The sequence below is a fragment of the Ambystoma mexicanum genome, chromosome 2p (genome assembly GCF_040938575.1).
Source record: "Ambystoma mexicanum isolate Mex_15411 chromosome 2p, UKY_AmexF1_1, whole genome shotgun sequence".
Classification (NCBI taxonomy): Eukaryota; Metazoa; Chordata; class Amphibia; order Caudata; family Ambystomatidae; genus Ambystoma; species Ambystoma mexicanum.
Genome location: NC_090923.1, coordinates 735153335 through 735441692, shown reverse-complemented (window position 1 = coordinate 735441692; position 288358 = coordinate 735153335). Strand labels below are relative to the sequence as shown.

General features: G+C 45.4%; 1 protein-coding gene across 5 annotated transcripts; it reads right to left on the bottom strand.

Moving 5' to 3' along the window:
* Nucleotides 1–83595: 83595 nt before the first annotated feature.
* On the bottom strand, nt 83596–231564 carry MEIS3 (Meis homeobox 3). 5 transcript variants are annotated; one of them, XM_069644354.1, is made up of 13 exons: nt 230573–231564; nt 225454–225656; nt 200052–200199; nt 198607–198657; nt 195057–195107; nt 189023–189172; nt 146185–146296; nt 129383–129528; nt 114862–114938; nt 99361–99419; nt 94849–94935; nt 92532–92623; nt 83596–84486 (listed from the first exon to the last, which is right to left on the bottom strand). In XM_069644354.1, the coding sequence occupies exons 1-12, from the start codon at nt 230582–230584 to the stop codon at nt 92565–92567; spliced, it is 1155 nt and encodes a 384-aa protein (XP_069500455.1). In that variant the 5' UTR covers nt 230585–231564; the 3' UTR covers nt 83596–84486; nt 92532–92564. The 5 variants fall into 5 exon arrangements, with proteins under 5 accessions (XP_069500455.1, XP_069500451.1, XP_069500452.1 ...); XM_069644353.1 differs by having other exon boundaries at nt 84357–84486; nt 94849–94938; nt 230573–230726; XM_069644350.1 differs by lacking the exon at nt 92532–92623 and having other exon boundaries at nt 94849–94938; nt 230573–230815.
* Nucleotides 231565–288358: the final 56794 nt, after the last annotated feature.

Genomic DNA, 288358 nt, shown 5'->3' with positions numbered 1-288358 from the left:
CAACGAAATGCTTAATGCTCTTTGCCCCCTTTGGACCCATCTGAGGTTCTGTTGTTGGTTTTGCCTTTTTTTAACTGGAAACTGGTTGTGGGCTTCACACTTGTCCCTTATTCCCCACAAAAACAAATCTAAAATTGCCTCTGTTTAAATAGAAAAGGGACTTTATCTCCATGTTATTTCCACAGGGAGCAGCTGGGATGCAGATCCGGTTACGGTGGCAGCAGCAAGCAGTAAGTCGGTTAAGAGACAAGGGAGTATTCTGGGGGTCAGCAGGCATGGGTCCATGGGATGAGGGGGAAAGGCTGGGCCATAGGCTGACAGGAATAAGAAGGTGTTGGGTGAGTAAGAGGCATGCCCTGTCCCTGGAGGATCTTTGGTGGGTACTGACGATTCACGCTTGCTTGATACGTCTCCGCAGGGTGCTAATATATAATGATCAAAGTGGCAATGCACTGAAATTAGATACATATTGTGATGACTGAATATTTGTCTCTCTTTTTAATATTTATATATTTGAACTTAGATCATCATAAAACACAACCTCCTGTACACAAATGCGCCACACTTGAGGTTCTGTGACTTAGAAACTGGTGTTTATTAGCACATCATCCAGTTCCAAAAGTTCATCTTGTCATTGCCCTTTATTAGTGACACGTGTTTCGGCAAATTATCCTTGCCTTTCTCAAACCAGGGCTCGTATCTGTGCTGCTCACTAATATTTCTGCAGTCTGCAATCGTCGTATTAACTGGGTTAAATTCCCTGCACGTTAGAAGCTTCTCTCTTGTGTCGGGCTTTACAGAGGGCAATGACAAGATGAACTTTTGGAACTGGATTTGCTAATAAACACCACTTTCTAAGTCACAGAACTTCAAGTGTGGCGCATTTGTGTACAGGAGGTTGTGTTTTATGATGATCTTGGATTAGAGGTGGGGTCTTGTACCTCTAACTCTCCTAAAAGTGCGACACGGTCAAAGCTTACAAATAAAATTAAGGGTCGCAGAGTATTCGCTTAGTTGGTGCAAACGAACCCCTGTATTTCAATATTTGAACTTAGGTAGCAGATCATTTATCGAATCTGTAAAATTGACCAAAAAAAAAAACCTGAATGGTAGATTTGTTCGAATTTGGCTGTATGAAAATAACGTACGGATAGAAATTTCGAACACATCTACCATTCGGTAGCATTGCATCGAAAAAGGGGAGCTGGGGATTTAGGATAGAGGAGTCGGCGACACAGAGCGACGTGTGCTTCCAAAAGGTTACCAGAAATGTTCGGGAGAGTGAAAACCGAAAGTCATTTTTGTTCAAATGATTTTCGTTTATTTCTCCCTGGAACATTTCTGATTCGGTTAAATCATGGACATTCAATTATTACCAGTTTATATTGGATCCAATTATCAAATTGCCTCATGTTCAATTAGAGGATCATTGCCAGTTTTCGTTATGAACAGATGGCATCTCATGGTAGATTTCCGGTTTGCCCACTTAGCCCAATGCTGCTCGTTTACGTTATGAGCACTTTGCTCATAGTTGTATGTTCCTTTTAGGCTACACAACCTGACCGGTGTTCGTTATATTCACTTGACCCATCCTTCTGGCTTTAGCAGGTTATAGATCCAGCTGGAAAGACGGCAGGTCCTTACCACACCTCGTGACCCTGGGCCTCAACAGGTAGTGGGGGTGCAGTCAGTGGAGGGCACAACTGGAAAGTCTCTGCTTTGCAAGCAGTGTCTGCTTTTGGACTGTGGGCTGGCTCTAGTGGGCTCAACTTCCAAGGCCGCCAAGATTAGCCAACCAGCAAGCAGCTAGGTCTGAGTGGGGCCTCTGACAGACTGCCTTCTGGGAACTTCACCAGGATGTTGACTCACGTTGATGTGTTCTTAGTACTGAGGCAATAACTGGGTTTGTGCTGCTTGTAGTGCTAGTGAAATAAGTAAATATGATTACGGTTTGCACTTGAATGTCAGGTTTTGCCGCAATACAATTCCTAGCTGCATATCAGGGCCACAACAGCATTATTTGCCAATTGTCATCTGAGCACAATGACCAAATATGGTTAGTGTTAGTCCTGTTGCAATGGGAATATTTTCACTACGATTACCACCAGAACTTAGATCATCACAAATGTGGTCATGGCGCCAGGTTTAACACTGGTGAAATTCCTTTAGCTGCATCAGTGATACGACCAGCTTAATTCTGACCATTGTGTTAGCTCTACAACCAGAAATGCATGATTGCCAATAAAGTAGTCTCAGATGGAAACATATGACGACTGGCACATTGCCAGTAGTGAATCACATATCATGCCATAAAAAATCATAATATGACCGAATATGATGTAATGATGCCATGTCAGGAAAGGGCATCATGCCTTATGTTATGATGATATTTATAACAGACGATCATGCCGTGCCCGGCAGGGCACAGGGACCAAAAATGGAATTTAGTGACAATTTAAACATATACAATACATATTCTAATTCATAAATCTCGTTGATTACCACAGAACACAAAACTAAAGCATTTCAAACTCTACACATACAAAAAACGTATATAATCATATTGACACATGGTACATATCTGGAGTCTAAAACATCTCAGCAATACATCTCGTCACATTCACGAGGGGATTTTTATTAGTGTTTATTTAAACAGAGAAAAATATTAGTGGCTGGTGTATTTGACAGACATTGTGTGGTTTAAAAAGTCAACATAACTGTGTTTCGGCCTCTAGACTATTCTTGTGGCTAAGAGTAAGATGGCCTTCATCAGGACGTGGTATTGCAATCTGGTCTCAGATTAGCTCTCCTGTGGTGGTTTTCGTGCCTGAATGCCTGTAGCACATGAACTTAATGGTAGACCGCACCAAAGGCTGTGGTGGTATCGGTCCTTTCTGGGGAGATACGGAATTGGAATATTATTCTCCTGTTCCAGTTCCCCACTGGTGTGTCCTGTGGTGGTTCCAGTCTCCTCCTCCAATGGGCGTGACTGACCCGATCATAGCTGCTGCCCAGTACAATTCCTAGCTGCATTCCAGTGCCAAGACAGTATTATTTGGGTCATGGTACCTTTTTGCCAATTGTCGTCTGAGCACAGTTACCAAATATGGCTAGTGTTAGCCCTGTTGCAATGACAATATTTTCACTACGATTACCACCAGAACTTAGATCATCACTAATGTGGTCATAGCGGCAGGCTTAACACTGGTGAAAATCCTTTAGCTGCACCACTGTTGAGACCAGCTTAACTCAGGCCATTGTGTTAGCTCTACAACCAGAAATTCATGATTGCCAATAAATTAGTCGGAGGTGGAAACATCTGACAACCTGGCGCATTGCCATTAGTGAATAACATATCATGCCATACCAAATCATAATATGACCGAATATAATGTCATGATGCCATGTCAGGAAAATGCATCATATGTCATGATAAAGCACATCCTATGTTATGATGAGTTATGTCATGTTCTACCATATTATAATACGCTATGTTATGTGTATTGCTTGTCATGCTATATGTCATGATATTTCATGATATAAATGCAAAAGTGCTCCCAGTCTGATGTATTTGCTTTTTTTTACAATTCCTTGTATATTTCCTCAGGCTCCACCAGCTTTGGGCTTCCCTCTTCCCTCTAACAGCTTTATAGCTGAGATAATTACAATTATACAATTGAGTATACCTTTTTCCCTTATGGTTCACTCTGTCTTGCATTCCTTCCTATTTTCTGTTCCTTCATCTCTAATGCTGTTTTCCACTTAAAGTCGCTTTTGTATCAGAGTCCGAGTTTTTCACCCCCAAATCCCAGAGATGGGGATGGGGCGCATGGTTTATCAAGTCCTTTCTTTTCTTGCATCTAGAATTATTAACAATTCTAATAGGTGTAATTCACCCTATTTCAACATAGTCACCTATTCCCTGCTGAATATCCTTAAACATATGTGGAGACACAAGAGCTGCATCTCAGTACCGAATATGTGTTTCTTTGGCCCTCGATAATCCTTCTTTCACTAAATTTAGTATATCAATCCAAATCATTACATATCGTAATATACCCAACCTAACCTAACCACTTTGCTGGCTTTAATATTCTAACTACTTAGATCACCTTTAACTACAGTTGATTACTTATAGATTACTTTGACCTGTAGCTGACTTTATACTACCTTGGATTAACTAAAATACCCTTTGGATTACCCTTGAGCATTTGCTTGTTTTAATTCACAATAGGTTATTTTAGATTGCTTTTAGATTACTTTTAGATTACCTTGGATTACTTTTAGATTACCTTGATTTAGAAGGCTTTAAAATTGCCCTGTTTTGAATTGGTTGTAGATTACCTTGAATAAGTGTTACATTACCTTAAATTACTTTAGATGATCTCTGATTACTTTTAGAGTATCCTACATTACCTTACATTACACGCAGAGTACTTTGGCTCCCATACATTCACTTGGATTAATTTAGATTAATGTTAGATTATCTGCGATTACCTAGTGTTACTTTAATAGTACCTAACATTACACTACTTTTAGATCACCTTCCATTACCTGAAATTGCCCTAATTTACTGTCAATTGTTCATTTTCTTATGTCCTTTATTTATCTTGATACATAGGTGTATGGCCTGTCTCATTCCCTTTCCCTGCTCCCCTTCCTTACCCACATCCATCTTTTTAGTACCATCCCTAAACTTGTCATTTACAATAAGCTCACAGTTTTACATTCCCAGTGAATATGATATTCCCAATAAACTCATTGTCCCAGTAAACTCCCAGTATGACATTCTTTTAAACTTGACATGCCCATTAAGATCCTACTTTGACAGTCCCAGTAAATAATCAGTTTGATATTTGCAGCATGTGTTAGTTTCCCAGTAAGCTTCTAGTTTTAACTTTCTAGTAAATTCCCAGCAGGCCCCCATTGCAGGTAAGCTCCCTGTTTGACATTCCCATTAAGTACTCAATAAGTGTACTACACTCACCAATCCCAAATCAGCCCCAAACATCATGGACAGCAAGCTGGCACTGGTGAAGCACTGATTTATCAGCTCCGGCTGAAAAGACACAGCAGATGTCCCTGAGTCCCATAAAAGGTAACAGCAAGCAGTGTGATGAGGATGGGCTCCCATCACTCTGAGATCAGTCCTTCCTAATCCTTGCAACAAAATGAACAGTGTTGGCACTTAAAAACTAAATTGCTGGGCCTGCATACCCTCTGGAAACAGGCATTGCTTTATTGGGCATATAGTGCAAGGATGTTTGACGCCAGAGGAGACATAACATTGTACCAGCCTTTGCTAGGGGGAAAGTGGTGCCCCCACTCGTGGTACCCTTGGTGCCTCCCTAGACTCGCCATCACCTATAGTGACTCTATTCAACGTCATAAACAAGATAAGAAATACCGCTGGATGCAATAACACACTGATGCCTTCACAAAAACTATGCAATGACCTTGTGGATCACTTTAATTATAAAATCAACAACATACACTGGATCATACAAAGTAGATCAATCAATCAGACCATGCACCCTCCCCTAGTTATCCAGGCACTACAAAACAGGCTGAACAATTTTGCACAAATGTCAAGAGAAGAACTTCTAAAACTGATGAAAAAAGCAACAAGGCAGGCTCCCCAATGGACCCAGGCCTGCCAGACATCTATGAATCAATCCTTACACAGGGTACACCATCGGAATACTACCTAAACCTCTTCAAACTGTCACTCTCAATAGGGAGAGTACTGCAGGCATTCAAATCTGCCTACATCAAACCACTCCTGAAGGACACAATAGGCGATGTGGACGTTCTCTCAAACTACAGACGATCTCTAAAATCCCCTATCCAGCAAAACTACTAGAGACCTATGTCTACGAACAAACAGCAGAATATATAGAAACCAACTAACTGCTGGACCATGCACAAGTCAGTTTCGGACCCTTGAGAGGGACGGAGACGGCACATCTATCTATATGGGACAATCTAAAATCCAACGGAGACTCCAAAACAAACTCGTCACTGTTACTACTCTAACTCTCCGCAGCATTTGACACATTCAACCATAAAATTCTCATAAAGAGACTAGAAGAAATAGGGATCACTGAAACATCGTTGCTCTGGATTAAATCTTTCCTGCCTGAAAGAACATTAACAATATGGATAAAACCATTCAAATCGACACCACAAAACACCACCTGTGGAGTACCACAAGGATCCTCGTTATCCCCGCTCGTCTTGACAACTCTAATTAACCTCATCAAAAGACACGGCTTCACCTGCTACAACTACGCAGACAATTCCCACATCATCTAAAAACTCAGCAATGAACAAGAGGGGAACACAACGCTAAAATACTTTCTCAAAGAACTCTACCAAGGGATGAACATTAATAACCTCATACTCAATTCGCACAAGACAGCAATCATGATTATATCCAACAACAGAGGATGCAACTAGTACATCCCATGGCCCACAGAACTGGGCACAACACCCACACCATCCAAAATTGCCAAAAACCTTGGAATACTAATGGACAACGAGCTAACCCTAGAACTGCAAGTAAACGTGATAATTAAGAAATGCTTCTTCCATCTACACACGATCAAAAAGATTCTACCATTCCTCTCCTTCACACACAAAACACTGGCCATCATCTACCTTGTCATGTCTAGGATAGACTATGCTAATAGCTTATAACTAGGAATTCTGGACTATTTACTGAACAAACTGCAACATATACAGAACTCAGCTGCCGGACTTCTAAAACTCTCACAAAGGGACCACATCACTCTAGCGCTGAGGATGCTACATTGGCTCCCAGTCAGAAAACGAATCACCTTCACAACTATGTGCATAACACACAGAGCAATCTACGGTCGTGCAGCGGAATTCATACAAAAGAAAATCACCATCTACAAGCTGACTCGAACACTCAGATCTAGCTATGACATCCGCCTAGAACCTAAAGCGTACATGAGAACAGAACTTGGTGGATCAGCATTCTCCTGCTTAGATGTAAAACTTTGGAACTCCCTCCCCAAAGAAATAAGAACTATGAAGGACCATCTAAAATTCTGAATACTTCTAAAAGCCTGGCTCTTCAAATCTGAACGGGACTAAAACTAATAAACAACATAGTTCCACTACGAAATGAACACAGGACAGAGAAATACTGGAGGATATGCCGGACCGGAGTGGAATGCGGGGAGGAGGAGAGCATTCCGAATGGGAGGGAAACTTAGGTGTACCCTTCCCTATAGAGGGTAAACTGGGACAGAGATGGGTCTGACCTGGTTGGACCACTGATGGAGTACCTGAGTTAAGGCGGGGAGACAGAGGTGCCCAAATTGGAGCTGATCAACTTCAGGACACGGGAACACACCCCAACCTCGAGGAGCCGGTGGGGGTTGTAATTGCGGCACACCGAAACATACTGGAGGTGAAGATACAACCCTTTGAGGACACACTATTCTGCACAGATCATAAGGGACAAGTGTATCACACCGGAATACACGACAGGGAGAAGAATGCGTGCAACAGTCAATCAAACAGACAGTTTTGGATAAGGCACCACCACTAACCATCCTTACTAAAAAAGACTCATACTTCTGCATACACCTCTCAAACTCATAACTAAAAACAGCCATACCTCTACACCACAAAGAAACACACACACTTAACTACACCACAACAATGAAACTAACCACACATAGCCTCGCACAACAGCACATGATGGCTACCAACTGAAAAACACCTACACTCAGTGAACAGTGTCAACTGAACTGAAGCTGCCAACAGCAGATCACAGCTCTCAGCCGTTTGTGGCTTTGCCATACATGGAACACTGCAAACTGCTGGCTCAGGTGGCCCACATCAATGAATAAGCGGTGACACCATCAAGCCCACTAGAACTGTCCTGAAGACGGCACCAGAACACCAGCAACCCATTCTGTGCCAGAAACACCAATTAGTGTCGATGAGATAGATGTTAGGTCACTCTGACCACATTCTCAGTCCCCAATATGTACTAACTCACACTACAAAGTAACTGAATGTACAACTGTCGGTATGAAGTCAATTTGTAAGACCTCAAGGATAAGAAAAAGGTCATGTTAATTTTAGCTATGTTTTGTTAGGCTAAATTAGTACTAGTAGTGATCTGTCATTAGTGTGCTGGATCCTTTCACGGCCAGTGTCCGCAAGGTGGGGTAGCCTTAGTCCCTTTTCTCAATTGTATCATTTGAGCAGGGACAAAAATATTGCAGCACCCTAGGTGGCCTCTCTTTACTCACCAGGAGGGTTTGTGGAATAATGCAAGGGGGCACCAGGTTTGTGCGGTTTGGGACCAGGAAACACTGCACGCAAGGAGTTCAGGGCAGAGGCCATAGGACAGTTGACATCTAAGAGATGGTGTCTGTGATGGTGGCACAGTGGCTAAGACCTTGTAATTTTCCTTTAGTCTTTGTTGCAGCAGTCAATCAATTGAATGTCTTTGCTGCCATATAAATTGTCAATACAATTCAGGTACCCCCACTCTGTGCATGTCCTTCACCTCATGGTCACACGCTTCACCAGCAAGTGCCAGCCGGTGAAAGAAATGATCCCTGTGACCCAGAAGAGCAGCTGGCATTTCAGTGGGGCTTACCATGCCAAGCATGAACTGCACCAATTGCAGTTGCACCACAATTTACCAGTGCACAGCTGGAAGACCTAAGATCTGGGAATTGGCAGATGTTGCAGATGCTGAACAGCTGGTGAGAGACCAGCTTTCAACCTTGCTTGGTGATCCAGGGGCAGTTGGACTTAAAGGTAACATTGAGTGACTTGGCTTCTTTTATGTGCTGCTTTGTAAAAGAAAATGTCAGGGTTTATGTAACTGCTCTTTGAGCGCATTTAATAGCTCCGTTTTATGGAATGGAATTCAGATAAAAAAGATACATTCTAAACCTTACATGGAGATTAATGGATTAATTGCTCCCTGTTTCATGAGTGAACATTCGGACAAAGAAAACGTTGTATTCAATGTTGACATCGGCTGCCTTTATGGCTGCACACCAAAGGTAAAAGTGATCGATTTTCATCTGCATGTGTTGGCTTTTGGGGAGTAGGACTCAAATGGAGGGTACATTGTGCATCCTTGCAAATGTGCAGAGATGCTTTGCGGCAGCACTTGCAACAGCAATCCGAGAAAGAACCCAGGCAGCAGGACGAACATTGGTAGCAGCCTGCTCCAACTCAGCACTAGGACACAAAATGTATTGAGAATGTGCCTACCTTGATGGAAATCAACTCCATTCGAACAAGAAGCAGAGTGAAAATAAAATATATCAGGACCAGCTAAGTCTTTTATCCTAAGTTGATCAAATGAGGAATGTCAATTCCCATCAGGAATGACTTACAATTACATATTTTCAGATGGAGGAAGAGCAAGGTGAGGAGAGGCCTGCCAAAAAGACCAGACTGTGAGTAACTTGCGCAAGTCCTTCTCTGAGGCAACCATCTGTTTCTCTTGTTCTAGTATAGGGCTGGACTTTTGAAGATTAGATTTGGTGGATCTTCTGGTATGGGCCACATCCTTGGAACAATTGTGTTATTAGAGTATAGTAGCCCAAAGACTAAAAGACTTGTTAAGATTAGGGATAAAAAGTCTGTGTTAGCCATCCATTCTGGGACTTTGTCGATTAGGGTGTCTCACGGAGAGACAAGGGGTAACAGGAATAGGCTATGAGCTTTTTGTTGGAGTCAGTTAAAGTGCGAGGCACCTGGGAGGAAACAACTTTGGTATTCTATTTCCTAAGCACTGTTTACCTTTGCAATAATCCCTATTCTTTCTATTACAGCCCCCCAGAAACCATACGCATTTATCCAAACCCCCCCATTTGTGAAATCTCGAATGAACTCGTTTTATTCTATCACACAAAACGTCAGTGTCATGTGTATCTTTGGCGTGCCACATGTGTCATCATGAATGATACAGCCGATCATCTGCTGAGCAGATGTTTGATGCCTGTCTACCGGACACTTCCTTTGTGGAAAGGGGTGATGGCCCAGTGCAGTTCTGGTACAGCAAGCGGTCCGTCTAGGCAGTAGCACTAGTGCAAGTTGCTATTGAATCACTAAGGTGCCCTCACTGCAGGTCTTCAGTTAGAGAGAGAATATAGTGTGGCCGGTGCTATTGTTTGTAAACATAGGGGAATCCTCTCAGTGTTGCAAGTTGAACAATTGACATTTTTGAAAATGAATAGTCACTTCATTTCAGAAGGCTATGCAAAAAACATCTACCCACATCTAACACACCGGCTTTGATGATCACAATGACTTGTTAACCGCTACATGTCAGACACCAAACAGTAGAACAAAGTTGTTTCATGGAGTATGTTGTTGAAAACCCAATAGCTGTAATAGTGATAGAGTGGCCCTGACCAAGTTGTTGACTTTCTGCTAAGAGCATGACATTGCATGTTGTGCTAGTACTTTTTTAGAGTCCTACTATTGCCATGATCACAACCACTACTTGTCAAAGCTTTGCGGGCTCCCCACAGAGTGCACCCAACCGCAAGGTTACCCAGCTCTCACACAGAGGGGAGTTTCCCTGAGAGGACAGTCACTCAGCTATGGCTGTCTCATTCATTCCTTACTTCCTGCCCAGCTACCTACAGTTGGGAAGTATGGTGCTGCAGCAAAAGCGTCTCCACAGCAGCTATAACTACAGTGAAGTTCAGCTCCAACGTACTAAGAGGCTCTAGGCAAAGTAAGCAGTAAGTGCCTGTAACTCTAATCACCCTATCTGTTAGGAAGAATTGTGCCAATTCCTCCCGCCTAAGAGCCCCCCAGCTCTTTTGCTAAACTTTGGGACTTTTAACTTTTTAATTCTGTTTGTTTTCTGTTTTTATTTCTTTTGGTTATGGAGTTTTAGACAACTCCATAGGCATAATCTTTGTATTTGTGTCACACAGCACCCGCAGGGCAGTGACACAGAGGAAGCCTTTTAGGCTGTCCCAATGTTTAAATACCTTCTCTGGGATAAACTACTGTTTCCCAGAGAAAGTAAAGTGAAATTCACTTTATTAGTCTTTTCAAATTCCTAGACCCAGCACACCCTATCTTACAATAGAGTGCTGGAGGGATTACGTAGTATCCCCTATGTCTAGAAACTCATGTAGCAGTCAAATGCTACCCTTTCCCCTCGAAATGGCTGGTGGCAGTGGTTTTACAATGAACTATCATGATTTTTCCTGACCGTAAACAACGGTAGCCTTAAATCGCGGTCTTCTTTTTTCACCATTTCTTATTGGAAAGGTCCTTCTTGAGTTTGTCTCTGCCTGCCAAAACAGGTTTGGTCCCTTTTTTCCTACGCATTTGGCGCCCGAGTGTCTTGGGTGGGCAGGAAATGAGGGAGGTGCCCGAAACACCCTGTGCTTAGTCTCCAAGGAGACCCAAATGCAATCTGGCATGATTGGCTGGCTGACTGTCCGGCAAGGACAGCCATACTGCTGGGTGAGTGGCAGCTCGGCTGGAATGAATTGGAGGAAACTGGATAAAAGGTGAGTCTCTTGGCTTGGAAGGCAGAGTTGACCACTGGAACGAAAGAACCAAAGACGAGATGGAAGAGGATGGCTGCTGCAACTCCTGGACCGTTGGTCTGCCCGGTGAAGCCCTGCTGCAGGTCTGAATCACCAAGTTCATCTTGACAGATAAGCCCTTCTACCTTTGAGTTGATGGGACCAATCAACTCGTTCCCTAAGAGTGCTGCAGGAAACCGAATAACCAAGGAGAGGGACACCAGTTTGTATGCTTATCTACAGCTATCGGAATTGAAGATTTGTCTTTGCCAGCTTTCTGACCAGTACCAGTGCAGTGCAGGAGTCCCCTAGCGTCCTCCCTCTTGTCCCCATGACTGAGGCTCAGGAACAGCGAGATCTGCGGGAACTGCCAGGAACAGAAGTCTTCAGCTGCATCTTTTTCTTCATTGTAAGGTACTGTGAAAACCCGACCGAGAGAACTTACCTCTCACTGCGAAAGTGCTTGAAACTTTGGCAACTTGCAGGCCTAGTCAGCTTGTAACCCAGCATACAAATCTTTCTTTTACAAACTACTTCTGAGAACTTTTGCAAAGACTTTTCCGTTTAACAACCAGAATGGCCTATCCTATACAAGACATTAGCCCATTGACTTTGGCCTAGCCTATCACATTGAATTGACTCCTCTGGCGAACCCAAATTATTTGCACTGTCTAAGAGTAATTGTAATCTTCTTTTTATCAACCTATGCCTTTTTGCTCCTACTTGAAATGCTCTGAATGCCATTTTGCTCCTCCTTCAAAGTAGTTTAAATTCCTCAGAACCTGACAGTGTGAAGTGCTGAAGTATATTTGAGTGTGATATAGATTGCCTCCTTCTAGTGAATGTTATATAACTGACTGGGAAATAAATTAATAAGTGTTTTACCAAGAAACCTTGAGTGTAAGAGTTTATTTGAATACTTGTGATTGTAGACATCTGTGTAACATCCTTACAGCTCACATTCCCCTCTTGAGATAAGCCTGGCTGATCATCAACCCTACCAAAAAACTGTGTAGTACAGACTTATACCAAAGGTTGGTTTTGCTTACATCTGTAGTCCTAGTTGTGTGTAGTAGACCCAAAGGGTACTGCATACAAACTTTGCCTAACACTATCCAATGGACTCTGCCTAAATAAAGGCACTGTTAGTAGTGTGCTGCGTACTGCTGCTTGATGGGGACATGCCAGCAACAAGGGCCTGCTGCTGCCTGCAGTTCCCCATGCCACCAGCACTGACTAAACAGGCTTGGCAGGTGCAGACATAACATGCTTCATGGCATGGTATACCTGACAATGTTGTGCTGCACCATGCGGTATTGGCACCTGCATTGAGACCATTAATGGAGGGGGCTTTGGTGGCTGCCGGGACACTAGCTTTGGTGGCAGGGGACTCATTAGCCTGCTGAATCTCTTTGTGCCACTGGCAAATGCAGTTGTGCTTGACCGATGCACCCAAGTCACTGTCCTTATCTCTCTGATCCCCCACACCTTCTTGCTTCAGCCCACCACTTGCAGAAGACCCTACAATTACCACCTTTGCCGGTCTTCCCCAGTGGCAGTTGCTGGTACCCAGGACTTTGAGGGCTGTGTGAAGAGGGAGAGAGGTCTTTCACCCCCAGGGACTCCAATGATTGTCATGCTCCCTTTGCAATGTCAGGTGCAGGGTATGGTTCCTCCCAAACGTGATTCTCCTCCTCAAAGACTTCCCCCGCCCTTACAACACTTGCCCTGCTGCTTGAAGACCACACCCTCCTCTGCACGGCAGCCCACTGGGACAGGAACAATCTCTAGGTTGCTTCCAGCAACTGCCCTCCTGCCACATGAAGAACATGCCTGTGTCCTCATTCTGCACCATCTGCATGTCCTGCTACCCCACCATAAACTCTTGATTGCATAATTCTCTTGCAGTAGGATGACCAAACACTTTTTTAAAATTAAAACAGTTTAAGTAACTTCCTGACGCTATTTGGGACTAAACTTCCAATTGTCACTCATGAGGGCAAAGAAGCAAAAGATCTGCAGTGTGGGGGCTCTCTGACGGAGAAGCTGAGGGGTCGCCCAACGCTCCATGCCTAGGCCTGCAACCAAACTGCGCCTGTCCACTAGTAAGGGGTGCCTCCCCTATTGTGCCTCGGCCTGCAACCTATCAGCTACTCGTCTGAGAAAACAAAGCAAAATACAACTAACGCTACACGGTGGCTGTGCTCTAACAGTGCATGAATTTCTTCCAAGATTTTGAATAAAATGTACTTCGTGCAGTGCTAGATCCAAGGTGGCAGGCACCAAAAGCCCCAGAAAGTTCCCTAAAATAAGACACACTAAAGAAGTTCCTGAAATCCTACCCCCAACTGTGGTATGGGCATGGATCAGCAGCACTGAGGAAAAATCATGCTGTAAAGGGGGGTTACATGTGATTTTATCGAATGAGAAAACTGCTTCGTTCCTCAACGCTCGTTTGGAAATTATCTGTGACCCCTTTGTTTGTATCCTGAGGCCGTCATTCCAAGATGGCCGCCCACCGCATCTAGGCTCTGCCTCCCCCTGCCTGAGTCCACCCAGGCTGATAGTGGCTTTCCATTGGCTGTTTCTCACCTTATCTCGGCCAACCAGCAGCCGGCAGGCGGCGCAAGCCGGCATCAGCATGAAGGCATGCACAAAGGCTGATCCCCTGTCCTAGCCTGTCATTGCCTGCTCACTGCCTTCTGCCTAAAACCCTTTCCCGTGGATCACTCGAGAAGACGTCGATAAGGTACCATAACCAGCTCTCTCACTAGAGCGACTCTGTCTCTCAACTGCCCCCACGAGTCTTGCTTGTCTCGTGGCTATGTCATCACGCTACTACTACCACTAAAGACTAAGACACTTACAGACTGCCTCAGGTTACGTTCATATTGTTGCACGCTCCTCCTACCTAGCCACTATGTTAAGTGCCAGCTCCTTGTCTTCCTCTAATGATACACGTATTATCTCTAACTCACCGCAATGTCTGCTTGTTATGTTTGACCACCTGTCTACACAACTACAACATGCTCATGCTTTTAAGCTCTGCACCACTATCACATTTCTAAATGCGTCCTATCTTGCATCAAATGTTTTCTGGGTGCATGCGTATGATACCAGAAGGTATAGCAAACGAATGATCCTGCGCCCTGCTCTAAACTGCATTTGATTGTTACTATACAGTATGACCTAAGCATAGCTTGAAAGTGACTCTCTGCCTTTGTACTTTGATATACTACTTAGGTGCCAGCACTCCATACTCGGTTATTTAGGAGAGTGTCTGTGGCCTTGTATTACAACTGTATTGTGTACTTTAATCTCAGCACTGAGCAGTGGCCAAGTCTAGCATGAATAGCCTCTCTGCCTTCGCATTAGGATGCTAACCTATTGCACTTTTCAGTCATGCATCTTAGCCTAGAGTGTCATTATCATATCTAGGTGCTTTTACATGTATACACTATGCTGCTTGCTGCACCCTTTTTTTAACAATGTGTCCACTACTACGCTTGCCTAGCTTTGCCCCACTTCATGGCATCAACCATTATTGCTGACATATTGTGCCTCAGTGCTTGCTTTAACAATTCTGCATGCCAGCGTCTTGCCACTACGTTTGCCCACTCACACCTACACTACTTAGGCAACACAGTCTCTAATCCTGAGACTAAGGCTGTGACGCGCTGCGCCACTTTAGTCAAACCTGCTTAGAGCCTCTATTTAACTCGCAGAGCCAGCGTGCTCGCCTGCCCCCCCACCTACCTCAGAATTGATTCACAGGTACTTGCTCACCTGCCTTTTGGTCGGCGCACCCCACTTTAATCCCTGGTGCCTGACATCACCATCATGCTTTCTCAGAGTATCCTAATCCTTTATTATTGCATGACCATACCTGCAGCAAACATTGCTCAGTCACTCACTGTGATAACACCTTCACATCTCCCGCATGCGCTCCTGCTAACCTTCCACTCCCTACCACATGCACCCACTACCTATCTTAGCCCTGTCTACCAGCTACTGCCCAGTTTGGACCCCACAATGGGCTACCCCGAGGCTAACACCTTCCAACAGTATTACAGCAGAAACTACACTAATCAATACCTTAATAACCCTGCACTTTGGCTGGAACACTTTGCTAGGAAACCCACCCCGAACCAACCATGCTCCCTCACGCTTAGAAACAAGAGACTTGGTTCAAGATTCCGCCTACCACACACCTGTAGCAACATCCCTAAGCAAACTATACACACACCACTTTGCTCACCTTCACATTCCAGAACTCTGAAACCCACTACTACAGTAGCCAGACCACCAGAAATCAAGGGCGCCCTTATTAACGCCAGATCCCTTCCAGCTCATGCTCTAGACATCGCAGACCTCATCACAACCCACAAACTGGATTTTATTGCCATATCTAAAACGTGGCTACATGCCGCTTCTGGGCCTGCCTTAGCCTTGGCCCTACCGCCAGACTACGGCATCACGAGATGTGACCGTATCACTGCCCACACCAGAGGCGGTGGAGTGGCCTTCATTCATAAAAACTCTCTTGGTCTAAGAGTGTTGACGAATTCTAAACTTGAATCAGCTGAACTACTTTCAGTCAAACTACCACTCACACCCAACCAAACCGCCACCCTCCACCTTATCTACAGACCCCAGGTCCTGCACCCTCCTTTGTTGGTGAAATGTCCACCCTTCTTCTCGACAAAACTAAAACCAACTCGCAAATTATCATCCTAGGTGACCTTAATCTAGGACTTGGTGTTCCCAAAGACTCTACTGCATCTGACCTGGAGAATGCACTAACTGACCTCGGCTTCACCCTGCACATTCAAGAACCCACCCACTCCAAAGGGAGGACTCTAGACTAGCTAGCCGGTTCCAACTGTAATATTAATGTCCTCTCCAATACCTGCTGTTTATGGTCTGACCACCACATCATTACCTTCAATATTGAAGCAGCCCTGCGTGCCCCGACTATATTAGCTCCTGCCCTCCCCACTAGAAATAAACGGGACATAACTAAGGAGAAACTACTCCCACTGTTACTCCCATCGCTCAATGCTGCCTCATACTCCTGCACTCACCCTATATCCCTGGCAGACACCTATATTCACAGCATGCTCACGGCCATAAATTCTATCGCCCCTATCAAACTTAGAAAGTCCAAACCACATGCACATCTCAACTCCTGGTTTACACCACAGTTAAGAGTGCTCCGTAAAGCCAAATGCTTTGCTAAAAATCGCTGGAAAAGTCACCCCTCTGACGAGCATAAAGACGGTTTCATCCTTGCCTCCATCACCTACAAAGATGCCATTATCACTGCCAAAAAGGAGTCCCTTAATAACCCTATCATGCAAGCAGACTCGAACACAAAAGAACTCTTCAAAATTTTAAAAGAACTCGAATCTCCAGCCACCCCCTCTGACACTTGCACTAAAGACAGCAAATGTTGTGCCAATATCCAATCCGCGCTTCTGAATAAAATCTCCACTCTACAATCAAAAATCAAAGACAAACAAGACTACCTGAAGATGGACAATCGTCCACCCACTCCTGCCAGGGTCGCCCCTCTTGATTCTACTAATATTAAACCTTTTGCTTTCTCCCCACTCACCACCATTGTTGAGGTAGAAGACATCATCAAGAGAATCAAACCCTCAAACTGACAAGGTGATCCTTGCCCCGCCTCTATCATCAAGGACTCTGCCCACGACTTGGCCCCATTCATCACGGCCTTCATTAAACATGCACTGTCCCTGACAACCTCAAGGATGCATGCGTGATCCCACTGCTTAAAAAAGCAACCTTAGACCCTAGAATACCCACTAATTTCAGATCCATAACCACAGTCCCGTTCCTGCTTAAGATTCTGAACCGCGCGGCATACCTGCAGATCCAAGACTACTTGCAATCCAATAATCTCCTCGGCCTACGGCAATCTGGATTCCGCCCCAGACATGGGACAGAAACGGCTCTGATAGATTTAAAAACCCAAATTGAGGTTGTGGAAGATAATGGGAAACTAGCTATGCTTCTTCTCCTAGACCTTTCTGCGGCTTTTGATCTGGTCAATCACCAAATCTTATGCCGGCACCTCCATTCTGCTGCCCATTTCTCGGACTCAGCCTCGGCTTGGATCAAATCCTTCCTGAGTAACAGATCCATGAGGGTCTTGTCACCTTCCGCACCCGCTGACCCTGCTCCAATTCGCTGCGGCGTTCCCCAAGGATCTTGTGTGTCACCCACACTCTATAACGTTTTCACTAAACTGCTCTTTGATGTACTTGATTATCTGGGTGTCTCCTATACCAACTAGACCGACGACACCCAGATACTCATCCCCATCACTGGGACTATTTAGTTGACACCAAGGCCTTGAACGACATTTATCTGGTCATCCAGGCCTGGATGGCCCAACACATATTATGCCTCAATGACGACAAGACGGAGCTCCTCATCCTAGGCTCACCGCAACATCTTGGCAAACTAGATCCCTCCTACTAGTCATTTATCATAGATGGTAATACCATCAAAGTCTCTAAAGACACTAAAACATTAGGTTTTTACTTTGACGCCACCCTCACCTTGTCCCGACAAACCAACGCTGTCAGATCAGCCTCTGCTTACACTTGTAAACTTATTACAGCTTGCAGACCGTTTCTGACTACTCTGAACAGGGTAACCTTAGCCAGAACGCTCATTATGTCTAAAATTGACTATTGTAGTGCCCTCTACCTAGGGACTAGCCAAGGGAATCTTAATAAACTACAAATCACCCAGAACAATGCCATTAGGGCAGCTCTAAACATTCCCAGAAACCACCACATTTCCGAATCTAGAACTAACCTACACTGGTTACCTGTCAAGCGGAGAATCTCATTGAAAACACTTGCCCTCACGCACAAATGCCTAGCCAATAAGGCCCCCCCCACCTCTGCAACCTGCTCTCCCTCCATTTCTCCACCCGACCTCAAAGAACTACCCAGTCCCATAGCCTTTCAATTCCTAGGTTCAAACTCCAAAAAGCGGGGGGTACGAGCTTCCCTGTCCTTGCCTCCAAGCTGTGGAATACCCTCCCTGTCACCATCAGATCTGAAGACTCATTTAACACCTTCAAGCTAAAAACAATATCATGGCTCTTCGATCAGAACTAAGGCACTTCTGCCTTCATGCTTTACCTGTTAACTTCTATTGTAATATATGTATATATTCATGATTGCACATTCACATGTATATAACTATGTATGTATATAACCTTGTATGTATATAAGCTTAAGTTGCACCCTGATGCCCCTGGGCCGGATGGTGTGCGTCATAAATAAACAAAATACAAAAAATACAAATACAAAGAATTAATTTTGAACTAAGAAAATAAAAATACACTTTGCACTGCTCCACCATGATTCATGGAGCAGTGCAAAGTGTATTTTTGCCGTGCAAAGTGAATTTGCACAGCAAAAAGGCCCTTTGCACTGTTCCATGAATAAGCCTGTTTATTGCCAGTGCAAAGTCACTTTGAATCAGTGAAAAGTCACTTTGCACTGAGCAAAATGAAAGACAACCTTCTCAGCAACGTAACTTCATGATTCTGCTTAAACAAAAGAAGCAGGCATGAGGTGTGGGCCGGTGCGTGACTCGGATACGAACCAAGGTAGCTGCGGCTGATCTGAGTCACAGCACTGTATCACATGAAGTTACTTTGCTGAGACCGTTGTCTCATATAGTGAGCACACAGTACGTAACTTTCCCTGCTTCAGTCCTAATCATAGAAATTGGACTGTGTCATCGCGTTGGAGATTGGAGGCTGGACTGATGACAACAGTTGAGGTACCATTGACAGTGGCGCCCCAGAATCATTTCATAGGGGTGGCCTGATGAGGCCACAGGAAATCTTGGGGTGGCACACAGGGTGCCACACAGGAGTGGATCCAGCCTCAACATTTTGGCACGTCTGGATGGCAGTTTTGAAAACTGTTAGTAAGAAGGGACATTAAACCTATTGCGCTAGTGATTTCCCCCCCAAACCCACCCGTCCTACCGCCCACTCCCCAAGCCCATTTTAATGGGTTAAAATAGTGAATTTTACAGTACACTTTCTGTGATACATTAGGTAAAAAGCCACGCAGTTTACAATCGGTTTTGTAGGGTAAGACATCAAAAGTACGTTAGATGTCAAGCCACCAACAATGCACAGGAGCATTTTCATTTTGTCCGCTATATGCCAGTGCTCTGCAAATGTAAAAAAGCATTTTCATATTGATTGTGGTCACGCATGTCCATTCTGGTGCACTTATATATGCCACTATTCCCACATAGGAAAATGCTCATGTTTGCTTTGTCCATAATGCCAGCAACCATACTATGACAAAGCATGTTTATGCTGGCTCTCCCAATACATGCCAGTATCTCCATGTAAGAACATACTCCTGTTGGCTTTACCTTAATGCCAGTGAAAAAAAGCCATGCCACAGTAAGAAAATATATCCTTGCTGGCTACACAAATCTCCCACCCCCCATATAAGAACACTCATGTTGTATTTGCTCCCTAACGGCAGTAAACATGTCATGCCACAGTAAAAAAACAGCCTTGCAGGCAGTACGAATGCCCCCACCCCAATGTAAGAACACTTATGTTGCTGTTGACCTTAACACCAGTAATAAACTGCAATGCCACAGAAAGAAGACATGCTCTTGCTGGCTAGCCAGTAAGATAGCTCCGCGGGCTGAGCACATGCTATTGTAATCTGAGTGTGATTTGCAGGTTCAAATCACGGCAAGGCCAACTCAGCCTTTCATACATACTTCAAAGTGACCTCCCTGATCTCTACCCTCCTCTACGGTGAAGTGGGAGAATGGAAGACCAGGCTCCCGTCCTTCCCCTCTCGCGCTTGGCCTAAAGGATCACGGCCCAGGCACCCACCACGAGAAGAGTTTGCCCATCTACCAGACGACCAAATACCCTCGTACAGGAACATACGGATGTGTCCATCTGCCTGCCCAGCAGCCCGCCCTGGCCATGCCGACACCTGCGGCACGGATCAACTAGACTAAAACCTACACGTCGTTAGAGATGCCATGACGACCTAGTCAACGGTCAGCACACCTGTGCAAATATACACACCGGACACTCCCGCACCAATCTACACGAAGAATATACTCAGTGCTATGACGTAGGCGACAGACATACTCACGGACGTGCATCTTTATTATTTTCCACATAGGCTCTCAAAATGCAGAAACGCAAGACGCATCATGAACCCATCTAAAGAGCTTGCTTACGCTTCTCCTAAACCCAGGTGCCATAATGAGAAATATAACGAAGACACGATACTGGTCGTAAGACAATATGATACTATAACCTAAAGCGCCTGTGCACTAAACGGTTCCACCTATACACCAGGCCTAAGTAGGCCGCAAGCAAGAGCTTCCATGGACGTAAAGAGAACAAGAGTCAGGTTGCTGATCCTGCAGAATGAGCCCGGCGAAAGCAAACAGCCAAGGTCGCAATGTTGCAAACCCACATTCCGAAAGCAGACCATCAAGGGCACGATGTTGCAACCTCGCACGCCGCACACCAACGTTAAAGTCACACCTGCAAATTAAACCAGGCACACAGTGGAAAAACAATATTAATTGTGCAGAATTCTGCCTCAAACACGGTCCCACCTCACGTTACCGAGCCGAACCTGACAGGATGCCAAGACCAGAAAAGGCGTCTGGATCCCTCGTTACAAGACACAAGGCAGATACAATTAAAAGGCTCAATGGACATCTGCGACAGTGGGAGTAGTCGGCCTTCCAGCTTATGAATAAGTCCTCACATTGTCTGCACGTACTCATAGTGAAACATTGTTGCAAATGACAGGTACACCGAGAGCTGGGAACAGCGATGGTCCCAGACTGGGAAGCTCGCGGGCGCACCAATCAGAACATGGGGCTCCTATCACTGACGCCATTAACCTTAACCAATCATCAGGGGTCTTCATGTAACAATTCTCATGTATCTAATTGTAGGGACAACCCAGATATATCACCTGACTAACCCTTGTCCACTAACATTGTTCTCTATACGTATGCTACACTAACCCTACCACTCGAGCAACCAATTAAGAGTGGCGATAGGTTTTTGCTAACTTTCCAAGGTGACGCAAGTAGCGCGTCATACTAAGGTAAAAAGGGCCTGCGAGCCCCACGATTGTGTGTGTGTCAGGACGGACGCGTACGATCCTTGACCCATCCCTGCCGTTTTTGTCTAATAAACAGCAGAGTCACCTTGCTTCTTGCGTGTGTCTCATACTCTATCTCTTTTGGGATATACGGGAGGAGTTGGGGCATCCCCGCCCGGAGGTCTGCGGACGGCCCGGCCGACCCCGGCAGAATTTCCCCCCCGACAAGTTGGAGGCACTGCTGAGATCTGTTTAAGATCCGCTTTTTTATTTTTACTTTTTCCAGGTACTCCCGTTGCGAGGAGGCCCGGCGGCGCGGCCCCCTCTGCCGTTGCCCCCTTCTGAGGACTACAGGACCATCGCGGAGCTGCGAGAGGACCGGACAGGGCAATCCGGATATTGGCCCTCGGGAGCCTGTTGAGAAGTATCCCGCCCGCGGTTGGCGAGTGTCCAGACGTGGTCCAGACGAGGGGAGGTGGCGAGCCGCTTGGAGGGGTGCACGCAGTCGAGCGGCCCCGCATCAAGAGAACTTGGTGAGCATGCCACGCACAACAAGCAATGCGAGATTGTGATGGAGGGGGGAGGAATTAAATACGGGAGGTGGGAGGTGTTGCACAGGTGCGCGGCGAAGGTTTGACAATTTAGTGTTGGCAATGGAATGAATGGTAGCCGAACGAGTGCGAGAGCAGTCAGCTACGTTACGCGAGGGGGGGGCGGAGCACGAAAACATCTCGTGCGGCCGCTCGTAGAAACTGATTGGCCTAGGTCGCGACTACGCGTAAGGGTGGGTGTGTGTGGTTTCCTACGATTTGGCATTTATTGATCAATGAGTAGATGAGGATCCCTATTGTTCGAGCAAGAAACTCGATAGGTAGATGACGTTTCCCTGTAGGCGGTAGCTAGTTAGTTGCCCAATACGGAAGATAATTGGCTGGTTAAGCCCTCCTGTCGAGGGGCGTATCACACGCGAGGCGACGCAGCGTGCGCAGTCCGATTATATTATTGGTTACCTTGTTCCAGGAGTGACAGGAAGACAGCTGTAAGGTTAACGGAGATAGATTGCAAGTGTATTTTGAACTTAAAGAATATATGAAGAACTTACCAGTAGCTCGAAGAGATCGGTGACGTCACCAGTAGGTCTTTCATAGGATATCGCGAGCACAAGGCATCTTGGTTTTGAGAGTGGTGGGGAAGAGAAGTGTGGTAAGGGAGTGGAAACGGAGATAAACGGTAAATGAGTTGATCGGCGAACGGCGAAACGGGGGACGTGGCTGCGCACGGAGAACGCCGGCCACGGCAAGTGTAAAAGGAGGAGGAGTACGTGAAAATAGGACGACTGTATAAGAACGTCATAAGGGGTACGCAGCCGCAGGGGGCTACGTGCGCCTCGGCCGCAGGGGGCCGTAAGGGTGTCGTATAAAGAAGGAAAGACAGAAGAAAATATACAAATGTAAAATAATATATTTTTTATAATTTTCCTTAGCGGACTATCGTAAGTCCCCAAACTTACGGGGCCAGGTAACGATATAAGGTTGTATATTGTACACTGCTAGTGAGATAACCACTACCAGATAGGGGAAGGGTAACAAGTGGAGCGCTATTATGTCATACGGGACAGGATCGGGAGGGTGGGGGAACACCCTCACTACCCCACTACAACACATATGCACAACACTGCCACCCCATAGGGAGAAACTGATTAAGTATAGCATAGAATGGACCCAGGGGACGGATAACAAAATGCTAACACCGTGGCCGCCTAATGGTAGCTTCGATCCATATGCCCAACATTCACTAATAAACCATCTGCACAATACATACAAGGGGAAGAAGTTGGCAAACCACGTGGAGGTGTTTAAATATGGAGGATGTTCCAAGGGTCCCGACCAGGACCAAACGGAATGTTCACTGTGGGGGAAATACCAGAAGAAAAAGAGATTAAGGAGGAAGGAGTGGATGGGAAAAAGGGGAGTAAAGGCCCAAAGAACACGGGGAACGAACGAGAGGGAGGAGAAAAGAATAATACATCAGATGACATAAAAAAGGAACCGAGCAACGATATACCCCTAGCAAAGGGAGTGAAAAAAGAGGGAGGGGGTTGTACCCTTTAAGAGAATTAGGAGAAATAGAAAGAGGACAGTTAAGGGCGGCTGAGGGATACTCGAACCCGGCATACAGCCCTCCACCATATGTGGCTCATAGGAAGATGCCAGCAGGGGAGGGGAGGACTGGAGAAGAACAAACTATGGAAATAGGAAATGATGAGTGGGTAGCTGCACAGATATTATTAAAATTACGAGGTTCATTAACAGGAGAAGAGAAGGAGGTAATAAAGAAAACAGACGAGGATAACACCAGGGAGCGTGAAATGAGGGGGGAAGAGCTGTTACGACAAAAGGAAGAGATTTTGGAGGAACGACTAGCAAAGTTAAGGGATGAGCAGAATGAATTGATCAAGCAGCTTGAGAGGGAGGAGAGAGAGAGAGCGAGGAAAAGGAAAGAAGGTAAGGACGAATTGGAAAAAATAAGGGAACGAACTGAGGAGCAAAGGAGAGAAGCTGAAAGGGTAAAAGCAGCAGCAGAAAGGGTATCAAGAGTAGTGCTGCGAGAAAAGAAAAGGGAAGAAGAAGAAAAAGAAAAAGAAATGGCAATGTGGAAGAGGAGATTACTATCAGAAACGACTAAAAAATATGAAGAAGGGAGGGTGATAGAGAGTATAGTAGAAAGGGAAAGGGTGAAATGGGAAAGGAAGAAAGAGGATGAAAGAATATTGGAACAGATGAGCAGTGAAGTGATGGAGGAATTAAAAAGGAAAAGGGAGGAAAATAGTAGGGAGATGGAGGAGAGAAAAGAAGGAGAAAGAGAAGATAGGAGAAGGGAGAGTGAAGCATGGGGAGATGTATATAGAAACACAGAAGTAGCAACAACATCAGCACAAAGGGGAGCGGTTGATAAAGGAGGAAAAGGAGAACTGGACCTAATAGACTTACAAACAGTAACAATTAAGGGGAAAAAGACTGAGTGGGGGGTGCCGTTTATGACTGACTTTTGTAGTGAGGAAGAAGAAGGAGTGGAGAAGGAAGGAAGAAACAGTGAAAGGGAAAGCTTAGATAAACTATACATCACCCGGACCAACACAGACTCACCTTGGATCAGCAGGAGAAAGGATGAGCTGGAGAGAAGTGAGGAGGGAGAGCAAAGAATAGCGGAAAGACAGACACATGAGGCCGCACCATCCCCACCACGCCCTCCCCCATCGCACCCTACATGCTCAACCACCTCACGCTCGGTACGCACAATAAAACTCGCGCCCTTCACAGACGAACTGACACCCTATGCATGTCGTCTTAGGGACCTCCCTAGGCGCAGGCAGGAAAGACTAATACACATGCCCACATTAAATACAGGAAATGATGGAAGAAGGGGAAAAGATGGAGAAGAAAGAGTTACGAGCAGGGGAAATATGGACGAAATTGACGATGTAGAAGAAAGGGAAGAGGAGGAAGGGTGTGAGGACTCGATATTATGGAACACAAAGGGTAAAACGAGACATAACTTAATGCCACTTCTGGAAAGAGGAGGGGTTAGACCACAGTATGTCCCTTGGAAGCATACAGACAAAGACAATATAAAATGCAGGCTCCCATCATTAAGTGGAGGTGCGGGTAAGTGGATATATGAAATGGAAAAACACACCGCAGGACAGAAACTGGCAGTAGGGGATGTAAAGGGCCTTCTAATATCGATATTAGGGGATACAGCGGATGACATTTGGAAGAGAGCGGGATTCCCTGGGGTAACAATAACAAACACATTGCATGATGGGGCACCATTCACAAACTGCAGACATGCACTATGGCAGGCACTGAGGGTACAGTACCCAGACACATCAGACATAGGAGCAATTACCTCCCGCAAGATGCGTGAGAATGAAGATCCCGTTGATTATATCCAGGAAATCCAAGAGAAGTGGCGCATGGAAACTAGAGAGCAATGGGATAAAACACCAGCAATATTTTATCATATACTAGTACAAGGGCTCCCAGAAGGAGTTCAGAAACAACTAAAGAAAGTAGTGGGAATGGAAGCATAACCATGGCCAGAAATACAACTGACTATAGTGCATCATTGCAGGACATGGCAAGGAAAAATGAAACAAAAGGAAGAGGACAGGAAAACGGAAGAGGCTAAACTAGTACAGAAAAAGCTTACTAAATACACAATGGAAGGGGCACTAATAACTACGCCTACAACAATGACCCAAAGCCCCACACAAGTAGTGGCTGCACAAGATTCCTCCCAAATGCCACCTTCACAGACTATAACACAACAGGTGCCGCCACTCCAACCATACACGACCAACATGGGAGGAGGATACTCAATGCCAGGAGCTGGGTATTATAATTACAACAGGGGAAGAGGAGGAATTATGAGAGGGAGAGGATACGGATATAACACACAACAGCAGGTGGGAGGACTTAGAAATTCCTACCCCACAGGGCAACCAGTATACCAGGACAACACAGGGAGCTTTCCATGGCAGAGTAGGGAACCACCGGTGTGTTGGAGTTGTGGATTATTAGGGCACATGTCACGCACGTGTAGAGTTAGACCAGGAACACCATCATGGAGTGAACAGGGACAACCAAGGCCCTCACAGGAACAGCAGGGCATACAGCAACAGCAGACGTTGCAACAGGGAAATGAACAACAACAACTAATAACACAACAACAGCCACAGACATATTCACTGCCACAATAACAGGTAGCGATAACACAACAACCCCAAGCACAACAAACACAACTGGGTAGGGTGACGGTCGTGGGACACAACCCTTACACAGGAAATGGCCAATCGTTGTACCCCCAATAGGACAGCCCACAGACGGCATTGGTGTGTCCCATCCTGTCAGTAACACCTAATAGTGCGGAGGAACCACGCATAGAGGTAACGATAGGTGACAAAAAATTATCATTCCTTGTTGACACCGGGGCGACCCGGTCTTGCATAAGGGAAGGTAAATTTAAGATGTCAGGCGAAGCCATGAACACCCAAGGATTCTCTGGGGCTAGAGGGTTGGTTCCCTTTACTGATAACATTCCCTTATCTATTGGAGATTATGACCTGTCAGTTCCACTTCTATATTATAGTGCCTCACCAGTAAATATACTGGGGAGAGACATAATGAACAGGTTGAATATGACGATCTCCTTTACTGAGGACAGCATAATTTGCTCTACTCCAGGGATTAACATGCTCACAGCACGACAGATTATGCAAGCATACTGCGGACAGACAGCGATTAGGGCGGAGCCAGTAGATGGTGAACTATTCCAGTATGGGACAGATATGGCATTTGCATGGATGCCAGGGATAGAAGGGAAAATATGGAGGAGGCCAGCAGCCTATCTGTTCAGACCAGAAACACCTGTTAATGAACCAGAGGGGAAGGTGGTTCTAATGGACATTGAGAGCATTATTGCAACAGCTGATTACATCGCTGTACATGCCCAAGACAGAGAAGGAAGAGCATGGAGGGCAGTGATAGCACTAGCAGAAGGATGTAGGCTCACCCAGGTGTCAAATGAGGAGCTGTTTTCAGAAGAAAAGGACGAGGGTGAAATGGTGTTTATGATGAGTGTGGAAATATGGCTAAGAGTGGCTTACAAACAAGTAGCACAGAAAATTGCAATGGCACTTGAGGCACCCGCATGCACCCCAGTCCCCTTCTTTAAGGAGGATATGTCAAAGGTACCCAAATCATTGTGGACTACTAGCCCCTATGACGTGGGGTGCATAAAAAGTATAGGGGGAGTAAGGATAAAATTGAAAAAAGGTGCAATACTCCCCAGAGTGAAACAGTACCCGCTATCAAAAGAGGCAGATGAGGGCATATATGAAACCATAACGGCCCTTATAAATAATGGCATATTGGTCCCCTCAGAATCACCATGTAACACGGCTGTATACCCAGTGCGCAAGGCTAAAGGGGGGTCTTGGCGCTTCATACAGGATCTCAGGCCCTTGAACAACATAGTAGAAGCAGAATATCCCATAGCAGCAAACCCGGCCACAATATTGTGTGGCATTCCAGCAGAAGCATCACGATTTACAGTGATCGACCTTAAAAATGCTTTTTTCTCAATACCATTGCACCCAGACTCACAAGATCTGACAAGCTTCACTTACAGAAACACAAAGTGGAAGCACACCAGATTGCCACAAGGGTATTGCGAATCACCCTCAATTTTCAATAGAGTAATACAGATGGATTTGGGTAACATTGAAGTGGAAAGCACAGTGTTGCAGTATGTGGATGACATAATAATTTGCAGTACAAACGAAAGAACATGCAGAGAGGACTCCTTAAAGATGTTGACAATATTGGCTGAAAAAGGTTACAAGGTAGACATGGAAAAGATACAGTACTGTCAAGAACAGGTACTTTACATTGGTCATCTTATATCCCAACATGGAAGAAAGATTGCACCACAAAGAGCACAGGCCATTTCAAACACTCCAATGCCACAAACAGTGAGGGAACTGCAGCAGTTCCTGGGGCTGTGCAACTACTGTAGAGCATGGGTATTTGATTACACTTCGTACATAGGACCCCTGCTTGAGGGAAGCTAATAAAGGGGAGAAAAATCTGGGGTGGACGATGGAAATGAAAGAAGCTTTTGATGAATTGAAAGATGCGATATCAACTGCTCCGGTACTGGCATCCCCAGACTATGAGCGACAATTTTTTATATTCTCACATTGCGATTCAGCAGTAATGAAAGCAGTGTTGGCTCAAAAAACAAGCATGGGCTACAAACCAGTAGCATTTTACAGTGGCCACTTGGATCCTGTGATGTTAGGTCATTTCCCTTGCGAACAAGGTCTCGCCGCAGCTGCTTTTGCGGTAGAAAAAGCATCAGCAATAACCATGGGGTGCCCAACTACACTGTTTGTGGAACATGCACTATTTGCAATATTGAATAAACCTAAGTCCACCCTAACCACACAGAGGGCATCAGGTTATGAGATCATCCTATCCAGAGCTGAACTATCAATTGTTAGATGTAGCACGGTCAACCCTGCAAGGTTCCTAGCAGAAGTAATTGAGGAGGGAGACTATGCCCACGACTGTACGCAAATAACTGAAATGTACTCATGTACTAGAAAGGTTGAAGAGAACGCACTAGAGGGAGGTGAGCTCCTGTTTATTGATGGGTCATCAACCATCGACCAAAGGGATGGTATAAGGAGGACTGGGGCAGCAGTGGTAAAAATGATGGAGGTACCGGTGTGTGTGGCTATGAAATGTGTACAATTACCACAGCATTACTCTGCTCAAGCAGCGGAATTAGTTGCACTGATCTTGGCGTTGAAGGAAAGCTTTGACAAACGAGTGACCATATACTCCGACAGCGCATATGTTACATCCACTGTCCACTCAGGGCTGTCGAAATGGAGAAGAAGAGGGTTTAGGAGAGCTGATGGCACTCCAGTGCAACATGCCCTCTTATTGGCTGAACTAATTGAAGTAATAAATGCCCCCCAAGAATTAGCTTTAGTAAAATGCACCGCACACACCAATGGTGAAGACCACGTCTCGAAAGGGAATGCAGCAGCAGACGCACATGCGAAGTATGCCGCATACTTTGGTGAGATATGGAACCCCCCAGAGTCACAGAGAGGGAGAGGGAGGGGAATGGCTAAGGAGATGTTGATAAGAGAAGGGTACACCCATCTCCCAGCCACACAGATTATGGAGCTACAAGCGGCTGCACCAATGGCCGAAAAAGAAATATGGGTAAAAAGAGGATGCACAATGTCACCAACCGACGCACTATGGCGCCAGGGTGGCACTGGAAAGATTGTAATACCATTGGCACTTTTGAACACCGCCCTGAGCCAACTACATCATCCAGCCCACACAGGCAAGGAAGTAATTGCAGCATGAATTAGGGAAGACTGGTTCTGCCCCGAGTTAAATTCTCATGTGTCAAATTTTATCAGCAATTGTTTCACATGTCAACAGTTTACGGCCGGCCATACTCTAAAGGTGATAAGAGGTACTATACCCCGGCCAGAGGGACCTTTCCGGCATCTCCATATTGACTATGTTGATATGATCAACATATGTCAAGGAAATAGGTATATGATTGTAGTAGTATGCCCATTCTCGAGGTGGATTGAAGCAGGGCCCTGTTCACACCCAGATACATTTAGAGCAGCTAAATTCCTAGTGAGGGAGGTCTTCCCAAGGTGGGGAGTGTGCGAGGTGTTAAGGTCAGACAATGGCCCACATTTCGCAAACGAAATGTTCCAGCACATCACATCCTTGCTGAACATCAAGCATAAATTTGCATGTGCATACCACCCACAGGCCAACGGTATATGTGAACGCCTGAATGGCCTATTAAAGGAGGCAATTGCAAAGATACAGCAAACAACAAAGAAGAGTTGGTTATATTGCCTTCCATTAGCCCTATTTGAGCTAAGGAATAGACCAGGGTCCGACCACCACCTCACCCCTCACGAGGTGGTTACCGGACGTCGAATGCGCCTTCCCCTAACGCCAACATCAAGAGCATTTACCGACCACGAGAGTACAGCGAGTGTTCTTGGTGATGAAATGTACCAATATGTGTCTTCTTTGATTACTAGTGTAGTGTTTGTGTCTCAACAGCTCGAGCGCACACGGGGCGGGTCTAACAGCAATCAACAAGAAGACGTGGATAAAGAATTGGAAAAGGAAGGACTGTGTAAAATTGCTAAAGGTGACCACGTACTACTTCACAATTTCAACAGGAAGTGGAACAGTCCACGATTCACTGGCCCCCATCTGGTAGAGGAGGTATCAACGAGAGCAGTAAAGCTACAGGACAAGCGTGCCTGGAACCACCTACACGATGTAAAGATCTACAAACTCCAGACCTGCCCCAGCGCCACCGACAGGTCCATTGGGAGAACAACAACAGCATCACCAACGGAGGAAGAGAGTTCTACCACAGCCAACGGCCCAAGTGTTCCCATACCCTGTCACTCCCCAGATTTCCCAGAGACAATAACTGAAGAAGAAAGGGGTGATCCCCATACTGCCCACCCCATGGTCACACGCTCAAAGAGTAAAGATACTTCCGCCAGTTGAGCCCCAAAACCCCTGCCCATTGACCCCTACCCCCACTGCAGTAATAACTGAACTAAAGGACATTGCCTTGCACACGTACACATGTAAACACGTGAATGCTCTCTTTTCTTTTCTCTCGCACATGCAGGAACTGCGTATTATTGTACTGCTAAGAAAATAGATAACTATCAAATTCACTGCCAGGAGTAGATGGTACCCTCAGACGATAACTACCCAGAAGAATTGTCACACCAATTTGTATATGAAATAAGAAGGCCAACGTACCTGAAAAGAAGAAGGGTACGTGTCTACTACACAGCATTCCTCTTGGCCATAGAATATTCAATGCCCCACCTCCACCCATACTTGCCTGTCCTAAGAGATAGATCGCTTAGATTAGCGTGGGAACAGCTCTTCGCCTGGGCACTGAATGATTACTTGATAGGGAGAGCTTAACAAACAACAACTAACATTTAATAACCAGCATATTGAGAATTTTCAGGCGGGCAACTTTAACGTCGCAAGAATACGCTGCCGGACTGCAGCAAGGTAAGAGCAAAATTCCGGTGAAATTAGCATTTGTAACAAAAATAATAGGGATTTTGATGATCACCGGGTTCTTGGCTGCCTCTGTATGGCAGTACAGCTATGCTATCAATCTTATTGCTGTACCAAAACCTAATAGACCCCCATCCCCAGCTGCAACAGGTGTTACGTCAGGTGATACTAGTAAAATTGCACACAAGCAAAATAGAGTTCAACGCAGCACATACTCAGATAATAAAAGTATTGACAATTATATACAAGACTCAGCACACGTCTCAAACAACATATGGTACCAACACATGACCCGCATTGGTAAGCAGACAACAGAAGACAGCTGCTACGTTTGCTCATTAATACCATACGCCATGAGCGCTTCTAGAACATTTGTTGCCACAGAAATAGATGAAAAGACAGCACGATGCATAATATACTTGGCACTGTTCCAAACGAAAGGAAGATTTCAAGGGACAGTGGTGGAACTGGTGTGGAAAACACGAGACTCATACCCATATGAAAACAACTTCCTCAAGACTTATTTGAGTTACCACAAGAGCAGTTTACATGCTGAAGCATTCAGATACATAACAAGTGGTCCTGAAAAAGGGGAAACAAATAAAGTAACACTGCAGTATTTACCATGCGATTGGTACGCCACTGAAGTTCCTGGTAAAGCAGGATGTTGGGAGAGGCCACTGGTGACGATAACGGGGAAGGTGTACATGGACCACAAATGGGAGATAGGAGTGATTGGCAGCAACATGGTAACAAAAGAAACTATTTCAACTATCGATGCACACAACCACAGATGTTGGACGACTTGGATCAAGTACGTACCCATGCTCACGTGGATAGAGACGGATGAAGACCCAATAACAATACTGCCGCTGACTGCGCCTAAAGTATGCTACCAACATAAAGGAGGGGTGGACGTAGGATACAACACCAACTGTGCAAGCGTGATGGAGTTACCTGAGGGGGGAGCAGGAACAGCAGTGATAATGGACCATTACTGGGCCTGTGGAGAAAAGGCATACCACACACTGCCCCCTCTGTGGAATGGTGTATGCACGATGGTGCACGTCAATGTACCATCACTAGTGGTACCCCAGAAACATGTGAATGTGGCGAACTTCCCCAAAATGGATGAAGGGGACAAGAGGAAGAAGAGATCTGCACCACCTCAGGAGTGGCCAGGGAACAGGAACAACGGCAATGATACTGTCCTAAATAGAAGGAAAAGACAAGGAGAACCTCTGACAGGAAATTACCTATGGGGAAGATCGGAAACGGCACTCACTTCAATTCCGCCAGAACACAGACTATTCAGCAGAGCAGCAATGTTCTTCTCCTCAATAATACATCCGGGAATGCAGGCCTACGCAAACGCAAAATGGCTCCAGATAACTAGATGGGAACTAATGATGACCATCAATTCTACAGTAAATGGATTCAACGCAATAAAAGAGGAGCTGCGAGCTATAAGGATGGTAGCACTCCAGAACAGATATGTATTGGACCTCCTCACAGCCATGGAAGGAGGAGTCTGCGCAAAGATAGGACAATCATGCTGCACGTTCATTCCTGCCAACGATGCTGACAATGGTACACTGACAGAAGCAGTTTCACAATTGGCCCAGATGCTCTCCAAAATGATGGATGAAAGTAAAGGTGTGAAAAAGGATGAGAGCTGGTTCTCACTATTATGGTCATGGATGCCATCTTGGCTGTCAGATGGACTGAAAATTATAGTTGGTTGTAGTATTTTGGCTGGAGCTACACTGATCATAATAAGATTTTGGAAGGCCCGGAAGGCACGCACCACTGACGAGTTGCTTGAAATGGTCGGTATGCACCCCTTGATGCCAGCAGATGACGGCCAACACACAGGCACAATCATACAAGAGAGAGAGAAGTTGCGCAATCAGATCATCACCAACCACCTGGACCCACCATCTGTGAAGATCGAGAACCCAAGAAACCCCAGGAGCTACATAGGGAAATGGGTATACTGTACTCCTGGAGGAACCTGTGAATATATGTATTGGTCATTTGAAGATCATGTTAACCACTATGGACATTTAGGAGGAATAACTAAGATATGGAGAGTAAGAGGAGATAATGAAAAGGATATGTTTGTGGTCGACAAGTCAACCAGAGGGGGGACTGAAGTGGGAGAATGGAAGACCAGGCTCCCGTCCTTCCCCTCTCGCGCTTGGCCTAAAGGATCACGGCCCAGGCACCCACCACGAGAAGAGTTTGCCCATCTACCAGACGACCAAATACCCTGGTACAGGAACATACGGATGTGTCCATCTGCCTGCCCAGCAGCCCGCCCTGGCCATGCCGACACCTGCGGCACGGATCAACTAGACTAAAACCTACACGTCGTTAGAGATGCCATGACGACCTAGTCAACGGTCAGCACACCTGTGCAAATATACACACCGGACACTCCCGCACCAATCTACACGAAGAATATACTCAGTGCTATGACGTAGGCGACAGACATACTCACGGACGTGCATCTTTATTATTTTCCACATAGGCTCTCAAAATGCAGAAACGCAAGATGCATCATGAACCCATCTAAAGAGCTTGCTTACGCTTCTCCTAAACCCAGGTGCCATAATGAGAAATATAACGAAGACACGATACTGGTCGTAAGACAATATGATACTATAACCTAAAGCGCCTGTGCATCAAACGGTTCCACCTATACACCAGGCCTAAGTAGGCCGCAAGCAAGAGCTTCCATGGACGTTAAAAGAACAAGAGTCAGGTTGCTGATCCTGCAGAATGAGCCCGGCGAAAGCAAACAGCCAAGGTCGCAATGTTGCAAACCCACATTCCGAAAGCAGACCATCAAGGGCACGATGTTGCAACCTCGCACGCCGCACACCAAAGTTAAAGTCACACCTGCAAATTAAACCAGGCACACAGTGGAAAAACAATATTAATTGTGCAGAATTCTGCCTCAAACACGGTCCCACCTCACGTGACCGAGCCGAACCTGACAGGATGCCAAGACCAGAAAAGGCGTCTGGATCCCTCGTTACAAGACACAAGGCAGATACAATTAAAAGGCTCAATGGACATCTGCGACAGTGGGAGTAGTCGGCCTTCCAGCTTATGAATAAGTCCTCACATTGTCTGCACGTACTCATAGTGAAACATTGTTGCAAATGACAGGTACACCGAGAGCTGGGAACAGCGATGGTCCCAGACTGGGAAGCTCGCGGGCGCACCAATCAGAACATGGGGCTCCTATCACTGACGCCATTAACCTTAACCAATCATCAGGGGTCTTCATGTAACAATTCTCATGTATCTAATTGTAGGGACAACCCAGATATATCACCTGACTAACCCTTGTCCACTAACATTGTTCTCTATACGTATGCTATACTAACCCTACCACTCGAGCAACCAATTAAGAGTGGCGATAGGTTTTTGCTAACTTTCCAAGGTGACGCAAGTAGCGCGTCATACTAAGGTAAAAAGGGCCTGCGAGCCCCACGATTGTGTGTGTGTCAGGACGGACGCGTACGATCCTTGACCCATCCCTGCCGTTTTTGTCTAATAAACAGCAGAGTCACCTTGCTTCTTGCGTGTGTCTCATACTCTATCTCTTTTGGGATATACGGGAGGAGTTGGGGCCTCCCTGCCCGGAGGTCTGCGGACGGCCCGGCCGACCCCGGCAGAATTTCCCCCCCGGCAACGGACTTTGTACTATTATGTTGCTTTTGCACCTTGTTACCCCTCTCTTACTATGTACTGTACTGTTTCCCCTTCTCACCAAGTTGTTTCACTGCTGTGATACTTACGGTTTGGGCGATGTCAATAAATGAAATAAATAAAGCTTATTAAATGAGTGCAAACTTCGGCTGGGTGATATATTTGATGTAAATATGTTCTCTGTTCATCGCTTTGGCAAAAGTACTATATAAATAGCATATCATTACACAAGTCCCCCCATATAAGTACAATTATGTTGCACACATCATGTTATATTCCCAATGCAAGAATATGTATGTTGCCTTTGACCTTAAACACCAGTAAAATAAGGACCCAAGTCAAAATAATGAAACATGCGCTCCCTATGTAAGAACACTCATCATGTTGCCTTTGACCTTAATGCGAGTACAACATTCTATGCCACAGTAAGACCCGTTCAGGTCAGCCCCACTGTAGTATTCTCACCCATCCCACCCCCACTCCAACCCCATCATCACATAAAAACACTTGCGTTGGTTTTCCTTTGCCTAAAAACGGCAGTAAAACATGCCATGCTCTTGTCAAAAAATGCCCATGCTCCAATGCCCCTCCTGAGATACACAGAGATATGGATGGAGACATTCAGACACATGCACCCACAGAGCTGATCTGTCATTCACAGGAGCACCCAGAACATTTAGACTGTGCGCTCATTAATACGCGCAGTCACACTAGCCACACTGTATCCGTTCACAGGTGTGCACTTGCAGACAAGGCCTAGCATACAAACACACAACCACCTACACACTCCCTTGCATGCATGCACGCATACATTCATCCATGCATGCATACATACATATATACAATCCCCACATGCACACAAATATACTTTTTTTTTGTTCATGGTAATTATTGAAAGCCTGGGCCATGTAAAAGCTGAGTCATCAGTTTAGCCTTTAGCTGCAACATGGGGGTGGTGGGATTCCTACTGATGGGCTGGCAGGCTTTTGTCCTCAGCCTCTACCCTTCACTTCAATGCCTGTGTTCTCACCTCAGAGAGCAGTTTATTTGTTTAAGTAAATGCACCGCTCTCCGAGGTGATATGATATGATAAGGCATTTGTAACGCGCCTATACACAAGTGTTTCAAGGCGCGACGAGGCAGGGAGGGGTGAACAAGGGGAGACAGACAAACGATCCTACTAGGCAAGGTGTCATTCAGATCACGCAAGTGCATGGGTAGGGGGGACGGGAAAAGTGCAAGGGGGAAAGGGAGAGGGTAAAGTGCAGTACAAAGTGATTAGTAAAATACAAGATAAATAATAAGGGCCAGCTGGTGGCAAGTGCAGGATAAGTGCAGACAAGTGCTGGGAAAGGGGGCTGTAAGGATACAGAGACAGTCCCGCAGTGCAGGGGTTGCCAGGGAGGCAGTGAAGGGGAGAGTGGCTGGGCCAAGGGCGAGATTGGTGAGTGGCCCAGTTGCTGATTCAGTACATTTTCAATGATTTAGCAGGGGAGAGGGCGAGAGAAAGCAGAAGCAAAGAGGAAGGTTTTGAGGTGCTTCCGGAACCGGAGATGGTTTTCCTCAAGTTTCAGGGAGGCAGGAAGGCTGTTCCAGAGGGAGGCCCCTGCTGCGGAGAGAGATCTCCCCCCAACTCGTTGCTTGGAGAAGCGGCTGACCCTGAGGGAGTTGGAGGCGGATGAGCGAAGAGCTCGAGAAGGAAGATATTTAGGAAGAGAGAGTTGAAGGTATTTTGGCCCAAGGCCCCAGAAGGCCTTGTGGATAATGCAGAGGGTTTTGAACTTAATCCTCACAGCCACAGGGAGCCAGTGTAGCGATTTCAGTCCTGGAGAGATACGGTCCCTGGGCTTGAGGCCAAGGACAAGTCTCGCAGTCCTGTTCTGGATGAGTTGCAGCGGGCGGAGAGTAGAGGCAGGCAGATTTAGATAGAGGCTGTTACAGTAGTCCAGCTTCGAGAGAACCAGGGCTCTGGAGACAGTGAGCTTCTGGGGGAAGGAGAGGAAAGGAAGGATACCTCTGAGGAGGTGCAGCTGATAGTGTGACTTCTTAGAAACGTCAGAAATGTGAGGAGAGAAGGAGAGTGTGGAGTCGAAGATGACCCCGAGGTTTTTTGCCTTGCAGGTAGGAGCAGGAAGAGGGCCAAGAGAGGCCGGCCAGAGAGCTGCAGGGAAGGAGGGAGTGGGAGTGCCGATGAGTAGAATCTCAGTCTTACTGGCATTAAGGCAGAGGTCTTTGGCGGCACACCATTCCTGGATAGCAGAAAGACAATCAGAGATGAGGGAAGGAGAAGAGGAGGCCGAGGGTAGCCTGAAAATGAGCTGGGTATCATCTGCATAGCACTGAAAGTTGGGGCAGAGAGCAGCGATGCGGTGGGCAAGAAGTGCCAGATACTGGTTGAACAGCCAGGGAGAGAGGTTTGAACCCTGGGGGACACCACAGGTAGAGAAAAAGATGTCAGAGAGGAAAGACCCCAGTTGGACCTGGGAGGGTCGATTTGAGAGGAAAGAGGTCAGCCAAGCCAGAGCCTGTCCAGAGACACCCAGGTTATCACGGAGATAGTTGAGCAGGATGGTATGGTTGACAGTATCAAAGGCAGAAGAGGGATCAAGCAAGATGAGAACACATGGAATGTTAGAGTCAAGGTTCGAGAGTAGATCCTCACGGATGTTCAGGAGAGCAGTTTCTGTGCTTCTGGCGGCTCTGAAGCCAGACTGATGGTCATGAAGGCTACCAACAGATTCAGCATGGAGATTAAGCTGGGAGATGGCCAGTTTCTCCAGGAGCTTGCCCAGGAAGGGAGTGATAGAGATTGGGCGATAGTTAGCTGGGCAGGAAGGGTCGGAAGAGGGTTTCTTAAGAAGGGGGTGCACAAGGGAGTGCTTGAGAGGGGATGGGAAGACTCCAGAGGCCAAGGAGTGGTTGCAGAAGTCAGCAAGGGCAGGAGCCAAGGAGTCGATGTGGTCCTTGATAGTTTTGGAGGAACAGGGGTGGACCTGTTTTGACGAGACTTTCATAGATCGGACTTGTCTCGAAACCTCGTCAGCAGAAAAAAGGGGAAAGGCAGAGAAGGAGAGAGGAGGGGTGGCTGCAGAGGGGCCAGAGGACGGGCAGGGAGTAGAGGGGGGAGGTGATAGGAGGAGAGTGAGGACAGGATGTCCTGAGTTTTTGAAATGAAGTGGGAGGCCAGTGCCGTACAGAGGGCCTGGGAGGGGATAGGAGAGGTAGATACTGCAGCAGGATTGGCCAGCTCCTTGCAGATTTTAAAGAGTTTGGCCAAGTTGTTAGATGCCGCAGAGATGCGGGCTTGGATAAGGGCTCTCTTCTTGGTGAAAACGGAGAGCCGGTATTGCCTTTGGAGCAGGCGACAGGCCAGTTTGTCAGAGGATGAACATGAAGCACGCCATTTCCTCTCTGCCACCCTGCACTTGCGTTTAAGGGTGACGAGATCAGAGTCATACCAGGAGTTGCATTTGGCTTTGGGCTTCAGGCGGATTCTCATGCAGGGGCAAGGATAGAGGTGAGACATGTGACAGGTTCATGCCGGCTGGTCCCGGGCTGGGCATAACAGCAGTGATGACTGCTGTGTCAAAGGGGGTGGGGGAGGGGGTTTTAGCCCTCCCAAACCCAGGGGCCCGGGAGCGCCCACATAATCCATGCCATAGTGATATTAACTGGCCATTGATAGTAGCAGGTACAAACGGTGTGAGTGCCTGGGCATCTAATAGCAGTGCCTTGCAATGCCTAATATGTCTACACAAACCAAAATTGTTGACTTTGCCAATACTTGCTTTAACAAGACTGCAGCACTGGACACGCATAGTGTTTATAAATTGGGTGCCAGACCTGGTTAAGGCATTTCTATTACACCAGTAGCATGTTTACAGCACAAATGAAGTCATTAACACTCAGAAGACCGCACTTGAAGGGCCTGCCAGTGTTTTTTTCAAAGTAAAGTTTGATGGCAAAGCTTGAACAAAGAGAGCTCAAAGAATTCCCATGAGGAGGTGTTTTGGTGGGGCTTAGGGAGAGGGGGAGGGTACTTGGTTGGAGGGACCATAGGGATTAGCATAGCCATGGGCAGTCAATGGGTGGGTAAATAACCAAACAAATTAAAGCTTTGTTTGCCTCCTCATATGCCATCTCTCCCCATCTGTACTCCTAATGCAATAGTTTCAGCTTATAGGTGGCTCTGCCACATAATAGCCCAAACTAAAAAGGGGCATTTAAAACAGGGGCCTTGTAGGGCATACTCCAACTCATTGTAGGGTTAGAGTGTTCTAATCTGCCTCTTTTTAGCCAAGTAAATATCAGATTTGTCAAAGAGGCAACGGACAACACAGCCAGTCAGAGAGAAAAAGGCAAGTCTAGGAAATATGGCAGTAGTGGTACTGCAGGGCACGTTCGGGTGTGAGGAAATGCAATACGTTAGAAAGATGGCACGGATGTGGGGTAGTGCAACATAGGAGCAAAAGAAAACATGTTAGTTAGACGACAGAGTGAATCATCTTTATTTAGTTTTGGCAGAATGGGTTTGGGATACAGACCTATGAGGGAAAAGGGTCTTTCCACAACAAAATGGGATTTTGTTCTCTGACAACACTAAGAACAGAGTCAGAATAAGGTTTATTATTTAGAGTGTCACAATTTCTAATCTAATAGGGATAATTGGACACCCTTAGAGGCTTCTATTCCAGTACACATTTGCTAGCTTATATCCCACCGGTCCTCGAACATGCTTAGTTCTAGTCGAAGGTAGGGTTTGGGTTAAACACCTACACGTTCAAGGGGCATTACATTAGAACTCATAAAGGTTAATTCCCTATGATAAATGTGGCAACCCCTGGAGAGACACATTTTGCTGACCATCCTAGCAATGACAACACTGATCTTTCCCAGGATTCCCAGATTCCTGAGTGGTCTTACCACGCCACCCCCCTGGTGCCACACACATACCATCCTCAGCTGGCTCTGAAGTTTTTGCCAGGAACCACTCGATCCCTCAGTCAGTGCCGCAGCCCAGGTCTCCTTTTCAGAGCCTGGAACACAGCCTGGAAGCACGAGCCAAATCAGAAATGCGCGCGCTCAGGCTGTGTTTCCGGGTCCACTGAGCATGTGCAAATCGATCAATGGGGTGCAGAGCCACCATGGCTCTCTGATCTGACTCCAGTCCATCCTTGGCCCTCGCACTGAACTGGGCATGTTATTGTTCATGTACAGTTCAGTGCGGAAAATTTTTTTTTATTTCTTTTGCTTTTTCGCTGGGGTGGCCGATGGGGGGGCCAGCATTTTTATAAGGATGGCCACGGCCTGCCCTGACCCCCCCCCTTGGTGGCGCTCCTGACCATTGATAGTGATCAGTCAATAAACCGTCAATGAATGTGGCACAGTTTTGGCTATTGGACTTGCACATGGAAATCTGCAAGCTTCACAACTGAGGGACCCAGGGTTGCTACTCTGATGGCACGTTTTTATTTCCTGAAGCAATCATAACGAAATATTAGGCCACTGGCACGAAAGCTAAACATTCTTGTTAAAGCTTTTCACCTGTGTAACCCAGTCCCAGGGTAAAATAAAGACCCAGATTGGCAAACAGAGTCAGGTGATCACAGAAACCAATGCGAATGGAATCAGGAAGAGCACAGTATATACAGAGAGTGAATGGAAGGCAGTGTGTGGGTTGTATGGGTGAGGTCAGCAGGGGTGAAGGTGGACCAAGAGACCAGAGGGAGTACGGACAGCAGAGCTGAGTGCTGAAGAGATGGTGGCCTAGTTGTAGCAGAGTGCTGGTGAGGGATTGGTTGGTTGGGAGAGTGGTACCATTTTGGTAAGAGTAGCTGAGTAGTGAAAGAGAGGGTAGCAGTTAGGGAAGAGTGAGATATAGAAGAAGGGGAGTGAAAGTAGTAGGTAGAATGGAGTGGGTGCTAAGAGATGGTAGAGAGGGTTGTAGGAGAGGTCGTGAGGGAAAGGATCTAGGAGAAAAAGAAAGGAGGAATGAGGATAGTGAGAGTGAGTGTATTAGGAGGGTGAGCTGTGCACCATGTCCCTTGGAAGGTGCACAGGGAAACATATTCCTGAGTAGGAAAGAGGGTGAGTAGAGGAGTGAGCAGGGGTGAGAGGAAAGGAGGGACGAGGTGTGATAGGAGAAGTGTGAGGAGAAAAGAGGATGCGAGTGCAGAACATTGGAGGGACAGAAGAGAGGGACAGAAGTTGAGAAGAAGCAGAGGGAGGGAGGGAGTATTGCAAGAACATAACACAGTGGCTGTTACTGGCACAATCAAACAACCATCATTCATGTTGAACAGACTGAGGACGGGTATCAGGCTTGGGAACCTTAGGAAGTCCCAGTGGGAGTACAATAGATGAGGCTTCGACCTTTCATCCCTCATTATTAGCCAGAAAAGATAGTAGGGGTTACCAATCTCTAGTGAACAACATTCTGTGGATTTGGGAACCTTGGGCGAGGATGGAGGGTGCCCGCAGTAGAACAGAGGAAGAGGGATATTGAATGACCGGCCTCCCCTATACCTTAACCATGAAACCAAGAACCATAATATGTGTTTTAATAAAAACCCTTGAACCATCTTGGCGCTTCTGCGGATTGTTAAATCATCTTTGGCAGACTGCAAGCTGTAAGAATTGCAAATCAAATGAGGTTCCTTCAAAGCAGCATTCCAGACATGGTTACTTCACCAGCAAAAATGTGGAATTGAACAGTATCCAGGCAGGTAAATCTGTTTGCAAAACTTCTAGAAACTCAGGCAGGAATACCTTAAAACCTGTGGAAGCCTACATATATTTTCACCAACACTAACCCCCAGAGTAGGCATTTATTTTAGCAGCATTCAGAATTGCATTTTAGTTAATTGAATAAAAATGTATGAAGATACCTCTTTCCTTCAAAGGGTTTCCAGAGACAGCCACGGTGAGCATACAGCAGTCTATTTAGTTGGTGGAGGGGGAAACGAAGTTTAATACCCCCATGCACATACCCCAAATCAATCAAATGCAATATTTGCCTCACATCCAGTAGCAGGCTATCCTTTTCATTTCATTGTGCTATGTCCTGTTGTTAAGTGGAACAAATGAAAAGTCAATTTGTACTACTAAGGTGAGAATGTCTAGCTGTCACATTACCCTGACACTGGCCAATTCAATATGCTGAGGGGACAAGCAGGAAGTTATTCACAGAAACATGGAAAGGAAGAACATACTCTTATGTTGCTTTCTTGCATAACCACTAAAGGCTCGTTTGCTGTCTTAAAGCCCTGAAGGAGAAGGTAAATCAGAGAAGAAAAGAGACTTGCCAGTGGTTTTCTGTACGTTATTGTATGTTAAGAGATGTTTCTAAATATATTATTAATGTATTAAATATTTATTTTATACTGCAACAGTTACCACCATAGTGGCCTAAGGCCCGTATTCACGTAGCGTTTTCCAGTGGGGTTTTGCCACTATAAAGTGCTTCTGTGAATTAAGCCCTAAAAGTGCCAAGGCTTGTCCGGAGAGTGGCAACACTTCCAGAGGTATCCAAATAGTATACATTTTTCCATGGGACAGACAAGCTCTAGAATAGTGATTATGTGCAGCCAAGCTATGAGGGTTGATGTTACCAAGTCCCAAATAGACTGTGTGAAAGGAGAATGTAGTTGGAGAACACAAACAGAATGGCGCGGACTGCTGCTATGAATACGTAGGTTAAGTAAGAAGCCTGGCACTCCAGAAGTAGGGGGAACAGTGTGGCAGTATGATATAGTGGCTAAGAGTGCAGTTGCTGCACAGCTCAGGGTTCCTGTGCTGGGGAGATGCATTAGTAATATGGCTATAACCAGGGCTTTAAGTGGGCCGGGGCCTGCCGGGGCCGGGCCCCGGCAGTCTCCAAAAAGTGGGACTGAGCCGGGGCCCTGCCGGGGCCCCCGTCCCACTGCACGCAACATTGGCGGGATGCATTATCCCGTCGCGGCGGCAGCCGCGACGGGAGATGCGCCTGCCATGAAGTCAGGCGATCTGACAAAAGTGGCAGCCAACCACAGCGATGCTGTGCCTGGCTGCCACTTCTGTAAGTCATAGTAACTGCATCTGGTGACCTCTCGCGCGAGGGGTCACCAGAGGCAGTTACTGTCCCTTTGTTTCCCCAGTTCGCCGAGGCGTCTTTAACCCTCGGCGAACCTGGGGATTCTTGACATTTTTCGAGGTTTATGAAAGATGGCTTGAAAAGTACACAATTCAAGCCATCTTTTATAAAGCTTTGCCGACGGACAATTTTGTCCGTAGTCAAAGCTTTATAAAAGATGGCTTGAATTGTGTACTTTCAAAGCCATCTTTTATAAAACCGAAATGTTTAAAAAAAAAAAATGGCCTGAAAACTAGGCAAACCGTAAGGTATGCACACACACATATATATGCATGTTATATATCTGTGTGCGTACCTTACTATGGTTTGTGTACTTTGCAAGCCATCTTTTCTAAACATAGAAATACATATTTCTATGTTTAGAAAAGATAGCTTGCAAAGTACACAAACCATAGTAAGGTACGCACACAGATATATAACATGCATATATATATGTGTGCATACCTTATGATTTGCGTACGTTTTAGGCCACGCCCCCCACAAGCCACGCCCCCAAATGAGGGCCCCCCCTCGATTTCTTACCCCACTTAAAGCCCTGGCTATAACACATAAGACTATTGTACGCTTGTTACGTATATTAGTGCTTTATGTCACAGTAAGGTCACCTCACAACATTGAGGAGTTGGGAGAATCTTTCAGCCAACAATGTAAGTGCCAGTGAGGCATTGTGTAGAATGGGCTTATCGTAGGCAATTGCTGGGCTCCTTTGGGAATTATCTGCATATGAACCACGTCTTTCCAACCACAGCCCTGAGCTGCAGTTGCTAGTAGGGTTGACACTCATCAGTAGGGTGAACAGTTAAAAATTATTGTCAGAATACAAATGGAAAATGTGCTCATTTTCCTGGGAGTTGCGAAAGTGGGCAATTTGCACGTCTTAGTAACAGGAGCTGAAATTGGTTGCACGTCATTTTTTGTACAGCACTAGACTGCCTCCTGTTCCATGGAAAGCCTCTGACATACAAACAGTCACACCTGCTGTTTTTAAGACATCCAAATTGCTCACTTCTGCAACTCTCTGAAACATTTGCAATTTCTGCAGGTCTAGTTTGGCAAGATTTTAATATTGTTTTCTTTATGAGAAGGTTCCTTCCTCGATGTACCCATTTGCCCCTACCCTTTTCCTCCTCCTCCCCCTTTATCCTTTATTTTTCTACTTTTCTCCCACCTTTGTTTTCCTTTCCATTACCATATATACATATTTATTGTCAGTATGGAATTCAGTCAGAGTGAAGCCCATATGAAGACTCCAAAGCTACACCTGGTATCAACATAATGTAAGCATCTGATGTATCCCTGATGCAGCAGCCGGCAAGCTTGAGGGAGGTTGCCACTGTCAGTGGGGTTGCATGTAATCTGAAAATGCAGTATACACCTTAGCTAAGGGCTTTAGGTGGTGAATAGCGGAGTTGGGGGTAGAAAGGTGGCCTTTGAGGATGGCCCTGAGGCCCGTCTGCAAGAAGCCGTTAAGGATTTAAGGTGGAAAACTCTTCTACAGTTGTGGGGCAATGGGGGATAAATGTGTAGAGGAGGAGCCAAGTACTTCCCCTCCAATTGCCCCGCCCTTATTACCTATAGATTGGGAACCAAAGTATGTGACGTATGCAGAACAGGTGAACATGGACGTCATTTCACCGAAATGCCAGGGGTAGCGGAAGTTACATCACACGACCCTTGACCCCCGATGACATCGCGTGAAGAGATGGAACACGACCTTTCACCCGTTGACAAAACAGAAAGTGGCATCACATAGCATTGTACACTACGAAAAATATGGTTACGATATCACTATAATGTGATGTACATTTCATACAAGAATGGATCACCATATGTATCGTTAAGATCAGTGTGTATAGACCCATATTACCAAATTACTGTGAATGCACGCAGACGTCCATGACCAAATGATAATGATGTGTTATTATATAGCACTAACGCTTAAGCGCTTTATATAGAAAAAATATACACCCAATATCACCCAACCTGTGTTGTTACTCATTTATCAACCTCAGAAGGATGAAAGGCTGAGTTGAGGTGTTTAAGAACAGACTAAATCAGTGTCTCTCCCCCTGAAGTGTGCCTGAAATAACCCTTTAATGAGTCTAGCAATTATTGCATGGAATTCCAGAAAGGCACATTATTTTGTATTCCTATTTAGGGTCAGTGCTGAAAGTGTTAGACTTGAGCCACGTTTCTTCTTTTTTTTAAGGGGCCTCAACAAGAAGGTCAGCCACTCCAGAAGTAAAGAGCCACATGGTGCTGGTCACAGCCCGGGAGCTTGCATTAAAAAAAAAAAAAAAAAAGTTTTGTTTTCTACTTTTTTTTTAGAGGTCGCAAGGGAGTCCACAGAGGTCGCAATGGAGACCTCAGAGGTCGCAGTTGTGACCTCTGGCAACCCCCAAATGACGTCCCTGCAGGTGAACCAGCAAAGAACGGAGCGTGGTCTCTGTGCAGTACCCATAAGAGTACCAGTACCTAAGAGAATCTGGCAGGCGATGTACCCAGTACCCATTGAGAAAACCGTACCTTCATGCAAGACAATATGATGGCCATTTGAATAAGATTCCTGAAGAAGCAGAGCAGATGAAAGGCAAGGATGAATGGTGACGTCACACAGAAAGAGATGACGCACACAGAAGAGATGCAGAGACCAGAGAATGCAGATATTCTATAAGGCATCAATAAAGCAACAAGGATAAGTGACATCTTGGGCTCAAGGTGAAGAAGCTTATGTCACTGAAACAGATGAAGATATCAAGTCATTTTAAACATGTACAGGTGCAATTGAAACGCAAGCAGCAAAGTCATCTTGAAAGCTAGCTTTAAGCTTTATAAGAGATAGACCACGGCAAGCGTCAATATTTAACTCTATAGATGCATATGGACAAATAATAGATGGATGTTTCCACTGTATGTTATAAAGCAATAGTGAACATAAATAAGAAGTCTTCACTTCAGCGTGTTGCACATAAAAGCAATTTTAATTACAAAATTAATCTCAGCAGACTGAGTTGGCTGAGCCAGGTAGCCAAAGTCTTATCAAACAGGAATTGGCTGACAATGGATACATTTTGCAGGCATAGCTACCACCAAACTTGTAATGAGGCCCATTGCCTATCCATGACTATGCTACTCTTGGCTCAGGTTTGGCAGTCACAAAATCTACATTCTGTAGCTTGACCTGGGGTACAAAGTATAGAGATGGGCAATCAAATAAGTCACCAGATTTCCAGAATTGACCAAGCACACTCTTGAGCTCCACATGCCACCAACAATCATTATGCACACACTTAAAATTCTCCACATTAGCCTAGGAAACACAACCCAATTATCAAAACACTTTGGACATATCAGCCTCCTCCTTTTTGCAGAACCATGGTCCTCCTAACAGGACTGACACACACCTATCACAAACTGTCTACCACCCTCTGGATCCCCCCTCCCTCCCTGTGTTTGTAGCATCTATTTTTTGCTTTCCCATTTTTTTATCTTCTCCTCCCTCCTTTTCTTTCTTCCAGAAGACTACGGTATGGATACGGCGGACGGGGGCACAATACGCCAAGTGCTTTGATACTACTCTGGTGATGATTTGGAACAGGATTTCAGCAAATTAACATAACATACCATCTGACACAGTAAAAAAAGATGTCTAACAGATGTTTCACATTTCACAACATTGCATTGCATCCATTCCTTTATGTTTCTTGGAAGGATATTCAGGGCCAGCCAGAAAGCTGGCCCATAGACAGGGTTAGATTTGAGTTACCAACTCACCCATAGGCCCCAGAGTACTGAACAAACAACCAAAGTAACAAAAATAAATAAACAAGATGAAACACATCACAGAACATACATACATTACATAAACACAACACAACAACCTACAAAGGCCTGATCAAACTAAGAACAAGCCATTTCCACAGCAAAGAAGGGTAAAATACTTTCACGATTATCTATTTCATATCAGAATAGAAAAACAAATCCATAAAAATAAGGAAGCTAGAATTCATATTAAAAGACCTGCTCACGATCAACTACTAGTTTCAAGTTGGACGGGATATGGTAAAAATCTTTACAGATGCTCAAAAACAATGGAAGGTTGACGTCACCGCAATCCAGAAGCATGTGATGGGGTTCATTACGAATTTGCTGGTATCACAGCGATAATACTGCCGGGATACCAGAAAATGGTAATACTGTTACCGGCACTTGTCTGGCGGTATTACTGGCAGATTGCAAGTGCTGGTTTAAATGGTAAATCCCCATTCCATTGGTATTACCAGCAACGGTATTACTGTGCTGGTAATACCGCCAGTTTTTTGCTGGTAGTGGTCGGATTTACCTTCAGCTAAATCCTCCATCCCTAACGGAAAACTTGTAGATTGCCGGTCTGGTAAAAGTGGTGGTAAATGTTATTACAGGCACTTTATTACTGGACCGGCAATCTTGTAATGACCATTGAAAACACCACATTACAAGTCGGAAGTTCTGATAATTCCAGGCCCAGTTTTCTGGTGCAACAATGCCAGTACTTTATTTCTAAGTGCCTCCTTCGGTTCGATCCCTACCCGCTTCTCAACATCAGTAATTATAAAATATCTTTTATCCATGACAAATCCTCTCAAAGTCTTATCGAGAATCACAGGCATGTAAGATTTGTCAATTTATCAGAAAGAAAATCCAGAGGACATAATTTATAAAACCAGTATCAAAAATTATTTATTTGAATTGATACAAAAATATACATGAACTAAACCATGAATAAATCATAAAGAACAATAATTCAATGCAGATGAAACAACATATATATATATATTATATATATATATATATATATATATATATATATATATATATATATATATATATATATATATATATATATAGAATGAAAACAACACAAATAATTCTCACATATCAGTTGGGTAGTCTTCCCTCATCCAAACATTCATATGCACATCTATAACTCACATTCATACAACTCATTAAGAGCATTCCATTTACATCTTGAGAGCAGTCAACTGCATAGCAGCAGCACATTTCAAATCTAGAAACAGTGAATCTGGAGCAGCAGGTGTACGTGTGCAGGGGGTGGCACCCACTCAAATATCTTACTTGGGACAATCTACCTTTGCTGTTCTGTTTTTGCTGGGTTACATTATTATTTGTTTGGTGAGGTAAGTTATGGCATGTTTTGCTATGTGTCAACGCTATACTATTTTATCTATGCTCTGCCCTGCTTTGAAATGCTACTACACTCACTTAGATTTGGCATGCCATAGTGTGTTATGTCATGTTTGTTGGCTGTTGGAACATGTTGCATAATGTGTGTCTGGTAGGATCTGCATACTTTGGGCCTCATCACGAGTTTGGCGGTAACCCTTAAATCCGGCGGTAGCGCTGTTACCGCCGGATTTAAGGGTCCACCAAATCACAGCTTTGGCTGATTAAAATCCACGGAAATTTCGCACTCATACCGCCAGCGGGAAATCCGCCGGCGGTAAGAGCGCGAAATTTCCCCATTGAGCCCAATGGGGAATGGGACATTCCCGAATGGGCTCAATGGGGAATGGGGATTTCCAGTTCCGCCAAACCCGTGATCCGGCGCTAATAGCGCCAGTGGGTTTGGCGGTAGGGCAGATAACGCCAGCGCTATTAGCGCCGGTGTTACCGCCCAACTCGTGTTGAGGCCTTTTGCTCCCAAACCTTAATGCATGTTACATGGAAACTGCCAGGGTTTTTCCTGTTTTTGGCTTGCATTTTTATGATTTTATTCATTTATTTTTTGGGACATAATGCTGGTTTACATGTCATGTGTGGTCATAGTATGTGATGTTTCATCATGTCATTTTGCACTAATGTCTAATACTCAAGCACTTTAAAGTTGCCATAATGTGGCAGGTAACACTTCCCAAAACACTCCAATAAATAAAAATAGTACAGGGATAGAAATGAAACCTGGAAATGTAATCTGGTAACCAGACTCTGCACCCCTAATTTGAGCCAACGTTTGCATGCTGACCTCTATTAACAGGATAAGGTAACTGGTGTACGGTTCCATGTCATTTCACTGCCTGTGTTTTATTTCGCAGCATTTTTTGCCATCATTTTTTTGCCACAAAAACTCTTTGAATTTTTTTGGGGGGTAGTTACGCCCCCCAAAACCTAATTCAAACCTATTTGCAATCTAGTCCCCGCACCCACCTACACACGTTTTTTTTGCAGTAAAAATAGCAGCTGACAAAAAAACACTGATCAATTGACGTCGTACCCTGCAGTACATGTGAAGAAGGATGCACAAAGGCTGGATTATGCAGGTCAATTCCCATAAATTGCCAACCTCAGCCCAAGCGAATTCCTGCCTCACAAACCACTGTAACCATCCTCATCCAAAGGTCTTACCAGTCCTCAAGAACCTCCAGGATGCCCAGTCCGTGCCCGGGCAGTGGTTGAAATCAAATCCTCATGTAAAAGTGCCCATATTTCATTTCACCATTCCCCATCTATAGAACTTGTTCATCCATGTCTGTTAAGGGTCTTGGGTAGTATATTGAAGGCCTTTCAAGGTTTCAATATGTCCAGGATCACCCCAGCAGTGTGGAAGGCTTAAACGTGTGACTACTGCTGAGCCAAAGACATTGTTTATGACATCATCAAACAGTTTGTACAAAAGCGCAAACCTAGAATGCTCTGAGACTATTGTGGTGGTGGCTTGGTACTGTATAAAATCGATGTTCTTAAAATACAGGGGAAGCAAAACAAAGAAAAAAGGCAATTTTGATCATTTTTTCAGGGAATCGCATTTGCTTTTTTGACATAGCCGAATGTTGCCTGATGTAAAGCCTGCCCAGATCCCCATTCCTCTTGCCTCTGAGTCCATTTTGGGGCACATTCACTTCTGTTTCACACCCATTCTCTCCACTCTGGCTGGCTCTCTGGAGGTACTGTTTGTGATGATCCTGTTCACACTGGGGTTCAGGTTGGCTGGCTTGTGACCTGACAGTTTCCCACATGCTCCCAAGTCCTGTGCGATGGATTACTGTGACACACATCACTGTACAGAGCATGTCACAGTTTCACGTTAACTGTCAAAGCATAGTAGCACAAGATGAGAGAAGGGTACTAGTCAGTCACTGCATGCAAAAGGACAGGCACTTTGCCCTTCCCTCCCTACCTGTCCTGTCATACATCCATGTCTGCATGTCACATAGTCTAATGACCACGGACTCACAATAGATAGCTGAGTATTATTACACTTTGGCAGCCTACTTCCAAGTAAGGTACCACGCTGCCTCACCATGAACTAAAATAGAGTCTAGCATGACATGCCATGGAACACACTTTTAATAATAACCACGTTGAAATCAAGGTGCCAGTACTTTTTCATTTTACTGTGCCAGTTTGACCTTTCCATTCCCGTTCCTTCTGTTACCAACAGCATTCAACTTTATACACAGTCTGTCCTTTTCTGTGACACTCTTGGATCAGATTTAGGAGTCGCAGAATCAACATTCTGTAGTTTGACCAGTGGTACAAAGTATAGAGATGCTCAGGCAAATGAGTCACCAAACTTCCAGGATTGCCACACTCTCAGTCCCTTCTTGCATCCAACATTACATTGTGTACTTACTACAATTCTCCAAACTGCCTTGGAAACACATCCTAATTATCATAACACTTTAGAACATGTCCGCCTCCTCCCTTTGGCAGAACCATGGTCCAATTTACAGGACTTACATGTAGCCATGCAAATTAGTCTTCCCCTTCTGTATCCCACCCTGTATTTGTAGCATCGATATCCCACTTTCACATACTGTTATCTTCCCCTCGCTTATTTTCTTTCTTCCAGAAGACTATGGTCCGTACATTTTGGTGGGACACAGTATACCACTCCATGGACAGGTCTTCGTGATCTGATACCGCTACAGTGGTGATTTGGTTCAGTATAAAAGCATATTATCATATACTAACTCATAATATATGGTACAGGTGGGCCAATGCCCTTGCCAATCAATGGAAGTACAGCTTGGGGAGATTATTGATTAAAATAGCCATAGCACAAAATTAAGCAACACAAAAGATGTCCTCTAATGCCTAGCTTTTTTCAGAGGGTCTTCCACTGGAATGCAAATTCTATCTTAAAGCCAGCTTTTGATAGGACTTTGCATAAACAAGCAGCAGCCAACTTCCCCATGCTGCAAGTCATCTCATCTACCCGCCCTCGGTCAAATCTAGTCGGAGAATAGGGAAGAGACTAGAGGATGGGAGAATGGAGAAAATAGATATGAGCACCAGAAGCCCAGAAAGCAGAACCTGCACCATCCAACTAAAATAGCTACCAACATGAAGTCTCATCTTCGCCAGAGAAGTATCTGATTATTGTTCGATCCCCGCGGAGGGGACAGTTCTTGATGGCCTTAAGGAGTGGCTCCACGAAAAGGAGTTGGATGTAGATTTTATTTTACTCACACGTTGCTGTGTTAGGAAACCTTTCCTCAACACTAAGTTACCTGCAACTCACAGAACTGCATTTGTGGGATAAGATGCCCCTGAGGCATATTGTACATAGGAAAATGTACACTTGTAGCTGAAACAGAATAGCCAAAGCACAGTTGTTTAAGAATAGTGGCGAAGCTTCTTTGTGGGGAAAAGACATAAAAATTCACAAACAGATTTATTGTTTTGGAAATCATGAAAAAGTCCACAAAAGGCAGGGATAGCGAAATACTGTTATCTCAGAAAGAATAATGTTGGATCAATAGGCTATCAACTGGGACCTTTCAAGGAAAAAGCAAATGCCTTGATTTGCATACTTACATCTAAATACATAAGGACTGAGACAAGTGTGGGGGGAAATCAAAGACTGCAGTTCAGAAAAGATATCCCTGTGTAGTTGACTCCTTCAACACAGACGTTGATGCAAGAAATATGACTTGGTCATCTTTTTCACTTTCTTACATTGCCCTTGTATATATTCTGTGTTGTGTATGGACTTTAAATCAGGCTATTCTGGGAAATCGAATGAAATTGAATCTTTAGAAACTAAAATATTTAGAAATCTGGAAATTATACATTAGTATTTTAGGATAGAAAAGTACTTACTCGTGAACACTTTGAATTAGTGACCTAAGAAGATCCTCCTTGAAATCGAAGCTCTGTTGCTGTTCACATGTCTCTTGTTTGCAAATGTTATTCAGTTTGGTGAACCTGCCTCTTGTGGTACGAGTAGAATGTAGGGGGAATATACAAAGTGAGAACATTTTGCACATAGTCATATAATCATAAATATGTGTTTGTTTGGCTCCATTTGATTATTTGTCTGGAAAAATGTAAAATTAGAAACAAATACATTTTTTGCATCAATCCAAATTAAAATTTCCACTAATTTAATTCTTGGACTTTGAACTGTGGTCTTACTGGGCATTTCAAGGTGTTATTGTATAATAAAATAAACATTTAAGTAATTATCTAGGAGAAATAAATCAAAGAACTGTGGCTCATAGGCCAGTGCTGAGGAGCCAACTGAAGAGGATCATGCGTCCAGTGCTTTGAAATGCAACACATGTGGGTAGAGGTCTCTAAAGGGAGGTTCAGGGGGTGATGCCGGAATCTGAATGAATAATGTTGAGGGACTGTTTTTTTTTATTGAAAAGCACAAAATGAACAGAGTATCTCAGACTTTCTAAATATACTTTAGAAGGAGAGGTATGGGAGGACCTCTGATCAATCAATTGTCTAGCTAGGGGCTCAAGTGAATGCCATGAAGCCTGGGATCCACACCCCACTGCCAACAGGACCTTGGTGACAACTCTCAGTTTATAGGCCAGGAAAAAGAGAAAAGGCCTGTTTTGCAAGTGTTGCCACCTCATCATGGTGTGCCTTATAATGCTAGCATTGTCTTACTGCAATGTATATCATGACGCTGTTATAGAGCATTGTCACACTGCATGGTTGTGTGCTATGCTGCAAAGCTCTGATCTGTGGTTTGGACATGAGCACCGGCCAGGGCTCACGAGTGGTCCATCCCCAGTGACCGATGCTGTTTTATGAAGGTATTCAGGTCTAACATGTGACTAACATGCAACTGTAAATTTCCAACCATGACTGATACCCACAGAGCTACATAATAGCACCATCCACCTGCCTTCCTCTCTTCATACAACATGCATGACACGAATCAATCACTCCCTACATCTCCCAGATCTGTCACCCTCTTTCTCCCCTACCCATGCCCCTTCAACAGCAGAACAGTATGTATATAGATGACGAGCTGAACGCCAACTCCTAGCAACATCTTCACACTTATCGCACACAAGGCACATGCATACTCACACATAGGCAATGGTAAAACTAGACCTGGTTGGTACGGCTCATGTACTAGCAACCTCTGATCTGACCTCCCCAGTCTCACTAGCAAACCCATAATACCACCTATTTCACTGCAAGGCCTAAAGCACCAAGATGTCTTGCAAATACCACCTCGCATCAGCACGGATCCACGAAGAAGATCTTTGGTGGACGCGCATGATAGGCGGTGGGCAAACCTCATGGGTGACTACTACAGCAAACATTTTGCAATTGATTTTCTTCTCAGTTGAAAACAAAAAACAACAATCCACTTTAAGCACCAAATAACTAGGGAAGAGAGGGGGGGCGACATGATTTGGGGGAAACAGCCAACTTCCCCAGTTGAAGCTTGTCTCAAGCAAATCCAACCATATTCGTCATTATCTTTTTCATTCCTTCCGCTACATCTTTACCTCCAAGACTGGTTCCTTGATCACTTTCTTTCGTCTCATCCTTCTAAAAATTGCTAAAGCGATTAAATCAAGATAATAATTAAAAAGAAAAAAATAGCAAATGTCGTGCTAAAGCAAGAACAGGTGACACAAAATAACATCAAACGTACCCCAAAAAGAATAAGAATTCAAGACTTTTAGAGTTCTTTAAATAAGCATAATCACATTAAAGTGGGGCGTGGCAAAAGCAATTAACCCCTTCCTCGAATTACTAAAGATGAGTGAGGCATTGACATCAACAATCTCCACTGCGATGCAGATTATTAAGGACTCCTTCCATTAAGTCCTTTTTCCGTAAAGCCACGCGCGAGACCGGTCCTGCATTAAAACAAAAACACTTCCCTGATTTCTCCTAATAAATTCCAAAACCAGAAAAGAAATCTCACAAATGAGTTGATAGCGCGACACTCTTCCCTGTATATTGTTTGACAGAGGAGGGCCCCTTTAACTCGGTCTGCCCCTCCAGCTTGCACGCTCGCTCCCAACCAACAGTGTGTGTTATATGAGATGAATGTCTACCACTAGAGACATGCCAGGACCAGATCTGAATTTCTGTCTGACTCATGGGAGAACGCTACACTGATGAGCTACAGGTTATCAATCGTCCTTTTCCATTAATATTTCTCTCAAGGTTGTTATCATCCTAATAAAGCATTCCTAAATCCCGCTTGACCAAATGTATTAGGTCAAGTTAAGCCCTCACTGCTCTTGAAAAGCAACCCATGAGAGTGGCTCTCACTGCACTTACCCCAGTCTCCACCGATTGGGTGCACTTGGACCCCGCTCCCCTCCCTGTGACCATCTGTGCACTTGCACGATCCACATGCACCATGCCTGAAGATTGTCTATCTGTTTCTCCCCAGACCCCTCCCCTTAATTGCACTTGGTAAAAGTGCAGAATCGCTCTCAAGCCTATTTGCTGTCTTAAATGTCACTCACTTCCTCACCAGCGTCCACCTGACCGAAGCGCCCATCCCCATTGGCCAGCCTCCATCTCATCGAACGCCGGCCCCTTCCCTAAGGATCCAAGCCTGTCTGGAACCTGTCCGGAGGCGTCCGAGGCACGGGCCACGGCCTTTGCCCTTCGGGATTCCCCAGGAGCACAACAGCATCCACTCCACTCCTGCTGAAAGAACAGAGCGCGTGTTCCCCAAGACCCTCGGTCCACAATGCATCTGGCTGCACCACGACAGATGACTCTACCTTCCTCCTTGGGGAACCGAACCTGACTACCCACACGAGGTAACATTCAACATCAAGCCCCCTGCCACCCACATCTTTGCCAGCCACGCTCGCATACCCACCTAGCAACCTGCCTAAATAACACTCACCACGGCTGAACTGCACCCTCTAACATTCGCAGAACTTCATCTTCTAACTCCCATTCATGTGGCATGCGATCTTAACTCACCTAATGCCTAGCACGGCCAGCGCACTTGCACTGCCCCAACCACCAGTAGTCCATGTCCTATCTTTCCTGAAGTAGGCAGCATCCTGCACCCAGTCTGCGCACTGCCCTAGATGCTGCTCAGCTCACAAGCAACATACCTTTTCTTGATTTTGCACTGCCTTAGCTAAAAACGAACCTGCCTATTGTTGATTTTGCACTGCCTTAGCTAAAATCGAACCTGCCTACTGCTGATTTTGCACTGCCTTAGCTAAAATCGAACCTGCCTATTGTTGATTTTGCACTGCCTTAGCTAAAATCGAACCTGCCTACTGCTGATTTTGAACTGCCATAGCTAAAATCGAACCTGCCTAATGCTGATTTTGTACTGCCTTAGCTAAAATCGAACCTGCCTACTGCTGATTTTGCACTGCCTTAGCTGTCGATTTATTGTTGATGTATTGCCCTAGCTAAACACTGAACTGCATCTACCATGCTCCTTAGGGCGCTCCTCCTCTTATTGCTCCACTCGGTGTCATCTGGAATAACAATCCTCACTCAGCCACGCACACATCCGATACGGCCCACTCACCCTCAGCCACCCGACATTATGTCTCGCCTCAGCCCGGTCTCACAAACATTGCGCATGACGAATTCTGCACCGACACCCACCTCAGGTACCCAACACTTCACCACCGACCTCAACCCCTACCTCAATGACCCGGCCCTCTGGCTTGAACACTTTGCCAGGAAGCCCACGCCAAACCAACCATGCCCCTCTTCTCTCAGAAATAAAAGATTAGGCACCAGATTCCGCATACGCCCTATGCGCTGCAACCTTCCAAAGCAATCACGACACACACTCCTGTCCCTACCAGTAGCACTCAACATCAACAAAACCCTCTCTTCAGAGGTGAAACTGCCTGTCATCAAAGGCGCTCTTATCAACGCCAGATCCCTCCCTGCCCACGCCTTAGACATAGCAGACCTTATAACATCGTCAGATCTTGACTTCATTGCCATAACCAAAACTTGGCTACATGCCGCTTCTGGTCCATCACTATCCCTTGCCATACCACCCGGCTTCAGCATAATGCGTTGCGACCGTACCTCTGCTTCCCTCTCAAGAGGGGGTGACCTTGCCATTGTCCATAAATTCACTCTGGACCTAAGAGTAATGACCAACACCAAACTTGAGTCAGCTGAATTACTATCAGTCAAACTCACACTAACACCCAACCAAACAGCCACCATCCACTTAATATACCGGCCCCCAGGCCCCGCACCGACCTTTGTTGGTGACATATCCACCCTCCTCCTTGATAACACCAAAACTAATTCACAAATCATCATCCTTGGCGACCTCAAATTGGGACTTGGTGACCCTAATGATCCCGCTGCACTCGATTTGGAAAACACTCTCGCCAATTCCGACATCACCCTGCACATCCTAGGGCCCACGCACTCCAAAGGTAGGACCCTTGACTGGTTAGCCAGTTCTAATTGCAACATCAACGTCCTAGCCACTACCCCTTGCCTTTGGTCAGACCACCACATTATCACCTTTAATATTAAAGCCTCCCCACGCATCCCGACCGTGAGAGCACCGGCGCTCCCAACCAGAAACAAAAAGGACATAACCAAAGAGAAACTCCTCCCTCTACTACTCCCTACACTTAATGCGGCCACTGACGCCTGTAATGACCCAACTGTTTCAGCTGACATCTACAACTGTAGCATGCTGACAGCTGTAGATACTATCGCCCGCATCAAACTGAGGAAGGCCAAACCACATGCACATTTGAACTCCTGGTTCACCCCACAGCTAAGAGCACTCCGTAAATCCAAACGCACTGCTGAAAACCATTGGAAAAGCCACCCATCTGACATGCACAAAGACGGCTTCTTCCTGGCTTCGCTTACATACAAAGCAGCCATTATAGAAGCGAAAAAAGAATCCCTAAATAATCGCATTCTGCAGGCTGACTCCAACTCTAAGGAACTATTTAAGATCCTAAAAGAAAACCCCCGTTAACCCCTCTGACACTGCATTAAAGACAGCAAATGGTGCGCCAATATCCAGGCAGCATTACTAAATAAAATCACCATGCTTCAATCCAAAATTACAGCCAAACAAATTAACTTAAAATTGGACAATCAACCTCCAACCGCAGCAGGGGCCTTCTCCCCTGACGTCCCAAACTGCAATCGATTTACCTTCTCACCGCTCACCAGTGCGGAGGTAGAAAACATTATCCTGAGGATCAAACCATCCAACTGCCAGGGCGACCCCTGCCCTGCCTCAATTATCAAGGAATCCGCCCACTATCTGGCCCCTTTCATCACAGCCTTCATCAACTCATCCTTTAAAAGGGGTACCGTCCCTGACAACCTCAAGGACGCTTGGGTGATCCCCCTGCTTAAAAAACCCTCCCTCGACCCCAGCATACCTACCAATTACCGACCCATCACCACTGTCCCGTTCCTGTTAAAAATCCTCGACCGTGCAGCATACCTGCAAATCCAAGAGCACCTGGAAGCCAACAATCTCCTAGGCCTCAGACAATCCGGCTTCCGTCCCAGCCACGGAACTGAGACAGCTCTACTAGACTTAAAAACCCAGATCGAAGTGTTAAAGGACAACGGCAAACTTGCCATGTTACTTCTACTTGACCTCTTGCGGCCTTCGATCTGGTCAATCACCAAATCCTATGCAAACATCTTCACTCAGCCGCCCACTTCTCACCATCAGCTATGGCCTGGATCAAATCCTTCCTGAGCAATAGATCTATGCGGGTCTTTTCTCAATCTGCAGCTGCAGATCCTTCCCCGATTCACTGCGGCGTCCCCCAGGGTTCTTGTGTGTCGCCAACGCTCTATAACGTATTTACAAAACCACTCTTTGATGTACTTGACCATCTGGGTGTCTCCTATAATAACTAGGCGAACGACACCCAGAAACTCATTCCTATCACCGGTGACTACACGGCGGACACCAATGCCCTGAATGAGGTCTACCTGGTCATCCAAGCCTGGATGGCGCAACACCAGCTATGCCTCAACGATGACAAGAACGAGCTCCTCATCTTGGGCACCACGCAACGTCTCAGCAAACTTGAGCCATCCTACCGAGCATTTATCATCGATGGCAACACCATCCATGTTTCGAAGGACACCAAAACTCTTGGCGTCTACCTTGACGCCACTCTATCACTAACCCGACAAACAAACGCAGTCAGATCCTCTTCAGCCTACACCTGCAAACTCATTACAGCCTGCAGGCCATTTCTGACTACACCCGACACTGTCACCCTGGCCAGAACGCTCATCATGGCCAAAATTGACTATGGAAGCGCCCTCTACCTTGGAACGAGCCAAGAGAACTTGAACAAACTGCAAATTACCCAAAATAACGCTATTAGAGCTGCCCTAAACATCCCTAGAAACCATCACATCTCGGAATCCAGATCCAACCTACACTGGCTACCGCTCAAACAGAGAATTTCACTGAAAGTCTTAGGCCTCACCCACAAATGCCTAGCTAACCAAGCCCCACCATATCTTTGCAGCCGGCTTTCCAGACACGCACCTACCCGCCCGCAAAGAACGGCTCAGACCCACTGCCTAACCATTCCCAGGTTCAAACTCCAAAAGGCGGATGGATCTAGCTTCCCTGTCCTAGCCTCTAAGCTTTGGAATGCTCTCCCTCTCACCATCCGTGCTGAAGAAAATCCTGGCTCTTTAACCAGCCTTGATGCCCAGACCCACTTCGGCAAACGCTTGCCACAAGCTACCTCTGTATATATGTATATATTGCCTGTATGCCCTGATCACTATGTACTGTAAATTTGTTGATTTTATGTAACTGTTCGCTCATGTAACCATGTCTAAGTTGCGCCCTGATGCCTACGGGCCTGATGGTGCGTGTTACAAATAAAACAAATACAAATACAAATGCAAATTATATGCACTTACTCTGCCTATGCAGACTATTATCATCTCAGAACTTCAAGGGCTCTGAGTGACTGTTCTTTTACGCCATGTGCCCACCCTCCTTGACCGCTTTGAAACACTTGCCGGTGTGTAGGCGCTATATGAATAAACAATACCATACCATTTCACACAATTTTTATTAAAAGACTTTAATATTATTTTTTGTCAGTTACCCTTTATTTTGTCCCTTTTCCCTTATGCCTCAATTTGTTATTAAGTTGGTTTTATTTATCATGCCTGTAATCTGAATGTAAAAGAGGCCAGTTGGCTGAAACCTATTAAACTAAAACTGGAAACTTTGTTGATTTGATGTAAAGAACATAGTTACAATATGCATTGCTGATGCTGCAGTTCAGGGACCTAAACACATCAGGTTATATCTATAATCTTTTGTCAGACGTTTGTCAAGTGCTAGTGGAGGTGCGTCTGAAAAAAAGAACACACACGGGGAAAGGTGTTCACGTGTTTTAATCATGGCTATATTCACAACAGCTATTTTAACCGTGGTGTTTTCACCCTAGTCGTTTCTGGTGATTATTACTTTTTAATAGGGGGTTCCCCCCAACCCCCATCTAAGCCACCCCACCACCTGACCCTCCCAACAACCACCCCAAATCTCCTACTCAAACACACAACACAAATATAGGGCCACATTATAAGTGTGCCGGTCTAGAAACAACAGTGCCGGTATGCTGACCGGCACCGTTGTTTCCGGACCGGCACACTACATCTCTGCCGGGCCGGAACCCCCCCCGCAGAGTTTTCACAGTAGCACCGGCACCGTTAAAAATGGTGCCGGTGCTTCCGTGGTCCCCATTCCCATATTGGAATGGGGACTTACAATTTGAAAGCACCTGACTTTCCGGTCCGCCAGTGTCCCCGGAGTTACTGGGAAGTCAGATGCCGGTAAATATTTACAGGTCCAGCTCCAACCCGCCGGTCTTACTGCCCTACCCGAAATGAGGGTCATAGAATTTATTGTAAAAAAATCACCAAAAACGAACGGGGTGAAAACACCACAGTTAAAATAGCCGTGATGAAAATTGTTGTGATTTAAACACGGTAACCGATACCGGGTCATTACTTGTTGTTGGTTCCCTGCGTGCAATTTTAAACACTCTCAAAGCAGAGTGTAAAAGTAAAGAGTAAACAAAGGTGAAATCGCTTTTACTCTTCCCTTTCACTCTCTTGTTTGAGAGCTATAAAACACTGCCTGTAAATACGCCTGGCAGTCAGCGTTTTATAATGGAGTCCAATGGAAACCACCTGCGTGCTTGCAGGTGCTAATGATGGGGTATTCCATTGGAACCCATTTGTTTTACACCTGTATGAAGATCTGGTGCAGTCTTGAGGAAAGCAAAGTGAAGATGCTAGCTCCACTGTATTGTCTTCCTACATCTCAGAGCAGCAGCAGAAGGTGTGGGAGCCTAAGCACACTGCAAACTGACCTCTGTAGTATCTTTGTTAACAGTTTGATTAAAGCTGAGGTCACAATAGCCAAATGCTGGGACCTCTGTTAAAGCAAAGTCCCATTTCAATATGGTTTACATTTGCTTTTCATTTCCCTTGAAAGCTCAAGGATATTAATTTCTTTAGATGTGAATGCTGCAACTGATGCGTGAAAGGACAGGACTTTTACAAGTGATACCATGAAATTGTCAAGACCACAACAGTCAGGCTTTAGTTGCATGGTATTTACACCATTGTGTTGCTTCGGCCAGTTAACACAATGACTGCATGGCACTTGTGTTTGGGACTGTGCTTTAGGAAACTCTCAGAGCTGTGACAGGAGTGTTCACAGATAGTACATCTCAGGTGATTCCTAAGTGAAATCTTGACTGTTAGTGGCTATTTCAACCTTCGGGTAAGAGCCCTGTCTTTGCAATGTTTAATCTAACAGGAGGTCTGGGGTGATTGGGTGTCTGTACCTTTGACGTCTGCCCTCTATGCAATATAAATGTGTCAGTCTTTTAGAGGAGCAGGAGCTCTGACTTGCCAGCAAGGTGGACACGTTCATCTTTGAGTGTTGGCCATCCAACGTCCAGACTTAGGGGCTGTAATAACCCCCCTGTTCATGTCATCTGTCCCGGGGGAGTAGTAGGTTCCTTACGTGCATTAGAGATTGGATAGACCCTTCTTTTTAAGGATGTCTTAAAACGACTTTTGAATCCTATTTTGGAAAAGACGTAGTGTCTCTTGCCTCCGAAGTGCTGTCCTGTAGGAGCCCCTTAAGGAGTGGTAAGCCTGTGAACAATCCGTTTGACCTCATCCTGTGAGGGTCAACTTGAATACATTGCATCTGTGTAGCACCTTAAGGAGATATTCTGTCCCCTGTTAGAGTCATGTCACCTATAAACCATGAGTCAAAACTATTGCATTGAGGGTGATGTGCTGTGAGGCTGTCATCTGCATGCTCCCGATAAGCCAAAACTATCGCATTGGAGTACAGATAGGAGGGAGATGTGCTGTGAGGCTGTCAGCATAATGCCCCCGAAAAGTACAGATAGGAGGGAGATGTGCTGTGAGGCTGTAATCCTCATACTCCCGATAAGTGCAGACAGGAGGGAGATGTGCTGTGAGGCTGTCAGCCTCATACTCCCGATAAGCCAAAAGTGTCGCATTGGAGTACAGATGGGAGGGAGATGTGCTTTGAGGCTGTAAGCCTCATGCTCCCGATAAGTCAAAAGTATCGCATTGGAGTACAGATAGGAGGGAGATATGCTTTGAGGCTGTCAGCCTCAGGCTCCCGATAAGTACAGATAGGAGGGAGATGTGCTGTGAGGCATGTGAGAAGGGACACATAGCCTGTGGGCATTGTTAGGTTAATTCCCACCCACTGCCTGCCTCTCTCCACCTAAAAGCACACCCTCCTGATTTCTCTTCAAGTTAGCTCTCTCATGCTGAAACATCAAGCGTTGTATTGTATAGGAACTGCCAGTGCTATGTCTAAGCAGTCTTCTGAGAGTTAAGGGCTTGATTGCTGCTGTAAATGAACTCCTGGCGTAATAAACATGTCTTCATCAACTTTCCTGTCAGCCACTTGATTCATAGTCAGTACGCGTCTCCTTGCCCTGTAGTCCTGTTAAAAAGACATATTGACAAATCAACAGTTCAACAGTTTTGACTTGTTTATAGGTGTTATATAGCCAGGCCCTACTATCATATACCCAGGTATTCACACCATTTCCCAGCTCTTGACATTTTTTGGCTAGGTAGTAACATCATCGTAGTGATTGACAAATGCCTATCTCATGCCTACATAAAAGCTAAAACTGCTTGATTTACTACTGCTTGTTATTTTCTCATATGCGTGACCCTTTATTAAAGGAATAATGCTAAAGCTCTAGTGAATTTAAAAGAAGGCAGTGCGCTCCTTTGGTGGGAATCCAAAAGAAGGTTGTGCGCTCCTGGGTTGGGGGTCCAAAAGAAGGCAGATTGCTCCTGGGTTGGGACTCCAAACGAAGGCACAGTGTCCCAAGAGTGGGTACCCAAATGAGGAATCCAGTGGTGGGAATCCAAAAGAAACCAGAGCGCTCCTGCGGAGGAAATCCAAAAGAAGCCAGATTGCTCTTGATGTGGGAATCCAAAAGAGGGCAGAGAGTTGCTGAGGTAGGAATCCAAAAGTAGGCAGGGCATTGCTGGGTTGGCAATCCAAAAGTAGGCAGAGCGCTCCTGCAGTGGAAATCCAAAAGAAAGCAGAGCATTGTTGGGGTGGCAATCCAAAAGTAGGGAGAGCGCTCTTGTGGTTGAAATCCAAAAAAGGCAGTGTCCCTGGAGTGGGAATCCAAAGGAAGGCAGAGCACTTCTGGGGTGAGAATGCAAAAGTAGGCAAAGCTCTCCTTTGGTGGAAATCCAAAAGAAGGTAGCATGCTCCTGGGGTAGGACTCCAAAAGAAGGCAGGGTGCTCCTGGGTTGCAACTCCAAAGTAAGGCAGAGTGTTCCAGGAGCGGAAACCAAAAAGAACGCAGAGCACTCTAGGGGTTGGGATCCAAAAGTAGGCAGAGTGCTCCTGTGGTAGAAATCCAAAAGAAGGCAGAGTGTCCCTGAAGTGGGAATCCAAGGGAAGGCAGAGCACTCCTGCGTGGTAATCAAAAGAAGGCAGAGCATTGCTGGTGTAGGAATCCAAAAGTAGGCAGAGTGCTCCTGGAGTGGAAATCCAAAAGAAGGGCATAGCACTGCTGGGGTGGAAATCCAAAAGAAGGGCACAGCACTGCTGGGATGGGAAACCAAAAGAATGCAGAGTGTTCCTGTGATGAGACTCCTTTTTGGGGGTTGGAACACTCCAGACTCATCAATTCCACATGACTAATTGCAAGGACTACAATAAGCAGTGTCACATAGCAATTTGATAGGCAATTCAGTAGATTTGCTAAATAAATTGACACCTGTGTAACACAGCTAGCTATTAAAATTACCCTGTACAATGAAAGCACAGAAAACCCTACATTACTCTCTTGCCCTCTAGGCTCTCTCTCTGCACCCTCTTTTCTCTGCAAGTTTAAAGGTGCTAACGGAGAGTGCAGCAGAAATCATCTCCTCCACTCTTAACAGTGCCAAAGGACCGCATGGGAGTGCTAGGCAAGTTATTTATTTTTCAAATAATTGCAAACAAGAAGTAATCAGGATGATAATACCTTTATTAAGCCACCTCTATCCTGTTTGCCTAAGACCAGTAGGTGTTACATTTTTAGGAATGGAATTGAAGGCCTGTCTTAAAAAAATAAAGCTGATACATAATGCATGATTACTGTTATTGCTACTGTAAAACACTGCATTGTCTCTATGTTTTTAGGTAAAGTTTAGGTTAGTGTTTCTAAATCTCATACTGTCAACTATATTTCATGCTGTTGAGGAAGTGAACACTTTTGAAAATGTACATGATCCTAAGGCCAAATGCTTTTGATGGCAAACTCTAGTTCTGTGACCTGCTGCTGTTTGCATTCATCTGTGCAACAGGTGCTGAACCCATGAGCTGACCCAAACTCCTTGACATTCTATTTGATCACCTTGTTGCTTTATACCACCTAACCTGAAAGTCAGATTAATGTAAAATACAATGTTCTCTGCCTGCTACACCATCCACTCTGCTTAGTCTTACTTTCTTTCTGCCTACATACAAAGATAACTAGATGTTTATGCAAAATAGTGATCAATAGTTGCATCCAGTGTGCACATCTACAGATCTACTGCAATACCATGCACTGTAGTTTGCTCTAAGATTAAGATTGCATTATATATTACCACCTGTGGAGGAGGCCAGGAGGAAAGGGGAATTGACCAGTACCCGTCTGTTTTGCATGCTAGTCCCTTGTGCCTCTGCCCAGCCTTCACCTGGTCCTTTGAGGCGGTGATACAGGACACGCCTCCACTGCAGCGCCACACCTCGACCTCCACCCCTCTGCCCACTCACATGTGTACCTCCTGGCTATCACCCAGGTCCTGGAAATAGCTATTACCAATCACAGACACATGTGCAATTTCTTTTTAAAGGAAGCATGAATTGGGCAAAGCCTGGTTCCCTTACGAACAAACAAAAAAAGTATCAGCGCCCCAGATACGGCTCCGAGTGCTAATAGCGATGAATACTGTCTTTATGGGTGCGCACAGCTTGAATTCTTCACTTGGGCCTACCTAGCTCGGGTTTGAGGATCTTTAGAGTGCCTGCCCTGCACAGAAAGTGGTTTTTAAAACTATATTGAAAACAGTGGATATACATGACCGGCAAGGCCCATCTTGTCCACCTGAAGTTGACATTTACCATACCTGCTGCAACACCATACAATGTACTTGGTCTCAGGTTATGACTTTTCTTTAACATTGTGAAAGTTTTGTTTTACGGAACCTCTGAATTTCTTCCTTACACAGCAAGTGATAGGTCTAGCAGACAATATACAGGACACTGCCATGTGCAACACTGCATGCAGCGAGTTGCACAGAGCCTTGCACTGAAAACTGTTTTCAGAGCCTTTTTATCATATCTATGTATTTGTGTCCATTCATGCAGTTAATCTGTACATTTACACTCATTGCACCAATGTCTTACTTCAGCAGTACACAAAAATGCAGTATTGTTGCTCATTGTATGTCTTGGGTACAAATACAATCTGGTGACACTAAAAATATCAGTTCAAAATAAATTGCTAATCAAATAGGCTTGTTTGATACTCAACAATATTTTAATGAGCAAACTCTGGTTAACAATTTTTTTATACAAATTTATACCTTGAAGTGTGACTAAGTCCAGATGAGGGTCCGATTGGCAAAATGCAAATCAATGAGGAATGCTGTAGGGAAGGTCAGTGCCGGCCTTAGCTCTGTCAGCGCCCCCGATGAAAGAAACGGTCATGGTTGTGGGGTGGGGCTGGGCATCACATTTGAGGTTGCTCTGCTAAATAGAGTGCTGCTGCCAAACCAGCATGGGCATGCTGGTTTTGGCAGCAACGCCCTATTGAACTGAAAAGCACCCTGCTCCCCTGCTGGAGCGCACACACCAGCGGGGTGCATTTCATTTCAACAGGGCACCTTTACCACGTCAGCTCGGGGGAGCCCTTGAAAGACTCACCCAAACTGGTGTGGCATGGGAGTTAATGTGGTGTCCACGACCACCCTGTCGCCGTTGCCTCAAGCCGGCCCTGGAGGAGATTGACAAGGGTCCTCCCTGGTGCTGCCACCTTATATACTACTACAGTGCAAGGTGGCAGGAAGGAAATGATGCGTCTATCTTCAAGTCAAGTCAAAGCAGGCTTTATTTCCGGGCACGTGCCCCATAAAAGCACATATACACAATTGATTAAAGCCAGAATCTGCATAAAACCACTATTACAATCAACATACAAAAAAACCCATTTCACATATCGGCGAAAGCTTGAAAGACAAAAACGAGATACAGTGCTTACAACAATATATATTTGGAACTAGCCACCATCGAACATGCTGAGCTGAGATGCGCTGGTGAGATTCACATCACCAAGCCACTACCCCTTAGACAGTGGCCGCACCACACCACACCCAACGACCACAAATGTGCATGTGTACCGGATGGAAAATGCCACTAGGCCATCTTAGATGCCCCAGGCACCAACGGGGACCGTGAAGCAGAATAATATCCCCTGCACCTCAGTTTTGGTATGCCTGCAGGTGGTCTGCCAAAGTTACCAACATGGGTTGTGATGAATATGTGGCCCTTCTGGGTCAGTGTCACTAAGCAGCCTATAACATTCTATCGTTGTATTTCACTGTCCCCCATATGACACAAATTGTATGCACTTAAAAGCATAAGATTTGTTTTCTTTCCTTGCATAAAATATCCACTCATTGGGCCTCATTCCGACCCTGGCGTTAACCAAGGCGCTAGTAGCGCCTTGGTTGATGCCGTTATTTTTCCGACTCCGTCATGGTGAATGGCGTAATTACCGCCCCATTCCAAGGTTGGCGGGGGCGGTAATTCCCCATTCACCATGGGCCCTTCCCCATTCCCATTTTTGCCCCATAGGGCTCATGGGGCAAAGGCGCTCATGGGGAAGGCGCTAATTACGGCACCGTAAATTACGGTGCCGTAATTAGCTCCTAGGTCCCTTTGCGGGTTGGTTTTTTAACGCCTGCAAAACGCAGGCGTTAAGTACCAACCCGCAAAGGGAACTCGGAATAGGGTGGTAAGTGTTTAACGGCACCGGTCTCGTTACCGGTGACCGTTAACCCTTACCGCCCTACTCGGAATGACCCCCATTGTTGTGGGGGTACAAAGTATCCAAGGTGCCCCGGCCTGCAGATGTCACGCTGTTTTCCACTGTTTCCTGAGCAGATTTGCTGTGAGTAAAAATATTATAGATGGACACGTTAGGAGAAAGCATCCTAGTTATGGTGCCAAGGTGGGTGCTATAGGAATCACCTCCCTGATGAGCTGTGGAATGAATGGAATCCGCAGATAAGCATAAGGAAAGCCTTGTGCCAACTGTCCACAGGGTGTTTCACTGGGATTGTTGCAGTACAAATCTGGCCTTGTAGTTTAAGCATTTTTTGTTTTGTTTTACCTTCCATGGCAGGGGTACAAATTTCAAGTTGCAAGATACTAGCAACGCAAAAAAGTCCACTTGCCCCTCAAATATTCACATACACACAACACAATTTCTTAATTGTCAAGCGTCCATTATCACTAGCCAGTGGCTAGAGGCGAGTGCACATTTTGAGCAATGTTCTATGAATTAGGTTTATTGTTGGAGAGCTCTATTTTGCAATGATGTTATCTTTGACCTTGTGATTGACTGCCCTTTTGTGATTTATCAACTCTGTGCGGCTTAGTAAACCTGTTTGATACCTATATCAGGCACTTATTCGGTTATCGGTATAATGTAAACTTTTAATCCCCTGTGCTACACATTTGACACACTTCTGGCAATCAATCAATTTTCACCTGTAGTCATGCTGTCTCTCTTAAGTAACTCTAACCTGCTAGTTACTTCCCATACAAAAATGCCTTATAGGATTCTCATAACTAGCTTATAAGAACTTGTGAGAAGCTAGTGGGATTTTGGGAACAATAATAATATCTTTAGAAGAACATATATGACACTGAAATACTTATTGAATCCTTATAAAATCTTCTACATTTGAAGTAGGATTTATGTAAGATCTTATAAGATTCTGATAAGATCATTATAAGGTAGCCAATACGAAATAGTTGTAAAGGTTGTGAGTGGAATGCTTTTAGTTCCAAACTCAGTGACTTAATCTTAAGAAAATGATGTGCTGTTGTATGTCTGTGTAATTACATGTTCCCTGTGCTGGCATGCATTTAATTGCCACGGAGGAACCTGATTTACTGATTAGCTCAGGGTTTGGATCTGTGAATTCACTTTCTTTTGAAGATCTGTTGTATTTTACCATTATGATGCTCTCAGCACCTTCCATGTAACAATCACTCGATCGCCCTATCCATCGGGTCTTCCCAGTCTGCCTTGCTAGGATACACAGTGGTTTCGATCATGCCACAATATGATGTGAGGTCATCGACCATCACTCATCAGAGTGTCTTGATAGGAAGGGGGAGAAAACACCAGAATGTTCTGGAAGCCTATGCCTTTGACCAGGTCTCCTACGACCTTTCTGGAATACCTGATATTTTCATCCGGCCTTGGTATCTAGTATTCCAGTGAACAAATGATCCCTTTGCAACAGGAGCTCGGGGACCCCTTGCATGTGCTGAGAACTCACTGCATGTATGCACTTTCATTTATGCACGTAGCAACACAGTGAAAGCAAAGGCCAATAACAACGGCTGCACAGCTTCATTAAACCCACTAAAGAAAAGATTGGGGCTGTCCACCATCCTGAATGCAGTGATAATGATATGATATGATATGGTATTTGTAACGCGCCTATACACAAGTGTTCCAAGGCGCGACAAGGCAAGGGAGGGGGAAGAAGGGGAAAACAGACAACGATCCTACTAGGCCAGGTGTCATTCAGATCGCACAAGTGCGTGGGAAGGGGAAGGAGGAGAAGTGCGGGGATCAGGGGATGAGGACAGTGCAATACATGGGATAAGAACAATAAATAATAAACAATAAATAGAAGTACGGCCAGCAGGTGGCAAGTGAAAGGGTAAGTGCAAACGTCCGGTGGTAAGTGCAGGAAGTGGGACCGTAGGGATGCAGAAACAATCACCAAGTGCAGGGCTTGCCAGGAAGGTAGTGCAGGAGTGCGACTGGCGGGGGTGTGGACCTAGGCCCGAGATCAAAGGGTGGCCTGGTAATCAGTGCAGTTTCCGTGTCAGCCAGGAAATCAGCAAGGGAGAGGAGGAGAAAAGGCGGACGCGAAGAGAAAGGTTTTGAGGTGTTTACAGAACCGAAGATGGTTCTTCTCAAGTTTTAGGGAGGCAGGGAGGCTGTTCCAGAGGGAGGCCCCAGCCGCAGATAGAGATCTACCACCAACTCGTTGCTTGGAGAAGCGACTGACCCTGAGGGAATTGGAGGCAGATGAGTGAAGAGCTCGAGAATGAAGGTATTTAGGAAGAGAGAGTTGAAGGTATTGAGGCCCCAGGCGCCAGAAGGTCTTGTGGATGATGCAGAGGGTTTTGAACTTAATCCTCGCAGCTACTGGGAGCCAGTGCAGAGATTTCAGTCCTGGAGAGATATGATCCCTGGGCTAGAGGCCAAGGACAAGTCTCGCAGTTCTGTTCTGGATAAGTTGCAGAGGGCGGAGAGTAGAAGCAAGCAAATTTAGAAAGAGGCTGTTGCAATAGTCCAGCATGGAGAGAACCAGAGCTCTGGAGACAGTGAGCTTCTGGGGGAAGGAGAGGAAAGGAAGAATACCTCTGAGGAGGTGCAGCTGGTAGTGTGACTTCTTAGAGATGTCAGAGATGTGAGGAGACAAGGAGAGTGTAGAGTCAAAGATGACCCAGAGATTTTTAGCCTTGCAGGTGGGAGCAGGAGGGGGGCCAAGAGAGGCCGGCCAGAGAGATACAGGAAAGGAGGCAGCGGGTGTGCCAATGAGGAGAATCTCAGTCTTACTGGCATTAAGGCAGAGATCAGTGGCGGCACACCACTCCTGGATAGCAGACAGACAGTCCGAGATGAGGGAAGTAGAGGAGGAGGCCGAGGGTAGCCTGAAGATGAGCTGAGTGTCATCCGCGTAGCACTGAAAGTTGGAGCAGAGAGCAGCTATGTGGTGGGCCAGGAGTGCCAGGTATTGGTTGAACAGCCGGGGGGGAGAGGTTAGATCCCTGGGGACACCACAGGTAGAGAAAAAGATAGCAGAGATAAGGCAAGAGTTTGGGCTGATCTCATGAATGTAGGAAAATTGCAGAATATGCTAAACTACTAAATCCGCCAGCTATGTCTCTCTAAAAAAGTTGGGGGGGATCAAACTAGAGAATCTGGGGCCTCCATCACCAAATTCAAGTAACAGATGAGTGACCTACTTTCTTTGATAGGGTCATCTAAAGAAGAGCTTTCATATAACTTGGAAACCGTTAAGAACAAGCTAAATAAATATGACTGGGTGATCTCATCAAATCAGGTGGGGACATACAGGATGTATGCAGAATACAGTACATTTCTCACTAAAAGAGAGGAGCTCCCCATGTGTGTTCATATATTTCCCTGTCCTAAACGTAGGATAATCAACCTACGCTTTAGGTCTAACCATATCCCTACTCTGGAACGGACGATTAAGTGGGGACTGGGTTCTAGCAACCAGAGCTGTAGATTTTGTAAAAACATGGTTATCAAAGAAACCATTAAGCATTTAGTGGCTGACTGCCCGGCATTGCAAAAGGAAAGGGAAAGATACTTGGGAACGGAAATTGTTAACAAATTCACCTGGTCCAGTTTGATGGCTGCCCAGGGGCAGTCCCTGATTTTGGCTTTATGTGGCTTCCTTGCTCTGATACTGAAAAGAATATCAGTTCTATGATGGTGGATATAGAGTGTTCATTTCTTTCCTCATTCTCCATGTATCAATGTTTTTCATATGTTGATGTGATATGTTTTCATGAGCTTTGACTTAAGTAGGAAAATCATCTTTTTAATGTTATACTTTTTTTCTGTGATCCGTTTGATGTGTCTATTTTTGTACAAAGTGAAATGTTTACACATTTTTTGTTTGAACCAAAACACTTAATAACATTTTTTTAAAACCAGCTGAAGTTATTCCAGTATGTAGCTCTGGTTTGTACTCCTTGATTTCCGGTTCCTGACTATTTTCCTCACCATTTGTGTTGTCTACCTGTACACTCTTTTGGATTACTGTGTAAAAATGACTGTTTTCTCTGCAATAGTACAGGGGTGAGTAGTTGGTAAAATGTCAGACTATATTCCTTCAGGAGGGATGTGAGCTGGTGCAGAAGCAATAACAATAATAGTACTATGATACTAAAATTAAAACAATGTCCAGCGTTCTACAAAAATTGAAGAAATCTACAAAAATAGACAAAAATAGGAATGTTCATTAAACTAACAATAATGCATACAACTAAAAAAAAAACATTGGTCCACTATAAAGGGACATATAAAGACATATGACTCTAAATTAAAGGGTCACTCTGGGCAGGGGTTCTCAGGCAAAGAATTTGGCAGCAAAATGTGAAGGTTATTAGATATGTCTTTCAAAAGGGTAGAAATGGGGGCGTAAAAGTCCCTAGGGCCCTTTAATGTGGACTTGGATCATGGCCATTTCAAATTCCTTTAGTTTCTGTCTTTCAGGGCCCAACAATGTCAAGCTGCCTTTTAAGCACCGAACCCGGTACCTGGAATCCTGTGGTGTTGGGTCGGCAGGTCTGGAATACTCAACGACCTTGGGTGTGGAGAAGCAGAGACTTACTTATATAGGCCAAATGCCACAGTGGATTGGTACAGTGGAAGCCTGTTGCTAAGGGTCCATTACTGGCTGCTGCAGCAAATGTCCTTTGTCTGCTGATGTTATAACCAGAATTCCTTTTCTGCAGGAATTATGGGGGTGGGGATTTCTACCTCCTGGAAGATGGGTCAGCTCTCAGGGGAATCAAAGGAGCTTAATGAGCAGGCAGCCACATGAGTGTTATGCGTAGAAAAAGGTCAGGTGGCTAATGCACACCCCCCTGCCATGAATGATTCACATCACCAAGCTGACAATAATATGGCATTCAAATGTGTCTGGCTTTATAATTGTGTGATACGAGTAGCCACCATGTCATACCAGACAAGGCTTACATTTAATTATTAACTCACTGCCATGAGGCGTATTAGTGGCACACTACATTTGGAACCGCATTTTGAATCACAGGTGCTTGCAGTTAATAAGCCATTTGGAATGCACATGTGACCTTTGAAAATGCCTTTTTGCCACTGCATGGCATCTGCTGTACGTGTAAGTAAACTGTTACAGCCAGGTGCATGGCTGCATTATGCTTTTTGGCATGGAGCATTAGAAATGTGACCTTTGCTTAGCAGAACCGGCTTTCAGAAACAGAATCAACCTTATCATTTTATTGCTAAAACCTAATTAAAAACAAAATTTTGCATTCTTCCAGTTGGCATTCTGTCACAAAGGTCTCTTTTAGTTTGTGACATATTTTTTTTATTTTGGAGTAAAAGCCTCTGAAGTTTATAGTGTCATAACGTCTTTGTAGTACTAATCTTATGTACTGGTGTACACTGCAATGACTATGTGCAAAACCACAGTGTTGTTGGTTAGAGGCTTTGTGTTTACCACTACTTCAAAGTAATGAAAATAACAATACTGGAAACTAGAACAAGAATGGAGGAGAAACTACAACCAAGACAAAAGAATAACATATCAAAACAGATCCGATCATATAAAACAGACATTCTCAAAGCAAAAAAAGAAATACTACAACGACTGGATCACTAAAGCCAACAACATGCAGAAAGAACTCTTCAACATTGTACACAAAATGAGAAACTCTTCTGGATGCAATAACCCGCTGGTCCCCTTGCAAACATTATGTGACGATCTTGCAGATCACTTTAAGGGTAAAATCACCAGCATACATCGAATCATGCAAAGTAGACCGACCCATCCAACCGTTCACCACATCCAACCAACCCCCAGACCACAGAACAGGCTGAACATCTTTCCCCAAATATCAAGGGAAAAATTCATCAGTTTTGTGAACAAAAGCAGCAAGGCTGGCTCACCAATTGATCCCTGTCCTCCAGACATCTACAAATCGATCCTTGCAAAGAGAATACCATCAGAATACTACCTAATCCTCTTTAATGTGTCACTTTTAACGGAAAGAGTTCCACAACTCTTCATATCAGCCTACATCAAACCACTCCCCAAAGATATGACAGGCGATACGGAAGACAAGTACTGCAACACATCAAAAACAACCAACTGCTGGATCAGGCACAAGTAGGCTTCAGACCCATGAGAGGAACGGAGATGGCAATACTCTCTATATCGGATGACCTAAAGACCAACGCAGCCTCCAACAAGAACTCTGCAATGATAAAACTTAGAGGATCAGCCTTCTCTTGCAAAATCCCTCCCAGAGGGCCATCTACGGAGGGCCAACTAAAATTCCCAAAACCTCTAAAAACCTGACTCTTCCGCTCCGAAGGGGATGAAAATGACTCAACAACATCTACACACCACAAAATGGACAAATACAAGGAAAGGAGCCCCACAAAACCAGGGACTGAAGGAAGGCACCCAACATGAACCGAGACCGAGCATTGGAACCTACCCCCATCAACGCACTTCAAAGTACTACACCAGAACGAATCTAGCAAGAGAAATCCCCTAAAAAGCAGGGAGCACACTCACTAAAGTACTCCAGGAAAAACCCTTTTCAAATTACCTGATACCTTATATGTACCTGCATTTAGCCTACCCACATAGACCCACCTCATCCTGCATGTAACTTAATTGTGTAAATAAGCCACTCCAATACTTAGCTGGTAAGTGTAGGTCAGATGCATTCTGCAGCTAGTTTAATAGTATAGCTAAGCCTTGTGCTCCCTGCTATGCCCAGAGACAAGCACTATATAACTTCTGCATCTTGCTGGGTTGATCGAGACAGATTGTTTGAAGTGGGATTTGGGGACAGGGAATGCATTGCATCTGGATGAATTCCTGGGGGTTGGAAAATTGCCCAGCACAAGAATGTGTGGGGTGAAATAGCCCTGAACACCATGAGAAAAGGCCAGAGTCAGTATGAGGGCTCCCCAAACTGAAAGGCCTGTTGTGAATTAACATGAAAATAAGGCCTTGCAATTTCAAAGAGAAAATGAGAGAATTTAGGTGTCAAAACTTGGAGATGCCTAAAAATGTTAATTGCCTCACAGAAGGGAAAGACATGAGGAAACATTTGCAAAAAGTCTGAAATGGCTGAGGCCATCTTGTCGGAAATGGCAGCATCCAGCATGTATATAAAATGCAGAGATTGTGTGCAGGCCTGCACAGCAGAATGGAGCCTTTTACTATGACAGAAATCCTTACATGCAAAATCCGTTTTTCCCTTTATATTAAAGACATGCTCTTTAGAATGTGTGCAAAATTGTAATAAAGGAACTGTAAGTTTTGTACATCATGAGTCCATCACGAGAAGACACAATAATTTCAGCAGAGTGAAAGCCATTCATGGCTGGAATTGACAAAGGACATTTCAATTATGGCTTAAAGGGATACTTTGAATTTTCACACGTCCAGCTAAAGTCTTTAAATATATATTATGTTGCCCTTCTGTAATTGCTGTTTGCAGGTAACCAGTGTGCGAGGGTTATACATGTGAAATGGTGCAATTCTAAGAGTTGATTTAAATGCAAAATGCTTGCAGCCAAGGTAGGCCAAAATCCTTGTTTAATTTCTTTGCTGTGGGTTCCCCAAGAGTGAAACTAGATTCCAAGCTCCTTTGTCAGGAGGACGAGGTGAGGAATTCTCCTGCTCCACAGGTTTTATGACTAAAACCACTTAGTCCTTCATAACACCTGGCCATCAGCCCTTCAAGCTCTGGGCAAATCTAAACAAAAGCCTCCCTTTTGACATCAGAGCCAAAACCAGATACCTTCCAAGGGTGGGGGTCAGAGTCCGGAGTAGTTTCACAACCATTGCACAGAATAGGAGACATTCTGTTTAGGGGATAACTCTGGAACATTTAATTGTACATGGTTCATGTTCAGATTTCTGAAAAACTGTCAGTGACCCACTTATGATGAGCCAAAAACGATTTTGATGACACCAAAATACCAACATTTACGAGGAAAAACTTGATTGTGATCTCTGTATAAATGTGAGAACCATGACAATTAGAGGAAATATGTAAAATGTTATCAATATTCTGCCCACCGAGTGCCTCTTTTTTATTAATATAATTTGGGACAAAACGTGAAAATACTGTAGCTTCACACCAATAGGTCGCTCAGACATCAAACAAGGTTTATGTGATTCCCTGAAAAATGTAGTATTAGAAAATGCTGACATATGTGTCATAATATGATGAGAAAGGGCATTTGTCATACAGTGAGATTTCCATGTGCAAAAACCAGACCCAGTCCCTTGTCTAAGTTAGATGATGGATGGGGTATCCTCCCTTCCCAAAACACACCCACATTCTTTGGACCCATCGGGCAACAGATGAGCGGGAACCCTTGAACACTGCCCTATCAATTCTGTGAGAACTATGGCAAATCAGTGATGTCACTTGCCTTATAAATAGGTCACTCTGCCTAAAATCAGGACAGACTCTCCCTACCAAATCTTGAGTTGTGCAGCTGACCAAATCTGGAACCATACTTGCAGAGTTGGGCCTAATCCTGGAGTGAAGCCAGGAGCTGGACATTTTTGGAGGACAGAGAGAAGCCTTGACAGACCCCTTGATTGTCCCTGCCATGAGGCCCCTGGTGCTCCTTTGATGTCCATCAAGCCCTCCCCTGTAAGTATATAAATCCCCAACAATAGATTAAATAAGCCCTATATTCTATATTCTTCAGCATTCCCATAGAGATTCCCCCATGGAAAACCCCCTATCTTCTTTCTTTGTGTAATTCAGTCATTTTCCCATTGAAAAATATTTCACTTGTCTGTGCATTGTAGTAATTGTTTTAATTGAAAATCCATTGTTTGCTTGTGCATTTCAGTCATTTCCCATTGAAGAATCTCCAGTTGCTTGTGTAGATCCCTAATATATTTTGTTCAGTAAATCAACACATTTGCACATTATTTCACAGGATGAAGAGAGTTTGTGGGTCATTATAGTCTTAAAGTGTATCCCCAAAGAATCAAATTCACTGCAAGCTCAAAATGAAGTTGTCTGTGTGTTTAAGTGGTGTTTTAGTAAGCACATTTCTATTTGCATCTGTCATTTTAAATCCAAACCGTTTTTCCTAGTGTAAGTAATCCTTTTGCCCACAGCCTACCTGTTATGTGCCTCTGTCATTTTAACTGAAAACCGATTTTCCTATGTAAGATCCCCATTGCTTAAAGCGTGTCTGTCATTTGCAGCCTTAGTAAAAATGAATGTCATTTGCATTTTTTGTTTTCCTGGAAAGTTCGCGTATCCTGTCTAAAATCGTTTTTCCTAGTCTATCCCTCTTCCCCTACTATATTTTGATAAAGGATTTACAATTGCATTCCCTTTTTATTTTTTCATGTGTTGCATGTACTAAGTTATTGTGCGCTGGCTAGTCTGTTCTGAAGCCTTATTTTCCTTCTAGCCTAAGCAGCACAAAATGTTCTGGTGTGCTGTCCCATAACATCTGTCCTAACTGAGTAAACACCCATTTACCTGGTGCAGAAAACAAATTGTTCTATTCATTGCTGTTCCCATAGTGTTTCTGAAAACCCCATTCAAAATGCTATTTTAACCTGGCAGTTGCCGTTGCATGTTAGCAGCATCATTTAGCAGCTGTCTGAGTTATCGTTCAACTCCTTACACATTCATTCACCAATAGTCGAAAGAACAGTCTATCACAACCTGGTGCAAGGCAGTTCTTCATATTTATTATGTAAAATGGGTGTAGATTTCTCTGCTAATGCTCTGTGCTATTCAATGTACTGCTTCATTATGTACTTAAATGTTGGAGTGCAGTTCTTAGTCATTACAGATAGTCTTCCGCTCAGTGCTTTGAGGCCACACCAATGTCGACTGAGCGCTTTGCAGATGCCTCATAGCATAACTTGTAGCTTATTCATGTTTCCCTATCAGTTTGAGCTGGATACAGCTGTGTCATCTTAGCTTCTGGTTGATCTACTTGACTAATGGCGCAACCCTTTTCTTGGGCTACCTCAATTCAAACTGTCCTGGTTGCATGCTCTGTGGCAGCAATGGCATAAGAGCCCATCATGTTTGCTTTTTTTTTTTACACTGCTTGGTTTTTAGAGTCCAAGAGCTCCCCACATAGTGCAGGTGTGGTCACGTGTGGGCAATGCACACCCTGTGTGGGCCAGCCACTGAAATGTTTTGTTGCATCTGGAAGGCAGGAGATACTTTACAAGAAACAAGAGGAAAAGGCTTGTTAATCCCCTTCATCCAATCCCTGTAAATGTTGACCCTGAAGAGATCTTCAAAATTCCATTGTAATTACGTCAATTTCTGTCTCTTTCAATCTGGTTACCGATGTTTGCCAAATTATTCAAAGTCAAAGGTACTTTGCAGTGTAATCTAGATGTGTGTCCTTGCAACCTTCCTGTGTTATGCTCCCTGTAGTGAAACAAAATAATGTAAAATTTTATCTACGGTGTGGGTAATTTGGGGATTTCCTAAAGTATATTTGGGGGATATTTTTCTTGGCCAAAAAGGTTATATTTGTATCATAACCATCTATTGACATTGCATCTCAGTGATCTCTAGCCATCCCTGACAACTATACAATCATCCGTTCAGACAGAGGCTCTGGCAAAGGTGGTGGATTGGCCTTCACAGCCAAATCCCACCTGAACCTCAGAGAATTCCCAAACGTAGGCCTATCTTCAGCGGAATTCCTTTCAGTGAAACTCCCGCTCTCTGACTCCTGCACCTTCCTATTTCACCTCATCTATCGACGCCCAGGTGCCATCTCCTCCCTTGAGGAAGGCATTACCCACCTCTTAATCCAAAACAGGAAGCCTGTTTCACAAATCATTCTTCTGGGAGACCTCAATTTAGGCCTACATGACTCTAATGATACTAACGCCACCACTCTAGACATCGCCATCACACAACTTGGGTCTAAACAGCGTATTAACGAACATACCCACTCCAAAGGTAGAATGCTGGATTGGCTGGCTGACTTTAACTGCTCCACCACTAACCTTAACAATGCACCTTGTGCATGGTCGGTCCACCATTGCATCACCTTCTCTATACTGAAAGGCACTCACATTATCACCTATGCTGCCCTCGCCCCACAATCCTTGTCCAGGAACAAACGCAATATTACTCTAGACAACCTTCTACTTCTGCTACAGCCCATCACTGATCTTCCCCATAACTCAAACCTGGATCCTTCTTCTCTGGTTGACCTGTTCAACGGTGCCATAGAACAAGCCCTAAATCATATTGCACCGCTAAAATTGAGAAAAGCTAAACTGGCTGCCCATTTAAATAAATGGTTTTCCGCCGAACTAAAAGCACTATGCAATGTTAAAAGATCATCCAAAGCCAAATGGAGAAAATCCAGGTCAACCCCAACACGGAAAGGTTCTCTCCTGCGGTGGCTACTTCCAAAGCTGCCAACACCAACACCAAAAGAAAGATCTATAACACCAGAATTCAGAACGCTAAATCTAGCACTAAAGAGCTCTTCTCTATCCTAAGAGAATTGGAGTCTCCTGCGCCGCCCACAAAGGATTGCATTAAAGACAAAGCCTGGTGTGCTAACATCCAGAAAGCCTTATCAGACAAAATAGCCATACCTCAAAATAAAATCGAGACTAAAAAGAATAGCCTCCCTCCCAGCACCTATTCACGCAAACCACCTAGCCCACAACAGCCCTCCTGCCCTCTTTTCCACTTCTCCTCAGTAACTATTGAAGAAGTGGCAAATATAATCTCGGGCCTCAAACCTTCTAACTGCCAGTGAGACACTTGCCCAGTTCTAGTCATCAAGGAAGGTGCAAAAGAATTAGCACCCTTCATTACTGCCTTGATTAACTCTTCTTTTAAAAACTGCTTAGTCCCCAACAATCTTAAAGAAGCAAGAGTCGTGCCTCTCCTCAAAAAAAACAATCTAGACCCAAAAATACCGACAAATTACAGACCCATAACATTGGTCCAATTCCTCTTAAAGATGAAAGATAGAGTAGCCTATCTCCAAATTCAATAACATTTGGAAGACAACAACCTTCTTGGCTTGTTATAGTCTGGTTTCAGACCCAGGCATGGAAAAGAAACAGCCCTCCTGGATTTAAAAATCCAATTAGATGAAGCCAAAGACAAGGGCAATCTGGCCATACTGCTGCTGTTGGACTTATCAGCAGCGTTGGGCCTTGTTGACCATCAAATCTTGACTGAACACCTCTCCACTGCGGCAGCTTTCTCACCAAATGCCGCCAGTTGGATCCAATCCTTCCTCACAAATAGAACAACTAGAGTTTTTGCACCTACTGAGGCTGCTGAGCGAGTGCCGATCCACTGCGTAGTCACTCAAGGATCCAGTGTTTCACCCATGCTTTATAATATTTTTACTAAGCTCCTCTTTGATCATCTTGATAACCTGGGTGTCACCTACACAAATTATGCAGATGACACTCACGTCCTCATGGTTGCTATGAAAGATATTCCGAAAAGTTAAACAAAATCTATCTTGAAATATAGGCCTGGATGGCTACACACAGCTTATGCTTAAATGACGACAAGACGGAACTCTTGATCGTCGGCACCCAAGTCCATCTTAACAAACTCGACCACTGGTACAAATCCTTTAACATTGATGGCAATATCATCAAAGGTTTATAGTCATTTTTTTGAAAAAATAATGTTGAAAAAAAAAGTCGCTTTTTTTTTTAATACGTTTTTTATTCGAAATGGGGGGGTTCACCCCAACCCTTTTTTAAATTTTTTTTTGTTTTACCCATTTTTCTTTTACTCCCGGACCCCAAAATAAATATATAATTTTAAAAACGAAATTGTCATTCGACATTTTTTTTGTTGAAAAAATGACTGACCACCATCATCAAAGTCACCAAACAGCATAACCTGAATAGATTACAAGTTCTCCAGAACAACGCCCTTTGATGTGCCTTGAACATACCACGCTCTAGCAGGGACGTCATTTCACCAAAATGCCTGGGGTAGCAGAAGTGACATCACACGACCCTTGACCCCCGATGACATCACAGGAAGTGATGTCATTTGACACCACCCCAAAGTTATATCGCGGGAAGCGATGGAACACGACCGTTCACCCGTTGACAAAACAGGAAGTGGCATCACATAGCATTGTACACTACGAAAAATATGGTTACGATATCACTATAATGTGATGTACATTTCATACAGAATGGATCGTCATATGTATCGTTAAGATCAGTGTGTATAGGCCCATATTACCAAATTACTGTGAAATCAAGCAGACGTCCATGACCAAATGATAATGATGTGTTATTATATAGCACTTACGCTTAAGCTCTTTTTATAGAAAAAATATACACCCAATATCACCCAACCTGTGTTGGTACTCATTTATCGACCTCGCCAGGAAGAAAGACTGAGTTGAGGCATGTAAGAATAGTCTAAATCACCCCCTTAAGTGTGCCTGAAATAAACCTTTACTGAGTCTAGCAATTATTGTATAGAATTCCAGAAAGACACATTATTTGGTATTCCTATTCTTTCTTATTTAGGGTCTGTGCTTAAAGTGTTAGACTTGTGGCACTCCTGTTCTTATTTTCCTTCTTTTTTTTAAGGGGCCTGAACAAGAAAGCCAGCCACTCCAGACCTAAAGAACCACATGATGCTGGCCACAGCCCAGGAGCTTTCATTACTAAAAAAAAAAAAAATGTTTTTTTGAGGTCGCAAGGGAGACGGCGGAGGTCGCAACGACCACCATTATAGACTCATTCTGGTTACCAGTATGTGACAGAATTAAACAATGCACACTCGTCGTGACACACAAATGCCTGGCCAACACAGCCCCCCAATATCTAACAGACAAATTCTCAAGGCATCGATCTACCAGACCTACCAGATCATCCTACCAACACTGCCTCAATATACCCAAGTATAAATTGAAATCGGCAGGAGGGTCGTGCTTCCCAGTGTTAGCAGCCAAATGCTGGAACTCCCTACCGACAGCCATTAGAGCCGAACCCTCTTTCTGGACTTTTAGATCCAAAGTGAAAGAATGGTTCCTTACCTAGCAACACTAGCTCATCTTCTGCCACACCTGAATGGAGCTAATCCTGGCCAACCACTGTGTAATTACCAAACTTCTGCAATCTTCACTCATGTTTGTGCCATTTCTAAATTGCTATATTTAATATTATTGCTCATCAGCTCAGAGTGCTCTTATCCCCAGCCTAACGTATCCTCTTTACCTGCTCTTTTGGTAACCACTAGCTACGTTGTAGTCATTCTGACCACTCTGTAACTAGTTCTGATTGTCCATGCCACACTGACCACTTTGTAACCTGCTCTGTCTGTCACGTCACATGCCTTGCTGTTGTTGCCATTATCACACTGACCACTATGTAACCAGGCCCTAATTACTCTTCACTGCTCTGCATCTGCAGCTACTTTTCTATGCTTAAGCGCCCAGATACCTAGGGGTTAGGTGCACTCTACAAATAATAAACTAAACTAAACCTGAGCCCATCCAAGTACAGCCTGCATGTTCATTTCTGCTACCGAGCGTTGCTTGACTTTATACTCAGGGCTGTGTGTGCTAAAGATTCAGGAAGCTTAAGGAGGCCCCAGCTTTGGCCAAACCTACATTGAGTTTTCAGACACACTCCAAGTCTCATAATGAGCGATGTTAAAAAGCACCACTGCAGCACCTGTTCCAAGAGCTATCCCACTCACTTTGAGTGAATCGGGTGGGTGCACCATTAGCATGAGTTAAGTGTAATTGTGAATGTCCGAGCAAGGAGATCTGGCACCCAGATGAGGTGCAGTCCCACAGGAGCCCCTTGAAGAATGTTGACCTGCCTTCTGCGGAAGGGCCCATCCTGCACAGTGCTGACCCTGGGACCAGGCACCTCTTTTGAGCACCTTCGGGGGAAGGGGGTGTCTATCAGAATGGTCATTGCCTACAGCATGATCTTGTGGGGTGCAGTCACGCAGGCACTGCCCATCCAGTCGACTATTTGGTCCTGGATAGTGCTGAAGCACTTGTGGGGAGCCTAAGAGCTCAGTGTGTTCTTTAGAGTCCTTTCTTTGTCTGCAGAGTCACAACACACCCATTCCGGTGTCCCAAGAACAGTCTTACTGCATTTCAGGAATCGCAACAACGGCCTACCTTTCATTATACGACGCACAGCAACTGCCTACCTTTCATTATAGGAAGCACAGCAACTGCCTACCTTTCAACCATTGTGTTGGCCCCATTGACAAAGGTGCTGTGGTGAGAGTCCATGCAACTGAGGCTAGACTTCACCATTGATTGTCTCGCTGTGTAAACCTTTAGCCCCTAGACCTCAAGCACAGACAGTCTTTCTACAATACCAATTGGACTGGCTGTAGAAGTACCCTCCCCAGAACATGAACTGCTCCGAGAACTCCTAGTCTTGGTGTGAGCCAGAGACTATTCTGGGATTATCATTACCTATAATGTTCAGGGGAAAAACTCTTACCAGTACTCCAGTACTTTACATTTGAAAACTGCTATTACTTAACAAATGGTGACAGATTGTCTGCTTTGATCTGTTGTATTATTTGTAGTCTTGCCAAAGTATAATTTTTTATTCATTTGTCATTAATAGGTTATATTTTGATATGAGACCTCACCTACAATGCCAACCCACCTTCGACAGAGCCCCTCCGTCGTATTAAGCCTTGATACCAAAAGGTGAACCAGCTGCTCTTTTATAGCCCTTCACTTGTCATTTGAGTATAGTTTGCAGATGTTTTGGCTTCAAGTGGCTGATGGAGACCATCTATGAAGCTCTCCACATCTTATAGAGCAACCTCTTGTCCCCCATTTGATGATGTAAGACCTACTCAAAATATCCGCATGGCTACCCTCCTAGTTAACATCAGACCCGCCCCATCACTTCTACAGTTAAGGAAGGAACTCAAAACCCTCCTCTTCAAGGAATGGCTCCTTGTTAACACCTAGGTCCTCATTGGCTCCACTCCCCATCCTACCCTAGAATGGGTGATCTGTTCCTCACTATTTCCTCCCCTAGTTGCTTGTAGAGTCCATGCTGCCATATTGCTCGCCTTGCCCTGTTGTTAGCTCCCTGCACTCTTGACTCTCTGCTTCCCTCACTTGGTCCTTCCCCCCCATAATTGGAAAACGCTATGTTGCTTCCTGAAGCTAGGTCCATGCTCAATAAACACCCTAATAATAATAATAGCAATCGGTAATAAAAACATCCTGGTGTCAAAGGTCAAAGGATGAAATAGTCTTACAGGTCTGCTGTCTCAGCAGGAGCATTATAATGTTGAGATGGCACAGCAAAATGTAGCATTAATGAACTGAGAATACTGCAATCTCCCAGAGTGCCTGAGAAGGAGAGGGCTTGAATGAAAAACGCCAATCCTTTGAAAAACCACATTAAGGAATTAGTTATGTCCGTGTCATTTTTTATGTGAAATAAATATATATATTTCTACGTACACAATACAGGTTTTTGAATTTTTTATCATAAAAAACAGATAAAACAAGACAAACAACAACCCTCGCCCTCCCCCCTTCCCCTCCAAAATGTACAAGTTAACTTAGTCCCCATTCTGAGCAATGAAGTAGAAAAGAGAACTTGAGGGTTTCTCTGTTCATAAAGTCCCAGAAAATAGTTCAGCGCTCCTCCAATGCGGACGTCCTTGGCTTGGTCCATTCAGTCGCAATTGGAAGAAAACAGAAATGTCCTCATTCTTTCACTTAAATACAATCAGAAAACCTAATCTCCGACCGATCTGGGCGTAGAATTCGTGTCTTTTTTTGCAATGTTCCAAAATTCATAATTTCTAGAGCAGACCGGTTTTCTCCCCTCACATCCAGATGAGGCAGAGCGATGCGATCAGTTTCAAAATGTCAATTTCATTTCCTCCCATCGTGGTGATCTGCCCCATCTTGCCTGTTGGCGGGAGCACAGTGCTCGTGAGGTGAGTGGACGGGTGGGGGCGTGAGCCTAGATGGAAAAGGCGAGGTGAGAATGGGAGGGGCAGTAGAGGGAGGAGGGGAGGAACCCTTAGTGCGCGTGGATGTCCATGGCTTGTCCGTTCACGATGGGATCCCCGGGACTCTGAGCCGACATCATATGATGGGGCGAGGGCCCGTTGGACATCATCACAGCTGTGTGGTGGGGGTGCCCTGGGAGGTAGGAGTGCAAAGAAGGTCCATGCCGCAGTCCGGCGGGGTGGGGGGGCATCTGTGGAGGGGTGTAACCGGCTTGCGTGAATCCCATGGCCATCGGCCCCGCAGGGTAATCCCCTGGCATCCCTGCCATGCCTTGGAAGCCTGCAGTGAAGAGAGAGAGAGAGAAAGAGAGAAACTGTGAGCATGCGGTTAACTGTACCCCAGTGCTAATAATATTGAAAAATGTGTGCGACTCTGAAAGCGCTGCCAGGATAAACAGAGCCACCGCCAGCTCCTTCATGCACTTTCAGGGCCAGCAGATTAATTTTTTTATTTTTCACTGTCAAGGCAATGATCATAATAAAAACAACTGCAACATCTTGTCTTTATAAAGCTCTAACGTGGTCCTTGGCAACAAACCAATGACACAAAACTACTGCACGCGTTCATGCCCAAACCACCTCTGAGTGGGGAACCTAGAGCCCCTAGGTGGAACCTCGGTGAGTGGGCGATTTCTACACCCCGATACAAATGCCTTGAGGGAGTACAATATCTTCTGCATCTACGACTGTCGCAGAGCTTCACCTCTGCGATGTGGACATTTTACCACGATTATCTAAGTGTTCGCTCTGTGTCCTCTGGCACACAAAAAGAGCGCGGTAGATGCCATCGACTGTACTTTCCAGCCAAATCAAACATTCCCCCATTCTCTGATGAGTAGAGACACATGCAATTAGAGCGGTCATGGTAATATATTCTGGGGGCCTCAGTCTTTTTTATTTAATCAATTATCTCCAATGTGCAAAGCTGATTATTTAGACCAACTCAACATTAAGCATTACTATTTAGAGAAAGAAAGCGATTCCTCGAGCATACAGAACAACCAATCATAGGGTTTCCCCTTTAGCAGTGTCATATTGGCCACAGATGTTGGTTTTTTTTTTGGGTTGGGTACACAAAATCCTGAGACGTCCCACTGCATGGAGTCCGCAACCCATGTGCCTCAAGGTCATGTCCGCAAACTGCTATCCAGAGGTCTACATTTAGAGATGGGCATGCACATGTTGATTGTGGAGTGATCTATTTTAGGCTTTGATGACGTCAAGCTTGGAATGAGGACAAGCCTATTGATTTTAGGGTGGAGGAAGAGGGGAGTGGGGGGATAACTGGGAATGCCCATGCATGAGTGCCTACATGAATGATCAGTGCAAAGTCGCCTACGGGAACTCTAGCCAGAAGGTGCGGATTCCAATTGCTCATCTCTGGGAATGTCCACCCTCTCCCTACTGCATTTAGGGTTGCAATCCATAACTGCCCTCTGTTTTATTTGGAGTTTATGGAGTAGGAGGAACAACAATGTATTAGGCATTTGTGCCATAAACACTTACGGGCCGCATCATGTGTTTGGTGATAGTTTGGTATTTCTGCCGAACTACCACCAAAATCGATTACCATTACCGGAACATGGTCCTGTGGGCTCACAACGGGGTTACAAGTGGCGGCATAGCGGTATACATCCCCATTTCCGGAGGCCATAGGACACCAGGTTTTTTTGGGCAGAACTGACGCCGGCGGTGGATACACCACAGTACTTCTGCAGAAAATTGGTGGTAGGGGTTCAGATTTACCACCAGCTTTTTGCTGCAGGTAAATCTGGCCCACTACCGCCAAACTCGTAGTTCAGCGTTGCAGAAATGCAGCAATAACAGAATTACTGATGCATTCCCACCAATTTTTCCCACACTGTTGACCTTGTAATGGGGCCAAATTGTTTGTTTGACAACATTTAGGGAGTCGTTGCAGTTCCTATAGATATTTTTGCAGGAATACTGCCAGTTTTATTTCAGAAAATCGGCCCAACTACACAGCACCAGTGCTAACGGTAGTGGTACTTCTGCGTTACCTCTGGTGGCATTCCCGAAATAACATTTGCTAAAAGTTTTTTAAAGTCCTGCCCATTTCCACCTAAATTTAGTGTTGGCATCAGAGATGACAATATTTTCACGTCTTTCCCGTGTTCTCGTAAAAAACAATTCTGTAAAGGAAAGTTAAACCTTAAACTCCTGGGATTTTTTTGTTTTTACATTTGTTACCTCCACCTGTGGTGGGTAGGTAGAATTGGCAGTTTTACATAGTGAAAATCTGCCTGGGAATATGCCGGTATTTCACGCTGACCATATATATTTCTTTTTGTGTTTAATGTGTTTAGTGAAGTAATTCAAACAGTGCAATATATTAGCAAAAACATAAAATTACATGTTATATTATTTTAAGGCAACAGTTGGGGTTGTATACTTCTAAACCTATAGCACATCAAATTCGTCCAACGACTCCCCCCTGCCTGGATAACTCAAATGATATCAACTGATGCAAAAGTAGTTGCTAGACCTTCCCAGCTAGCGGGCGGGTTCCTCTCTTCCACTGTTTCCACTCAGCAGCCGCTATGTGTCTTGTCATTAGCACAATTGAATTATCAAAGGCAATGGAGTGTTTATCGGGCACGGGGCAATGAGCAGGACCCTCGGGGGCAAACCTTCTGGAAGCACGTATTTAAGGGTCAGAATGAAGGTGATCACATGGGTGTCAAACTTAGTCGGCCCATTGCAGAGGAGTTTCAAAGAACACTCATGGCCACTTGCAACTTGATCACTCGACTCATGGCCACCTGCAGCTTAATCACTCTGCTCATGGCTACCTCCAGCTTGATCACTCGATTCATGGCCACTTGCGGCTTGATCACTCTAGTACATAACATCAAGTGGATAGCGGACCCAAAGTCAGGGGGAAGCCATTTCATGGTATGTGATACGCAGTGACAAGGATGCAGCACCACGATCAGAGTGCATCATTGGTACTCACACACTATATACCCATGCACGCCCGCAAGTCAGCAGGACTGCAATTTGCGGTATGTTTGGTGCTTTGGTTGTCCCTAGTAAGAGCCTCTATTAATTCCCGCTCAGCACATACAGCTATTTCACATCTTCCTGATCTTTTGGGACCATCATGTTCTGGAAAACATGATTTCAAAACCATGGGGCAGTCAATCTAGAGGAATGAAGGCTCTGCTTTGGAAATAGACACCGGCCTTGCTTGGCTCAGCGCTGTTATGGAGCAGTGATTGACCTTTCCTGTTCCCAGGGGGGGTTATGCATGTACTCACTCGGTTTTCACTCTATAATCCCTCACTCTCTCCCTTGCTTTGGTCTGCCCTCTCACCCTACACTCTTTATCACGACCGTAATGTGTTCCCTGTTTCTGACACTCATCCCATTCCCACTTTCTTCCCTTTCGGTGTTCTTTCTCCACTGGTCATTACTTCACTTTATTAATCGTTTCCTTTATTTCTGTTGCCCAAACTTGGTTAATCACTCTCAAATCCCACCTACACCATTCTTATCTTATCATTTATTGTCTCTGATCCTTTCTGCCCTATCTTCTTTCTTTCTCTCTCTCTCGTTGCTGGCTTTTCTGCTGCTATAATTTCTTTTCTACTACGATTTTGTTTATATCTGGAGCTTCTTCCTGCCCCCCTCCCCCGACTGACCCTCATTGTAGGCTCTGGGCGCAGGTGTATGATGACACGTGTGCCTATGTAACTGCTGGCAGTGGCTCTTAGGTCCTTCTGCGCTTCGTTTAGTTCAAATCAGAGCACCTTTACTTGACAGTGGCTTGAAATCTCAAGCCGTAGCCGTAAGCCAGTTGATGGAAAGTGGCATTCAGATATTCTCCTCTTCCACTTTGGCCCTCTGAGGCAGTCTTTAACTCCTGCCAGGGATACATTTTAGAGACCCTGAGACCAAATGATGGTGTCCCAGACCTTCCCTCATCAATGAGGAACACATCTGCGAGTGAGGGAAATATTCTAAACCTCTTGGACATCTTTCACATGTCCAGGTTAGAGGAAACATTGGTGTAAAGTAGATGCGGAATCTTGGTAGAGCTTAGCATGGGAGAAAGACTGTACCTCTGTCCTAGTACCGAGGACCATGCGGAATCTTGATAGAGCTTAGCATGGAAGAAAGACTGTACCCCTGTCCTAGTACCGAGGACCATGCAGAATCTTGATAGAGCTTAGCATGGAAGAAAGACTGTACCCCTTGTCCTAGTACCAAGGACCATGCGGAATCTTGATAGAGCTTAGCATGGAAGAAAGACTGTACCCCTGTCCTAGTACCAAGGACCACCTTACTACTAATTCTGCCCGAACAGTCTCTACCAAGGGGAAAGTGCCTAAAAGGGAATTCAAATTTAAATAGTGATGGCACATGCATCCAGTGGCATGCCCAGGGAGTGGAATATGGTGGCACGGCCTACCCCTCAAATCTGATTTGCCATCCCAATATCCTAGACCATGATCATTATATGTGTGTGTATGTGTGCACTGGTACTTCATGCCACCCCTGCATACGTCAGTGCCCCCACTTGGGCCACCCCAGTCAAAGGAGTCTGGACAAGCCACTTGCATAGACTGGTGCCAACTGCCCCGTGAAACCAGTGTCCCAGTGTTGAACTTGAACTGAGAATGTTCCCAGGCCCTCCCCTCTGGATAAAGACATACCTAAGTGTCACTGTCAAACCCGCAGGAGCATTCAGAATTCAGGGACTTTTGGCTTGCACCATCAACAATCGAGGTTTCACACCTGCTCTCCTTTTATCCCACAAACAACCTCCATCCCCCTCTTTTGGAACCACGCTACATCCAGTGAGACCCCCAAAGAGCACTATCCAGGATCACTTTACATTGCATTGCATATTAACCATGCCACTGCTCCCAGGGTGGTCCAGCATTTGTATTAATTAGATGAAAGGCAAGTGCTTTCATCAGAAATGCTCTACATAAGGCCAGAAACAGTGAGTGGAGCAATCCCTCTGTAGGATGTGTTGCAATAAATGATAGTGATAAGTGAGCAGTATGGAAACCGGTCATTAGGGGGGGTAGCAATGGAAACATGAGCTGGAGTGAGCACCAACAGACCACACAATGTATGCTTTATTTACAGGTATTTATACTTATAGATTGTTTGCATTTGTGTGGCTTGGGCAGATAAGTTGAGGTTTAGTGAGGGAGAGATAGGTCATTGCTGCCCCTTGCCTTCAATGGAGGTGCATTCTGAAAGAAGGCTTGAAAGTCTATATAGACTAGAGACTGTGTTCTTTATTTTAGCTGCCACGGGTGAGATCAAGAAGCGCGAAGGAGCGGAAGAGGACGGAAGCGCAATGGGGGCCAGGGCCTTTCAAAAGTCCTGGAGTAGATTACTTCAATTTGGAGGGAAAAAGACTCACCTGCGGCTCCAGAAAACTTCTTGAGTTTCTGGGCATTCCTTAAAAGTGGGTGAAGCCAGTCAGGGGCTTGCCAGCCAATCAGTAAGGAGTCCCAATTCCAAACCATATGTGTTTTCCACCCGCTTGAGGATATGCTTTTTCTTCTGGAAAGATCTCAGGCAGTGAGCGAGGATGCGACCAAGAATGAGAGGGCAGAGGTTTAGAGAGGGAAAGAAAGCTTTAAGCCGATGTCTTTGAGAGCCGGCAGCTTTCTTTGTAGTCGGCGGCCTGGCCTAGCGGAGGCTTGCTGACCCAAGCTAAATAGCAGCCTGGCAGTGGAGAAATCTGCATACCTATGCAGTCACTTTGATTAGATGTGCTGGCGGTGACTGCGTATTTAACCGAGCTTCTATCAATTAGCCCTTCCTAGGGGCTCCAGACCCCTCATCTGTGGCTAATGTTCAACGCTCTTTTCCATTGATTTCCTAATTTACTTCTATTCACGCTGCTTAGCCACAGCTCCGGGGACTCCGCTGAGCCCGGAGCCGGGCCGACTGCACGTAGCTAGGCAGCACAGCATCCGCTGCACCCGCCCCTTCGCCAGCGCAACCCATTTCCATCCGGTTACAAGTCTTGGGCGGGCAGGAGGGGCTCCATCACGCTTTTCCCACTGCCTCACCCCAGATCACATCTGTGCTGGTTTGTAGTGTTTTATCCGTAACACCACTGAACAACACAGTCCTGCTATAGCAGGTGCTTCTTTGCTGTAGACTCATATTGCTATGAAATATGCATGTTTGGGGATGGGACATTTGTAGAGCACCTTGTTGAAATTAACATGGCCTTGAAGAGCTTTGGGTTGTCTGAGATTTGTAGAACATTGGCTGAACATTACCACTGCACACTGAATTGCCTCGTGGTGCTTTTGGCTGACAGGAATATGACAATTACAGCGAGGTTAATTAGAAAATGTGACTTTTAGCAGTTACCCCAAAGAGGGGACAGTTACTGAATCTTGGGCAGGAAGGTAATGAATTCCATAGCTTCGAGCCAGCACAGAGGATCTCCTTCCAACAATGGACGATAGCCGCACTTTAGTCATGCCTGCCAGTGCAAGCAAAGCCGAAAGGGGATCACATTTGGGTATATAGAAATGTATGTAATCTATGAGTTGTGCAGGCACAAACATTTTCCATGTGGCCATTATTGGGGGATGCAGATGGTTGTGAAGTGAAATTGTGCTTCGACCAGGAGCCAGTGGAGCGAACAGTTGTGGGAGATTCCCTGTAAGAGCACAGTCAATATCTAATAGACTATGGCCTTAGGCAGTGTCTGCTAAGCTCCTAGGGTGCAAATATTCCTGCTGATCCTTGTTTAACAGGGTGTTTTCACAGAGACTGACTCCTAAATGTGCAGTTCTTTCCTGGGTGAAATAGACTCACTGAAAATGGTTGTGATGGTGCTGAATGATGCTTGTCTTTAGTTAAGAGATGTGTGGCCTTGCTCGAGAATTCCAAACTTATAACTGTTTAAATGGACTAGGACAGCGGGAAGGATAAATAGAGGCCAATGTTGTTCAGGAATAAAGGCTTGGTTAAGGGGTGCATTCATTCAGGCCAAAGGACTTCAGCCTGTGGGTCACCAGATATTTCAGACAACTCCAATGATCTCTCGCCATTCTCTAGTCTTTCATGGGCTGATGGGAGTTTTAGTTCAATACATCTGGACAGGTTACAGTGTCTGATCCCTGATTTAGGCCATTATGTGGGCTGCAGTGGAGGCCGATGTTGCTTCTTTAACAGGTTCCAAACAGTGTAAATCTCTTCAAGAGCTTTCTGCCTCTCTTAAAAAGTGGCTTGGACATGTGTGAACACACAACCGTTGAGCCAGGAATACATTGATCTAGGAGGTGATGGAGAGACTTGTCACTTATGCCCGAGGATATAAGCGAATGTCATGCATGATGGCCCGTGATGTTTGAGGGTGCACATGTTTCTCATGAGACAAGGAAGATGCCTCAACATGACTGGAATACAAATTCCAATTAATAATTTTACCTATATCTGATAAGGGGGATTGTTTTCAATTGGGGAGGAAGGATATCTTGAAAGCAGGACAACGCAGCGCAACACAGGCTCAAATCCCGATCCCACGCTTTGAAACCACTCCTGGTATTAAGTGCGTTATAAATGAACAATTATAATTATAAATCGTGTGGCTCACATAATTTATACGGGTTGAAAATAAGCCGCACTATTATCCATTTTCTCTTGTACATCTGTTGTTGCAGCATGTGGGTATTTGGGGAAATGATTCGCCTGTTCTTTGGATTCTTCTGAGACGAGCTGTTTCACGGGATCACCACTGTGCACGCAGATCTCTGAGTGCCATACTTTCTATGAGAAGTGCCCTTCACCGACACTCACACAATATGCCCTCTCCTTGTGAAGGGCTATTACCTAAGTCGGGTAGAGTGGCAATCGAATCTGCCCATTTCCCTGCCCGTTTTCGACCCTAGTATACAGCTCATGCTTCGCTCCCACAATATTACTGCTCCGATCTGTGGCGCTTTGAAACACAATTCTGTTGTATAAAGCACCTTACAAATGCTCAAAAAAATAAAATAAATGTCCCTACTGATCTTTGTTCCCACGTCTCCTGCGTAAGCAATCGCAGAAGACCCCCAGGGCCAAAGCGGAACTTTGGCTTTCACATGTAACAGTCAATTACTGTGTTAGCTTCCACCGTAGTGGTCTCCCGGTGCCGAGGCGTCGAGGCGATGGACGCCTCATGCAAAGGTGCGCCCAGGAGACCATCAAGTAGTGCTGGATGGGTGAGCCAATGAGAAATGGAGTGGGAAAAGGAATGGAATGAGCCCGGCATCAGCACAAACATTATTTTCCAAAATACCAAAAAAAGGAAGATATCAGGGAGGTACTTACATCCCCCAGTGTCAGTGACGAGGTGTGGGGGCGTTACAAATAGTGCCACTGCCCCTCCATTGCCATTGCCATTCCCAATCCTCCCATGGCTCCTAGGAGGAAGACACACAACTAAGACCAGGCTTGGGGAGAGAAAATCACATCATCATTGCCCGCCACGCACCAGTCACCCAAGGGAGGCCTCGCCTGCCACTACTCATGCAGTCCCAGCCTGACCCGCACAGGGGGCGGCCCCAGAGGACGCTGCGTTTCCCGTCATAGCATAAAGGGGCTATGACATTAGAACCCCGTAATACTGGCTCTACTTTTAGTGGCATGCGGTTTTAATATTAAGTGTGCAAAAATAACTTGGCAAGTGAGAATTTAGCGTCAAGGCACGTCTGCTGCTGTGTGGGATGGCCCATACACCACCCGTTCTCGACAAGGAGGCGCACCTAGTGGCCATCAAGTGGGAATAGTAAGGAAAGCGCAGTCTGCGGCACATCGGATTGCGCATGCACCAAGTGGGACTTAAAAATCAACAGACAAAAGGCATTGAGATCCTCTCACGTTTCTCTAAGCATCTGCGCGACTCTGGACACAGTAGACACCGAAGCAACAGTGCTTATCAGCACGAAATGTTTCAACGTGACATCCTTCCTCGTGGACAGTTACGCCACTGAAATGTGGCTTTGTAACTTTTGTATCTCGGCCCTATGAAAAGTTTGTCTGTGTTCATTTTGCAATAAGTGGTAGCTCGCCGAATTCTACTGGGCTACCTCCATCTTCACACCATCCAGAAACCCCAGTGGAACTGCCTGCTTTGTATCCCTTCTTCTGCCTAACCACACTTCGTGTGCTGTCCCTTAACCTCTCCTGCGCCTAATGTACCTGTTCCTGCAACCCTTTCTTTCTTCCGACTGGACCCGGAACCATATACTTCGTGTGCCTGCCCCTGGCACCCTGTGCTTCTTGGTCCTGATTCTTGCACTTCCTGTCCCACCTGCAAGCAGTTCCTGTGGCGGCAGCTCGAAGTCACTTGTACTTCCTGTTGTTGCTCACAACGCCGTACACTTCTTGGGCCTGCTCCTGACACCATGCTCTTCCTTTGCCTGTTACCACGGCTGTACACTTACTGCCCCAGCTACAGCATCCTGTTCTTCGAGTACCTGCTCTATGCACTTCCTGCACCTGGCACCTTTCACTTCCTGTCCCTGCACTATGTTCTCCTTTGCCTAGTCTTGGGTCCCTGCACTTCATGTGCCCTCACTGGGCCCACTGCTGAGCAGCGAGTCTAGGCAGGAGTCCATTTAAAGGGGTCATCGAGCCAGATAAAATAGATGTCTGAAGACAAAAACTATTATCGAAAACTATTAAGTCACATTTCCCCAAGCAATCTGCAAAGAACCTTTCCCCCAAGCAAGCTGCAAAGAACATTTCCCCCAAGCAGCAAGCTGCAATGAACACATCCCCCAAGCAATCTGCAAAGAACCTTTCCCCCAAGCAAGCTGCAAAGAACATTTCCCCTAAGCAGCAAGCTGCAATGAACACATCCCCGAAGCAAGCTGCAAAGAATCTTTCCCCCAAATAAGCTGCAAAGAACATTTCCCCCAAGCAGCAAGCTGCAATGAACACATCCCCCAAGCAAGCTGCAAAGAATCTTTCCCCCAAATAAACTGCAAAGAACATTTCCCCCAAGCAGCAAGCTGCAATGAACACATCCCCCAAGCAAGCTGCAAAGAATCTTTCCCCCAAACAAGATGCAAAGAACATTTTCTCCAAGCAGTAAGATGCAATGAACACATCCCCCAAGCAAGCTGCAAAGAATCTTTCCCCCAAACAGAAAGCTGTAAAGAACATTTGCCCCCAAGCAAGCCGCAAAGAATCTTTCCCCCAAGCAAGCTGCGCAAAGAACGTTTCCCCCAAGCATGCCGCAAAGAACATTCCACCCAAGCAACAAGCTCTAAAGAAAATGTCCCCCAAGCAAGCTGCAAAGAATCTTTTCATAATGTGTTGTATTCAGGAATACATGTCTTTTGATCTGTTTTGTAGGCTGCTTTAAAGGCATGCATTTGAGCCCATCAAACTTTTGTTTCTGCCCAGGTGAATATTGCATCTGGGGCACTATTCTAAATTCTGGAACTCTCGCCTCTCCCCCGGCCCTCAGCTTTCTCCAGACAGACCAGAAACAACTCGCACTATGAGTGTTGGCAATGAAAGGTTCCCAGCGGTTTTGAGAGGCTGGCTGTCCAGCCAAACTCAAAATGGAATCCTTGCACCTGACCGCGAGACACAGTTATGAGCAGCATGCAGAGACAAAGATGAGCGCCCCTTTTACCTGTCGGGCGGATCCCCATGTGCTGCTGGCCGTCCATGACGTATCCCCCCATTGGCTGACCCTCTGGGCTGTAGGGCGCTCCCTGCCCTACTTAAAAAGACAAGCAGGGATTTAGAACACAGGCAGAAAACACACGAAGGCACTCAAAACACAAGCACGTATAAAGCATTCATGAGTTGAGAGCATAAAAAGCTGTTGGACACAGTCAACAGCTGAGCATGCCACCAGCTGATAACAGCATAGCCAGGAGTTGAGAATGGCCCGAGAACACAAGCAAGGGCTATTGACGTAGGCAGGCGCTGAGGAGACAACAGACATGTTAAATAGAAGTGGCCGGCACAAGCCGGCACTCTGAACACAGGCAGGCCTGGAGAATAAGGGGGGGTTTGGAGAACGCATGCCGTGACTGTGAGCACAGGCAGGTGGGGAATAGACATGCAGGGTGCTTTCCTCAATTACAGCAGCGTTTTTGTTCATTCATTCTCTTTCCTTTGAGCTGTGCACCTTTCCCCAGGTCTCATATATTTGCTAGATATTGCAATGACCCGCCGTCCAATTTTTCCCTGAATTAAATTCTCCTGATTGCTTTTCCCGGTTTTTTTATCTTTATTTTGTTATAGACTACATTGTTCTGCCAGCCTGCGATTTATGCTCCAGTTTTTAGGGCTGGGAAAGAATTCATGCTGCCTTGTGTGAAGTGCCATCTTTGTGCCCCCGCTCCGTTGCAGTGGGACCAGAGTATGTTTTATGGGCAATATGACACCAGTGGCAGAGAAAGGGTTAAGGGCCTTGTGGGCGAAGGGATCCTGATGTGGAACCGGTCACTAGCATTTTACCACTTTGTTGCTGAGTGGGGTTGCGTGGGAGCAGCAGATTCTGTAAGACACTCCAGGTCGGACAAGCTCTGCCTAGACACTCCTCTTGCCTGGTACCCACCACAAGCTGTTGGCACGTTAGGATGCCGCCTAAATTTGTCTTATTTTAGAACTGACCCTGCAAGTACTCTTTTGTGACTCAGACCCGCTAAAAAGTATGCTGTCTGTAAGCAATGCATAGATTATGCTATGTTAATCATCTTTTGTACGGCACCAATCCCCACCATAGTAGTCTAACCACACCAAGGCGTGCCTGGAGGTTGGCGTATTATGTCCTCGCCTGTGGTGTCCAGACTGAAGTCTGCCGGAGAAGAGCGAAGGGTAGAGGATGGGCAGAGCGGGAACAGAACAGGTGAACATCTAAGTTTAGCATGGATAGAAGGCAGGGAAAGGGGAATTGGGATGCATGCAGAACCTTTGCTGAAGGATCTAACAGGAGGGCTGGCACGAAAATGTGTTATGCCGATGAAAACAAGCATTCTCCCTGCCAGGGCAGTTTATCAGTGCTTAGTGGATGGTGCGGAAATCAGTAAGTGTCTAGTTAAGTCATAGGCTTGAGATGTGCTCAAGCGTTCCCTTGAAGCATGGAGGTTAATTTGCCGAGTTACGTTTTATTATGCTTTTGTGTAGAGATATATTTTAAAACGTGTGTATATATTCGTCAATGCTTGGACTCTTCTGCTGCGGCACTGCTGGCTGCCAAACATACTTTCAAAGTCCCCCCACCTTTGGTTGGAGCTTGCCCATTCGTCACTTTCTCCAAGTCCAGCTATTGGTCCTAATCGTAACAACGGGCTGTAGAAGTGGTGAAAGGAGAATATTTGCAAGGGAAGTGGGACTGCGGTGGGGGTATGTTTGGAACGGACATCTCTGCGTTATTTTCCTGGTTCGCCAAGACTTCCTGTGAGCAAAGCCAAGGCAGGCGGGGCTGCTCGGAGGTCAGCAACACTTCCGCTTTACACTAATGTTCTCATGTGGGAGTCCCCGGCTTCCTGCGTTACAACGGGTCTTGGGAACCCCTGCTCCATGCCGGGCTTTGTTTTGTTTTGACAGAGAAAAGGAGGACACGCACTTTTAAATAAATGGAAATAAATGGTAAGGTGGTGGAGGCGCTCCCCAGGCAGGCGCTTTGCTGGAGAATGCGTTCGACAGCTGACAGGCCTGAAGGCAGTTCTAGGCCTGGCTGTCGCCACATCTGTCGGAGGGCCAGATGTGATGGCTTCCGCCTGTCTCTCGGACCAGCCGTAGGGACCATAGGAGAGGAAGATTGGAGTGTGCACTCTGCTTGCGGGGGGGGAAGGGGGTGGAACACACCAATGTACCCTGTCATTTCTTCCAAGCTCAGTCAAATATGTTTCATAGCAACACAAAAACTTCTGAGAAAAGAGCGACTTGTCAGAGAAATGGGGTTACTCATGAGGGTTTTTTTTTACAAGAACTAAGCCTCAGGAGAACACAGCATCAGGGCTACAGGCATTTGAATATCAGAGTGCCAGGATAAAGCGTTAAAGGAAGACTTGAGTGTGGTAAAAATGGGGAAGTGGGAAGAAATGTGCGTCAGAGGAAAGGGCTGTGATAAAGCTTGAGCTGGAACACCGGCGTACTAGAATTACGGGGTATTATTCGTGACGCGCTGCTACTGACGCGCTGCAGGGAAAGGACGAGCTGGGAGGGTGGGAGCACATAGGTTTCTTTGGGGGTTATCTTGCCGCAATAGCAGTTACAATTGAGCAACTCTCCTCTGTAAGAGATGCACCGTAATGCATGTCATCTTGGGTTATTTTGCTGTTTATGGGTCATTCAGAAAACTCGACAGGCATGTTCTAGTCAGTAGGTAAACAAAAATCTGCTACTTTACATGATCTCAAGGAAGGAGTAAAACATTCCCCTCGATGAGCAAAATTCAATTGCAAAAAGCAAGGCTACTTAAGCAGATGCCAGATGTTTTATTTTTCGGGGGACAAGAGTGTTTTTCTTCGGTGATAATGTATCGAAACACTGTTGACTATTTGGGCTTCTCTGACACAGTGTGAGACATAAAATCCGTTAGATGTCTCTCAATAATGTATTCATCTGAAAAACGAATAGTCCATTGGAAACTAGAAGAATTACGCACATGGTGTGGAAACGCTGGCTGCCTCGCGTCATCTATCTTTCAGGCTAAAAGTGGATTTTTTCATTTGGAATTTTGTTTTCTATCACAGACTATATTCAGCTCGTGACTTTGTTAACAAATATTCTCTACTCAAGTCCTGCTTCAGACGCTAATGGTTCAGTCCTGCGTAGCTGCGTCAGGCTGCTGGAAGAACACATCTCCCCCTTGATAATGAAGCTTAGCCAGTGTCTGGACTACAGCCATCCCAACGACCCAATGGACTACAGCTATCCCGATGACCCAACAATGGACTACAGCTGTCCCGAAGACCCAACTGTCTACAGCTATCCCGACGACCCAATGGACTACAGCTATCCCGACGATCCAACAATGGACTACAGCTGTCCCGAAGACCCAACTGTCTACAGCTGTCCTGATGACCCAACTGACTACAGCTGTCCTGACGACCCAACAATGGACTACAGCTGTCCCGAAGACCCAACTGTCTACAGCTGTCCTGATGACCCAACTGACTACAGCTGTCCTGACGACCCAACAATGGACTACAGCTGTCCCAAAGACCCAATGGACTACAGCTGTCCCGAAGACCCAACTGTCTACAGCTATCCCGACCGACGACCCAACAATGGACTACAGCTGTCCCGAAGACCCAACTGTCTACAGCTGTCATGATGACCCAACTGACTACAGCTGTCCTGATGCCCCAACAATGGACTACAGCTGTCCCGATGACCCAATGGACTACAGCAGTTCCCAAAGACCCAAAGGACTACAGCTGTCCAGACACCTCAGAGAATAATAAAATCCAGTTGGGTTTTCAGGAAGACCTACAGATAGACAATGTTCAAAACTGAAATTAATTCCATTTACATTTCTCTCATACATATTCATTGTGAAAATCCTGAAACCTATATGGATTGCCCTATTTGGTTGGTTGTCTGTCCCTGCCTGTATCAAAGTCTCTTCAAATCAAGGTGCCAGCCTACGAGTTTGTTTTGGAAAGACGAATATAAGAGCTTATTCCTAACCAGATTTCAACTATCATTTTGAAGATGTTAGGTGCTTGTGTCAATGCTTGATGTTGATCTAGTCATGACCATGACTTGAGTAAGCATCAGGGATCAAGTCGAAGGACCACGCTGGTGGGCGGAGCAAATCTTTTAAAACAATATATTTAGTTCATTCACCTTTCTTTCTTTTCCGCTGCTGGGTCTCGAACCCAGGTAGCGTGGTTGATAGGTGACACTATTAGCTGCTAGACTATCTGAAGTGTGCATCGATTAACAGTAAAATCTCTCCACTGCTCACTTCATATGACGCCACGTTCCCATGCTTGCGTCACAGTCCCACCACTTTTTTATTTAGGACTTGAGCCCTGGTAACACGTTCTTTCACCTCCCGACAACCCTCCCGTTCCCATTGTGCGCATAGTCGCACAACACTGCTTTTCAATTGTGTACACAAATGGTATGAGCGGGCGGTGACACAATGGCATAGACACAAATACTGATCAACTTTTACCTGTTCGATTCGACTGGTCAATCATAGGTTGTACGATCCGCCGCCTGGCATTGATAAACCTGCAGGAAACACAGAAAGGTGTAAACAGTCACAACTGCTGTAAGACTGCACTGGCACTCCCCCCACTTTCTAAACTTCATTCCCATACACTCAGCGTGGGTTCCCATTTCGCCTGCGAATAAGCTGTTCCAATCATGGGGGTGTTTTTTAGGTGATAAAAAGGTGCCCCTGCTTTTCACAGGAGCGTGAGTTATGCAAGAAGGATAGACATTGATGTTTCTGTGAGGTCAATCAGAACTAGCTTGGACAGCTCGGTCAGTAGGCACTAACTCCTTAGGGGTTATTATTTGGCTGAGAAGGATTGTAATGATTGGCCTCATTGGTATTACAAAGCCAATCCTGATGCCAAAGTATGGATCGCATTCTAAAAGCTGGAAAGAGACTTCATGTTCCCTTCACGAGTTTTATGTTGTGTAAGCTGACCAATGAAAACACAGTTTGCATTATGTTAATTAAGAGTTTGAAGTCTGAGGAGCTTATTGTCACATGGTTGTCTTGCATTGTTCCTGGCACTCTGTTGCCTTATGTAAATGGCCTACCATCTCTTTGAAATGCACATGTTGTTGGGGGGGTAGTAATCTTCAGAGGAACCGAAAGGAATTTCAGAAAACTGAAGCCTATTTCAATGTTTAGTTTTGGCTGTTAGGTGGCGCTGAAAGTACTGCATATAAGCCAAAACTATTGTTGTGCTAAGTGAAGATACAAATGAGATAAGATGTGAGTAGAAACACACAGCCTGTGGGTGATGTCTGGTTATTTACCCTCCCATTACCAGCTGCATGGCCAGGCTAGTGCCTATTGTCATTGCCACCCTCTACCTGCCCCTCCCCTTTCCAAAGGACATCCCCCTTTGATCTCTTTGAGTCAAGCTGTGTGCCCTCTCTTCAACCTTCAGAAAAGAAATAACGCAATTGCTGCGATAAACCAGCAAAATGATCTACTAATGTAATAAAACTGCCTTAACCATGTGTGCCTTCAGCCAATTGATGCACAGGCTGTATGTGTGTTCTTCCACTGAATAATTGTTAAAATGAAGCATTGGCAAAGCCAAATGTTTTGAACCTTGCATAGGCGATAGATAAACATTTGCCAGGCACCTTCATGGCTGTGCCTAGCAAATGCAGATCCTATGCCTTCACAAAAGCCATACCGGTCGGCCTTGTCGGTGCCTGTTCTATTCTGGTCTCACTCTTGACTAAGATTTTGAGGAACACTTTGGGTCTCACTGTTGCTTCAAGCATGACAACCAAATCATTCCCTTGCAAGTTTCTTTTCCACTGCATTCCTGCCATACTTTGATGGTCTGTTCTTGTCTCATTCGTCAGGGATTGAGTATACCTTAGTGGTAGGTCATATGTCCTTGGTAAACACACTCTGTATTGTTACTGCATCTTTTTTGGGAGAGGAACTAATCATAATGATGGTCAGTGGCGCCTCGTGGCCTCTTGGAGGCGCTGAGAAACATTTGGAGCCATGGTGTACCTGGGTTCTGCCTCTTTGTATCCAGGTGTTATTTTGACCATGAGAAAATGTGTTGACCTAGGAAACATTTACAGTGGAACAATTAAAAACACCAAGGTGGAAATACACCATTCATTTCACATTTATATTGATAGCTCCCAAGCTGCATCATCCAGAAACTCCTTCTATACTGCACAAAATGGAGGTTCTCCACTTTGGCACAAGCGATTTTTCCATATCAGACTGCACTGGATTAGCTAATTATCAGGTCTTGTGCTTTTGCTGGAAAGTGAAAACCGTGCAGCCCTCAAAAAAACCTTTTAATGACGTCTGCTAATGTAATGCCTAAGGTTTCCGAGCCTCCTATCACCGTATTTCCTGCTCTCGTTCTCCTAGACTAGTCTGACACCTACATGGACACCTGATGCGGTTGCCTAGGGTTGTATGTGATGAATACAACGTGTGTGTCCTCGCTTTTTTCAGGGCTTTTTCAATTGTGTTGCTTTCTCTGGCTCTTCTGTGCCTAAATGTGCTGCTGTTGTGCCCGTGGTGGGCTGGGTCAAAGGTCGCCAGAGGGTCCCACAGTCCCGAGACTGAATAGGAAAGCCCCAGGCGGGCTGGCAGACACTGCGCACAATGGCACATGATTTACAGACAGGGGCATGCGGGCATCCTGCCCTCTGGCTTGTGCGCCTTATTTCCTCTGCTTGCAGCAGGGTCAGGGTGAAGGAGGCAGGTCGGGGGAACGGGACGACACTCAGCGGAGTGCACCAGATCCAGGTAGGCAGATGCCACGAGACAGCCTCTAAAGCCTGGCAGTTGTGGGCCACGGGGAAAAAAAGTGTGTCCACCCACTGGCCCTGGACAAACGGCCTTCTCTCGCCAAGGTTTCAGGGAAAGCACTAGCAGGCTGTTGTCTCGTTTCTTTGCAGTGGCCTCCAGCAAGGTGATGGGTCTTGAGTTATGATATGGGTCTCTTGCCATGTGAAAGGGGCTTTGATGTCGATTGGAAAACAGAAATGTTCATTGATGGAGATTTCAAGCAAGTTAAATCCATGCTCCAGTGGTGGGATGGTTAGATATACTCTTCAAGCCCTCGCCAAGCAGTCATCTACTCTGGGAACCCACACAGCAGCTGTACTGCCTGCACAGTAATGTGTCCACAGGGCTTCCTAGTATCTAGGTTTAAATCCTTATCACATGTCCGAATGTGCATATGCTTCACGGTCAGGTTCTTCTACTTAAGTGTAAGTAAAGAAAGACCCTATGTCTAAGTGTTCAAACACATAGGGCCTGATTCATGGAATTTTTTGCATGGTTCAAAGTGACGGCACAAGCCCTGATTCATAGAACTGTGCCAAGTTTCCTCTTTTCTCACCTGACCAGGTCGCTAGACAAGTCCGATTTATGAAAGTCTCGTCAAAACAGGTTCATCCCTGTTCCTTTATAACCATAAAGGACCACATTGACACCCTCGGCACCTGCCCTGGCTGATCTCTGCAACCTCTCCTTTGCCTCAGGAGTTTTCCCCTCCCCTCTAAAGCACTGTTTTGTGCATCCTATTCTCAAGAAACCCACTGCTGATCCTTCTTGCCCTGCTAACGCCCAAATTCCATTACTCCTTTTCTGGGAAATCTCCTGGAAAAGCTGGCTGTCTCTCAGCTTAACCTCTACTCTGATTCTGTTGCTTTCCTCCATGACCATCAATCTGGCTTTAGAGCTGCCAGAAGTATGGAAACTGCTCTCCTGAACATCTGTGAAGACTTGCTCTCCAACCTGGACTCTAACATTCCCTCTGTCCTCATCCTACTTGATCTCTCTTCTGCCTTTGACATGGTCAGCCATACCATCCTGCTCAATCGGCTCCGTGACAACCTGGCCATCACCGATCAGACTCAGGCCTGGCTGACTTCTTTCCTTTCTGATTGACCCACCCAGGTCCAACTTGGGTCTTTCCTTTCCTTTTTTTTCCTCTTTACCTGTGGTGTTCCCCCAGGGTCTTACCTCTCACCCTGGCTCTTTAACCAATACCTGGCAACTCTTGCCCACCGCATTGCCATTTTCTGCTCAAATGTCCAGTGCTATACTGACGACACTCAACTCATTTTCAGGCTTCCCTCAGCCACCTCTTCTCCTTCTCTCAACTCTGGCTGCCTATCTGCCATTCAGGATTGGTGTGCCGCCAACGATCTCTGCCTGAATGCCAGCAAAACTGAGATCCTCCTCATGGGCACACCTTCACCCTCCTTTCCTGTCACTCTCTGGCTGGCCTCCCTTGGCCCTCCCCCTACCCTCACTTCGAGGCCAAGAACCTTGCGGTAATCTTTGACTCCATGCTTTTATTCTCTGTCCACATCTCTGATGTCTCAAAGAAGTCTAACCTCCACTGCACCTCCTCAGAGGTACTCTGCTTTTCCTCTCCTTACCCCAGAAGCTCACTGTCTGTTGAGCCCTGGTTCTCTCAAGCTATTGCAACAGCCTCTTTCTAAATCTTCCTGCTTCTACTCTCCGCCCTTTGCAACTTATCCCGAACAGGACTGAAAGACTTGTCCTTGGCCTCAAGCCCTGGGATCGTATCTCTCCAGCCCTGAAATCTCTTCACTAGCTCCAAGTGCATGCAAGGATTACATTGAAGACCCTTTTCATTGCCCACAAGGCTTTCTGGGGCCTGGGTCCCAAATACATTCAACTGTCCCTCCGTAAATACCTTCCCTCCCGAGCCCTTTGCTCCTCCACCTCTAACTCTCTCATGGTTAGTCGTTTTTCTAAAAAACGAGCTGGGGGTAGATCTCTCTTTGGCTGGGGCCTCCCTCTAGAACAGCCTCCCTGCCACTCTGGACCTCGAGGAGAACCATCTCCGGTTCCGGAAGCACCTCAAGACCTTCCACTTTGCTTCTGCCTTCTCTCCTCCTTTCCCCTGTTGATCTTTTCTGCCTCCGCATCGTGCACCTGGTCTCCCTCTGTCTTTAGGGCCCAGGTATCTGCTCACCATGCCACCCACCCGCACTCCCTCTGAGCAATCCCATGCACTGGGCTCTGTATCTGTAATCCTACAGCCCTCCTGCCCCCTTTTTTCTTTTTCTGCACTTATTCAGACACACCTTGCCTGTTGCCTTCTTCCTAGCACTTGCCACTTGCTGGCTGCACTACCACCGTTAGTTCTTCCTCTTTATATTAGTACAGGCCCCATGTCCAAGAATGCACACATTGTGTTTAGGCTCTTCTCTCGTAGTGTGATTACAGACCCAAAGTGAAGTTAAGTGCAAAATGGTACGGTTCTACTCCCTTAGTGCGAGTACATCATGTCCAGTGTCCGAGTTTCTGGCCACCATTCGGGTTCAGATTCTTCTCTGTTAGTGTGTTTGTGTAAGGACAAGCATTATACCCTAGGGTAAGCTCAGTAATTGTCCAGGTTCTTCTCTGCTAGTGCAAGTGTAAGTAGTGGTATAATGTCTTAGTGTACGCTCCAAACTTGTCCAGGTTCTTCTCCATTAGTGCGAGCGGCAGTAAAAGCATAATATCCTACTGTACGCCCAGAACTTTTCCAGGTTCTTCTCCATTAGTGCGAGTGTGTGTAGAGGTATAATGTCTTAGTGCACACTCAGAACTTGTCCAGGTTCTTCTCCATTAATGCGAGTGGCAGTACAGGCATAATACTGTAGTTTACGCTCAGAACTTGTCCAGGTTCCTCTTCATTGGTGCGAGTGTAAGCCAGAGGTATAATGTATTAGTGTATGTTGTATGCTCAGAACTTGTCCAGGTTCTTCCCCATTAAAGCGAGTGGCAGTACAGGCATAATACCCTAGGGTACGCTCAGAACTTGTCCAGGTTCTTCTCAGTTAGTGCAAGTGTGACTAGTGGTATAATGTCCTAGTGTACACTCAGAATTTGTCTAGGTTCTTCTCCTTTAAAGCGAGTGGCAGTACAGGCATAATGCCATAGTGTGCACTCAGGACTCGTCCAAGTTCTTCTCTGTTAGTGCGAGTGTAAGTACAGGCATCATGCCTTAGTGTACACTCAGAATTGTCCAGGTCCTTCTCCGTTAGTGCAAGTGTAAGTACAGGCATCATGCCTTAGTGTACACTCAGAACGTGTCCAGGTTCTTCTCCGTTAAAGCGAGTGGCAGTACAGGCATAATGCCACAGTGTGCACTCAGAACTTTTCCAGGTTCTTCTCCGTTAGTGCGAGTGTATGTACAGGCATCATGCCTTAGTGTACATTCAGAACTAGTCCAGGTTCTTCTCCGTTAAGGTGAGTGGCAGTACAGGCATAATGCCATAGTGTGCACTCAGGACACGTCCAGGTTCTTCTCTGTTGGTGCGAGTGTAAGTACAGGCCTCATGCCTTAGTGTACACTCAGAACTTGTCCAGGTGCTTCTCGTTTAAAGCGAGTGGCAGTACAGGCATAATACCACAGTGTGCACTCAGGACTCGTCCAAGTTCTTCTCCGTTAGTGCGAGTGTAAGTACAGGAATCATGCCTTAGTGTACACTCAGAACTAGTCCAGGTTCTTCTCCGTTAAGGTGAGTGGCAGTACAGTCATAATGCCATAGTGTGCACTCAGGACACGTCCAGGTTCTTCTCTGTTAGTGCGAGTGTAAGTACAGGCTTCATGCCTTAGTGTGCACTCAGGACACGTCCAGGTTCTTCTCTGTTAGTGCGAGTGTAAGTACAGGCCTCATGCCTTAGTGTACACTCAGAACTAGTCCAGGTTCTTCTCCGTTAAGGTGAGTGGCAGTACAGGCATAATGCATAGTGTGCACTCAGGACACGTCCAGGTTCTTCTCTGTTAGTGCGAGTGTAAGTACAGGCTTCATGCCTTAGTGTGCACTCAGGACACGTCCAGGTTCTTCTCCGTTAAGGTGAGTGGCAGTACAGGCATAATGCCATAGTGTGCACTCAGGACACGTCCAGGTTCTTCTCTGTTGGTGCGAGTGTAAGTACAGGCCTCATGCCTTAGTGTACACTCAGAACTTGTCCAGGTGCTTCTCGTTTAAAGCGAGTGGCAGTACAGGCATAATACCACAGTGTGCACTCAGGACTCGTCCAAGTTCTTCTCCGTTAGTGCGAGTGTAAGTACAGGAATCATGCCTTAGTGTACACTCAGAACTAGTCCAGGTTCTTCTCCGTTAAGGTGAGTGGCAGTACAGTCATAATGCCATAGTGTGCACTCAGGACACGTCCAGGTTCTTCTCTGTTAGTGCGAGTGTAAGTACAGGCCTCATGTCTTAGTGTACACTCAGAAATAGTCCAGGTTCTTCTCCGTTAAGGTGAGTGGCAGTACAGTCATAATGCCATAGTGTGCACTCAGGACACGTCCAGGTTCTTCTCTGTTAGTGCGAGTGTAAGTACAGGCCTCATGTCTTAGTGTACACTCAGAAATAGTCCAGGTTCTTCTCCGTTAAGGTGAGTGGCAGTACAGGCATAATGCCATAGTGTGCACTCAGGACACGTCCAGGTTCTTCTCTGTTAGTGCGAGTGTAAGTACAGGCTTCATGCCTTAGTGTACACTCAGAACTAGTCCAGGTTCTTCTCCGTTAAGGTGAGTGGCAGTACAGGCATAATGCATAGTGTGCACTCAGGACACGTCCAGGTTCTTCTCTGTTAGTGCGAGTGTAAGTACAGGCTTCATGCCTTAGTGTGCACTCAGGACACGTCCAGGTTCTTCTCTGTTAGTGCGAGTGTAAGTACAGGCCTCATGCCTTAGTGTACACTCAGAACTAGTCCAGGTTCTTGTCCGTTAAGGTGAGTGGCTGTACAGGCATAATGCCATAGTGTGCACTCAGGACACGTCCAGGTTCTTCTCTGTTAGTGCGAGTGTAAGTACAGGCCTCATGTCTTAGTGTACACTCAGAAATAGTCCAGGTTCTTCTCCGTTAAGGTGAGTGGCAGTACAGGCATAATGCCATAGTGTGCACTCAGGACACGTCCAGGTTCTTCTCCGTTAGTGCGAGTGTAAGTACAGGAATCATGCCTTAGTGTACACTCAGAACTAGTCCAGGTTCTTCTCCGTTAAGGTGAGTGGCAGTACAGTCATAATGCCATAGTGTGCACTCAGGACACGTCCAGGTTCTTCTCTGTTAGTGCGAGTGTAAGTACAGGCCTCATGTCTTAGTGTACACTCAGAAATAGTCCAGGTTCTTCTCCGTTAAGGTGAGTGGCAGTACAGTCATAATGCCATAGTGTGCACTCAGGACACGTCCAGGTTCTTCTCTGTTAGTGCGAGTGTAAGTACAGGCCTCATGTCTTAGTGTACACTCAGAAATAGTCCAGGTTCTTCTCCGTTAAGGTGAGTGGCAGTACAGGCATAATGCCATAGTGTGCACTCAGGACACGTCCAGGTTCTTCTCTGTTAGTGCGAGTGTAAGTACAGGCTTCATGCCTTAGTGTACACTCAGAACTAGTCCAGGTTCTTCTCCGTTAAGGTGAGTGGCAGTACAGGCATAATGCATAGTGTGCACTCAGGACACGTCCAGGTTCTTCTCTGTTAGTGCGAGTGTAAGTACAGGCTTCATGCCTTAGTGTGCACTCAGGACACGTCCAGGTTCTTCTCTGTTAGTGCGAGTGTAAGTACAGGCCTCATGCCTTAGTGTACACTCAGAACTAGTCCAGGTTCTTGTCCGTTAAGGTGAGTGGCTGTACAGGCATAATGCCATAGTGTGCACTCAGGACACGTCCAGGTTCTTCTCTGTTAGTGCGAGTGTAAGTACAGGCCTCATGCCTTAGTGTACACTCAGAACTAGTCCAGGTTCTTCTCCGTCAAGGTGAGTGGCAGTACAGGCATAATGCCACAGTGTGCACTCGGAACTCGTCTAGGTTCTTTTGCCCTATTGTGAGTATAGGTACTTTTTCCAGGTGTGAACAGAAGTCCTGCTTATGGCCCACTTCGTTTGGCCCCTCACAGAATCAGCACCCGGGCCGGATGACAGGGACTTAAACCCAGCACCACCACTCAGGGATAACGCGAGGGACCACGAAGATCCCCAATACCTGAACTATGGGCTTCGCGTACGTACCAAAGCCCCCCAAATAATGAGCCATTCATACCGGGAACAAAGCACTGTAATCACGGCACCCCCCGCTGCCCACCCCTGCCCGCGCCGTATGCATTTCATTACATTCCTGTAAAAGCATAATAAACACGGCATATAAATGGGATTTCCGCAGCCATCCATTGAAGCCCAGGCGGCCGCCCTAGGATTCTGATGGACAAGGCCGGCTGGCCCATGTGTTTTCCGTGGACCGTGAAGGGTCAAAGAGATCGGGATAAGAACAACAGGAAAGCCCTGGCTTCCGTGGCAGCTTGGGCACCGACCCATCAAAGCCGAAGGGCAAAGAGCTGTGGGGGTTCGGGTGGGGAACGACAGGGGGTTTACTAGCCTCCTCTCCTTACCGCTAATGGAGTCTCGTGCGGGGCGGCCACGACTTTCTTGCCTGCAGCCATAAAACTTTTATTAACCTTTCCTGGAAGAAAGAACACTGCCAGGTGACCAGCACGCGCCTCTGGCGCTGCCTCGTGGCCGCTTCCGGCTCGAGCACGTGGCTAGTGCAGCTCTCACTAAGAGAGCCTGGACAAACACATCTTTCCGGGGAAGCTTTCTCCCGATTGGCCTGATTCCCTTTCGAGTAAGTTTAGCCGGTGTTAGCCAGGCTCCTCCTTCCTCTCTGTCATGACCACTCACGCCTTGCACCTGGAAGCAGCACCGAGTGGGGCTTGGCCTCGAATCCACCGAGCTAACGAGGCAAAGCGGTTCCAACCACCTGCATTGTCACATGTTTTCATGCAAAGGCCTTCGCCCAAGATCACAGTGCTTTCGCGGGGGCACCAGGAATACAAGTTCCATTGCCTAATAGCAGTTACATATATTTTTAGATATTCATCTACATAGTGATAGAAGCATTATATATAGATAACGTCATAAGGGGTAAGCCTGTATTACGATCCCATAATGCAATTGAGGGTTTCCAGTGACGTAATACTAAAGTTCAATGCCACAGGCCAAGTAGTTTGTAGACATAACCAGAACCCTGCCAGGTAATTATAGAGGCATAATACCCATCGCCATTTATGCATGTTTTGGTGCTCCATGTTTACATAAAGAATTGCAATCTGTAATTCATTGGAATGAGCCATACAGGTGAACTATGACCTGTACGTCTAAATATTGTTACTGTTTTATTGGGCTTGCCTTTTATCATTATATTTCTGATATCTTTAAAGATGTTTATACATATAATGTATCGTTTTAAAAAAAATGTTTTATTGTGCATCTAGTTTATTTACAAACCTTTAAGCACATCAATCAATTTAAAACAAAATTGACACATTTCATCAGTATAAAAAAGATCGTGAAAGAGCTAACAAGAGAATACAGCACAAAACAACTAAGTCATATACAGGTTAATAAAGATGTATAATAAAAGAAAAGAACAGACAAAACCTATTCACATTATTTACATTCCACAAAAAACAATGCACATGCCAGTTTATTTAATATTCCATTTAACTATACAATTTCATCCAATCTCCTCGAGGCCTCTTTCCAAACTGCAAAAGCTGCTGAAGTTATTACAATCGAATTCGCCCCAATAAGTGTTGACCAAAATTGGTCATGTGAAATACTTTCGACGTACCCAGAGTAACCTTTCGCGTAACAAGTTACCATTTCTGGGCAGGCCTTTAATATATGTCGAGCCGATTCGACTTCCTTATGGCAAAGATGGCATAAACTTTCAGTTAGTGGGATGATTTGCCATATGCCCAAAAGCTCTTGTGTGGGGAGTATTTTTATCCGCAGATACAGTATACAACGTTTTAACTCGATGGTACATATTTTTGTCAAGTAGCTACTTGGTGTATAAAAAGGAAAACTTTGACATGAGTATTCCCTGTATCGTTTCTTCAAATGCAGCCGATCTATAATGGCTCTATCCCACAACTTCGATTTGTTTTTTTTATTTTTTTCTCATAATTGGGTGTGGATTCAGAAATATCTGCACAATCTTAAGAAGTGCAAAATATGCCTTCATCGATAGTTTTAATTCTGTTATAAAGCCATTGTTCCCATCCTCATCAGTTCTTTTCCCCAAAAGTTGCAATAAAGCATTTGAGTCGAGGCTTGTTTTAAAAAATGTAGCATATATCAGTATTCTCCGAACATTCCATAGTGATATTAATGAAGACAAGCCATATTCTAATCTGAGTGCTTCTACCGGCAGCAAATTTGGTAGGTTTATCACTGTACAAAGTAATTTACCTTCGAGTTTGTCTAATCAGCAAACATGAGTGCTAGGTAGCGCATCAAGCGCATATAGAACGGTTGGAATTATACTGATATGGTAAACCTCTAAAAAATCCTCAATGTTGTATCCACCACGATGCACAATATCGTTTTTCAAGTCTAACCACTTTTTCCAAGTTTTGCCATGGTGAGCTCTGCATAATATGACGGTGGAGGTCTTATTTTCCCAGGGAAGCCTAAATAAATAAAAAACCTTGTACGTTCTAAAACAGGTTTTTGCATTTTCCATACAAACAGATTTTTCCCCGGGATGCTTTTACTCAAGCACATGGTCTTAGACTTAGAAATGTTAATGACCATGTGATGCGTTTTTTGAATATGCTACTAATGCATCTATCGTTCTCTGTAGTCCGATCAGGGTCTGATCAAATATTATTATGTCGTCAGCATACGACAGACACAGAATTTGTTCACCATTTATCTAAGGCGGGAAATGTTCAGATTGTCGTAGTACGTGTTCTAGGTCCGGAGTGTAGATTTTGTATAATATAGGACCCACAACACAGCCTTGGTTCAATCCCCAATTTCTTTAATAATAATTGTTGTGGGCACCTACAGAGTCCAGTCTGATTGTGATTGAGGTGTTCATGTACAGCTGTTGTATATAATGAAGTGGTGTCAGTTTTTCTCAAAGTAATGGTCTTGTTATAAGGTCAAAAGTTTTACAAACATCAACGTAACAACCGTAAAACATGTTTCCATCTTTGTTATAATTAGAGTTATAATGTATAATATGTCTAAGATGATCCAAGTCCACTCCGCCTCACTCTGCGCCTGCAACGCAAATGCCAAGACGTCACACTCTTGCAGATTCCCAATTATGTTTTTACTGAGGTTGTTGTTTGAGCCACAACTGTGTAATGCAACAATGAAGCGGTTGGACAATGCCCTAGCCGGCTAGTAGGTCCTTTTTGTGGGATAAATCGTCCCATTATGTTTATTTCAATGAGCACACTCACATGTGCTAAAGAGTAATCCCAATTATAAGTCCCACCGGATGCTTTTAGACCCGCCCTCTTTCCGCATCTCAGTAACAAACTTTCCCATTCTTTGGCCGTACCATGAGCCACCCTTTTCTATGTCCCCAAAATACCTCGAGGAATTAGTCCTTTCAGGCTGCCTTCATATGTCATACGCAATCACCACTCCTGGGTCTCAATGTGCATAAAACAATTGTCACCAGGCGTCCAGAGAAATAGCCTAATTTCTGCTACTCTCTGGATGCACAGAGGCATCTCCCTCTTTTCAGATCGCCTCATATGTCCTGAGCAATGTCTCCCTTTTATGGATCTACATGTGTGCATCCCAAGGAATCATGCCTTTCAGTGTCTCCAGATGTGCCCTGTGGAATAGTCCACTTTCTGTTCTGTCTGTCCCAAGTGAGGCGACATTCCTTTCAGTGTCTCCAGATGTGACCTGAAGAGCATCCTCTTTCTGGGTCTCATCGCGTGCACATGACAATCCCAAGAGAAGATAAATTGCACTTCACCTTCTCAATAATTGATAAACCACTCGCAACTACAATGCCTTGTAGAAAGCTACAACCATGCTATGAAAAACGGACTTGACATCATCGCCCCACTAAAAATGCAAAAAAGCAAACACCAAGCCACCTCAACAACTGGTTCACCCCCCACCTGAAAGAACTAAGAATGCACAAAAGGATATTAGAATCCCAATGGCGCAATACTCCCACATAAGAGAACAAACTGCAGCTTAAAATCTTCGCTAATAAGTACAAGAAAGAAATCCTTCTCACCAAAAAGAACATATTTAACGAAAGAATAGAAAATTCCAACTCCAACACAAGAGAGCTATTTGCTATACTAAGGGCACTAGAATCCCCCATACCCCCGCCTGACAATATAACCAAGGACAAGCAATGGTGCACCAGCGTACAAAATGCTCTAACAAAATCAAAACGCTCCAAACCAAAATGAAACAAAAAAAAAAGATTCCTTAAGCCCTACCACATCATCACCCAGTCACCATGCTAAAACATCCAATCCATCCAACCCAAATCCGTTCAGGTTCACCAAAATATCTATCCTAGAAACTGAAAGGGTCATAGCCTCACTTAAACCATCGAATTGCAAAGGCGACAACTGCCCACCCCAAATAATGAAGGACGCTGCCAGGGTCCTAGCCCCCTTTATAACCAAACTAATGAACGCATCCTTCTCCTCTAACACCGTTCCTAACAATCTCAAAGAATCCTGGGTCCTGCCTCTGCTCAAGAAGCAAACTCTAGACTCTGCTATCCCCACCAACTACAGGCCCATCACCACAGTACCATTCCTATTCAAGATAATAGACAGAGTAGCTTACCTACAAATACAGCAATACCTAGAAACCCACAAACTCCTAGGCACACACCAATCAGGCTTCAGACCACAACACGGCACAGAGACAGCCCTCATCGACCTAAAAACCCAGATCAACGAAATCAATGACAAAGGAAAAACTGCCATGTTACTCCTCCTCGACCTGTCGGCAGCCTTCGACCTGGTGGATCACACAGTTCTGTGCGAACACCTGGCCTCAGCAGCCCACTTCTCGAATGAGGCCATAAACTGGATACAATCATTCCTGGACAACTGCACTATGATAGTCTTCTCCTCAATAGCCTCAGCAGACCCCATTAGCATAACTTGCGGTGTGCCTCAGGGATCCTGCATCTCCCCCACTCTCTACAACATCTTTACCAAGCCCCTATTCGACAAGTTGGACAGACTGGGTGTCTCATACACTAACTATGCTGACGACACCCAGATCCTCATACCCATATCGGGCCACTTTGACTCGGACATGGCCTTGCTAAACAAAATATATCTCATCATTCAGGTATGGATGGCCACACACGGCCTCTGCCTGAACGATGAGAAAACCGAAATCCTGCTCCTCGGCTCCAACGCTAACCTAAAAAAACTCTGCCCTAGCTACAAAGCGTTCAACATCGACGGTAACACCATTCCAACTGCCAAAACAGTGAAAACCCTAGGCTTTCACCTAGACTCAGCCTTGTCACTAAATAAACAAGTTAATTCACTAGCTTCTTCCACCGCTTACACCTGCAAGCTAATCAGAGCTTGTAGAGCATTCCTCTCCCAAGCCAGTTGCATCATCATAGCCAACGCCCTAATACTCTCCAAACTTGAGTATTGTAACGCCATGTACCTAGGAGCCAACAAATACATAATCAACAAACTCCAAACACTTCAAAATAATGCTCTCAGAACAGCCCTCAGCCTACCTTCCAAAGAACACATATACAACAAAAGAATAGAACACAAATGGCTCAAAATCTGCGACCGTATTGCTCTCAAAACATCACTTACCTTCAAAAGCTTAGACAACGCAGCCCCCTCCTACCTCACTGCCAGAATCATAAAAAAGACCTCCACCCGCCCCATCAGAACGATTAATTCCTTCCAACTCCAGGTCCCCACATTCAGACAAAAGAAAAACAGGCGGCAGTAGCTTCCCTGTCATGGCAGCACTACATTGGAACGCCCTCCCCCTCAACACTAGAGCTGACCAATCCTACCACAGCTTCAGGTGCAATCTCCTAACCTGGTTACGCTCCAATGATCCCCATGACTGATCACACCCACAGACCAAAGCCTATCTGAATTGTATATATCTATATCCACTCAATTGACCTTTCGGAATTCTAATTACTGTATTTAAATATGTAAATTTGTGCCTATCCTGTAACTAAGTTTTTATGTAACCTTATCTTCATGCCCTCTGTTGCGCCCTGTTACCTCTGGGTTTTGCGCGCCATACCAAATAAACAAACAAACAAACAAACAAACTTGTCAAAGACCCCAACCAATTTCCATGCCCTATTACACGATGTCCCTTTTTAAGATTCAGATTAAACCTCTTACCAGACGGGGAAATTAAGAAAGCACGAAAAAAGTAAAAAAGGAGGGTGATGACATCTGTCAAAGGTGTATGCCAGATGGAAAATCAGAAGCCCTCCTGCATATACTTGTGGACTGGCCAATGTTGGCATTAACAAGAACAAAACACCTCGGGAGCTTTTTCCGTTTGGTAAATGACTTTACAGACTTGAATGATCTGTGGAAATGGGTGTCTGCGTGTGAGGAAACCCTTTTAACTTAAGCGATTGTGAAAATGTTGGATGGATTGGGTGTACTTGCAAAATCGGATTCAGCATGATATACTTAAATTAGACTGGCTGATATTCTTAAGAAATATGTAAAAATTTAAAATATACTATGTTTTCTGTGATGAAATCTGTTTTCATTTTAATAATGTTTCATTTAAGTATTTGAAATGAAGAATTGTAAATGTGTGTAAGATCAAAATGTGATCAATTTCACACACAAAAAAGTATCCCAGGTTTTCTTGGTATTCCTGCTGTCATCAGTAATTGGCCCATCTCCCCGTTTGGGGCCTCACCTTATGTCTTAGGGCATGCTACCCTTTATGGAACCACCTTTGTGTCCTGAGGAATCACTCAATTTGGCTTAGCTCTGCATATCCGAGCAAATTCTCTCCTTTCACAATCTCTCAGCACAGCTTGGGCAGTCGCCAAAAAATCTCTGCCTCCACAAGGGCACAGAGAATAACACATTTTCCAAGTGCACCTCGGGGGCGGACGCTTTTACACAGAGGCATAATAAGCAATAGGATTTTAGCTCCTTACCAGTTGTTGACTTGTAAGATTGTGAGCCCCGTGTCCTGTGCAAGCTGTTTCTTCTGTTCTTCGGAAGGGTAGGGATGCTGCAAAAGAAGATACTCAAGACATGAGGTCAAGCAGGCGTGGGCTATTGCACACATGTCACATGTTTTCAGTCCCTGTTAGTTCTCAGCTTTCTGTTTACCCTCCCCTCTGTCAATCTATGCATTAAGTCACCAATTAGTCGACTTGCCTATCTGGTCCCATAGCTAGTAAGAAAGCTCAGCGGATTATCTGCCTGCCTCAGAGATCTGTGCGCAAATGCAATCAAAACCTGACAGGGCCAACTCTCCCCTTCTTCCTTTTTGGTTGATAAGTTAAGTACTATTAAATTAGCATCAATGTCAGAAGGTGTGACAACCTGGAATCTTGAGCCATGTAAACATCGGATGATATTCTGATATATTCATCCACTGGTCTTTTCATGTGTCTTTTGAATTTCAATTGATCCAAGTTATCGTGGGGCTGAATGTAGACAGGGTTAGCTCTTGCACAAATCCTGCACAGTGCTAAGAAGCCACCCTTCCTCATTCTAGTGAGTGCTTCAGCCCACTGCGACATACCAAATGTTTCTTAGTCTCTGTGGTTCCCGGTATGTTGTATTCAGTGGTGAGAAGGAAATATAATGTGATGACCCTTGCTGGACAAGGGTCAGGTCGGTGGTGCATGGGGTGCCATAACCCCAATTCCTGGTCATACTTTCGGTCTTGCACTTAGTCCTGCAGGGGCTGAGGCTGGATGTGCAGAACCAGTGCTCTATTCGACCTGGCATCCCCCAAACCACCCAACAATGTTGCCCCGGCTTGCTGTCGAGGCTTATTGTGATCTCCCATAATGGCCCCTCAGTATTCTAGTTAATATATCACCAATAGGCAGGTGTCACTAGCACTAGATAATGTTACATTATGCAATACTTTCGAAGAACAACATAATTACAGCCCAGGGATTTCATTTTACAACCAAAAGAATTATGGGAGTTATAGTCTAGGCTCACTTCAATGAAATGGCTGCATGCCACCGGGGACACCATGTCCCAGTCCTGGGCTTTCCTTTTACAACCTAAAGCACTCTGGGGTTTGTAGTCTGTGTTCCCTCCAATTGAAAACATTGGAGAGATGTACAGCTAAAGTAAAAGCGAAGCCCAGGATTTGGCCATGATGTTCCCAATGACGTGGAGCCATGTGGCAAACTTAACTCCCGGGGCTAGATTACATGGAGCTTGGTGTACTCCCTAAAACATGGAGCCATCTGATTAAACCTATTTGCCCACCATTGCAGTCCCGGGTGCCAGGGTCCCTACATGGCAAGAACCAGGCCTACATATTCCTGAATGCATTGCGAAGAAGCCAGCGGGATTCTTTTCTGATTAAAAACAGCCAAAGGTTCCCAATAAAGCAACACCGCAGGGGATGAGAGGTGAAACGCTGAGATTCCCTGGAATCGGTGCCAAAGGCTGCATCCTGGGCCAGAGCAGAAAGTGAAGATTGAGCAGAAGTGATCTCCATTAGCTTTGAATCCATCTGTTCCGGTTCCCCGTGCCCTCCCTTTCCCCATTCTTCAGAAATTGCGTTTTGGGAAAGAAAAATTCCCTTTGTTTTGATGCTTCAGATTCGTACCAGATGGCACCGAACATGAAGGGGTTCTCTGTGTCGAGGGCCCCCAGATTGTGGAACTGCCCTGCTGATAAGGGGGCCAGGGGCTTCTTGGCCTCCTGGTCTCTTGGCTGACAGTCCCAGTGATGGATGAGGCCAAGGGCTGCCATTTCAGGCCTCCTCAAAATGGATTCCGCCCCTTCCTTGACAGCCCAGTGACGGATGAGCCGGCCTTCAGCAGGGGTCGCTTGCCGCACGAGGCCAGGGGAATAGGCCCATCAGGACGCTAGCCCTGGGCAGCTGCCAGGGGCATGATACTCCTTGGGCAGTGGCAGGACATCCAGACCCCTGCTGGACTCTTTCTTAGGCCTGAACTAGATTGTGAAATGTTGGCTCTCATGTTCTTCGAGAAACTTTCTACACTTCTTACAGGAAACAGCAGACTTTTTTAAAAATGCAACAGCGATTCACCCATTTCAATGTGTAAGCATTCACACACAGTTTTGGTGCACGAGAGAAACGAGGTACATACATATGAAATGTTGAGCATAAAATCACCCACTGTGGTCACCAAGAACAGCCGGGCCATTATCAGGTAATGTAGAACTCTGCAGAAAGGTGTATATCCCAGGCACAAAGTATACTGGTAAGGGGTCTGATGGCCCTCAGGCAAAGTTCAACGTTTTAATAAAATGTAAAACAATGTTTATTTAGTTCCCATTTAGTCCATTTCCAAGCTTGCCTTATTTGTGCAGGAAAGAGGACAATGGCACAAGGAGATAAAGTGGTTTGCCCAGGGACAACCATGTGGCCAAGTGGTGCTGTCAGGAACAGAGGCCAGTTGTAGGTGTTGCACAGGCTGCTGGCTTACCCCTTAAGCCCACACCCTTATCAAGAACAGCCGCCGTGTTACGCAAGAGACACATTCTGATTTAAGTGAACACATATTTTGGATTGTAGTGGTGTTAAAATGAAAACGAGATTTGGTTACACTCTGTTCTTGGTAAATGAAAGAACGCTCTAATATGGCTCAGGCTCCCTCATGGGTACTAAGAGGAAACGGGCCAACTTTTGAGAACTCCCATCAGGGACATTTTTTCTCGTTCTCCTGTTCAGATGGATTGGAGAAAGGCGATTTCTATCAGAGAGAAAGTGGAAAATTAATACATTTTCTGGGGAAAAGGCATAAGTTCGAGTCCAACAAAAATAGGGAGAGTTGGCAAGTATGACTAGGAGCAATTTGTCTTTTGAGTTTGTTCAACCAGGCCTAAACGTGACAAGGCCCTTTATTTCCCAGAAGCTAGAATTGAGTATCTCAATGGCTGCGCCCACCTGTGCAGCTGTACAATGCTTCCCAGCTTGACTGATTCTTTGTAAATCCCATTCGCTCACCCCTCTGCTGATTACTTCCAATGGTCACACAGTGTGTACCTAGGGAACTGAAGCTGGAATCAACTCCTGACTGGACGCTCAGGACTACAGACAGCAGGAAACTCTTAAGCCAGTAGCAAGCCCATTGTGGACTCAACAGTCCAAGCATCTAACTATGCTCCCAAATGATTTAACCACATTAGCGGTTCAGGTGATAGATTCTGACACGTGGGTGAGGGGGGCATTAATGGCTCAGGTGATAGATCCTGCCACAAGTGCTTTTAATGGCCTAACTAAAGAACAGATTTCCAAAACTCCTCCAGCGCTGTCAGAACCTTGCAAGCACTGTTTGTGCATAAGAGCATTGAATCCTATGCATTTCACTCCTATTGGTTACAGAAGGCCAGCTCTCAGAGCTTTTGGCTAGTTGGGGATCTGTGGTGGAAGTAGCTACCAAGCCAGGGGCTGCCACCGCCAATGGCTATTTTGTTGGAGGGAATATTTACATTCCGAGGAGAATTTAAAATGTCATATACGGCATATAAGGGCAGCCAATATTTCTTTCATTGAAACCCTTCTGTTTGGACCTTAAATCGTGTATGTTTCAAATTGGTAGATGTGGGCGTTAAGGGTGGGCCTACGCTGAAGGATGCACTGTTGGTCAGCGATCACATGTCCACCATGTCTAGACAAGTGCTTCGGACAGAGAACAGATGCGAAATGGTTGGTGAGTATCACAAGACTTGATGCAAGGCGTCTTCGCTTGGAACAGTTGTAAAGAGTCTGTGGTTTGGGTACCCTCTTGTTCAGCACTGAATTGTAATGGCACCCAGAGGCTTTCTCAATCATCTCGGGAAATGTGATGTTACGCAAACAATATCGCTCAGTAGACCCAGTATTGCCGACTCAAGCAGAAAACAGATGAACATGTAATTGGAAACATGATGCGGTTCTGACCAATCACATTGAGGGAAAAAGGGAAGGGTTTCGTAATTGCATATATATTTTGCCAGTTGTGGTTTACCGCCCCCTCCGTGCACTACTCATTACTTCACACATTCAGCTAATTACATGGAAACCCTATGGAAAAGAATCCGTATGGTGCATTTGGGATTCGTTATACGTTGACCATCAAAATAATAATAAATCTCAGTGTAAGCATTCTGGGACATCTTCTGTTTTCCCTTAGCAGTTTTTGTTTCTCAGGCCCTGCAGAAAGGTCGGTATATGCACGTATGCACGTGTTCTGTGATGCACGCAAAAATCCCCATCTGCAGACCAAAGCGAACCCTGAGATCTAGCAATGACATGCGCCTCGAAACTGAAAACTGAAAATTGGATGGATCAGCATTCTCCTGCACCTCAGAAATACATAATCCACCTCTTTACTTCTTTGCTGAGGTGTCCAGTCTCTATTTGGTTTCTCCGTGTCTCCCGTGTACTCCACATGGTCAATCCCTCTCAGTTTCATATACTTTCACGTTTCTCAGCAACTCGATCGAATTCCAAGCACTTTCTAACTACTCAATACCCCTCTCTGGTTTAAGTATCTTTGAGACTTCTTAGCACCCCCAAGGGGTCTAAGCACCTTCTTAAATGTATAAACACTACTTCCAATTTGTATGCATCTTGCAGACTTCTTAGGCCTCCCACTGAGGCTCTGAATGCTTTCTTGTTATTTTTTTTCATCACACTTAAAGTCCTAGGCAGTTTTTTAGGCTTCTCAGCAGCTGTCATGTGCTTGGTAGTTTTGTTCAGTGTTTTCAGCACCTCCCAAGTTCTAGTTGCTATTCAGGGCTATCTGTGCCAGTTCTATATGCTCATCAGAGTTCAAGCACTGGGAAGGTTCACAGTGCTTTTCAGGGTCCTGAGCCCCCCCCCCCTCAGTTCCTAGATTCTTTTCACGTTTCTCATTAGGTTCTTCCTGCATCGGCCTCCCTGCGGAGCAGCCAGATGCTTGGAATCAGAGGCTAGCTCCATCAGTGGCTCAATGTTTCACCCTCTTGGTCTAGACAGGGTGCCTTCCAGTAAACATGCGCTTAGTATACTGCTGCTCTTGAGCCCTAGTTGGGAAAGAGCTTCCTTCCATTTTCTTTAAAGAATATTGTTGGCTGCAGAAGTTCTAGCTATGCCTCTTTGTCCATAATAGCCTGCTTTCTGGCCACTGTCCCATTACAGGGCCAGATCCGGTTACATGAACCAAGTCAGCCATCTGAGCTTGTGTCAGTTACTATTTGTTTGTGGAAGCCGCCAGATACAGCTGTATATGTTTGTGTCATATATATGTTTTTCCTAAATACCGCTTTTCATGGGTTGTGCACCTTTTGTGTTTAGTCCGTCTGCCAAGATTAGTTGTTGTGTGTGTATGAGAATGTATGTGTTTCCGACATGTGTATTTTTGTGCACATGCTTGAATTGTGCACTATCTATACGCACATGGGTTGTGTGTCTTCCACTTCTGTTTGCATACATTTGTGTGTGTTATTGTTGTGTTGCTGATCCTATCTCTGTGTGTTTCTGCATGTGCTTTCTGTTTCTACATGCGTTTGTAGGATTTCTAGATCTACTGTGCACAGCCTATTTTTTTTATGTTGCGTGCACTGGTTGTTCATATGGTCTGTGTGTATACAGACAATTTAAAGGTACGAAGCAGAGTATTTTGAGATATATCCATATATGGCCTCATCACGAGTTGGGGGGTAGCCCTTAAATGCAGCGGTAACAGTGTTGCCACCGCATTTACCGCTCCACCCAATCACGAGTCTGGTGTGTTTACCCCAGCTCAGAGCTGGGGGTAAACATGCTGGGAAAAAGACAATTTTTGGCACAATTACCGTTGGCGGTATTACTGCATGGTAATTGCGATTACAATTCCCCAATGGGTCAAATGGACCCAATGGCAAATGGAGAGTAATGGTTAGTGCCCAACCCGTGATCTGGTAATACCACCAGACAGGTGGTCGCTAACGCAAATAAAGTTGGGCGGCATCCCATTTGGGATACCGCCCAACTCGTGATGAGGCCTATAATTTAGGTTGATAGCATGATTTTGCACCAGCCACATGTTTCTTATTTTTCTTTCACTATTTATTACTATGATCATGGTGATTTTAGATATTTTAGCAGAGTCTTATTAGAGTATTCTTGAGTAATTGTTTGAGCTATGCAATTCTGTAAATGCATAATGTATTTTTGATTGTTGGTTTTATGTTGTAAAGGTTGAAGCTCGCTTTAGACAAACACAATGAAAGAAAATACCTATACCAAGACATGTTTATATACACACATCATATCTGTAGCCATGTACACATTCTTGTCAGGAACACACCCTAGCACTTATGAACATGAAGAGCTATATCAGGATGTGCGGTTCCATTCTTGTGCAGCTTATGCCCCCTCCGTAGCTGCCTCGTGCCAGCATCCCCTTTGCTCATCCCCTTTGCTGCCTGTACCCAGGCTCACATGCCATTTCTGGGGCGAGCCAGGAGCGGGGTGTGGGGGTGGGGGCAGCCGAAGAGACGTCTGTGCACTGCCTGGTTAGCACCAGTGAATGGGTTCAGGGTAATTGGCTAGAATTGATTACCCTTTACCAGCCTCTAATAGGTTTATAGCTTCTTCAATTAGTAACTAATTGGTCAGCCTTCATTAACTTGGCTGTGTTTAACTAACCAGGGAAAGGGAAGGCAGCTCTCTAATTGCTCCTCAGCTCAGTGGCAGTTCACACGTCGCCCCAGGCGCTTTGGGATTTTGTTCCGAGGCAGGCTGCCTTTCCGCACCCGCTCTCTGCCTTTTTCAGGATTTATTTTGCAAAATTTTAATTGGGAAGTCGATAGGTGATGATGTGGAGAGAAGTTTCAAATATATTGTGAAACAGGCCTGCAGATGTCGGAATAATAACACCACCGTTATAACCAACTCCCCTTTGCAAGGCGGGTCTGGGCAGGTGCACTGTACATGGACACAGTGTCATGTCCAGTGAGTGAAGCCTTGTATATAGAAGGGGGCGGGAGGTAGAGAGATGGGCAACCCCCTCCACACACGCATCCTGAATAGGCACTGCATAGAAGCCAAAGTGCGCTCTCTTCATTCCATATAGAGCATAATGGCACAGAGCGAGCATGGCCTCACAATGCGATACATAAGACAAGACCCATTTTCTTGGCTGCAACAAAAGTGTTGAAGCTTGGTGTCTGCAATGGATCTGCATGCTATGCACAGTCCCACATCTAGTCACTATGTCCCTTTCAAGATTGAATATTGTGGGTGTCAAAATGGCCATGTCTGTGATGAGACTCTCCCATATGACAACCATTGGTCCAGTGCAATATTACACTTCAGAGTCTTTTTCAGGTGTAATTGTGCCACCAGGGTTTACCATAGATAACTAGAGGTATTAGTATTCAAATAATTGATCCTAATTGTATCAACCTCAAAAGAACATGCTTATCCACCTGGTGTGGCACACCGCCGTAACATCGCTTCACCACTATTCAACACTGGACACTTACATTAGTCATGTGTGAGCATGCTCTATAAAGGGTTAATCTCATTGTACTTTCTGGTCCACCTGTCTCTGCTGTGATTTTGCTCCAAGGTGCCCTGCTGTAATTTTGCTCTTTGCTGTCCACTGTAATTTTGATCCCATATCTCCTATCAAAATGTTGCCCAGCTGTGATTTTTGCTCCTAGGTGTCCCACTGTAATGTGGCTTCCCACTGTAAATGTGTGCCTGGGTTCCCTACTCTGATTTGTGCCGGTGGGAGTACACTGTAACTTTACTCCGATGTGACCCATTGTCATTTTATTCTGCTGCCATTTTTGCTCTTTTGTGTCCCAATGTATTTTTCTCTGCTATGGTTTTTTCTTCTATATGTTCCACTGTGATTCTTTTCCAAAGTATCCCACTGTGATGTTGCCTACTGCGATTTTGTTCCCAGGTGTCACACTGTAGTGCTGGCCCACTGTGATTGTTCCTTTTACCTGCCCCATGGTCGTTTTGCTCTCAGGTGACAAACCTTCATGTTGCTCCTAGTTATCCTACTGTACTTATGCTGACATGTGCCCCAGGCGTTCTATTATAATGTTGCCCTTCTATGATTTTGGTCATAGGTGTCTCACTGAAACTTTGCTTCCAGGTGTTCCACTGTAATGTTGCCTGCTGAGGTTGTGATACCGTTTGCCCAGTGTGATTTTGCTCTGTGGTGTCCCACTGTGTTTTTCACGGCTTTAATTTTGCCGACTTGGCAGCCACTGCTGCCTGCTCGTGTATATCTTTCCTTTCTTCATTTGTTGTGGCGTTGGCACTGAAACTGTTTGCTGACCGCGGTATCAGTCGCTCAGTAGGTCTCCTCACAAATACTCTGCTCCAGGCACACACTATCAGGGAAGCAGCCCTGGCACACAGGATGGATGCCACACATACCCATTGAGGTCTCCACTCTCTGCTGCCTGCACTAACTTGATCAGCACAACATATGCATAAGACACACAGACATGTCAATCAAGACTCCTCCATACAGATATCCAACAGTAGAATGATGCACCTCACAAACCAACTCGCACATCACAGTCGTAACCAACGCAGCCGGGTACTTCTGACCTGTATGCATCAACACAGTATAAACGCTATCTTATTCTGCATTTTCCATCCCTCCACATCCCTCCTCCGGTGCGGCGCAGGAGAGGCATTTGTGTGTGATGGCTAGAGTCTTGAAGATGATACGCTCTCGAATAGGTGGCCAGTGAGCACTTCCTGTCGCTGAAATGTGCTCCCGCTTTGGTATGTTTTGTGCAGCTCCAAGGGAATTGGTTTGAATGATTTGGAGTTTATTGATATTGCACACGGACGTCCCGGCAAATAGGGCATTATAGTAGTCCAATCTCAAACCGATAAGTGCTCAGGCAATAGTAAGGCAGCTCTCCATCTTACAACTGGCTCAGCACAGGCAGAGGTATCCCAAGCTTGCCTCACTCAAATAACAAGCATAGCACTTTTCTCACAAACACCGAACATATACAGCACAGGCAGCTCCAGTGCAAGCTTGCTTCACACAAAAGAGAGATCAAGTCGCTATAATGCAAGCTTCAGATACACACAAAAGACAGATGCCGTAAAAGGAGCAGCAGTAAAGCTTCTCTCACGCATAGGACAGGTGCCGGCAAGGCAGCAGGTACACTTGCGTGCAGACGATTGGTCTTGCAGCTGAAAACGTGCAAGTGCAATGGACAAATGGCTAGTCCACAGGGTAGGAAGCTGGCTGGCTAAATTTAGAGATGTGCTCTGTCCCCTGATGCCTTTGCCTCCTGGTATCAGAGAGTCGAGCTGGCTCTACGCGGGCTCCGCACCTGCATCCATTCTACGCTGCTTCCGTTTCAGTCGTGACTTTTGTAGGTTAACTTGATTAATGTTCTAAAATGGAGGCAACCTCAAAAGAGCGAAGCAGAGGGGGCCTCTTACCTGACCGCGTAAAAGCAGCTTTATTGGCTTTTTGGAGTTGTTCTCAGTTAAGTGTCATCTTCTTAAATGAGCACCACCGTCCACTTGGCAGTGGTGAAGGAATGCCCCAGAGGCGATTCTGGGAGCTTAGGATAGGTTATCTGTTCAAAAATAGGATGTCCCTATTCTCATTAAAACTACATTAAGAGTAGGTGGATTAGTGAGAGTGGGGTGTATGGAGGAAAACTAGGCCATAGGAAGCTGCCTGCGCACTGCACTGGCAAACTAAGAAGCAAGCGCTTAGAAGAATCTTTTGTGAATTGTACGTGGAATTCATGGGAGGCTGTAAGACCTCATCTAACGACCACGTTTAACTATTATCCTCTTTTACTTAGCACACACTGTCACTCTTTTACTCAGTACCCACTCACTTACCGCTTTGCATCGCACCTTGTACCTGATTCCCAGTTCCCTAGCACCTGCCTACCCCTCTTACCTAGCACTGTGTCCTACTCCTGCATACCTTGTGCCTAGTGTCTTCCCTATTACCAAGCACCTTCTACCCCACCCCCACTCACCTAAAAACTGCTGTCTCTCTTTTACCTGGTACCTGCTATCTTTCCATTTCTCAATGCAAACTTTACTCTCACTAGCATCAAGTTTCAAAACTTCCCTAGCATATTGTGCCCTACTTTTGTTCACTTAGTGCTTACTGTCCCACTATATTACCTAGCACCTTCTACACCACTCTCATTTGCCTAGCACCTACTGCCCTATTATCTTACCTACTTGTGCCCTACTACTGCTCACCTACTACCCCACCCTTTTCCTAGCAGCATCCTACACTCTCCTGTTTACCTGGCATCAACAGCCCCATGTTGTTCCGCTCTTTACCCTTGCATCTTTTGTTCTTACCCAAGTTCTTTCTATTGTAATTGAAATTGGTTATTTATAACGCGCTTAATAACCAGAGGTTTCCAAGTGCAGAACTGGGGATCGAACCTGTCTTGCTTCCAAGGCGAGCGTGTTGCCCCTGAGCTATCCTCCCGAGACATCCTCCCCTCCTCTATGTAGTATCTACTGCCTCTCTCTTTGACCTGACTCCTTATGCCCCCTCCTGTTTACTTTCCCTGGCACCTATTGCACTCCCTACGGTTTTACGAGCACCTACAGCTCCAACTAACACGGGTTCAGTGAACTCCTAAATAGTGATATTAAGCCCCAAATCATACAGTGCTTCAAAGGGCTGCACCCGGATTTCAACTCAAAAGATCATATCTGCAAAGCTAGGACTGTGATAGAGCACCAATCCTTGGCCTCCAATTGATGATTACGCTAGACCGCACTGCAACTGGTTGGATGGCTTCTTATAAACCTCTATCCAAATCATCAAAGCTGTGTGAAGGGTCATCGTATGGAGCACACCTTCATTTTCTATTAGGATAGACTGAGTTGGAACTTCTTAATTTGGTCATTGTGTGTTTTATTGTTAGTCTGGGCATCGTTGATTTACAGGTAGTTTCAGGATGTGGAGACTTTTGGCATCTGTGCTCCTGGCTTCGTACCACCATGGTAAGGAAATGCGCATCCTATTGAGAAAATTACAAAGTCTGGGGGTCGTGTTTTAAACCGTGCGCTTGTTGGTACCACAGATATAAGAGAGTGACATTGGTCTGCAGCAATGAAACACTTCCACTGGCGTCCCCTAGTACACACCAGTACAGGTAAATATGGAAGTGGTAATGGAAGGGTAAGTTCAGTGCGCAGATCCTTGAAAAAATTCTTATTGCAAGTCCATAAAACAAATGTATTTGGCTTCAGATCCAAGTTTATTAGTTACTAAACAGCTATTGAGAAGGCCGACTGTGGCATTTCTTCTTAATACTGTACTTTGGCCGATGGTGGCTATGGTAGAGAGGTTTACTAGTTACTGTCACGCGTTTAGAGTAGGGTACGCATTATCATGGCTGCTGAGTGGCCCCACGTCAAGATAGCCGCCTTCGTGCAGTCCTGCCTTTTTAGATAACAGCTCTTTTCATGCCGTGGTCTTTGCTTGCTATAGAAAAGTAGCCCTGCAAATCTCGGTTTGCAAGCCAAAAGGACTAGTTTGATTTGAAGGGACCCGCATGATGTGGGTTACCAGTGTGCTGCGTCCCTTCCACCAGTATTCATAAAGTATTCATCCCATATTGTCTTTGCTGCTTGAGGCACATCTGGTGAAATACTATGCCTCCATCAACCCCCCAACTCTGGTGCTTCTCCAGTAGAGTCCTCGTCCCAAAAATAGGTACATGGTTCTGGTGTTTCTGTCAGTATTGGGCCACAATGCAAGCCGGGCTAAAACATACAGCGTTGGTCAGTACGAAATCCTACAGCGGACAGATTTGGGCAACAATGAGACACAACAGAATTACAACTTTAGGGACACTGCATCATCCACTACCCTGAGTACAGAGGTGTCCACTCAGCAGACCTTTGCATATGGTGTGGGGGGGGGGGGAATCCAGCAGGCGAGTGAGACACGTTCTACCAGAACGCCTTGGTTTTCATCGCCGGGGGAATCCTGGTGCATATGTTGCGGGATGGAGCCGAACCAACACAGTTGGGTTCTCATCAATTTCACTTCACAACTAGGTGGCACTAAAAGATTCGTCCAGGTGGAGAGTGGGAGCAAGCAGGCCTTTCTGAGGCTCTTCTGGGCTGCTTCCCTTGCCCGTGCACATTCAGTCTTTCTTGGAGAATCCTTCTGCTCAGTGTGTTCTCCACCTTCTGTTTGCTGCAGTGGGGAGCCCCCAGGAACCACAGAAAGTCGTGTCCCACCACTTTCCTGGTGCTGTTACTGCAGGAAACAACCTGGCTATTTTCTTAACGCAGTGCGTCGAGCCCGCACCTCCCCCCGCTTGTCATTGTGGGCACTACTTGGCTTCTGGAGAATTGCCCGGCATAAAATCAAAAGGTAAGGCGTTTCTGCCGACTTTTTAGCACCCACACCACATCTCTGCATCTATGTGCATGCCATCAATAACTCACGACAGAACAGTGACAGATTTCTGGCCATTTATATCAGTGGATGGTCCCGGCACGTGCTGATCGCAAGGAAAAAAGGATAGGCCGAGTTGTTGTGATTCCTTGTTAATGAGTGACCACTAATGACGCCCACAGAGGCCAATGGGCAGCCAGGTGGGTAGGATTCACAGTCAAGCAGGGTGCTGCAGTGCAAAACTCAGCCTCATATGTCCTGCCCGTCCCATTCAGTAACGGTGGGCTGCGAGGGGGGGGGGGCGGGAGGGTGGTGCAGCTCCTGTTCTCATGTGCAAGTGGAGGACACATCAGCTGCCATCCTGCTCAGGCCCACCTGACCCTCAAAGAAGGATTCCTTTGCTGAAGGCAACAGCTGGACTGGCGGGCTGAATAAGAAGTCAGTTCCTGGCTTGCATTGGAGCAAATACATGCTGACAAGGGAACTTTATTTTGCCAACATCGGTAAAAGTAGCTCTTGTGATTGTAATTTTAGGACCATGTACAGAACTGTCAAGGCCCTTTTGTGGCCGTTTGCATGGCTCATAAAACACCATGTTCACAACTCCTGAGATGGCAATTACATGGCTAAGGTGACTGCAATTTTCTGAGTTATCATTCACTGTTTCAAGGTGCCGCATCACTCATAGGGGTGCAGAGGGCGTCCAGGGCGCATTAATTGGCAATGCGATGGCCATTTGAGGGTGACGTTTGGTTCATCTGTGAGAAATGACATGAAATATTTGGGAGCATGGCTTAAATAAGGAAAAATACGTGTGTTTAGTGGCTACAATGACCTGCTGCACGGTCGGGCAACTTTATACCTTCCAGTACTCATGTAGAAGCCATCTCATGGCCCAAGGGAGGCATTTGGCCGAGTGTCTGGGCTCATGGAACTGCAAGTTCATGTCTTACTGAAAGGAATGTAATAGGTGTCCTGGGAAAATTTGCTCTCATCTCGCAGCTAATCCAAACACAACCTCAGACTTTCAAAGAGGGCCGAGTTGAATGCTCCTGAGAGCAAGTTCTGTTATTGGGATGGAGAAAATGTTCTGACTAGTGGAGTCCCTCTCATGCTAAGGAAATTTCATGGCACTCGTAAGAGGCATTTTATGACTCATTTATGTGGCTGGTAAATGGTGCATTTGAGGGAATCTCCAGGCGTAATATGGGGGCATGCCATGCCAATTACTAGGGAAAGTGCAGGTCTGTAGGTGACTATTTCATGCTGGCTCAAGGGCAACGTCGTCATCACTGTCATGTGCAAGACATGTCTTACTCATATCGGGGGTTCTTTTGGAGTCTGTAGCGAGAGTTTGTGGACTATTTTGGGTGCTTTAATAATCTACTTTGTGGGGAATTTCATGACTCAATTGCCACAAGATGGCAGAACCAACAAATCCCTTTAGACCGCTTTTCACGAATGTTGGCCTAATTAAAGGACATCACAATAAAATATGAGCTATCAAGGGCAGCGCCCTTTTTACAGACTCTCACATTCTTGAAATATTGCTTGGTGGCAACAAACCAACTCACAATAGCCATTATGACTGGCTGGCAAATAAACACTTCTTAGCTCAGTTAATCCCTCTCTTGTCCATGCTATTAGGATACATTGTTATTGACAATTTTTGGAAAACGATTGCCTTTTGTGGCAGGGATAAAATATGTGCTCTTTGTCTTCTATACACAAGCGTACTATTTTGAGTATCCTCCTCCGAGCTCCTTATGCTTGAGCCTGGGTACTTTGACATATATGATCTCCCAACACCTTTGTCCTATATCGACACAGGCATAAGTATACACGTTCCATTGCAATACAATGGAGTAGCCAATTATTTGAATGGCTCTCACTATACAGTGTGTTTTTTAAAAAAAATCAATTTACATTTCAAAATCATTTTAGGTCAGTTTTTGCATGGACATTCAATACAGAGGTGGGCACACCCTCAGACAGAAGTCTGGATACCCTACATGAGAACACATCGACACTATGCCAATACTTGGAATTGCCCCTGGGTTCTATACATGATGCCTGCTGTGTCCCACGACAGCTGGCTCCTGGCGCTTACCGAGAGATGCTGGAAAAGCCACGCCCGCATGATGTTCGTGGCCACTTTGGGGAAGATCCCTCGTTTCTTGTTTCGCTTTTTGTCACGGTCCAGATCGTCGTCGTCCCCCGTGCTGGGCGATGCTACGCTGTTGTCCATGCAATCCCCTACAAAAGAGGAGACAACACCGTTAGGTGCCAGAAAGGACCCACGTTCACAGCTGTGAGTGGGAGAGTAAGAAGACAGTGTTACTGCGGAAGAACCCCACCATGTCATGAACTTTCTTGGAACCTTGTGGCAGGCATGAGAACGGCTGCCTATCAGCCAAGTCATAATATTTGGTTAATAAAGGCTATACATCATCATCCCATCTTTTCTCTCTCTCATGGTGCTCTCTTATAATGTTCTCAAGTCCTCTTTTTTTCCTGTCATGTATTGCTCTATCTTTTGCCAATTTTCCACTTCTCTGTCCTGTTCCTCAGCGTTTTACTCTTTGTGATTTCCTTCTTTTTCTGCTCTTCTTATCTGATTTGTCTAAGTCTTGTATTAACATTTTCTATTTTTGTGCAACTGTTCCTGTTGTGCATTCCTCTCCTTGCTTTCTGCATAACTAGTACTGTTTTTACATCTATCTTTGTAACTCATTTCTCTCAGGTCTCTCTTCTCTGAATTATGTGTGCATCTTCCCAATGCTACATACATTCCACCATGTTGCCTCTCCCTTTGTTGTCGTTGTGCCCTTTTATCCATGGCTTATTCGTGACTCTATCTATTAGGATCCCCTCTTTTCCCAACTCTCATATTAACTTCTTCATAATACCTATTTCCCTCCTATGTTTCATCCATGCAACATGGCTTCTTCTCATGTCTGGCTCCTCTATCACATCTCTATTGCTCTCATTCCTCGTCCTAACTCTCTCAAGACCTCTCCCTCGCATGACCATGTGCATGGCTGCAATCTTTAACTGTGCTCATCCACTCTCCACCCTTTCCTCCCCCTCCGTCTCTCCACTTTCTACTCAATGACTTATTTTGGGCTCAAGCTGAGCACACCGTGGCCTCTGGCGCCAAACTGGACAACAAACCAGGCATGGGAAAAGTGTGCCCTTCTTTGCGGCTTCTCTGTAACTCTCCCCGCTGCCCCCAAAAGATACTTCGCCAGTTCAGGTGGGCATGGGTGCCCACCTATCTTCCATTCCCACCAACCCTCCAACCCCTGCATACGCTTTGCCTTAATAAACATAAATCGGAGCCGCGCTGTCAACAGCTGCTGCGCTTTCATATCCTGCGGCAAGAAAGAGGCTTAAAAGCCTGCCTGCAGGGCAAGTAAATTATGCATCAGAGAGGTGGCGTCTCTGGGCCTGCCATGCACCGTAGTGCTGCATCCCCGGCTCTGCTTTCCCTATGCACGCTCCTCATCTAGTCCAGACCCATCTCCATAGGAAGAACTGAAGGTGCCTCGGGAACAAAGAAAGGCAGGAACAAAGGGGCGGCGGAGGGGGAGGTGGGGGTTGACCAAGGGGAGCTGCCTTAATCAGCTCCTAGTGGACTGCTGTTTTATTGGGGCGGGGGTGGAGGCTGGCAGGATTGTTCTTAGAACAATCTTATATATGTCGAGGGATCCGATGCAGGCAGCAGAGCCATTGGAAGCCAGGCATTCTTCTCAAACTTGGTTGCAGCTGTGCACATTGGAGGTCAGGATTAGTCAAGGTCAAGACTCTCCTTCTCCCCCACCCCTCCACACACATTTCTTTAGGGCATTTAGCACCTTCTTCTTGGGCTAAACAGCTACTTTGTTAAGGCAAACATTACTAAGGATGTTATGTTATTATATCTTGCAGAGCGCACGGTCGCCCAAAGGCATCATGGCGCTGGGGAGAGCAAGAACAGAGGCATAGCAAAATCAAAACAAGTGTGTTTTAACCTTCTAAACTCCAAGTAATTAGGAGTTTTTTTGATGACAAAATTAGGAGTTGTTATGATGACAAGCAGAAGGCTATTCCACAAGGCAGCAGCAGTGACAGAAAATGCCCGTCCACCCACCCGGTCACGGTTGTATTTAGGCACTAAGAGCTGCTCCATAATGGCAGAGCGGAGACTGCAGGCGGGATGGTAGCGGGTAAATTTGACTCGGAGATATTCAGCTTCTTGAGCATGAAGGGACCGGGATGTGATCACTAAAGCTCTTCTGAATGGAAGGCTATTATTGCAGCTCAGGGGCATTCGTTGGGGTCTGTTCTCCTTACCTGCCCCACACTTGTTCTTACTCATCAGCTTTGTCTTCATCAGTCCATGAGACTAGATCTAACTTTGACATCCACAGGTTAAAATGCCTCTGCGTCCAGTGGGTACAGTGGCACCAAACATGGCAGATCCAGGGGTTTGGGGGGCTTCTCTACACATATAACGCAACAGATGTTGATGAATTGTACCTGGAGATCCTCTGTACCCAGGACCCAGCTTCCCACTCCTGTCTGGCATGGCCTAGTGCTTGTGATGCCCTCTGATGCCCTGGCTGGCCTGCCCTGTGAAAGTCTTGTGTATAGGTCACACAGGGTTCCTGGACGCCCAAACCCAACAATCCAAAGCCTGTACAACACCCTGGATTCCTACTGTGTGTCACCTACCACCAGATGGATCAAAGGATTTACCCCCAAAGGCGCAGAGGGGACTGAATTGGTTCGTTCAGTTTTCAGTGTGGGAAGAGGACATCTCGTGGCAATGAGCATTTGGCGGATTCTCGTACCTTGGAAGGAAGTACTAGAATGAAGGGAATCACAGTTGTGTAATGGCCCCGAAGTGTGCTTGCGGGCCCTTGAAATGTGAAGGCCAGAATGGTCAGGTAGTGTATTTTAAGGCATCCCCTGAAAATCCCCGGGATATAAACTGAGACTGTCAGCTCAGCTGTCAGAAGGCAGATCCAAGGATGCGCTGTATAGAAAGGTGAATGTGGGGAACCACAATGGTAGAAAAGGAAGAGGGGAAAAGCCTTTTAGATTGAACTACTTGGCCTAGTTTAGTAGGTGAACACCATTTGAGGGTTTTACCCGTCTTAGGCAATAGGCATCCTTGAGTTGACCTGATGAGTTTTGTAACCTATATTTGACAAATGACCTCAGAAGGACAAGTGTGCAGCCCAGAGGAGCTTTCTCGGGGGCGGCGGGGAGAGGTCTTTGCCCTTCATAATGCAAAGCAGATAGACAGCTAACAAGTCCCCAGAGTCGGGCACAAGGGGTACCAGCCGTTGCGAAGAACAGAGGAACATGGCAGAACTGGAGAAAGTGAATCGCCTTAAAGAGTCTCATTCTAGAGTCCGGTAATGCAGAATACATTCCCGACTGCAGGCAAGCTGCAGGAGGTCAGTTTCACTGCAGCCCTCCTGCTGGTAAAGCACATTCTGTGTCAGTAAGGGGCGTTTGGTGTTTCTGTCTGCAACTCAACCTCTTCCCTTACGCGAATGTGGGCCTCTGGCTCAACCAGGGGGAGAGACTCTCACAGCACCCGGAATAGATGACCGTTTGTGTGTGCCAGAAGTGGCAGGCTAGTCAGACATTTTGGCATCTCTCGTCAGATCCGCGTGTCGGTCGATGTTTGCGTACAAAACTTTATTTATCATCCCACAGCTGGTTGCTTTTGATGCATTTCCCAGCTATGACCTCTTATCAACAAAAAAAAAAATAACATACCGGCCCAATACATTGAGCAAAATGCAAGACTTGTCTCTCAGTAACGCTAAGGATTGCCCTTCCCTTGGGCACAGAAGATGGACAGGACCTGGCTGCCCCTAGCAACCAATCCAGCAACAGTACACTAGAAACGTATTGCAGCTTATGAAGCGCTGGCGTCAGGCTGCAGATATGCAATACTCTGAGAGTCCAGTAGGGGGACGGCGGGGCAAATATTGGGGGCAAAATATATATCGCCGGAACTTTAAAGGCACTTCCAGTTAATTTGAGACCCCTGCATTTTCGAGTGTTATGGCATTTTGTGGTTTAGAAGGAGGTTACTTTTTAAAGCCTTACAGAAGAGTGCCAGCTTCACCAGCGCAGTCATGCATCGGAAAACCTATATTTAAAATCCTCGAGGTTAGGCAGCCCCCTACAGGGGCAGTGCAGCGTTTTTTCAATCACACCCGGGACGTTTGCTTTGTTTATAGCACATGGGCTAGCAGATGCAGTATTTCTTCAGTTTTAGTGTTGAAGAAAGCATGCATATGCTATCTGCACACCACAGACATGGCAGAACGTAGCTATTTGACTATGTTCAGAGCAGGAGGAAAAAACTACTGAAGCTGTCCGCATACACACTTAGCAGAAGTACTCCGTTCTGCTATGTATATAGTCTTTCTTCTATGTTTTCCACAGTTTCAATATTGAATAATTTGTACTGCATCGTTAAAGTGTGGGGTTTGTGTGATAGGGGTTGGTGACTGCAGTAGATAAGATGGCACTGATGGGCAGCGACTTTCCGCGTGCAGGGGATTTGTCGGGGGCGGAGGGGCAGTCCGTGGCAGGGCCCACTGCAGTCCTTTCCATGGGAGGTTCCCAGCATCAGCAGTAGCTGAGAGGCTGCTCCAGCCGCGTCTGGGCTCCGCGTGATTGACTTCACCTCTGACTCACGTTCTCAGTGTTTATTTTATGCTTTGATTCAATTTTGCCCTGCAGACGCCACATCCCCCAGTCACCCACCATTCCCACATCATTATTACTTCGAGCGCCACGCCTGGGTTACTTACTGGGGGCGGAGGGTGTGTGTGGGGGGCGGGTGGTGGTGGGGGGCAGCCAGGGACGGCTAAACGGGCAGAAACGGAGAAGCCAGGGTCAGTGGCTGGCAGCTGGAAAGCGGAGGGAGAGGAGAGCTAGCATGGGAGCAATACAAGGGGGAGAAAGGGAGAGACGAGGGTCGGTGCCAGGTGGGTAAGTAGGCACTGGAGGCCGAGGGAAGGGAGTGGGGACGAATGATAGGGCAGAAAGGGAGAAGATGGCGGCATGTAGATTGAGGGGAACGTGCATGGACAGTTAGGCAAAAGGAGTGGCGAGAGAGAGGCCCCTTGGAAACACGAGGGAATGGAGTCGGCTCCACAGATAAGGTGAAAGATGGAGTGGTGGGTGGGGTCTGGGGAGATATGTGGGTGAGAGAGGGAAACGGGGGAAAGAAGGGGTGGGGCGAAAGTTCAAAGGCATAGGGCTTGCTGCTGCAAAGAGAAGGCCTATGAGATCCCAGAAGACGTGAACATTGGAGTGGAATAAGGCGGGAAAGTGAGAAAGATTAGGTTAGCCAGTGTGCATGGGTTCAGACACAGCGCAAGGAATGGGAGAAGGCTGAAGGGACAACACGAGGACACGCGCGAAGTGAAGCGCCTCTAGGCGCTTTAATTAGTGAAGGTTGCAGATACTTTAGTCCTTCAAAGCAGTGCACACTTTTCACACAGCAGACCAGTTAGCATCAGTGCCCTCGGGCGGAGGAGAGGGGAAATGGGCTCAGTGCCCATTTATTTCTTGGTCTGTCTGCAGAGTCCCAGGACAACGTGCGACGTGTGGCAGGAAGGGGGGGTGGGGGGGGGCGAGGGCAGAGCCAGACACGCTACGCCCTGTTTAGTTTGTGTCGCGGCTGACATGGAAGGGCTCTAATCTAGTCCTCCCGAGAACAGAGGGCGAGTGACGGGTGAGAAGTGGCGAGGGAAGCAATAGTATGCTGAAAAATCTGGGCATGATGTGGGAGAGTTCATGAGTTCATGAATGGATGAGGTCAAACAATTCTGGTGAGTTCTTCTGCGTGGAATGTGGCCTCCATGATCAGTCTGCAACTGAAACTGGGATGTTTTTTCGGCGAGGTGGGTAGGGACAGTCTTGTTGCAGGAGGAGAAGCTTACATTTCACAAAATGTTTATTCCAGAAACCTATTCGCTGCCTATTTGCTTCAGACCCAAAGCGGTAGGAAGCAAGGGACGGCACAAGTCATAGTTAAACATGTGACATACAACAGGCTGGGTCGTTGCCACTGTGGGGCCAGGAATGGGGAATGGGAAAGACTCTGGTGCAGTGAATTAGATCACAACGCAGGTTTACTGTGGAATCCTAGGTTGTAGGGTTTGTATCGGAGCACCCAACGTGAATTCATAGCACTTCCTGTGGCCTAGTTCCTAAACTGCCAATTGTGGGTCCCTGAGATCCACAATCTAATCCTGGCTTAGTGGCTGTACACATTGTGTGATCCTGTGCAATTCACTCGAATTCCTGCACCTCTTGCTAGTTTAGAGACAAGTTTAACACCAGATTATCTGCTACGCAAAAAGAACTGGCTAGCACTCACGTCCCACAGAGCAGAAAATAAAACAGAGAGAATATCATGTGTTATATTTAATTGACACATCCGTCCAATGTATGAACACACGGTTTCCAGTGGTTCTTGCAGGATACCAGAGCATGGTGGTTACTGGTGTATCTCTTGACTCGTGGCAGTATCTAATGCAGGCTCCCACCATGCGGGAGAGGAGGAATGTGCATACTGGCAGGGGCCTGTAGAGCACTGAGTGCAGCCTTCAGGCTGCTAAAAAGAGCCATGGGGAGGGCAGAAAGGAAGGAAGAGAGGTGATGTTGGAAGAGAAATCAGTGGGTGGCAGAGAAAAGAAACAGGGTCCAAGCAGTGGACTGGCCAACAGAGAACAGCCCTTTGGAGAAAAGAATGTTTCATAACGTGTTCAGTATCTTAATCCGCATTTAGTGTGTCCGCTCATTGTTATTCTTAACTACTTTTTATTTGCTATATAGGGGGATGCACTATAAAATGCCCTACTTGGACCGATCTTTCTAAATGTTCTTGGGCACAGACCCCCCGAAAGCCCGTTTAGAGTGGTTCAACATGCTTGCTAAATTCTCTTCCACACTGTAATGTAGGGCCACTTAGAAAAACATTTCCAGGGCCACTTTTGGTTTCTAGTCCACCCCTGGGTGACGAGAGTGAGTTAGAAGTTTGGGAGCACAGTGAGATAGGGGCTGCACTCGGGGTGCAGTCCTCTCTCTCTTCCCCCATAATGTCTGAATAAAGATTACATTTGTTCCCTGGCTAGAGGACTAGCCTGGAGGCAATGTCAGTTCACAGTAATGCAGGATCTTGCCATGTAGTTGAGCAGACCGTGCTCGTTTTCAGCGATTCCCGGCGGGTCTCACTATGCATTTGAGGAGACAGTAGATGTCCTTACATCTAATGCAGGTTTACAGTGCTCCCGCAGGATCTCCCTATGCAGTTGAGGAGACAGTGGACTCCGCTCCATCTAATGCTTGTTTACAGCGATTTCCCGCCGGATCTCACCATGAACGTGAGGAGACAGTGGACTCGGCTCCATCTAATGCTCATTTACAGCGATTCCCACCGGATCTCACTATGCATATGAGGAGACAGTAGATGTCCTTCCATCTAATGCAGGTTTACAGTGCTCCTGCAGGATCTCCCTATGCAGTTGAGGAGACAGTGGACTCTGCTCCATCTAATGCTTGTTTACAGCAATTTCCCGCCAGATCTCACCATGAACGTGAGAAGACAGTGGATTCGGCTCCATCTAATGCTCATTTACAGAGATTCCCGCCGTATCTCACTATGCATATGAGGAGACAGTAGATGTCCTTACATCTAATGCAGGTTTACAGTGCTCCCCGCAGGTTCTCCCTATGCAGTTGAGGAGACAGTGGACTCCGCTCCATCTAATGCTTGTTTACAGCGATTCCCACGGATCTCACTATGCATATGCAGTAGATGTCCTTATATCTAATGCAGGTTTACAGTGGTCCCTACAGGGTCTCACATGCAGTTGAGACAACAGTGGACTTGGCTCCACCTAATGCTTGTTTACATCGATTCCTGGCGGATCTCACTATTCATGAGACAGTATATGTTCTTGCATCTAATGCAGGTTTACAGTGTTCCCCGCAGGAACCCATGGAGATGAAGAGACAGTGGACTATGCTCCATCCAATAGAGGTTCACAGCGATTCCCACAGGATCTCACCATGCACGTGAGGAGACAACAGCTGTCCTTGCATCTAATGCAGATTTACAATGTTACCCAAAGGATCTCGCCATGCAGTTGAGGAGACAGTGGACTATGCACCATCTAATGCAAGTTTACAGTGATTCCCGCAAGATCTCGCCATGCAAGTGAGGAGTCAATAGATGTCCTTGCATCTAACGCAGGTTTAGAATGGTTCCTGCATTGTTTCCCTTGCACTTGAGGTGACATTGGGCTATGTTACATCTAATGCAGGTTTACTTCGATTCTTGGAAGATCTCACCATGCACATGAGAAAAAAGTACACATCCTTGCATCTAATGCAGGTCTACAGTGGTCTCCACAGGATCTCGCTGGGCAGCTGGGGGCAAGTGACTCTGTTCTATCTAATGGACATTTACGTTGATCCGACCGTACCTAAGACGTGTGGTGAATGGATGTGATGCAGATATTTAGTGTGTCCGCAGATCCGAAGCATTATCACCCTTTAACACAGGTATGATCAATCACAAGGCAGCGAATGCTGGCATTTTCTGTCTCGATAAGCCTGCGTTTCCCAGGTGCTGTGTTGGCTGTCTCCTCTCACGCCTACCATTACACTGTCATTACACTTCAAGCGCATTCAGACCCATCTGAACGGACGGACAGCTCAAGTGGGAGTAGGACAATCCCGACTAGACCGACTCAGACATTCATCCTCCCAAGGTCCATAAATTGAGTACTGCGCGGGGTAACAATGGCAACACCTATTATTTCAGTGCTTACAAACTGGGAGGCTCTACCATGAAGTGCTCTATAAATCACCAAATCAAATTAAGGTTAAAAGTAGCTTCTCTGACCGTGCTGGAGAAAGAGGCAAGTGCTCAAAGAACTGAATGGAGGGGGGACCAAAAATGAAACAAACTACACAGCCACACCTCCTGTCCAGAAAACAGAAACATCCAGAAACACACCAAGAAATGACATGTAACAGATATTTGTGCACAGGAGAATAACATGTCAGTCGAGTAAAGGGTCTTATCTCTTTGGCATCCTAGCCATATTAGCACCTCACTATAAAAGGGCCTGAGCCCAGTTTCAAGACAGGTGGCACCTGTTAATGCCCAACTTTGGACCCAGGTGGTTACAGCATCGGTCTGTATGTTACACTAGGCTGCACTAGGTGATAATAGCACAGGTTCAACTCTGTAGCGGCATATGTCAATGCTTCCTGCCACTCATGCAGGCCTATCAGTGAGTGTAGCTGCTGTCCAATTGGTTGGATCTGAGAATGTATCTCTCCCCGATAGACCCCCCTAGTCATAGGGACGCCACCTAAGGGATACCAAGGGATACAATTTCAACTCCCGGACTCCTGACATCTTAGCTGACTGAAGAGTATCGGGGTCTGAAGCATACACAGGCAGCGCTAGCAATGCTTTTGTGCACCAACCTTTGGGACAGACAGCAGCAAAGAATCGATGGCCAGGCATCTTCTGGCACACTGGCTGATGGCATCGTTTGGGACTCGCCACTTAGCGGTTGCCTTTTATTGGCTTCCTGGGGATTGGCAAATCACTTGCACCTCTATGGTAAGATCTTGGTGCCACCTTCTGTTTATTATATCAAGGCCAAAGTCTTCGTGATGGCACTTCTTGTGAAGTAATGGAGGCAAAGGCCAGAGCATGCCATTTCCTGGGATGTCATAACTAAGGCCAAGGACATATGTACTTTGGATGCCCTAGCCTTTTGGTCGATTGATGCCAGTGTACATTCTCGTCAACTTTGCCTCAAACTCCAGAACTGGACAGAGCACCACGTCATACTTCTCAACTCACTCGCTTTTGGTGAGTGACACCCGCCATTTGAGCAGTTCTCTCTCCCACCAAGCGCATTACACGCCCATATAAGTGAATCAGCTTTCACCCGCCAAAAACAAAATTGGGAGTTTTTACGGGCGCAGGGGCCACAAAAGGTTGAGAGCTATGCCACATGCCCTTTTCTAGTTAAGGTATTACCTCTCAAGCTGCTGAGCGTTCTAGCAAAACAAGTAACCCTGAATCATGTGTGGCCTTTTCTGTCAAACATGCCTTTGTAGTTAACAGCAGATTGCATTTTGGGGTTTGTAGTCTCCTACTAGTGATGCACATGCAAAACCGCAGGTAGCAAAGAATGTTAATTTATTTTTGGTTAAAAAGCCAGGACTAACTGAAGGTGTGTCACCTTCCAGGATGCTTAGATTCAATCAGTGTGAGGGACTATAAAACCATAATCTGTGCACATTCTGATCATGTCTTGTAGAACCAATGTAAGATCGGAGCTCTCAAGTGTTCTCTGCCAAGAGTGAGCAGGCCATGCAGTCCTTTTTATTTTTCCTTTGAAGTCTGGGACTTGTAGTTTTTTAATTAAAGAAAACTACACTTCCCAGAATGCCGAGCAAAAAAGAGGATTGGACGGGAATTCCACTAAGGTTACCAGATTTAAAAAATAAAAAAACAGAGACAGGCCACCAACGTAAAAGTAGGACTTACATTTGACAGTGACTACCACTTAAGGAGTGGGAAAATGGGCCAGGGGTTCCAGTAATTCCCCTAGATATAAACGGTGTGATGTTGCGGCGACAGTATGTTCAAAACAAATGAACTTTTGCTCTAATTGCTATTTCCGGCCTTTCTAGGAAGCACTTTCCCAAACATCCCCTGTTGCACAACCAGCTAATGTATGTGGATGCTAACTGAAAGGTTGGGGTTTCAAGCCACTCTTGGGGTTTATTACACGCTTAAAAGCGGAGACCAGTCTCTAAGTACAAGACCGGGATTTGAACCTGTGTTACTCTGCGTTGTCTTACTACCAAGATACACAATGCCTCTGAGCTATCCAGCCATTCAGGTAGTATCTAAAATCGCTTCACCATAGTAACACTGATTTGATGTATAGCTGTTGGTAAACAAACGAGAAGTGACCATATCTGCTTGTGATCACCCTTCATGCCGCCTAAACCGGGATGGGGATTTTACATTTAAAAACACCCCTCTCAGGACAGGTGGTACAGAAAGTCCAATTCTGTACCCCTGGTCACCTTAATTCTCATGTATGGCCAGGGCAAGCATACGCTCTGTAAGATATACATAGTGCTATATATGTCAGCGCTTCCAACCAGTTTTCCCAGCAGTCATATACACTAAGCAGGATGCTGCTGCTCCAATGGCTATGCTGCGCCTCCCTCTTACAGCCTCCACTCTATAACCCCCCCCCCCCCACACACACACTACCTCTACACCCCCTTTCCAGTCGGGAATTAAAAGGGATGTGTTATTCTGTATAATGGCGGGGGGTCGGGTATGTGGGCCGCTTCCTCCCCACAGACAATAGAAGGAGCAGAAAAAGACATGCAGTGTGGAACCAGGAATCTGCCGCGCTGGTTCATTTCCTGGCCCGCCCTTGTCCCACCTCCCCTTTCCCTTTTATAAAAAAGACCCCACTCCCTGCCTCCAGAGAGTCTGCAAAGGGCTATTCCAGGCCGAACGCCCTGACCTCGCTGCCCTGGCCAGCCTGGGCCTCGTAAGGCCGGGAGCAGAAGGCCTTCCTCGCTGTGCCCCCCGTCTCTTCTCCCCCCAGGTTCTCTCGGCTGGGTGCCCCTGTTCTCAGGGTAATTAACAAACAGATGGCAAGTGTTGGAATGCAAGGGCTCCCCTCCCCCTGCATATCTAGCAATAGACATCCGCCTCATGATAGGCTGCGCGTGCACACACACACACACATCACGGGAGCATGCCGCCAATAAACATATCATACACAATGTGCATGTATACAGTATACACATACACACCACGAGAGTACGTGCCCATACAAATACTATGCACACCACACGAGAGTATGCAACTGTAAACACACCATAAACACTTGCATACATATACCACATGCAAATACACCACGAGAGTACACACTCATAAACACACTTGCATAGACACACTACACATGCACACACACACTCACAGGTCAGTGAATGAATACAATATAGAGGACATTTCAATTCAATCATGCTCGCGCTACTCAACTCTACTAGCATTCATTCACCCCCCAACATCATCTCCTTAATCTTCACAGCAGAGCCACTATCCCCACTCGATGTTGTTTCTGCATGCTATCTTTTATGACACACCTTTGACCACCCTGATATTTCATCCTGCAAAGCACACATCATCACATGTTAAATGCGCAGAGACTTAGACCCAATAACAGAGCATAAAATGCACATATTAGCACGCACTCACCTGCGAAGAGGGATACACATATCTCTGCATGCGTGAACATCGCACCAGGCGCCATTATCACACGCACATTCTTTTGCTGTGCTGATCTGATCTGCTCTTACAAACAGGGCAACCAGGGCTTTATGTGAGCTGGGACCAGCCGGGAGTCAGCACTGGCAGGGAGCAAATCTGCAGAAGAGACGGGCTTCCTGACCTGATTTCTCTTCACTAAAAGTCAATCAAAAGTTGAGCGACAACGTTGCTCTTCTCCAGCAGATGTCCCTCTTGCCCATGTTTAGAATTACATCGTCAGTTTCAGACATTTAGAGTTTTGTGATAGTCTGAAGGGGAAATATAGCATACAGAATATGGTGGGCCACACATTTTGAACCAAGCATTACATTGAAGTCTTGTCATTGGACTGAATTAAAACAATTCATACATTTCCTTCAGAAGAACTGAGGGACTGGAAGCTGCATTGGCCTATTATGGTTAATTACATTTTTATGTTCAAATGTTTTATTTTATTTTCTTTTTTGGCTGCAAATTAGTTATATTACATTCAACACACCATTAGTGTATTCCCTTTCATTCCTGAATGAATGCTCAACCACGTTTCGTAGGCCACTCCTTTAGTTGCATAGGTCATATGACTCTCCAAGGTTCCTTAGCTATTAGCAATTATTAGGCTACCCCAGATACTTCTTAGGCCCAACTCCCAAATATTGTTTCACGATTCATTATGACCCCCCCCTTGAATTTCTTAACCTACTGAAAGCGCTGAGAGTGAAACACATTTATGCTATACATATGCGCGCGCGCGCGGACACACACACGCGCATAGAGCCATTTTCCATTGTACCAAAGGTAACCAATAGATTAAAGGTCAACATCTTAACCAACTAGGTCATCTGAAGAGAAGCAAAGTGGGTACGAGTCCAGTTTGGGGCTGGATCAATAACCGACGCAATGTCCACAAATGAAGAGGAGGGAGGAGGTGTGGAAGATGTTGAGAATCAGCTGTCCCTATGCTAGAATTGCCAATGTATGATCATGTTCACACATTATTCACTTAGCACACTCAAATACAGATTTGCAGATTCCAAACACTATAAATATCAGGTGTTCATGCTATTTTTCAAGAGTTCACATTGTTTTTATTTATTTTAAAGGGTAAAATCAATCAATACAGGATTTTACAGAGATGATATCTTTATTAGACTAGCTCAGTGGTAGAGCCAGGGGTGGCAATAACCCCTCTTTTGCCCCCCTAACCCCTCATGCCTCGGTGGACCACCTCCACACTCTATGCTGGTCCCTGAGGTTTCGTTTAAAAAACTGTGAGATGCTGAGGGCGTGCACAGCTGTGACATTGAGACACGCTCACTGCAATCTGGACACGGGTTGCTTGGCAACCAAATTCATATCCCAGCCCAGTCCCTGGCTCCCAGATGCATACATGGTTGGCTGTTGTGCCATGCCTTCTGCTCCCCAGCCAGGCCCACATACTGGAGAGAAGAATGAAGCAGGCAAAGGCATGTCTTTTATAAAGTTCACAAGTGAATGTGTGAACATTCCAGTTCCACTGGAGTGGGGTTAGCCAGAGACCGCGTATGTGAGGGTGGGTGACAGTGAGGGTTGTAAAGTTATGGAAGGGGGGGAGCAGTTGTGTCATTTAGGTGGGTTGTTGTATTTAGTAGGTGTGGAGGGAAGTTTAGATCAGCTTTACATTGTTTGAGCACTTCAGGCCAACTAGTGTGAAAGATGATGGGGTGATCATGCTGGGTTTGCTGTACTTTTGGGCAAATTTGAAAAGAAATGGGGACCCAGCAGTCATACGACCATCCCAAAGGGGCTCTCTCTCCTGGCAAGAGGCGTATTTCTGAAATCTGCCCTCAGCATCTCTCTTCAGGAGGATCTCTCCCACATTCTGCGATCATCACATTCAGAATCAATGGAGATCAACGAGCTCCCGCCGCATCCTCCTCCCTCCTCCTTCCTCTTAGTAACTTTCATTCATGGCCTCGTCCTCACCTTTTAGGAGCCGCCTACCTTTCACGGATTTCTAGAGTGGCGCTGTGCCAGCTCCCCAGTGACTGAAAAAGTAACACTTCCATCTGAACATAATCACCCATTTAGCACAATTTATCAGCTTGCACTTTCCTGAGGGTGTTGTATTAACATTAGGTGTGACATGGATAATTGCTTCCCAGGCGCACCTACAGCTGGAGAGGAGGCAAGACCATCAATGCTTGTGGGAGGAATGGATATGTACGTTACAACACACCGGGAAAGATCCACCGTACACATCCTGTACTCAGAAGGCCTATGCGCACATCTGCATCATGGTGGGGTGCTCTAAGAAGGGGGGAGGGCTTCAAGGAAGGGTAAGTCCATTACAAGAAGAGTCGGAGCACTGCAAGGAAGGGGAGGGGCACGGTAAGGAAGGCGGGTAGTGCTCTAAGGAAAGGGTAGTATAAGGAGAAAGAAGGGTAATGTAAGGAAGCATGAGATTACTGGAAGGGATGGGAAAACTGCTCTAAGTTAGAGGAGGAGTATTGCTAGGAAGTTGGGGAGTACTGGAAGGAAGTTGGGGAGTACTGGAAGGAAGGGGAGAAGTACTGGAAGGAAGGGGAGGAGCACTGTAAGGAAGTTGAGGAGTACTGTAAGGAAGGGTGGAATTACTGGAAGGGGTGGGAAACTGCTCTGAGTAAGGGGAGGAGCACTGTAAGGAAATTGAGGAGTACTGTAAGGAAGGGGAGGAGTACTGTAAGAAAAGGGAGGAGCACTGTATGGAAGTTGAGGATTACTGGAGGCAAGAGGTGGTGTAATGTAAGAAATGCAAGCAGTACTCAAAGAACGTGGAGTACTTTAAGGAAGTGGAGTAGTACCCTAAGGAGCTTAAGGCATACTTCCAGGAAACAGAACTTGAGGATTGGAGGGACACTTGAAGAAAGAGACAGACATTGAAAGAATCGGAGGAGAACCGAAAGAAAGTGTAAATCATTTCAAGTGGGTGACACTGTTAATAAGGGGCTGCAGATGAGGGGAATAGTAACAAAGAATTGGAAGGAAGGAGACTGTTAAGAAGGAATATTCCACTATGATAATGGAGACGCGGACTGCAAACAGGGGAGGGTCACTGCAAGAATGGGGCATGAGATTGCCAGCAGGGGGGGTCATTGCAAGAATGCAAGGGGGGCTACAGGGAGGAATGGGCCACTGTAAGAAAGGGCCACGAGATTGCCAGCAGGGGGGTCATTGCAAGAATGCAAGGGGGCTACTAGGAAGGAATGGGCCACTGCAAGAAAGGGCTAGGAGATTTCCAGCAAGGGGTCACTGCAAGAATGCAAGAAGGGCTACTAGGAAGGAATGGGCCACTGCAAGAAAGGGCTAGGAGATTTCCAGCAAGGGGTCACTGCAAGAATGCAAGGGGGGCTACTAGGCAGGAATGGGCCACTGCAGGAATCGTCCACTGTAGAAAGGGCCAGGAGATTGCCAGCAGGGGGCCATTGCAAGAATGCAAGGGGGGCTACTGGGAAGGAATGGGTCGCTGCAAGAATGGGGCAGGAGATTGCCAGCAAGGGGGCGGGGGGTCACTGCAAGAATGCAAGGGGGACTACTGGGAAGGAATGGGTCACTGCAAGAATGGGGCAAGATTGCCAGCCGGGGGGTCACTGCAAGAATGCAAGGGGGACTATTGGGAAGGAATGGGTCACTGCAAGAATGGGGCAGGAGATTGCCAGCAAGGGGGCGGGGGGTCACTGCAAGAATGCAAGGGGGACTACTGGGAAGGAATGGGTCACTGCAAGAATGGGGCAGGAGATTGCCAGCAAGGGGTCACTGCAAGAATGCAAGAAGGGCTACTAGGAAGGAATGGGCCACTGCAAGAAAGGGCCACGAGATTGTCAGCAGGAGGGTCATTGCAAGAATGCAAGGGGGCTACTAGGAAGGAATGGGCCACTGCAAGAAAGGGCTAGGAGATTTCCAGCAAGGGGTCACTGCAAGAATGCAAGAAGGGCTACTAGGAAGGAATGGGCCACTGCAAGAAAGGGCTAGGAGATTTCCAGCAAGGGGTCACTGCAAGAATGCAAGGGGGGGTACTAGGAAGGAATGGGCCACTGCAGGAATGGGCCACTGTAAGGAAGGGGCAGGAGATTGCCAGCAGGGGGGACATTGCAAGAATGCAAGGGGGACTACTGGGAAGGAATGGGTCACTGCAAGAATGGGGCAGGAGATTGCCAGCAGGGGGGTCACTGCAAGAATGCAAGGGAGAAGGAATGGGCCACTGCAGTAATGGGCCAGGAGATTGCCAGCGGGGGGGGGAGGGGGTCATTGCAAGAATGCAGTGGGGACTGCTAGGATGGAATGGGCCACTGTAAGACTGGGATGGAGACTGGAAGCAGAGGAGAGTTGCTATAAGAATGAGAAGGAGGCTGCAAGGGGGGAATTGGCCACTGCAAGCATTGGAAGGAGACTGTAATTAAGGAATGGACATGGCAAAGGGTCTCTGTGAAGAAGACTGCATTATTTGATGAACCGGTGCAGTGGGCACTGCAAGATAGGTAGGGGCAGCCTTTTCCTACCTTGTTCGCTGGAGTTGTCGCCGCTCTGTGAGGCAATCCCTCCACTGGAGGGCCCAGGTGTACCAGAGTGCGTGGAGCCCGTCTCATCGTGATCGCGGATCCAGGAGTTATTCTGAAAGAATTAAACAAAGTGTCAGGTGTAGAAGTAGTACACAAGGTGTCAGGGGTTGATGTCCCTGGGGTGATGACACAACTGGGCATACTCTGTGGACCAATGTACACTCCCTCCCTGCGCTTATCCTTTGACACAATGAGTTGAGCCTGCTGCCGGTGAGGGGTTCTTGTAAGACGGTGCTTTTCAGTCCTGGCAAATTATAGAGTGAATTATATAGATCGATCCTCATGTATAAGTCCTTTTTAGTCAAAAGGACTTATATACGAGGATCTATATATGTAGACATACCAGAAGCTATCCAAAGGAGCCTTACTAATCACAAAACAAGCCTGCTTATAAAAGATTAAATGGTGGGAATCTTCGGAAAAGGAATCTACTAATGAACTGTGCTCTCACTAGAGCCTAAACACATGAAATACATGGATTGCTATATAACAAGAGCCCAGGCTGAGCTCACCATCCACACACGCTCTCGCGCGCACTGTAGACGGCTTGAAAAAGACCCCTGTCGGGTCAAAACACATGTTGGCTTGGGTGTAACAATAAAGCACACAATACAAAAAGCGCTGAGATTTCTCATTGCATTACTTGAGAGATTTATGTAACTACACAGAGTAAAATTCCACCTCAGACCTAGCGCCTGTGTGATACTGTGTGATATTGGTTCTTACCTCCTACTCACCTTGACCTAATCCTAGCACTTCAAATGTCGAGGAGAATCACAGGCACCCAAAATCACAGTACCTGCTTCCTCCTGAGAAATAGTGACTGAATCCCATTATAAGACTCACTGCTGCCCCATTAAATATATGTGACGGGCCTGCAGAGAAGTGTCAGTGCTCTCCCATTAGGATGACTGCAGCCAGCAAAGGTTAGTCTGTGCTGTCCCATTAAGAGCACGACAGGCTTGCAGAGAAGCGTCAATGCTGTCCCACTGCATAGCGAGTGTGCTGAGAGGTATCAGTACTGTCCCAATAAAGCAAGATAGGGCTGCAGAGAAGTGTCAGTGCTATCCCATTAAGAGTGTGACTGGCTTGAGGAGGGATACGAGGGAGTGTGTGGTCAATGGAGTGTGGCAGGTCACAAAACACCTATTTCTTCATGGTACCCAAGAATGGCAATTTGCATAAAAGCAAAGAGCATTTTGAGAACAATAAAATGCCCCCAGTTTTATATTTGAAATATGTGGTTGCTAGTAACTCAGCAAGAAACACTTTGAGTGGGTAATTGAAGTTGAGCTCCGCACTTTTCATTGGTCACAATGCTAACCCTAACAAAAATATGTCAGTGAATTGCAAGACATATATACCCATGAGCTCGGGATGGGAGGCTTTGGCTTTTTCCATACTGTGCGCATTTACTCTCCCACGGAGTCTCCTAAAATGCTGGCTGCTGGTCAGTGAAAGCTCAACTCAGGAACAGCCAGTACATTTCCTGGGCTAGCCTTGGACCTCAGGGCGGAGCAGAGCTTTTGCAAGACGCGCTTTGCCGGAGCTCCACTCCGTCTTGTTCCGGCCAATTTCCTTCCCTGTTAGTGCTGCCTTAGGGTTGGCACGTGTGAAGGGAGGTGCTGCTTCTATCCCATTAACAGTATATCAGTTTTATCAATGTAACAGGAAAAGTATGACAGCTCTACAAATAAGCTCTCTTTCTGTCTCATTTAACGTAGGTTGGCTCAGAGTTTGATGGTCGATGCCCATTCCAAGCCCCATGAAAAACAGTCAGGCCCAGGATCCAGGCACCATCCCAGGGCCAGTTTTCTCAGGTGCTGCAGCCCTCTGCCACTGCTCTTGCCTTGCACTACATTTCTTGACACTCATCTCGCTTTCTCTGCATCCAGTTGCCTTTCTTACCCTTTCCATTTAAATTGTCTTCATTCATAATATATAGGAGTGCATGTGAGTGCGTGCCTGTCTGTAACCAACAAAGGCCCGGGCGAGCTGGAGGATTTATTTTCTCTGGGTATCTCTTTGCATTATGCTCACTTTATTAGGCCTCTATTTTGTATCTTTTTGATGAAACAAGGCAAACTTGGCAGGCCCAGAGATAGGAAGCATTTTCTGGGGGAGCACACCCCCATCCTGGTCTGAATGCCCTGGAATAGCTCTGACATGTATTGCCAAGGTAAAGGCTTTTTTTTCTTCAGCCCAGCATATTTTAAGGTGCTCTCCCGCCAACCCCAGGGGCAGCCATGCTGCTGAGTTGGGACTCTATTAACTGCCATGCAAGAAAATGCCCTAACTAAAGAGGCATCCATCTTTCTCCTGTGGGTCTGGAAGCAGGCCGGGGATTTGGCACTTGTGAATCTGATCTTCTGCCTGCCCGACAACATCCGGAGAATTGCCCTCTTCTATCATCTACTAATCGAGTTGGTGGCCTTTTATGTGGGCAGTTGTTCTTATTATGCCTTTGTCTCTGTCTGCGCCTTCACGCCTCAGGGCCCAAGGCTGCGCAATACAAATTGATTAAAGTAAAAGTAAAGTAAAGTTCTAAGCCCACAAAACACGGTCCTTTCTGTCGCATTCACAGCTCGAGAACCTGTTGTACCAGAGATCTGGCATGGCCTTCAAGTGGGTAGGGCAGGGCAGTTTCCGTTATAAGGCTCACTTCTTGAAGGCAAACATCTTCATGTTGCCAATTGGCACCATGTTGTCTGTATCACCTGCCTCTATACCTGGACTTTTGCTCAACTGGACTTTTCATTCTGGAACTTGTGGGTCCACCCTGAAGATACACAAGCCTCTGCTGGTGACCTCCATTCTTTTCCCACCCACCTCCCTTGATAAAGCCCCCTTTATTTTCAGCCATCTCCTAGGTTCCTTCAGACTGCTCTCCTCTTTCTTTTGCCAACTCTTTTTCTTCCCCTTTCTTGTTCCGTCTGTCTTTAGCATTCCTCTTTTTCCATACCTTATGTCTTCTTCATTGTATCTGGTCTTTCTCACACCACTTTTCCCTCCCTTCCTCCCCTGTCACACCCACTTTCTCCAAATGTGGTCCTTCCTCTACTCATCATCCTGTTTCAGATCTCACTACCATTTTCTCGCTACTCGCTTTACTCCTCGTTCTCCTCTCCTCCTTTTCAAGTCCCACTAACACCTCTTGTGTATTTCCTTCTCCCTGCTTCTACTATTCCCTTTGGGCTCCTCTCTGTTTCATGTGTCTCTTCTACTTCCTTCCCCTCCTCTTGCTCTCACCCTGCCCATCCCCTTTTTGCTCTTTTCTTTTTCGCTTCACTCACTCAGCAATTGAAACTCTGTTCACGTCTTCACGCCTTTCACACATTCGGATACAAAGGTCAGGTGGCGTGTCTCAAACTGCTGCACAAGAAAAAGGCAGTGAGCTTCGAATTTAGCCTTTCCTGTGATTATGTGAAGTACAACATCGCCCTCTCACCCTAGTGCCCTCCCCCTCTCTGTGAAATGCCCTTGTTTTGTAAATTTCCCCAGTCGAGTCCCTCTCACTTCTGTTAAGATCCACGAGAAGCCCCTTTCATCACTGTTAGGTTCCCCTGTGGCACCCCATACTCCCGCCGAGCCCCAAGGCCCTGTGAAGCTTCCCTCGCCCCTGTCATGTCCCGGAGCCACTGAGAAGCCTCCCTCATACTGTGAGGTTTTACTACCCAGGAAGAAACTCTGTCACCCCTGTGAAGTCCTACTGTCCCTGTGAAACCTCACCCTCACTTTGTAGCCCACAGCCCCTGTGAAACTTCCCTCGCCCCCATGAAGCCCCAGAACCCCTGAGAAGTCTCTGTCACATTGTGAAGTTGTACAGCCCAGTGAAACCTCTATCACCCTTGTGAAGTCCTACTGCCCCTGTGTAATCTCACTCGCCACTGTGAAGGCCCAGAGCCCTTGTGAAGCCTCTCTTGTTTCTGTGAAGTTCCACTGCCCCAGCGAAGCTCTGTGGCAGTGCTGCTACAGACATCCCTGTGAAGTGCCATGTCTCTTTGATGCCCACACTCTCCATATGAAGCCTCAATTGCTCCCCTAAATCCACCCATGCTAGGTGAAGTCCAGCCAGCTCATGGGTAATCCCATGCCTCTTAAAGTGCTCCTCACTACAATGGATTTCTAGTGCTCCTGTAACACTCCCCTTACCCCCTGTGAAGCCCTGTAGGTCCGGGGAAATCTCTCTTTCGAATTTAAAGCCTCCCTTAACTCTGTGAAGCTAACTTCACCCCTGTAAAGTCCTCCTGGCCATGTGAAGGATGCCGTCTTGCCACTGTGAAGCCTCCTGTTCCCAGATGAAGCCTTACTCACCCCTGTGAACTTCTACTGCCATGTAAAACGCCCCTCCTCCTGTGAAGTCTTACTGGCCGCGTGAATACTTGCTTACCTGATGAAGCCTCCCAATCCGTTATGATGCCTCCCTCACCCGCGTGAAGTCCTGCCGCTTTGGAAACGTCCCTCACACACGTGAAGTCCTACTGGCCCTTTGACGCTTCCCTTGCCACTCTGAAGCCTCCCTTACCCTGTGGACCCACCCTCAATTCTGTGAAGTCCTGCTGCCCTATGCAAGGCTCTCTTAAATCTGTGAATTATTCCTTGCCATGTGAAGACACTCTCACACCTGTGAAGTCCTACTGCTCCCGGGAAGTCTCCCTTACTCACATGAAGCCCCCGTTTAGCCTGCGAAGGCTGACATACTTCCTCCGCGAAGCCTCCTTCACCGCTATTGGTGTATTTATTAAAGAACAGAGTGACATTTCAAACCGAAATGACTTACTAAATAGCCAATGATAGAGAACTGAGGCAGTCCAATGGGTTACATAAGAATAATGTTTGATTGAGTGATCTATACCAGTTGATGAAAGGTAAGAGTGGTAATATATATCAGGGACAAGGACCTCAGGACATTGCAATCGTTTTGAACGTTTACAGCTTGTGATGCCCTACCCACCATGCAATGCCACTGTCACGCCCGTGGCACTTATCTTACCCTTGTAAGCATCCTCTTAACCCTGTGAAGTCCTGTGCTTCTTTTGGCAGCTGTCTTTTACCCACCGAGAGCCGTGGCACTGCCTATCTTTAATATCCCCTAGCTTGGCTGTTCGGATAATCCAAAAGAACCCCCATCATGGAGCGATCCAAAAGCAGGCCTTGTGCCACCACCAGGAAGGGCTGTGGGTTCAGAGTTAAGGAACTGTTTTTAAGGGTGATAAAGTTCCAGCAGGTAGGAAAATAGAGAGTATGGTGGTGGAGGAATAAATGGGGGTGGGGGAAGTAGGGGCATACATGCAGTAAAATGCCCACTGTGGTTGCATATCATGTATCCCTTTCCCTAGGCAGTGTTCCTTTGCAAAAGAGCACGCCCCACAAGTATGAAGCTTATAGGTGTGCTTCCTTCCCAGTACGTATTTCTCACTCACAGTAAGCATAGCCTGCTCCCAGTAACCAGGGCTCACTTGCAGTGCCCGTGGCTCACTTTCCATGAATGTGGTTACCTCCCAAAACAGAAAGTGCAGCAGTCCAAGTGCATTCGCGGCAGCATTCATTGGAGGAACACTGCTGGGGTCCTGTTGCAACTTCATATCGAAGACACATTTGCTTAGTGAGGGTCTCAAGCAGGGCAACAACAGGTGATGCAGATCACGTTCCCAAAAAAGGAAAAAATAAATGAACCCGGATCCCAGTCATGATCGCAGGATCAACTTCCGCAGCAACCGCCAGTAAATATGTGTTGTAAGGTCTTGGGACTCACCCAGCTCAGCTTTACAAATGCAGACTGTGTCCAAAACCACACTATCTACAGAGGGACTGCGCCAAAAGTAATAGATTGCTTCCATATAACCTTTGCTATTGCAGTCTTTCCTTCATCAAAGCACTGCAAATAGCCAACATTTACTTTCGCCCAAATGAATGGTACACAAATGATCAACATCAGAAGGCTAAAAGGACGAGTCAGCCCGGCCGGGATTCAAACCTCTGAAGTTGCATATAGATATCAGCAGCGAGCACCTAATGCACTGAGTTACCCAAGCAGCTATCCTGACAATTATTATACTGCAAAAAAGGATGTTACATGCTAAGACACCATCGCCATAGTTGCCAACGTGATCAGTAGGTGCTTATTAAGTCTTGTTTTTAATGGGAAAAGCAGAACTACAAATCCCAGAATGCAAAGATAAAGGGGGACTGGATAAGCACCCACAGATTGGAATGGATCATGTTGGCAACTATGAGTCACTTTCTGGTCCAATAACAGAAAGTATCATTTGAAATACATCAGAAATGACCTGCAATCGTACATTTTGAGTTACTTTGGTGAAATACCATCTCCATGTGCATACATGCTCTCTTACCAGTCTTCCAATCCCACTCTCCCCTCCATCCAAACTCCCGAATGACTAAACCCCTTTTCACTTTTCTTGCCACTTGGGGAACCCTCTGGCTCGTTGCAGCAGAGCATCAGGAGTTACTGAGCTCAGGACCTGGGGCACATGTCTAACTCCACAGCACCCCCTAGTGCTCAGATAGAGAAGATGTCGTCAGTGGAACTTGTGGAAAACAGATTAAAAGGAGGGGAAGTGATAACTATGTGCACATTTTCAATTTTTTCGGAGAGTTATTGTTTTTGGTTTATAGAAAGCATCCAGTTCTGACATTCATTTTGAACAGGTATATCCCCCCCCCCAGGGTGTCTGCGTGGATTCACCTGTGCGGTCTCTGGGCCTTGACTGTGAGTCTCCCCAACACTGGTGAGTGGCCTCGTCAGAGACGTCAGAATGCATAGAAGTGTCTGTTCTGTTTCCAGCGATTACTCAAGGAGAGACAGATAACGAAATGCAAGGAAATGCAATCAGGGCCTAAAAGCCCTGCAAAGGATCCCGACGTCCCTCGAAAAAATAGTTAATAAGTACAAAAACAATGGTTAGACGTAATTTTTACAAGAGGTAATTGGTCAATTAAAAATAAGGACTGCTCCAAAAATCTAAGCAATTCTTTCAGTAAAACCCAGCCAATGTGTCACAATAAAACGAATTGCTCCATAGTAAAAAAATATATAAATACATTGTTTGCTGCCAAAAAATGATTCCCTGAGATAGGCACTTCGCCATTTGGTAATCTGAACTCTCCAGAAAATGTTGCCAAATTCGCTGCATGGCAACACAATTGTTTGGGCGGTTTTAAACCTGATACGGTGCTCGTGAAAAGAAAAACAAAATACCACTCTCCCAAGACTACATCTCAGCAGAAAAAGCAGACGGTGCTCCAAATGCCCTTCATGTCAGGTCCGAATTGTTAGCCCGACAGATTCACGTAATGAATGGGAATGCTTGCCCTGATCATTTCGCCGCGAGGACTCCATTCCATCCTTTTACTTCTCATATGTGTTATTACAGAATAAGACCAACCATCTGCAAATCACACTTAATCCCAACCTAAAAGCATGCAGTCTAGCTAAAACTGCTAGGCCATGCCGTCCCCTCCCTCAAGCAGAAGCCACTGGCCACAGCGACCTATATGACCCATTGTCTCGCCATGGCGCTAGAACGGTGACACCATTTGCGCTCCAACAAGGGTCAAACTTTGGGTACAGCAGGTACTTTTCCAAGTGAAAAGTGCAGAACATCACCACCTCTCGCTGACTCGAGAATGCCCCCCCCCTTTAGGTATGATAGGATATGATATGATAGTTTATTTATGTAGCGCCTATACACAATGTCTTTCAAAGCGCTTCAAGGCAATGGAGGGAACAAGGAAAAATACAATGACATTCTTACAGGCCATGAACAGTAAGGATGTGAAATTAACTATCGTACTCGGCCTGACGACATTTCAGATAGTGCAAGAGCTAAGACATAGATAAGGAAGGGAGGGGGAGAGTGGGAAGGAAATGGAAACAGACAGGCGACTACCGTACTCGGCCTGATGACATTTCAGATAGTGCAAGAGCCAAGACATGGATAAGGAAGGGAGGGGGAGAGTGGGAAGGAAATGGAAACAGACAGGTGTGACTAGAAAGGCCCATGAGGGGGAAGCGTAAGTACAAAAGAGCTAGACCTTTTTCCATCTAAGCTGACAGGGAATAGAACATGTGTTCAAGTTAACAACAACAAAAACCAGCGTCAAAAATTATTAAATAGAAAGAGAATATTCTATTGGGGGAAAAAAAGTATGCATCAGAAAACTCATAAAAGGGCACAGCATAAATAACAAATAAGGCTAAATTGGCCTTTTAAAGGTCCTGTGAGAAACCCAGAGAGACATCACCATAGCACTGCATGTTCTGTTGGATAGAAAGACAGCAGAATAAAGAGTAACTCTCATTCAGAGGTCAGCAGCAGCAATATCTGTCTGTGCTCCTCCAGGGCCACCAGGTAGCCTTGCACCAATAAAGTACAGCGCTGGTCATTGGGATGGATTTTCCTGGATCCGAGATCCAGCAAAACATATCTCCCTAGGCCCCAGATCCGGGAAAGCTGCTTGTGGCAATTAGGATAAGCGATCTGCTTTTGTTGCCGGGACTGGGATTTCGAACTCTGGTCAGATGGAGCAAAGTCCAGTGAATTAGCCGCCAGACTACTCGAAAACTCGTGAATAGGATTTTACTATACAGAAAATATTGAAGAACAGCTTTGTAAAGATTTGCACCTTTTCTCATTTGCTTGCAACATTATAGAAAACACTCCTCCATTAACGATGTATGCATTAATCTCCTGAAAAGTAAATGTTTAGGAGCACAGGGGAAAAACGCTGGTCTTGGAAGCAAGACCACGCAGAGAAACAGAGGTTTGAATCCCGGATCCGCGCTTACAAACAAAACTCTGGTTTGGTATTAGATGTGTTTTAAAACAAATGAATAAATAAATACGTTAAATAAAATTGGGGGGGGTTGAGAAATATTATCCGGAGTTCCCCCACACCCTAATTTATAGCCCCCAGCTGCCCAACTGCCTCCCCCATCTTCCTTTCCCCCCACCCCTGCTTGTGGCTGGTGTAACCCCCCAGTTAATAATTTCCAGCACTGATAAAGTATCGGAGAAAATAAGACTCGAGGAGGCTCAGGAGCTCAAAATGGCGTCATCTGTTTTTTTGCAAGTTCATCAGGTTACAGGTTGCACATTGCGGTTTGGTTACAGGTTACATGGAAGGTGACTATCACCGGCAAACCGGCATGCTCGCAGCACCAGAACTTAACTGACTGGTACCGGAGAATCACACCTCCCGAGGCCAGCAGTCACAGGCACAAGAAACCATCTCCTCACACACATAGGAGATGTATGATAGAACACAAGGGCAGAGCCGGCTGTCCAGGCCGAGAACATCCCGCCAGCCAACCTAATAACCTGATGGCAGCGAGGGCTCCTAACAAGGCCTGTAATAAGGCCTGCAGCTTCCGGGTGATTATCGCCATTAGCACCCACGAGACGCCATCAGAAAAATGGGGCGCTTTAAGATGAACTTCTTCCTTTGTTTATACCCTCCTATCTGCATTTGGACCACATTGGTTCTTTTAAGGGGACGTAATGAAGACAGAAATGGGACTAGCGTGGCGCGTGTGCAACAAGAACAGACAAAGCACTAGAAAATGTAATTGTGCTTTTTCTTTTTTGCATCCCACAAAACAGGAATGGAGCAGAAACACCAATTTCCCAGGATCAAACTATGTATAACATGGTTAACCAGGACTCCACAACGTAATCCAAACAAACTTGCCTTCTACGCGATCGTCTCCTGTAGCTGCTCCTTTAAAAATCCACTCCCCACTTCTCTTCTGCTTCTTTGCTCCCCTTTTGCCCACCCCAATCCTTGTTTTTGCTGAGTTTAATTGATGGTTATAAAGTCTTTTGCATTCTCGGATTTCTCAAACATTCCTCTTTGCCCTCTCACATCCCGTGTCTAACGTTTCAGGAGAGGGGATCTGTGTACAGTGATGAAGTCAGAAAGGGAGGTGGGGGCAGGCTGCGGGGGCTGACAAGTGAACTTTGTATCCTACACATGATGGATGCAACATGTTTGTTTTTAGTGGAGGGTTGCCAGATGGTGATAGCAAAGTGTCGGCCTAGCAATGAGGCAGAGCACTATCTGGCGAGGGAGGAGGTGGGACGGGGCGGCAGCTCCAAGAGGAGCTCCTCAAACCAGCGCCTCTGGGTCCAGAGCAGGCGACCCCAGCAACCCACCTGCCGACTGACCGTAAAAGCTGCAGCCCCACGGTGATGCCAAGAGCCTGTGGGACTACTGCTGATTGGCTCCAACATTCTCTACTCGAGATTTAGTGAGCAGTAACCGGGCAAAACTGACTGAAGTAGCTCTTGCTTTATGTTGACATTGGCTGCTCCGCGCAGATACCTGGAGCCACTGAATCGGGATGACTCCAGCATCACCTGTCACAGGGTTACTCTATTAGCTATTGCTCCAGGTTGACTCCGGCAGCCCCTACTACAAGACGACTCCAGCAAACCCTACTCTGCTTGACTCAAGCAACCTCTTCTCCAGGCTGGCTCCGGCAATCGCTATTTCAGGCTTACTCCAGCATCTTCTATGCCAGGCTGACTCCAGCAATACCTACTCCAGGCTGACTACAGCAATACCGACTCCAGGTTGACTGCAGCAACCCCTACTGCAAGCTGAATCCAACAACCTCTACTCTATCAAGCTAACTCAAGCAACCCCTACTGCAGGTGGATTCAGGCAATCCCTACTCCAGGCTGATTCCGGCAAACACCTACTGAAGGCTGGCTCTGACAATGCCTGCTCCACGCTGACAGCAGCAACCCATACTTAAGCGCGAGTCCAGCATCCACTAACCCAGAATGACTCTAGCAGCCTTTGCCTCATGCTGACTGCAGGAAAACATAAGCCAGGCTGATTCGAACAACCTTTACTCTAAGCTGACTCTAGCCACCCCTACTCTAGGCTGACTCTAGCAAACCCTATTCCAAGCGGATTCCAGCAAACCATGCTCCAGGCTGGAAAAAGCAACCCCCATTCCATGCTCAATACAGTAACCTCCACTCCAGGATGATCCCACCAACTACTACAAACGGCTGACTCCAGTAACTCCTACTCAACGCTGACTCTGGAATCCCCTACTACAGGCAGACTCCAACACCCTCAATTCCATGCTGAATCTAGCAACCCCTCCCTCCATGCTGATTCCATCATCCACTATCCCAGACTAATTCTAGCAGCCCTTGAGCAATGCTTCAGTAGCATGTGGCCCAGAATAACTCCAGCAACCCCTACACCAGGCGGACTGCAGCAATGCGTACTTCAGGCAGACTGTGTAAAACCTTGCTCCACACTGATCCAAGCAACCTCTATCCCAGACTGACTAAATCATTGCTTGCTTCATGCTAAATCAAGCAACACATAGTCCTGGATAACACCAACAAACCGTATTCCAGGCTGACTCCAGAAACATAGACTGGAGGCTGATTTCAGCAACGCCTACTCCAGGCTGACTCTAGCAACCACTATTCAAGGGTGTCTCCAGCATCCCCCTCTAAATGCTGACTCCAGAATACTGCACTCTTAGCTGCTTCTAGCATGCTCTAGCCCTGAATGTCTCTATCATTTTAAAACCCCTGCTACCACCAGCATCCTCTGGTCCAGAGTGAATCCAGCAACTCCTTCTTCGCACAAACTTCACCAGCCCTAGTTTCAGACTATCTCAGACTCTGCATCAGACTGGTCTGGGCATTCCTGGGTTAAGGTAAATTCCAGGAGCCCCTGGTCCACGTTGACTCTAGCATGCCTTATGCATGGTTGAACCACCCGAGCTCCTGCACCAGCCTAATATCAGCAACACCAACCTCAGTTTTATTACATCAGACCGTAGTTCCAAGCAGACTCCAGCATGTCCTGCTCCATTGCTGACTCCAGCAAACTCTGAACAAGCTTGGGGCTGACCTCGGAAACCTCAGCTTCATATCTACTACATCATCCCCAGCAGCTCTTGGCTTTGTGACGGCCCGAGGTTGGGGTGCTCTTGGAGCTCATTCTACTTATCTAGGCAGGGAGTCTGTGATTCCTTTGGGCATGTGGGGTATGAAAACTTAAGGGGAAATTACGAATGTCTGGAAAGCATTCAACATGCTTTTTGACTGTGGCACCTGTCAGGAAATTGGTCTGAAAGCGGATTTGGAAAGGTGTATTGTAGTGACTGACCCAGCAACCTTCACTGAAATACTGGACCTACGCTCTCAATGGGAAGACGAGGGAGATTCAGCTTCAGCAGAGAGCAGGCTGGACATACTGCAGTGGCTTGGGGCTCGAAAACTCTTGGAACAGGTCAGGTGGGGATGTTCGGGTCAAAGTAGTTTGAATGGGCTTGAAGTTGTTTAAAGTTAGGAGAGTCTCTAAGGCCATTCCTTTGGAATGTTGAAGCAGCTCAAACTTGCGTTAACGGCCCACCGTGGCTCAAAGTAGCACAGAGGGACAAATACAGCTTCTTTTTGTTTGTTACGCTGCTATGAAACTCTTCTCCAGGTTCCTTAGGAAAGGTGTGTCCATCTTTTGCCATTCCGAGCTATGAAGTTTACCAGGGAGACTTTCAGGTTTTCCCACTTCATCGGCAGAGTCCTGGGTGCAAGTGTTCCAGCAGTAGTCCAGCTGTCCCAGTACTTCAAATGCTCTCCTGAAGCAGTTAGGGAGAGGATCTGCATCCTCCATGGAAATCCTACTCTTCAATGGATTGAAACTTTGAGCAGCTTTTATCGGAATAATACTTTAGTGAAATCGTCTTCAAGATGGTTGCAAGATGATTCTTCAAGATGGTTCTTCCAAATGATCCAGTGAGCTCCAAGAGGGGTTGCATCGATGATCCAACTCCTTATATAATCACTTTGTCACTGTGGATTGTGCATTGCAGGCCTTTTGTAAGAGAGCAAACCTTCTTCTTTTAACAAGGGTTATATCTTGTGATGTCAGTTGCCAGAGTGCCTTGTCTGCTGGAAGTTAGGGGGCGCCTCAGGAAACAAGTGGAGGCATGTCAAATCCAAGATGGCTTGCCCCTTCCCCATTGTCGAGGCCCTCTCCCAGCTACACTGTCCTTCCCCTATCTCCTGTATGTCTCAGATTGAAAGGACTCCATTTATTATCTCCATGGCGTGACTTCCCCATTGTGTTTCAGAGGCCCCTTTGAAGATCCTAACTCTCATCCCACCCATAGTGAAGGTATACCATGTTTTCCAGGGAGGGGCATCAAAACGTCCCTGCCGAGAACAAAGAGTATCCCGGGAAAAACCGACCCTATATTATGGGTGAAACTTACAGGCCATAAGTAAATCACAAATAGACTTGCAGGTGCAGGCCCAATGAAAACCAAGTGAAAATAATAAATATCAGACTGGGTTTTGGCAATTGTATATGTATCTCCTCATCTGTTACTATCCCAAACCCGATAGTGATGTATATTTATATTTAACCAAAGCTCTGCTGCCAGACAAATGAGGACATGCATTTAAAGGTATTTTGAACATGGGTGTCAGCATTTTTAAAAGCAGCCAATGGCTGTTGGTATTCATTTAGTTCTGGCAGGCTGTTTTAGGAAGGCACGTGTTACTCTGTATCTGCCATGTTGCTAAATCATATCACAGTTGCTGGTCTGCCAGTAGACGGGGTCCAGCAAAGTACAAGTGTGTGGACTATATTTTTAAATGTAGAGCATTTTGAAACGGAGGGCTGTTTGGTAGAGCCCACTTTCTGCGAGAAAAAAACACCATTATTTTGCATAGCAACAACAAAACAACTCATTATTGCACACATTTGAAGATGGTATTCTGCCACCCCTAAACAAGAAACACAGCAGGCAATTTTACCAAACAATGGGAGGCTGGTGTCTATATAAACCCATCAGGGACAGGTGCATATATGATCTGGTAGAGAGGTTTAAGGGAATGGTACCTATATTTTACAATCAAAGGCGAGGGCCTATATTGAGCCATAAGTCCTACATGCGTACATTGGACCAAAGTTGGTGGTCACCTATCTTAGCCTATGAGAAGACAGCAACCAAATTATATCTAACAAGTTAGGCACATGTGTAGCCATTTGAGGAAAGTACCATCTGAACAAATCAAAGATATATACCAACAATGAACATTGATACAAACACAATGATATTAATCCATTATGTGTATTGTGTAATTGTGATATGATCTAGACATATTAGAGAAACCTTTCACAAAAACTAAAAAATACAAATAAAAAATGGACCATTATGAAACAAAAGTCAATAAATGGTAATAAAACCATTTACTAAATACAATACATTTATAAAAATTCATCAATTAAAAAAATAATGTTTCCTACTAAAAAACAATTTAAATATGACATGTGTCTTCTAAAAGTTTGTAAAACTTGAATAAAAATCTTATCAAACATAAAATCAATGCCACCTGCCTTTCTTCATTAAACCTGTCCCATAAACGATCTGCCGACCAATCAGAATATTCATGCACAAACCTTACTGTCTCCTTAGAGCTCATGAACACAGACATAGTGTAAGTAGATGCTTTAAAGTTTTTAATTCTTCAGATGATTTACATAATCTGCAAATTCTTCTGTCGCTAGTTATGTTAAGTCTTGGGGCTAGTACTTGCCAAATTGGGGCTAAATTAAATCTGAATCTTGTGTAGATATTTTAACTTTATTCAAGGGGAATTGTATTAAATATTTTGGTAAAGTATTCCTAAATTGTATTATTTTTTCATAATCCCTGTATAAAGTATACTATTTAGTATTCTCTTGTGCAGCTTCCCAATCTTGATTGAAAAGCTTCTTCTTAACTCTACTAGGATTCACCAAAAGAATATCCATATCGACCCCAATAGAGAACAAACTTGGCTCACTTATGTCAACAAATGTAGTTAACGCCGGGACCGGCTTTTATAATTGAATGAATATAAGGTCTTCATATAGGGAGTTCATTACTGGATCAATCATTTTAGCATATAGAGTTAAACTCCTCCATGCTATATGTGTTTTCAGTGAACTAATGCCAAATTCACATCTGATTATGCTACATGGTTATGAGATAGGTAATTATTGAACTTGCCTCCATAGCATCCCTTCCATTCCATTAAGAATACAATTGAAATGATTGAGTCTTAGTTCTGTCGCATAGATGATACAGGCAACTATGTTCAGGTTATAAAATCTGATCATAGGAATAAAAGAAAATTTGAACAATTTCCAGAGTAATCTTTTTAGATGAGCAATCAGGGGTTACATCTGTGCCCATAAACGTTCTTCCAGGCTCCTTACAGGAATCATATTCAATATTGCAAATCCTAGAAATGGCAGGTCTTTAACAATTTCAATCTTTACATTCTCTAGTGACCAATCCAATACTTAAGGCTTTGTAAGTTTGTTGAATAATAGGATTGTTTTATTTATTAGAATTTATAACCAAGTCATGTTCCTTAGCATAGTCTGCAAAAGCATTCCGTCAATCCATAATCGTAGGGGAGTTTATTCAAAGAACAGGAGATCCTCTGCATAGGCCAACCAATTTAAACACGGATGACTTAACCCTACAGGGAAAGTTCTAATTTTTTCCCCACAGATCTTCAAGATCGATAATATAAAGATTGAATAAGAAGGGCGCCAGCACACCTCCCTGGTGCAGACCACCTGCTGAGTATATGGGGCTGGAAACATCTTCCTCTAAATTCAATCTAATCAGAATTATTGAATCCTCATTTTTCATACACCATCGGGGAAGACCATTTGTTTAATTTACTACAGAGTATTTCCCAACACACCATTATATTTCCATTATAATCATGATCTGTCTGAATTATAAATTCCTCAGTAAGACCCAGAATATTTTGAGCCAAGTGACAGTCACCAGAGCCTACTGCTTACATCTGGTGACCTGGCCATATTACTGTGAAGAATAGCATAGACTCACTCCTACATGAGACCTGGCTCCAGGATCATTTGTGAGTGCATTTTGAAACCAACAGAATCAGACGGTGGAAGCGCAATCAATCACAAAATGGCGACACTTTAGCGCACAAGGGTGCACAATCAGAGTTATTGCTTGGGGGCGATGCAGCAGCAGAATGCATGCAATGCAGATTGCATGAAAGTTTTCAAAAAGTTAAGCACTTAGCTCTAGGAATCTGTGACAAAAGGCAAGGTGGTAATAGATTAAAACATATGTGCATAATGCAGGACTCATGCATTAAAAATGTGAGAGTTGCCTGCTCTATCGACAGATCTGTTTCTGCCCGAGCCGGATCGCCCCTGACAATTTGTGGGTGCTGGTCGACCAGCAAGTAAAGGCTGACCTTATCATTGACCCTAAAGGACCGCAACGGTGCTGGGCCCCTGGGACCCGCACCCTACTCGGGTTCACGGTCTGCGGTCAGATCCATTTGTTGGACACGTCCCCGGGGAAGGTAATCACCCTGACCTGGGCCGACCCCCAAATCCGGCTTCAAAGGGCACCCCGGCCTCGTGTGCCCGGGGACCTTGCTGATGAATTATGCAGCTCGGCCGCTGCAAGGCCCTGAAAGGGGCTCAGGTTCCAGGGCGCGCTGCTCTGTGTTCTTTCTGCCTTCCCTTTGCCCTGGGCCTAAAGCCAGCCACCCAGGCCTCAGATACGAGCGCGGCCTCTGATTAACCCCGATACATGATCGCTGGACCCCAGCAGGCCTCGGCACCGGGGTTAAGAAGGGGGGATTCTGCAAGCAGCATACACTCAATAAAAGGGGTTAGGAGGTGCCTGTTTAAAGCTGCAGGGGGCGGTTAAGCAACACGAACTGTAAGTGAAACAAAGGCACGGCAGCCGCTTTAATCCGCGCCGCCCCCAATACCCAAAGTACCCATCACCCCTGTGCACATCTGACGGGAGCGCGTCTGGGGCCCTTATCGCACCCTGCTATCAGTGTAGGCCTTTCACAGCTTCACGTCTTCAAAACACTCTGCATCTGTCAGATATTACCGAAATGCTAACTTCTAGGTGCAAGTTAAAAACACACCACCTCGAGGAAGCTGTGCAAATGCGCAGTCCAGACAGGCGCTCAGACCTCGATATAGGCCCTTCCAATGCAAATGTCGTATTCTCCCGAACCAAGGCGCAGAGAGATGAGATGGTTTGCACAAGAGCACACAAACTTGTTTAAGGGGGCGAGCGGGCATACAGGACTGAAACTCGGGTCCTGTAGATCCACCTCTGTCAAATTAGCCTCATCTCACGGGTGCCCCAGTGGGGCTGATGGAAACTCTCTCTCCCAGAGGGCAGGTTACTTCTGGGATAACTAGAATGATGATTTTCATAGCGCCAAGAGGCTGCCAAAATGGCAGAAACTGTGTTATTCTCCACCACTTTACATTACGCCACATACAACACTTGATGGCAGCCTAGTGCGTTTGCAGTGCTTTAAAAAACAGATGTTCCTGTGACCAGGCCCATTGCTACCTTAAAAAAAAACAAAAATCAAACACTGTCAATTGAACAAGTTGAATTTAGTGCAGGGGGATCAGGCAATTCTTTAAAAGAACACAGTTTTCGGGGTGGCTTAAGTAATATTTGAACAACTAAGGCTGGCTGAGTTATTGTTGTGCTCTCAATCAATCACACCTTGTGTCATGCGCAGGGCACACGCCAGAGGGTGGACGATGCCCGCTCTGGGTGTTTTTGAGGCCGGCGTTTTTGAGGCCGGCAGTAAAGGCAAGTTAGTTGGCGTTCACAAACAGTGCAGGTGCTGGGTGAGATTCGAACTCCAGTTGCCAGGTTCCCAGGGCAGTCCCTCACTTCCCCCAAGACCAAATGGAAGTTATGTATTGCATGGGTAAAATGTCTCTCATTAAGACTTTGCTCTGCTGGGACTATTCTGGTGCAGGTTCCTGGGATTTAAAGGTGTGCACCTTTTATACTTTGTCAGTAACTTTAAAAGAAAATATCGTCTCTCCGGTTATTTTTCGTGTGTTGATGATTTTCTAAAATGCAAGTAAATGCTAAATCGTGTTGTGAACTTTCTTTGGAAAAGTCGAGGCCAATTAAATTAAAGTAGCATATTTCATTTTAAGATGTGTTAATTTCCAGTAATTTTACTTCCCATTGCGCATGTCGATGAATCCCTCTACTTCCTTTTAGGACTTGTGCTCGTGTCTGGTAGTACTGGAACTTGTATTCAAGAGCCTGGACCTAAAACTTGGAACATGAAGCATGGGTGCCCCACCTTTCTATGCACGGGATATTTGCTCTCTGCCCTGTTCCCACCTATAGACCGGACTCATGGCCATATCAATTTGACAGCTTCTCATGGAACACTATGTCTCCTATTTGGAGCCTCTGTAGCCACCCCCCCATCAATAAGCCTCTCCTATAGCCTCGCGCTCACCCTCTGCTGGTAGGTGTATTCAAAATTGGAACTTTTCAGGCTTTCAGTGGCCACCTCGGCTCGGGAGGATAGCTCAGAGGCAACATGCTCACCTTGGAAGCAAGATGACACGGAGCACCACAGGTTCCATCCCTGACTCCGCAGTTAGAAACCTCTGTGTATTAAGCGCGTTATAAATTACCTATCATATCATACACCTCCTCCTGCCATATTTACACAAGCTTTTGCCCACTCAACTTTATTAACTTCATTCTGTCTTGCTGTAGACTCGCACCTTTTTCCAATCCTAACTCCTTGAGGTTCCTTGCCTCGTGACTGGTGACTGGGTGCTAAATGCCACCTGTGTACCTGAAGGGATTCACAATTTCTGCAAGAATGTCCCCTCTGCAAGGTAGCACCCTTCACAGCAATGATCTTGAAGAATGTGTACTATGATTTGAAGATTGGGCTTTTTGCCCAAAACATGCATGTGCCCCTCTGGCTTGTGGAGTGTTTCCAGATACTCCCACAGTCATCCTTGCAGTTGTGCCGAAGTGCAATATTATTATTATTATTATTATTATTATATTTGTATAGCATAAATCTAGCTCGGGAGCAACAGAGCACTGTAGAGGTAGGTCGCAAAGCATTGGTAGTGATCATTTAAAGTAAAGATTTGTAACAATGATCACAGTACAAATATGCAATGGGGTGTGAACAAGATTGCTGGAATGTAGGTTACACCAAGCTGTTGTTGGAAGAGCATGGCCTTGATGTGTTTCCTAAATGAGTGAGACTTTGAGCAGTGCTGATTGCCACCAGGATGGAGTTCCAGAGGACTGGAGTGTAGCACGGAAGGACCGTTTCCTTATTTTTATCCTTGCGATCCAGCCTAGTTTCCAGTCTGGTGGCCATTAGTTAGGCTAGCCTATCAGCGGTTAATGTCTTGTAGGTGGAGGCATGTGATTTTGAACCAGATCCTAGACGGGATGGGGAGCCAGTGCAATTCATGCGAGGTGGGGGCAATACTATCACATCCGTTTTACAGAACGTTTGACTGGAAATTCTTCAAGACTCCACTGCGCACTCTTTTTGTGGGTCTTAGGTGAAAAACCCTCTCCCGCAGCTCCCAGGGCGAGGAAGATCGAGGATCAGAATCTCAATGCTTGTCCCTATGGATGTGCACGAAAAGGGATTTACATATCTGAGAACTTTTTTGCAGCCACCCTCAAGGAGCATTGTACTCACTCTTAATAGCCAAACACGGTGCGGTCCTCCGCGTTGTACGTGGTGCGACCTTAACACACAGATACTTTTTGCTAAGAACATCAATTTTTTGTGAAATAATTGGACCATGTGTCCTTAGAACTAGTTTAGAACTGTTTGTATGTTGTTGAGGGTTCACTAAAGGCATTGCCCCAGTGGACTTATGAAATTCCAATGATCGAGTACTTGTAGATTCTGGGTGTATGCAGAAAATGAGCCCCCTAGAAGCATTTGAAATAGCTGCATCCCGTGTTTAAAGGCCCTGCATGTTGGCTGATCACCAAGAAGCTTGTCCTGAAGATGAACAGGCAGAGCTATCTGGAACCTGCTGGACGCATCATGCTCAGTTGGATTACCCACGCCTCCTCTGACCTTTCCCAGCAGTCCTAGTCTGGGCATGCGTACTTTCTCCTGTGCTGCAAGCTTTAACTTTCGCTCCCGTGTAAGACTGGTATGGCTGGCACAACCAAAGTATTTATGAATTCACACACACCTCTCGCCAACAGCCTGTAAAAAAGAGAGTGAGTCAAGTCCTTCACACTATGACCCGTTCCGAGCAAAACACAACTAACTTTGAGAACAGGGTTTTTCTTTGGAAGAAAACAAGCTGTTGTGCTGCTTATGGTACAGCTGTGGAAAGCAATTCTGAAGGACAAAGGGAATGCTAATGGGTGAATAAAAATGTGTGCTCCCCCTGTGCTGCTTTACTCCTAGGATCCTGGTGGGACATCTGTAATACAGAGTGCAGAGACCCTGTGTGCATGATTCACAGAGATGCTGCCGAATGGCAGCTCCCAGGAAAGGATCGGTTTAGGGCCATTACTTACAGGGGCTCATCGACCACGCCCTTTAGGTTTACAATTGTATACTTGATGTGAAGAATGATGATACATGCAGGATAGAATAGCCCCAGGGGGAGTGCATTCGAGCGGGATTCAATTTTATTTATTTATTTACTTATTTTATTTTTTTCAAGGCGCAACTCAATCTGTAAATGCAGGGGCCACCCAGTACTCATGCAGTCTGACTCCATCCAGAAACCAAAACTGTCTGTTCACCAGCCAGTTGAAGCCACACCAGTTAGTCAAGGACAGCACTGCAAGATGACACACGCTTTAGAAATAGCCAAATAACACTGCACAACACAACACATCACATAGCATGTGCCATTGAGTCAAGGATATGTCAGCCAAGATGCACCAGGCATTCAATGATATGACAACGAAGGAAAGATGCACCAGTCAGTCAAGAATAAGCAAAGAGTCATGGTTGCACCAGCCAGTCACAGATGCTCAAGTCAGTGCGAGTTAAGGTAAATTAAGTGCACCAATGAGTCAGGGGCTGATGAGTCAGTCAAGATTAGCTTTTTTTGAAGGATATATCCATCAGTCATGTAAGGAGCAGTTCCAGGAGAAGGGCCTGCCGCCAATGAAGGGTCAGCCATGGAAAGGTTGAGTTGGCAAAGGATCAATTAAAGAATGTGCCTTTAGGTCAGGGATTGATCTGGGATAATACGTTCCACTAAGGTAAAGCAAATGCCAGAAATAGTTTGCTTGTTCATTGAACGACACATGATGTCAACGATGGAGCCAATTCCCAAAGAGTGACCAGTCGGTGGTGCTAGCTGCAGCAGGTCAAGGCCAGAGAACCATGGATTGACCAACCTATCAAATGTAAGTGCAATCTGGACCAAATAAAGCCAGCCAGTGAAGGGTCACCGGTCGAGATCCTACATACGGCAGATGATCCAGTAGAGCCCAACTGATCACGGAGTGGGCAATCATCTGGAAAGCGTTATAGTGGAGTTGGTAGGGATTCCTGGTGGGCTCAGGCAGAGTTCATAGGATAGAGTTTAGCTTGAAGGAAAACTAGAGCATGGGTAGGAAAGGTGCTCTGGAACATCCCAGCAAGCTCTCGGTGGACATCATCGAGGACACACAAGGGGAGCAAGAAGCAGCATGCACCGAAACTGAGAAGGAAGGATTCAGATGCAAGAGAGAACGTAAAAAGATGAAAAAAACAATAAAAGGAAGCACGGCTTCCTGCTGGAGTTCAGAATCAGCCATTTGGAGGGAGATCTTGCAGCCCAATCCCAGCGTAGCCTGCAGGCACATTAAAAATGCAGCAGAGTTGCTATAGGCAAATGAAGCCTGTGCCGGCATTAGCGATTCTGGTGCAGGGGAGAGAGGAGGTGAGGGTCTGCCACGGGAACAACACAGGAGAGGCCCCGCTCATTACGGGCTCGGGGCGCCAAGACTGTCAGCCTTAATTATTTCCGAGGGATCCACCGCCTCCTTTCAACCCCCGATTAATGTTTGAAAGGAAAAGGATGAAATATATTTAAAGAAATATTTAAAAATGGATTGCTGCCGCAGAAGAGTGCCTGGTTGCGAGAGGAGGGGTGGAAAGGGTGATGCGCCATAGAATAGAAGGTTAACAGTATACGTGGGTCATTGTCATGGCTCAGACCTCTGATCACTGTTAGTGTAGCCCTACGTAAAATAGCGGACACTGAGTACACCATGAGATAACATGCTAGTTCCTTGAGACAAAATAATTGCAAATTGCAACTTTTTTGTAGAATATTTGGGATACAGTGAACTGCGCCCCCCTTACAAACAAGGTCTGTATTCATATTTTTCTGGCGAGCGAGGCAGATTTGTTGTGTTCGGTTGGAGTTATGGTTTCATTAGGGGCAAGGGATGACATACACATCAAATAGACTGCTATGGCTGGTTGTCAAGGGAACTACAATGAGGCAGATCAATGGATGGGACACATCAAACTGCATACTAACCAAGTTGTTGGAGCCGTGTTGGCAAACTAGATCACACATTGGTTGTAGAATTGTAAGGCAACAAAGACTTCTTTCTGAGAAAAAGGGGTGCAACACGGGGGTCCCCAGCAGCTGTCCCCTTTCTGGTGCTCTTCAGTTTCTTGCTAAGGGCTATTGAAGAGAAGGTGGTAGGGAAGAGGATCAAAAGTTTGACACCAGGGACAGAGCAAATTCTACACCTCTACAACCATCTTGCATAGCACCGCCCTGGCCAATGCATCTCAGCACCATGGGCACACGTGTCTCTCATCTGAACACAAATGTCTCTATGCCCTTGACACAGAACACATAGAAACACATCTGCACACCATCCGTCCCCACTAACCTTAGCCACGCCCCTCGCCTTCAGATCTGCTGGATTGCCCTCAAATCATGAAAATCTCAGTAGCATAACATTACATAACATAAGTTAAAAAAATGTAAGTATGTTTGGGGAGTTGGTACCCCATTGTTCAATGCAGCCAAGTGTGCAAAGTAAAGGGGCGTGGCTACGTGCGATAAGAGATGGCAGCATAAAGCAAAGCTCCCACTCCATTATCATTATAGCATTCCACAGGGGCACTATTGTACATTTTTTCTGCAGGCCGACTCATGTTTACCTGATATCTTTGTTTTTGGATGACGGCGAGAGCGTTTCTCGAGGTTTAGCTCGCAACTCTCTTCAGACGATCAGAGGACCCAACGGAGAGGTATCGAGTTGGAAGTGCGCAGCACTTCCTGTCAGTGACATTGGGTCGCGTCATATGTTTGACGCAGTCTGCTTTCTTCAAGGAATTGACTTTCTTGTACAACACAGGTAGCCTTATACAAAGCCTGCACCTACATGGAACAGTGACTTTTTGAAGTAATTTTATCCACTTTTGAAGGGTATATATCGAGAAGCATATATATACAAAACATTTTTGGCACCTGATTTTTTGACAGTATATAATTATTACTATTTTTTATTTATTCGCGAACTGCCATATATGAAAAAATTAACCTTTGGTGAAGAATAATTCTTTGTTTTCAGCAATTTTCCCATTAACCTTGATTATTGCCTTATTGGCCTCAGTGCAATATCATACAACTATTTTGCCAGTCTTCCTCATAAAATTTATGGGACACATGTTAATGTTAAAGGACATTTATACCACACACTATCACCACAGGAGTGGCCCCTAGCGCTCTGGTGGATCTGAAATGTAAGAGGGTAGGATGGGTGAGTAGGGCATAGCGGGACAAAGGTGCAGCGAGGAGACACGCTGTAACTTAAGATATAATTATAACGTTAGGGGCTCTTGGTACAATTCAAATATGTCACAGCTTATTTTTTTTGTCTTTTATTATGGCCCCATTAAAAGCTCAGGCTAAAGCCTCAACTAACAAATAACCACTCGCACAAGTGGCTGCCACCTTAAAAAGGCCAAAAAGTGACTCCCCTCCTCCTGCTCAAAAATTATTAGAATCCAATATGGAGACTATTTTGTTGGGAATAAGAGCACTCAAACCCTTTATGGAAACCACAAATGTCAAACTTCAACAAATGGATGAACGCTGGTTACATTTTGGAAACATGATAGAGGAGGTCAAAAGAAGAATTAGCGTGGCTGAAGATATTGCCATTTGAGTCTCCCATATAGAGGAATCAATTAATACAAAGCAAAAACAAAATGAAGATTTCGAGAATAGAAATCGCAGAAATTGTTTTCTAGAAGAAGTTGAAGGATATGATGCTGCCTCTTCCTTAAGAAAACTTAGCCTAACAGCCTGAATTTGCATTCATCCATTGTCCTCAACATACAAAGGGCACACAGAATTGGGCCCTGGAAAAAAGATTCACACAAGTAAAATGTGCATAGAACAGTAATTGTTCTGCTTCTTGAGTATCCACAACTTTAGTTGATCTTACAAAAGGCTAAAGGAATATACCATCTGGTATGGAATGGACACAAGATTTTCATCTCACAGGATGTATCTAAAACTACAGCTCAAAGGAGAAAATAATTACTTTTGTATCGCCCTCCGCTCAAGCAATTAAGTGTGAGATATAGCCTGACCCGCCCTTTATCTTTAAAGTCACCATCAAAAGCAAAACTTCTTCTTTCCAAGACCCAACTCACTTAAAAACTTCAAAGCCTTCTCTTTCCTGGCTTTTCGATATATGCTTTATTTCATTGAGAAACTACTCTAAAACATGTTTTCTCTTGAACTGTCAAGGGTAATAAGTATTTTGGAGCGGGCGACCTCCCGTGTTTGGCTTTCCATTTCATCGACCTTTGGATGTGCTTACTCATCTTTCTGCACTTGATGTTGCGACTCTGACCTCTCTGCTTTTGTTTTTTGTTATGCCTTTTTTTCTTACCTTCTGGGTGGATTCTTTTTGAACAATACAATCTTTTATTTGTTTCATTTGACAACACCCTGCGGTCAGATGTTGCAATGCTTTCTTTTTTGATTTTTTTCATTCTTTTTCTTCTGCTTTTTTTTCTTCTTTTTTTAGCACTTTTAGCAGCATGATATTTGCTCTGTATATATTACTTACTGGTTATATCTGAAGTTTCATGGTTTATTCACTGTTGGAATTATTATTGTTGCCTCTTTTTAAACTATGACCTTATGGTGTATGACAATGAATGTTAAGGGTCTTAATAATCCAAATAAGAGACAAAAGGTTTTGGCTCAAATTAATAGATTCAAACCAACCATGCATGCTTACTCGAGACCCATTTATCACTACAAGAGTCCATGAAATTGAAAACATATTGGGTAGGTGAGGTATTTGCTAGTCAAGTGGATGGCAAACATAATGGTGTGACAATCTTAATTAAACAACTTCCTCTCTATCAGGTTCTCCATAAAGATGCAGATTCTAAGGGCAGATGAGTCTAAGGTAAATCATTAACTGACTCTCAGATCTTTTAGATTCTTAATGTATATGGGCCTCCCAATCCCGATCCCATATTCTGGCAAGATTTGAACTGTATGATACTACAAAATGACCTCCCTAATCTGATATTATGTGGAGATTTTAATAATATTATTGATCCTTTTTTAGATAGAAGACCCCCATGTCAATTTAAAAATAATAAATTACACATGGAATTTACAGGTTGTTTAACAGAAACTGGTGTTATTGACTCATGGAGATTTTCACATCCTACAGATATAGATTTTATATTTCATTACCTCCCGCACAATTCATTCTCTCATATTGATTATATTTGTGTCACCAAAACGTTAGTAACTTCAATAATTGACTTTACTATTGAATGCACAGTTATCTCAGATCATTCTCCCATGATAACTAACATTGAATTTGGATGTATTGGAAATCTTACTAATAGATATTCAATAACTCATTACTCCAAGATGCTAATTTTGAAAAGTGTTTCCTTGACTTTCATCATTTGTTCTTTTAAATCAATAAAGATGATGGCACTTCCCCTGCCAATAACTGGGATAACTATAAATCAGCTGCACACAGGCATATCATTTCTTTTGTATAAAGAAGGAAGTAAAAAAGGATCTCGATACTCTTCATGGCCAATTGTGGAATTTAGGGAAACAATATAATTCTACAGCTATTGATACAATCCTGCTCTTTGTTTCTCTATTAATAAAAAACTAAAATAACTAGTTTCTGGTGTTATACTAAAGTTTAAATCCAAAATCTACCAATCATTAATAAAGCAGGCAAAACTTTAGCCTCATATCTCAAAGTCAAAAAAGAAAGAACTAGAATTTCTACGATTAAAAATAAACCAGGCAAGGTAGGAACCTCTGATATGGACATTCTGCATGTACTTACCAAAGTTTATAAAAAAACTGTGTTCCTCAGAGCATATACACTCTAATATTGACAGCAATGATTTTGATTATTTAAAAAAACAATCACTCAACAGATATTTATTTTTATGTAGCCTTAATACACCTATCCACATTAATGAAATTACCCTGGCTATTAAAAACCTTAACAAAGGCAAAGCTCCTGGACCTGATGGTTTTTCTGTGGATTTATTTTCACATTTTCCCCTACTCTTTCTCCCAAACTAGAATCATTATATACATTTTTCTCCAAGGTTGGTAAATCATCAGGTTCCTTTAGCGAAGCTCTCAAGTATTTTTTCCTAAACACAACAAGGATAATGAATAACCCCAAAACTATAGGCCAATCCCCTTGATTAATTCTGACTACAATCTTTTTGATAATAGAATAGAATGCTTCATGTTTAAATTAGTCAAATCAGATCAGGTAGGTAAATAAGAAGAGCCATTCAATAAACTCCTATATGGCAGTTGCACTTGATGCTGAAAAAGCAATTGATCATGTCCAGTGGGACTTTCTTTTCCAGGCCTTAACATGGCATGGAATTTCAGATGATTATATTCAATTGGTTTGACTTTTATATTCTGATCCTAAAGCATCCATTTTTATAAATGGCCATGGTTCCCCTCATTTCTCCCCTCATAGAGGTACAAGGCAAGGTTGCCCCCTCTCCCCTATTTTATTTGTCTTAGCTCTCGGGCCCCTATTAGAATAAATACGTAGGAATAAGAACATTGTAGGGATTAGTTGTGGTAGATCCAAATTCAAACTTGACTTGGTGAATATGCTGATGACATATTAATCTTCCTTGAAAATCAGAACACAACTCTTCCCAATCTATTAGATACTACTGACCCTTTTCTCTAATTTCTCACGATATAAGTTAGAGTAAGATACATCTGAAATGCTCCTGCTTAATATATACTACATTAAAGATGATCTTGCACACCTTGGTCCCAATTGGAACCGAATATCTATTAAATATCTGGGTATTTCAATTGCCCCATTCCCTGGCAAATGGTCAGGATAAATTTACAAAATCTGCAATTAAAATTAAATGAATCAGTAACCACATGGTCCCCTTTATATTTAACATGGAGGCCATCAAGATGATGCTCTCTCCTGTAATTCTATACTATTTGAAAAAGCTCCCTATCCCTCTACCAACCTCTTAATAAAAATATATGAACAGTATACTCATTAACTTCCTTTGGGGTCCTAAGAAAAAGAAAAGGATTGCCTGTAATAAACTTAAATACTCATATGATTGTGGTGGTTTTAGGTTTCTGAACTTTAAGAACTTGCTAAGGACTGGTTTATCCCTGATGAGATTCTAAATCTTCCTGCTTGGTTGGTGGTTGAAAAATCGCTAGTGTTGCCATTTGACATCAAAGATGTATATCTTATTACCAGGTCCAAAATTGTTTTTTCTAAAACAATATGTCTCACTAACTCGTATTTAAAAGATTTCTGGTTTTATCAAATTAATAAGCCTGCGAAGGCCTTTTCTCCTTTTATTTGGTGTAATAAAAATATAACTATAAATAATAGACCTATCTTTCAAAAAGCATGGATTGAGAAAGGTGTTAAGTTCATCGATCAAATAATCATGGAAGGCGATATCCTTACAATAGAAGAATTTTCATTCCCAAGATTTCCTCTCAATCAATATCTCATTTTAATTAATGCTTGCCTTGATGCTAGAAGAAGACATGATTTGAATGAATTGGTTGCAGGTCCTAGTAGACTACGTTTCATGGAAACTCTTGATACCGTCAAAGCCGAATGTCTTTGCAAAATATTAAGAGGAGAAAGATACCCTAATATGAAGTGGACATCTTAACTCAAATGGGAAGAAGACTGTGTTATACTTTTTGATGATGAACTGTGGTCTAAGATTTGGACTAAAATTAAGTATGTATCTGTTTCTGCCAAACCTAACCCAAACGTTGTATTTCTTCACTCACAACACCTTTATTACACCCAAAAAACTCTTTATATCCAAGATATCTAACAACAACTCATGCTGGTGCTGTTGTTCATCAACTGGATCCCTTAGTCATATGTTTTTTGATTGTTTGGTAGTAAATTTTTTGGAACCAAGTTTGGTTTCTACAATGTATTTTTAAAGTTAAGCAGTTAATGCTCGGTAAATTAAAACATAATTTATTACCTTTGACCTATTCATACTTCTTGCTTTCCGCTTAGTTACATCTAATTGGAAAGATTTTTCAAAGATCTCTAACAAAGTATGGCGGAATAACATATTTGATGTTCATAAAATTGGGAAATGTAATGCCAACTCACTGTCGCTCTCTTTTAAACATGTTAAAAAATGGCAATATGTTATTAACTATTTAAGTGATATAAATGTTTGACCTAGTTTTCTATGCTAATCGATGTGAATTTGTTTTTTTCGTATCTCTTCACTTCATGAATATCTATTTTTGTTTGGAGAAGGTTCTATTTTTCTTTCACAATCAATCTCAATTGACTTATTCTTTCACCATTTAATAGTTCTTGATTATCACAGTCTGATTTATATGTTCTAGCCACAGCATGTATTTGCCTATAATTGTCATTGAGATTGTTGATCTGTAATTTGTGGGTTGAATATAATAAAATCTTATAAACAAAACAAAAAAAAGAAAGCTAAGCATTGACAGCGCAAACATTGCTAGGAGCACTAAGAGATGTGGCTATTCAAAAGTCACAGAACCAGGAGCATTGTGTTACGGCAAGCCAGTGGGCTGAGGTTTAGGGCAGAGCTTATTCTTATCATTGGGTAAATGGAACATGGAATTACCAGCACAGAAAGAGGGACTGTGCTGGCCATGCACGCACAACTGGCAAAGATGAAAGCCTTAACTGCAGAAGGATCAAGACAGATTGGAGACGAGTCCGTGACGGCTTTCACATGGTGCATGGTTTAACCACACTTCCAGGGACGTGTGGCCCAAAAACCCTGACGTATACACTGTACGAAGGGAGAGGGAATGTTATAGAGAAATTCTAATATCTCAGAGAGAATAAATGAGTGGCATCAAAGGCTTTCATGCTCATAGCATGAAACCTGGGAGGAGAGAGGGCATGAGGAAATAGATGAACACAAGTACTGAGTAAGCAGAGACAAAGCTGAGACCATGCAGCGTCTCTGCCAACAGTAGGATGGAGATGGGCCTGAATGGTATTGGGAAAATTAATTAAATTCTATGCCTCTCTCTGCTCAACTTCAATAGAACAACTTTTTTAAAGCTTGGTTGCATTTGCTTTGATCAGAAATTAGGGCTAGTATACAAATGTATACAATTAGGCCATCTTATATCTAAATCACATTGTCCACGCCAGTTTCTTCACTCCGATAGATAGACAAGTATACACAATGTCAGGTGTTCGTCTACTGAGTCAAGTTGCTTGCATTTGTACGACTACTGCAAGGGGCATCTGGGCACCTAATAAAAGGTTAACAACTGCTGGTAAAATATATTAGCGCAAGATGGCAGCAGCACTGCTGAGCAAAACAAGATCCAATTGATTATAATCCAGCATGGACGCAAGGGTACTACAGAGCAATGATAGCGCAAATCAGATTCTGAGGGACTTCCCATTGAGAGGGCGCTGGTTCAATGCGCCTACTACAGAGATGTGTGCCAACTGGAGGAGATACACTGGAAGAACAGCTAAGCCAACTCATTCTTTCATCATTCTGAGATTGATAGAATGAGTATGACTAGATTTGACAATAGTAACCATAGCCTATTATTGATAGAATAGCGATGTTCAAACACCGTGCCAGCGAGCTCTATGAAAAGAAAAGTAGGGGATTATTTACGAATGCAAAGTGGAATGTAACAATTATGTGCTGACTTCACGATTGGTTCCAGCGGCTGTGCAATGCAACCCCAAAATAACTATGATGTCATCACTGTGCATCAGGAGATTTGATTATAATAGAGCTGAATAAGTGCAATATTTTTACTGGCTACTGACGCATATTTGGCAAATACAGGATTGTAAAGTAAGCAGACTCGTGTTATTTGTATAAAACATGGGTGGGGACACATTTGCAGAGGAACTGTTGCAAAAAGCCAAATTAGGTTGTTTTCTCCCTTATTTAACTCCAAGACCAGCTGTTGCTTATTTGAAACTATGGGGCCTGCGACACTGCGTGAAGAGATGAAGAACGGTCTTAGCGGACAGATGCGCACCGTGGCTTCGTTAACAGCTGAAGAGCAGCTCCAGGTTCTGTCCCAAAGAGACACAATGTCTCCTGGTATCGCAACAAGGCAATTCTAGCTCAAAAGTCAAAAAGGTAAGCCTGAACATGCCTGGAAGGTAGGGCATAAGCCTCTGTGATTAAAGATTACTGTTATTTGGGAGCCATCTCTGACAAAAAATAAAATAAAATTGGATTATCCTCAAGAATAAGTTGTCAAATCGAGCCTTTAAGCTGATGGAGGCATTAGAAGGAGTTGGATAAAAATGTTGTGGATATACTCTATCACCTCTCATTTTGGCATTCAAACAAATTGTAGCCCCCAATTCTATTTAGAGAAGAAATGTGGGACGGCACACCTAATAAATGGTTGAGGTTGAGTAAGCTAGAGGGTTAAGTTTGGCATACTACATGGCATCCCCCAAAGGGGACATAGATGCAGTAAATGGGAGCTGAAATGGGATTGGCCTCCTTGGCAGCTTAGGCCAGATGTCGATCCTTGACTTTTGATATATAAGCAAAGCATGCAACATTCTCATCCATGTTGGGGAAATTGAAAGATATGATCAAGGGGGAGGAAACAATGTGTTGGTGAAATTTGCAAGAGATTGTGGAGATCATTTGACTAACACCCAGTGCCAGGAATTACAAGAATAGCACATTAAATGCTAATCATTCCGGATGAAAAACAAGATAAAGGATTGGGATAGACAAGCTAATGTTGATAATATTTACAGTAAATGTTTAGGTCACACACTCAAATCCTGCCACAGGTATGGGTAACCTGAACTTATTTAATATTGTTCCCTAACCAAGCCATGTAGAGTATGTTTGCAGAACTTTGCGTGAGTCCGCTGGATCGGGAGAAGTGATTGGAGCACCATGAGGTATTGTGAAGCAAGATAGAATGTCTAGGTTGTGTCAGGGCAAAGATAAAATTGATTAAATTGATTCAGTCATGCATTTGATGAGAGAATGCTCTTCCTGCTGGTGGAAGGAGACATATGCTTTGGGAGACTAAAGGAAGCATAATGTTTCTAGCACAGAATTTTTGGAAGGAAGGAAAACTTCTCCATCGCTTGGCACACTGGAAGTTTGTAGAATACTTTGGACATTTCAAAGAATGTTGAATGTGGTCATGAACGATTTTACATTTTTAGAAGAATTCCATGAATATTTTAGAGAAGAATTGTCTCTGTTTTGGTTTTTTGTAAGTGAAGTACTAAAGGTTTGCATTCAAACCTAAGTGTACCTACTATTGTAACTGGCTATTTATAACACGCTTAATACCCAGGGGTTTCTAATCGTGGAACCGGGGATCGAACCTGTGTTACTTGGCATCGTCCTGCTTCCAAAGCGAACGCATTGGCCATGATCTATCCTCCCAGCCCTCGAGATGTAAATAAATAACAGGGTTGGAATCAGCTTTGGGTTCTGCCACAACGAGACACCAGGTCCCATGCAGTGCCGGTGTCTAAAACAAGGCAATACTATATGGTGGCCGATGGCATCATCAGCAGGGTCATATTGGCATAGAGGGGAGGAGTGCCATACTGTCCCTTCGCTTGAGGACGATTAAACCCCTGCAGCATGGCTGGTCCCATTTGATGCTAATAGGAGGCAACCAAGTAAGTGTGCATGAGCCACCATGCTACATTTCCAGACTCCGGTATGTATGGCTACTATTCTGATTTTGGGTTGTGAGACCGGAGCTGCTTGTTCAAGGTCAGTCACTTGGGGTATGTACAGTTTATGGCTGTTGCCTTGTCAATGCACAACATACACAATGAATCCTAATCAGTGATCTAGTTCAAGGCAGAGCACTCTAATCTATCTATGATAGCCTAGAGGCTAGGCATACCTCTTAAAAAAGGGAGTGTGAAATAATACTTACAAATACTACTGTATACGACAATCAGAGGGGTTCAGTTGGAGATACTGCAAGGTGGGATATTGCCAAGGAATTGACAGGGGAAACACAAATAAGAGTGCTATGGAGACAAGAGAGCCAGGAAATGTGTGGGAGGAACATTAAAAAAAGCCCAATAAAAAGCAGACAAACCCAGATTAGAATAGAATAGATTAGAACAAATATTTATCAGGCACACATGTATTACCGGACAAACCAGTTTCAAGGTACTGCACAAACAATACAATGGAAATCAGACACATGAATAACAATAAAACTAACAATAAATAAATCCAGATAAACCAGAACAGGCCCAAGGCAGTTTCCATCATTTTTGCCTTCATATTATGGCTCAACAAGACCGAAAAAGAGTGATTAAGACAGGAAATAGTGTGAAGCCACATGAGCTGCATGGTGAAACAGATCCAGGAAATCATAAGGTGAAAGATGAATAGTCCAGCAGAAAGGGATCGGGCCCTGAAATAAGCAAGTACAACATGAGCAAGAACAGAAAAGGGAAGCAGAGAGAGAAAATAAGCTAAACAAACAAGAAACACAAGAACAGAGAAACAGGGTCAGGAAATATTCAGTAGAAACATGAAGAATATCAGCAAAGCTAAGTAGGGATAGGAAATGACCAGAAGAAACACAAACCAGAGCAGCAAAGAGAGGCAGGGACGGGAAATAAGCACGGAAAAGACAACCAACACATGAGAATCAGAGCAAGGAGCAAAGGAGAAACTAGGAACAAGTAAATAGGGATTCATAGACCCAGTAAATTCACAACATATTCAGATATTGGACTACCTGAGAAACGGAACAGTGTTAAGCTACACCTGGGACCCATTACAACAGAAGCAATGGGGATGAGGCTGGTGACCCCCGAAAAGGGGAAACCACTACTAAAACCAACAGAGAATGGAGCAGTGCTGGAAAAGGCCAGAAAGAGACCAACAGAGCTTCAAAACAGGAAGGTGAACCAGGACATCAGCTACAAAAGAAAGAGACGGGAGTGAGCAAGTCTAACACAAACAGCTAGAAAGATATGTATGCAACAAACAGAAGAGGGAACTAGGAATAAGCTTGCCACTGAAAATATAGACAAGAAATTGCCAATGGGTTGCAGTAAACAGGATAAATGAGAGAGAGCTAAACCCAGAAGACACGCAGGAGAAGCGAAAATAAGTGAAAGAAAATGGGGTAAAAGGGCAGGACACAATAAGACCTAGCAACAGGAGTAAGAAGTATCTGAGTTGATGTGGAGAATGGGTAGAACTAAGAAAGGTGCAACAGGAGACAATTCAGACTAGGCACAACAGGCATGGAACAATATCAAGAAGACAAGTAGAAGAGCCAGGTAAGAGACATGGTGGAACAGATACAGAAACAGGCATGAGAACCAGTAGAGAGTTCAAGAGATGGCAACGTAGAGTGAGAAAACAATCATAAGAACCAGGAGAGAGCGCAAAAGATGTAGGCCTGGAAGACTGGAGCATGAACATTAGGGAGAAACAGAACCACCTGAATGCATGCATGATAGCCAGGAGAGAGTGCAAGAGAGGAAGGAACAGGGGCAAAACAAAAGCAGGAGAGCCAGGTAACAGGTAGAGTGTGGGGGGAGATGGACAGAGCCAGAAAACAGGCATAGTAACCAGGACAGAGTACACAAGATGGGAGAAACACAACTAGCCAGAATGCGAGCATGCAAACCAGTAGAGAGTGCAAGAGATGGAGGGACAAAGCGAGAAAACAACCATGAGTATCTGGAGAGAGTATAAAAGATGTTGGCATGGGAGCCCGGAGAGCGCACATTAGGAACTAATAGACCCAACCAGAATGCAGGCATGTTAGGCAGGAGAGAGTGCAAGAGAGGGAGGAACAGAGGCAAAACAAAAGCGGGAGAACCAGGAAACAGGTGGGGTGTAGGAGAGATGAACAGAGCCAGAAAACAGGCCTTGTAACCAGGAGAGAGCATAAAAGAGGGAGAAGCAAAACACGCCAGAATGCGAACACGCAAACCAGTAGAGAGGGCAAGAGATGGAAGGACAAAGTGAGAAAACAAGCATAAGTGTAAAAGATGTAGGCATGGGAGCCCGGAGAGCGCGCATTAGGGAGAAACAGAACCAACTACAATACAAGCATTATAACCAAGTGAGAGTGCAAGAACTGGAAGGGAAGAGTGTGAAAACAGTCACGATATCCACGAAAGAGTATAAACATGGAGAAACCAACCAGCCAGAATACAAGAATGAGAATCAGGAGAAAATGCAAGAGATGGAGGGACAGCGCCAGAAAACAAGCAGTAGAGCCAGGAAAGAGCATAAGTGCTAGAAGAACAGAGTCAGAAAACAGGGCTGATAACCAGGAAAGCGTGCACAAGAGGGCGAAACAGAAGTAACCAGAATATAAGCATAAAAATCAGCGGAAAATACAAGGAAGGGAAGGAAAGGATCAGGAAACAGGCAGGAGGAACCAGGAAAGAGAAAATGCGCGCGAGGAGCAAAGACAGGAAATGGCCTGAGAACCAGAGAGTTTACAAGAGGAAGAAACAGAACCAGCCAGAATACAAGCACGGGCACCTAGAGAAAAGGCAAGAGAGGAATGAAGCAAGCCAGTAAACAGGCAGGAGAGCCAGGGAAGAGTATACTAGATGGAGAGGGGGGCAAGAGAAAACAAGAATGACCCCAGAGAAAAATGAAAGCGAGCGCTGAAAGAGGTACGAAGAAGAGCACAGAAAGATTGTGGTGCAGGACCAACAGGGGGAGGCCTGGAGTCACTGTAAGGGGGAGAAAGTAGGCCGCGGCTTTGTCTGTAGGAGCGTTGCGGGGAGGGTGGGGTCACTGGAGGCCTCCTGTCTTATTGACACACTTTTAATGTCGCTTTTTGCCAAGTTGCTATGAACAGCTGTTAGCCCGGCGATGCATTTCCCGAACTAAGATATCTATCTTTATACGAGTCATGGGGGGACGAGCAGGCGGGGAGGGAAAACAAATAACAAATATGAAGCAAGTGGACGACATCCCTCTCAGTCCACAAGGGACGAGGGACCAACGAGGAACCACAGTAAAAATGAATTAAGAGAACAGAGCCAGAGATAGAAAAAAAACAAGCAGGGCAAACAAGAAAACTAAGAAATAGAGAAGCTAAGAGCAGGAGCAGATTTTTAATAGCAGGAAGAGCAATATTAAAAGGAAAGTGCTCTCTATACAGGTTTCGGTAGGTTTTTTAAAATGTATTTCTCATCTCTGCATGTCTTGTAAATAAAATAAATAATCAAATAAGACACAGAAGTGGCAGGGGCAGAAAAAGACCGAGATGGGGGAAGCAACGTAATATGGGATTAAGGGAGAGAGATTAAGAAAGTAGAGACGTTTACACAGAAGATAAATAAGGGGTAAAGAGATAGATGTGGGAGAGTTGTAAGAATGGATGGGCGGAAGAGCGGGCGATAGACAAAGCAAGGGAGAGAGAACGAGAAAAGGAGACAGAGAGATAATACTCTCAGGAGGAGATAGAAGTAGAATGGGGGAGACATAGAAAGAAGGGGGAGTCAGGCAAGAGGGGAGAGTGCAAAAGAAGGTGGCATCAAGGGAAGACATAGGGAGAAAATAACTGAGAAGCAGAGATACGGAAAGCAAAGGGAGAGATAGAGAGATGTGGACAGATAGAAATGGGAAGTGGAGCAGAGGAGGAGCCAGAAAGAGAAGGAATGATAGGGTGAGCCAATAGGAGCAGTCGTAGACAATAAGAAAAGGGTAGACACGGGCAGAAGGTAGATACCCAAATCAAAAGTGGGAAAGAGAAACAGAATAGATAGAAAGAGACGGGACAGGCAGAAAAAAAGTCTAGGGAGAGCAAGAGGTGAGATAGGGAAGAGGGGATACACTGAAAAAGTAACAGAGACACTGAGAAGCAGAGAGTTAAAGGGGGGACAATAAGACAAAAGGGGAGTTGGAAGAGAAAAGGGGAGAGACAAAAAAGGAAAGTGATAGAAAATGGTGGAGATAGAAAGAGGTGGATGGGTCCAAAGGAAAGGACTGTCAGAAAGAGAAAGCAAGAGGCGCTGCTACAGCAAAGAGATATGTTCTCACAGAAAGAGCAACAGAACAGGAACAGAAAGGGGGTAACGTATCGGAGGGGGCCAGATGAAGAATTAAAAGGGCAGGGAAGACAGAAAGTGGGAGAAAAACGGACATGAATATAAAGGAATTGGGAGGGTAAGAAATGCAGAGAGAAAGAGAAGGGAAAAGAAGAGGGAGTCAAACATGTGGGAAGGAAAAGTATTACAGGGAGGTGGAGAAGAGGAGATAGACGGAGCGCGAGAAAGGGAGGGAAGAAAGAGGATAGGAAAGGCCATGAGGAAGACGGAGAGCGAAGAGGAGAGACAGACAGAAGGGGCTGAGGCTGGAATGCTAGCTCTGCGCAGCGCCGTAATTGCCCCCAGATGCCGCTCTGGCGAGAGGTGGGCAGAGAGCACGAGTATTGGGGCAGTCTGCCTTTAATCTTCAGCAAATCTTTCCAATTCACACGTAACTCTCTCTTATTACTGCAGTGCCTGCTCCTCGGCGCTGGAAGCAGCGGAGAGGCCTTGCAGATACCGAGCCTCTGCTGGGCTGCCAAAGCTAGGATTCCGGCTCAATCTCTTCCAGACCTCAGCAATTTTCTGCAAATTGGAACGAAGGCTCCTCCTTCCCTCTCTCCTTTCTCTCCTACATAACCTTGCATAGCTCCTCCTTGCCGCTCAGTGACAGAACAAAACTGCCGTGGAAGTAGAAATAATGCTTAGGCAACTCGACGCATCTTCATGCGTCCGCTAACTCATGAACACTCTTAGATTTTACAGTTATTGCCTTGGACCCAGCACTCTCCTCAACCCTCCTGGCCCTTTCATTAAGGCTCGCTCTGGCCTATAGAGCAAAAGCGGGGGTGGGGCAGTCCAATATGTGAGTGTCAGACAATTTGGTGGGACATTGTGGGCCAGTTTGAGGAGCAAGTACCTTGTGCATCTGGTCATTTTGACCAATGCTGGAGACCCAATGTTCTTTAAAATTCACAATTTGCTACAATTCTTGATGAAAATGTGCCCACTTGTACTATTGTCCAGGAAAGTAACAAACTAATATTTATGACTGTGGGACACCTGTTCTGTTGCTGCTCGGCCCCATTTTGTTTCCCAGCCTGCCCCCTGCTCGCAGCTCACTCTCATCATTATTCCACACTGACACTTCACACTTCCATCTGTCCCACGATAGTTGGTCAGCCTGGTATAGCGTTCTTTCATCGATGGGTGAAATCTTAATGGGGTTTTTTGGTAGTATTTTTTAACGAAAAACCTAATTGAAATTTTTAGGGGGGGTTAGAAAAGTATATATATGGGGTGGGGCGGTCGGGAATAGGTAAAAAAAATAACAGGGGATTGGGGGATTGGGAAGGGGAACGCCCCCAAAAATTAAAGAAAAACAATTTCGATGAGTTTTTTCGTTAAAAAATACTCAGAAAACAACCCATCGAAATTTCACCCATCGAAGAAAGAACGCTATACTAGACTGACCAACTATCGTGGAACAGATGGAAGTGGGTTGTGTCAGCGGCCTGCCATGTGCAGGCCACTTTTGAAAATAAGGTGACAGGCATATGTCTGCAATGAGCACAAATGAAAAAAAGCACACGCCCCCTGCGAATTTTTCATGTGCACTCCTTTATGAGAATCTGCCCCTATATGTGCCCGCAGGGTGAGCGACGAATTGGAGCAGGTGAACATGAAATAATCCTTTTAAAAAATCCATCGTGCAGAAAGTAACCCTCCCAAGGAATGTCTGATCAGATCCATGGACCTCGGCTCAGGGGTCAGAATCTTTACGACTTCTCAAATATTCATCATCTGCCTCTTCTATTTTGCAGCCATTAACCACTCTCGCTGTGGGAAGCCCCAGGGCGGGGAGATCAATAATGAGCTACGCGGCAAACATAGGCTTTTCATGTCCAGATAATATAAGACATATAGGATTGTCTAGCCTATGGAGCAGACATGCCTAGTCTACCCTAGAGCCCAGAAACACTTTACTCTTCTGTGCATCCAAACTCACTGCTCCATCCTAGAACACAAATATCACTTTTCCATCCTTTAGCACAGACATTACTAGTCAATCTACCGAGCAGACATCGCTTTTCTATCCTTCAAAATAGAAGTGCTGCCATCCTTGAGAACAGACATCACTATTCATTCCTACAGAGCAGACGTCACTGTTACCCTACAAAACAGAAGTGTTTCCATCCTTGAGAACAGACATCACTACTCAGTCCTAGAACTCAGACATTACTCATCTATCCTGCAAAACAGACATTATTATTGCATCGTTTGTCAAAGGCATTACTAATTAATCACAGAACATACACAGACATTAATATTCTATGGAACAATGCCCCATCTCCTCACTAACCCTTACCCCTGGGGCCAAACTTTACACATATACCCAACTAGAAATCAAAGCATACTCCGTGCACGTAGTACATGTCTCTGAAATAACACCATACGTATTTACGTAAAAGAAACTCAGAAGTTTTCTACTCCCAAAATGAAAACGAGACAATGAAAATGTCATTATGTCAATGCATATTCTCCTCGATTGCAGCTGGTTGAAATGAGTGTGCGTTGCTGGGCACCAAAGCACCTCCTGCCTATATGTGTGCATTCAGATAGTAACTGAGTAGCCAGAAATAGATAGCTCTTTAGGATATAGTGCAGGGTTGTCCAACTAAACGCCTCGAGGGCTGGATCCATGTCAGGTTTTCAGGCTATATCTTATTAATATTCGTGAGATAAATTTGCATACGATGATTCTAAATATATGCACATTTTTTCTCATGAATATTAATGAGGGGTACCTTGAAAACCCATCAGGATCTCGGCCCTCGAGGCCTGGAGTTGGACAACCCTGAGAGATATTAGGTGTGAGTGCATCAGGAACTCCAGATGACCACTGGTAAGCACACCACTAGGTAGGAGTTTATCACTTCTGCTTTTCAGATACAAAAGAACAAAGCAGCCTCTGCTGACCAGTTAAGTGACTCTTCCCAGAAGACTAATCACATAGAGGGTTTTAATACCCTCGGGGTAATAATATGCCAAGTGGCAGGGCTGCTAGAGAAATTTGGTATGAATCCCTCAGTACCCTTGTGTATTGGACTCGTCATGCATGGGGCTGCTTCCGGCACACAACAATGACTAGTTTCTCCCACTGTGATGTTGGAGGTTGCCAGTAACTAAGAGGGAGGTGGCATCCCAAGGACCTTAGCATGATACTCAATGAGCCCAAAGAAAGAACATTGTGCGTGGATGCAGTTACTTTAATCATGATATCATATTGGAAGTTAGAAACCTATGCCATACCTCTAAACAGCTCATGCAAGAGTCTCTGAAATATTCTGACCACACAGGCCAGACTGAAAGGCATGTAGAGATATCTAAATGTTCCAGCAGTGTATGAAACAAGTGTAATATTGTGCTTCAAAAAGTCATTCAAGCTGATCTACTGGCTAAGAAGAAAACCTGTCTGACTTCATAGAATTGAGTACCTGTGCTATGATGCCTGTACCCAAATGATGGCAGTGAAGTCACGCAGGTTTACACACATGCAAATAGTTCCATTGGCCTTGCACCCTATGACCGCAGGGGCCAATCAGTCAAAGCACTCATTGAGCTCAATTGGTCTTGAACCATATGACCGTAGGGGCCAACCAGTCGAAGAACTCATTGAGCTCAATAACCGCACTCATAACCTGTACTAGGTGGTTATGCTTTCAAGACAGTGTGTGGTTTTAGACTTAAGGGGATGAATCTTGGATGAGTTTAGGGAGTCACTTGAAAGCTCCCGCCAATGAAAGGGTGGCCCACTGCACCCTAAGGATGCACAACTGTAGCAACTAGTAAATGGTACCAAAAGGTGGCTTGCATCAATATGGGGGGATGCTTAGACGCCACAGACAGGCATGTTTAAACTCTAGCCTTGGAATGTAAATAAACGAGCAGTGGTACGGTGTCCTGTGTTTGCAAACGTAGCCCTTATTGGATGTTGTTCTTGTCATGACTGCACTCCAGCAGGCTTCGCTCTGCTTGCACTCTTACATTGTGTGTTGCAAGGGTAGAAGTGTACTAAAAAATATAGCAGAACTGTGATTCCAAGAAGGGCTAGGGTAGATGTGTGCAGGGTGCAACACATGTCAGTGGGCAGAACAGGCAAAATAAGGCAGTTTCGTTGTACTGTTTTGGATTTTTTGTTATCTCAGTCGGTTAGTAAAGTGAATCATTTATATATGAAATCAATGGCCTCTACTTATTAACCTTAACTCCATTGGAACACATACCTAATACCTACTAGGGCAGATTCTGCTTCATTAAGGGCCGAAACTAGAAAATCATTTGACTATTAGGAATAGAATTTGGAAACTAATTTCGAAGCGTGGGTCACAAGACTGAAAGTCTATTACCTCCTCTGGTCTGACAGAGTCCAAGGGATGCCCTCTAATCCTCCGCAGACCAAAGGCTCCGTCCTGGGATATAGCATGTGATTCTATCCTTAAGGCACACAGAGGCAGCACATGGATGCATTAGAAGATGATGCAGGGAAATGGGCCAGGAGGATAGCTGAGGGGCAACATGTTTGTCTTGGAAGCAAGACGGTGCAGCCAGGTTTGAATTCTGGCCCCTTGCTTAGAGACTGGTCTCCGGTATTTAGCATGTTATAAAAGATCTATTAATTAATTGCATGCTGTATTTGCTACTTCCTGGAAGCTAAAGCAAGGTACCTCCAAGCAGATGGAGCATGATACATGTTCCTACATCCAGAAAGCCATCAGTATTTAGCCACCTGGAATCTGCTTATAAGTTTAAATGAAGTGCCCACTCATCACCCACAGGAGTGAATTTCTTTAGTCCAGGTGACTATTCACGAAGGATAATACTACAACTGCACCCTTGTCCTTTATAATGATGGGTTATAGCCCACATAGGCACCTGATATTAAAATATCATCCCTTGTGAATGGCCAGGACCTTTATTAACTGTAATGATAACTTGGCACATTTTCCAAAGAACAGGGAGGAGGGGGGGTGAGAGAATCTTTCTTAGTGTTAATAGGACCCCCTCTATCTTCCTCTGGTCAAGATGCAGCCGGCTGGAGTCAATCCATGTTGAGATGTAATCCAGGCTTTGTGAATGTACAGTCAATCTAATTTCAGTTCAGCTGTGATTGCTAGAGGGTGGTCAAATGAAGTAGGGTGATTTAACTTCATGAAGAACAGTTCCGGAATAGTGAAAATTGATGTAAAAAGAAGTGGAACTATTTACAGAAAAAAAAGTCATGGAACTAAGTTTCAAATAGTTCCTGCTCACTTAGACCACTGGCTTGTTGTTATTTGTTGAGACTCGAAAATCAGCAGTTGTTCTGGTGTCCATGACATGCCTGAACGATGTCACACTCTTACACTGTCGGCCAGACTGGGCCTTTTCCACACACCTGCCGGTCTCTCACATCTGCAGACTTCACTAGTGCAAACACGCCGCAGTGTTCCCCCAGATAACCTTGCGGTCAGATGTTCTTGATGTCGCCCTCCTTGTAGAGTGCGACCTGACGGTGACCTCGTTAGCTGTACAGACTAGCATCCAGCCCACGGTGATGCAGAGGTTGCAGTGTGATGGGAGGGGTGCTGAGGACCCGTTTGGGAAATGCACAGTCTGTGGGAGAGCTCTGGAACCACGTTGTATGTTATGTTGTTATGAGTTTTCATTCTGAGCCAGCCACCACTGTTGAAACTCTTAGAGCACGGGCACTGATAGTCCATCCTAAGGTATAGACATTGCCAATCCATCATATGCCACAGACCTGGATGGTACTTTGCCATAAGATACATATGCGGTTACTCTGTCCTAAGACGCCGATACTAGTATTCTCTTCTGGTGCCTTATGCTGTGACACTGGTACTCTTTCCCATTGCACAGGCGGTGAGACTCACTGGCATGGCATGGCATGGCAAATATACAGGTACACTATGCTATGGCAAAAGACACTATCCGATGATAAAGGCACTGGTACTCTACAACCAGATACCGGCTCTTTATCCTAAGGTGCTGTCAATCGTGCACCGTGCTATGGACAGGTACTCCAAACTATGATAGTAACAAACAATACTATTGAATTCTTCTATGTAAACACGCCTGCAAATGAAGTTATTCCCACCTCTCTCCCTGAAGCAGAAACTATTGACTGGTTATTGACCGCTTACACTGTATCTGTCTGTGATGCCCAATGGATGGAACATTAGGAGATGCAATTAAACAACTGATGCGAGTGTAGAATAACTGACAGGTAGAGAAGCTATTGACGTGTACACCATAGACAGGGCCTCTTACCTGGTCTGAGAGACTCGTGCAGGAGCCGGTGAAATCCTCCAGGTCAGACTTGGAACCCCCGTCCCGGTCATCAATCACCAAATCGATCGGCATCTTCCCCTTCAAGCACGTGATGTAACGATGGCAGAAGTTATCGCACAAATCGTGAACCTTTTGAGGCAAGGGGAGGGAAGAGGAAGAAAGGAGGGAGGGAAGGAGGGGAGGAAGAAAGGAGGGAGGGAGGGAAGGAAGGAAGGAAGGAAGGAAGGAAGGAAGGGAGGGAGGGAGGGAGGGAGGGAGGGAGGGAGGGAGGGAGGAGAGAGAGAGAGAGAGAGAGAGAGAGAGAGAGAGAGAGAGAGAGAGAGAGAGAGAGAGAGAGAGAGAGAGAGAGAGAGAGAGAGAGAGAGAGAGAGAGAGAGAGAGAGAGAGAGAGAGAGAGAGAGAGAGAGAGAGAGAGAGAGAGAGAGAGAGAGAGAGAGAGAGAGAGAGAGAGAGAGAGAGAGAGAGAGAGAGAGAGGAGAGAGAGAGAGAGAGAGAGAGAGAGAGAGAGAGAGAGAGAGAGAGAGAGAGAGAGAAAAAATTAAAATGCGCTCTGGGGTGTCCTGCTTCATGCTCCTTGTGGCCCCGCAGAGATCTGGGCGGGGCGTGAGCAGGGCAGCAGCAGTTTCATTCATGTACAAGCAACAGGCACTACTAGAGTAAAGGGCGCACATTTCCACACACAACTATCTATCCACGCAGTACGTCACCGGCAGCTGGTGTGCACACATGAAGGACCTGCTGCCCGCCCCTGGGGGGCCCGCAGACATTTACAGTGTATTGTGAAATAGCATTCAGTGTTTCATTAATTAAACGCCTTTCCTCAGGTATCAGTTTGAAAGTGTGTGTGATGCATCTCTTTATGCATTTTACCTTCCAAGGTCGAGAAAGTGACCACTATTAAATTAGGTAAAAATAACACAGCTGTAAATGAAGTGCTACATGATAAATATACACATGGCAACAGAAGGGGGCAGTGTGGGTGTGACCTGGGAGGGATGTCTTTCCTATGACCCCTTCGACCCCACCCTGTGCCTCTTATCCTTTCTCTCCCAAACTGTGCTACAGTATCAATCTGCAAGCCTTTCTTCTCGCCCAGAGCCCCCTCCCAACAAAGGAAACCCCCTCCCGGCCTCGCCTCGGGCCCCCCCTCTCCCACACGCATATAACTACCCCATACTGCTGTCAGTAATCACTTTGAGGCCCAGCAGGCAGATGGTGGGAATCAAAGGGTTAATTACCACATTAACAAGGGGATTATCTGGTTAAAAACCGCCTGGGCTGTTGTTGCCATAATGGGCTCATTACCTTATCAAACCAGGGGAGATTCTGAAGGAAGGTCTTTTCATAGGCTGCCCTGCCTGCTTCCAGGGGCCCTCTGCTGCCCCCCTAAGCAAGGCCGGGTACAGCCATTGATGCTAGTACTCATTTTGGGGGAAAGGACCCTCCTCCTAGCGTGTCCTTTCACCTTCCTGCCTTCAGTCTGCTGCCCCACTGTAACATTCTCTTCAGATGCCCTGTTTCCTGTCTATCTTGCGGCAGTAAATGCATTCTCTTCCATTTTGCTCTTTCTGCTGTCTCATATTAGATTGTGATATAGCTCAGTGGGTTCGTGTGCCTGCTACGAAGGGCTCTGTGAAAACTGCACTTCAAAGGGTGACATCTCCCAGCGGGCAACCCAGCCGTTCATCCTTTTCATCCCTTCAAAGTCCACAGTAGTGAATACCATCGAGATGGTTCAAGGTAACCGGTAGCAGCTTTATACAGCTGCACACCCCGCCCAGAAAGCGCTGTGCAAATGCTATATTTTAAAACTGCCATCAGCAGAAGCCAATAGCTCTTAGACCAGAGACCGCATTTTCCGCTGATCCACGATACATGCACATTCTGCATATTATTGCTTTATTAAAACGGAGGTTTCTTTTCTTGTTTGACTACTTTTTTATACCTTTAAATCGTTTTTTTCTCTTCTATTTCTTTTCGTTTTTTTCTCATGCTCATTTGACTTATGTATCTCTCAATCCTATGGCAAAGTCTCATGTACAGTGTATCTGTTCAACGTGCTTTCCTTTTCCCCCAATAAATACACATTGTTGATTGGGTCTTAGAGCGCAGTCGACAAAGTCGTGATAAAGAAGAGGCGACTGAGCGCCATGGGACTCTGCATGTTTCCCGATTCGGCATTGCCTCTGAAAGACCTTGCAGGGTTGGGCCAAAGTCCGTGACACGGAGAACCAAACAATTGGAGGCAGAAGCCTTGCTGCGGTTTGTACAATTCATATCAGCAGATAACGTCACGAGGTCATGCGGGACGCCTCACAAGCTGGCCTGAAAAAGGCCCACCTTCCGAAACGTCCTGGGTTCAGAAATGACTCTTGCTCTACTCAAAGAACCAAAGGAAGGGGCCACATCTATGATGAAACTGACCAGCACCAAGAGTGGTTCAGCTGGGATGAACCAGGCTGCCCACAGGCTGGAAGATCTCTGAGAGATGTGTTCTTGCTAAGTCCAACCAGAGGGAGCCAGCTGGGATGCACCAGACTGCCCACAGGTATGAAGATCTATCAGAGAGGTATCCTTGCTAGGTCCAGCCAGAGGGAACCAGCCGGGATGAACCAGGCTGTCCACAGGCCTGAAGATCTCTGAGAGTAGATTCCTTGCTAGGTCCAGCCAGAGGAAGCCAGCTGTGATGAACCAGGCTGCCCACAGGCCTGAAGATCTCTGAGAGTAGATTCCTTGCTCGTTCCAGCCAGAGGGAACCAGCTGTGATGAACCAGGCTGCCCACAGGCCTGAAGATCTCTGAGAGTAGATTCCTTGCTAGGTCCAGCCAGAGGGAACCAGCTGGGATGAACCAGGCTGCCCACAGGCCTGAAGATCTCTGAGAGTAGATTCCTTGCTAGGTCCAGCCAGAGGAAGCCAGCTGGGATGAACCAGGCTGCCCACAGGCCAGAGGATATCTGAGAGGTATCCTTGCTAGGTCCAGCCAGAGGGAGCCAGCTGGGATGAACCAGATTGCCCACAGGCCGGAAGATCTCTGAGAGAGGTGTTCTTGCTAGGTCCAGTCAGAGGGAGCCAGCTGGGATTAATCAGGCTCCCACGGGCTGGAAGATCTCTGAGAGAGGTTTGCTTGCTAGGTCCAGCCAGAGGGCACCAGCTGGGATGAACCAGGCTGCTCCCAGAGCGGAAGATCTCTGAGAGAGGAGTCCTTGCTAGGTCCATCCAGAGGCAGCCAGCTGGGATGAACCAGGCTGCCCACAAGCCGGAAGATCTCTGAGAGAGGAGTCCTTCCAGAGGGAGCCAGCTGGGATGAACCAGGCTGCCCACAGGCAGGATGATCTCTGAGAGAGGAGTCCTTGCTAGGTCCATCCAGAGGGCGCCCGCTTGGATGAACTAGGCTACCCACAGGCCAGAATATCTCAGAGAGCGGTGTCCTTGCTAGGTCCAGCCAGAAGGAGCCAGCTGGGATGAACCAGGCTGCCCACAGGCAGGATGATCTCTGAGAGGAGTCCTTGCTAGGTCCAGCTAGAGGGAGCCAGCTGGGATGAACTAGGCTGCCCACAGGCCAGAAGTTCTCTGAGAACGGTGTCCTTGCTAGGTCCAGCCAGAGGGAGCCAGCTGGGATGAACCAGGCTGCCCCCAGAGCAGAAGATCTCTGAGAGAGCAGTCCTTGCTAGGTCCATCCAGAGGCAGCCAGCTGGGATGAACTAGGCTGCCCACAGGCCGGAAGATCTCTGAGAGAGGAGTCCATGCAGGTCCTTCCAGAGGGAGCCAGCTGGGATGAACTAGGCTGCCCACAGGCCAGAAGATCTCGGAGAGCAGTGTCCTTGCTAGGTCCATCCAGAGGGAGCCAGCTGAGATGAACTAGGCTGCCCCCAGAGATGAAGATCTCTGAGAGAGGAGTCCTTGCAGGTCCATCCAGAGGGAAGCATATGATTTTCTTTGATGTGCAGACCCGCAATAGATGGATTACTCCATCGTCGTCGAGCTGCATCTGGAACCACATTGACTTCTTTTGACAAAGTTCCCTTCTTAAGGTCCTGTGGTCGCAGAAAGAGCAGGGAGCACTCAAGGCCATCTGGCAGATATTAGATGAAGTGGGCAAGCGGTATTGATGGGCATGTAGGGCACATCATTGTTCTTCCCAATACCATCCTCACCAGTGTAGTCCTCATTATGGAAAAAAAAGCGACTTGCAAGGGTCCATCAAACCATGGGAGGGCAAGCAGCCTCGTAGGCCAGGCCCAAGTCGGCATAATTTTAAATGAGTTGGTGTGCCCCCGTCAGCCTAAACCTCTCTACCATCAGTCCACTGTGGAGACCAGGAAACCCGTCTCCTAGCAGAGGCTGCAAGTAACAACACCAGGTTGAGTTTGTGACCATAATCCTGTGTTGGGACCGGAAACAAATAAGAGTCTCACAAACCCAATGGTTTATGCAAAGTCGGTATCCAAAAAGGTGTAGAGATCGTCAGCCCTTAAACTGAAATCTCCTACAACTATTGTGTGTGTTTCAGGGGGTGGGGGGTAGGGGCGGGACCCCTGGAGGTCACTTCAGTTACCCATGACATTGAAGAGAGGCAATATGTGAACCACAAATGCAGCAGGATGGAAAAAGAGCCTGAGTGTCTTAAAGTCACCCCTTAAAATCAATCACCCCTGTGTACAGCATAGGTGAGCCATCAGACTGCCAACCGATGGCAATCACTGACAGTCTATGCAGGGGCACATTATATATCTCTGCACTCGAACATAATTCTCCCCCTCTGGTGCACCACCCTTCTTTCTATAAATACCACACACACACACGTGCATTATTTGTCACAGGAACATGTTGCATGCACGTTTGTGAAGCATGAACGTCTGCCCAATCAGCAGTGCAATTAAATGTGGTTTTATGGGTACAGCGAACCTGTGTTCACGGCTGCCTTACCACAAAGAAGATCTGATGGCATATGAACCATATTTGTTAATATGTTCATTATTTCGCCATTGGTAGAATGCAGCATACACCACTAACGCAGTCCCTTGGCGTTAGAACAAGATGACATGAATATAAGGGCAATCGTCGGGCCCTCGTGGTCTTGCGGAAGGCCGTGCATTCATGAATACCTCTGATGGCATGCGGCAAAGATTGCCGGAGGTGGGAGGCTGCCATGCAGGAGTAGTGGCCTCCAATCTTTGACTAGTAATTCAGAATGTGACCAGGCATGGAGGATAATCAGTGCGTTGGTATAGCAGGAGTGTAAGGCTTGAGTCTGTGGATGAGGAATGGTGGGCCATAATGCGGGAAAGCCTAGTGTCCAATACAAAGGAAATTCAACTATATTCGCTTGGCATCTGGGAGCCAGTGTGAGGAAGCAGGCACAGGCGAGAAATGGCTGAATTTGTAGACTGTGCCAATTTGAAATCACTGCCGTTTAGGCACTGTGGAAGGGGGGGGAGGGCGCATGCTGTCCTAGCCATGCTAGGAGGTGCAATTCCATAAGAGTGCCATATCTGACTATGGGGACCTTCATCATAATCCGGAACAAATGGCAGACACTTCTTTTCAGGAACTCAAGTGGGCAAAGATCCCACAGCCAGAGAGCAAAAGAGGAAGTCTTGAGGCAGGATCTTTATAGCTGTGCCCTTTATTGCGGAATGCCTTCATTTAAAAACAGCTCTAAGTTCGGAGGCTTGGTCAACTATAGCGTCGACTAACAGGGAGCTCTGTTGTTCCTACGGCAACCAGTCCCCCCACTTCCCTCCACTTCGCTAGTAAAATTAAGAAAATAACCCATAAAGCCCTTTTAGGGCTGGTTAAATTACCCTAACATACTTTTTCATGCAAAGGGATTCTAAATATTTGTGGTTTGAGGTTTTTTTTGGCACTTCCACTAAATTCGTGTTTAATATGAGAGGTTAAGCTCGGGGCTCCATTCTCTAATATTTGTACAGCTTTGAATAGGCAAAAGAATAGGATTGACAACAAAAGAATCTGTCTGCGCATGGACAGATATCGGAGGAACACACTTACCTTTTCCAGCTCCAAGAGATGGAACCTCAGCACCTGGATTGCCTGGATCATCTGCAATGAGAACAAAAGCATAGCTTGTGAAATGGGTAATTCCTGCGCGATCATTTGAAGGACTAAATCCCACTTACTAGAAACCCCCCTGAGACCTTGCAAGGAATATTCTTCAGAAGAGAAATATTCTTGCGCACAAATGACTCCCCCACCCCTTGGAACGGCTGCCTCTCCCCATTTAACTCCACTTAAAGCGGTAGCCGCGCTAAAAAGTCCTATTCCTTAGCCCAAGGCCACAGCGCGACTAATGTTGACCGCTGATAACCACACACGGGACCTGATGAAAGTCCATAAACGGAGGAGAGCACAGGGGCAACGCGCAACGCGCTGAGAGCAACAGAGGTTTGAATCCCGGATCCGCGCATAGAAACCGAACTCAGGTACGGTATTATGCGTGTTATAAAAAGCCAATAAAAGAAATAATTAGTATTTAGAACTCTCTGCCTCTCCACCTCAGACTCAAACGCTACCTTCCTCGAATGCGGAGGACTTAAGTGGTCCATTTTGCCCTCCAAGTCGCGCAAATACAGTTATTGAATCCCCGTTGCTCCCAGTCTAATGTTTCGAAACACTGATCAATACTGCTACCATTATTGGCAATACTAGCTTTTGATTCTATGGTTCACATCTACATGTTCTGTTCGACTCCGTTTCCCCCAAAGCACGCTGAAGCATCTACCAGAGGTGCGAGTGATATACAAAAGACCAAAATAAATACTTATAAATACATTAAATGCAAGGTCGACCATTTTTAAGGAAAAGTTCATAGAACAAGTTTATTTGCTGAAGAAAGCGTGCATAGGCCTCAAACCTATGAGAACTCCCACAACCACAGGCCCATATCCGCAATGACACATGCTGGAATTTGGCTTGGCCTTGAAACATCAAAGCTCTATACAAATTACAAACACTTTTTGGAGTGCATTCAAAGAAAACGGTTTCAGATCACAAAACATCAGAGAAGCCAATATGCAAAAAAGGATTGATGGCAATTAAAGAAATGCCTGGCGTCGCCCCGAACATGGTGTAGGCGCCATACATTCCGGAATGGGACCAGGAAGCCCGTCATCGCAAGTCACATGATAGGAGTGGGTTGGGGGATCCTGCCTAAATGAGCACTTTCACTCTCAAAGCAGCAAATAAAAGGTATGATTGTGACATTGTCCTGGGACCTCAGACTTCCCTAGTCAGAGTGCGCTTTCAGAATAGTGCCAACCTTACTGTGCTCACCTGTAGAATTTAGTTTTCATAAGACTTTGGAACTAAGCCAGTGATTAATTTAAAAAAAAATGTAGAGAACTATTGAAAGTACTAGGAATTATTCACATAACTGGGGAGTTCAATTTAAATATCATGGGATGTTTTCAATGTGTACAATTGTTAACCATGCCCACAATGTTTACTAACTCTGTGCAAAATTCCCACTGGAGTACTTCCTTTGCAGGTAATGCAATGGCATGTGTGACTTTTATAAACCCCCCTCCAAGGTGAAGCTGCTCAGCATGACAGATCTGTTATACTGCTGCACAGAGGGAAAAGTATACACCTGGCATGTCCCATAAAAGGGGCGCACCTTTGAACATGTCTACATGCAATCTAACATTAAGCCTGACAGCAAGGCTGTGCGGGCAAAGCATTAAGTGGCCAGTGCCGGAGCAGGGCTGAAAGGATGGCACAGAGGTCTGGGCTTTCACTTCTGCTGTGGTGTCTCCTTGGCAAAGTAGCCTCGATCTAGATCGGATTGGGGGCTCAGTGCCAGAAGCGACTCTTTGCCCCTTTCTCGGTCTCACTCCTGGGTTTGGGATGTGCCTGGAATTTTCTGTTTCTGCTTTAAACTCCAAGTTGCACCCAAACCCTGCTTCTTTTTTTATTGGCACTCAGCCCTGTCAGACGCACTTGACCCCCAGTGTTTGTCCCACCCACCTGGCCTCTGTTCTATTTAAGCTTTGCTGTTGGCCTGGCTCGTTGTTATAAACTCGTGACATACTCCCTTTGCATTTTCATCCTGGTCAATGGAGACAGGCGGTTCCCTTTGCTTTGCCCCTAGATGCACATTGACTGCCTCTGGCCTCCAATACTTTATCCCATCTAAATTATTTCTGCTCAAATGTCATCCTGGCTGCCTAAATAAATATGTACATGGGGATTGGTGATGGCGGGTCAGGTGACCCACCGGTCCCTCGTCAATGGGCACCAATCTGGACGGGCTGCCCGGGGACAGGACTGTGTCTGGATCTCATCAGTGTCCATTCGGAGCCAGCACCACCCATGTGGTCCCTGAGCATGCACAGTAATCTCTGTTGGTACTTTGAATAGTTTTCCATTTTGTTAAATAATATGCGAATTGTTTCTCTGTTAATATATGAGGCCAAATAGTTTCCAAAAATGTTGGTTATGATGTACGCATTTTGGCATGGACCAGGCACATGCCCTTGCGTCAGAAAGACAGGGGAAGGTATTGTTGCCCAAGATTCATGCTGTAGCCTCCTTTCTTAAACATTGTTTTTAATGTGGCCACATTATTGGGAGATAATATTTCTCTGTTGGCCAAACTTAGTCCCTGTTACAAAGACCCTGTTTTATCAATACACATATTTTGTGTTCACATGCACACCCTTTCACGTACATTGACTTCCAACATTGTGTAAAAAGTCAAAATGTTGACTAAAATTACAACAAAAAACAAAAAACAAAAAAAAGTGTGGGAAATATCCCATAGACTCAAACACACAAGCAGATAAATTCACTCTCGAACAAAAATATGTTTACCCTACAACGTTTCAGCTTCTGCCTACCTCAGGTCCTGTAAGATGCCCCTCTCAGTGACTGCTCAGTAAACTCAGGTGCATATAATTAATTTAGGTGGGGACGCACACCAACAAATCACGCACATGAATAAATATGGTCAAAAAGAGAAATGGGCATCAACTGGAGATGAACATTGGCTTGGTTCTCGTGACGAGTTACTTATTGGCAGGGTGTATATGTTCCTGCTTTTTCCCTACTAGTTCATAGCTCCACTTTTAGGGGGGAGGAGTTTTCCTTACACCGCTGGTTCCAATCAGTAAAAAAATGTATACACAGCAGTTTATGTCTGCTCTGGAACGGGAAGGGGGGTTGGGGGCATCCTGGCCAATTCCAAAGAATCTTCAACTTTACAGCTGTGCAGAGGGCATTCCATGCTCATCGAGAACACTCTCGTCTTGTAAAGAAAGTTATCCATTTTGGGGTACATTTATGGGCTTCGTTGGGGTTTTAAAAACAAAATTAAAGTCATGGGACGGTTATGGGATAATTTAACACCGCCCTTGCCAACAGTGCGCCCCCAAAGACTGCATACCGTGTGTGTGCATGAATACTAACGTGCATTAGTGCCTAGGAACGGGTGGCACATTTCGGAGGTACACCCAGGGCGCCGGGCAGGGAGCACACAATCGGCAGTAGGCCATATTTCGCAACAGTTTGCTTTTATTCAGAAAGGCCAATGACAGTTCCTTACCAAATTATCCAGCTCTGGATTGGACGAAAACAAAGGTTTTTCTGTCCTAACCTAGGAGAAAAGAACACAAGACATCAGATGGGCAGACAAACAGCAATATCAACTGAGTAACGGGATGTCTCCGTATTTACCAAACCTAGGAGTTGGAAATAATCCGCCCCCTGACATCTGATGACAGTCCTCTCTCCTATAATGCCTACCTTACAGTTTGTGTATGCCCGAGAGTCTCGCAAACCACATGGCATCATTTGGTGGTGAGGGTGGTGGCCATCACCCCTGGGTTGCTACATTGCATCCTCTGGCATCTGTTAACAGAAAGCCTGCTTTAAGTGTTAACTAGTTTAGAAGCTGGCTGGTTTTGGTTATCAATGAAGCATGACGTCACCTGTGGGGTTAAAGGATCATGTGATGTCACTTCCTGAGATATCACTTAAGGAAGGGGGGGCAAATGGTTGTTCGATGCTATTACCCTTCTCTCCCTTTAATTTTGGGGAACTGACAGCACAATCATAACCCATTCCTCCAATTCAATTTTCTGTCTCTGTCGATTGCAACCCAGCCTGATTTGAAAAATTACATGGATATAATTATACCAACAAGGTACCTTTCTCTGCCGGCTGGCGCACTGGACAGCCAATGAGTGTGATTGTGTTTGGAATGAAGGATGTCCTCGTGCCCAGGGGGCACACATGTATAGATCTGCAGTCGCTGCAAGCTCCGGCTATCCAAAGAAACATCTCCTCGGGGACCACCATAACACTCCGATAATGGCTTATCAATGGATGATTACAGCTATTGATTATGGTTCTTGGCCCCTTTTCAGGCTGCTACGAGGAGCGGAATATAGTATGATTAGCAGCAGGCCTGTGGGGATTTAAGGGGGAGGGGCTAGTGGACCCTTAGATTCAGCGCATGAATGGGATCACAGAGACACCCCCCCAGCGCCTCCCTCCACCCCCCAAGCCTAATATGAAATTGATATGCTTTTTGAAAGAGCCCAGTTTACAATTACATTTCTTTACTTTTTTTGATAGGTGCAGGTCGGTGTATCCTGGCATTTTCAAACCTTTAATTAGCTATTGTTTTTCTGGGTCTGCTCGCGTGTGAGCCCTTAACCCGTCACCAGCTATATTCCTGGGGTGGTCTGAATTTTTAGGGTACTCCTCACTGGCATGCTTTGAGTTTGTGGTTCCCACGCGGGTTTGATCTTAGGATTCTCACAGGCCTGTTACTCAGATCAACAGTCACGCCAGTGTCCTCCTCTAGGCCGCTTGAGGTCACAGCTGTGATTCAGCAGAGCCCTTTCAATGACCTGCTCCTTTTGGGGGAGTCGTGGCAGTGACCCTCACAATAGTTTTCATTCCCTTTCTGCACTGGGCTCTTTCTCACTTGGGTGCCCTCATCTAATAACAGGTTGCAAACCCCACAGCCCCCGTTGCACTGACCTGCTTAGCGAAGACTGCGATGTCCTCGTTGAAGGAGTCCGAGGAGCACACGTCTCCACCAGGGTAGGACCCGGAGTTGTCTCGGGGGGAGCAGGTGGCCAGTTCACACTTCTCGAAGACCAGTGCCAGCAGTGGGAAGAGTGGGTGCCTGCCACATAAAGGACACCTCGTTAGATGCAACACACAGACAGATCATCTACAGCCCTGGACACTCAGCACAGGAAGCTTAGGAACAGGTGCAGCAGAAGCTAGAAAGGAGATGGTGACAGCTGTGCAGAATGCAGGCAATATTTGTAACTGACAAAGCCCACTGCAGACCACTGGAGATTGCGTGATCTATAATCTGCGATGCACCCTTCCACACGCATTGCTGTCCCTCTTTCAGAAGAATGCATCGCCCAACCTTATGCCGGGGCACCTTATTATGTCTTGCTTTATGTGCCTTGATTGTATTTTCCCCTCACACGCGTGCTGACTTATCTACTTTCCACCTTACAGCTTACTTGCCCTACTGTGATTCTGCCGGCTGGGATTTGCCTCCATGTGTGTCACTGTATTTCTGCTCCTGTGTGTCCCATTGCAATCTTTCCCCCACTGAGGTGTTGCTCCCTGGTCTCACACTGCGATTTCCAGCCCAGTTCCCAATGCAATGCTTTTGCTCTCGGATGCCCAATGTAATTCATGTGAGTGGTTCCTAGATATCGCACCCTTGAGCTTGTAGGATGTTGAGTTGTTCCTAGAGACACCGCCAGGATTCTGTCGTCTCTGTAATACCCACTCTGAACTTCACCAGGGAACTATCATCACCCACAGTCTACTTGGTACCCAGTGCTGCATGCTCCCTATGGCTTGCCCTCCTGCCCCTGCCCCCACACTCTCAGTCAAGGCCAGCCGCTGGCCGCTGCCAGATACCAGCCCACTCAGGAGTGCCTCAGGACATATCCTCACAAGTACCTTACTGAGATGTTTCCAAAGAGGCACCCCATACCAAGGCATTGCCATGGACACAGCTGAGGGATGCTCCAAGTTGCACCCCAGGCCCTGCACTAACCTACCTACACTTACATTCCCAGCCTCTACACGCACACACACTACATGCATACCAACTAAGCCACCCGCACACAGCCATTGAATAACCCTACCAATAGATATCAGCACTAGAATGTTACACCGCTGCAATACACATGTGCCTCACAGTCCCACCCAATGCATCCTGGCACCTCAGGCATGCACGGCTTCCGGCTGGACACAAGTGCCTCTGGGCATTTGGCAAAGGACACCTACAAACAGGCATGGACACAGAGCGCATGGCACTTTAGGTCTGCCCGCACCCAGGCAATGGCACAGCTATTTTGCATTTTCTATCTATCCCCACTAACTTACACCGCCCCACCTCCCCATACTTTTTAAGTCAGTTGGAGGTAATGGTTTAGACGATGCATAGTGTTGAGCGTCTCATGCACCCACCACGTGGAGACATCTGTGAGAATTGAAGTGATAATGAACTACCCACATTGACATGTTCTCCTTATGCTTGAGTGGCCATACCTTTAATAAGAGCTAGTGGTCATATTCGTTCCAGCACAAGGACAGAATCTCATCATACTTTGAGCTCACCTGAAAAGACCAAGGATTCTAATGTATGCCCTTTCCCACATCCATGTAATGCGTCTGTTTGCCTATGGGCCTAATGTTCATTTTATAAGTATAAATAAATAAATAAATAAATAAATCCACTTGAAGCTTCTTAAATATCTCCAAGTGAGAAAGGCGGACTTTGAAATAGAAAATCCTATTTCACATTAGTCAACGAACAGTGGTTAACTGAAAGAAATAGCAGGTGTTCAGAAAACAATGTAAAGCATCAGCTTGCTTAGCCTCCGAGCTTACACACTCGCCATTGAGAAGACCACTTTCCAATGCAATGCCTCCACAGCGCTATTGTGCATTAAACACTCTGCCATCAAACGAGGTTAACCAAAATCACAGCCACTCGCTTTCCGTATAAGAATCAATTAACTTTAGGAAAATCCACAATATGTTCAGGGTGAGACAAGCATGATGGAGCCGAATAAGATCATACATCTACATCCACCAGTAAAGGGACGTAGATGCCGCACGAACCAGAGAAATATTCAAAGCTTCAGAAAGGCCAGACAGGAAAACAGCCAAAGTAATGGTACACAGTGACTGGGGAGAAGCCAGGAACACTTCAGGAGAGCTCTCCCAATGGCTACGGTTTGGTGGTTTCTCCACTCGTCGGGCCTCTTACACCCGCATCCCCTTCTCAGAGTTCTCCTCGCCCATGACCCAGTCTTCCAGAATAAGTAATACATTCATCAGACTGTCGTGGGAGGAGGCTGATGACGTGGATCTACCCTGATCTTCTGAAATGTTTTGGTCCTGGAGAGCAGGAGGTTTGCCAGGGATATTGTTTTGGAAGGCGGTATAGACTTGTGCTCGATGGTGAAACTGCTCTCAGTGCCCAGAGGCTGCCAGTACTGCCAAGCACTAAGCCAGCAATGCCAGCACAGGACTTTATAATAGGCAACTAGACCGGGCGGCGGAGTCAAAGGCAGAGTCGCCTTGCTCTGGAAGTTCGGGCTCTGACTCTTGGAAGCCTAAAGGTAATTGCTGTAGAAGCAAGTGGGACTGGACCAATGGAGCAGGGAAAGGACACCCTGAGTGGAACCAGCACCTTAGTGTGGGGGTCCCAGAGGGCGGGTGGTACCTTCAGCTCTCAACTCTGGCAGAAAGGAAGCAAGACGACAGAGCACCACAGGTCCATTCCCGGGGTCCACGCTTAGAAACCTCTGGGGATTAAGATTAAGCACGTTATAAATATCCTATCATATCATATCATCATATGATATGATATATGGCATTTATAACGCGCTTGTGCACAAGTGTTTCTAAGCGCAATGATCATAGAGATCTTACTCCTGACACTGACAGTCACAGAAGCTGAGTACTGGACTACCTGGAAATGCATGGGGCACCCCACCTCTTGAATTAGCTCAAATTTTTGGAAAGTCCCCCTTTTCTACAAGGAATAAGAGCAATGTCCGGGCCCTTTATTTCCAATCTTTCCTAGCCTTAGGTGTACGGATGTCAGAATCTCGCCACTTGAAACATTGCATATAGCAGCGACCAGACACAGTGGGAGCTAGGGTCCTCAGACAAGCCTGACACTGCAGAAACCCCATGGACATCACTAGAACTCTACTAAATCATGCCAGAGGTTTTCCCGAACTGGCCTCATAGAGTGGTGTAGAAAGAAGGGACTGAGAGCATGGCACGTCATTGAATGGAGGGTGCACAGCATGCCATCCCCTGGGTTCTATATGAAAATCTTGTTTGTAAAAGTAGGCGACTTTTATTTTCCTTACTCCTAAAAAGCCTTTCCCTCATATTCTAGGAACGGTTGTATTTACTATTTTAAGCTCCAATCTTAGCATATTTTGTGAAAGTGCTTGATTGTAGTCAGGGTGCATATTTCAGAAAATATCTCCCCAGCGAGCTTTTCACTGGACTGTGAGCGATCTTGAGTACAGTGGTGCCGGCTCGCTCAATGCTTCTCTGACGATCTCAGAAGTCCCTTAGCATCCAGGTAAGGTGTACAGAGGCAGAGTCTGGTGCCAGTGGAGGTTTGTGCAAGTGAAGTGTACGTCAAGGTTTTGATATCCATGAGCAATATTATCCCCTACCACAGAGCCCCTCTGTGTGATCTAGGTCAGCCAATGGGGGGCCTTTGGAGGGGCATGCCTCATTCTTCATATGGCTGTAGGCCTTTACTTCGGCTGCATTCACTCTGACACTTTTACTTCTCCATAGCTTTACTTCCCCTGTCTTTCACCTAGCCTTTACGGGGTATACTCCATATTCTTTTCCCCTGCACCCCTTGACTCCAACTCTAACTTTAAGTTAACCTTAACCACATCCCTCACCACCTTCACAATGTGAGGATGCAGACAAAGCAAAGGCATGAAGAAGTAAATGCATGAAGAAGTAAAGGCATGAAGAAGTAAAGGCACGAAGAAGTAAATGCATGAAGAAGTAAAGGCATGGAGAAGTAAAGGCATGAAGAAGTAAATGCTTGACAAAGTAAATGTCTGCCCAAGTGAATGTAGAGGGGTTACATGCAGACAAGGTTTCATGGGGGTAGTAAAGGGGGGCACCTCCTCATACTGCACTCAAGAGGGCACTCACAGTCATAGCTAAGGATATTTGGTTACCACAGAGCCCCCCAGTGTGATCTACATTCACCCATAGGAGACTTTCTGGGAGGGGCATGCCACATTCCTCATACTGTGCTCAAGAGGTCACTCACAGTCAGAGCTGAGGATATATCTTTCATCTAATCAATGCACAAGATGGCAATAGTTTACTATTTTTAATAGTAAAAAAAAAAAGAAAATGAAAAACACGATATTTTCCCCAGCCGTCAGTACGATGATGACATTGAAATCTGTCTTGATATTGCGCGATGGTGTGTTGCGCGGGTTCATATTTATAGAAACTGACACAGAGTGGTGTTGAATCACGCCGATGTTGCCAATAAGCGGCGCCACGGATAATGTAGACCTTGGTGCATGGCGTCGTGACGTGGGTGTTGCGTAATACCCTGAAGGGTAGATTTATGTGTGTAAAATAATCTGAAGAGTTCCGGGAATCCTCCTCCAAGAGATTATCTCTCATGCCTTTTGCTCTAGCCCTGCCACCTTGGCCCCTCACAGAGAACATTTGGGGGGAGGAGGGATCTGGGTGTTCAAAGGCCATTTTTGTGTATTGAATGGTTTATGTTTAGTCCATTTAAGACAATAAGCTTGAACCAGATAATTCCCCAAAACAGCTTTGTGCGTTCCACAGGAGTGTTACTATCATGGAAACATTATAACGTGCAAGATGTATTTAAATATTTACACCATTTGTAATTGCAATGTTGCATAGTATTAGCACCAGGGCAGAAATGTGCTTAGTGCAAACATCAATTGCAATGTATTATTGCACAAGAGCAATGTTTTCACTAGTGCTGGTAGTGCATGGTATTAGCAATAGGGAAATCGTTGCACGAGTGCAAAAATGGCTTGTAATATGTATTTCCACTGAGGCACTTTTTGCCCTTAAAATACCATGCAAAACCGCACTTGCGCCAATGCAAACTTTCTGTAATGAGGCCCCAGTGTGCCAATGGAAAAGTATTTGTCTAGATCAGAAAAAAGTGTTTTTATAGAATAAAGTGTGCACTTGTCAGTGTGAATGCACGCACATGCTTGGCAATTTGTGTATCGGCATGATCAGTCTGTGCGTGTGTATTGTGGTTTTAATGGAAATGTGCGTTGTAAATTGTACTTACAAAGTGAGCCTGTGATGTCCTCACTTCCTTATCTGTTGGACGACAGTCCTCTGTTTATGTTTGATCTGCGGGCTGCGACCCGCGTATGTTGAGGGGCGGGGTTACCGCCCAGGAGTTAGTACGATGCAGGGATCCAGTGAATAAAGACGTGTTGCACCCCAGCTCCGTGTCGGCCCTCTCTCTAGCGTGTGCCTGAGTGAGAGCCTGAATGAGAGTGTAAGGAGGTCCACGAACGACCTCATCACACTGGCGACGAAGGGAAACGAAGTTCACACCGTGCCCGCAATCGCCGGTCCGCTGCTCGTGGTGTGCCACCTGTCACCACTGGGAGCCCGGACCTCAATTGCCCGTGGGCCTATCGCGGTGGGTGGAGCGCGAAGGCTCCCCACCACCCGCCTTCCAGAGCGAGTGTTCCGCGGGTGGAGCGACTGTGCAGCTCCCTGCAAGAACATCTTCCGGGCGGTGGAGAAAGGATTCTCCCGCCGACGGCGACGCCTGAGGAGGCCCAGCCCACGCACGCGAAAGACATCAGCGGGTAGAGCGGAGACTCCCCGTTTGAACATCCCGGGCGGTAGAGGAGCTCTGGCCTCCCGCCAACGGCAACACACATACGAGCGGTGGAGGCGCGAACCTCCCGCTCCAACAACCCACCAAAAAAAAAAAAAAAAAGGGGTAAGAGTAAGCCCCTCTCCTCTCCTCTCCTCTCCTCTCCTCTTCACTACAGAGCTAAATAAGCCAACACGTGGCACGGTGCCCCCCCCCCTGTTCCCGCCACATGGTGCTCAGAAGTGTAGAGCACCAAGCAGGAAAGGCCCACCAGAGACGGTCTCAGAAGCATCACAGTGCCCCCTGCTGGCCCCAAGGCGCCATCGCGCTAAACAAGAAAAGGCCCAAACATAGGCCTTCTAACCACCATCCAGCTCGGCTAAAAATAAATTAAATTGCAGGAACGTTTTCATGAGCAGTTCGGAGGAAGACCCACCAACCATCCCAGTGGACACTTCTGAACACACTCCCTTGAACAGCTCAGAGGAAGAGTCACTGACCATCCCAGTGACACCAATCAACATAGGCCACAGAAAAATGACGGACAGCCTCTTAACGCAGCTGCCATCAAACTTCGACCTCACCGACACCGGCACCCTTGGATCAAGGTGGAAGAGGTGGCTGAGGGATTTCGAAGTGTGTCTGAAAGCGGCAGGCACATTAGAAGAGGAACAAAAACTCAACCTTCTAAATCACGCCGTAGGACCAAATGTGAGAGACATTCTTGAAGAAATTCCTGAGAACAATATAGACACGTACACCAAGTTGAAAACAACGCTCACGGAGTACTTCACACTTCACACAAATGTGGACTACGAACGGCACATATTCCACACCACCAAACAACACAAAGGTGAAACCATAGATGCATTTGTCATGAGACTACGAGCAAAGATGAAACATTGTGATTTCAATAACTACTCCAATGAGGAGGCCCTCAGGTCACAAATCATAGTGGGGTGTGAAAGCGCCGACTTCCGCAAACGACTACTACAGCAGCCGCGCAAACTTGACGAAATCCTACGCCTCGCGCGATCGGACGCGGCCCTTGCTGCACAAGTTGATGGCGTGGATGACATAAAGATCACCCATGGAAAACACGATAGCCTCAACAAACTAGAGGGGACGGCAAGAAACAGTGATCCTTTCTGCTACAGGTGCGGACACGAATACCCCCACGAAGGAATGTGCCCCGCTATGGGCCAGAACTGCTCAGCATGCGGTGGAGAAAACCACTACAAAGCCGTCTGTCTGATTTTCCGAACCAAGATGAGAGGGGCAGGAAGGAACCACAAGTCCATGCCAGAACCGGAACAAAATCAATCAACGCCCCACCATCATCGAGGATCACACCAGCCCCATGAACAAGGGCGCCACAAACACCACAACGAGCAAACGGAAAGAAGGCACGACAGGAGAGAATGGAGGGAGAACAAGACACCACTGCTCAAGACAAGAAGAAGACCACGAAGGTACGTACGGTGCCTCATAGAACAGTCACAGTCTGACAGTGTGTCCAGCGCATCATCTGATGAGAAAGCACACCAGCCAGAAAGACACCAGGAAACACCAAGAAAGAAAGGATACCTATACGCCTTAGGAAACAGCACAGCAAAAGAACATAGCCCAATCCTCCGAATACAAGTGAACCAAACAGCAGCAGAGTTTCTGATTGACACGGGGGCAACCGTAAACGTGATCAGTGAAAAAGTCTATGAAAGCATACCAAATGCCCCCCACCTGAAACCAGCTCGAACACTCATTTTTCCATATGGATCAAAGACCCCCCTGGCATGCAAAGGGTTCTTCATGGCATCGTGTCGATACAAGGAACATGAAAAGAAAATTCCCATGCACGTGCTGGAGGCAGCTACTGAGAGCGGATGCATACTGAGCTATCAAGCAGCAATAGAAATGGGACTAATCCACATATTGTACCGTCTCATGGTACACAAATATCTAGACCGCACAGCAAGCATAGACCAAGTCTTCCCATCACTATTCAAAGGCCTTGGGAAACTGAAGGACAGACAGATAGAACTCCACATCGACACCAAGGTCCCACCCATAGCCCAACACTATCGGGGAATACCCATAAATATTCAAAAACAGGTTGAAAATGAACTAACGAAGCTGCTGGAAGCAGACATTATTGAACCTGCAGAAGGACCCACCCCATGGGTCTCTCCAATTGTACCCGTGCCTAAAAAGGACTCCCAAGACATCCGAATATGCATGGACATGAGAAGGCCAAACAAGGCCATATTAAGGGAACGCCACCAAGCCCCTAGAATAACCGATATGGTACATCTGTTAAATGGAGCCACCGTGTTCTCAAAACTGGACCTCAATAAAGGGTACCACCAGTTGGAACTTTGCAAGAACTCCCGATATATAACCACTTTTGCCACCCACCTAGGTCTCTTCCGCTATAAGCGGCTCAGCTTTGGCGTGTCGTCCGCGGCTGAAATTTTTCAAGCAGAAATCCATAACATCATCAAACATGTACCCAACTGCTTGAACTACAGCGACGACATCTTGGTGTTCGGACAAAATCAAGAGCAGCACGATGATACGCTAATGAGAGTGTGCATGGCCTTGGAAGAGGCACCACTCACACTGAACAAAGACAAGTGTGAATTTCGCAAGAAAACACTCCGCTTCTTTGGTCACATATTCTCTGAGAAGGGAATGACACCCGACCCGGAGAAAGTCAGCGCACTCGAGAAGCCAAGACGCCCGCCACCACATCGGACCTCAGGTCATTTTTGGGCCTTGCAAGTTACTGCACTAGATACATAAGAGACTTTGCCTCCATTAGCGAACCCCTCCGAGCACTTATCAAACTCAACACAGACTTCATATGGACACCACAGTGCCAAGAAGCGTTTCAAACAATTAAGGACCGCATCTCCGATGCCCGAAACATGGCATATTTCGACCCCAAGAGAACAACAGAACTCATCGTCGACGCCAGTCCAGTAGGCCTAGGCGCCATTCTAACACAACTTGATGACAGAGAAGAAAGCAAAAAGCACATAATAGCTTGTCGAAGTTCTCAATAAATGAGTAGCCAGCCCACTTGCCCTGAATGAGAGCCAGTTGGAACATAGTGACTACTATCCCTTAAGGTATTTATTACAATAAGAGACTGCGTTTCATTTATCCCCGGGTGCCTACGGTCGCTTAGTTCCCACTGTACTGACTTTTACCTTTATGCAGCAATAGTCCACGCTCCCCAGCTTGTGATCATGTCATTGCCCTTACCCTACATTGCATGCCGCAATGGGACAGTGCAGAAGATGTGAACGTCCCAGACGTCTTCTCAGATGAAAGGAATGGCGTGATGAGGAGGGTAACTAGTAGCCGACTCTGGCACAATCTTTTCTAGATAGAAATTGCTCGGCAGTGGTACAATCTTGTCTGGTTTGTGTAGATGTTTCTCACACTGAGTAATATTGAACACGGCCTGCACCTTTCATTCAGTAACATTTACAAAGCCGAAATAGTTCCAAATTTAATGTCAATTCAACTTTCCACGGATTGATGGTGGTAGACAGCAGGAGACTGTAGATTATTATGGACCTTAGCAGTCAGATGTATGGACCTGAGGATGAGTATCTTCATGGTTCACTGACGAAGGCTTTTCAGTGAATGCCAAGTGATTTTTCGTGAGTTACTTTCCCTTTTTTGTAGAGCATAGGTTCAATCTTGTGGGCGCAGTTATTAATATGGGTCACTAACTGCTGATTAGGAGATCCAATGAGTCTTTAATCTATGTAGGGTTAATAGCCAAATCACGTAATGAAATTACACTATTTACGCAAAAGCACTAAATGAAGCCAAACACGATCTGCCTTCCAAATGTGCTGATGTTTCATTCAGCAGATATTGCGCCAGCAGCCATTGAGAGAAAGACTTGGTGTTGGATGGGAAATCACGCTTGTTGGACACTGTCAACAACGTTGCCCCATCCCCCACCGCCTCATCTATCTTCACACCACCTTTCTTTGCACTAAAGCACTCATCAACAACCTAGTTCTGCGCTGTAGCAGCCTCCTGGTTGGTTTTACAAGCTAATTTATCATTGTGAACATTCATCAAATTCATCTTCATGACTCTATTCAACCTCAAAAGACTCCTCCACTCCTCATCCCTTTTCACCCGAGTCTGGATAACTATAAGAACACAACAGGACCCAGAAGAAATCCCAATCTTCAAATCAGCCCATTATGTCTATCCCTCTCAATAGCACCAGCCAGCACACCTACCCCCCAGTTGCACTCCCAAAGCTAGCACCACCTTAATATCCCAAATCTTCCTTTCCAGCCATTTGACCTCAAAGGGACGCTCTATTGGAACATTGTCCGCTTGACATGGGGCCACCAGCTGCACTTCCCATCTCAAGGCCATCCTTAAGAATGAGCTACTTCCAGGTGGAACCTCCACAATGGTTCCCCAGCCGTCCACACTCATCAGCAGCACAAACCCTGATGAATGTGTTTAATGAGTGAATATCTGGTGACTTTTTCATTTCTATTATCCAACGTGTTGCCTCTTATTCCACACATTTAAGGTTAACGCTGCCACCTTTCGCGTGCATTCTTACGTCTCATTCTGTGTGCATTCCACGTGCATCATTTCTGGACAACATACGCAAGAATCCATCTGCTCGATTAAACTGTACTTGCATTTCTCCCCAATCTTTCGCAGACTGACCCCATTGGTCACCATCCCCATGACGTCACGCCTATTGTAGCCAACCTGCATGCCAACTCACAGTGGCTCAAAGTCCACCATCTTTGCTTTCAATGAATCCTTCCTTTCCCTTTTCCTTTTTGGAGTGGTGCTGCCTGACAGTTGTCAAGAATGGACTCAAATTAATATCAACGCCACATAAGCATTGAGAATATTTATGAAAGCCTCTTTCCAAGCGACGATTAAGTATCATTATTAATTGTACATGTTTGGACGATTGTCTTGCTGGATGTTTCTGAACTTTTACATTATGGGGGTGAGCGGGTGCTGTGCTTTTTTTGCCTCTCCACCTCCTCAATAAGTGACCCATGAAGTGGACTTTCGTATAAAAAAAGTTGCTTCGCACTTATCCTCAGATCCTTAGCTATAAAAGCCGGGGAACCCAATCCCGTAACTGAGTGGCCTGGCAATTCTTGCAAGGAACGTCAGGTCACGCCTCCCCCTGGCTCGCAGGCATCCTCTAAAGTGATGAAATGGTGGATGCAGTGGAACTTTGTTGGAGTAAAGGTTGCGTCGGCAAGCAGAGGCCTTAATAGGGAGTGGTCCAGCACTACCAAAATGTCCTTGGGACCCCGAAGAAGGATTGCCTGTGAGTAGCGCTACATGTCTTCCCTACATCAGGTGTGCTCTCACTAGAAGAAGAGGTAAGGCCTTGTGCCCACAGAATCAGCTCCTCTCTAGGGGGTTCATGCAAGGAGTGGCACAACCCTGAATCAGCATCCCGCTGGCCAGTTCTACAGCAGGGCAATTCTAGGGGCCACAAAACAGTGTCTTCAGGTGAGCCATACACATAGCACATTAATTACCACTGTAAGGGAAGAAGTACCACAATGACCCTTCACCTAAGGCGGCATCAGTCCCTGCACCAGCTGGGAGCATCCCTCACCCTGGATATCCTGCTCCTAGTAACAGCATCCTCAAACCCAGTGGTCTGCAACCTTTGGCTCTCCAGAGGATTCAAACTACATTTCCTATGATATCTGGCCATTGACTATGCTGCTTAAGGAAGGTGGGAGTGGTAGTCCAAAACATCTGGAGAGCCAAAGGTTGCAGACTCCTGCTCTAACTAGCAGGAGCAATGCAGGGTATCCCACCCTCTCTGCAGCCTCTCCTCCTCTCCAGCACTTGTACTGAAAATCATTTTTCAACATTGCAGTTTCCACCGAGTAAAATTGACATGCATTTGGTAAATGTGCTTTATTCTACAGTATTAGGCAGGAGGTTAATAAAACAGCATTCTTGCTATTGGGTTTGTTAATCAGCAGTGTTAATCAACATGGCATCGACCATGCTGACCAGTGAGCCATGCAATTTCCAGTGATGAGTGAAAGGTTCATCTCAAAACTTGGCTGTTAATGAGCCGTATCCCCTCTTTTCTCTCTCCAAGGGCTACGGTGCACTCAGGTCTACTCACTGTCGTGGTTATATTCACATACCTGAAAGGCACTGACATTACCAATGAAACAGAAAAAAAGCATTACAATCCGAATGGCAAGGTGCAAATAATGCTTAACTCAACACCCGTGTCTTTACCTATGACACCACACATGGATGTGGGGTACACCATCAAGGGCTAAACTTAACGAGGGCCAGTTCACCCACTGTAGCTTCTGGCCATCTCAGAAATCATCAAGTATGAATGCATTACTCAACATGGGCTCAGAGCCCCGAGAAAGAAAGCTGTAGTGCCCTCATTAAAGGCCAAGGGCATTAGATAAAGTGTTGATTTTTAATATGAACCTTTCAGGGATTTCCAGTTTTTTTGTTGCTCGCGTTATTTTCTTATGCTCGAGCAACACACACATATTGGATTTGTTTTCCTTAGCCAACTTCTCTCTAGCATTAAAAGGGACAGTCTATACAAGCAGTGACCTGGTCATTCGTTCCTTCAGTATACTTTAGATAGCCCAAGCTCATCTCGAGCCCCTCGTGCATCCAGACTATACATTCACAAGTCCATTATTTTCATCTCTCCACCCTCTCTCTCTCTCTCTCTCTCTCTCCCTCTCTCTCTCTCTTTCTATCTCTCTCTCTTTCTATCTCTCTCTCTCTCTCTCTTTCTCTCTCTCTCTCTTTCTATCTCCCTCTCTCTCTCTCTTTCTATCTCCCTCTCTCTCTCTCTCTCTCTCTCTCTCTCTCTCTTTTCATCTCTCTCTCTCTCTGTCTCTCTCTCTCTCTCTCTCTCTCTCTCTCTCTCTCTCTCTCTCTCTGAGTTCAAGATCCCATCCATTCTTCCTATCCTCCTTTCTATACCTCGTCCAGCTCGCATCCTCTATTTTCAATGTCCGCCAGCAGACTAAGGACTAAGGCAATTCCGACAGTGGGGAAACAATACACCCTGAAATCTCAGACATGGATAGGCGCTTTGAGACCACTATGGTTGTGATTCTGCGCAATATAAAAGTTCATTAATTAATATGTTTTCCCTAACTTGTCTGTGTTTTTTTTTTTTTACAATGTCGTACACGGTCACAACAGTGTGAGTAATGAACCTGTGTCACAATGGCTTAAGGTTGGTTGGTGATTTTTAATTGCACAGTTTAGCCAGGGTAAACTGTGCAATTAAAATTCACCAATATTTACCACAACTTTGAGCGTTTTTAGTATCACGGTTTCCAACATCGCAAACGTCAAGCTTTTGAATCTTTTTCTACATCATCGAACCCTTTAATCAAAGGGAAACTACCAACCAACCTAGCGCCATTGTGACACAGGTTCAATACGCGCACTGTCTAAACCAAGAAACAAGATAGAAAGGCACCAACTCAAAAGAACCCAGCCATAGGCAGCTGAGTCTCCCTCACAAATGCACGGATCTAGCGCGGTGTTGCTAACATTTCTAGTACCTTATTTTCCTCAGCTGTAGTACACGGTTACAGGTGCTAAGTGCCAGTGTCAGTGAACTTGCCCCCTGTGAAGTAGCACCCCCTGCCCACCTCTAATATTTCAAATGCAGACAGGGATGTAACCTAAACAATGACATCACAACATTACTCGCAGAGTGCTTGACTTGTCATCAGGAATATTCGATCACACATCATGTCACAATGTTTGTGCTTTGAAAGGACAGTTTCAGAAGCTCGTCATGTTAGGCTTCGTTGACTTTTTTTTCAGCTTCCAAAAAATGTATAATAATTAGATATGTGGTTGTTATTCAAGTGTAGCGGTCACTATCCGTTCCATTTTCTACAGAAGAATGTGTGTCTGAGGTGGGCGGGCGGTGTTTGCGGGTGTGTTGGTGGCTAGAAGAGTATGTTTGAAAACTCTTTGTTTCACTGTTGTAAGTCATGATATCTCCCCGAAATCTGAGCTCTTCCCCCCTGCAATGACCCCCCCAAGGTCACTTTCTTAATTTTCAGTGTTTTAGAACTCGCAGGTTTCCGAAAACGAGCTGATTAAAAATAATTGGCTGCATTAAATCAGAATCATCTTCAGCTTGAGTTGAATTGCAATTGCATTGAAACTCGTGTGACTCCTAAAGTCAATTAATCAATTTATAGACACAAAAAAGTGTCAGTTAAAATCTGAATCATCATTAATTTGTGCTGAATTAAACTTGAAAAGACACCTGGTGACCTCTGATGTCGATTGTTCAATTTTACAGGAAAAATGGTGCAATTACATTATGATCTAAGTGAGCGCCTTGGGTGACCTTGAATCGTGTGGAAATGAATGACCGAGTCCCGGCAGCCGAACCCGATTGTTGTTAGGTAATTCATGTCGTCATTCCCAGGCGCCATTTTCTGGTCTGCATGGCAATTCTGGAACACCTGCGATGTGATGGATTGGTTGCCTGCCTGCAGATCCAAAAAGTCGCTACCATAGAGGTAAATGAAGGCAACTATTCACCACACAAAACAAGAAACAAAAACCTAAAACAACTGAGTGAAACCATGCAGGTATAAACAACCATTTTGAATACAGTTTCCTCCTAATTAATAGCGTTTTTTCAAAATATATGCTGTGGAGGTTGAGCAGGGATTGGGTTGGCTATTTTTGTTACAATTCCGCGAATAATTTGATAGTGTGAAAGAAGCAGGTATTTTGGCGCCTGAACTTTTCATGCATGAAAAACATAAAAGTATTTAAATTGTTCGGTTACTCACTGCAATCAATGCTAACTGCAAATGGCAATCCTTTCTGTTGGAAATTAGAATGTATGCACACATCCCATGGGCAGTGCAAGGGTTAAAATTGAGACTGGAAGGAATTATTCATGTGCCCAAATCGATTTCTCCATCTGCTGTCACCTGAAGTAATGCAGAAGGTGACTGGGCCCGATTCATGGAATATTTGCCCGGTTCAACGTGACTTTGCTCTGCAGTGACTGCACTGCCGACACAAAACCTGATTCATGGAACTGTGCAAAGTGTATTTTTGCAGTGCAAAGTCCGTTCAAAGTCATTTTGTACTGCAAAAATGACTATGTACCAACTTTACAATACACTTTGCACAGTTCCATGAATCAGGGTTTGTGTTGGCAGTGCAAAGTCACTTTTCAGCAGTGTAAAGTCACTTTGAACCTTGCAAAAAAACTCCACGACTCGGGCCCCTGGTCCCTTTTGCAATGTTATGCACTCTGTCGGGGGTTCTTTCCGGTGGCCATGCAAGTTTAGTACTACTCAGGAGTAATGCGCACCTTTTTCATGCATAGTGGTCAACTGCCCTCATTGGTGACTTCAGGCCCCAAGGCACATTGGATGTAATGCAATCATTTTGTGCATGGTTCATCCTAGAGTCATGTGTGGATTTGATTGGTGGCCTAGCAGGTCATGTTGGGGTCAGGGAGTGAGAAGTGTTGAGAGAAAGCTTTGGAGTGCTGTTGTTAACTCTTTCTTTGCCTTCACATATCTCATTTGGTAGTGGCCACTGAACTTGTGGTGTGCCAGTCACTTTCATAACAATATAGCATGCATCAAATTGCTTCTTTTATTCAGTGATTCAAAACGTTCCATTTAGAACAAAAATAAAGGTGTCATTTTAATCCACACTGAACATGTGTGGTCATTAAGTTATGGCGCAGCAACAACAAAAAAATAGTCCAGAAAACTGATTTTCTTTCTCCATTTAGGATTCCAACTGCACAGTAAATAAGAACTGCGGCAAACAGGTCAAATGGATTCTTTGCAGCAAGGATGCACAGTTTCAAGTCCCACTGTCACCATTTTGAAAATGGGAACGCAAAGAAATAATCGCTCTAAAGGCAAAAGTGGGGCGGTCACTTTGTTTATCAGGCTGTCCTTTTGGGTGAAGGTTAGGGTGGGCAGATTTTCTAAATGAAAAATTGAACAGGCCACCAACATAAAAGTAGGACTACAATTCGCCTGTGGCTGCCAGGACTACACTTCTGTAATTGGAAAAGGGGTTAGGGGGAGGGCGGGGAATGCCTCACATTCCCCGGGATATGAACTCTGCACTTTTGGCTCTGACTGTAAAGCATCTTAAACACAAAGCACCTTGTACTCGGATTGCTGTTTGGCTCATAACTATCATGGTTAATTTTTAGTAGATGAGCATTGTGCTTTATCTCAAGACGGGACGAGGATTTATATCTCTCTGCATCGCAGCTGAGAATCTGCAAGGTTACGGGCAAGCTCGGCCTGGCCTATAGGGCAAGAGGCCCATGGCCGAACCAAAAACTCAAAATGCTAATGTGGGACCGTTTTTTGGGTCGGAGTGGGCCACTTTTTGACCAATGTGGGACAGTTTGATGAGCTCCTTCACTGTGCCGTTAGTAGTTTTGGCCAGTGTTGCTGGATAAATATTCTTTAAAATACACAATTTACATCATATTTTATTTAAAAACTCCCACTTGGGTACTATTTCAACGGTGTCACAATAGGAATGAACAGCCATTTGCAACTGTGGGCCACTTTTCCATTGATGCCCGAGCCCAATTTAAGGCATAGTCCAACCCTGGTTACAGGCCCTCTTCCTCAAACCAGAATGGGGTTTTTCAACAAAAATCTCGGGATTGCGGGACAGAGGGCCCAATTCCGGGCCTGTCCCACCAAAAGCAAGCTGCCTGGTCACCATCTTATGTACTATGCTAACATTTCGATACCTCTTGTTCCTATTTGGGTGTCCGGATGTGTCACACAACTGCAATGACAATATTAGTTGGAGTCAAATTCCGATTAGACCTGATAAACCCAGACTAGTACTGAGAATCAACATTGAGCTGTAATGAAACATTTGCTGTATGCAGGGCTCAAGTCGACTCAGTCCCCCCAGCTAAAATGAGAAACCATGAATGTCCTCTTTGAATTTATGAACAAAAGCCAACCTTGGGGATCAAAGCGCAGTCGTCAGGTTTCCAGGCCTAACACTTCACCACTACACTGTATAACCTGATGAAATTTCACATTTCGGTACTGCGAGTTCCAGGGAAAACATCTGTATTGGTTCTTGGAGTTTAAAACAGGCACACTTTTTAACATTTTCAAAAACACTATTAGAAGAAAATATCCTCTCTTGGTTTTGTGTTTATGTTGATTTTATGAAAGGCGAATGCCATTCATCCAGTGCAATTTGGGTGGTTATGCAAAACCAATTTAATGAAATGTGCATATTTCACCTTGATATGCTAATTTCTGGTGACATCACATCCCATTGCATTTGTTGATGAGTCCCCCCAATTTAACTTTTAGGACTTGACCCTTGGCCGTATGTGATAGCATCACACATAATCAGTGAAGTGTGTGGGTGCACAAGGTTTTGTTGCGACGGTATAGCACATATGTCAAGTTATGCACAACCAAAACCCTCTTGGGCTTTACAACGTAGGATCACTCCTTGCACACAACATGCATAGGATTGCACAGTCACGCACTGTGGCATCAACACTGTGTATTCACAGGGCAGCACACTTCATCGCTAATGTGTGATGGTTTTAATATCTAAGTCCACCACCGCTCTAGGTTTCAGTGAAATATTTATATGTATTTCTAAGGATAGGAAGAAGAGTATTGACAAGAAAATCTGTGTATAAGCACGTACGGCTGAATGATCAACCCCAAACCTGGACGCATTCCAGTAGGAAATTAGATGCAAGGCCAGAGCTGAAAACAAGGTGTAAGAGGCGCTGGCACAGCAAGAGGGGACAGCATTGGCAAACAATGACTACAGACTGGTGATCCTATTACACAATTAACATTTGGAGTATTTGACGTTTATCTTTCCACTACACAGGCCTGGAAGGCCAGGCCAACATCTATCTGTGCTACGGATAAACTTCTATGCTTAGGAAAGGATTTACAATGTGTGTGTTCCATTGGCCCTCCAACAGTTAACTTAGGCAAACTTACACCAACTTAGGGAGACTCCAGAGAAACTCTGACAGAATATTTATTTTTACAAATGTGTAATAGTTAATATTTTCTACTAGCGCGGTTATCATTGTCGGAAGGCTTTGGGACATTTTTGCCTTTACACATTGTATGACAATTTCAAACAAATGAACAAGTCAGCTTAAAAAGTACATTTATTAATAAATTCGAATTTGAAACATTTTAAGCAATTTAGTAAGCTGCACTTTGGTGAAGAAGTGTCCGTCAATATGTTTTCATTTCACTGATTTTCAGGTTTATGGGAGTAAGAAGTCCCTCCTTTATCTACTTTTACTCATTATTAATCTAGGAATGCATTGAGGGTTGCAGCTTCTTGGCGCAATGCTTCACTCTGTATTGATTATGTGTGAGCCTATCCTATTATAGCTGCTGACTTGTATTTGAAGCTGCAATAGTAAGAGAAAAATGTAAACAAGCAAGATTTTGCAATGGAAATGTAGACGCTCACTTTGAGGTCAGTGTTTGCCTGATGCAACGCGGGGCAGATTCAGCAAGCCCAAAGCCTATTGCGAATAATCTGCTTTCCCTTTGAACTGTGGAGGTGGAGTACTCCTGCCAACACATATATGTACAAAATACCACCACAAGCGCTTGGCACTTTTTCACGGCATAATTGTGAAGTTACTTTATAAAGATGCCACATGCCTATTTTAATGGGTTAAAACAAATGAACATAAAAGTGAATTTGGAAGACACCCCCAAACTTTTTTAAAGAGGCTATGGCGCAGAAAGGGGGCGTTGTGGGGTATATTTTGTGTTCTGATGTCTTTTCACGGTTTCCCACATTTCTGCCCAGGCACTATACTGTATGCGCACTTTGTAATTTCGCCCTCTCCCCACTGCCCACAGATACACAGACTATGCCTTGGGGAATAACTGGACCTCAAGGGGGGATATGTAATTGTAATTGGTTATTTATAACGTGCTTAATGCCCAGAGGTTACTAAGCGCAGAGCAAGTGCGTTGCCCCTGAGCTATCCTCCTGGCCCTAATGGATGGAGGATGAGCTCCAAATCTAACCACTTTCAATATTTACTTCTTAGAAGAATGGAGAGTAGGCACACTGGTGATCAGTGTAATATTACATTACTTTTTACAGGAGTAAAAGACAGTGGGCTGTATGGCTCCCTCTTGGAAGGCCCTCTAGTAATCCAGGCCCTGCTACGGGCAGCAAAGGAAACAGCATATCACGCCATCTACCAGCATGTCTCTCAGAAAGACAGGGGTATGTCCCTATTTACTGCTTTTGGAGCTTATAAAGAATTGTTACTAGGGTGATGAGACAAGCGTGTGGCTGGAAACACAGAGTATGGTTCCTTGTAATATGTAACAATGGATACTGAGATCTTTAAACACAGCTTGCCCTCAGCTTGTCCTTTTCAGTCTCCGGCTAGTCCTACATGTAGGAAGACACCCATGTGTGTCCCCCAACAAATGAGAATACTTGCTCTTCCTTCCACAAGACACCTTGCCAGGGCATGTCTCCTACCGGAACACCATGTGGTCTGGACTACACAGAGTACAAGTGGGAATACCCTCCAGTACACAGAATGCTACACATTCCACTTCATCGCTGCCGTAGAGTACCCAATTCCTGATGGGAATGCCCCTCGCACCGAACTGGACTCCAGTGTGGGAACGGGCGGGATCCTGGGCTTTCACCCGCAAAGTTTACCAGTCCATTTCTCTTCAATGCAAGTTGAGCAAATCATAACATTTTCAGATATGAAATGAAGGGACTTTTTTAGCACAGTTCTGTGAGATTTTAGAGAACAATGAGGAAAAGGGCCTGATTTACAACGCGTTTTTGAAAGGGATTTTCCCATTGAAAAGGGCTTTTGTAAATCACGCGCAGACTGTTAATAGAAAAAAATGTCTATATTTAGCTATCTGACTGCCTCTCTCTGTCTCTCCCTCGCTCTCTATCTCTGTAAAAATAAGCAATTTTAATGTTGTCAAATGGAACAGCAAAAGTAGGAGTTCAAGAAGAAATGGTGAAACAATGTTTTTGTATTTGAGCGCCGGGCGCGTCAACTTCACGGCAGTCAACGTTGAATCCCTGCGACAATGTTTTCTTTCATGGACGGGAGGTTTAATCGGAGTTGGCTCCAGTATGAAGGTATGTTTCTGTCTGGGCCCCTTTCCCTCGGAGAGAGAGAGCGAGAGAGCGAGAGAGAGAGAGAGCGAGAGAGAGAGCGAGAGAAAGAGAGAGAGAGAGAGCGAGAGAGAGGGCGAGAGAGCAAGAGAGAGGGAAAGAGAGCAAGAGAGAGAGAGAGAGAGCGAGAGAAAGAGAGAGAGAGCGAGAGAGAGCGAGAGAAACAGAGAGAGAGAGCGAGAGAGCAAGAGAGAGGGAAAGAGAGAGAGAGAGAGAGAGAGAGCGAGAGAAAGAGAGGAGAGAGAGAGAGAGAGAGAGCGAGAGAACAAGAGAGAGGGAAAGAGAGAGAGAGAGAGGTCTGGAGATTAGCATCTTCGAGTGCCTGTTTTAATGCCAGCAGAAGCACCCCCTGATAGAATGTGTACTTGAGACAATGAACGCATATATGCATGGGTGTCGACTTACTTCACTTAGACACAAAAATAGGGTATTAATATATTGCAGAGTTGGCAATGGGTATTCCCTGGGTGCGATTGCAACTCTCTGCCCCATCGGGAGATGTCTCATTTCCGCCCCGTTACCCGTTATGCAAGCCTGACTCCATTTTGTCAAAAGACTCGACTCATTCTGCTTCTCAGCTTTAAAAAAATGTTTTATATATATATATATATATATATATATATATATATATATATATATATATATATATATATATATATATATATGTGTGTTATTATCATTATTGGTTACATAATACTTAACCATGCATTATGACTCTATAATCCCATTATGGTGTGAGGGGAGCATATTAAACCATATGGGAAAATCCCAGTGCTCTGGAATATCAACAGAATCTACTTTTACCATTATTGTACCATATAGCCCCACATGTTACCCTTTATGTATGTTCATATTGCATGAAAAAGAAACAACCCTGACCTCTGCCCCCAGAGAATTATTGAAAATGGTTGCCTGGTATGACAATATGACATCATCATTCCTTTGAATTATGGGTTTTGAAACCACTGCTGTTTGTGGAAAGAAATGTCATTCCCGAAAGAAGTGATATATATATTGAGCTGGCGAAGAGAGAGAAAGAGTGCGCGATACAGAGAGAGCAAGAGGTACATAATCGTATGACCACATGTATAATGCATGATACATTCACAGGGGCAGAAGCACAAAGACAGATAACTATAAGCAAAGAGAAGCAGACACGCATATTAAGCTAATGCAGTGAGATGGATGGCACAGGGATACGTATGGGCGTAATACCCAACGTGGTTACTGACCACAGGTTGCCCCGAGGTCTGTCTGTTTTGGGAGGTTTTTGGTACTGGACCGCAGGTTTGGGGCCTAATTGAAAGGCGCGTTTTATAATGGCAAGATCCCGTTGAAAAACGCTTTGTGAATCAGGGCCTTGGGATATAGCTGGGGACCAGCGTGAGCTTACTTTTCGGTTTAACTTGTCAGAAAGAATCTGCAAAAACGGCTCAATGCAATGATCACCGAAACAGGTTGCACGATTTTTCGAGCACACACAAGTACGGAGGACTGGCAGACTTGTGGGCAATGTTGGGGGGAGAACGAGGGGAAGAATACAGAAGTGACCCCAGGTGGGAGAGACAGACGGGTGAGGATGTGAAGGAACACAAGTTAGGGCTACCAACACTTGCCAGCAACACTTGCAATGAAATGCATCAGGGTTCAGCTCTTGCCATCACTCCTATAAGCAAGCATTCACACTGCGAATTCATCACTGCTGTATGGATTTAAGGCACTGAGGCTTGTCTGGCTAGTGGCGTACAGTGCCCCCCACCTAGAGTACACCAGACCGTAGTGTGCGGATTAAAGGAAAATGGGGAAAGGTGAGGCACTGACGGAAGCGGGATTGATGTAAAGACAAGCAATTGGTGAAGCCCAAGATGTGCCATGGGGGAGATGTATGCCAGCATTTCTGTATCGGGTGCCAGGGGTTGGTGTATGCCGCTATCTCTGTAGCCGGAGCAAGGGGGTGGTGTATGCCACTCGCTCTGTATCTGTAGCCAGTGGGATGGTGTATACCACTATCTCTGGAGCCAGCAGGGTGTTATATACCACTATCTCCGTATCCAGAGCTAGTGGGGTGGTGTGCACCACTATCTCTGTGTCCGGAGCCAATGGGGTGGTGTATACAACTATATAAGCATCCAGAGCCAGTGTAGGGGGTCGGGGGGGGGGGTATGCCACTATCTCTGTATCCGGATCCAGTGGGTTGGTGTATACCACTATCTCTGGAGCCAGTAGGGTGTTGTGTACCACTATCTCTGTATCCAGAGCTACTGGGGTGGTGGATGCCACTATTCTGTATCCAGAGCTAGTGGGGTGGTGTATACCACTATCTCTGTATCCAGAGTCAGGGGGTGGTGAATGCCACTATCTCTGCATCCGGAGCCAGGTGGTGGTGTATACCACTATCTCCGGACCCAGTAGGGTGGTGTATACCACTATCTCTGTATCCAGAGCCAGTCGGGTGGCGTATGCCACTATGCTGCATCTTGTGTCAGGGGGTGGTGTATGACACTTTATGTATCCGGAGCCATATGGGGTGGTGTATACCACTATCTCTGGAGCCAGTAGGGTGTTGTGTACCACTATCTCTGTATCCAGAGCTAGTGGGGTGGTGGATGCCACTATTCTGTATCCGGAGCCAGTGGGTGGTGGATGCCACTATTCTGTATCCAGAGCTAGTGGGGTGGTGTATACCACTATCTCTGTATCCGGAGCATGGGGGTGGCATATGCCACTATGCTGCATCTTGTGTCAGGGGGTGGTGTATGACACTGTCTGTATCCGGAGCCATATGGGGTGGTGTATACCACTATCTCTGTATCCCTTATATCTGTAACTACAATAGAGCAGGAGCTCTAGTTATGGTTAAGCTGGATTTTCCATAGGAAGTTAGGAAGTTCACTTATTTTTATATCTTTGTGGCCCAGTTCAAAATGAAACTACTGCAGAAATACTTAAAAAAATATCCCCCTGCCTCTACATTTTCTCTAAAGTTATATATACTATGTATTTTAACCAATAAAGGACACTTTAATTGCACGGTACACCAAGACTGCCTGTGGATTATTTGGAGAAATTCAGCTCTCCGTTGGAAATACAGCCGGAGTGCCGATGTGACTTGGACTGGTTTCCAATCCACCTTTTCTGTATATATATATATAGAAATATACACACACACACACACACACACACACACAAATCGTAACAGTGTTGTGTGCTTTTCATTCATGAAAGACCTTTGGTTAGTACTCAACAGCAGAGCAGATTTTTTTTGTTTCTGGGATGTTTTCCTATGTAACGTGAATGTAAATAAACGCGTGTCCTGTGCCAAATTAGCACCATAATGGCCTCACAGCCCCAAGGCGTGCACGAGGATGATAAGCAAAGGGTGCATTGATGGTGAACCTCGTAAAATGCAGATGCTCCAGCGTTGACACTGGCGCATCCACCACAACGTCACGTTCGTGAGTCTTTTTAAATGCTATAGCGCGAACACGTTCATGCCATGTGACCTTGAATGGACCAAACAGAGCCTGAGAAAACCTCCAGAGGTTTCATAAATATATACATATACGTGGGGGTGTATAAACCGTACTTAGTGTGCTGCTTGCCACTTAACAATGTCTCAGTTAGTGCATGTTGTCTCGGGAGGATAGCTCAGGTGCAACGTGCTCGCCTTGGAAGCATTCCCGGGTCCGCGCTTAGAAACCTCTGGGTATTAAGCACGTTATAAATAACCTCTCATATCATGTTGGGATTCTTTGTCATAGCAAGTCAACAGGAACCCTACATGAAGACACTGTTACCGCACAGGAGTCCTCTGGCTCACATGAAAAGGTCATAAGATGGCAGTTTTTATGGGACCCAGAGTCTGAGCCAGGCAACACGTCTAAATACTCCATGTTCCCCCACTCTCATTGCAGTTTGAAAACAGACAAATAAATGAAAAGCCAGACATTTGATGTAAGCAGGAGCATCTCAAAATGTCGCCCAGGCTGGCATCCCAATTCCTGTAAAAGTTGGACATTGCATTAGTTTTCCATATGTCTAGCTACATTTATTTTGCCTGGAATGTACCCTTTGCCTACATTCTCTTTTTAATGAGCAGAGGCTCTGTCACTTTCTTTCTTTGTTCTTGTCATTTATTTCAAGCTCACTTCAGAAATGATCTCCTTTAGAAGCATCTAACGTGTAATGGATATCGGCGTGTTGATATAGGCGTGTTGATATAGGCGTGTTCATATCGGCGTGTTGTTGCCGCTATTTGGTATTATTAGTGGTAGCAGTAGAGTACCAGCATTAGTCGTGGTAGTAATATTCTGCCAAAGGGGACTTCCCGTGGGTGCTGTGTCTGCTCAGCGAGTTTGCATCTTCTGTCCTGGCTAAGCAGCTGTGCCAGTGGGGTTGTGCACATGTATACCCTAGGCCACACCCGATACTCAGGGCAGCACGGACACGCACAAGACATTATTCAGCTGACATGGAAGATACAGAGTAGCGTGAATAGGAAGCTGACCCTCAGCAAGACACTTTCCCAGCAGGAACATAAACAATAACGAACAGTATTGGCCCAAAGTGGACTAAACGAGGAATGAAGGCACTGACGCAGTGTAGACATAGAAATAGTACTGAAGAAACGGACCCAACTGGGACACACAATGTAATCAGAGGAATGCCTTGCTTTGCGTCGAAAGTGGGACATTCATGTACAGTGGCCACAGCATAACTTCAACAGTCCTTTCAAGGCGTCTACCCAGAATCTGGACTTTCTTCCGACTAAACTCTGACCTCACACATTTCAAAGAGAGCATTGTTCTCGTCTCATACAAACTCCAACATAAAAGCCTGATGTCCTCCTATCATAATCGATGCACTCTGCGAAAATCCTGTGTACATCGGACATGGAATTGTGTAAGGCATACTTGCACACCTACTTGGCTATATCACTGGCGTAATGCACACGTGTTTCTTTCAAATCAATCCCTGTAACTCTGCATGGCTTATCGTACACATATGTCACTGAACCCAAGGCTAAAATATCCAAGGTGACCTGCCAGATGTTATCTGCCTAGTCAGTGGAGGAGATCCTGACTTTAGGCGTGCACGCCCTATATGCTGCTCTCAGGCCTGATATGGCATAGTTCAGCCTTAGAAGCTTATGCAATAAGTAAAGCAATGCATTTGGGTCCTGGGTGTAATGATGCTACAGGCTCTACCAGGTCAAAGAGAACAGTAGTTAATACTGACCCATAGATTTCGTCCTTCTCCCTTTTGAGGCCATCGTTGCTGCCCAGTCCCGGGGCCATGGCCGCCCGGTGTGCTGCCCCCGATGATCCATAGGGTGAACTCTGGTTGAGTGGATGGTGCTGAAGACTCCGGCCAACATGGGGGTCCCCAAAGCCAGGGAGGGGGATCCCGTCCATCCCAGCATAGTGCACCATCTCATCATACTGGAAAGGAAGAGGGAAAACGGAGACCTTAGTATGGGCATCTGAGCCTCACAGAATCCTTCAGCACCCCCAAAAAAGTGGCATTCCCAAAAAGACAAACACATACACACACATTCACACACATGCACACACACGCTCATTCTCACACACACACTCATTCTCACACACACACACATTCACACACATGCACACACACGCTCATTCTCACACACACACACATTCACACACATGCACAAACACAGACATATTCACACACACACTGCCCTCTAACTCGCACAAAATGAGACTTGTTGGGGGAGCGTAGAAAGAGAGCATGGAACACTGGCAGACTTCTGTACTCTCAGAAAACACACTCACTCGCTCCCCTCCTCCTCATCCTACTCTATCTTCCACCACTAAAGACATGCGAGGAGGGACAACTCAGAAAGCAAAGCGTTCAACTCTCCAGATCACCCACTGCACCCTTAAATAACCGCTCTCGCCCCCACTCCATGCTGTACCCCAAGCACTGAGAATTCAGACATGGCATTCCACCACCCCACTCGAAATAGAATTCTTCACCCCAAAGAAAAAGTAATGTAAGTTAAAGCTGTCATATCCTGCTTCTTTCCAGGACGGGTGGCGGCAACGCGGTCAAACACTTGCAGAGGTGCACACCACTGGCAGAGGAAGGTGGTATATGCAAGTGCAGCCCAACATAATCAGGTTCCCTTTAGGGGTGCTTCCCGGCCAGCCCTAAAACACGAAATGCATGTGCCCCCCAAAAAAGTGGAGCATGGAGAAGGAATGCGGGTGTGATGCCACTGCACCAAAAATGTACCCTGATGAATGAGTACCCAAAAAGACACACTGCTCCCAGGGTGAACCACATTTAGTACTGGGCACCCTCCGGTGGTGCCACACTGCACTTCAGCATAGACAACAACAAGGGCAATCTCACGGCCGCATGAAACAAGTAAGGCTAACAAGGTTTCCGGTTGGTCAACTATGAGCACACATGCTGTCACAGTCAGACAATAGCACAAACCAGCGCAACAAAACACAACAGTCACGCTGAGGCATGCAATCAAAATAAAGCAATAGCCATGTGGAAAACACACAGATGCACTCAATGCAACAAGACACAGCGACAGAGTGCAGTCAGCAAAGTACAATAGTACGGAACTACAATCACCCAGCAAAAAAAGCATGAACAGTGCAGACATGCACAATTGAGAAAAAATAATATCACATGCAGCTAGCCTTAACAGGATAGTCGAGATGCAATGATACACAGCTCAGACATGAAGAGTGTAGAACACAGCCACGCCCATACAGACAGCCACAGAATAGAAGCATGTTATCGCATGCATGCAAACAGAAACGCAATGGCATGCATACTGACAGGCACAATCACACACTGTATACACGGGCACAGCGCTGCAAGACTACCCCTGGCGTGCAAGCACACTGCAGAAAGACTCAATGAAATACCGAGGGGGCAATAAAACTGCCCACAGCCACACGTGGGGAACCAGGCACAACAAAGCAAGTCAGGAGCCCATCCATCCAACAAGACACTGACACAATCCACAGAGCAGATAGAGCGCCAGCATCAAATGTCAGCAGCACACCAACACGCCCGAAACGGAGCCCGCATTACAATGAACAGATGTACACACCGTGACAGTCAGAAAAGGGAATGCGCAGGGAGACAACCGCGTACAGCAATACATATGCACTCATACAAACACGCACCCAGGCACAGTCAGTCAAACAGTCGCACCGTTCACATGTGTCTCCTCCTGGTTAAATGATGCTAAGAACCCGCGGACAAGCAAACCAGTGATGGGTCGCCAGACGCCGGCATAACAGAGATGTATAAGGGCACACACACACCGAGAATGGCCCTTCAGACGGGCCGCCGAAGCAGCCAAGATGCAGGCAGGCGTCCCGGTGCGCAGGGCCCAGAGCACACTTCCAGGGGACAGGCTGGCAGAACCAGCCTTCATAGGAGACGCTGGCCGCCTGTACAAGCAACCCCGCATCTTGTGCTGCCTTCTTTCGTGTGATGGTTTCGGCTGTGTTGTTGTCTATCAGTTGTCGGCGACATAGCGTTGAATCTCTGCGCTCGTCCTGCTTCGTCCCATGTCAGGACACTTTAGTACTTATTTATTCCATAGTTCTTCCTTCTGTTTTCTGTATCAGTCGACTCTGACTTTATCCCCCATCCACTCTTCTTTCTCATCGTTTCATTTGTATAATGTATTTCTCGCGCCTCAACTGTCTGGACGCGGGCGAATGCCACCCACTTAAAGCGCCGTTTGGTAAACCTTGGCGCCCGCTCCTTCGGCGAAGCCAATGATATGATATGATAAGGCATTTGTAACGCGCCTATACACAAGTGTTTCAAGGCGCGAAGGCAAAAGTCAGAAGGTCACTTTGAGCCCGCAGGAAATTGAGATTAAATAAAACGCAATGGTTCCTCCTGCCCCAAAACGCCGCGGGGGTCACACAAAAGATCTCAGCTACAAGACAACATTTTAATAGGTTGGCTTTCAAAGATACTGGAGCAAAAAGCACATTTTTATAAGCAAGATTGTTGTGGCCACCTGAACTTTAAAATAAGTGTGTTCGCTTGAGCGCATTGAAATCAGAGAAAGTACGCCTTTTTTCGCAAAAAACAAATCTTTGTTCGTTGGCCGGACGTGACCAGCCCCGGAACACAAGGAAAAGCCGCGGCTTCGCGGACTTACTGAAACATGGCGGACTTTGATATTGAAATCCGCTCTGTCCAGTTCACTTCACACTTTAAATTGAGGGGGGAGACGCGCTGCTGTCTAATGAAGCGCGCTCGGGCGCCCATTAGCGCTTTTCACGTGAGGCTTTAGCCCTGAAAGGTCGCTAAACTCGGCGTTTTGTTTCTATGGGGAGGGGAGCTTGGCTGGGGCTGGGGCGATGGGGGTCAGGGAAGCAACTTTTGCAACATGCTTGCTGTTCTGCAGCAACTGGAGGCATATAAATCACCCCTGCGTATTCGAAACTTTCTTGACTAACTTCGTTCCTCACTTTATTTTATGTTTGGACTTGCACCAGCTGCCCTCCCGACAACAACGACAACCCAGTGCATTGCCCAGCTGTGAATTGCTTATAATTAGTGTCACTATTTTATTAAGCGAAAACAAAGCATCGGGTGCGTGAAAGATTCTTTTAATCTGGAAACCAGCGTTGTTCAATGTATTGAAATTTGCCGCGAACAACAAACTCTATTCCTGTTTAAAAGATGAACAAAATGCGCCACTAGCACGAAGGGAAAACCCACGCAAGTGTTGCCTTGCATAGTACGCAGACTTACTTTGGGACCAAAGGCTTCGCTTACTGACAGGCACTTTTTTTTCGGTGCCGCGCGCCCTGGCTGAGCCGCCGAGTCTCGGAACTGGTCCCCGGCTTGGCAGCAACCGGCCCTGGACTCTGCAAACGAGCGTACACTTCTAGAGTGGAAATAAAGTGCCGGCTCTTTATTTCTGCCTTCTTTGAGACGTTTCCACAGCAAAGTATTTATCTGGCATTTCAAAACAGGGGCAAGGAGATTGCACGAAACCGTGCAATTAAATAAAAGGGAAAACATGTTTTGGAAAATACCATGCCTTTTCACTGACAGTTGCGGGGACTCTTGGGGTTGACATCCAAAGAGCGCCTCCAAGGGGGGTGCACATTCTGGGTAACTTTCATTTCATGCAATTGTGAGCTCACCCGCATGATTTTGAAAACGTATAGAAAACTTTGTCAAGCGGGGACGCCTGTCGGACTCTGGAAAGAGGTTGGTAGACGAGTCAACCCCTGTTGAAAAATACACAAGCACACCGTCGACCCCCCTGCTCCACACGGCCAAAACCTGGTGAATATCGGGGGGAGGCGGAGCAAGAGTGGTGGATGAGATAGGCGGATGTTCGAGGGGTGAGAACGGTTGTGTTTTGGGCCCAAGCAGACATGCATGTATATGGTTCAGGGAGCGAGGAGAGCAAAGGGACCCCCACAGTCCCTGTGACTGAGGCCTGTTCCTACCATGTCAGGGCTTTGCCCAGAAGGGTCCCCATAGCTCCCAGTAAATGGGGTCAGAGCGTGGGCTCACAGCAGGCTTCGTCCACACACGAGACACAGCCACTCAAGTGCATGGGTAGCGCCAAACGCACAGTGCAGAGATACAAAACAAGATTCCAACCCAAAGAAAAAACACGCACAAACACCCCCTCTGTACAGAAAGGCCGGTGGGGGGGGGGGCACCCATGTATTATTAACACATGCCCTGGGCAGCAAGCTCGTCACAAACACGGATCCAGAAGGAGAACGCAGACTCATAACACGAGGGCACACACCCTGCAAGGTTCAGTCACCCCCACCGCGTGACAGGCGAGCCAGAATGGGCACACACAGATAAAGACGCAGCCATGCCCTGCTCATCCGGCTCCACGCGCTCACTCAGGGGGTCACAGGTAAATATGGAGGGTCCCTCGCCCACGTGCACCAACACGAGGCTGATGCAGAGGGTCGCTGCCATCGGCACTGGGGTGTCACTGGCAGCGGAGGCCCTTCTAGTCGGTACACTAGATCTGGGGGAAAGAGGGGTGTCGTCCTCCCCCGGCCCCCACCAGGGTCTGCATGGCTAAAGCAGGCGGAGGTTTTTAATTCCAGGGAGCACTGAAGCAGGCGTGCAGAATGTCCGCCTCTGAACACCGAAGCCACGGCACCCTAGAGGCAGCGGGACCCTGTCCACACACAGACACAAACACACACACGCGCGCGCGCGCGCGCAGAGAAGGCCCTCAGTCAGTCACCGGGAGCCCCTGATGCTGCCTCGCCTGACCGGCACACATACCAGCAGAGCAGCAGCGGCAGGCAGGGCCATACCCGGCCGGGTGGGGGGTCTTAGTACCTACCCTTTGTGCCATGGGGAGCGCGGTGAAGTCCCGGACCCGTGCCTCTCCGGTGCAGGCGCGCAGGGGGCGGCTCGGTGGTCCTGCGCGGCGGGCAGCAGGGCATCCACCAGGGTTCCTCTACCGGCTGCCTGTGATCTCCGATGGCGGAGCGGCGGTGTCTGGCCGTCTCTAGCAGGCAGGCAGGGCTGGCAGGGCAAGCATGGGCAGCGCGGGCAGGGCACAGCCGCTCCACTGCTAGATGTGGATTGGGAATCCCTTGCCTGCCTTTTGGCTGCCAGAGCTGTCCATCAAGGGGTCCAGAACTGTCAGAAGCAGGATGACTGATGATCCCGGAGCCTGCTGTGCGGGGGAGGGGGAAGAGGTGGGTGCACGGACCCCCACACACCCTCTTCTTCTTCTTCTTTAGTCCCCCTGGACTCTGGAGCTTGAACCCGCCCGGGATCCGACGAGGGTGGCAGAGGCGAGCTCTTCGTAGGTGGGGAGGTGGGCGTTAAAATGACCAGCCCCGGCCATGCATCTTCCCTGGGGATGCTGGGTTTATCCTGGTGGACTCCCTGCCACCCTCCCCACTGCTGAGGGTGCTGCCTGCTTCCTTCTCCCTCCTAGGGGTGCTGGCTGCTCCCCTGCCTCTGCTCGGAGAGGCTCTCTCTGCTGGGGTTGCTGGCTGCTTTCCTCTCCCTCTGTTATGGGATGCTGGCTTGTTATTCCTGGGGTTCCCACTCTCTCTGCTGGGGGCTGCTGACTGATGCTCCTCTCTCTCTGCTGTGGCTGCTCCACGAGTCTCCCCCCTGGTGTGGGGGTACTGCCGCTGCAAGAGTCTCCCCACTCCCTGCTGGGGGTTGCTGGCCGCTCCCTCCCCTCTGCTGAGGGATGCTGGCTGTTGCAGGGGGGCTCCCCTCTCTCTGCTGCAGGAAGCAGGGTCTGGGCTGGCTGGCGGTGGCTGCTGCCGCCTCCTCCAGGATGCCTGTGCTTGGCTGTGTGTGAGAGGGTGTGCAGGAGGGATGCTCTCTCTCTCGTCTTTCTCTCGCTCTCCCTCTCTCTCTCCTCTATGGGCTTCACAGCCCTGAGCTATGAGCACATCCGGAAGTGCATGGGCCTTTTAACCCTTTGTCTGCCGGCCTCTTCGCGCAGACACACGCACTGCTGCTTCCTGGCGGGGTTCCGTCCTCCTCCCCAGCCCACTCCGTATGTTTAACCCTTCTCCGCCAACCGCGTCTCTCTGTCTCTTTTAATCGCCCTCACGCCAATTCCACATTCACACGTCCTAATCCATTTGCGCTTCCCTTTTTATTCCCTTTTGTATCCAGTTTAAATTCGACTCCCGAGGCATGTTTCTCATCACCTCGTGTTAAGCCCCCTCTTTTGCCCTTTTGTATATTCCCCCTTCAGTGCCCAAACTCTCCTTCTCGAGAGTTTTTTTATTTGTTTGATTAGTTCTATTCACCCCTGTATCCAACCGCTGTGTCCCATTCGCTTTTGTTTTACTTTTTTCTTACCCTTGTCAACATCCTTCGACTTTTTTGTATTCTCCTTTAATTTATTTTTAATTTCCACGTTATCACTCCTTTTATTCCCTCTCTGTATTCCTTTCCCGTGCACTCTTTCCACACACTCTTTCCCGTATACATCGCCTTTGGGACCCCAGTGCACCCCTCACCGCCCCCCCCCCATCCCCGCCTCTTCCCGCGCTCTAACACCTGCATAAACTCGCATCTCCAGAGCAGCTGCACATGGCATCCTCGCAGCAGGGCCGGGTGGGACAGGGCCTGCTGCAGGGGGCGCGCTGGTTAACACATACGTGGGATCCTCTCACCCAGGTCCTGGCGCGTCACGACAGGCGAAGCAAGCCTCGGCCAAAGGAAAACTCTCCGGCGAAAAACGTGTACTTAAGCACGTCACTACCACACACGCACAAACACACACTCGTTATTATAGAGGCTCGGTTTCCAATGACACAGTGCACAGCCGAGCTACGAGTTTGCACCGTGGAGAACGGGCTTGGGAGTGCCATCTTTCTGTGCATACCAGTGGGAGTTTCTTTTTCTTCTTCACATCACAGCGAATGTGAGGTAACTGAGAAGTGCGTCACCCACACGCCACTCACTGCACGTCATGATGAGGGCCTACGCCGGGGGAGGAATGCCCACTCCCCAAGAGGGGCGCTAGTTCCTGCAGGCCCCACGGCCTGCGCGCCTCCTCCAGGCCCCCTCTCGCAGCTCCTTTTGGCACTCTCTCCTGCTGTTTTCCATCTGCCCACTGACCCCATTTCCATATAAAAGGCTTCCTTTGAGGAGGTGAGGCTGCTTTTGCCGGCCCTTTGATTCCCAAGGCTTCAATGAGGCCCAGAGTCATTGGATTCTGACTGCATGAATATGCTAAACAGGGCGCAATTCACAGACCTGCAGTGGGGTAATGCCCACCCCACTCGCCCCCCAACCCGCCAAAAACAAAGCCCCTAAGAATGAGCCTGGCCACATCTGTTGGGCCACAGGTAAGTGCCCCGACCATAGTATCCCCACAAACCTGGCCAAACGTGAGATGAAAAGATGACGCATTGTTTCCTCTGAGAAACAGTGCTTTACCGACACCTCCACAAGGATTTCACAACGAGAGCCCACATTCAAAGAATACACTCATCACGCGCCTGGACATCAACCCCAGCAAGGTGTGTGCACCTGTAACCCGAACTCTTTCAGATTGGCGAGCCACTGTCTCTTCGATTCTTCTATTTACCCCTAAACCTCCCCGAAGTTCACAGCAACCCAACTATTTCCCATGGACTGCATAACACCTGCACACAAATCCATGAAATAAAGGACGGTGCCTCATGTCACCCTAAAATGTAAAATCACTACCCCAATATCCCTGACACGGATTGCCCACAACCCAATCACCCTGAAATGCATACCACCACCCCAATGCCTGTAAGCAGATCACTGCCATACATCCGGAATGACATTACATTACCACCAAATATCCTTACAGTGCCTAACACACTACAGAGACACTGCCACCCCTAAACACACCCATGGACAGCACTACCCCCTCATCACTGAAATGGAAAACACCAGTCCAATCACCCCAGCTCGAATAACTGCCATGCATCTTCCTGAATGCTGTAACATCACCTCAACATTTGCAATGCTTAACGACACTACAGAGAACATTCGATGACCACTCTGGGGGTTTAACATTTTTATTTTGCAACATAAACAAATAAAATAGTACAACAACCAGTCAAATACCCAACAGTAAAACATACGTGGACAGTAACAATAACAAATAAGCTAATAAAATCCAACCAATGAAGTCAAGAGAAAGAAGAGAAAAGAAGAAGGAAGAAGCAGAAAAAGGAAAGTCATAAAAAGGTTGTAAATAAAAAACCCAAGCAATTTCAACATCTAGATGCATGAATCAATGAAAACATCACATATTAATTTGGTTATGAGATCCATGGTTTGTCAGAAGAAAAATGTAGTAGATCATAAAATATTGGCAATGAAGTCACTAGAAAGCTGAATTATCCAGATGTTAACACATACATCAGCCACATACATCATGGAAGCTACCCCATATGTCCCAAAAGGTATCAATGTCTCCTGCTTGCTTGTAGATAGCTTTCTCGTAGGTTGAGATGGTGAGCAGCTCCTCCACCCAGTTGTCGATACAAAAGGAGCCAGTCAATTTCCAGGACCTTAATATCATTTTCTTTGCCATCATGCAAGCACGGAGAAGCCAGATCTTCTTGCTGAATGAAGCTACCTCCACCAGAGACACCTCCTGCAGAACCAGTAGAGAGGCAGCCATAGGGATTGTACGACACCAGATCAAACCCAGCCTCTTGCAGACCCCCTCCCAAAATGTCTCAGTCTTTGAACAGAACCAGATCAAATGACAGAGGGTGCCTCTCGCGTTTTTACCCTTCCAACATAGTTTGTTCTCCAGAAGGTGTCTTTTGAATAAACTTACGGGCATCCAGTAAGACCTAAAAAGGAGCTTTGTTTGTGAGGCTCTAAGGCCCCAGTCAATACTCACTAGTCGCGTATTACCACAGCATCGCTGCCAGCAATTCAGATCAATATCTTCCCCCAGTTCTTCAGCCCAGATGGTTGGCAACCTTGGGTCCCCTTTACGACAATTCTTTAAGACTCCATACATAGTAGCAGTAGGATGAGACACACTTTTGCAGGTCTGTAAAGCTAACCAAGCTACATTCTGAGCCGCCAATTGAGACACGTCCATGCTTGCAGCATAATGCTCTTTAATCTCCTATATTCCACATAAGTGCAATCAATCATGGTGAATGAACGGCTCAATTGTGCAAATAATATCCATTTGTCACCTTCAATCAGATCTTTAAAGTATGTTATGCCAGTTAAAAACCATCCTGGACAAAATACTACTTTTCCTTGTGATTTCAAAGCCGGGATGAGCCAAATGGAAGCATCAGGGAACAAGTAAGGCTTGTTACCCATGCGTTTGGAAATATCACGCCAACAGTCCTGTAAGAAATCAGTCAGTGGATTAATCCCTTTAGATGATTTTTTCTTGGTCATCAGTAGGGCCTTTGGATCCAACTGTGACAATGCACTGCTCTCCCAAGCTAAAGTTTGCGCTTGGTACTCATCTGCTTCGATGATCTTGCATAGATGATGAGTTGGGAATGACAGATGATAGTCAGCGAAGTTCAGTAAATTCATTTCCCTTTGCTTTAAGAGGAGCTGCAGTTTCCACATTGCAAGTCTTGGTGGCTTTCGTCCCGATGAACTTTTGCATGATCATGTCAATTTCCTTGAAAAGATGTGCTGGTACTTTGATGGGAAAATAGATAAAATATAATTTACCCGTGGTGCTAAATTCATTTTTATACAATTGATCTTCCCCCACGTGGACAGTTTTAGAAGTCCCCATCTATCTAGGTAAGATTTAAGTTTTTGTAAGATCATTGTAAGATTCAGTTTTGTCAACTTAATCACTTCAGGACCAATCCAAATACCCAGATATTTAATCCTTTCTGGACACCAGGAGAACTGGAATTGAGCACAGGTGTGTCAGAGGCAGATATTGTTCACTGGGAGGATTTCAGATTTACCCCAATTCACCTTATAACCAGAAACTAAGGACAATTGCTGGCTATCTCGCGTCAGGTAAGGTATGCAATTTGCTGGATCCTGCAGGTCCACCAGCAGATCTTCTGCGTAGAGCCAGAGTATGTTTTCATGATCATTCCCAATTATCAGTCGAAGACTGTCATCAGCTTGCAGTAACACTGCCAATGGCTCCATCGATAAGAAGAAAAATAATGGAGAAAGCGGGAAGCCCTGTCTGGTACCCCTATGAAGCCGGGAAGCGTCTGAAATGAGGCCATTTGTAAGTACACTCCCAGATGGATTAGTGTATAATAGCCATACCCAGCGCTTGAAGTTCTGGCCAAAGTTCATCTTGTCTAAGTATGAGAACAGGAAGGCCCACTCCACACAATCAAACGCCTTCTCAGTGTCCAGCGAGACTACTGCAGCAGCAACTGGTTGTCTATGTCCATGTTCAATTGATAACAGCAGGCATCTCATATTATCAGCCACAGCCCCTCCAGCGACAAAGCTGACCTGGTTCCCATGGATTAACAAGGTTCCAATCTCATATTTTAAGACTTTGCCAGAATCTTGCAGTCAGTATTAATTAGACTGATTGGCTTGTAGTTTTCACATCTTGTAAGTGATCTATCTTTTTTCTTCAAGACTGTTATCAAAGCGTGCCACATCGTGTCTGGCATGGAGTCAGTCTCAAAAGCATTGTTATAAACATCACAAAGACCTTGTAGAGCGGAATCAGGCAAGATCTTATAAAACTCTACAGGCAATCCATCCGTGCCCAGTGACTTGCCTATGGTAAGTTTGGAGATGGCCAGACGAATATCTTGAACTTCCATTCCCCCTTCAAGACTCGCCATTTGACCACTTGACAGTTGAGAGATGTCTAATGAATTCAGGAAGTTTTCTATCACATCATTTTCTCAAGTCAGATCCGACCTGTAGCGTTTTTCATAGAAGTCGTGGATCAGCATATTTATCTCTTTTTGTTGTGTTTTCAAGATATTACTTGTATCTCTAATTGCAATGATAAAGTGATCACTCTCAGCTACCTTCAGCCTGTGTGCAAGCAGTTTGCCTGCTTTATCCCCATTTTTGGAATAGTTTATTCTCTGTCTGAACAAAGCTTGGTCTACCTGTTCAGATATTAATTTATTTAATTCAAATGTTGCCTTCCTCAATTGAGACGTAGATCCTTCATCTCAGCTCATAGCAAAGCAACTGTCTAGACGCTTGACCTCTGCAGACATTTTCTGAATTTCTTTCACCTTTAATTTCCTTTGTTTGCCGGTTTTAGACATTAGCAAACCACGGACAAAACATTTCATTGCTTCCCAGACTGTGGAAACCGCGATATTATCAGTCCTATTAATTCGAATGAAGTCTTCAATCTCTTCCACAATTTTATCTTTAATCTGTTTGTTTAGCAGAATGTTCGAATTCATTCTCCATCTAGATGATTTCATCAGAGTATGTTGCAAGGAAAGACATAGGGATACAGGTGCGTGGTCTGATAAGGCAATGAGCCTGATACTTGAATCAAAACAGCTTGAAGTGACTTGGCCCGAGGTCAAAAAGAAGTCAATACGTGAACAGGTATCGTGACACGATGAGTGGAAGCTAAAGTCTGTTTCAGACGGGTGCTCCAAGTGCCATATGTCCGCCAGATTTAATTAATTCATTAGATATTGTAAAGATCTCCTGCTCTTCTTTGGACACGTGAGTAGTCTCCATTTGAGCGGTTTAATGCTGGATCCAACACATGGTTAAAATCACCAGCCAACACAATTGCACTAACATTATAGCTTTGAAGCAATTGCGCAAGCTCATGGAAAAAAGGGATCATCCAAATTGGGTGCATACCCGTTACATAAAAGCATCATTGTATCTTGTACTTTAATCAAAACACAAACAATTCTTCCTTCTTTGTCTGTTTTGCTTGAGAGGATTGATAGGGGTAGATTTATCTTAATAAGTATTGAAACGCCCCTTTTACTGGTTGAAGAGGTCGAAAAAAAGGTTTGGCCTACCCATCCCCGTTGAAGTTTCTCAGCCTCTTTACTGTCCAGATGTGTCTCCTGGAGGAAAGCAATGTCGCAAGATGTTGATCTTAAATAAGATAGGATTTTTGTCCGTTTCACAACAGTCTTTATGCCATTTATATTCCATGAAACAATATTAAGATGATTTACAGATCTAGTATTCATGCTGCCAATCTTAGAGTAAAAAAATAAGTGTATTCAATATAGAACAGTGAGAAGGAAAGAAAGATCAGAAAAATGAAAAAAGAAAGGTAAGAACCCACACCCCACCTGGGCATGAGTCAACCAGATAACTCTGGTACTAGTTACAAATAGATGGCACACTGCTCGGACGTAAGACCCAGGGGCAGACAGACAATAGGGAACTCTGGAGATTTCCCGGGAGACCTCTGCAACCTGGGCCTGTGTTGAGTGGTATTTCTAAATTCCGCCATAGGAAAATGGTTTGGCTTGCTGAAAATGTGTACTATGGGGCCACTTTGAACATTATTTCCAGGGCCTCTTTTGGTTCCCAGTCCACCCCTGGTAACACCAAGGTAAGTACAAATAAAATCACCAACCCCAGCCCCCCACCCCCACCCTATAGATATATTCAACAGCTGACACCAATGTGTAAAAAGAACTTGGGCCCCCAACACACCCCCATCTCCAAACATCAATATCTATGGACTGCATGCCATAATCAGCTAAGGTATTAACCTATAAATAAGGCATACATATTGCAATATGTGAGGTACAACAGCAATAAACATGTTTGAAGCCATGCAATTGAACGTGAGCAAACAACCTAATGTTCAGGTAAGATTATGTGGCCATTTTAACCATCAAAAATAGCCCAACATAGCTTCATTGTTTTGCACTTTCCCTATCTAACACCTATGCTACTAAATAAGAACAAAAAAAAAACTCAGTTTCAGTTCCCAAAACGAGGGACTGTATAATAATGCATTCCTATACCATACAGCACTTTAAAAATATCGCTTCTTTAGGCAAGGACTGCATACAGAAAAAGACACATTCGTCCCTTGCAAAAATCAGTGCACAATGCCATGGGTAGCCCAAAGGTATTAGTCACATAGACCAGCTCCAAACACAGACCAAATAAAACATCCAGGTTTACAACGCCACTGAAGCATCACCAATTCATCCCATCACGTCTACCTAAATACATTGAATAGTGGACAGCAACGATAAAATCAGCACAATTAATACCAGGTCCCCATAAAGGCAGTACCCCAAGACCACAACACTAGGTTAAAACATGTGAAAACCTCAAATACCCGACAATAGGGTTACAATAATAATAATCACCTAGTTCTGCCATTATATAATTCATGTTCATTGTCATTTAGCACATCTGGGCCGTAGGTCTTGTTTACAAAAACACGTGCATGTCGAAATTCTCAGAGATTCAGTGTGTAGGCAGAACCAGCTCAATGCAACCTCTAATATGAATGTTTAACACAATTAACCTAATGGTTTACTTTTCCTTATTTTCATTCTCAATAATACAATATATCAACATATACAACATTATACTGATAAGGAAAAAGAATGGCATGAAATAATCTATGTGTATATAAATTGAAATGAGCATCAGGCTCCAGATCAACAGAGACTAATACAGCATACGGTTGATACGATGGAACCTTGATTAAGAAGCATCAAGCAGTACTCAGGCTCATAAGCGGGTTACCGATAGAGGAATGAATTTCCATGTCATCTCGGGTGCCGCCGGCCGACACGCGAACATTAGTCAATGCATGCCCCTTTGTGACCCGCCGCTTCAACCACGCAAACATAACAAGCATCATCAGCTAACACCAAGTGCGGCGCTAACCCCTATTCACCAGTGCAGCCATATCAAGACCAACCCAGATGACCGATAATACGCGTGTAATGAGAGCAGTAACATCATCACGTCATGCTACGCACGCATGCCGCGTCACCTTAGGTCCTTTTTTCAAACATCAGCCCCATACAAACGCTACAATGCGATACGCAACAAAGAACAGTAATTAAGTAATCAAGATAGCTGGCTTTAGTAGTGAGGTTTTCAGTCTGCGTTCTTTGGCCTGTCGTTTTGCTTCCCCAAATGCCTTTCTTTTAATTGCTACTTCCTTTGGAAAGTCAGGGTAGATATGAAACAAGTTTCCTTGCCAAGATAATGACTCATGCTGTCTTGCAAGGTGCATTACATTTTCGTTCATGGAGGTCTTCACAAATGTGACGATTATTTGCCTAGTTTTTCCTGCTTCTTGTTTCCCTGCTCTAAATGTCACATTCAGGTCACTTAGTTGTATACCACATCCAGGCAAAGTTCCTTGTAAAATGTCAACAACCAAAGCAAACAGGTTGGGTTCAGATTTCTCAGGAATACCAATCAGGCAAATGTTGTTGCTCCTAGCCTGAATTTCTAAGTTCATGGTTTTCAGATGGAGTCTAGACATTCCCTCGTGCAGCTCCTAGTATGCTCTGTAGCTGCCAGAGGTTTCCCTTTCCAAACCAGATGTCCTACCTTACACACCCCCCATGCAAGTCTTCAAACTGCTGCCCTTCCCAGACAAGTCATTTAAAGTTGTCTTGACATCATTCATATCACTTGCCACTTGCTTCAGAAGTTTAAAGATGTCAGCACAGCTTGGTGTGTCTTCTTCAGGATCTTCATTGATCTGCTTAAGCTCTTTGGAAAGGGGGTTATCCAGGGACTCTATCTTCTTTTTGCTTAACGTTTAAGCCAGGTTTCAGATGGTTGATAGGGTAGAGGAGAGGAGCTGCTCTCTCAAGCTGCTACTCCTTCAGTGGCCATTCTAGAATCCTGAACACCACTCTGAAATAGACAGCACTACATGCCCTTCTATTTTTATGGACAATTGTATGTCAACATGATGTGTTTGCAATAATTGCTTTTATGGTCTCTTGTCCGAAATAAAGCTATATTGATATCACTACCCCATTTCCCCTGAAATAAATAACATCACTACAATCATCACACCAAAATGTGTATCATAACATCATGCCTAAATCACTTGTATACGGATAGCCAGCACACATCTGTGTGTTCTGTAACGCTACCCCAATGAATAATAACACTGCAAAGACAAGTCTACCCAATCACCCAGCAAAGGATAACCTCACCCCAAATCACTGAATCAACCTGAAATGGATATCACCACTCAATTAGCATAACATGGATAACAGTGCCCATATAACTTCAGCCAAAGCACCATGACATTGATAATGCTATCTACACCTCCATAAAAAGAACAGCATCGCCCAAATCTTTGTGAATTGGATAGCAACACCCAAAACATTGCTGAAAGAAATAACATACATAACCACACATCACAATGAAAGAGATAACACCACCAAAACTGTCTCAAGTAGTTGGCTTCAGCCCAGACTCAAGAAAATGATAACTGGAACACAAACTATCTATGATCAATGACACATTTGTTCCCAAATTGAGTTCCCTGCTCTTAGGCCATGGGGTGCCCTGGGAACACCCTGAACAGAGGATCCTGGGTGCCCAGTGATACTGAGACATCATTTGCTGCCAAATACGGTAGTGGTGGCAAGGTCACATGGTGAATTTCCAGATTTGATCAGTGGCACAAGGTATAGGATCTTTAAATAACACCCATAAGCGAAAGAATAAGATTTAAAGATTTAAATTTATAACTAAAAATAATAACCCTATTTTAAACTCAGCTTAAATGCAAATAGGTCACCAAAACCACCTGGAAGTTTCTAGAAATATGATTTTCCATCGGTGTAAGCCCTTCTTCATCTGGCTGCTTGCAACACATTTTTCAAACTTGAGCTGTCTGATTTGAACCAATCAATTAATCACTATTGTTTGTTGTGGAAATAAAATTCCACAAATTAACTACAATACAGTTCATAAACATACATAATACAATGCAACACTAAAAAGCTAGCACAATTACGATTGGCACGATTACAATTCCAGGTTCTGCTTCCTAATGTTTAATGCTTGCCGAAGGTACAGAAATAGTGCCCATCCAATAAAACAGGACTAAGCTCTTAAGAAAAAACATAAGAGTGGAAGACATTGTACAAATCCAGTGCCTCTTAAGGCCATTAAAATCGTTTGCATCATATCAGCCATCCAAAGAGGAGGATGGACAGGGAGATGAGTCACAACAACCAAAAGGCATCTTACCACGCTAACTAAAGTGACATGATGATGGAGGGTTCCTGACATGGAAATAGGCCAGACAGAAGAATAAAATATGTAACAAATCTTCACATGTTGGAGAGCAGAGCATACAATTGTATTCTACTGGAGACCATAGTGCAGATATTGATATGATATGATATGATAGGATATTTATGACACGCTTAATGTCCAGAGGTTTCTAAGAGCAGACCGGGGATCGGGATTGCTCTTAATGGAAAGAATTAAAGTGCGCCCTCGTGATTAAACAACGGTCATAAAACCTATTGCTCCATAAAAGATAATCCTGCATCATATTAGTTGTCAATTAAACAAAACTATGATTACAAGGTTTTAAAAAAGTCTTACTCTCTCGATTGTCTCTAACAAAATATTTCAAATTTGATTTGAGGTCTTTTCGCATTGTCTGATTTATCATGGATGGAGAAAGAATAAGGCTGTGCATTGATTTTCATTAAAGACTGACTGACATTTCTGGACCATGGAATCATTAGAATACCAATTCCGGATAAAATATCGAGGATGATGAACTGGTTTAAAACTGCCATGGGTTAGAACAAAGGTGGAACCAATGATACACAGGCTCAAGTGACATCTCATAACTCACATACCATGGATGGCATAACTAGAGACAGATCTTGGGAGTCCTAGCAATTTCTTAAAAGAAATCATTTCCCACAGTTTGTAGAAAAGAAACATTTGTGAAACCCCATAGGGTGGTCAAATATTTGGCTACTGCTTTTGATTTAATTGTATAAACCTTAAGAATCATGTTTATGGGTTGGGACTTGCACATATTCATGAATCGTGACAATCAACCCATCACCTGATTCATTCTAAAAGCCTGCTTATTTATATGACAACCTCCTGTCAGATCCATAGAGCAGCAAATGCCTAGATGGTCAACCTCTGATACCTGTGAAATGACACAGTTACTACTGACGATTTTGGGGATTTTAGTGTGCTTTCTACCTGAAGAACAGACCAGGATAGCAGCATTTGTGGTAGTGACATGCAAGTCTAGTTCATCCATGAATCTTGTAGATTCAGAGATCAATACTTGTAAAGCTCTCAGAGTTAATTGTATAAGCACTGTATCATCTGCTTATACTGGGACCAACAATACCTTTCTACAAATGCTAGGCGCATCAATGCCAACATTAACCAAAGTATCATAACGACCATGTATATATAAAGAAAATAAAAGCAGGGCAAGCATGTAGCCCTGTCTTACTCCTGAATTTAATGGAAAGTAGGAGGTGCAGTGTTAATTGTGCTGTAACAGTTTTATAACACGGCACACTCCAGCCAGGGACTCTTTCCCCTGATAATGAATGTGGCGGACAATAAAAAAGCTTTCTATCTTTAATCAACCACAGGTTCTCTTATTTGAGTGGCCCTCAATCTGTCTCACACCCAACCTTCATGAACACCCCGTGTCACAGTGGACGAGGAACCAGGCCGGTGTGTATCAATATGATATTTATACATTTTATGGTTAAATGAAAATAAAAGCAAAATTAAACAATTGGAAAGCAGCCACGAATGTTGTGGCAATACAAATGCAAAGATTCCTACAACACAGTCAGTTCAAAATCCCCACAATTCATATGAATCTTTAATGGCAAAACAGGAAAAATGATTTTCAAGCATGGGATGGTACTAAGGTTCAGCACTCCCCCTGCAACACTCACCCCCAAACATCTGCTAACTCAATTATTTTTCAGATAGAAGGCATTGGCATGGAGTCAGGATAAAGAGGGAAAATCGAGTTTAGAATTCAGCCCACCACCCCAAGATGGGAGGCCGAAAAATAAAAGGAAAATGCGATTTATGAGCAAAACGGCGTAATCAGATTTTACTTGTTACTCGCACAGCAGCTTACAACTGTGGTGGACAGCTAGAAAAGAAATGTGTGTTTCTACACTCAAGAGATAAGGAAGCTTAGAGACTACTAAGCAGAGCACCAAGGCAACACGAACACAAGGTAAGAAAATCAATTTTGGCACAGAAAATAAATACAAAATAAAACACACTTGCGGCAGAATGGACTTGTGATGACAAGCAGCCACAGAAAGGGCTTTGCTGCCAAAATCGGAAATCCTTTTCAAGTAGAAGGACAAAGGCACATAACGGATAGGATTCTGACAGAAGGGAATGGTTCTCAATGGGATTACGGTTTGGTTTTTCTATGGGACAGATGCAAAATCGGAATTCTTAGGAATACACAGTACACAAGCAAATTCGGTTTTTGTTACTCAGAGACAAATTCTATTGAGACTATTTTTAATGACTATAGTTATTAAAGAAAGGCACTTGGCATGAGGATGGTTAATTTTGAATTTCAACCAACTCACACCGTGAATCTCTTTATAGGGGAATTAATTGATTTACTTCAAAATGATGCTAAGTACTTATACAGACAACTGAAAGACTTATAAAAGCAATACACTAACATACACAGGTTAATACAGATTTGTCTATGGAAAGGTGAATGGATTATACTGGCAATTTGTGACTTTGGATGGGATTTTCAATGGGATGTAAGAGTCAAAAGTGCGGGATAAGCAGTTTGGGACTGGGGTTATTTGCTAGTCACAATGTAAGCTTGAGTTTGGGATTCTGGACAGCCAGCGAGGTCTCTGATAACTCTGGACAGTTAGGCCAAGGGATCTGGTCACTCTGGACAGCTAGACCAAGGGATCTGCTCATTGCGCTCTCCTGATGGGATTCTGGACAGCTAGGGCAAGGTCTGGTCACTGCGCTCTCCTAGATGAGGTCAGCTAGGCAAAGTCTGGTCTCTGCTCTCTCTTAGATGGGATCAGCTGCCTCCTCTCCTGTCTCCCCAGATTACTGTGTGTGTCTGGGTCTGGAATCTGTGTGTCTTGCTGTGGATGGATCCTTTGTGTCTCTCTGTGTCCCCATTATATAGCTCAAATGACTTCATCTATTTTACAATCTGGGGGGAAGTAAACTGGAATTACTCCTATCCTGGGTTAGGACAGCCTACCAGTCCTGTATCCCCCCTGGTCTGATTGGTTCAGGGGAATGGGCATCATTTGTGTGTTAGCATTTATGACATTTCTTTGTTCTCAGATGCACGTTTTAGCAATAATTAGTTATGGATCAAAACTTCAAACACATACTAGCCCCCACCACAAGAAGTAGATATGTGGATTCAATGGGTCACAGGAAATTGGACAAACCATTTGCCGGCTCTGTGCAAGGTAGCGTCGCCCTTTGGCACATTCTGGCCCTTTTCATGAGATGCATAGTAGTTAAAATCCTGCCAATGATTACCCATGTTCATAATTACATTTTGCATCTTTCCCCTAAGTTTAATATTTGTCCCATTTATAAAACCACCAGAACGCGTCTTTCCTGGCCATTTCAGTTCACAAAGTGCTAGAAACATGCACTTGATCTCTTAACATTCGTCTAAAAATCACATGGAAAACTAGCATAATACACCATTATTACTTATTCAGGGTGCTGGAAAAATTCTTAAAATGAAGAAGTCCTTTAATGTCAATGGGGAGGATTTGTTGCATATGGGGGCGTTGTTGCAGACCCCCACATCAAACTGTCTCCCCCTGATTCGGCTTGCAACAAAGGACTTTTATGATGCCCTTTGAAGTTTGACAGTTCCTCCTTCAGACTGGGTGCTGGAGGAAATCGCACTTCTTGGTCACGCACTAGCCACACTGGCTTTTTTTGTCCCCTCTTCTAGTAATGCCTGTTAGTCTGGTAGAGCAGAGAATCCTCACACTCTCGGCTACCTCACATGCCATTGTGGACTGTTATGCTTATTGGTGCAAATCATCAGTGGGAGGCAAGTTGTGCCTGAGCCAAAAACCTGTTTTACTGATTTCTGAGCCTCTTCCAATGTAACAAAATCGTGTGGGGACACATATAATCTACATTGTATGGCCAAGTCCCCACCCACACATATTCAGACATTTCTGTGCAAGCAAAAGCTGTCATTCAATGCAGACTTTTAAAAGACATGTTTCCTTATTCTCAGATTCACATGCGTGCAGGCCTTTCATTTAAAATTTCAAAATGCGGTTCTGCCGGTCACGGGATTGTCTTTCAATGAATCCTTTGGAGGGGTCTTGCATGTACCGTTGGTTCATGGACACAGAGGGATACTACATAGGATTTCTTTGATTTGGACACACGCTATTTCTTTCATTTGCAGTAATTTGAGCACAACGGTTCACATCAAAGGGAAACAAAAGCCGTGTCGGGTTGTAATGTAGAAACCCTTGCCCCTCATGTGATTTATCACTAAAACATAGCTGTTTTGGATGTCGTGCATACCTTTTGTTCTCCAGATGTAAGAAAAACAGACACAGCACTGTTCTGAAGGCAGGGCATAACTTCCAGGGCATAACTTCTAGTTATGCAGATGAAAATTAAGCAAACGCATTGTCATTTTTCAAAGCAGTGTTCAACTGCTTGCCACATATGTACTGTTTAAATGTGGTTTTAGGTGAAGGGGATTTCTGCTTAGGGCCTTAAATGCACCCCACAGTGCCCACTTCCCATATGTGCCTTATTTCCAAAATGTATGTTGATAATTAGGTTTAAGATGTTGTCTGGACATCTGATGCACCTGAGCACTTGACATAATTTGGATCTGTTGACTTTGTCAAAGGCTGTGCTCAGGTCCAGGAAGACCAGATAAATACCTGATTTGGATTCCTCCAAAATTGTGTAGATTTGAAAAAGATAGCGTGGATTCATACTATATAATAAAAGGCGGATGTATATTTGTCCAAAGCCGTGGTGCCCACTTCGCTTTTTATCACCGCTAGAGGGACCTTTTGGCCTACGCATACAAAAGTAACACTTCAAGTTCACCCTCCAGGTGAACAAAATGTGTATTTCAACAATATCACTGCTAGAGGGAGCTGTTGTCTTACATATACAAAAATAAGACTTCGAGTTCATCTTCCAGGCAAACAAAATGCGTATTTCAACAATGATAACATTCAATTAGCTGCAGAAAAGGCCCACACCAGGGATACCACTGTAACAGCATACTTCAATTTGCATACTCTAAGAAAATATACACTTTAATAGAATATATAAACAGAAATTCATTTGATGAAGCACTATTTTTCTAACAAAAAAAATCAATTTACCTATGTATTATGTAATTATTAATCATAATATTTCTTGATATGTATTATTATATCAATGATATTCTTCATGTACTTTTTAAACTCTATTTGACTTCAATTTACTTTATGATCTCATGTCTACTTCGAATCATGCTGCACATGAATTATAATACTTTGACATCCCTCAACATCATATATTTGAGTCCAAATCCCATAAGTGAATCCAAGACAATGAGGAGCTGATACAACAATTGGCTGTATGTTGAACTTTGAACAGATTCTGTGAGGTTTCATTTGAGGTTACTACTCCTCCACATAAAAGTAGCAAGTTTATTGTTCTTCTATTAACATGAATTATGTTAAAATACACCACATAATATTTTAACACTCTGAACAATTCTTCCTTTACACACATTAGCCCATGCACACAGGCTTTTCCACTAATAATTCAATAAATTACCACAAATTGATGAGAAAGGCTGCATAGAGACAAATAATTTGCTGATTTGTTTTACAGTTGAGGAGATTGCAAGAGTCTCTTAGAATAGGACTGTTGCCACACCCCTATCTCTATTCACCATGGAAACAACTACTTCCGTGACTACCCATAGGCATCTTCCATTCCAAGTGTCTTCATTAAAGGATGTACGAGGTAGGCAATGCTGCTTCTTTGTGCATGTTCGTCCTAATAGGGCCAACGGCCACACCGGCTATCTGCATTTCACTTATAATGTAGTCGCAATTTACAAAAAGAAATTAATGTATGCATGGCTGACTAATTGCAAGCTTATACAAGTTCTTAAAACAAGTTCAAACAAGAAAAGTTACTTCTTATGTTACAAAGTTAAAACATTGTTTTATACAATGTCACATTATATTGAGACCACCCTAAACCTGGGGAGTTCCTTCTCAACCCCAATCAAGGAACCCTGCAATATTCGTGTTTGTTTTTTTGCGCCAGCCTTATTGAAGACTCATATAGAACCACCTAAATCTCCCCCTTGAGCCCACAGTGAACCAAGAACCAAGCCGGGGTATAGAAAGAACATATCTTTATTTTAATTATAAACTCAATGAATAATAACTTTATTCAATCGCAGCCACCACCTACTTTGTGGCAGAAAACACAGCTTCAGTTACAAAACACACTTGGTCTACATTTACTTTTGTGTCGCAAACATGGAGCAGAGGCTAAATAAAAAAACTTGGCAGATGGGCAGGAAATCGCAAACTACACCTGAGGCAACAAGAAGCATGAACTATATGTAAATTTAGAGCCACTGTGGTGGGCTTAAACTCCGACAATGAGATGGGAGCCTTTCTGTGATAAGACTAATATCTTTTTTGGTTTTTCTATAGGTGGTAATTTCACCTAGACATTATATCTTGGTGATACTCTAGATAACCAGGGGATTGGTCTCCAGGTCCCCACCTTTGTAGGATCTGTATCTTATTGTTTACCCTGGGGACACAGACCTGAATCCGTTACGTATACTACTCTTTCTATCTACATAGGATGAAAAGTGTGTGCCAGCACTTACCAACATAATCCACTGACTCCTAGACTGAATTGTAAGTCCAGAGGCATGGAATTTGGCAGCAATCTGTGGAGACACAACACTATGTGTGAACTTTAATTAGTTTCCAAAAGTATGTAGTACCCATTAATATTCAAGACTCATCTGCGTCATTACTAAAGAAAACCCGCCAACATGGCGCCCATTTCTCGGGCAGCGTTGACTCCTGGACCATAATGTAAATCAGGGCCATGAAGGTTGGCAGCAATTTTTGCTGGCACAACACCATGTGCGCACCATAATTAGATTCTATTACCATGTAGTACTTTTAAATTTACAAGACTTTTCTGCTCATTTGCGTCTTATTACCATAGACCTTCGTCCCATCTTTCTTTGGCACTAATCATTAAATTAAATAGATTTACCCGTAGGGAGTTTCTTCTCTCTCCCACTAGCCCCACTTTACGTACTTTACACATAACTAGTGAACATTGTATGCGTTTTTGTAATATGTACAGGTCTCAACTCCCTTTAGAAACCCGTAGTACGTGTTTCTACAGCCCAAAATATGGCGCTCTTAGACACCAGAGATCAGGCAACAGCAACAAAGGACTATGGTTACCTTGGTAACCATACTGCAACACAAAATCAGAGCGCGGCCGCCCGCAACCTGTTGTCGACGTTTTGAGGATCGAGTAGACACTTTGTAGGTAAACCCTGCGCCCTCTGCAGCCGCGATCGGCTGATCAGAGCAAGAAACTTCCAAGTGAATTAACTTATTAGCCCAACAGTGTTTGTAAATTTCATTGTATTCGAGCACATAGGCACGGGATCTAGCGGCCATAGCTGTGTGCGCTAGGCACTAAATTTCTGTTTTCTCTTATTTATATTTATATACATTTCTTTGCAACCAGATGCTAGATCACGAGATGTTTAATGCTCAGTTGGTGTTTGACTATTCTTGACATCTGCGTTCTCATCTAATATAAGCTCAGTTTTTGATGCATTACTAGCACCACAGTTTTAATAATTTCTCTAATTTCCATACTAATGGGTGCATGACATTTACATCAGTTCTATGTATTTTTGATGTTATATGTCTCGTTTTGGATGCAGTATTCGCATCCAACTTCCATCATTTTTCTCAGTAGCTCATCATTGGGCACACGTAGACCTTCCCAGTTCTGTATTACTTAGTCGCCAACTCAATGCCAGGCCTGGCCTCTCCCCTTTTCTCGTTAATGCATTGTAGCTATCAAGATCCTATATGCTAAAAAACGGTGCCTTTTTGCAGGTGGGATTTAATCCAATAACAGGGCAACCAGAAAAATTACAAATGACATATTGCTACACTTTTTAGGTAAGGCAGATACCTTTACCTAAAATTGCTTCATGAACTTAAACAAATATAAAAAACTAGCCAAACATCACATGTTCAGTGTTGGATACATGAGGTCTTACATTAGCAAAGCACTTCTCCCGCCAGCCCAAAAACCCAAGCATCAAATGATATGCAGCACCCTTCTGTTCAAAGGCCAGATCTAGGGAGTTGCAACAGTTTAGAAGTTAGCATTTCAGGACCTCCCTCACTTAAAGGCATATGTTGGGGAAGCTGTACAATAAAATTGGGACAATTTAGAAATTTGGTTTTTCAGATCCCCTTTCACTTAAAGGCCAGTGTTGGGGAAGTTGGACAGTAAAATGGGGATGATTACGACTTTGGGGTTTTCAGAACCCCCCTTCACTTAAAGACCTATGTTGGTGAAGCTGGGCCATTTAGAATTTTCTTTTGTGAATCTAAGGGCACACCTTGGTTAAATAAAATGTTGAAAGAGTGGTAACAATTTGGAAATTCATTTTAAGATAAGAATACTTTTTTTTAAATCTCAAAGCAAGTTTTGGGAATGGGTTTCAGTTGGGAATTTTCTTTTTAGGAAGGAACACCCCTTCTCATTAGAGAAGTCAGAGGTGAACAGGAAAATCAAGGCACCCCAATTACTTTAAATGACTATTTTGTATTTTTCCACTGGAAGAGAGGGTGAAAGTTTCAAATTCTTCCAAGCTCCACCCTTGCATCAATCTATTTGGGAGTTAATTACATTTATATACAGTCAAATATGCTAAGGGCGTACACAATTCTACCCCCTCCCCACGCACTAATGGAAGAGAACCCACTATTAAAGGGAATGGGTGAATTAAATAGATCCCCACGCTGAAAGTTGGTTGGACAATCTACTCACTTTTGGAAATCTCTGTGCTGGAACACATGGAGTGAGCAGGTCTTTTCTGTTAGGGAAAGGCACGGTTCTGGCCAGCACTTTAGTCAATGGTACACTGCAATCCTCCCTCTATGGTTTCAGGGAAGTCTCACAGCCTCTATTTTCTAGTCTCCCCTGCAATATCTCCACCCAGATGAAATCTCAGCAGATATCCTTTGGTAATTTTTGGCAGCTTTCCCTTGGTAATCTTTTTGGAGCTCGTCCCTGGCAATTATTTTGCAGCCCTTTTCCTTTCTCATAGTACATCCACTTTATACATCACTCATCAGACCCACAAACGTAATAATTTAAGGAGGTGCCAACTTATTATTATTTTGCAACCAGGATTGGACAGTTACCCTTCTTTCTCCACCCCAGACTACCAATAGGTTCCAGGGGTGGTGACATTTACATTATGGAAATAAGGAAGGGGAGACAGATCTACTGTCTAAAGAGACATATATGTTACTTTGCAAAGTGTCACCTAAAAAGGTTCCTACATGGTGACAAATAATCATCATAATGTATTTGTTGTTGTGCTCCTCTCATTGTGACAAATCTAGACGTATCTCATGTCCACACCATGCTGCCTGCCCAATTGGTGATTTTCTCTCAATTACAGGAAAACAATAGCAGTGATTATGATCAAACTTTACCATTAGTTATGTGATACATTTAGCCACTATTGTCCCAAAGTTTCAGCTTCTTCCCACTTTCCGGAGAGCAGTGATTACTTTTTGGTTAGGTACTAGAGTTCTGAAATTCCGAATTTTATGGGAATCACCCCCACAGAACTGCCTTAAAATTAGCTTTAAAATGACATCTTCTACTAGTCTGTAACTATAACCGTACACCAATTGCTGAATAAAACCACATGTCCAATGTAAGTCTATAGCCACATTATTAACATATATAATATTTAGTTACATATCACAGCTTTCATTTCTCTGCAAGCATGTGACCACAGCCTCCTGGGCCAAATGTTTTTCTAAGGCTAGAGTAAAAACCTCTAGTCTCTTTGATCTTAAAGGCTGATGGGTTGAGGAGATCCTTATCAGGCAGCAGGCTGTTCACCTCTGCCCTGTAATTCCATTAGGCCACAATGACATCTGGCACTTGGTCCTGTTATCTGAGGTTGACCACCATTTTGATATTAAAACCTTCTATGTTCTTGTATTTATCCCCACCCAGGGCTGCTAGTCACTTTATTGCAGTTGTAAATAAGTGGTATGCATGAGCTTTAAAGGAATTTCCTTTCCAGATCCATAGGCCAACAACCTTGCAGTGGGGGGAAGCCATTTACAAATTATGCCCATGCATTTTCTAACATCACCCTTTTTCTTTGAAATGCTGTGTATTTTACTGATCATCGTTCAGTTTGTGTTTGTATCGGTGGATTTCTTATTTCTTTGCACACAGCATTGGGTTTTAAATGTGACCGCTGTTTATTTCAGTCATTCATCAAATATATATTTTAATTATCTGCTTTTCGTTTTTTTGTGCTGAAAAGTGGGTCTGAGTTGTCATAGTGCACCGCCTTTTGATGGGTGCCAGTTTCACTGAAAAATGTTGCTTTTCAGTTCTACCTTTCCTTTTGTAATGAAAAATGGGCCTTTCCTATCCAGTGCTTGACCATTCACATAGCTCTTCCTTGTGTTACTTCTCAGAAACCCACACAATCTACCTTAATAGGTCAATTTTCAGAGTGAATGTTTTTGAAGGCTGGCAGGGCGTTTTTCCAGTGGGCCTTTCAATTATGTTTGTTTGGGCCTTTGATTAAACCCCACAACAATACATATCCCTGAACTTTATGATCTCCAAACAGCCCTTTAAGATGAGTAGCAGTACCCTCGAGATATATGGGAATGCAGATATTCATATTCATGCATCAAATAATTAAGGCAACTCAATAGTTTGGCAAAGTCAGTCACTTTAATGACAAGCTCATAAAACGGGGAGTACAATGAACATCAGCAATCGCTTGATCTTGTCACTCTCTTTACCTTTAGAAAAAAAACAGTATTTTTAGCAAAAACTTGTCATTGCTGACGTACAACCTGCGCACGTACTAACGTCATTCTACGTGGAAATCTTAAAAACCTAACATGCAATGTGATTTGTTATAGGAAGGTAACTTAACATAGGTACTATATGGTAATGGGGAATTGGATTGGATAATCAATGTCAGGTGGGGCAACTAAGCCCTCCCTCCAAAATGGTCACTATGAGCGTCACTAAAAGTATGACGTCCCATTGGCTCTACTCACTATAGGACCCTAGATTACATGGTCCATTATGATTGGGTTGGCCTCAACCCCACTTATACTTTTCCACCTACGTCTACCAGCACGCAGAAAGAACATCCAGGTACAGAGAAGCTCATCTGCACCCCAGCTTCCCACCAATTATGCTACAATAGATCATCACCTCAGTGGTCATGTGTCAATTACTGCTCTGTAGTTTGGCCTTGTGTCTGTTCTGTGCTCTGAGAACATTTAAGGAGTATGGGCATGGCAGAGATCCATTTGTAGGTGTGAAAGTCTCCTTCTTCCAGCATGCCTTTGTCACATATTTCAAAAAAGTAGCAGGCGCTCCTCTCCAGAAAGAACATGGCATGATAACCTGTTCTGAGATGAGAGTTTGCAGCACACGCTTTTTCACGTGACTGGACACCATGAAATCAGCTTTTCTCTGTGTCTTTTTGTATATTTGATTTAATTCTACCAGTTCTCTGACATCTTGACCTTTCTGAACAGGATCCTCTGTTCTCCTCTCTCCTTAATTGCATCCAATGTTGGCCTATTACAGCCAGATAAGACCTTGGCTTCTTGGCATGGTCATCCTTAGCTGAGTTTTGCTCAGTCTTGATTCTCGATATTCTTGCTGCGACACACTCCATCTGAGGCCTTTTGTAACCTTTTTTTTTGTTTTTTTATTTTGAATTTTTTAAAAAAAATTAATTTTATTCAAACCAAACAACAATACAAACAAACCCAACACGCAGTGCAGTTTACAACAATTCCATTAAACACCATTTATATTTCCATTTTTGCCACTGCTCCCATAGTCCCACCCTCCATTATGAGGCTATTTGTACTTCGCATTCAGTATCTGCAACATGTGGCCGGGTCTCACTATCCTCGGATTCTGTTGGGTCCGATATAGATCCAAACAGTTCCGCTATTAATAATTTCCATGCCATCAGGGTACCCACTTCTTCCTCCCCACTCATGTTGCTCGCCTCCTGACATACTATCGTTTCGGCCTCCGCCCATTTCTGTAACTCCTTCCACCATACCGCCGCCCATGGCTTGTGGCACTTCTTCCATCCCATGGTAATCCTCCGATTTGCTAGCACGTATGCCAAGCCTTTCAGTTTCTCAACATGTTTAATTTTCTGTGGTCTGGGGAACCCTCCCAGCAAGCAAGCCCAGACCGTATCTATGACGAGCGTGACCCCCTTTGTCGCTAATTTGTGTGCCACTTCACACCAGAAACATTCGATTACTGGGCATGACCAAAACATGTGTGTCTTGTCAGCGTTTTCCATGTCGCACTTAGGGCACGCCTGTCGCCCAGCGTTTCGGAACTTGGATATCCTCAGAGGGGTCATGTATGCTCTATGCGTTATATACAGGTGTATTTGTTTAAGTCTGGCGTTTCTTGACACTTTCTTGTGATATCCCAGGGCGCGTTCCCACATCCCATCTCCCATTGGGGCCCCCACCTCCTCTTCCCAATCCAGTCTCAAATGTGTCAATTCCTTCCCAACCTTGGTCATCACCATCTCATACAATCTAGAAATCTCATGCCCCCTTCCGATATGTCATATATTGCCCCCACAGTAGCATCCGGTTCCTCTGCCAATACTGTTTCAGGCCACGTTTTCCGAATTTTCTGAACCATCCTATGGTATGTAACATATTGGCCAGCATGTAATCCCACCTCCTCTCCAAGTTCTTCAAAATCTCTAATGGTCCCCTCTTGCCAGATGTCCCCTAACGTTACCAGCCCCACCGATTCCCAGTAGGTTCTGATAATCACCCTCAGCTGCTTTTCCCCTCCTGCTAAAGCAACCAGCGGTACTTGCGGAGAGCACAGGAATGGGTCCTCCATCATCCGACACGCTCGACACCACATTTTCCACCCCAGCATCATCATCCTAGGGCGCTCCTTCATATCTGACTCGGGCAACCATATCATTTCCCTTAAGTAAAATGGGGTAAAATCCTGCCCAAACAACCTAAGTTCAGGGGTCACTTCGTCGGAGAGCCAATTGGCCACATATTGTAGTTGACTTGCTACATAGTATACCTCAAAATTGGGCAGTTTAATACCCCCCCCTTTCATAGAAGTTCTGCAACTTCCATAGCGCTACTCTATTCCGGGTACCATGCCATAGGAAGTCCCTGCACACACTATTCAGTTTAACAAAAAACTTCTTGGGTATCATATGTGGGATATTACTAAAATAATGTAAAAGCCTAGGTAGGACCACCATCTTAAGCATTGCCCCCCGTCCCATCATTGCTAGGGGCAACATCTCCCAAAACTTCATGCATTTCTGGATTTTCTCAATAGCTACCTCGGTGTTGTGCTTATGTTCCTTTTCTGCCGTGTGATACACATCTATACCAAGGTAACGGAAAGAACTAATCACCCATGGTATCTGTAACACCGGAAACCTTTCCTCCGGGGTCCCCTTATAGCTACCTAGCGGGAATATACTAGATTTTTGAGGATTCACCGCTATGCCGGACAACCCTGCATACTTCTCCATCACTTCCAGGATATATTGAAGATTTTCTTCCGGGTATTTCAAGTATAGTAGCAAATCATCCGCATTTAAGGATATTAGATGCCGCTCCCCCCCAACCTCAATACCTATCGTATCATATTGTTGCCTGAGGTATATCGCTAGGGGCTCCAGGGCTAGAATGTAAAGCATCGGGGACCAGGGGCACCCCTGCCTGGTGCCTCTACTAAGCTGCCATCTCTCGATATCACTGATCCCGTTCGAACTCTGGCTAGTGGCTCGCTGTATAGCATTTTCGCCCACCTGATATAACCCGCCCTACTCCGTAACCTTACAGGGCCGCCAGCAGCCATGGCCACTGAACGGAGTCAAAAGCTTTTACTGCGTCTAGGGATACAATCGCCATTTCGCCTTCATTCCTATCCGCCCATTCGATCACCCGGTGGAATCGCCTATGGTTGTGGGTTATATTCCTATTCGAGACATAGCCCGTTTGGTCTGGGTGGATTACTTTGCTAATTACTCTTTGCAATCTGTTTGCCAGGACAGCCGTCAATATCTTGTTGTCCTGGTTTAGCATCGACAAAGGCCTGTAAGAGCTACAGCTATACCCCGGTTTGTTGGGTTTAGGGAGCGGTATTATAATCGCTTCTCTGAGTGACTCCAGCAACCTTCCCATCTCAAACGCTTCGTTAAGCATTTCTAGCATTGGGGGGAGCACTTCTTCTCTATATACTTTATAAAATTTGCTAGGGAACCCATCTGCTCCTGGGGTCTTACTGGTGGGCAACTGCCTCACAACCTCCTCCAACTCCTCCAAGGTAATTGGTGCATCAAGCTCTTCTCTTTCCTCACCACTTATCTTGGGCAGTCCTATATCTTCTAGTGTTTCGGTTATCTCCTCTTGCCTGCCCCCCTCCTTGTTCTCGTATAGCACCCTATAATAATCTGCAAATTCCTTGTTGACTCCTTCTTGAGTGTCTACTACCTCGCCATCTTCTCTAGTTATTGTCCTAATCAGGGGTCTAGGGGTTTCGCTCTTGTATAGCCACGCTAAAAGCCTACCCGTTTTATCCCCTCCTGCATGCTGTCTTTCTACATACTTTTTATAATTGAGGTTGCAGAGCCTTTCCCAGTGTTCCGCACACTGCTGCTGTAGTTTAAGTACTAGCTCCGTGTCCACACTGCCATTTTCTAATGTTCTTTCTAGTTCATCTTCTACTCTTTGTAGGTCAGCCAGAACCCCAACTTGCAGGCCCTTTGACTTAGCTATGGCTACCCCAAGCATCACCACCTTAAAAGCTTCCCATAGTGTACCCGCCGAGTCAACACTACCAGTATTCGTTTCAAAATACTTAATGATCTCAACTCTTATGTCCTCTCGAAAGACAGGCCTTTTGTAACCTTTGTTCAATTCTGCTCATATACACAGCGGACTTTCATTCATACATAAAGTGCTTCTTGAGGTATATATTTGTAAACGTTGGCACTTGCCGCAATCTATTGACTATTAAGCATAAGCAAGCTTCACGATTTCTTTGCCTCTTGCAGTTACATGCATCTTTACACGTGTAAACTAACTGAATATCTTCATCATGTATGTGGCATAAATTTCTTCATCTCAACATCAACTTCTTCACCTTAGGCTCAAGATGTCAGTTATCCATGGTATCTCCTCTGTATTTCGTCTCTTGTCAGTATTCTCAGGTCATTATATCTTCTATATGTGCGTCGGTCCAATTTCTTATGTCACCATTCATATTCCTTCATTATCTTTTTGCTTCTTCTGGTATTTTATTCAAACAACCGTCATATTGTTTAGAATGTAGGTATAGCTTTTTTAATGTATACCTTACTGTCCAGGTTTTCTTAGGTGTCGGTATATTAATAGGTGCTGTCATACTGATAGGTACTGGGCAGAGCCCATATGCTGCTCTCTGCTGATTTAACTGTTCTTCATACTTCACATACCTTGGTGTGAACTCAATAGGCAATGGGAGGGGGAAACTGGAGTGGGGACGATACTCGACACTTCCTCTTCAGCCCTTTCACCTATCAACTGCAATTCAATGTATGTGTTTCTTTATATCTATCATCTGAGACATGTAGTTTTCTGTTTCTATTTCATCTATGATATATACTATTCTAAATAGGTAATGGCACAGAGGTCTCATTTCACAACCATTAGCTTGCTTTAAGACTATTATAGTGTTGGGTCCATCTACCAGGTAGGTCCGAGGGCTACTAGGAGTTAACAGACTCAGAACTCATGAAAGGCCCAACACCTTCCCTTCCCAAAGGGAATGCAGGCCCAGACAGACAGGAAGTTGAACTGTGATTTATTACAGGCAAACCAACTGGGATCAGTACAAGGAAAGAACACCATTCCGTGAATGTCTCGTCGTGTCCTGGCTTGCAGACCAGTTTTCATCTAAAACCACGTCATAGTGACATCCCATCTCGGGCCCTACTCCAGAAAACCTATCATCACCTGGGATTGGGAATTGAGTGGTAGTCCACCTATAGTGGACCCTATACATGTTAGTTCACTGGCTCTCACATGTCAGGTGGCTGGCCTGGCCCATCCCTGATTATCTAATTCTACACAATGTTGCAGTGTGAGGGTCTTACCATTGGTTCTCACCAGTTGCTACCCGCCCCTAGGTTCCTGAACTGTGATTGGCTAGAGCTGACCTCCCCAGGCCTGGGATCTGAAAAGGTTCTCAGCTCGAGGTGTATCTTTTCAAGGTAATAAGTATAACTATGTGTCTCCATTGTAACTTGTGTGCACCACCACAGTTTATGAGAGTGCCGTTCATATCTTCCAACTCTTGTCTTCTTGCTGTAATGACTTTGTTGTAAGCTTCTGTCTGGTGGCATGAGACCGCTTCTCTTCCCAGCACCGGTATGGATTCATCATCCTAGCTTGGCGAGTCATGTGTCTAGAGACTGTGTTTGAGCCCCTTCTGAGCTCTGAGTTAGTCTGAATATTGGAGAATTCTTTGTTTTACTGCAGCTGGTGTTACTGTCATTCATTGAATGGAATGCCACTCATATCTCTGGCCTTGGCAGTCAGCTTCGTTTCACATGTTTGCTCACCTGTGCTGCCTGAATTCAGCTCAGCTCAGCTCAGCTCTCGGTGAGGATCTGTGGCCTGCTGTGATCTCCTAAGCCATACCATGGCTTCTATATGTTTGTACTACTATATATTCTTCATATCTTAGTCATACTGGAATGTCAGGTCCCATGGGTGCTCCTGCAGTTCCATGAAATGAGTTGCATGTAAGCATCTGCAAGCTTACATTCAGGATCTCTAGCTTCTTGTGGTTTCTGCATTGCTGCATTTAAGCTAGTGACAAAATATTAAGCAATTGCAGTATGTATATGTGTCTGTCCTCTAACTATAAAGCTGCGCATCCGTGTTCTTCGTGTATTCGAGTGTGTGTATGTTTTACTGTGGTGATGGAATGTGTGCTTCATGTCTAACGCTGGTAAATCGTGGTTTCTCAAACTCCGTCATTGGCTTGTCTTCTCAGCGCTTTAGTAGATGATGTCTATTGAAGTCTCCTTAGTTGCTACCTGAGGGTCTTCATCCACTCGGGGTGATTTTGCCCATCCCTCTTCAGTCACCCCTCTGGTCGACTTGTCAATCACATCCTTATATAGCCTTCCTCCTGCTCTGGGCTGCCATATCTCTGTTATTCCTCCGAGATGCCCATAATAGTTTGTGTGGTCATTGAACGACCATGGCATGTAGCAGCATACCTCTTTGGGGTTGCACCACACCCACTTCCCTTCATAGAACTTTGGATCATGGGGATTGTCCAGCTTTATCACACCTGCTGGAAATAATTCACACTGCGAAATCCTCTCTTTCAACTTGTCCCACTCTGCAATAATCTCATCTTTCATTCCTCCTATGTTCACATCCATCAGGATCTGCATTCCGACTACCTCTTCTGCTGTTTTCTTGCAGCTTGCAATTTTTTAATTGAATTTAAAGTGCTAATTGGTTAATTAAAACCTTATACACTATATAAAATGACAGTAAATTGAAAATGATAATTAGTTAAATTTCCTATTACAATAATTTATCATTTCCACAACACACACCATTGAACATAATAAAACAAAGCAAACACATTAAAACATGGCATATTGCTTTGCATCGTATGTCGATTGATATGGACACATCTGCATTCAACAATATGTCCAAGGATAGAAAATCATAAAACCCCATCAAATATCAGTTCATTGCAAGTGCTAGTACGAGTGGCAAACAGGAAACAGGAGACAGCTACCTTGCCTCCAAAGTAGCAAATTCATGGGGAGAGATACATTGATTATAATCAGATCACCCCAGTGATAGTCAAACACTATTCTAAAATCATTTGTTAGAGAACCACAATCAACGTTAAATAGACAAATTGAAATTGTGAATTGCTCTCTTCCATATATAAAAAGCTGTGCCTACCAATACCATAGTTTCAGCCATGTATATGGTCGACCAGAACTGATCAGACATCATCATTCTAAGGTCACTCACAAAGTTGCCATATCCCTTATGATAACGTTCTTGTAGGTTCTTGCACTTAGTGAGTATATATGTAATTGTTTCTACCTCACTGTGTCAGTGCCTGCACAATCTTTCTTCCATAGGTATCCCCGTCCAGGGACCTGTATATTCCTAACAAGGTAGGATATTAAGCCGAAGAACGATGATGAATCTTACCAAATGTCTAATTCCGGTCTTTAAGAGATAGCACCGCGGATTAGAACGTTTTAGCCCTTGTAGCGTATGGAGGTCATATTGCTTCTTTTTAGGAAGACAGGTCAAATTATCGCTCATATCCCACTCGAGGGATTTCTTTCGGAGGCGTTTATACATAATGTTAACTTCCCCTTTTTCCATAGGCAGCTTCATATTAATTTCTTTAAGAAAGGAGAGTGCTATATCTTTCAGATTAGTCACATAGGTGTTCAGTTTGTCTCTCTTATTCATACTTTTGCCAATTAGACTCATTAAACTCTCTTCCTTCCTCTCCTATAACACAATCTTTACATAAAGCTTACTGCACTGTATTTTTCACAGCGTTTTTAAAGCAGTTAACCTCAATTCACACCTTATAGCTTCGATCGGGGTCAACTTTGGTAAACCCAACAACAGTCTCCACAACTTTTCCTCAAGTTTCCCTAGGTTTTCCATATATTCTCCTCTCACCGATTCAAGTGACTATAGTGCTCCTGGGATAATACAGCTGTTATAGACTTCCAAATACCCTTCCATGGAGTATCCACCTTTTCTTGACAGGTACTTTCTCATGACATTCCATTTCTTGGTCCCTTTCGATTCGACCATCTCTAGTAGAAGCTATGGGGGGGGGAGGGTATTCATAATTGGTATTCCCAACTATGGATAAATATCTACCTCCTCTAGTATTTCTGCATTGATCTTCCATTGGAATGATGTCTTATCCTTCTTCCTGTTAGATCCCCCAAACACCATAATCTTAGTTTTACCAAATAATTCTTAAATTGTTTTCTTTGGAATACAGATTTAAAACATTAAGCATCATCTGCAGACCCACTGGTGTTTTGTTGAATAATATCGTATCATCTGCATTCATTAGGCCGCTAATACTAGGCCTCCCACTTTTGGAGGGAAATTATTTATACTTGAAAACCCCATAAATCCAACAAATATAGATTATACAACACCGGCGAGGTGACACAGCCCTGTTTTCAGCCCATATTAGTTTTTTTAACAGCAGGGAAGATCTTATCACCTTTTCCCAGGCAAATAACAACTGTAGTGTCCCTGTACATTTCTCTCAGAAAGTGCAGGATCATTGAGCATATCTTCCAATCTGCCAGTTTCTTCCAAAGTTTGTCTCTATTGACACTGTCGAAAGCCTTAGAGTAGTCGATGTAACACACATAAAGTCTAGTGCCTTTTTTATCCGCAGTGACTGAGATTATGTGGCTGAGCATTACCAGGTTATCAAGTGTATTGTGTTCCTTTCTAAACCTGGTTTGTTGAATTGGGAATAGGCCTTTCTCTTTGCTCCATTCATTCATACTACCTACTAGCAGAATATTTTACAACTGCTCTCGGCCATAGCTAGCAAGCAATAATTGTCGGGGGTCTTTCTGTCCCCTTTTTTAAAAATAGTGACAACTATGGCTATATGATAGCTAGCAGGTATGATGCCTTTTTCCCATATTGCAGTGAATAAATGTAATAGTAAAACGTCCTATTTTTTGGGTTACGTTCTATTACAATATTTGGTAACCCATTGGGCCCAGGGGCTCTGGATGCTTTCATTTTGTATATTATTTTCCAATATATCAGAGACCTTATATGGGAATATCTGCCTCGTACTATGCCAGCTCTTTCCATAAATATGGCATTTCCTATTCAGTATATAGAAGAGCCTAGAGATATATTCTACCCATATATCCTGTCCAACATCGGTATTGTCTCTATTACTATCTTCCAACAAATGCTGCCGATATAAATACCAACATTTCTTGTAATCATGTGTTCTTTAGAGCACATATATAATCCTCCAATTCGCATTATTAACATTATGCTTATGGGCTTTTAGCCAGTTTTGATATCTGGTCCGTATGGCCTTTATTCTTCTCAATGTTTCCTCTTCCTCTAACCCATAATTCCATTTCAAGCTCCTTATTTCCTCCTTAACCCCTTTTTTCATTTCATAGATCTGGCTGTCATATTTATTCACATGCATTTTCCCATGTTTTTGTTTAACACTCAGCCTACAATTATTTCTTTGAATCATGGCCAATAAGTTGCCTACCACCTTAAAACCATTTAATGCTATCTCTTGGCCCTCTAATGGTAGTATATTAAAAATTCTGTCAGATTTTTCCAAATTCTTCTCAGTCCACATAATCCTATTTCCCCGGCAGAACTCTGAATGTCCATGTCATCATCTGACTCCCATTTTCGTTGGATTACTTTGGTAAATTTACATTTAAGTGCTTTATGGTCACTCGGGGGGGGGAATATATGTTCACATGAAGACATTATATTCATTATCCCTTTGCTGGCAAACATATAATCCAGACGATAACTTACTTTTCCGTTCGACCAGGTGTTCTCCCTTGTCCCACCATCATCCGGCTCTAAATACTCCAACCCCCAATTTTGGAACAATTTGATCCAAGTGATCCCATTCACTATCTGCATTTGATGTTTTCGGTTTGGTTCACATTTTCCCACCTCAGAGGGCACAATATTCAGGGAATCATCCCAAAGCTCATTCCACTTATCCATCTCCCTCTTTGCTACATCACAATAGGCATCAAAGTCTCCCATAATCAGTACTTCAGACTCAGGAGATTCCAAAAGTCATCCTTCTATTGTATCATTTGCAATTTCTCCTATGTCAAACATATTTATCCCCCCCGAGGAGAGTAAACATTGATAATTAATATTTCGCCATGGCAACCCATATTACCTATTATGGCAGACATGAGAAAAGGGGAGTTCCAAAACCGATCGTACTCTCTAAGAGGAATGTGATTATTAACCCCTATACATAGGCCACCCACTGGGCGCCCCTTATCACCACCAATGGCCGATTTGTTCAATATGTTGTACCCCTCCAGTAACATTTCTCCACTCACCCACATTTCTTGGAGGGCAAACACGTCACATTCCTTCAACAATTGTATTCCATCTGTATGTAATAGGGAGTTAAAACCCCTGCTGTTCCAAGAAAGTAAAATAGGCTCACCTCGTCTCAACAACCAGAAAAATAAGCTTGATCCGGGATCCACATTTCCATTTTATTTCCCCCTCTGACACCCCCTGTTTTTTGGCTCTTCTGAAGTTGGGTTTTACTTTCCTTTGGTACAATATTAGCAATGTTATTACATATTAAAATTTCAAACCCTTTACCCCATATAGTTTTGGAGTGTTCCCTAATTAGATCTACAGTCACTGCAGTCCCAAATTGTACTATTACTCAGTTTTCCCAACTACCTCATCCTGGCAATATCACTCTCTCAATATCTGTTGATTTGATGTTTTGTAGTTGAGGAATCTTGTGCAACTGCTCTAACAGCCAGGTCCGATTCATGTAGGGGCTCTCCTCCAATTTGACTTTCTCGATGATTTTACTACTCTTACCAAGGCTACAGATTTCAGGCTCATTATCTCTTTGCCCATAAGGCGTGCTGACACTTCCCTTCATATAATTTCTACTGATTGCCAGTCTTTCCATTTCTGCTATATTACATGGCCACGTAAGTGGCCATGTAGTTACGGTTAAGTTGCTGTTTCCATAAGAAGAGCACTTTTTGGGCGGCTTATAACATCGCTCCCCCTGGACGAATCCTCACCAAACTTTGCAAAAAGTATATGGCCCACTTTGAATTTTTTTGCAAAGTTTGGTGATGTTTGGTGCTGGGGCGAAAAAGTTATGGGGGGGTCCCAAAACGTGTTTTTTTCCATAGACTGAATGGGGGAAAAACTTTGCGCACGGCTACAGGCCAGACCGCTGCATGGATTTTCACGAAATTTGTGGCAGGGCCTTGCGCCCGAAAGTGTGCTTTTGTAAAGTTGGTGCCCTTCCGTGCAATACTTTTCTTTAAAATTACCAAAAAATAGCTGCCAGAACATAAGTGATATCTATGTCCGCTTCGCTGTCACACTTCCCTGTTCGCTCCATGTAGAAGGTTTCAATTGGCTAATCCGTGGTGTGCTGCATGCAAACAAGTTGCACTTTCACCGACGGGTTCCGCCACAGCGTGCAAAGCGTCTCATTCTTTCGATACGTCCGCCATGTTCATTTCGTTTTGTGTTGTACGCAGACATTGCCGCAAACAAACACTTATGGGACACTGTGTTGAAAGGTGAGTGTTATTCACATGTGGCAGTAGCAAGTCAAACAGTGGTTTATTCTTGTTGCCACAGTCATACAGTAAAGTGGAACTTGGTAGTCAATGTGCAACAAGGTCTTACAGCGTCTATGTAACTGGACATAAACAACATTCATGCGGTCAGACTGCTGTCCTACCGTTGCCATTCTGATGCAGCCACCTGCACTGTTTTGTACACACAGCGCTTCTGCTTGTGTATGGGAGTAACGTTTCTCATGAATGCCTGATGATATGTTGTTGCAAAAAGAGCATGTATTTCCATTCTGAGTGAAGGTCACTAGGTTTCATTTTTGCAGTACACGCTCCGTATGGCCGCTGATGTCTCAAACCCCATAAGGGTCAGAAAGAATGCAGGGAGTCACAGTTTGAACCACAATCCTTTGATAATGTTATCCTTCAAAAACCTTTGTACGACACATGAAATATCAGTTCCCGAAGAAGGCTACCAGCAAACAACCTACTCTCTGCCTGTAGCGGACATAATGGAGCCTGTACACATCATGTAAGTTTCTTTTTGACGCATGTACCGCAAACTGCCATTACCTTGTTAATTTCCCACAAAAAAACTTGTGCTCTTACTAATGAAATACAAGGTTTCTGTGCCGCTCCAATTTTTGTTCTCATTATGCAGATTGCACATTCTCGCCGTTTGAAAAATGGCTCGCCCTTTCCAATCTTATAATTTGTATGTACTTCAAATGTTATGTATTACAACTTTGATTTCTGCAGAGGTTACCTACTGCTACCTTTTGCATTTTCCCTTTGTCGCTTAGCTACTACCATACAACAATTTTTATATTACTATTGGCATACCTCCCTTATGCAGATTGCATATTGCCACCGTCTGTAGGATGTCACTACATTTCCTTCCATTGAAATACAACATTTGTGTGCCATTGCATTTTTTTTACCCATTATGCAGATTGCACATTGTCACCATTTGTATGGTCGTTCTACAATTCCCCATCGAACATTACTATTTATTACAAATGTTATGTGTTGCACCTTTCCTTTTTGCAAAGGTTTCGTATTGATATTTTTTTTTCCTTTCTCCCTCAGCTATTTCCTTCCCTATTGCGATTCTCATGACTACCAACTTCCCAGTGATGGTTTTTTTAACCATCAAATGCAACATTTCGTTACCGGTTGTCTGTCCATCATTATTGAATGGGATGACCGCATTGCACCTCTATGCCCATACGCAGCTGTCGCAATAAGAAGTAACATTCCATCCTTTCTGGTGTCGTAGATCACAGCGATTGACGTCGTCCTGCAAATGAATGTGTGAGGAAAGGACTACTGTGCCGACAACGCACAGTTTCCATCTGGGTAAACAATAACGTGCCCAGTAACATTAACATTTTCAATAACCTACCATCCTTTCTGATGCAGTACATCACAGCGATTCATTTTGTAATGCCAATTAATGTGAAAGGAAAAGAACTACAGTGCCAACAACGTATTCTTTCTGTGTTCCAAGCCAACAACGACTCCATCACCATTACCAATTTCATTGTCCAGCACAGACACAAACTTTCAATTTCTATGCAAATGAGAATAAGGCGACCATTTCGCACAGTGTATTGTGAAATAAAACTATGATACAAATTCTTACATGTTAGTGTTTTTAAAATAAATGTGCTCTTCTGCTTCAAAATGTGTCATGCTACCTTGTAGATCCCAGCATATTCATTACACATTTCCATACGCTGGCACGGTACATTACCGCGAACGGTATTGCATACCACTTGGTTTGGGTACGCAACAGTCAGACCCATCTAATATGCTTTCGTTCCGTCACGCCAATTTCTGTCACCCAGATGCCCCAATGACCAAGATTAGTTCAGGCTTCACACGCTATGTTGTCACATTTGCTATCTTTCTAAAAGAGGAAAAATGAGGTAAGGTGCACTACAAATATTTGCTGTTCAAAAATGTTTGTAAAATAATGCATGCTTACACCTTCCCACTGGACACATCTTCAAACCTTTCGACCTGTGACACTTACAAAATTATGTGTCTAAAGGTCAGTGGCAATGGTCTTCTTTCACTATTTCTGACGTAATTGCACTTCAATTCAAAAACTTTGTTAGTATTTTGTCCAGACGTAAGAAGCCTATTGTTTTGCCTTCTCTATGCACATTTTTACACACAATATGTACTGCCAGCTATAATGGAAAGCGAAAAAGGGTTCCTATGCAACACCCGCCTTCCCTTTCCATGGTGGCCATCTTGGAAAAGGATTTGTATTCTTCAAACACATCCTCTTTTTTGGTACCACGGCTTACTGCCGTACAATCTCGCTCGCTAATGGCATTCCACCCCCATTTTTTGAGAAAGAATGGGGTTTGTTCTTCCAGAGACTTCGGTATGCACTCTTGCTTATATTGTGCTGCACAATTGCCCTGTTGAGAGGTGCACGGGAAGTGTTGCGGTTACAAGTTAGTACAACAACATACAATGTCCTTCTGCCCTATCAACGATACACACATGTTATTGCGACCTGTGTATGAGTTTTCCAACACGTCACCATGCTGTGCGCCAGCATATGCTAATCTGCAATACTTTGGCAGGTGGGCAGTTAAGTCAAGTGTTCCTTTACACTATGGTTATGTGTTACAATTAGAATTCTGATAAATGCATTGTAAAAATGTTAGTAAAGTAATGTTATCATTCACTTACAGTACTGCACACCTATGGAAATCAGTGAAAAACAGTTTGCCGAAGGGACATTATGGTTACGTTTTCCTTCTAAAAACCTGCAAAATTCAATACAAAAAAACTTTGTTAAAGGGACGTTATGGTTAAGTTGCACTAATAAAAACCTATGCAATTCAGTGATGTCATCAATGATATTTGTGATGTCATTTTTCATGTCCTGGGTGTTAGTGTTAGCAATGCACGTAGATGGTGCGAGTTATGGTTGCTTAGCTTACCGTAACCAGCGAATTTCAGGGGTTTTTCGCTTTTACTTGTAACCATAATGTCCTTTTAACAACGTTTTTTTACTGAATTGCATAAGTTTTTATTAGTGCAACTTAACCATAACGTCCCTTTTAACAAAGGTTTTTTGTAGTGTATATATATATATATATATATGTATATATATATATATATATATATATCACTTTCCACCAATTCCAGCCAATAGGGTTTTCCTTTCAGCCACTTTTCTAAGCCTCTGTCTTTTTTGGTGGGGATACTATTATTTTCTTCCATTGCATTGTGGTTCTCAGTGATCTCAAACCTATTTCTTACTTCCACACATTTTTTTTACTTTATTTTCATCTGACGATTACAAGTCATCAAAACCATAGAGAAGAAGACAGAGTTCCATTCACATGCATTTCAATATGTTACATTAATATGATATCAGTATTTCCAAATACACAGTTTTAGCAGTCTGATTGCCCATCGTCGTCTTCCGACTCCTCCTGTGCGTCGTTTAGGTAACTTCTGAGGGGACCACAAATGTCTTTCGGTCTGGAGGTGGCGTTTACTCCCTTAATATAGTTCTCTTCGCAATCCTGAAAATACATAAGATCCCTCAGCCATGCTTGCGAAGTGGGGAGGAGCTTATCCTTCCAGTTCCAAAGTATGTTTCTTTCAGCCATTGCTCCCGCCACTGAGAAGAGTCGGCAGTTTTAACTGACACCTTGCCTATATCTCCCAGCAAATAATTCAGTGGTGTTACCGGTATGTGTATGTCAAGTATGTTGCTAAAGATAGTGGCTATTTCTTCCTAGTATTGCCTGATAGGCGGGCATTCCCAATACATGTGTATCGAGTTTGCTGCCAGAGCATCTCATTTCAGACATATTGCTTGTTTGGAGGGGTCAAACTTAGATACTTTGTTGGGAGTGATATGTAAATGGTTTAGCATTTTAAATTGAATTAATCTAAAATTGGTACATAGAGAAATGGACTTGGTGTAATAACAATATTTAGCCCATTGTTGGTCTTCTATTGTGATGTGCAGGTCCCGTTTCGACTTTGCCTTCATCTTACTGCTGGAGGGGGTGTGTAATTGTACCACCTTATATAGTGAGGCTATGTCACCAGACCCTCTAGAGTAGCCTATGCTAACTGCATCACTGTCCAGCACACGCGCAGAGTTCGCGCAGGAGGCACAAGCTTCCCCTCTATGGCGGTGACGTTATGGAACAACCTCCCAGCTCAGATTAGATCTATTGACTCTCACACTGCCTTCCGCAAGGCTCTGAAAACCCAGCTCTTTGTATAAATTGCCCGCCTTGCCAGGTTAGCACCTCCACTGTATCACTTTGCATAGGACACTATCTGCTATGCCTCGTGCTACCCAAACAAGATGATGAGTAACTGAATGTAACTTTCACTGTAGTTCCTCTGTAACCATGTAACTGGACTGTACATCCTCTGCAACCATGTAACTGAATCTACTTAAGTATACCTTTCTGGGGCCACTTATTGTAACCCTCAAGTAAGCCTTCTTTAATTCTCCTTATAGCGCCTTGTTGCCTCTGGGCTGTAGTGCGCTATACAAATACTAAAATAAAATAAAATAAAAATGTTGCCTGTATATTCTTCCTACGATAAAACATTGGGCAAAAACTGATGAATGGGCGGCGCGTTCGGGTATGACGCCCATTTTTTCTTACATGCTACCCTCAGGCGATGGTATTGCAGCATTGTAATTAGGCCTGCGCCCACTTTATCTTGGGCCTCCTCTAGCGTCACAAACCTTCCCTCTCGGTGAAGTTCTCCTAGTCGCATTTCTTTCCCGGGAACCCAACTCTTCTGCAGCGTTGAGTCTAGTGTGGGTTCAATGCCCGGGTAGTGCCATATGGGGGGAGTAGGGCCAGTACGGCTCCTCACACTGCACCCTGCTAAATATATTTGTCCAGGCTCACACTGTAGAGGTCAACGGATCTGCCATTTCCTCCTCCTTTTTGACTTTGGAAAATAATATGGTTTTTAAATTGAAAGGGGCCGCTGCAAATTTCTCCGCCTGTATATGGGCATACTGTTCTGTGGGATTGGTCCAATATTTTGCAAAGTGGTCCTGTGCTGTGTAGTAATGGCGCAAGAAGTCTGGAGCGGCTAGTCTGCCCGTTTTGTATCTTTCAGACATTTTGGGACAATTAAGTCTCACCGTGCCCCCTCCCCATACAATGCTGGTGGCTAATTTCTGTAGCTTATCAAAGAATTTCCATCCAGGCCATATCGGAATGATACTAAACAAATATATTAACTCAGGCACCACTACCATTTTTAGAAGGGCTATTCGACCGTTTGTGGATAACGGGAGTCTGTTCCAGGTGTTCAACTTATATTCCAATAATAGAATGTATGGTTCGTAGTTATTAGCGTAAAGGGTACGTTTATCGGTTGCCATAATTATGCATAAGTCGGAGACCAGCGGAATTGGGAAGTAGCTTCTGATTGTATTGTGGACTTAGTCAAGGGAATTATTTCTGATTTAGTTTGGCTTATTTTATACCCAGAGTACTTTGCGAATTCCATTATCTCTTTCTTGCATTACTGGGGGCAGATTGGTTTCTGGGTTCCTAATATATAGCATAGTATCATCTGCATATAGTGAGATGAATTGTGGAGCACCCTTGATGTGGATACCTCTCCAGGAGTGCTTATACTGTAGTCTTGCCACCATGCCTTCTACCGTGAGTGCATAAATGAGGGGTGACAGAGGGCAGCCCTGTCTTGTGCCTCTGTGCAGTTTGAACACGGATGATAGAGTCTTATTAGTGCAAATTCTGGCTGTAGGGTCTCTATATACTAACTGTATAAATCTCAAGAATTCCAGCCCAAATCTTATTTTTCAGAGAGAGAATGGCGTACATGAAATTCCATGAGATGGAATCAAATGCTTTTTTAGTGCGACCGCCAATGTTTTAAATTTAGGGTCTAATTGGGAGGTGATGGAAAAGAATCTAGGTAGGTTAAGGGCTGTGGATCGGGTGGGGATAAAACCTGATTGGTCGGGTTTTACTAACTTATTCATATAGGGTAGTAGCCGATTGGCTATAGCTTTGGCAAATATTTTGGTGTCCACGTTTACTGGGGACAGGGGCCAATATGAATAGGGTTTGTGGGGGGTTTTATGAGGCTTAAGCAGGACCGTTATTATGGCCTCTCTCATGGACTCTGGCAGCTTCCCATTGCGCAGGGCTTCTTCCCATACTTCCAATAATTTTGGGGTAAGTTCAGTGTGGAATCTTTTATAGAGGTCTGCAGGGATTCCACCTGACCTGGGCGCTTTGCCCGCCTGCAGCTCTTTAATGACCTGTTCTATCTCCTCGGGTCCAGGGGAAGATCTAAGACTTCTCTATCATCTGGTTCCAATAAGGGGAGCAGGAATGAGTCCATATAATTTTGGATTTCGTGCAGCAGGTCTTGGTCAGTGTTTGCGTATAGTTTGGTATAGAATTCTAAGAACACCTCATTCACTTTATGGGCGTCAGTATGTGCTGTACCGTCTCGATCTGTTATGCTCGTGATGTGCATGAACCCTTGCTCCGCTTTAATGAGATTGGGCAAAGTTTTGCCAGCTTTGTTCCCCTCTTCATATCTTCTTGCCTTATGGGTTCCGTCAGTTAGAATACCTCAAGCTGCGCTAATGTTCTAAATTTTGATAATTGTGCCTGCAAGGGTGCCAGTGTATCAGTCCCTGGTGCTTTTGTATGTGAGTCCTCTAGATCCTTCAGTATATGTTCGGTTTGGGTCAGTTCCTTTCTTATTTCTTGGAGAGTGCCATGTGTCCTTGAAATCAGATGTCCCCTCAGCCATATCTTGGTTTCCCAAACCGTGGCTACTGATCCTACCGATCCCTCATTGCCCTCAAAGAACTCCACCATGTCCATTCGCAATGGCTCTATCACCACTTCATCTCTCAGTAATTCTGGTGGCATTCGCCATGTGCGTGGGGAGTGGTCTAAGTCTATTAATTGTAGGTCTAAAAGGATTTGGGAGTGGTCCAATAGAGTGCGTTTTAGTATGGTGAATTCTCCTATCTTTGAAACATATTCAGGGGAGCACAGCCAGTAGTCTATGCGGGAACTGGGTGCGTGAACATGCAAGTGAAATGTGTATTCTTGTTGAAGAGGGTGCAGCTCTCTCCATGCATCTATAAGGTGTAGTGTGTTTATGGCCTGAAGGATAGTCAATGCCGATTTGGTGTAGTTTCTGTGATCTTTGGATGTCATATCTCTCGAAGGGTCTAATATTGTATTCAGGTCATCCCCCATATTACTCTTGCATCCCACGTCGGTGAGATTAGTGCCAATATTTGCAGGTAGAATTCCGGGGAATTCACGTTCGGGCCATATGTATTAATTAAAATCATTTCCTAATGATGTGTAGTGCCCCCATACAATTACATACCTCTCTTCTGTGTCTACTTTTGACCAAGTCATCTGGAAACCAATTCGGCGATGAATCACCGTTAATACCCCTCTGACCTGTGTGGAGTAGTTTGTCGCTATTCTTTGCTGGCCCCAGTTGCGAGCGAATGATTCAGTGATTCTTTTGACAGCATTGGTTTCTTGTAAAAGGAGGATGTCAATCCTGTGTCTTCTGGCGTATGCTAGGATTTTCCTATCTTTTATGGGTTTAGCCAGACCTCTAATATTCCAGGTTAGGAGTCTAATACTTGGGTCACCCTGGGTGCAGCCATCTGCTGTTTGTAACTACATCAATCCTCATCACAGAGGCCCTCATTACGACCCTGGCGGAAATCGAAAAACGATGGCGGAAATGCAATACCGCCATCGAATAGCGCTCGGTGCGACTATGACCCGTCACCGCAAAGTACGAAGCCATTAGCGACACCGTAGTGAACGCCAACGCTAACTGCACCAAGCACGCGCGCGCGCGCCATGCCAAACCGCAAACACCACCATGGTGCAACGGTACGCCAATTCCGACCCTAGCGGACATGTACCTAACGCCATCAGGCATGGCGGAATGTACCATTCCGCCATGGCGAGAAGTACGGCATCGCGAATCAACCGTAAACGGCCCCACTGAGTGCCTGTACACCGCTCCCTGCCCACAAAGTACAACTCCCCGTAGGTGCAATGAAGCCACAATGCAACCATTGAAATGTACAAGTCACCCATGCATGCCAACGAACAAAAGAAACACAAGAGGGGCCAATGGGAGCTGCAGGGCACAGATGGCACGAATACAGAAGCCATCCCAATGGACATGACCACAGTCCCCCACCAAGAAACGCACGCAAACACAGGCACCTGTGACCAGCAATATTCCGAAGACCACATCATTCAACCAGTCCACCTGGCTGACCGGCATCTGTTACACAAAACCCAATCCCCCGCCCCTGAGCATGACAACATTCAAACTGGCATATTGGCAGCCCCCATCCCTGACCTCACGGGCTTAGTAGGCAAACGCGCCCAGTACAGTACCACGCAACTAAACCCCGAAGCTGGAACCCAATGCAGATCTCCTCACAATACATCGCCCCCCAAATAGGCATATGCCACATCACTTGCAAAGAAAAACGCTACACGGGCCAAATCAGAATAGAAATTTTATGCACATCAAAATCACAAAGCACATACAGCCATCAGGCCATGAACTCCAAAACACCAATCACCATTGTGGGCTGCTTCCGCAAGAAATGACCAGCCACTACCTGTGTGTCGCCCTGTTCCCCCATGGTACACAGAGCCACATTCACGTACGAAAAGGCAACATGGAAGCGCACAGAACCGCAGGGCCGTCCCAATGGGGAGGCACTAGTCCAGCTGAAAGGCCGAAATGTTGCTCCGAGCCACCAGTACTGCGTAAGGGCATGTGGCCCATTGGCGATCGTCCCATAAGATCGTAATGCTGCTCCACTGATTAACACGAAGCAGCAGGTGTCGGGAGTAAAAGCCATCTGCAGGAGTGGCATACAGATGGCAGTGGCAAAAGGGGAGGAGATACCTGTCAACCAAAAGAAAAGAAAAAGAACAGAATGGCCATCAGAACTACATACCAACAACTCACTTCAATGATCACACGAAATCCACAGCCATATGCATGCTAGCCCACTCCAAAGGAACATCACCACCCCAAAACCACTTGCGACTCATAACCATCTATATCGAGGTGCAAACACCATCACAAACGAGTGTCTGAGGGCGCCTCGAGACAGGGAGGGCTCAACAAGGCCAGATGGACGATGGTCCCACTATGGCAGCCCTGCATCACATAGCGTAGGGGAGGCGGATAGATCCCAAGAAGCCCTGTACATGGCAAACTCTGTATCAAATCACCTGCCCATGCATCCATCCATCATTCCCTCATCCCGGGATCAAAATGCCTGAATAATTACTCACATAACATTAGAAACATCCATTGAGTCTGTGCGTTATGCAGCCTGCTAAATCCACAGTGCCCCACCCCGTAATTCCAGTGTTGTGAAGTAACATGTATTTGATAACGGACGGCCTCATCGCCCACGTAGCTATTGCGCATCCCAAACTATTCATATCAATCATTGCTCCCTCGCCATGGGCCCTGTCTCAAGGACATAGAACAATAGAACGTTACATTTGCAGTCAGACCTGTGGGCATCTCCTCGCCGCTAGCTGGAAACCGAAAGCGCCGCCCTTCGAATTCCTCATTTGCAACATCACGTCGAAAAGGCATCTGTGGCCGTTTGAAATCACTAATTATTCCATCGAGTGCGGCTGTGTGTGAAAATGGCAACTGCCTTCACCCACGAATGGGACGCCCCGCCCGTCGTTGCAACTCGGTACAGTGATGCATGAGGGCCCACCGTTACTCGAGTACTACGTCCCACTGACCCCTCACAAGTCTGTTCGCGACTGCACAGATAGTATGTGAAACAATGGGACCACAGCAGAATGAACATATCAACCAATGTTACACGGCCATCGGGTACAAATACATGATTGCAATAGCAAGATACAATTCCCCGAATTGCAGCGTTGTGCGCGGGACGTGCTCGGCCAAAGGGGAGAGCAGTTTGCACAGGTGGAATCAATCACCACAGGTGGAGGCCATACAGCCTGAAAACACATAAATTGCACAGCCAGTCTCCTCCCACAACCACACCGAAATGCTACCGGCAGGACTCGCGATGTTGGCCCTGGGGGACCTGATAGCACTGCAAGTGCTCCGACTCCAAGAAGTAGACGAACACCAACTACAACCAGCCGCACGGAGGAGACGCAGGAGGAGGAGGAGGCCAAGGCAGGGCCAGCAAGGCCCACCAGCACAGCCACTACCACCACGCAGGCAGCCCGCAATTCAACGCCTCCGAGCACATCCGTTCAACCTCACTGATGAGCAGATCCACACCCTCTACCGTCTGGACCGGGACACCATAGCCGCCATTGTGGACATGACACAGGCTGACCTTGTCAGCATGATAGATACCCCAACCGCCATCCCACCCCTACTGAAGGTGGTGTCTGTACTCCACTTCCTGGCCACAGGCACCTACCAGCACACAGTCGGACAGTTGCATGGCATTTCTCAGCCACTGTTCTCACGGACACTATTGCAAGTGCTCGATGCCCTCCTGAAGCACGCAGACGACTACATCTCTCTACCACGCTCGGAGCAGGAAATAACCAACACAAAAGTGGGATTCCATGCACTTGCCGGCATACCGGGTTGCATTGGTGCCATCGACTGCACCCATGTTGAATTGGTCGTCCCACATGCCATGGAGGCCCAGTACCGCAACCGAAAACAATTTCATTCCCTGAATGTACAGATGGTGTGTGACTCCAACAGGATCATTACACATTGTTGTGCCCGATTCCCTGGATCAACCCATGATTCTATGGTCTTGAGGAACTCTACAATACCACGCTACATGGAGCGACACGCAGGGAACAGATCCTGGCTACTCGGTGAGTCTCATTACATGCATGATGATGTGGGGTATGTGAATTGTCAATGACCTGCCAGGAAGGGGGGGGGTGTGTGCGTACGTATCAATGGCATTCCACATCATACGTTTCTCGTCCACATACAGGTGATGCTGGATATCCACTGAAGAGATGGCTCCTCACACCAGTCCGGAACCCACGGGACCAGCATGAGGAGGACTACAACCATGCCCACTCACGTACCCGTGTAGTCATTGAACAGGCATTCGGCCTACTGAAGACCCGTTTCCGCTGCCTCAGCAGGTCTGGCGGGGCACTCCTGTACCGCCATGAGAAGGTTGCAAAGATGGTGATGGCATGTGTCATGCTCCACAACATGTGCGTACGTAGAAATGTGCCCATGCCCCCTGACGCAGAACTGCAAGCACCTGATGATGGTCATGATGAGGGTGGGGATGTGGCAGCACCTCATGGAGTCTGCGAGGCACCGGAGGCCCGTGACATTCGTCAGCATCTCATTGATGTATGCTTCTAGCACTCACGCCTGGTGGCTGATACATGGACACGGGACTCGTGGCACTGCGTGTGTCTGGGACATGCACAATATGGACTGTACGCCTATGATGGCCTAGTACACAAAGATCAATGTCCACACTTCTCATTGGTTGACCGTGCACTTTTTATGGCATATGTGATATCATGTTGAACACCCTATCGACCCGCCACCCAAGTGAGCCCAACACACCCCCTCCACCCTCCTACCTCCCCCCCGAACACCAGTGTCCAAAGATGCTCATTGTCAGTGGGCTGTCGCTATTGCATGCCCCCTCTGCGGGTATCAGGGGCACCCCTGCCTGTGGAGCGCAGGTTCCTTCCAGATCTACGTTGGGGGCTGCCCTGGACGGAACTTGCAACGGATGATGTGTCTGCCTGCTCACGTCCATGCATGTCCCTAAGGGTTTGCGAGAGCTCAGTGAGCACACGGCGCACTGCGGCAAGTTCGGCACATACGTCTTTGGACGTCGCATGCAGTTCCCCCCTCAGGCTCTCGGTGCTACTCTCCATTTGGACTCTCAGGCTCTCGGTGCTACTCTCAATTTGTGCCCTTAGCGTCTCTGTACCTCTCTCCATTTCTGCCCTAAGTGTCTCTGTTGATGTTTCTATGTCTGCCTTGGTGCCCCCACATTCATCGGCATGGCCCTTGAGGAGTGTGGCCATTTGCTGCTGTTGGACGATTAACTTGTCGAGGGACTGTTGCCTCTGCTGGGCCATGGCCATTTGCGGTGGTGTCACAGAGGGGCTGTTGTCCTCATGTTGCCTTGCCACAGGGCTTGTGGGGGATGGCCAGTCGTCGTCTTGTGGCTGCACCTGCGTGGTATCCTCATGTTGTACGGGAGGGGACAGACAGGGGGATTGGGACAGGTCATGGATGGATCTGACCTCGACATCCCCGTCTTCTGTGTCCGAGCATGCTGCCATCAATGGGGTGTCACCTATGGTGCTGCTGCCACCAGAGGCAGTGCCTTCTGTGGCATCCATTGGGGGGACCTGTGGTGGTGGTGGTGTTGTGGCCATGCTGGCTGCTGGGGTGCCTGTTGATGTTCCCTCCTCTGTGCTGCCACCTGATTTGTGCTGCTGCCGTGTCTTGATGCGTGCAGCTGAGGTGGAGGGTCTCTGGCCGTTGGTCTTGGCCCTCTTTGCAGGTGTGCTGGTAGGGGTGTCCTGTAGCTCGTCGTTTGGATCGGACCCTGTGGTGGAGTAAAGGAGGGCGAGGGTTATTGATGGGTCAGTGGGAATTGGAATGGCATTGTATCACATGCATTGGGGTGGTACCTGAGGGTGATTTGGGTCGGGGTCTTGGAGGTGCTTTGATTTGTGTGTGGAGTGAGGGTGCAGTTGTTTGGCAGCCTGCAGTTAGGGTGTGCCTGCTGCACGTGTAGTGCGTGTATTAGGGGTTTTTAATTATTTATGTATTTATTGTGGGTTTTAACGTGCGCTATCAGGCCGATGTGTGTGGGCGTTCTCCTGGACATGTGTTTCTGTTGCACTATGTGGACGCATGGTACTTCACATGGATGGACTGTGTGGATTTGGCATTGTTTTATCTGGCCCACCTACCTGAATCTTCGGATGTCTGCACTCCTTTCTCCATCCCTCCGACTCCCTCTATGCTCTCCATTCCGATGGTGGAGGCACAGATTTCTTCCCAGGGGGTCAACTTGATGGGTGATTCAGGACCTCCCCCGGTGGCTGTGGCAATGTTGCGGTTGGCAGAGAGTATGCTGCGGACGCGTATCCGCAGGTCGTCCCATCGCTTGCGGCATTGCTGTGGGGTGCGGGGTGCGGTCCCCACCGCACTTACCCGCTGTGCCACCAGAGCCCATATGGCCTTCTTGTTTGCAAGTGCCGTCCTGGTCATTTGCGTGGAGAAGACGACGGCAGCATTCTCCTGGAGGGTCTCTGTTAGCACGGTGAGTTCCTCACGGGAGAAGTGGACCTGCCGCTTGCGGTCGCACGCTTTCTTCGCTACTTTTCCCATTTTTCTTGGTTTCGCTAGGGTGGTTGACGGGTTGGGGTGTGTTTCAGGGTAGTGATTTTAGTGGTTGTGTTGTTTTGGTGTTTTTATAGGTGTACGCCGGGATGTTTCCCGTTCCGGGCCCATGTTTTAACTTCCGTTTCCGTATATTTCCGGGCACCGTACTTTCCGGTAGGCGCACACTGCGGTGACCGCTAAGAGGGGTGGCGGTATTGCACCTAGGGCGCCGTACGGCGGCGGTGTGGGCCGTTTTGGGGTCATTTCCGCCATCGCGGACTTTGCACTTCCGCCGTGGCGTGGTGCTCGTGCCCGATGGGTCGGAATGGGCCGCACTTTGCTCCTTCGTACAATGGCGGAAACGCTATTTACGCTGTGGCGCTCCGGTCAGTCGCTTTCCGCCAGGGTCGTAATGAGGGCCAGAGACTTTTTTGGAACTTTTTGAGTGGTTCGTATTTGTCAGTTTTTTAAAACAAACATTCATCCCCACAAGTCCCCCCCATAACTTTTTGCATTCCTTGTGAGCGTCTAGTTTTCTCTGCTTCTCCAGCCCGTGTAGGCAACTGCCCTGTTAAGATCTCCCCACCTCCCTCACCATCCCCCCAAATGGATAGTGGAACTCCATTCTTAAACTGCCACTTCTGCAATTGTGGGTGGCTCTGTGTGGACGCCACCACCAAGTTCAATTCAATCCGCCCTAGGGGGCTGCTGTGCTATCTTCTGGCAGATCGGGCCATACTAAATTTGTGGCCTCGGTCTGACGTTTGTGTTCTTTTTCAGTTGTTGGGCTGTGTCGACGGGTCCTTTCTGACTGGGGGCATTAGAATGTTCCATTCTATGTACCCCATAGCCTCTTCAGGTGGCTCGAAGAAATGCTCCCTTCCGAAATATTGCAGGCGTAGCTTTGCCGGGAACAACATGGAATATGGTATTGATCTTGCTTTAAGTGCTTTTTTGAATTGATTGAATGTGCGGCGGGCCGCTTGGACTCAGTTGGAGAAGTCAGGATATGTGGATCCTTGCAGCATTGTGTGTTAGTGTTCCTTTTTCTCGGGAGAAGTGAAGGATCTGATCTGTATCCTGGTAATTAAGTAGGCGTGAGATTATCGTCTGTGGCGGAGCTCCAGGTTTGGGTGGAGGGACAAGGGATCTGTGAGCTCTCTCAATGAGGAATTGTTGGGACAACTGAGCCTGCGGGAGCATGGTACGCAGCATCTCCTCCAAAAAGAGCTCCATTGGCACATTCAGGGGTTTTTCCGTCAGGCCCACCACTCTGATGTTTTTCCGGCATGATCGTGACTCCAAATACTTGCACTTGGATTGAACCACCTTCAGGCTCTTCTTGCTGTCTTCAATATCTATGCCTTGTATCATGGTTGTGTCCTCCAGTGCCCCGATTCTGAACTCAGCTTCGGAGACCCTAGTATTCACAGTTTGTAGATCCGCATTGATTGAGGAAATGTTGCTAACAATGTCATCCAGCCTACTATTTGCTGCAGCGAATCCAGCCTGAACTGCTGTCATGTAGGGATCGGTGTCGCATCCTGCAGGTGTTGAGGTATTCACAGAACCCATCTGCGGGGGCCCCGCTCCTTCTTCTGCCATATTGGAGCTGGTGAATGCGTCCATGGGGCCTTTCTTATTCCCTCTGTTGCCCCTTGGCATGTCCTGGGTCTGCAGTATACCACTTTTTATTACGGGAATGCTGTCTCTGACAGGATATGGAACTACCACCATGGTATGATTCTAGACTCTTCACTGGGTGAATGCCCGTGTATTGTAAGTTGCGTGTGAAGCTGGCTGGACATCCCTATTGATCTCTGTACTTCGTGTTGACCCTATACTCCGTCCCTCATAGCTTGGGACTGGGGCCCCCTCCTGTGCCAGACCCTTAGGAGGATGAGAACTGTCAGCGTGTGACCACTGCCCTCGCCATGGGTTAGCTGCGTCCCACGCTTATTATATAAATGAGCATAGCTCTCTCCCCAGTGCTGGCACTTTCAGGGTGCTGTTGCCTGTCTAGTTTTGTATTCTGAGCAGGGGCGTCTTGTACTTTTAGGTTCAATGGGAACGCTGTATCCATGTCAGCAGAGCTGGTGGAAGGCTTTGTACCTGGTTCCAGTATGCTCTTTGGGCAGTCTGACCATATGTTAATGTTGCTGTGAACCAGTGGTCACGGATCTGATTTATGGGTGTTAGCCCGGGCGGTGTTTCCCCCTCCGTAGTGCACCAATTATTCCCCCTAATACTGTACAACTTGTGGTTGTATGCTGCCACCAACCCAGAACAGTGCCCTTACTCAAATTTAGTGAGTTGCATGTCATGGGTGTATGTCGACTTTCTCTGCCTGTGCTTTCTCCACGAGCCGCAGGACCACGTCTCCTTAATGGCGGGTCTGCGCGATTATCTCGAGCCTGCCCCCCTCTGTCCGCATTTACCACTGTTATGCACTGGGATCTACAGTCCCTAGCTTACATTCGTATGGGTCATTTGTTAAAATCATAAAGGGCTTCCCTGGCGGGAGTTGACCACTCCATGAGACAAATGTCTCAAATAAGTTCTGTAAAAACTGGAACAATTGTGTTTTTATTGTCATGCTCACTATATGCTTGATGTTTTGATGTATTGTTGTAATAGACAATCGTGTTGGAAATTTGATAGTGTTTAAGATTAGAGAATTAAAATGAAATGATTCTCTAACTATTGATCTGTGTACTGGTTCTAGTGAAATACACACTGTTCATTTAAAGATTTGCGGCAAATTATACAAAATAACCATTCCTATTCAGTAAGAGAATTCATGAATTTATAAGTACAAATCTAGCCACTAAGGGCTAAAGTTTACTCGAGTATTAACGAATCAACACTGGAACTTAGGTTCCACTAGGAGTGCATTTGGGCTCACTGGGTAGTAATACACAGTTCTGTTTTTTTACATTCGTATGGGCTCAAGCTCGTGGTCTCCTGCCCGACTCTATCACGGGGGAGCGCGTATCACTTGTGCTGGCAGTGCGCCGACGTACCTGATTGATGTTGATTCCCATGTCTTTGTAGGGTGATTTGTCCCGGCCACCCGTGGCCATAAACACTGCTCGCCCATCTCCTACGTTTGCCGCTGTTTCTCCTTACTGGGTCGCGCAAAGCTTCGGCAGTCTTTTCACAGGGCATTTCCCCTCGGGCCAATATTATGCAGTTCCTTCAGTGCCCCACACCTTCCGACACCCGAATATATGTTCGGGTGCCATTTTAGTTGGCATCCAACAGCGCCCCCCCTACTTCCACACATTCTATGTCAGTGGGAGCTGTCTGTGCTAGGGCTATAATATTCCTTTTTACACACTTATTCTTTCTGACTTTGACTGTGTTCCCCTTACTTCTAGTACCTTTTTTGTTATTACACTTTCGTCATGTTAGTTTCTTTGACCCATGGGAAAATATTAGATCATCTTAAAGGCTAATATCATTGTCTTCTTTTCCAATGAACTCTGGCATATTAGCCTCACGCTCATAGTTCTCAGCCTCCTGTGCTTTCAATTTCTCACTTTCTTCATCAATCATCAAACACAACTCACTCAAATCGCCCATGCTCTCCTCCACCACCCCCACTTAGGCCTTATATTCTTACTTAGATGCTCCATTTCTTAATTCTACCATCACACCCAGGGCTTTTGTGTTTTCTACAGCCTGGACCACCAGACTCTTAATCTCATCTTGATCTTTCATTAATTTCGTACATATACCTAAAAGTATGTCTATTGTAGTTGCTAAAGCATCAAAACTTTCACCCTAATTTAATGAATTACCAATCAATTGTGCTTCCCTGGTCATCCCAAGATTCATCTCCTCCATTACTTTCAGCCTCCTCTTGAGTACGTTTCTCAAAGTCAGGTGTAGCCGAGACATCCATGCCAATCACATTGTCCATATTTGCAATATTTTCAATACTTATTTCTACATGTGAGATACCAAGACCAGGCCGAAGACCCATAGACTGGCGTCTAAAGTCATGAACAAGATTCAACAATGAGTTATTATCAATCAATTAACTATTCTCAGGTGCCAAAGGTATATCATTACTCAGATGGTCCTTGAGTTTATACATTTTTGTAAGGAAACTTAGGATTCTTGGTTGTTCCATAACAGATTTTCCATTTACTGAATGGTTTATGTTGTTCTTACCAATACCCTTCTTCCCTTTCCCTTTTCCAGCCACCACTCCCGCTGATTTCATTTGGTTTTATGGTGTATCTCCCTTACATGTTTTCATTCTCAAATTATGTGATCTCAGCTTGAGTCCCATCTCTATACAACTAGAGAACCTAGATATATAAAGCGTGGGGGTAAACAATAAAATACTGATTGGTGCGAGATTTCTACCATAGCTCCAAGCGCCTGAACCAGCAAACAGCAAGCGGTTGCTTTGGAGCACACGCTTCCTGGATAATGTGGTCTTTCATATGCGGGGGGGGGCACAGGTTAACACATTCCTAAAATAAGATGAAGTAACCCTATATTAAGAGGCGCTCCTTAATCATAAAAAGACTACATTCTAATATAGTGCAGTCCAAAGTCTTTCTAAAAGTGCACTGTGCAAGGTAATAAACCTGAGAAACCAAAATTGTCCACAAAATGAGATGCTAAAGCGCAAATGTAATGTAAACACAGAGCAATACTTTTAGTATATAACAAGTTTCACTGAGTAAACATATACCTGGGTTGAACCAGTCGTTGTATAAAGTGCACTGTGCAAAATAGTATACCAAAGGGACAGGATAATCCACTAAAGAAAACTCAAATACTAATAAGAAAAAATGTAAGAATGAAACCAATACAGATTCATTTCTGCAAACGTTCCTGAAATTGTGGACAGAGTCCTACAACACCAGAAAACCATGGGGGAGAGGAGATCTTCGCAACCCCCGTGGAGAAGAGAGCGTAAAAATAAACAGGAGAGAAAGGATCACCAAGTTAAATAGCCCTGGTCTGCGATCACTGTCACATTTAGTGCCACAATATAAACACCAAAATCAATCGGTTCCTCGGTAGGATCAAACAACTCTCAGATAGCTCCAGAAGGGGGCGAGGTGCCCTCGCAGCTCCCGACCACTGCAGTACAGCTTCCACAGTCACAACCAAGGTGGCTGCACAACCATGCAGCTTATAAGAACTGGGAGTTGTTATGTGGACGGGAAAGGCTTCAAAATCCCCCAGACAAAATAGTAAGTACTTATATGACCTTGTTTCCAGGCATGTCTGTTGCCGCCGTCCTGAAGTTTAGTGCAGTGTTCAGTAAAATTCTAAACAGGAGTTTCAATAACACCCCTGTTTAAAAGGCAGTGATCAGCCAGATAGACAGGCAGCCAACCTCGGATTACCTTAAAAGAAACACTGACAGGGCAGGGCACGCCCGACAGCTTGAGGAGGTGCCTGAGTCCGACTCTCCCTCCCGCCCTGACGGTCCGCACAGCCAAAACAATTATACTAACTACTTCAAGCCGGTCGATTCGAATCAAGACAATTACACCTGTGGCGTGAGAGGGATCCAATCCTTGGCCAGGTCCCAACTAACGAGGTCTGCCAATTATCAGCACTCTGTGACAGTACAAATCACTTCACAAATGATCTACCAAAGATTTATTTCTGCCACACGCCCAGCGTCCAGCCCAACAGCCCAACAGAAATGCAGCACCCTTTTGAGGTAGAGGGCTTTACGCCACAAGGGTGACAAGGCTGTGATTCTATGGAGGTCCTGCTTCCTGTGATAAGCGGCTCCTATTCCTTAAAATGATGGGAGTACAAAGCACAATGTACAGTCAACAGCCCAACAGAAATGCAGCGCCCTTTCGCAGCAGAGAACTTTACGCCGCAAGGGTGACAGGGCTGTGATTATATGGCGGTCCTGCTTCCTGCTTCCTGTGATAGGCGGCTCCTAGTCCTTCAAGTGACGGGAGCACATAGCCCAAAATAGAGTCAACAGCCCAACAGAAATGCAGCACCTTTTCACAGCAGAGGGCACCTTGCAGTGCATATTTTAATTCCAAATGCAGATGCTGTTCCCAATACGAGTGCTCCCACTAATATCTTCAGTCCATCTGACAGCCATGATGTCCTCCATGACCATATGTATGCTAGCCAGCTCTTGTCTTCCCCTGTCCCTTGTGCTTCATCTTCCATCTTCGCATGCATTTGTGGCAATTGTGAAACTGCATCAGAGAGAGTTCTGTTATCTTCATTGTTAGCTGGTGTGAATGTGCAACATGAACTCCCGATCTTTGCACAAACTCCTCCTTCCATAGCTGTGAGCAGATCCAGAACATATCTATTCTGGAGGGCTACCAACCCTATTGCTCAGAATTCCTCCTTTAGGGCATTGAACCCATTCACTGTTGAGTTAATTGTTACCATCAGCAGCCAACGGGTGATCTCTAACCACTTGGAATTTATATACGTTTGTAGTCCTGGTATTAGTGATGTAAAGAACATTTGTGTTCTGCTAAATTGTCTGTGCTCTTCTGGTATTTTGTCCAATGCCACTTCTGAGTTGGCTGAGAAGTAATTCCCCCCTCTCTTCACTCTGCTCAATCCGCTCTGCTACTCCACCTTCTATGTCTGTGTAATTGGTGCTGTCTTGACCGACCTCTTCTTTCACCTGTTATTGTCCATCTTCGGGAAGTCATTGAGCTTCACCTCCTTTCTGGGTACCACCAACAATGGCATGTTGATGTGCACCAGGGACCATATTCCTCTCCATTCGGGTGTCAGCTTCTCATAGGCTTTTGATTGACACACCCAATAGTGGTCCATCAGTCCTGCTCTCATTGCTGGAAGCTGTTCAATCGCCTTGCACCCTACATTTTCACAAACTTCGACCTCGCCCTTCTTCTGGTAACATAGCGCTGGCGTCTTCAGGGGAATTATTGGCATTGGTCCAGCTTAGTTTTCTACCCATGACTGTAAATGAGCGCTTGTATCCAATTCCTTCAGGCACGTGCTATTTTCCTCCTGCACCTTGTGCACTGCTGATTGTGCTAGTGTCTGTGCTTTGCTTCTCAGAACTCCATCCTCCCAGCAGTCATTAGTGTACACTCGCCCATACACTAATATCTGTGGTCTTTCCCAGCATCCTGGTTCTCCTCCTATATCTTTCACTCTTGTCCAGGGACATGGCAATTCCATCAGTGTTATAGTTTTCATCTCTCCTTTCTCAGGGCCATCAGTTATGTACTGCAATCCTTCATGCAACTGCCAGTAGTTGTTCATCATGTCTAGAGTCTTTATGTAATTATCTTCACATGGGAACGTTGCTTTAGACATCCATCTCAATGTTGCTGTCTTCCCTTGAAATCTTCTGTGCATTTGCACCATCGTGAGATACATTAGGCATTGTGCTCTTGCTGCGGGTATTTCAGTTGCAATGAACGTTCGAGAAGCACTCAAGGCGTAGGGGATTAAAGAGCAGACATAACAGCTCTCCACAGTGGTTTCCCTACCTACTTTGGACATATGCTTGTACCACATGTTGTTTGTGACTCGTGCTGTGTCTGTTAGATACATATCAACTCCCTTCATGTCTGTATCAACACTGCGCTTACCTCTCATTACCTTATCGGTATTGTCTTCTCTTCCACCTGACATGGTCGTCCTTCCTGCTAGGCTAGGGGTAATGTTAGTAGAGGACACAGCAGTAATACTCATAGCAGTATAAAGCGACCAGAACACAATTGCCAGTATGCCACTGGGAATCAATAAACACATAATGATAATAATATTTTAATATTTGTTATTGTCTCGGTCATGACCACTTACTCTGCTGGATCTTTACAGCTGATGAGAAGATAAAGTTGCCCGCCCAAATATCACAAAGAAAAGCAGTTATTGCTTTAGTATATGTCTGTACTTTCAAGCTCTGCGTCAAGATAATCACTTATTACATAAACAAAGACCTCCTCCCAGACCTGTCTTACTGAGAGGTCTCTTAATGTGGGCAGAACCATGTATGTGCCTTGTGCCAGTTGTTGGTATGCTTGGGCCAAATATTCTATGAATTCTATGAATATTCTGTAGGGGATCTTGCTTGGAATCTTCTGGGTCGCCTTATATACAGCCCTCATCACATTCACGTAGACCTGAATGTCTGGAAAGGAAAATCACAAACAGTGTTTTACTACTTTCACATGGACCTGCGTGTGCGAAAAGCAATGTACCAAACAGACAATTTTCTAGCTATCTATTTGGACAAGGATGCCAGTTTCAACTTCTGGTACTTGGGATCACCGAACCATTGGGCGATCTGGCTTCCCTAACTCTGTGATATCCATTTGCTCTTGTCATTCGTCAAGATCTTGAAAGTTGGCCCTGTCGGTCACTGCACTTCAGTTGCCAGGTGAGGCCACTGCTTTGTAGGGCTTGGTGTCCTGGATATTGGATATGGGTCCACACAGTCCTTCCTGTGATCCTCACAGCTCAATCTGCTATCGCCTGAATTATATTTGGGCCCATGAACCTGGGCGCATTCCAGCACCTCGGGAAATTGCAGAGGAGGACAGTGTCCCCCCACCTTTACTGAGTGTTTTTGTCCTTGCTCTGGTTCTGTATCATCAGAGTCAATCTCTTCATTGTCTTCAGGCCTTCCCTGGGTGCGCCGTATCTGGCGAGAGATATAGGAAGCGCTTGAGATCAAGGAAGTAATGTATGCATACTTTTCTTGCCATAACACATCTGCACTATTCTCACATTCTTTCAATGCCCTTGTGGGAGGAGTCAGGGGAAGATGCATGCGCCATCCTGTCACCGGCTCATGGGGGGTTAAATGGGGGTCAGAGTCTAGTTATTCTTAGTGTTCTGCTGAATGTTTGGCAATGCACCCCTTCAGCAGTCCATTCAGGAGTTCACTCACTCCATTTGCTTGCGGGTGGTACACAGAGGTGAATTTGTGCTTGATGCCTAGCAAGGTTTTAATGTGTTAGAACAGTTCATTGGTGAAGTGAGGCCCGTTGTCAGACTGCAGGACCTCACATACGCCTCACCTTGGGAAAACCTTTCAGACCAGAAACTTTGCTGATCTTAGTGCGTCGGCATGGGAACATGGTCCCACCTCTATCCATCTGGAAAACAGACAAACCACCACTATCATGTAGCAGTAACCCTGACAGACTTGGGTCATGTCCATGTAGTCTAAGTGGAGGTGTAGAAATGGCCCTACAGGTCTTGGTCCGGCTCCTCTCACAATTCTCAAGGTGTGAACTGCTGACAAGGCAAGCAGTTGCTAATGAATTCAGCTACATGTTCATTCATGTTTGGGCAAAACCATGTATATCCAATGCGTGTATTAATGACCTACTTCCCTGTGTGTACTGGGTAATGCAATTGTGCTAGAGCTGTTTTCAACAATGCCAGTGGCATAACCACCTTGCCTGTGTTGTTCTGTCACCTTAAGCCATCTGTTGGAGACATTGAGCATCCTCTCTTTTCCCATAGCTCCTTTTCCTCCTGTGGTACAGCTCCCTGCAACTCCATAATCTGTGCCTCTGGTAGTATCCTTCCCTCATCACCATGTTTCTCACTCCTGCCTGGGCTTTTGACCTCTCTTCCAGTTCCCATAATTGTCCAAATTATGCTGCGCATTTTGCCTCATAATCTGCTGCTTTGTTCCCCCTTGAATTTGGGTCATCCCCATCTGTGTGGGCCTGGCATTCCACTAGTGCCACCTATTGCGGATACGCAATTACATCAATGAGTTTACCCAAGAGTAGTGCATGCTTCCCTGGGGTCCCATCTGCTCTTCTGAACCCTCTCCTGAGCAATTGTGCCAGCCCTGAATGTACTGTTGATGTGACATAGGCACTGTCAGAATATATTGTCACATTATTCCCTACATTACATTATTCAAAGTGAGCGGGATTGGTTGGGAGTACTGCCTATACGTTTATTTTAAAAAGAAACCGTTCCGGAACAGTTTTGTTTTAAAATAACTGTGTAGGAAGAAGTTGAAACTTGCACTTTCAGTGCACTACACTGAATGTTCCCTTAAACAGCAGGTGCATTTTTGGGGGGTTTGTATTGTGTGTGGGAGGAGGTGTGGTAATGGGGTTTGTGGGGAGTGGGTGGAGGCTAGCAGGGAATATAGTTCCACTACTTCTTTTCATACACTTCAACCACTGCCTACACTGTGTTCTAGTACCAGTATGAGAGCCACTAGTTCTGCTGCTTGTGCTGAGTAATGGGATGGTAGCTTTTTGCTCACTACCACCTCACTTATCCCGTCCTCCTTCATTCTCACCACTGCTGTCCCAGTCCTTCTGATCCCATCAGTCTGGTCAATTGTCGATGAACCATCAATGTACAGTACGTCTCCTCCCTCAATTGCATCTTCCTCCACCCTACGTGTCGCACTAAACATCTCTATGTTCTTTGTACAGTCATGTGTATAGTCTCCTGGTTGGTGGACATCTGCCAAGAATAGTGCTGGTTTAACTG

Coding starts and splice junctions, on each gene's coding strand:
- MEIS3 (XM_069644350.1), bottom strand. Junction 198,658..200,051: donor TCGCAGTCTTCGCTAAGCAG/GTCAGTGCAACG, acceptor CTTTTCTCCTAG/GTTAGGACAGAAAAACCTTT. Junction 94,939..99,360: donor TGACCAGTCGAATCGAACAG/GTAAAAGTTGAT, acceptor TGTCTTTTTAAG/TAGGGCAGGGAGCGCCCTAC.